This window comes from Heteronotia binoei, chromosome 4, assembly GCF_032191835.1.
Source record: "Heteronotia binoei isolate CCM8104 ecotype False Entrance Well chromosome 4, APGP_CSIRO_Hbin_v1, whole genome shotgun sequence".
Taxonomy (NCBI): Eukaryota; Metazoa; Chordata; class Lepidosauria; order Squamata; family Gekkonidae; genus Heteronotia; species Heteronotia binoei.
Window position 1 is genome coordinate 155719317 of NC_083226.1, and position 288358 is coordinate 156007674.

The 288358-nt window shown below is 41.9% G+C and overlaps 3 protein-coding genes across 3 annotated transcripts in view; 2 read left to right on the forward strand and 1 right to left on the reverse strand.

Moving 5' to 3' along the window:
- Nucleotides 1-5230: 5230 nt before the first annotated feature.
- WDR70 (WD repeat domain 70) lies at nt 5231-157090 on the reverse strand. The gene is made up of 18 exons (XM_060236068.1): nt 156973-157090; nt 153113-153175; nt 151036-151119; nt 147308-147416; nt 146890-147079; nt 121002-121061; nt 116579-116712; nt 109613-109766; nt 107506-107582; nt 58590-58764; nt 43919-44018; nt 39819-39903; nt 36736-36874; nt 17759-17859; nt 16184-16263; nt 12857-12973; nt 12459-12621; nt 5231-5523 (listed from the first exon to the last, which is right to left on the reverse strand). Exons 1-18 carry the CDS (start codon nt 156995-156997, stop codon nt 5436-5438), a joined length of 1944 nt encoding a protein of 647 aa, XP_060092051.1. The 5' UTR covers nt 156998-157090; the 3' UTR covers nt 5231-5435.
- Nucleotides 157091-158445: 1355 nt separating this feature from the next.
- NUP155 (nucleoporin 155) lies at nt 158446-199811 on the forward strand. The gene is made up of 35 exons (XM_060236060.1): nt 158446-158673; nt 163149-163286; nt 164634-164730; nt 164955-165025; nt 165548-165640; nt 165930-166096; nt 167360-167465; nt 170443-170516; nt 170668-170759; nt 170888-170985; nt 172108-172260; nt 172380-172480; nt 174324-174494; nt 175559-175669; nt 176371-176465; nt 176949-177037; nt 177948-178010; nt 178091-178241; nt 179766-179832; nt 181532-181650; nt 182280-182383; nt 183097-183230; nt 184701-184892; nt 185842-185980; nt 188032-188167; nt 191522-191675; nt 192603-192707; nt 193051-193205; nt 193744-193873; nt 194195-194308; nt 194638-194758; nt 196722-196832; nt 197551-197687; nt 198662-198768; nt 199403-199811. The coding sequence occupies exons 1-35, from the start codon at nt 158535-158537 to the stop codon at nt 199539-199541; spliced, it is 4173 nt and encodes a 1390-aa protein (XP_060092043.1). The 5' UTR covers nt 158446-158534; the 3' UTR covers nt 199542-199811.
- An 8992-nt stretch (nt 199812-208803) lies between these two features.
- Nucleotides 208804-288358, forward strand: part of CPLANE1 (ciliogenesis and planar polarity effector complex subunit 1) — an 80889-nt gene continuing 1334 nt past the window's right edge. Inside the window, exons 1-52 of the mRNA XM_060236061.1 lie at nt 208804-208869; nt 211177-211358; nt 212151-212302; nt 212758-212893; nt 213048-213167; nt 216888-217111; nt 217825-217931; nt 218311-218467; nt 218795-218898; nt 219016-219198; nt 223258-223507; nt 224898-225053; nt 225824-226569; nt 227740-227951; nt 228458-228538; nt 229208-229372; nt 229938-230093; nt 230441-230669; nt 233159-233298; nt 234248-234465; nt 235530-235694; nt 236771-236909; nt 237918-238027; nt 238914-239075; nt 239694-239802; nt 240152-240470; nt 241284-242214; nt 245349-245506; nt 245625-245782; nt 246399-246475; nt 247546-247646; nt 249413-249484; nt 250373-250622; nt 251348-251629; nt 251743-252495; nt 253703-253872; nt 258894-259008; nt 260166-260217; nt 261339-261437; nt 261680-261772; nt 263618-263739; nt 263907-264102; nt 265140-265384; nt 266952-267051; nt 267379-267537; nt 269171-269204; nt 270922-271053; nt 271669-271834; nt 273257-273318; nt 280676-280840; nt 281663-281760; nt 285273-285409. Of these exons, the coding sequence (XP_060092044.1) occupies nt 212216-212302; nt 212758-212893; nt 213048-213167; nt 216888-217111; nt 217825-217931; nt 218311-218467; nt 218795-218898; nt 219016-219198; nt 223258-223507; nt 224898-225053; nt 225824-226569; nt 227740-227951; nt 228458-228538; nt 229208-229372; nt 229938-230093; nt 230441-230669; nt 233159-233298; nt 234248-234465; nt 235530-235694; nt 236771-236909; nt 237918-238027; nt 238914-239075; nt 239694-239802; nt 240152-240470; nt 241284-242214; nt 245349-245506; nt 245625-245782; nt 246399-246475; nt 247546-247646; nt 249413-249484; nt 250373-250622; nt 251348-251629; nt 251743-252495; nt 253703-253872; nt 258894-259008; nt 260166-260217; nt 261339-261437; nt 261680-261772; nt 263618-263739; nt 263907-264102; nt 265140-265384; nt 266952-267051; nt 267379-267537; nt 269171-269204; nt 270922-271053; nt 271669-271834; nt 273257-273318; nt 280676-280840; nt 281663-281760; nt 285273-285409 (9402 nt within the window). The 5' untranslated portion in view covers nt 208804-208869; nt 211177-211358; nt 212151-212215. The remainder of the gene's footprint in view (nt 208870-211176; nt 211359-212150; nt 212303-212757; nt 212894-213047; nt 213168-216887; nt 217112-217824; nt 217932-218310; nt 218468-218794; nt 218899-219015; nt 219199-223257; nt 223508-224897; nt 225054-225823; nt 226570-227739; nt 227952-228457; nt 228539-229207; nt 229373-229937; nt 230094-230440; nt 230670-233158; nt 233299-234247; nt 234466-235529; nt 235695-236770; nt 236910-237917; nt 238028-238913; nt 239076-239693; nt 239803-240151; nt 240471-241283; nt 242215-245348; nt 245507-245624; nt 245783-246398; nt 246476-247545; nt 247647-249412; nt 249485-250372; nt 250623-251347; nt 251630-251742; nt 252496-253702; nt 253873-258893; nt 259009-260165; nt 260218-261338; nt 261438-261679; nt 261773-263617; nt 263740-263906; nt 264103-265139; nt 265385-266951; nt 267052-267378; nt 267538-269170; nt 269205-270921; nt 271054-271668; nt 271835-273256; nt 273319-280675; nt 280841-281662; nt 281761-285272; nt 285410-288358) is intronic.

Here is a 288358-nt window from a genome sequence, read left to right on the forward strand (position 1 = left end):
AGGTGGTGGGTGCAGCGACCACACAATAGCTGCCCCAGAAGGCAGAGCCTACCACTAAATTTCAGGCTGTGATGTTATGCCTAAGTTGATGATCACTCTTCGGTAGTACATAAACACCTAGTTTTTAAAAATGAAACTAAGTCCTCAGGGCCAGATGAATTGCATCCAAGGGTTCTAAAAGAGCTTGCGGATGTAATTTCTGAGCCTCCGGCTATTATTTTTGAGAATTCTTGGAGAACAGGAGAGGTGCCAGAAGATTGGAGGTGGGCGAATGTTGTCCCCATCTTCAAGAAGGGGAAAAAAGATGATCCGGGTAACTACCGACCCGTCAGCTTGACGTCTATACCTGGAAAAGTTTTAGAACAAATCATCAAACAGTTGGTCTTGGAACATTTAGAAAGAATGGATGTGATTACTAAGAGCCAGCATGGTTTTCTCAAGAACAAGCCATGTCAGACTAACCTGATCTCTTTTTTTGAGAAAGTGACTACCTTGTTGGATCAGGGGAATGCTGTAGACATCGTTTATCTTGATTTCAGTAAGGCTTTTGATAAGGTTCCACATACTATCCTTGTTGACAAGTTGGTAAAATGTGGTTTGGATTCTGTTACCGTTAGGTGGATCTGTAACTGGTTGACAGATTGCACCCAAAGAGTGCTTGTGAATGGTTCCTCATCCTCTTGGAGAGGAGTGACAAGTGGAGTGCCTCAAGGATCTGTCCTGGGACCTGTTTTGTTCAACATCTTTATCAATGATTTGGATGAAGGAATAGAGAGGATGCTTATTAAATTTGCTGATGATACTAAATTGGGAGGAGTTGCAAATACAGTAGACGAGAGAAACAGGATACAGGGTGACCTTGACAGGCTGGAAAATTGGGCTAAAATCAATAAAATGAATTTTAACAGGGATAAATGTAAAGTTCTGCATTTAGGAAAAATCCAATGCATGGTTATAGGATGAGGGAGACTTGTCTTAGCAGTAGTATGTGCGAAAAGGATCTAGGGGTCTTAGTGGATCATACGTTGAACATGAGTCAACAGTGTGATGCGGTGGCTAAAAAGGCAAATGCAATTTTGGACTGTATCAAGAGACGTATAGTGTCCAGATGACGTGATGTGATGGTATCTCTTTACTCTGCTCTAGTAAGACATCACCTGAAGTATTGTGTTCAATTTTGGGCACCACATTTTAAGAATATAGACAAGCTGGAATGGGTCCAGAGGAGGGCGACAAAGATGGTGAGTGATCTGGAGACCAAGTCCTATGAGGAAAGATTGAAGGACCTGGGGATGTTTAGCCTGGAGAGGAGGCAGCTGAGAAGTAATAAGATCACCATCTTCAAGTACTTGAAGGGCTGTCATCTAGAGGATGGTGTGAAATTGTTTTCTGTGGCCCCGGAAGGTAGGACCAGAACCAATGGGTTGAAATTAAATCAAAAGAGTTTCTGGCTCAACATTAGGAAGAACCTCCTAACCATTAGAGCAATTCGTCAGTGGAACAGGCTTCCTCGGGAGGTGGTGGGCTCTCCTTCCTTGGAGGTTTTTAAACAGAGGCTAGATGGCCATCTGATAGCAATGAAGATCCTGTGAATTTAGGGGGAGGTATTTGTGAGTTTCCTGCACTGTGGAGGGGGTTAGACTAGATGACCCTGGAGGTCCCTTCCAACTCTATGATTCTATGACATTTGGGTAGAAGTTCTGATTAACAGGATGCCTTTTCAAATAAACACATTGTTCAATAATATTTTCTTACACACAACTAACCTTTCAGGCACTCAATGAAGATTCTTGTGCTGTGGTAGCAGCTGCTGCCGAATTAAAATCTGCACAGCCTGATCTCCAAGGGCCAAGCCTACTTCCTAAAAGCATTTGGTGGCATCAGGAAAGGTATTGGTGGGCAGCATGCTGAGGACCCCTACTTTAAGAACACACAGAAACTGGGGCTTGGTGCAACCACGGTAGAACTTTCTTTTGATATTGGGGAAATTTCCATCCATTTCTTTAAAGCCCTACCTGGAAATGTGGCAGCCTCACCATTTTCAGCCCTGAAGGCAGCTAGGCGCAGTGTCATCCATTTTGTCATGGCGCTCCAGGGCTGATAGCTTCAGGATGCCAGCTTCCATGTGGGACCTGGGGATCCCCTGGGATTACACCACATCTCCAAACTGCAGAGATCAGTTTCCCTGAAGAAAATGGATGCTTTGGAAGGTGGACTCTATGGCGTTGTATCCCTCTGAGAGCCCTGCCCTCCCCAGGCTCCACCCCCAAATCTCCAGGAGTTTCCTTACCTGGATCTGGCAACCTTACCCCCCCCCCCCAATCCCCTACCAGTGGCAATCACTGGGGTGAAATTCTAGCAGGAACCCTTTGCACCCCCCTGATGTAGCCAATCCTCCAAGAGCGTACAAAAAAGAGCCTTGTAAGCTCTTGGAGGATTGGCTACATCAGGGGTGTGTGGCCTAATATGCAAAGGAGCTCCTGCTAGAATTCCACCCCTGGGCAACCGTATGGTAGTTGGACAGGGAGGACCATGGCTAACACGGAATTTCCTGTTCCCCCGTATCCTATGTAAAAACTTGAATTTTTGGTGATACTACTTTTCAGAGTCTCTTAAGTTACAGGGAACTTGTTTTTCTGAGTATAAGGGGATCTTCTTGCCAAAAAAGCCAACAAAGAAGTTGGGTTAAAACAACAGAAAACTTCTGACTTAAAGATTTGTATAGCTGGAAGGTAGAGTGTGGGAAAACTGCACTATCCCAAAGCTAAATGTGACGAGAGAATGCATTTTATCAACCACTAATTATGGTAACCGAATTAAGTGTAAATGTTCTAAGAAACAGAATGATAATTAGAGAGTTTGAAAAATGTCCTTTCACATAAAGCCAGAAACACAGTCCTTGAATGACCTCCATATGCTTTTTCTGGACTAGACCTAATTAAAAAGCAGACACACACGCAAAACTTGGATTGAAGAATGACTATCGAATCAAAAAGGAACCCAAAGGCATGTGCTTGAACCAGTTCAGACAGCAAACCCAGTAGAGTGACACTTTTGATGAAACAGTAAGCATTTGATGTACAATACAATGCAACATAGCTTCTCTCTTTTTAAACCTTCTATTTTGGATATTATGTAACCTGAGCAAAATCACACAAAGATTTCCAAGCTATGCTATACAGTGAAAATATTAAGCCATTTAGATAGATCCAAGCGGGCAGCCGTGTCAGTCTGAAGCAATAGACCAAAGCAGTAGATAAGTGCACCTTTAAGACCAACTAAATTTTATTCAGAATGCAAGCTTTTGTATGCTCCAAGAGCATATGAAAGTTTACATTCTGAATAAAACTTAGTTGGTCTAAAAGGTAAAATCTATTAAGCCATTGTGATGGACTTATTCACCACTCTGTTGCTGGAATAGAAGATCTAATGCATGACATAACAGTCATCTTAGAAAACAGGAGGCTGTGGTGATTTGGAGTGCTTTTGCCCAGTTTCAGCTGGTGCATCAGTTCTGTCCATTCCTGGTTCAGTCAAATCTAGCCATAGCGATTCACACCTTAGTTACCTCTAGACTGGACTACTGCAAAGGGACTTTTGGACTACCCTTGAAGAGTATTTGGAGGCTGCAGCTAGTGTGGGAAGCTGCCGCTAGACTGCTGGCCAGGGTCAGCTATCAAAAGCATGTGACCTGATATTACCATAATTACACTGGCTACTGATCTACTCCCCAACCCAATTCAAGGTGTTGGTTTTGACCAGGTGAAGAACCATCTTATTCTAAATGTTCCTGCCTGGGAATTAAGATCACAGGGAGATGCCCTCCTGATTGTCCCGTTGATCAAAGCAGCTCATTTGGTGGGTACATGAGAGAGACCTTTTCAGTGGCAGCCTCACAATCTTAAAACCACCTCCCTAGAGAGGTGAATCCAGCCCCATCACTTTCTGACCCACAGTTTCATCACCTCCCAAGAACTGCTTCAAATGCTTGGATTGGTCCACTCCACAAAGCTATTTCAGTCTCTATGGCCAGTAGTGCCAAAGATATAGACATAAAATCAGTTTCATGTTGACAGATCCCAGCATCCTGATTCATTAAGACTGGGAGGGACTGCACTTCATCAACATTTGGCCCATCAAACTATCAATCAAGAGTACTTGCATGCCATTGGTTGAGTCTGCTCTCTCTTGCCCGAGTGGCTGTTGCTACCCAGCAAAGCTGATTCTGTCAGTAAAATGCAACCAACCTTAGATCTGGCAGCTACTGGCTCTCCCTACTCTCCTCCATTAGCTGAGCTGCCTGTCACACTGATTCACAGAAAAAGAAAACCTTCCTTCGATTGGCTGAGGGAGGAAGGAGAAGGGAGACAGCAGAGAAAGTCAGAGACAGACTGTTGGTCTGAAAGGTATCCCTAAAGGCCTCTGAGGCAGAATTCATTGGGTCCAGTGCTAACAAGGGCTGCCAGTTCTAGGTTGGTGGGAAATCCCTGGAGATTCTGTGGTGGAATTTGAGGATGGCACAGGAGTCAGGGCTTCAGAGTGGGGCCTGCCAGACACAGCTGCTTGCTGTGGAAGCTGACTGGGTGATTTTGGACCTGTCACAGACTTTCAGCCTAACCTGCCTCACAGGGCTGTTGTTCAGATCACATGGGGGAGAGGAGAATGATGTAAGATGTTTTGGTCCCCTCCCCCGCCATGAAGAAAGACTTCCATTTCCTATGTAGAAGCTACAGGGAGGGGGGAAGTGATGGAAACCTGAAGTCAGAGGGGCAAGTAAAGGGAAGGAGATAGGGTTGCCAATTCCAGGTTATGAAATTCCTGGATATTTAAGTGGTGGGGCCTGGAGAGGGTGGGGTTTAAGGAGGGGTGGGACCTCAGACAGGTGCAATGCCATTTCCTTCTAGGGAACCACTGTTGCCAATCTCCAGGTGAGGCCTGATGGTCACTCAGAATTACAGATGGCAGAGATCAGTTCCCCAGGAGGTGGGGGAGAGAGTGAATGCCTTCAATTGGGGGGGGGGGGAGACAGCAAGGGGGGGCACTCCTTCTAGAGCCTGTGTATTTTTCTTCACAACAGGCCTTACTCCTAGTTTTCCATAAAAGTAGGACTGAAAAGAACCTGACAGCTGTTTCTTAAATATCTTGAATGCTTATGAAATTTCTATATCATCCCCAGGAACAGTCACTAGTAAAGATTAAAGGGGAACATACCTTTTTAAAGAAAACAAAGTTTAAAATATAAGATTTTAATTTTTATCTCTGTTTACAAAATGCAATTATAATGCTAAGCGATTCTTGTTCACTTTACAGTGGCATTATTTTAAGCCCAGTGCATGAAAGCAATTTTGCTTGCAGAAATTTGTTTTCTGTTGCGTAAGGAAAAAGAATTCAGCTTAATTCCAGCTCCCTTGTGAGCCTCCTCCAATTTAAATTCTTCAAATTTTACGTTTTTTCCATTCTGGCTTGTCATCTGTTTCATCTTCATCAGATTCTACTTCGGCAAAAACTGTTGTTGGTTGAGTCCTAAAAAAGTATTAAAGCAGGGAAAGAGAAAAATTATGCACCAGTTCTGCAGATACAAACAACTTCATAGTGCCTTCAAAACTAAAATGAACATAATTAACCAGATGTAGCATAGTTAAGAACCTTTCCAAGTACAGATGTTGTAACTGCAAGTTCCCACTGTTCATAGGGTTGCCAACTCTGGATTGAGAAATACCTGGAGATTTTGGGGAGGCTAAAACCTGAGGAGGGCCGGTTTTGGGGAGGGACCTCAGCAGAAGCTCACCCTCCAAAGCAGCCATTTTCTCCAGGGGAACTGATCTTGGTCATCTGGGATTAAGCTGGAGATCTCCAGTTGCACCTTGGTGGCTGGCAACCCTAACTGTTCAGATAAACTATCAGAGCTTGTGCAAAACATGGGCCAGCTATTGTCATGCAACACTGCATGTCTCTAATCTTCATCCTGGCTCCCTAAGAGCATTTAATGTTTGAAGGTGTAGAGCTCCAAGCACAGAGCCAGTGAGAATCAGTAGCTGCATTGGGGAGAGACGGTGGCTCAGTGATAGAGCATCTGCTTGGTAAGCAGAAGGTCCTAGGTTCAACCCCCGGCATCTCCAACTAAAAAGGGTCCAGGCAAGTAGGCATGAAATCCTCACCTGGGAGACCCTGGAGAGCCACTGCCAGTCTGAGTAGACAATACTGACTTTGATGGACCGAGGGTCTGATTCAGTATAAGGCAGCTTCATATATATACATATATATATTCATTATTCTCCTTGGTCTACTGCCCTTTGTAAGCCCCTGAGCAAGCTGGCTTTTGATTTACCATCTTGAAAAAATATTTACCTATTTCATACCAAAATAAACCAGTAGATAATTTAATGCAGTCTGAATAACTGTCACTGCGCGATGTGATCTTTGATGTTCTGTCATGTGAACATATGAAGCTGCCTTGTACTAAGACCATTGGTCTTTCAAGGTCTGCATTGCCTACTCACACCAGCAGTGGTCTCAAGAAAAGTACGGGGTCACCAGAAGAGTCCTTGGTACCCAGGACTTCCTGCATGCAAAGCAGATGCTCTGCCAGTGAGCCACAGCATCACCCATCATTATACACAATTTACACTGATGGCTGAAACAGAAATTTCTACTCTGCTTACTTTCCAGATGAATGCAATTAAGACACTAGAAGGAAATATGAATTTTGAAAGTACACACAACTTGTATGTCTCATGGCAATAAATCTTCGGTCCACTGAATTTCTGACCACTGCCCAAAAATGAAAACAAGGACTCTGGGGCTGAGCCTATGGATGAAGAAACATCTGCTTTACAGAAAGATAATTGTACACTGTAGAGTTGCCAGCTTCCTGGGGATCTCCTGGAATTACAGCTCTGGCATTGTCCTCCACTGAGATCCCTGCCCTCCTCCCAAATCTCAAGGAATTTCCCACCCTGGAGCTGGCAATTCTATGCCCTCTTCCACTGGCCAGAAGGGACGTGGCAACCTTATGCTATCCTGACAATTATTTGCATAACACATTTTATCCAGCACACGAGCTCCACCTATGAGAAGGCTGATCAAAATGGCGCTGGCACGTTAAATGAAGTTACAGCAAATCCTGACCAAACACGTTTTTCATTTAAGATGGCACAGTAAGCCAAGTAGTTCAGCATTCAGTTCTACACCCTTTAAAAAAAAATGCTTAACATTTATACAACAGAACTGGTGGTCCAGAAATTTCAATCAGAGCCAAGGAAACTACCGGATTTCTAACAAGAAGTTTAGTATAGCGCTGCCTTACTGTTAAGTAACCCTAGAAGGTAATTTATAAAAGTCAAACCCACAAAGCTGTGGCTTAAGAACAGCAGTATTTTACAACATTATAAGGACATAACAGTACTGAACAGAATTATAGTTATGTTTGGCAGACCCTGCAGTACCCATAACACACAAGCTTGTGCTTATATCCTTAGCTAAGAACTGTTTTAAACTAGCCAAATCTGATAAGGAGTGCATCTTGAACCTGCCACTTTGTGCTTTCAAACCAGCTGCTAAAACTCTGTCATAAAACACTGGAGTGGCTTAACATGGAGTCCATTTTATAAATCACCTTATGACTGAAAAAATCTAGCAGCAGCTGCTCCTCAAAAATGGTCCTGTGTAGTGGTAAAGACTGCTGAACTAGACAGAAATCCCACCACAATCATGAATTCACTAAATGCTCCGGAGAATAGCCCCTCAGTCCCAGCTCCCTTCCTTGCCACCAAAAAAAGATGTGGAAATGGAAAGCTTTCATCTAGTTGTAAAAAGTTAATTGCATTTATTTTCTTTTAATATTTTGGTTAATTCAAAAGCCACTTAAAATAAGCATATGGGTCAAATTTTGTTTTAGAGAAGTGGGCATAGATAATTGACGTAAATGTCTGCAGGTTGATGCCCATACAATTCTTAACAATTTGGTGCAACCACCTTTGAATTCCAATGGATTAAATGGTTAATTCATTAATTAATTATTGTATGGCAGTGTGAGTAGAATAGACAGGAGTTTCTAAGGTTGTCTGGCAGCCAGAACTTCTAGCTCTTTGAGCATTATGTACCTTTAGATGGTGAGCTGGTCTCTTTTTTAAGGCAAGAGATGTTTCAGACTGTTGAAAATTTTTATTGGTTTTCCAGAAAAAAGGGGGGAAAGGGTAGGGGAAAATAAGAGAGTTCGAAATACAAATATCAATGTTGTAATAATCAATGCATGAAAAATGCTTTCTTAGAATACAATATTTTTAAATGCTGCTGTCTCTTTAGACTATTTCAACTACATCTAAATGTATTTTAGCGACTGTAAGTCTTCATTTAAGATATCTAATTAGACTTCAATTATCAATATAACTGTTATTGTAATACACATTACAGGAGTTAGAAGATAGAAGTTCACACCAAAGAGTCTTAAGAATCTTGAAGATCTAGCCAAGCATATAACTTCACCCAATGTTTTCTTGCTTCTTCTTTAGATTTCCCAGCTAACAACTGGGATAAATAGTCCATCTCAGCCGTTTCCAGTATTTTCCCCATCAAGTCCGATCTCGTGGGAATTTCCTAGAGTTTCCATCTCGGTGCCAGAAGAATTCTAGCCCCTGTAGCAACATGTGCCAGCAAATGTCTCATCTCTCTTGAATAATCATTAGGATACATGTTCAATAAAAATAGTTCTGGTTTGAATTGAATCTGTGTCTTCAGAATTTTCTGTAATAGTTCATGAACCATCTTCCAATAATCTTTCACCACCTCACAGGTCCTGCAAGAGACATTTCAGAGGTGGTTTGCCATTGCCTGCCTCTGCATCACAACCCTGGTATTCCTCGGAGGTTGCTCATCCAAACACTAGCCAAGGCTGACCTTGCTTAGCTTCCTAGATCTGACAAGATCGAGATAGCCTGAGCTACCCATATCCATATCAGGTCCTCCTTCAAATCCTGATTCAAGTCAGGATAAAAATCCAACGACCCTTAGCCATAGGGACATTCACAATCCCAGCATGGAGCAGCTAAACTAGAGAATAGGTGAACCTTTGGCTCTTCCCAAACTCTTTTTTACAATTTTTGTCATCAAGTCACAGATGACTTATGACAACTCCATGGGGGGTTTTCAAGGCAACAGATGTTCAGAGGTGGTTTGCCATTGCCAGCCTCTGTGTCATGACCCTGGATCCCCCTTGATGGTCTCCCACCCTGCTTAGCTTCCAAGATCTAATGAGATCAGGCTAGCTTGGGCCATACAAGTGAGGGCAAACTCTTAAAGTACAACTAAAAAATCCCCACTCTCATGCTTGTACTGGCCCCAAGTAATATTCCATGTGAAATACATCAACAAATGCCCAACCAGTTTTGTTATGACACGGAGTGTTGGACTGGATGGGCCATTGGCCTGATCCAACATGGCTTCCCTTACGTTCTTATGTTATTTGACAAATGCTTTGCTTATTAATGTCGCTGTAAGAGCCCCATGGCACAGAGTGGTAATGCTGCAGTACTGAAGTCAAACTCTCCACTCACGACCTGAGTTCGATCCCAGTGGAAGCTGGGTTCAGGTAGCCGGCTCAAGGTTGATTCAGCCTTCCAAGATCAGTAAAATGAGCACCCAGCTTGCTGGGGGGAAAGTGCAGATGACTGTGGAAGGCAATGGCAAAACACCCCACAAAAAGTCTGCCATGAAAACATTGTGATGCGACATCACCCCAGAATCGGAAACGACTGGTGCTTGCACAGGAGACTACCTTTACCTTTTAAGCGAGCTTTATATAACTACCAGCAGGTCACCCTCGAAGAAACTGGGCAGCTCCCTGCCCCAAAGAGATTAGAATGTAATAAAACGATGTAAAAGCACAAGGGAAAGAACAAATGGGACCAAGCAAATCAGAAGTTTTACACACAAGCTGCAGGTCTAGCTCCAAAAGCCCAAATATACCAACCGCAAGGAGAGAGAGAGAGAGAGACAGAGAGAGAATCCCTTCTGGGAGCACTCAAGGAGAAAGCCTTGCTGTTGGCCCTTTTCTTGGAGTCATTCCACTAAGGGCATGTGAGTGCATATAAGGAAGAAAACAGTTGAACAGGAGAGCTCTGCTCACTGATGGAAGAGGAAATGGATTTGCAAACAGCCCAACTAGCACAAGAAAACAGGGAACACATTTCACACTGAGCTGGGAAAAGTCAGTGAAACAAAAGGCCGTATGCTAATATCTGGCTGTCTTTCACAGGGTCTTAGGGAATTCTGCTACAATCCACATTCTTGCATCCTCTTGACTTGTCAATTAGGCTATCCCAGTTCCCATCCGTTTTTCTCTCATCTGCTTTTCTGTCTCAGCCCAGCCAGAGGAAGGAGGCGGGTGCTATTGTTGTGCCAAGTGGATGTGGCTAGAGGTGGAAGCCTCTGGATTGGGCTAGAGGATAAGAGTGAACCAGTTTATTGGATCCAGCAACTGGAGCTGTGTTGCATATTTGTATCACTTTTTTTTTTTGCTTACATTATGTTTTTCTGTTTCTTTGTCAGCTGCTTTGATTCCTCGGTGGGAACAAAAGCAGGACAGAAATACCTCAATCAATCAATCAATCAATCATTTTCCTTGGGTTCCCAGTTAAGCTTTTCCCCCTTATTCCCTGATATTCCCTTTCACTATCACCAGTTCCTCCTTCTCCTCTAACAGTAGAATTAATTAAAAGAAGTCTTAGGAGTATTCCAAGCTCTACCCACTCAAGCGGGGGGGGGGGGGGCTCCCACACACAAACAGCTGGAAGACAGACAGACTTTTTTGGTTTGTAATGTGCATAGTGTTGGTACCATAGAGATTTGTGATACTCTGATTTGAAAGGGAAAAAAATGATATAACTTGAAATAAGCTCTGCAAACACAGCAGTAACTAGTCAGTTCTTTCACATGAAACAGCTTACTGTTAATTAAGTTGGCACATTTCTACGATGGTGGCTAATAGAGCATCCCCTCCCCAACAGCAGCATCGTTTGATGCACAAGTGAACCGCTCTTGGCCATCTTTTACCTGCCTATTTTCTTAACAAGAAATTGTAATCTGAGCTGCCTGTCTGCAAGACAGTGCCTTCTGAGTGACTACTGTGTTTTAAAACTTTCATGTTCATTACATCGCAGGTGTCAGGAGTGAAATCTAATATGCAATCAATGAAGCTAACAGGGGATCAGTGTGACAGGATGAAATGTACTGGTTATAAGAACATGACAGTATCTATGCTGGATCAGGCCGGTGTAATCCAGCATCCTGTTTCACACAGTGGCTGACTCGAGTCCCCCAGAAGGCTTATAATCAGGGCACAGAATCTGATATTCTTGCCCCTCGGCAGCAATGGCAACCAGAGGTTTACTGCCTCTGAACATGGAGGTTCCATTTAGCAATCATAACTAATAGCCACTGATGTATTCTGAATGTACTTGTCCTTGAAGTAAAGTGCATACCTGTGAGTTCTAGAATTATGGAAAGGGGTAGAAAAAGTTCTGTTTTCTCCACCCCATGAATAAAAGAGACTCCTCTCTTTTCTCTATGCTAGAAAGCCCTAACTCCTAAGCCTCTTTTTGTACAAAAAATGCTCCAATCCCTTGATCATTTTAGTTGCTCTTTTCTGCACCTTTTCCATTGCCACAGTATTGTTTTTCTGATACAGCGAACACAGCTATATGCAGTATTCCGACTCCAGCTGCACCACACAACTGCTCAAAGGCATAACAATACCTGGCTGCCTTGTTTGCTATCTCTTTTGCTTCCTAGCACAGAATTTGCCCTTTTCACCCTGACAGCACACTGAGTTGACTTTTCCACTTCACTTCTAATACCCTTCTTGGAACACAGAATCAGCATGGGTAAATGCCCCACCATTTTCCACAGCAAAAAGGATGGAAAGAATTCATCCAGTTTCTCTTGACATTTACCCATCTTAAGAGAACATAAGAGAAGCCATGTTGGATCAGGCCAATGGCCCATCCAGTCCAACACTCTGTGTCACACAGTGGCCAAAACCAGGTGCCGTCAGGAGGTCCATCAGTGGGGCCAGGACACTAGAAACCCTCACACTATTGCCCCCTCCAAGCACCAAGAATACAGAACATTACTTGCCCCAGACAGAGAGTCTTCCTTGAGTCATAGCCTTTCAGTGGCTTAAAAGGCCACAAGTCTCTTCCTTTAAACATCAGAATCTCTTTTTGCATTTTATTTTTTTAAAGCATTTATTTCAACCACCCTGAAAATAGTCTCCTAAAAAAAACAAACCACCCTCTGATATCCTATCAGTTTTCCCCATTAGTGCCCACAGTCCAAAAAAGGCAGAGAACAGTGTTGTTAAGTAAATCATCTGCTTTGATTCAAGTTCACCAAGGCTCGCAGACATGTTACAGTTTTCACAGTTTTTTTTTTCCTTTTCCCCTACAAGAAAGTTTCCTTACTTTGAATATGCTGGGGCAACCCAGTATGGGTTCTCCTCAGCTTCCTTGGCATGCCGTAAAATGGCCTCCCGGGGGTTGCTATCGTCAGTCTTATCCAGGGCGATATTTTTGACAATGTATGAAGACAGAGTCCCGCCATGAGTTCCAACACGGCCACCGCGACCTAACAGAGGAAGGAAAGAGAGCATCAACAGATGTACACAGTGAAAAAAAAACCCCAAATTAAATTAGCAGAAGAAATGATGTAAGGAAAAAGACAAAAAAACTGTGTTCATACAAAAGAGGAAAAATAGGTATTGTCCTAATATAGCAACATCTTTAAGCTTCTGTGGCTTCCTGAAATGCATGCATTCTTGCTCCAGTGACTTTTTCTTTACAGCATCAAAAACTAGTTATACCTGGTCCTGCTACCGGAGGTTCAGGCTTGTGAGATTTCAGAGGATCCAGACGATCCTTTTCCAGCTGCTTTCTTGTACTTCTCTGGCGTGGTTCACGAAACATTGGAAGTGCGTGAGCTGTATTTTTAAAAAGAAATCTTATTTAGAGATAGAGGGCTTAAGTTTACAGGCACCAACAATTTATATTTATTCCATTTTTTTATCCCACCTCTTCACCAAAGAGCTCAAGCATACATTGTTCTTCCCTCCTCCATTTTATCCTTACAACCATGCTGTGAGGCAGGTTAGGCTGAAAGAAAGACAGTGGTCCAGGGCCACTTAGCAAGTTTCATGACACAAATCCATGTCTCTCCAGCCCTTGTCGAACACTCTGCACTGGCATTGACCATTATACACATCTTTTGGGTGCCTAAACAAATAAGCTTGATAGATGGTAATCCATACTTTGTAGTGGATTATTACAATGAATTTATCTGAGTTTACTGTTCCCCCTCAGCTGTCTCACACTTAAAATAAGTGTGTCACTTCATAGCTGTCTCACCAGCTATGAAACAGATGTTTAGTTAACGCAGCTATGAGAGACACGGTCCTGCCAATGAAATCAGAAGTCCCAGTGTCTAATCACTCACTGTCTCCCAAAATGAGTCTTCCACCATGTTGTGAATTTCCTTGATCCTGCTTAACATCACTGATCAGCACCAATACTCCCTCTAAACTGTGGAGTCGAGCAAAAATTCTACGTCAACTATTGCATAAATTAGCTTGCTCTGGAACCATTTTTCCTGAGCTAAGACAATATGTGTGAGCTGGAGGCTAAAAAACTGTGAGCCAGTCACACTAACTCAGCTTAGAGGGAACTCTGATCAAGTTCCACCATATGCACTAGTGTATGTGTTATATGTCATGTGTTACTATGACAGTCTATGAATTCCCTCTTTTAAGGAACCAGTGACGATAAATGACACAGGTCTACAAACTCCCAAGAGCCATGAGCATCACCCCTGCATTCCCTGAAAGGAGTGCTGTGGGGGTACAGTGAGAGCAGGGGCTGAGGCTGGACAATGGAATCTGTAGGAGCTGTGGACAACTTCCCCTTGCACAAGCAGAAGTGCCTTCCACTTCTGTGTGTTTGGATCTAACACATTGCAAATAAAACTTTATATTTTCTGGAAACAGGCTTGGGGTTTTTTTTGCAATAAGCAGGGGAGGGGATGTAAAAAAATTACTATTCTTGCTTATTTTGATGGTCTTTCAAAACAACTCAATAAAAATAACAGGAATTAGAATGTGGAAAGAATGGGTACATGGTGTTCTGTACGTTTAAGATATGGCTTGGGATAGAGAGGAATAACCCACTGTCAAGACCTACAAACTCAGCCTACAGCCTATAATCCCAGGCAACATGAATTCTCTGGCCTGAAGCCACACTTGACAGTTATGAATGGAAAACTACAGTGGTGTAAACATAGCCCAATTTAACTTCTAGGCACTATTTAATTTATTAGCTTTCACGATACATTCATCTGCTTTAGGATAGCTTTAGAATTTATGAATAAACAGCTGTTTCTTACAACTGCACGTTACATGGAACATGAATAGTCAAGTATTAGTTGCCAAGTGGCATGTTATATAATTTTGGTCAGAACATAGAAGGTGGTTAACAAACCATTCCCATATGCATAGGCAAGTCACTTCAAGGGAAGTACATCAACAATAACTTTTTTTTAAAAAAAAGTATCAATCATTTAAAAGTAACAATTAAAAAGCCAACTCCTTTTTAAAAGTAACAAACCCTGAAGGACAACTGTTGTCAGAGAATGTGAAGTTTCAGTTTAATTTAAAATATTTATATCCTGCTTTTCTTAAAAGTCAACACGACTCAAAGCTCCAGTTCCAGTATGGTATAGTCTGCTTTGGTGGGGTTGCTGAACACTTTCACCCTCTGTTGCTTTTCATTAGCATTTTTGGAAGCTAATGAAATGTGTGACAGACAGGTTAGGTTTTGCCTCTCCCCAAGAATGGCCAGTGGTTGCTGATGGAATGTTGATGGGAGAGGCAGATGAAGACAGCAGTTATTTCAGTTGAGAGTGACTCTGGTTGGGTGATGCTGTGGAGAAGAGCAGCTTAGTACTGACAGCAAAAAAAGTCAAATTATAATGAAGAAACCTGAATAGGGAAATATTTCAGAAGTTTACCTAAAAAGCAATTTTGTAATCTCTAGCTGATGTACTCCATGCTATGTTCGAACCAAACATAAATGTTAACTCCTTGTTTGCTTACTCCTTGTTTGTGGGATGGATGTGTATGGTTAATTCATTGTTTGTGGGATGGATGTGCATGGTTATCCCAGGAAATGATACACACACAAACTAAGATCTCAGCCTATATATAAATATATTTTAGGATATGAATAAATGGCGGCAGCATGGGAATGACGCAGTGTTTGAGACCCCATCCCCAATAGTTCTGTGCAGTCTGAGTGAAGGGTGATTAGGGACTAGGCTATCCCATCTGGTGGATGTAATTAAGTGAGTGAGAGAATGTGGTATGTGAAATGATCATAGTTCTGTATATATTTAATATAGTGGTGAACTGTGACTGCCTGACTTACTAGTAATCCTGAACCTGTGAGACAAAGGTTGTAGGGAGTGGTCGGCATTCTGTGTGAGTGAGAAACAGCATCAAAGTATGGTTCAGATATAATACGACTTGTCGATATACAAAAGAGCCTGGAGAATCCTCTAGCTAGCACGCTCCTCCTCCTCTTCTTCCCATCTTCCTTTCGGTGCATTTACACTACATTAAATAATGCATTTTGCAACTGAACTTTTACTGTGTAAAAAAAGGAAAAATCCAATTCCAAAACCATTAAATAGTGTCATGTGAACACACCCTTTGTGTATGGTGATATAATTCAATTAAATTTCACTTTTGCAGCAAACTGCAGTTTATTGTCCCATCCAAATCACGAGCATGGTTTGTTGACTACTTTGCAAACCAGGATTAAGCCAGAGTTTGGAATCCTGCTTTGGAAGGAACAGCCCAAACCACAGTTCATGGTTTGGATGTAATGACAAATTGTGGTTTGTTACAAAAGTAGAAGTTCTGTATTTCATAGATCAACATGTGCAGTCATGTTTGTCTGGGGCAGCAGAAAAGAGCAGGAAACCAGCAACACCTTAAAGACTAACAAATCTCATGGCAGGGTATGAGCTTTCGTGAGCCACTGCTCGCTGGTGACTCATGAAAACTCATATTTTGCTAGTCTTCCAGGTGGTACTGGACTCTTGCTCTTTTATACTTCATAAGCATTTAAAAGTTACTCACGTGTTATAATATAATCTTGTGTGAGAGTCTCTGCTTGCCTCTCTTTTCTCTTTGTCTTCACAACACATAATTTTGCTCCCCTGGAAAGAAAAGAAAAGAACCTGGTCAAAAAAAATCCAAGCCAAACCGAACCAAACAGGAATCTGTTGGAAAAAGACAAAAGTAGGTTCTGGGATGGCTGGGAGAAATCTGGATAAATATTTTAAATGCATGGATAAATAGGTTTTGAATTCAGAAGCACATTTTCAAAGGGTGTGCCAGTTTTCAAAGTTCCGATACTAAAATGAACCCAAATTCATAGCATCAGTTTCATTGTTTTTAGTGCAGCATCCCTGTGTCTAAATTAGTTGGCTCCTGTGTGGATAACAAAAGTTGCAAGCTGGGTTGCTCACAGACCAGGAAGGAGTCTCTATCTATGTGGGAGACTTCCTAGGAAGTTCTAGGAAAAATGGAAATTCTAGGATTAAACTGTATTTTTTAAAAAATGACCTGTTGAGAACTAAGTATCTTCCCAAATGGATGGAGAGAAGTTGAGCATCAATCAAAAGGGGAAAAAAAGAGAGTTTGGTGAGACAGAAATGAGCATGCTCAAGATCCTGAGAGCTCAGAGAATTCTGGAGGAAGATGTGAGGTGGCAGACCACTTTATGCTCTTGATCTAGGAGGTACAAGCTTGGTTTATGATTGTGTATTCTCGTACGTGGAACTCCACAGAGGCCTCAAAGATGATGATCTCTAATTTGTCAATGCAATTCTGGGAATCTAGGCTGATCTTAGAAATAAATTCATTCCACTTGCAAATGCTGTGCATGTTTTATGTGCCATCAAGTCACTTCTGCCCTCTGGAAACCCTATGAATTAATGAACCCGCCCCCCGCCCCTGCAATGTCCTATTGTTAACAGCCTTGCAAATAATGCTTGTTTGAAATAGGACAATGGCCAAAATTACTAAAGACTAAATAATAAAGTTTATATATATGAAAATTGTCTGTATCAAATCATTTTAGAAAATAAACAATAAATACACAATTCACACAAAGGCATACCAATATATAGCTCACAAAATTAATGTACAGATTGATTGATTTGAAGTATTAGACCCCGCAAACAGCTGGGGTGTATATATACATATATAATGTTCAATAACAAAATTCTCACTGGAACTCTTATTGCCACACAGGAGCAACAGTCTCTTCTTGTAGAGATAATCTCTGTGATTGAAACAGTTGAGCAGCAGGGAGCACCTCCTCACCGTTCACCTGTTTTTACGGCTTTTGTGGGGAACAGAAAGCAGGTTTAAAGTGCTCCAAACTCCCTTTAAACCCCTGCTTTCTCCTCTACCCATGAACCACCATTAGCTGTTTTAAAAGTTTGTGATGGTAGACTCATCACAAACTTCTGTTCATGAACCACAAACAGAGCAAAATTCATGGTGGTTGGGTTTGGGCCCATCTCTACAGCAGAGCTCTTCCTGTATTCTTAGTAAGTCAATGAAACCATGAATATGGAGAAAAGGAATCCCTCCACATTTTGAGAAGCAGTTACACAAGTTAAATTGCATTTCGAAATAAAGTACCTTTGACTTTTGATGGGATCGTAGTATACCTTAGCTAATCCATTCCCTGTACCGACCATGATTTGATTCAGCTTGGGATGCCAGAGACAGCGGACGACACTCTGAAAAATAACAGTATCAATACGTTTCAAATCAACTCTAACATCCCAAATGCTTCTTCAGAGGAAATTATAAAATGAGCTAACGAAATTCAGATATTAATGATATTCAGATTATAGAAGAAGCCTGTTTTAATGTGATTTCTAATGCTAAGTAGGCCGCCCGTCCTGGGATGGGAGGCCACCTGTTTCTTATGACATATTCTAACAATTTTTGGCAGCAAACTGTGTACAGTTTATCAGTCATATGGCATCATTTTTTGACAGCTTCTCTAGCTGTCAAAAAAGGGGAGAAAACACAATTCTACACAAGAAAGGTAACAAAAAGGGTTGGGACACAGAAAAAGAAACTAAAATACAGCTACTCATTTAGTGCTCATGTATAAAATATCATAATTTAACTATACATTCAAAAGTGCTAAAAATATCATTTTAAAAACACAATCCCTATGGTTCTGTTTTTGAGTACCTAATCCTAATATAAAAAACAAATGCCCAATCATATAAATACAGGTTAAAAAGCACACATTATATCCACATACAAGAACCAATTCCAAGTGTGTTTTGGTAAAAAGCCTTCCTCAGTGGTAAACTTCAAACTGGGCACTCCATAAATTTAACAAAAATATACATAAAAGTCATCATACACAGAATGGACCTAAAATGAAGGATGGGGGGAGGAGGAGAAAAATAATTAACATTTAATATATATATATATATTGAAATATATGAAACTGAGATAACTATCTTACACTTAAAATGTTCACATGCGGAGTAAGTGGTAAATAAATATTCTTGAGATATGAGTGCCAACATAATAGCAGTAATAACGTCAGCAACAGGTAAGCACAAATGCAACAATAGTAGCGATGGTAAACGAATCTTGGATGACTAGCCTATAGTTCTGTAAATTGGCATATTGCTGTTTTATTATATTGTCTTGTTTTTAATTCTTGATTTTAAAATGCTGCTAGTCGCCCTGAGCCCATAAGGGGAGGGCGGGATACAAATCTAATGTAATAAAAGTAAGTAAATAAATGTGACATTTTGTACATGAGCACTACATGCATAGCTATGTTTTAGTTTCTTTTTCTTTGTCTCAACCTTTTTAGTTACCTTTCTTGAGTAGTATAGTGTTTTTCTCCCTTTAAAAACAAAAAGCGAGAGAAGCTGTCAAAAAAATGATGCCATATGACTGATAAACCATTATCCTTTTTGGTTACTTTTTTTTTTTTAATTGCCAACTTGCAGCCGATTTTTGGCAGCCTAGTAGGATTTTCAAGGCCAGACACAATCAGAGGTAAGTTTGTCAACGTCTGCCTCTGCACAGTATCCCTGAACTTCCTTGGTGGATTCTAATCCAAGTCACTAACTGAGATATGATGAGATCAGGCTAGCCTGGGCTACCCAAGTTAGGGATTCTCTAGAATGCACATGTGATATTTTTGCGACCCAACAGAATTCTGCAAAAGCTAAAACAGAACTTCCACCTCTTAAAAACCTAATTCATAGATATTCATGCTACAGCCACTCTTACCCTATGTTATCTGTGCATCTTACAGTATTAAGGCTTCTGGAGAAGACGAGGTCTGCATGCTGCCGTCTTTGGAACTATGACTGAGGTGAGACATTTCTGTCACGGCACTGCAGCTGTGAGTATTTATTTAGGTATTGTACTCTGGTTTCCATTCCAAAGGGGACCACAGAGACTTATAATAAAATGTTCTCCCTCTTCTATTTTATCATCACTACAAATGCCCGGCAACTTGGGTTAGACTGAATAATGAGTGGCCTGAGGTTCCAGGGCAGAACTACAGAATTAGTATTAATGTGTTATTGACCAGTATAATACAAACAGCAAACAATACAATAGAACTGGATAATAATAATAATAATGTTTTTATTTATACCCCGCCCTCCCCGCCAAGGCAGGCTCAGGGCGGCTTACAGAGCATGATACAATATCATGATACAACAATAACAGATAAAATCAATCAACAATATAATTACAAAATATAAATTAATTTTAAGAATATGCTAAAACAATACAGTGGTGCTACAGTCTCTGTTATAAAATTATAACATTACTTATAAAATTAACAGAAAAATAAAATTTAAATTGTGTAATTCAATCAATAAACAATGCAATATTTAAAAAAAAAACCTATCTAAAACTTTTCACGGACATTAAAAGTGCAACCCTATTTCCTGTATGAAAAAGTTATCTTAGTGTGTGATGTATCTGTTTGTCTCAACATGGTTTCCTCCCCACAGATTATGAAGACTTCCTTGTTTTCAAAAACATTAGGCATTATCTGACTTTTAAACTGCGCTTTTGTATGGTATTGACATTGCATTTTGCCAGTATTGTTTATTAGTCTGAAGCCTGGTTTGGATCTATGTTTTAGAGAAAGAGGGGTTTAAAAAATTCCTATTTTCTTCACTTGAAAAAAATGTACAAATAGCACAATTATGAATGTGCTCTTATATATTTATTAACTACATTATTTAATTGGGAGCTTCTGTGAAGGGAAAAATAATCATCCCTTAAGGCTACACAAATGTGATTAATTAGGCAAACAGAAGTCAATGTTGATTTTGAAAACACAATACTTTAAACATAGTTCTACAACATCAGCAATGCTTTTTTGGAAGGCAATTAAAGTTTAAAAAAAAAAACCCTCTATGGGACTCTCCATCCACTAGGCTAGACCAGCAATAACAAACAAGCATGGTGTTTGCTATTTGTGTCCCTAACCAAGATCCTGGACCAATTGGCAGGAAACAAGAAGAGACTCCCAAATTTAAACTAACATGTATGTACACACATAGAGAGAATATATTTTAACAAGGGAACATAAAGTACGTTTTCATCACAAAAGGGGAACCTAAATTTAATCTGACTTATGCATACTCTTAAATTATTGTGTTATAAAATAACTTCACTTTGTAGACCAAAAGACTCCGTAGACGTATCGCATTACCAATTTCCAGACCATTTGGTCAACCTTCCTACTTTTCTCTAATCCTAAACTCCAGTTCACTTTGTTTGAGCGTTAAATATGGCTCATTAGCTGGCATGTACCACAGACCCTGACTGAAAAGTAAACGAATTAAGCCATCATATGGAACGGCAAGAAAAACAGTTTCCTCTTTAACAAGCTTCAGGCAGATTTTTATCTGTACAATCAGGTCAACCAAAGAATGATTTTCAAGCATTGGGGTGGGGTGGGGCTTTTTTTTTTTTAAGAGAATGGGTTTTTTTTTCCACCTTTAAGCATGGGAAATACTAATATGCATTTTTAAGTGTGCAACTGGAGAGTGAGTTGTGCTATAAATGCTTCAGTGATAGAATATCACCTTTAAAACAGAAGGTTACATAGAAAACATACGTAATTAATTTCCTTACTTTCCATGATTCTCTTCTGTAATAATTTTTAAAATACAATAATTTTTAAAATACTGAAGTTAATAACAGATGGAAACGTAGGTGTGCCTTTTCTTTTTCCTGCACCTTTGGACTGGTGTGGACATAAGACTCTTTAAATTAGAGTTTCCAAATCTGGTTAGGAAAATTCCTGGAGATTTAGGGAGTGGAACAAATCACAGAGAACTATAATGACATCCTCCAAAGCCACCATTTTCTCCAGGGGAACTGAATCTCTGTAGCCTGTTGTAAATCTGGGAGATCTCCAGGAGCCACCTGGAGGATGGCAACCCTACATGCTAATGATGGTTTAGCAATGTTTTTGGAGTGATAATTCCTTCTTTTCCCCTTAACTCTTCGTTGTACCTGACATGACATATTCCCTAAATGATTGAGTCTAGTGGCACCTTTGAGACCAACAAAGTTTTATTCAAGGTATAAGCTTTCACGTGCACACATACTTCTTCAGACACTGAAATGAGAGTTACCAGTTCATACATTTAGGTAGCGAGTATGTATGGACTGGTAACTTCCATTTCAATGTATCTGAAGAAGTGTGAGTGTATATTAAAGCTTATATCTTGAATAAAACTTTGTTGGTCTTAAAGATGCCACTGGACTCAAAACTTTTGCTCTACTTTAAAAGATTGTTTCGTAAGTAGGTTTTAGGAGCTGCTCTCATCAGGGAAGATTCTCAGACTATTAAGAAGATGGTCAGATGCTATCTGTAACGTGTCAGAATTCCTTCAAGAATGGAAACTTTGCAAAAGTTGTCCCTTCTTTTATGCCACAAATGCCACACATGTAGACAGGCCATCTAGTAAAAAAGTAGAAGAAAAGAAGGACAGGCTAGTAACTTTTGTGACTTATTTGAAAAGCTGCTTTACAAGCTGGTTTACTAGTCTTTTCTTTGTAGCTGATGTGGCTGTTAAATTTTTTCTCTCTTTCAAGTCAATATTGCATGGACTGCAGAGAATGGCAGGGACAATCCTTACAGAATGAGGCTCTCCCACTAACAGAAGCTGCTGAACTTGTAGCCAGTCAAACCATGTAGTAAGTTCCAGCCCTGACCTGGATAGCTCAGGCAAGCTCGGTCTTGTCAGATCTTGGAAGCTAAGCAGCGTCCACTCTGGCAAGTACTTGGATGGGAGACCTCTTTGGAATACCAGGAGTCGGGAGCAATGTTCCCTCTAAGCTGAGTTAGCGTGAGCTAGCTCATGGTTTATTAAACTCCGGATCACACATTTTTGTCTCAGCTCAGGAAAAAAGGGCTCCAGAGCAAACTGATTTGTGCAGTAGCTCACAATTTTAATGCCAGTAGCTCATGGAGTAGAATTTTTGCTCACAAGACTCCACAGCTTAGAGGGAGTACTGCTCAGGAGGAAGGAGCAGGCTTTATTCAGCCATCTCTCTGAATATCCTCCAGGCCCCTAGTAGGGGTCAGTGACCAGAGGTCACCATGACTTCCAGGTGCGTGCGCACACACACACTCACACATGCAGACACATGCATATATAAATAAAACACCCCAAACCAAACCAAACCAAACCCACGTGGCATGTTCCTGAGGGCAAGCAATGTTATGTATAAAACAAAGACAAATAAATTAGCACACGCCAGCAAAGCATGCAGATAGGACTATTATAAGCCAAAGGCTGGACAAACAAACTGATAGACCAATAGTAGATTTTTGGAATGCAGAAAAATTATAAAAACTTAGCAATAATAACTGCCCTAAATGGCTTTTTTTGTAGCAGGAACTCCTTTGCCAGTTTGGTGCAGTGGTTAAGTGTGCGGACTCTTATCTGGGAGTTTGGTGTAGTGGTTAAGTGTGCGGTTAAGTGTGCGGTGTAGTGGTTAAGTGTGCGGACTCTTATCTGGAAGAACCGGGTTTGATTCCCCACTCCTCCACTTGCACCTGCTGGAATGGCCTTGGGTCAGCCATAGCTCTGGCAGAGGTTGTCCTTGAAAGGGCAGCTGCTGTGAGAGCCCTCTCCAGCCCCACCTACCTCACAGGGTGTCTGTTGTGGGGGAGGAAGGTAAAGGAGATTGTGAGCCGCTCTGAGACTCTTCGGAGTGGAAGGCGGGATATAAATCCAATATCATCTTCTTCTTCTTCTTTGCATATTAGACCACAAACCCCTGATATAGCCGGTCCTCCTGGAGCTTACAGTAGGCCCTGAACTAACAGCCCAGTAAACTCTTTGAGTATTAGCTTCATCAGGGGTGTGTGGCCTAATATACAAAGGAATTCCTGCTGCAAAAAAAAATCCCTGGCCTTAAATATCTGTTCCAAAAGACTAATTATCCTTCACCTCGTGAAGTACAACCAATAAGACAGAAACCATTGCTTATTAGCCACAATTCAAACTGCAAAACTCCTATCGATTTGAATGATAAAGGATTGCATCCACAATCGTGTCTGCTCCATCTTTAGTCTCTAGCCTGGGACAAAGGAGCTTTGACTCTCAAAAGCTTATAACACCGGAATCTTGTTGGTCTCTTAAGTGCAACTGGACTTGAATCTTGCACACATGGAACTGGATTATGTTAAACTTCTATCACACAGTGAGATCCAGCCTGATAACGGAACGCCCAAGGCTACCAGCATGCTGGTGCTGCCTGACGTACACTAGAGAGAAATTACCAGGTTTTACAGGGGCTAGTAAGAAGCCCCATATTTCTGTGTGCTAAAGCCTCTGCATGGCTATAATCTTGCTTGGATCTGGACACCCATTTACAGCTAGAATTCTTTTTAGGAAGTGGGGAAAGCTTTCCTCCTCCTTAACACTAATGTTACAATAACACAGCAAATGAAACAGTTGACACTTAATCCCAATGGCACCCAAGAGACAAATTAGTTGAGTCGGGAGTTGTAAAGCACTATAATTAACAGCAAGTTATGAGATCTAAGGGGCATTTCTGCCCTGAGATTTTCTTACAGAAAAGCAACAGAAGGAGACAATTAGACTTGAAGTGTTTCCCATTGGCCAACACAAAACAATGGATTAACTACGGATGCAGCCCCTTGGTCTTTGGAACATGACAGTTTCATCAAAAAAGGATACTCTACATATGGAGAAATGGTGTAAAAATATACCTAAATGTATATAAGATGTAGATTGCCATGACATACATCTTGTTTAAATAAATACATTATTGCAGTATGTGTACTTCTTTGCATAGTATGCAAAAGGCTACTGCTGTTTTTTGAACACATGATACTGATTACTGCTTCCACTCCACCCCCAAAGATCTAGTAATATAAAATAATCTATTGTGAAGATTTTACACAGTGTTTCTAGATGCTGCTTCTGGGATGGTCACACTAATATGAACCACTCTGTTCTCTCAAACAACGTTTATGTAATCACTAGAGAGGGCAGAAAAAGATAACTCCCCCCCACACACACACACCGTCTTCCCAAATACTAGAATCTGACGGCATCCAATGAAGTTGATGGGTGGTAGATTCAGAACAGACAAAAGAAAATCCTTCTTTACACAGCTAGTGATTAAAATGTAGAATTCGCAGCCAGAGGATGTAGTGATAGCCACAAGCATAGATGACTTGAAAGGGTGACTAGGCAGATTCTGTGGATATTAGCCATGGTGACTAAAGGCAATGAACCTCTGAATCACAATGCCAGGAGGCAACATCAGGGGAAAGCCTTGACCTCTAGGCCCTGCTGTTGGCAATCCAGAGGAACTGGTTGGCCATTGTGCGTGACAGGATGTTGGATTAGAAGGGCCACTTGATAGCTGTCAGATCCCTCCTCTCACAGAGAGGTAGATTTAAAAAAATATATCATTTCCTTTCTGTATTTACTGGCTCCTGTGAATAGCATTTTCAATGCATGCGAGCAGCATACATCACTTACCAATAGGGTTGTCAACTCCATTTTGGGGAATTCCTGGAGATTTGGGGAGGAGTGGAGCCTAGGGAGAGATCTCAGTAGGGCATATTGCCATAGAAGCCAAACTGCCCTCCAAAGCATCCATTTTCTCCAGGGCAACTGAGAACCAGTTTGGTTAGTGGTTAAGTGCATGGACTCTTATCTGGGAGAACCGGGTTTGATTCCCCACTCCTCCACTTGTACCTGCTAGCATGGCCTTGGGTCAGCCATAGCTCTGGCAGAGGTTTTCCTTGAAAGGGCAGCTGCTGTGAGAGCCCTCTCCAGCCCCACCCACCTCACAGGGTGTCTGTTGTGGGGGAGGGAGATAAAGTAGAGTGTGAGCCACTCCTCTGAGACTCTGAGTGGAGGTGGAATATAAATCCAATGTCTTCTTCATCATCTTCATCTCTGAAGTCTGGAGATCAGCTGTCATTCTGAGAGACTCCCCTAGGCCCACCATGGAAGACGGCAATCCTACAAGTCACACGTAATGAGCAATTGCCATGCAAACTGATAGAAAACTTTTTGTATGACGGCATCTCAAATCTAAGGCAGTGGCAATGTGTGTTTTTTTTTCTGAAGAAAAAAAAAAACACCCTAACGCAGCCTGCATTGTGTAACATTCCTAAAAGACGTGTGTGTCCCCGTTTGAATGATACATCTGTAGAACAAGAAAGACAATGCCTTTTACTGGACCAAGGGGCCATTAAAATGCAGAGTTCTTTGATGCTTAGCTGCTATATCACCAAAAAGGAACATATTTCTTATTTACTGCTTAGTGCCTAGAGGGACCTTTGTAATTTGAATCCTATTGGCAAGGCAACATTTAACTTTCTGTAAGCTAGTTAACATCGGCCTGGTTCTTTCAGAAGGGTAGCCATTGAAGCAACATAAAACAGAAGTCGATTTTAGTACCTTAAAGATTAACAACATTTATTCTATTCAGCATGAACTGTTATGAGTTAGAGTTCACTTCTTCAGATACTATGAAGAGGATATTTTCTATATTTTGACAGGGGAAACTACGGTACTAAAGGGGAGGAAAGGCATGCACCCCCTCCCTGAAAGAGAAATATCATTATCCAGGAGAAGCTGTAGGTCACCAATGATACACAGACACTCAAATGTGGAACCCAAAAGCTGTCAGCTGCTTAAAGAAGCTTTCAGAGGATTTTCTGATTTTAACTGATTAATGTTTTCAAAATGTGTGGACTCACACTTCAATGAAGTCTGTTCATAATAGAAAAAGTATAACTAGTGATGTCATGTTAACAGCCGCACTTACCACAGGAGATGAGCCAAAAAGTGAAGGCCTGAGGTCACTCTCAACCACAGAGAGAGGCCTTTTGGAGAAAGCATGTTTGTTCCACTTGATTCCCTTCTGTTACACAGGGCCTTACAAACCTAAGTTTGATGGGAAAGGGTTATGACATTTGCTCACTCCTTCCATCCCCCTGTCAGAGTCTGATCAAATGTTCCAACAATGAAAGATAATCAAGCCAAAGAGGAAAGTGAGGAAAACTTTGACTGAAAGAAGAACCTAACAGTTTTACCCACTGTAAGGCCTTCTGAAATATGATTTACATGAGAGCTGGGGGGGGGGGGGGGGGGCAATAAACTGAAGCTCAGTCTGGATCAGACTAAAGTGCAGTTGGTCAAAATTACAATGTCACTTGAGGACTGAGGAGTCAGATTTGTAAAATGGATCATGTCAGAAGCAATAACTGTCTCTTCCCTGTAGACTAGCATCCAAGGATGCTCATCCTGGATTAAAACAAAGGCACGCTCCTTTCTGGAAGGAGCAGATGAGACAGACAGTACAGACCTTTGGCCTAAGAGCTATTTGGGAGCGGCTATCTTTCTTTGAAGTCTATGGACAAGGAACTTAGTGATATTAGTCTGAAATACACAAACACCGACCGGTCAGTCACTTCTTCTCTTTGATAGGCCCTGTGCTAAAAAACCCATTAGCACCATGGCTTATCTGGCACAGGTTTGATAACTTAAAACATTTAGTTTACGGCTCTGACATGGGTCAGAAAGAAATAAAGCTGTCAGCAGCAACTGCGGCTAAGAAAACATTTCTGGTTAAGAACCATCATAAACGCTTGCTTCACAAGTGCCAATTTCGCTTTCTGCCTCAGTGGCAGTGAGGCTGCACCAGAGGGTCCCTTTGAAGAGGTCTGTTCCGATTTGCTGCGCATGGTTGCTTGTGCAGTGAGATAAGGAGACTGTCAGCGACAAAGACTTTGAATGAGGAAAGATAAATTCTGACAGGGATGTTCAAGCTCTCTCCAATTACATTCTTCTTCTTTTTTTTTTTTTTTAAAGTTGGATTCCTTTTGACTGACCAGAATGATTGTTAATTACTTCAGTGACTTAAGCCTCTTTCAGAGGTGAGGATCCAAAAAAGCTCTGTTTGTGTGTCTGGACATATCTTAGGCCTTCTTCCAGAGAAGCTGCCTATTTTCTTTTGCCCAGCTTGGGAGAGTCATCTGACCATTAGGAGTTATGATGAGGGAGCTCAAGGGGCTGAAGTGGGAATGGCTGACTTGAAAAGCTGCACAATGCACATATCAGTGCTGCAGTGCTTTTCTACTGTCATAGATTTTAATATTGCTCAGAAACACCTCAGCATCAAAACACTTACAAGCAAATTTTCCACAGTGCTCTTTCAGTCTGTTTAATGTACAAGGCAATTCTAAGAATACTTTCCTGGGAGTAGTGCCATTGAATATACCTTGGTGAGGTTCTAGGTATACATGTTTTGATGGTAGTGTTGTTTTTTGCTGTTAAGTCACAGCCAATTTATGGCAACTCTATAGGGTTTTCAAGTAGGGTCGCTAGGTCTATGTTGGAAAATACCTGGAGACTTTGGGGGTGGATCCGAGAGAGGGCAGAGTTTAGGGAGGGGAGGGGCCTAAGCATGGTACAATGCCATAGAGTCCACCCTCCAAAGCATCCATTTCCTCCAGGGGAGCTGATCTTTGTCAGCTGGACATCAGTATTAAAAGCGGGAGATCTCCAGGCCCCATCTGGAGGCTGGCAAACCTATTTTCGAGGCAAGAGATGTTCAGAGGTGGTTTCCCATTACTCTCCTTTGCACAGCAACCATGGTATTTCTCGGTGGTCTCTCATTCAAATACAGACCAGGGTCAACCCTGCTTAACTTTCGAGACCTGACAGTAGCCTGGGCTATTCAAGTTAGAGCATACTGGCTTAGGATTCATTCATTTATTTCATTTTATTCAAGGGCTTTTTTTGTAGCAGGAACTCCTTTGCATATTAGGTCATACACACCTGATGTAGCCAATCCTCCAAGAGCTTGAAGGGCTCTTAGTACAGGGCCTACTGTAAGTTCCAGGAGGACTGGCTACATCAGGGGCATGTGGTCTAATATGCAAAGGAGTCCTTTCTACAACAAAAAGCCCTGCTTTTATTTACATCATGCCTTTCGCCCCCAATGGGGATTCAAAGCAGCTTACGTCATTCTCCTCTCCTCCATTTTCCCTCACAATAACCTTGTGAGGTAGTTTAGGCTGACAATATGTGACTGGTATCAAGGTCTGTCAGCAAGCTTCCTTGGAAGAGTAGTGATTTGAATCTAGGTTACTAGTTCAACACTTAACCACAATACCATCCTGGCTGTTAGGATGGCACAGTTAACCTATCAATGTAGGTGAAAGGTGAAGAGCAATTAAGAAAAATCTTTTTAAAGCCTGAAGTGTCATGGCAGTTTTATCATGCAACACATCTTCCGAAGAAAGTGCCGTGAAGTCACAGCTGACTTATGGCGACCTCATAGGACTTTCAAGGCAAGAGATATTCAGAGGTGGTTTGTCACTGCCTGCCTCGGCACAGCGACCCTGGGCTTCTTTGTTGGTCTCCCAGCTAACCAAGTCCAATCCTGCTTACCTTCCCAGATCTGATGAGATTGGTCTAGCCTAGGCCATACAGAACAGGGTGATCTTACTCAGTTCCCTCCCCCTCCCCAATGGAGGACACAATGCGTTTATAAAGGCTAAATATAAATTGCCCATGGACAGGACAGATTACAAATGTCATGATTTATCCCTTTTTATTTCTTTAAATAAAAAATTATGAAACAAAACACTGCACTTAAGTACGCAGAAATGTGGTACATTTACTTATTTTAAAATATTATCTATTGGAGGGATTTTAATTATGAAATTTACATGAAGGGCCACTTTGCCTGAGTGATGCAGACGCAGAGCTAATGTAGTACAGTGAAAATCACAGAGTCTCCTAGCGGTCCCTGCTCTCATTTAAGAGCATAATCTGGGATGGCTTGGGCCTAAGCCTTTTCTATTGCTGCTCGCCTGCTGAGGCAGGCATCTACTTGTGGGATGTCCAACAGAAATATTTATAAAGGCTTAAGGGGTAACAGACACAGGCTTTGGCTTAACCAGTTCAATGTTGTTTGTTAATGATTATTTGATGAGGTGGTTTGAATGCTGGTCTAGTTTATGGCAGGCCCAGGGTTCAATCCCCAGTTTGCTTTGGAAGGTCACTCAGTCACACACTTTCAGCCTAGCCTACTTCAGATTACTGTGAGAATGAAACAGAAGAGCAAAGATTGCTGTTGTAAACCACTGTGGATCCCTATTGAGGAGAAAAGCAGGGTATAAAAATCTTTTAAAACCTAATCTGTGCATTGTATTTACTGTTGTAATCCACTTTAGGGCCTAATTATGTTGTGAGAAAAGTAGGGTACAGAGATACGCTAAATCGATAAAGCTTGATCAGACATGAGAAACTGATCAGCCATGAAAGGTCCTCACAGGACTGAAATAAAGATAATCCTACTTTTCATTGTTTTGTACTCCTTGGAAGAAGTACAGGATGCAAACGCTATGAATAACTTCCATGCAATGAAAAAAGAAAACCAGTATAGCAATTCTTCTACAGTCAGCAAGGGAAGAACAGATGTACCAAATCCTTAAATGACTTGATCCAATACCATAATGGCACAAGCTCATTGAGTCTGCAGGTTTTATATGAAATCAGGAATATAATGGCGTCCTGACTATAATACAGTCCACCAGAAGGGAGCTCATCAACACCATCTATTTATCAAACTAGAATAAGGAGCATGCTTAGTAATCCTTAATCTGTTAAGACTCCTGCTTTAACCGTTTAAAGTCTACCAACCTTGTGTCTTTTCAAAGAGTTCTCACTGGAACTTAGGAAAAACTTTTTGACGGTAAGAGTTGTTCAACAGTGAAAACAGCTACCGAGGGAGACAGTGAGCTCCCCCTCGTTGGTAAGTGACTGGACGAACACTTGTTAAGGGATATTGTAGAAGCTGGACGACCACTTACTGTAGGCTGATCCTGCACTGAGCTGGAGGGGGTGGGGTTGTACTAGATAGTTTATATGGCCCCTTCCAATATGATTCTATATTAGAAATAATGCCCTCCATATATTCATTTTAATACTGTCATTTCCTGCCTTAAATTTAAGCAGTAAACTGGCTAGATTTAAAAAAACAAATACAACCGACTTGCCCTTTCAACTTTGCATTGGCGTGCAAAATACCAAGTTACAAAATAACATATTTTAAAAGGATTTATTTTAAAATACTTGTAAGGATGGGAAAAATATACCATAATTCCATTCCAAAAATGCATACAGAACTATTCCACCAAGATGAGCAGGAACATCCATTACAACCTTCAGTAACAGACAGACTGTCTGCACGTTCAAACTTTATGCTAAAGCTTTGCCTAAAACAAGACAGCCCAAATAAGTCAAGTGTGAAGCTCTTCAAGAGCTCATCCTAAGAAATTCTCCAACTACAATAAATAAGGAAAAACCAGAAAATTATCTACAATGCTGTGAATATGCTGTCACCAGATTTAAAATGCTCAAGAGGCTATGAAACTACTGGAATATTTGTCTTGGGAAACTGAAGTACAAAAATATGTGAAGAAATAGTATCATTTGGACTGGAAACAGCGAAGAGAAATTTTCTACGTGGCAATGGAAGACCTTTAGCTTTGAATTGAAATGGGGGATTTACAGTATATGCATACATACTCCTGGGGCTTTTTTTGTAGAAAAAGCCCAGCAGGAACTCATTTCCATATTAGGCCACATTCCCTGATGCCAAGCAAACCGGAACTGCATTCCTGTGTGTTTCTGCTCAAAGAAAAAGCCCTGCATACTCCAACGTCAACCTGGTAATTAGAGAAGGAAATCAAGAGTACCCTTATTTGACTTTGAAAACAATATCCTTTCTAACAGACCTTACAATGACAGCAATCGTTAGAATGGATGGATGTCAAAATTCTAACTAACTACACATGTTGTGAAATGGAAGAAATTTTTGCCTCACGCAAGAGTGAAGATGAGCATACTCGCACAGGTAAGATAACTCTACCATTCAACATCAAATGCCAAGATGTCAAATTAAGGTGACAATTACTCCTAAGACACATGACATTCATTTTGCCATGGCACCTGGCAGAAAAGTTGACTTGACACTGTACCCAGCCATGGATCTTCTGCTGGTATTGTGGCCATTAAGTAATGCCCGGGAGGGCATTATACGCCACTGAAAACAACCCACTGGTGATTCCTAGCCCCAAGGATGTCCAGCTGTCCTCGACCAGAGGACCAGGGCTTTTTTGGCCCTGAGTTGGACTTGGTGGAACTCTCTGACAATGCAATTCCACCGGGCCTACAAGGCAGAGATGTTCTCCCAGGCTTTTGGTTGAGGACAGCAATGGTTTCCATCATGGATGGCACCATTTCTCTTGCTTCGACCGTCCTGCCTACAGGATGGCAACATGGTCTGGAGCAAGCTTAAGCAGGTAAATTAGAGATGCCATCTTGATTTTATTGATTTTAACAATGCTACATCGATGTTTTTAACCTTTGTTGTACATTGCCCAGAGCCCTGCGTATTCAGGGATTGGGCAATTCTTCATTTATACCTCATCATTCTCCCCAAAAGGCTCAGATCCTCAGTCATCTGTAAACACAGCTGAGTCACCTTAGGCCTTAATCTAACTTACTTATCGTGGTAATAAATGAAGAAGGGTGAAAACCATGTATGTCACCCTGAGTCCCTTAGTAGAAGGGTAGGTTAAAAATGTGTGAGAGAGAGATGAAAGGATGCATGCAAACCCAATATCTGGGACAGGTTTTGAGCATATCCAAGACTGTAGTTTATTTACTTTGCTGCATGAAACTAATTGAAACTAATCCAGCCATCTGTGGATAGTCTTGCCAGGACTCCATTTCTTGGTTGTGCTAGACTGCAACACAATCTAACACCCAAGGTTTCCAACTATGGGTTGCAAAAATTCCTGGAGAATTTTGGGTGCAGACTGGGGAGGGCAGAGTTTAAAGAGGGGAGGGACCCTAGCAGATTATAAACATTATATAGTCCAACCTCCAAAGTAACCATTTTCTCTGGGGGGACCGACCTCTCTAGTCTGGAGACCAGCTGTAATTCCAGAAGATTTCCAGGCCCCACCAAGAAAGCTGGCCACCTTATAAGCAACGAGCTTTTACTTCTACTGATAGTTATGATGGCTGTCCATGGACACCGTTGGTTCACAAAATGTTGAGCTTACTATCTCAGCTATCTCAAGGCAGAAGGCCTTGTTTGTCCCATTTTGCTTCAGGGTGCCTTGTGTTCGGCAAAAAGCCTCACAGATAAACCTGTAAATATTCACAGCAAGCTCATGTTCTGGAATAACAATACACTCTCCCATTAAAAAAAACTTAAAAGAAGAGAGGTGAACAAAAGGCTTGCTTGGTATGACAGAAAGGAATGCTAGACATTACTTTGGGCAAGCATTTAAAGTAGCCATTAAGTTTCCATTAAGCATCAAGTTCACTTACAGGCCAACACACATACTGGACATTTCCCAAGCAGTTTTAAAGACAAAAGTTTACTGCCCTTCAGAGTTTCAAGCTAATCTATACTGGCTGGGCCTTCCCTGTTGTCTGAAAGGGTAAAAACGAACAGCTGTAAAAACTGTATTTCCTTTATCGTTTGAATTTGACACAAGAACATCCTTCGCATCTCTTTTCAATATGCTAACCCCATTAGGATTATTTTATAATTGACTTTAATGAGCCTTATTATTCTGTTCATAGCGGAAAAACATGCTCATGATAGCTCCCTCCCCTGTACTCAGGAAATTGTGCCAAATCTGAATCCTGCTTAAACCCATAAGATTAATTTATGATAGCCAGAAGAGTAATATATGAGTTTTGGCCATTGGAAAGTGTGTCTCCTTTCATATTTCCTTCAAAATTACACACATCATACTAAATTACAAGTTAAAAAATAGCTACAGAATCGAACCTCAGCACTCACCCGCACCCCACCCCTTCAAAGTACACCATCTGTAGGAAGCCTGCTATAACAATTTTGTTTTGGGAGGGTAGCCATGCTGGTTTGCAGTGGAAAACCTAGATTCAAGTCCCTAGAGACCGAAGAGAGTTTGGAGGTATAAGCTTTTGAGTCAAAGTTCCCTTTGTATCTGACAAAGAGAGCCTTATCTCTTGAAACCTTGTACCTTGAAAATCTTGTTGGTTTCTTGTACTTCAGTCAAGTTTTTATATCAGTCTGAGCCACTAAAAAATTAAGATTATTGCATGCCTCAAGCGGAGAGCAAGAGAAATAAGATTGTTGTTGTTCAGTCGCACAGTCGAGTCCGACTCTTTGCGACCCCATGGACAAAGTCACACCAGGCCCTCCTGTCTTCCACCATCCTCCGAAGTCTGCTCAAATTCGTGTTTGTTAACAACAACAACAACAACTTTTATTTGTATCCCGCCCTCCCCGCCGGAGCAGGCTCAGGGCGGCTAACAACATAGTTACATCAGTAACACTGTCCAGCCATCTCATCTTTTGCCATCCCCTTCTTTTTTTGCCTTCCATCTTTCCCAGCATCAGGATCTTCTCCAGTGAGTGCCCCCTTCTCGTTTGGTGGCCAAAGTATTTGAGCTTCAGCTTCAGCATCTGACCTTCCAGGGAACAGTCGGGGTTGATTTCCCTTAGGACTGACTGACTTGATCTTCTTGCAGTCCATGGGATTTTCAAGATTCTTCTCCAGCACCACATCTCAAAAGCATCTATTCTTCTGCGCTCTGCCTTCCTTATGGTTCAGCTCTCACAGCCATACATTACTACTGGGAATACCATCGCTTTGACTATACGGACTTTTGTTGGCAGGCTGATGTCTATTGCCCAGGTTCGCCATAGCTGTCCTCCCAAGGAGCAAACGTCTTTTAATTTCATGGCTACAGTGATCTTGGATCTCAGAAATGTGAAGTCTGTCACTGTTTCCATGTCGTTCCCTGCTATTTGCCATGGTGTGATGGGGCCAGATGCCATGATCTTAGGTTTTTTTATGTTGAGTTTCAAGCCTACTTTTGTACTCTTCTCTTTCACCGTCAACAAGAGGTTCTTTAAGTCCTCCTTACTTTCTGCCATTAGAGTGGTATCATCTGCATATTTGAAGTTTTTGATGTTTTCCCCAGCAATCTTAATTCCGGCTTCTGCTTCATCCAGGCCAGCATTCCACGTGATGTACTCTGCATATAAATTAAATAAGCAAGGTGACAATATACATCCTTGTCGAACTCCTTTTCCTATTCTAAACCAATTGGTTGTTCCGTATCTTGTTCTGACCGTTGCTTCTTGATCCTTATACAGGTTTCTCAGGAGACATGTGAGGTGGTCTGGTACTCCCATCTCTTTAAGGATTTGCCACAGTTGGTTGTGATCCGCACAATCAAAGGCTTTAGCATAGTCAATGAAATAAAAATAGACATTTTTCTGATACTCCCATGCTTTCTCCATAATCCAGCGAATGTTGGCAATTTGACCTCTCCAAAACTCAGCTTGAACTTCTGGCAGTTCTTGATCTACATACTGCTGAAATCTAGCTTGTAGGATCTTTAACATGACCTTGCTGGCATGTGAAATGAGTGCAATGGTGTGATAGTCTGAACATTCCTTGGCATTACCCTTCTTTGGGATTGGAATATAAACTGATCTTTTCCAATCCTGTGGCCACTGTTGCAGTTTCCAGATTTGTTGACAAAATTTGTGCATCGCTTTAACAGCATCATCTTTTAGGACCTTGAATAGCTCAACTGGGATACTGTCATCTCCGCTCGCTTTGTTGTTAGTAATGCTTTCTAAGGCCCATTTGACTTCAGGATGTCTGGCTCAATGTCAGCTAGTTCACTGTCATGGTTGTCAAGGACATTGAGATCCTTCTTGTATAATTCTTCTGTGTATTCTTGCCACCTCTTCCTGATCTCTTCTGCTTCTGTTAGGTCCCTACCATTTTTGTCCTTTATCTTGGCCAGCTTTGCACGAAACGTTCCCTTGATTTCTCCAATTTTCTTGAATAGATCTCTTGTCCTTCCCATTCTATTATTTTCTTCTATTGCTTTGCATTGTTCCCTCAGGAAAGCCTCCTTATCTCTCCTTGCTGTTATCTGGAAATTCGCATTCAGTTGGGTGAATTTTTCCTTTTCACCTTTACCTTTCCTTCTTTCCTCAGCTATTTGTAAAACCTAATCAGACAGCCACTTTGCTTTCTTGCATTTCCTTTTCTTTGGGATGGTACTGATTGCTGCCTTCTGTACAATGTCATGAACCTCTGTCCATAGTTCTTCTGGCACTCTATCAACTCTAGTTCCTTAAACCTATTCTTCACCTCCACTGTATATTCATAAGGGATGTGATCAAGGCCAACCAGAATGGCTTAATGGCTTCCCCAGTTTTCTTCAGTTTAAGCCTGAATTTGCAATGAGTAGCTCATGATCTGAGCCGCAGTCAGCTTCAGGTCTTGTTTTTGCTGACTGTAAGGAGCTTCTCCATCTTTGACTGCAGAGTATATAATCAATCTGATTTCTGTGTTGCCCATCAGGTGATGTTCGTGTGTACGGTCGCCTTTTAAGTTGTTGGAAGAGGATGTTCGCTATGACCAGCTTGTTCTCTTGACAAAACTCTATTAGCCTTTGCCCGGCTTCATTTTGTTCTCAACGCCAAACTTGTCAGTTGTTTCAGTTACCTTTTGACTTCCTACTTTGGTATTCCAGTCCCCTATGATGAGGAGGACATCTTTTTTTGGTGTTAATTCTAGAAGGTATTGTAGATCTTCGTAGAACTGGTCCATTTCAGCCTCTTCTGCATCAGTGGTTGGGGCATAGACTTGGATTACTGTGATATTGAATGGTTTGCCTTGGATACAGACCGAGATCATTCTGTCATTTTTGAGATTGTATCCCATTACTGCCTTCCTCATTCTCTTGTTAACTATAAAGGCCACACCATTTCTTCTACGGGACTCTGTAACATCATGGTTCAGTAAAAGACTGTGCAATCATCATGGTTTAGCATACACCATGATACTTGATCTTGCAGAATCTCGGCCATGCATGAAACATGTGTCAAACAATATAATTAATAGTAGTTAGATGCACAGGAGTGATAATTCTAATTTTAACAAATGAGCAATATATCCAACTTTGTTTATGTACTGAACTTTGTCTTACCGCATCTGTGACATCTATTTCATACACTTTCTTAAACGTCTCCCGCTCAAAGAAAAGAAGTTTTCCATGGCTACCCCCTTTCTTAACGGAAGTACCAGTAACAAGTAGTTTATCATCTGGGCTGAAACAGCAGTCTGTCCTGTTGAAAAATAAAAATGAATGCATTTTCTTGAAGTTTTATTTATGTTCTGCGTGAAATATAGGTGGTTTGTAAAATCCACAAAGTTCTAATTAGGCATGACAATGAAAATCACAGCTGTGTTCCAAGTCACCAAACTTTGCAAAGCCAACAAAATGAGATGCATTGTCAAGATTTCAACACTGGAGGGAAAAAAAGGCTTGTGTTTAAAAAAGAGAGGGAGAGAGATAAAAATCAGGAACAGTTTCAAAATCTGGCTACCATCATTTATTCAGTAAGTAGGTCATAAAATCAGTTTTCACCAACAAAATATCCTCCTGTTTTAAGTGGCAATGTGAAATTGTAAACAGGCAAGCAAAATGATTTTACAATATTGTTCGTTCATTTTTCTCTCAAAGCCGGGAACAACTGCTCAGCACTTCTAGTATGAATTCAAGATTAATGGGGTCTTTAAAATTAATCTCAGACTTTGAGCTAAGAGCTGTTGGCAAACTGTGAATAAAAGCAACCTGATCAGATCAATTTATTTATTACATTTATATCTTGCCATTCTTTTCATTACAAAACTCAAGATAGTGGGCTTGGATCCAACAATACACAAGCAGAAACACAAATGGTCGGCTCATGCAAGGTCTTGTGAAACGCCTAGCGCTTTCTTCCTTATATATTCGTGTGTACGGTGTCAAGAAATTGCACAAGATCTTCTGCAAGTAGAAATGCAAGCAGGGATACAGGTTGACAGCACAAGTGGCTACTATGGCCTTTTTCTTGTATTTCTGCTCTCGTAAGAGCTCTAGTTTAAGTGGAAATTTTATACTGGCTCCAACCCACTGCACACAGAGTTCCCAGATGGTGTCCCATCCTGGCAGACTGAGCAGCTAGAGATTTGCTTCACTTCAAGAAGGGTGCTGTAAGATGTGTCTTCCAATCATATTTATACATTTGGAGCTGTTTCTGCAAGTTAAAAGTCTGATGTAGACATAACACCACTCGGGGTGGAATTCTAACAGGAGTTCCTTTGCATATTAGGCCACATACCCCTGCAGTAGCCAATCCTCCAAGAGCTTACAAAAAAGACCCTTGTAAGCTCTTGGGAGGATTGGCTACATCAGGGGTGTGTGGCCTAATATGCAAAGGAGCTCCTGCTAGAATTTCACCCCAACATCACTTCCCTGCAAACTTGTCACGGACCGCCATGCAGATTCCTCCTCAAATGGGGAGGATGAAGACTCGGAGGAGGAGGCAGCCAGAGACATAACACAGTCACAGTTGGAACACCTCCTGAAGCCTCCTTTGATGTGCAGAAGGTGCCTCAAGAGCCTAAGCCAGCCCTCACCATGGAAAACAGCTATGGTTGCCAAGTCTGGGTTGGGAAATTTCTGGAGATTTGGGGGCAGAGCCTGGGGTTGATGGTGGAGTTTTGGGAGGGAGCTAAGAAAGGATGTGATACCACAGGGTCCATTCTCAGAAGCTGCCATTTTCTCCAAGGAATTGATCTCTGTAATCTGGAGATTAATTATAAGTCTGGAGAACTCCAAATCCTGAATTGGAGGTTGGCAGCCTTATCTGGATGGTTTCAAAGCAAGGGAACTGGAGGTAGGGAGAGACTGTGTACTACAAGAACTGGGGGTTGGGTATCTGAGGAAACTGGGAGGGAAAGGAAACAAACCACAGAGAAACTTTTGGGGCAGATTTTGTGTTCAAGTCAGGCTGGCAATCTGACTTGTGGCTCTTCCCTCAATATAGCATTTCTCTGGGTGCTTGGCTTGTGCTGCCGAGTCCTAGTCTTGACCCTGGGGAAGCCATGTTTTCGGCTCCCTCTTTGGCTGTCATGTAACCATGATGTCACATGCTTACAACTCAGTGGGTAGGGTTGCAAGCTCTAGGTTAGGAAATACTTGGAGATTTGGGGCACTGGACAGAAAGTGGGTTTCTGATGGGGTCTTGACTCTGTGGCAGACTATAAGGTTTGCATGCAAAAGGTTCCAAGTTCAATCCCTGGCTTCTCCAGTTGAAAGGTCCCAGGAAGTAGGTGAAGTGAAAGATCTCTCTACCTTAGGACCCTGAACAACCACTGCCAACTAGAGTAGACAGTGGTGACCTGACCGAGTATAAAACATCACAGTGTCACTATGAAGTGCTGTTGTATTATATTATTCATACAACCAAGCTGAGTAACCCAGGAAAGTTGGGCTGTAGACTCACATCAGTCTGCAGGGCTCAGGTTAAGAAGAAGGTTGCCTCTTCTCATGACCCTACCCCACCACGTCAGATGGCCAAACTTGCTTAATGGAGGAGCCACATAGAATAAATGTCATATGTTTGACAGCTGCAAGAGGAAGGAAGGAAGGAAGATGGGGGGGTGGGAGGAGGAGGGGGAAAGAAAGCACTTTAACTTTAAATGCATTCTCCAAGCTGCCAGCTGGCTTGGCTTGGAGAAGTGATTTAAAGAAAGAAATGCCTTTTCCAAGTTGGTTGATGGGGCGGTGGGGGCTTCAAGAGCCACACAATATATGTGAAAGAGCCTCCTGAGCCACAGTTTGGCCACCCCTGGTATACACTCTCCAGCTGCTTAAATATGTGCGTAATACATGTATTAACATTAACTACATATCTAGACAAAATGCCTGACAATTCAAAGCAACAGGGTTGGTTTCCCCCCTCCCCCATTATGAAATCAAAACAAAAGCTGCCCTTTTCTGTCAACCCACCACTCTAGTCCTGTGGAGGTTCATGACATGATCATACGGCTATAAGATCTCAACACGCAATGATTCAGCCTCTTTTTGGCTGGGCACAATATGGACACATGAAGACTGGAATTCATTTGACACAAATTGGTTCAACAGAAGCATGCTTCTGGGATCAATATTCATCACTGTCAACATTGAAAAAGCATTCAATAACCCTCTCTTCGCCCCCACCCCCCGGATAAGCTACTTACATGGGGAAGAAGCTAGGCAGACCAGTGACTGAGTTAAGAGGTGTTTTAAACTGTCTGATATCCCATATTTTTAAGGTATCATCTCCTAGGAGATATAAAAATAAGATTTAACAGAGGAAAACATAGGGGGGAAAGCTTTGCATTGCATTTATTTTCTAGCTTGAAGGATATTATTCAAACAAATGTATGGCTGGAATTCTCTTTACCCTAAAAAGGCATAAATCACTAAAATACCAGGCTGCACCTTTACAGCAGATCACATTTTGCTTTCAGAATTCTGCCTTACAGTGCTTTTTAGACCATGGAGTTTGGAGAGGAAGAGAAGACAAGACGATAAGAATGAAAGGATCCATGTCACCCAAAAGCCAAATCAAATCCCTTTTCTGACAAAGCTCATAAGCAATTTGTCTGGTTTACTCACAGTCTAAGCATGTGAGAATGTAACTCGTGAGCCAGGACTTTGATACAACTTTGTCAGCAATTCAGATAACAACTACCAAGCTGTACTATAAAAGCAGATTGAATTAAGCTTTTAAAAAGTTTCAGAGATGTGTCTGACACCTCTTCAATTTTTCTTCACAGTATCAAACGGCAACCAAGGCTTCTTTGGCCTTGATGGATGAGGCCTTGACATAATCTTTGCTATGAAGAATTCATGGGATATGCCAGGGAGACGTTGTCAGATGAGTTGTTACTAGTGGGTTGTTGGGGTTTTTTTTAAACTATGATTTTGAAAACTTTGTTCTGCATCATCTTAAACTTCAGGGACAATCACTCACTGGGAAGGACAGAGAGAGAGGCTGTGCAGAAAAGTGCAGAAAATTTTTTAGCAGAAATACCTGCCTTTGAGCTTACCAATTCTATATCACATGGATTCCAGCAAGCAAAGCTCAGAAAAAACATACAAACGGTTAACTAAAATGGTTTTCTTTCTACACCTTAAGGAAACCTGTTTATTATATTATTTAGTAAACTACGTTATGGCTAGAGAAATGCTGCATGTTAATGAATGAACTGGAGCTCAAACAAATTCTGCATGTGAAGTACTACATAATTATTCTGCACAGTAAGAGGGGGGGAAAGAAACATGTCAAGTGACAAATAATGAAAAACAACAGAAAAAAGTTTTGAAGCTTCACACTTGGAATATATGAAGATGTTAACACACTGGACACTAGCTGGAAGCTTCAACCAGGATAAAATGCATCAGCATGACTGCTTACTGGTGAGGGATACACAGAAGATATTCTCAGTTTTAAAATAACTTCACTGACTGCCCATGCAGTGACATCCATATATAATAACAGCTAATGGAGATTTTCAGGTGAATACCACATGTTCTGCTTGTGTGGAATGCTGGTCTTTTAAAAAAATGTTTATGAGCAATTCTTAAAGCTTATTTGCTGCTAGTTTGAAGTTATTAACCAATAAGGAAGTTCTTTGCATCTCTGCCGTAAAGTCCTCTCCAATCAAGTGTTCCACTTGGGTCAGGGTCTTTTGAGTTGTGGCTCTATAAAATCAGCTACTCCCAAGAGTGAATGTCATAGGTCAGGTATAAGACAATATTTTGCCATGTTATTGCTAGGAATGTATAAAACTTCTTGGTTAGACTTGATTGCATGCTGACATAACGCATAAGCCGCAGGCATCCCAAGGTGGTGGGTGTTGCAAGAAACACCAGACACATAAGAAGACATATTTATATTGTACTAGGAACAAAATCCATCACAATACAAGTGCACCAGGATACATAGCTGGGAGACAGTTGCATTGAGAGCAGTGTTATTGAAACCTGCTTATAGGTAAGCAGAATAAATTGATTTGTACTGGGAAGAGTCTGGACAAGATTAGGTATGTGGATTTTGGCAATCTGAAGCAGATGATGGGAACTAGCTGCATGCATGGTTTGTTGGACTGCAGACCAAGTATGTACTAAAACCATCATTGCTTCATCTTTTTAAATGTAAAGCAACACGAGAAGTTAACTGCACAAAAGTCACATAACGTCATTCAATCCCATTTTTATGATCAACCTAGTGATTTGTTCAAGCTTCATGTTTCATTATAGCATTAAAAAAACCCCTCCAAAGATGCTTCCTAAGACCAATTTTTGAGGTCACAAGTGGATCTTTAAATATAGCTTTCTTGCACTGCTGTCAGATTCAAACTTCATTTTGACAGGAATGAAACTGGGAATCCTCACAAGCAGCTCTTCGGCTGTTCCCTTTCCCCTCATGCCTGCAGCTGAGCTCTATCTGTGCTCTTGTATCCGACAGACAAAGTGCATCACGTGGCAAAGAGACGCAATCACCGAGTTCTCTGGAAGTCCCTATTCCCCCAAACATGATCCCTCTTTGATCCCCCTGTTGGGCAGGTGTGCTAATCTAAGACTGCTGGTGGTTACACATCTGCTTTTGTTGGTAAGAGTCCAGGGCAATACTAACATATAAAGCACAAATGTGAAATTCTTCAGCGTGTACAAAAATGGCTAAGATTAGGCTAGCCATACCTGGGACTGAGCTAGCATTTTCAATATGTTGTGCTTGTAAAAAGTGGCACTGGAAGCTGCACATTAAAAGTCAAGAGTTTCAAAATGATTTTGTATCAAAGTATGACATGTGGGTTGCATACTGATTTATTTACGATCCGCCACCTGGCTGGCTACCTGTGACATTCTAGGGGAGAGCTGGTGGCTGCAGCAGCAGAAAACGAAGATCAATGGAGGGAAAAAGAACCTTGAAAATTGCAAAATGCAAATATCTGAAAAGACGACTGCAAGACCTTATGAATTACACATACCCTGCCTTCAGGATCATTGGCAGGCAGAGATTTAAATGAAATGGAGAATTGTTCAGCTCCATGGAGGTTAGAATGTGGTACACTACTGCACAGAAGAAATGATGTGGGATAAAAAGCACAAGGCTGTCTCCCCCCTCTCTCCTAGTAGGCGCTTTTTGGGTGACCACTACAAAAACATACACATCGTGCTGAACAGTTCAACTGCTTTTGTGCCTTGGCACAATGATAAGCACTTCCTTGCCCTCATCAGTGTTGTTCAGTGCACATGGGCAAATTTATTATGAGGACAAGATGCTGGTAAACTGAAGTGCAAGTTATGTGGGGGAGGGGGGCAATTTGGCCAATGTGGGAGATCGCCAAGTGTTTCAGCAATTCTGCTTCAGTTATGTTCTGGTCTAGCTGAGTTGCTGGGAGAGTCAGGATCAGTTCTTTCCAAGATTTTTTTTTTAAAAAATCAAATAGCAGTTGCACCAGGTCCTAATTCAAATCAATTTCCCCTCTACAGGATGGGGGGTGGGGTGCTGCTTCTAGAGGCGCTGCAAGACTACTCTATTAGCTACAGCTGTGGAATTCACTGCCACAGGAGGTGGCAGCGGCTGAAAGCACAGATAGCTTCAAGAAGGGATTGGATAAACATATGGAGCAGAGGTCCATCAGTGGTTATTAGCTATAGCGTATTGTTGGAACTCTCTGTCTGGGGCAGTGCTGCTCTGTATTCTTGGTGCTGGTGGGAGCACAGTGGGAGGGGTTCTATTGTCCTGCCCCACTGATGGACCTCCTGATGGAGCCTGGTTTTTTTGGCTATTGTGTGACACAGAATGTTGGACTGGATGGGCCACTGGCCTGATCCAACATGGCTCCTCTTATGTTCTTATGACATTGTTTAGGACTGCATGGGGTTACGTTAAGTTTTATTATATACTGTTTTAAAGTTGGAATTTGTAAACTGCCATGAGCTATGGGAAAGGTGAAGTATAAATATTTAAAAACATACATGGTTCTGCCAGTTATCATCCCCCCCAGCCCCACAATCTTGTTGTCACTGGTAAGGAAAAAGGCAAACCAAAAGAGGATGTCTTCCTTATTCCCTTCCTTCCTTCTGGATGTCCAGATTACAGCCAACCACTCTTTCGTTAGTAGATGAATTACCTTGAGCAGGTCTCCGAAGAGTGGGCATCTATATTTTTTCAAATCGATAACAAAATAAACAAACCAACCTAGGTAGGCCCTAAGAAAGCAGTGCAAAACTTCAGCCAAACTTGCATGCTGCAATGAACGCAGAAGACAATTTCGTCACTTACCTCCTCGGCTGGCGAGAGCAGTGCCATCATAGGAAAATGTCAAGCATGACGTGTCAGTGCCTGGAGCATGTGCCTGCCTGCAGTGGAACTTGGTGTGAACCTGTTTGCAAAGCAAATAAAATATTAACAAGCTGTGCCGCTTTGAGACCATATGCACCTTGTTCTCTTAGAACATCAAATGCCCCTTACAGTACTTCTGGATGGGGAGGAAGGGGAATCCAAAGCAAGTGATTTTAAAATCAGAGGTGAGGGAGAGAGCAAACACACAGATGATGTCCATAAATTCTCGAATAGCACCTTTTATATGATTTAACATTTTAAAGAAACTGGGGAAAGAAGTTGTACCACTTCCAAAGACTTTGTTTTACAGTCCAGAAAAATAATAATACATCTATGCAATATTAATACCCAAGCACAACTCCCTTTTAGGCTAGTTAAAAGTCAGATAATGAATGACTAAGAAACAAAAACATTTTTTATCCCTTTCTACATTTTAAAGTTTAAGATGGGGGAAATACATCATTTGTCTTTCAGATGCATCATGAAAACAAGTGACACTTGGAAAACTGCACATGCCAAAAAGAAGAAGCGTAAAAAAGTCTGGGTTTGATATTTAGAAGAGTTTTTTGAGTCTGAATGCTATTTAGCTATAGCAAAGTAAGAGTTTTCAAGGATGACCTCTAGCTGCATGTGCCTGCCTGGGACCTAAAAATAACAGAATCATAGAGTTGAAAGGGATCAAGGGTCATCTAGCCCAACCCCCTGCACAATGCAGGGAATTCACAGACCTCCCTCCCTTCACAATTTGTGCTATTTTACTCTGTGTACCCACACCAAAGTGAAGTGCTGCTAAACATGTGTAACAGGGCTTTTTCAGCGGCGGCACCCAGACTTTGGAATTCCCTGTTTTTAGGAAACTCATCTACTCAAGTCACTTAAGACCTTCTGGAGATCTGTAAAATGACGTTATTCAAGAAAGGTTGTTTTTTCCTTGGTTCTGATTTCTGTTGCTTTTACTAGTGCTTTCTGGTTTTCTTCATCTTATCCAGGGCTTTTTTTTGTAGAAAAAGCCCAGCAGTAACTTATTTGCATATTAGGCTACATCCCCTGACACCAAGTCAGCCGGAACTGCGTTCCTGTGCGTTCCTGCTCAAGAAAAGCCCTGATCTTATCAATATATTCTTATTTTATTACTCCTTTCAGTCCTGATTTTTGTGCTGTTATCAGATTTTGCTGCTAATCCTGCCCACTCTGTGTTGGGAAATTCCTGGAGATCTGGGGGCAGAGCCCAGGGAGCAATGCCATAGAGTCTACCATTCAAAGCAGCCTTTTCTACAGGGAAACTAATCTCTGAAGTATGGATATCAGCTGAAATTCTGGCAGATCTCCAGGGCCCCACTGGAGGCTGGCGACCCTATTTGCTGCTGTAAAGATTTTAGTCATTTTTCTTCATTTGTTCATTTGAAAGCTATCTTGAATGCTATTCATAGTAGAGGAGCAAAGCAGACACACACAAAAAGTATGGGAATGCCTTCTTTTTCTTGAAAATCTTGTATAATCTTCTCACAGTACTAGAAAAAGTTCCAAGTGATACGCTTGGCTCTCACTGTAAATCTCCAGTAACAGAAGGCACTTCTATCAGCAGCTTGGGACTTCCTCACTTTCTTTTGCCCACTGCAGCCTACAATGGTGTTCCTCAGAAATGCAAAACCCCAGAAACTGCATGTGTACAGCTGCCAACCTCTAGGTAGCACCTGGATGTCTCCTGGTATTACAATTGACCTTCAGATGACCAAGAACCATTCCCCTAGAGAAAATGTCTGCTTTGGAGGGAGGGCTCTATTGTATTATACTCTGCTGATGTCCCTCCCCTTCCCAAGTCCCACCTCTTCAAGGGCACCACCCCCTGAATTTCCAGATATTCCCCAACAGGGAGCTGGCAACCCTGTGCATGTGGAACAAATCAGAGGCTGGCAGATGAACTGAGGAATTAGCATACTCATACCCCTTCCGTTAGTGGAAATTTACCATGGGATCCTAAGTGCCCCGTGGTGCAGAGTGGTAAAGCTGCACTACAGCAGTCTGAACTCTCTGCTCACGACCTGAGTTCGATCCCGGTGGAAGCTGGTTTCAGGTAGCCGGCTCAGGTTGACTCAGCCTTCCATCCTTCTGAGGTTGGTAAAATGAGTACCCAGCTTGCTGGGGGGAAAGTGTAGATGACTGGGGAAGGCAATGGCAAACCACCCCGTAAAAAGTCTGCCGTGAAAACATTGTGAAAGCAACATCACTCCAGAGTCGGAAACGACTGGTGCTTGCACAAGGGACTACCTTTACCTTTTTTTTTTAAACCATGGGGTCCAAGGTAATATCTATTTATTTTCTTTGATCAAGCCTTTAGAAAGGTCTCAAATTGTGTAAGAAGGGGCCACAAGAACTAAGCACTGAAGCAATCCTTCCTGATAAAGATGGAGCATTATTTCTGGGGCAGTGATGCTTTGTATTCTTGGGAGGCGCAACAATGGGAGGGCTTCTAGAGCACTAGCCCTGCTGGTGGACCTCCTGATGACACCTGAGTTTTGGCCACTATGTGACACAGAATGTTGGACTGGGTGGGTCATTGGCCTGATCTAACATGGCTTCTCTTACATTCTTAAGGTATCTGAAGAAGTATGAACACACATGAAAGCTTATACCCTGAATAGAACTTTGTTAGTCTTAAAGTTGTCACTGGGCTTGAACTTTTTCTAATTTTTTTTTCTTAATTCATGTATTCCACTATTGTTGCAAATATGTCAAAGGGGGGAATGAAAGCAAGATGTACCAACTAACCAGTTATCCATAAAAAGACACAATTTAAAAACTTCAATAATATCGGCTCTTTTCTTTTCCTGTCCCCCAGGTGGCATCCAATAAAAGTTGCACTGAAAATCAAGCAGCCAAAATTACTTTCTGGGAAAATGATATTTCAACAACTATGAGAAATCTCAGCCTAACAGGTTGGTTTTTTCCCCCCCCAAAATGAAATCCCATCTAGAACATTTGGATGTCTTAAGGTTTTGTGTCTGAGAACAATAATGCAAATTGGCTAACTTAAGACAATAAATATCACTAATAAAAACAAAAGTACCTGGAAAGCATTCAGCTGGCCTTTCATTATGTTTATGTAAAAATGCTCACACACATAAAAGTAGTAAATCCTCACAATTCTTTCTACATTACGTTTCCAAATGTGAACAAAAAAAAAATTAACCTTTTGCTTTGCTAATATTTCAGAAATCCAACCCTATGATGCTTCCTAGAAACATGACTGCTGGTATTTTTGGAAACTGAAATATTTATACTCCATTTTTTAGTGAGTCTAGAAAATGTCCAAAAATGAATAAAACTATTAAAATCTACTATTATAAATATACAATATAAATATCAGAAGAGATCTCATATAAATAATTAAAATCAACAGAAATAACCAACTGAACAAAAGGACAACCAGATATATTTACTGAAACAGGGGTGTCAAACTCATTTGTTATAAGGGCCGGATTTGATATCAATCACATCTTGTTGGGCTGGGTCACGTGTGTCATAAAGTTTAATGCCAAGTAGTGGATATGTAAACTTTTTAAAGGACACAGACAAACACAATTAAAGATCTTTTTAACTTAAAACATGCTTCAAAGATTAGCACTCTTGCAATATTTTGTTTACTTAACGGTTTCTGATAACTGACACCCTTTACTTTGAATTACTGAATCAAAATCTGGAGACAATGTCTATGCTGTAGCAATCTTGAGTAGGCTGTTCAGGTGTGTATTTGTAAGTTGCAATCCTACTTTTGATTTATTGACATTCATTACAGAAATCTCATGGCCAATGCTTTGAGCCTAAGACTCAGTTGAAAATATGAAATGGCTGGGCATTGCGAGCTTTTGTTTATAAGTCGCTTCGTATGCTGGTCTGCCAATGGAGAAAATAGACGCTGTGATGCAGGAAAAAGCAAGCTGTGATGCAGAAAGAAGCAAGAGAGAGAAGGAGGCAGATGACAGTGAGTTGCTCATGGGCCTGATAGAAGCCCTCCAGGGGCCTGATCTGGTCCTTGGGTCACCCGTTTGATATCTCTGCTTTAAAACTTTGTTTACAACTAAATGCCATTTGGCAAACAGAGCCAAAGGGCTTAAACCCCATGCCAACTCAAGTTACTTTGTGTATTATTTAATGAAAAAAAGGATGTAATCTTAACTGGATCTTTATCTTCCTGCATTATCATGACCTGTGACATGAAAAAGATATGAATGGAGATGTCTATGATTATGACCCAAATCATGAATCCAATTCCAAACTTGGCTTGAGTGGGCCAAAGGGGGGGGGGGGTATAGAGAAAGTGATAAAAATCCAAGATGGCACCACACATACGTTTCTAGCAGTTCTGGACTGCCCGGCCATTTTCTAGGCAGGGGAAAGGGACTCAAGCAGAATATACAAAAAGGTGAGTGTAGAAGGAGGGTGCCACTGGACTCAAACTTTGTTCTACAATAAAATAAAGTTAAACTGTACCTCCCCGCTGTTATATACAATTATTTATTTATAATATTTATATCCCACTTCCTTTCCTCAGACTCAAGGTAGCTTGAACATAACATATAAGCAGGCACACAAAACAACATCTCACTCAGTATCCTGGGAATAAAAACACAGTTGATTTTAGGAAGACAGTTATTGCACGGATGTGTCTGGTTTCAGTCTGAGAAGCATCACTACAACTCATACGTTAAATAAAACACAGCTGGAAAATGCTCCATCATTTCACCAGCCTCTCTGCCTAGTTTCAGTATTTCCTAAAAACAAACTTCATGCAGTAGCAACATCAAGTTTCCCATTTTTTCTATTTTTCTTTTGCAGGAGGATCCATTAAAGTCATAGCAAAGGTAACAACTGCTACTGTTTTGGTGAGAGATATAAGTAGAATGTGAACACCCAACAATAATTTTGCACCACAAGCGATTATTCCTAAAGGCACTTTGTGCTGCAACACCACAATAGATCACTGCTTTAACTACCTACTTTAATTCTGCTTGCTTTGCCATAGTAAGGCAATTTAGTTAAAACTAGGGAGATTGGATCAAGACACATTATGAATAAAGCATCGGCTAACTCCCCCCTCCCCCAATAAAAACAGAAAATAAGGGTCTCCCAATGAACTTGCAGTCCTGGGGAATGACAACAGAGGGACAGAGGAAAGAAAACATATAAGCTATGTAGATAGATCCGGCTGGGCAGTCATGTTGGTCTGAAGCAGCTGAACAAAGCAGGAGTCAAGCTGCACCTTTAAGACCAACAAAGTTTCATTCAGAATGTAAGCTTTCATGTGCTAAATTATGTAAATGCCTGCAGTCACAATGGAGGGGACAGAGGAAGGTGTGAATTCTGCAAGGAACCCAGGGAGGCATTTACCTTTCTGTACATAGGACACCTTTCAGTGCCATACAAATGGACTGGGTTAACTTCCCAACAAAATGGAAAGAGCAAGAAAAATGATATTTTAAATCAAATTTCAGGGCAGAAATGATATTACAATGGCTAATATACGATTTGCAAAATAAACGTTTTTTAAAAAGAAATGTTTCATATCATTTCAGCTCTTGCCTTAAACCTTGTTGCTCAGCTATGGCTTCTTCAGTAATTTGCTTTTGGGGTAGAATTCTACCAAACAAGGGAGTTCTAAAGCATTTCTAATGTTCTCAGTCCCACAAGTTAAGGCCATTTAACAGACTCTTTAAGAAGGAAACACAAGCCCCACCCCCCGCAAAAAAAAATCTTAATTGAAAGATGTTAAGAGCTGCTATTGTGAAATGCCACGCTTTAAAGGCCAAAATCTGGAATCTATACAGCACATTCAGTCTCTGCTCCTAGGGTGTGTTTCTCATTATTGTGTGAAACACCCAAGACTTAATACTGGTACCAACAATCCAAACTTGAAAGACGTTACTTTAGTAATTCTACAGTCTTATATTTTGAAGTGGGTCTTATCTAAAGTAGGACTGGCCCACAGTTTTGGGCTTTTGCTACCCACTTCTAATAGCCCAGACTAGCTTCATCTCATCAGGGCTTGGAAGCTAAGCAGGGTCATACAGGGGCTACTACTTGGATGGGGGGACCACCACAGAAGGTAGAAGCTGCCTTGCAGAGGAAGGCAATGTCCAACCACCTCTGCTTATCTCTTGCTCTGAAGACCCCACGAGGTAGAATTCCATGGATTTGCCATGATTTGGTTGACTCAACGGCAAGAGCTGGGGCAATTACATTCATTTTTACACACTTTCTCTTTCCACCCACCATATCTCAGACACCAAACAGCATCACATTAGAAGATCCAGAGTTGACTGAATGTAACTATCACACTGTTACCTCCTCATCTTTACAGATGTGTCAATGCTATAAGCAGCCAGCAATGAACTCAAGGGTCTACAATAAACCTCATGGAATGCAGGGGTTATGGCTCAGTGGGTGAGTTGCTAAGCTATCTCTGCAGACAGCGGCGCTCTCCTTAAAACCTTGCTTTGGATCTAATATAATCTAGTTTACTTTCTATTTCAGCTAGCCATGGATGCTCCCAGAAGGTAGACTCACTGCTACTGAGAAGAAGAAATAGAAGAAGAAGAGATAGAAGAAGAAGAAGATGATGATGATGATATTGGATTTATATCTCAGAGTGGTCACAATCTCCTTCACCTTCCCCCAACCCCGCAACAGACACCTGTGAGCAATGATCTCTCTAAGCTGCAGTCATGTGAGCAAGAATTCTACTTTGTGAGCAATTGGCATTAAAGTTGTGAACTACTGGCATTAAAGTTGCGAGCTACTGTATAAATTAGTTTGCTCTGGGGCTGTTTTTCCTGAGCTAAGACAAAAATATGTGAGCTGGAGGCCAAAAATCTGTGAGCTAGCTCACACTAGCTCAGCTTAGAGGGAACACTGCCTGGGAAGTAGGTGGGGCTGAGAGAGCTTTTTACAAGCAGCTGCCCTTTCAAGGACAATTCCTGTAAGAGCTATGGTTGACCCAAGGCCATTCCAGCAGCTGCAAGTGGAGGAGTGGGGAATCAAACCCAATTCTCCCAGATAAGAGTCTGCGCACTTAACCACTACACCAAACTGGCTCTCAATGCAGAGGCCTTTGCAATGGCAGTGAGTGTTCACAGTTGGCGATTCTCTGGTTTTCCTTCCCCATCTCCTTGCACCTCCCCACCACTGGAGGGCTTTCATCTCCCCCCTCTTAAGTTTGCAGGAAGTCCACCAGCAATGGGGGAGGGGAAATGGAAGGTGTAAGGGAATGGGGGGCAGGTCAGGAAGTCTGAAGATTCGCACATTTCCATCCAAATGAAGTATAACATGCTTTGACCCTCAGGGCTTTTTCTCAGAGCAGGAACAGCAAAGTCTGACAAATATAAAATTGTCTTCCTGTTGTCAACTTGGAACCAACTGGTAGCTGAAACTGTTGCAAAATTTTTTATATTTAGCATCTAAAAGGCACTTAATGTATTTGCATATTGCCATTTGATGGATGGATTGGTTCCTTGCTTAGGTTTGATATCATGCCAAGAAAGGTTATTGAAATGAATTGAACTTGCTTTGACTCTCAGGATTTTTTCTGAGCAGGAACACATACGAATGCAGTTCCAGCTAGTTTGGCATCAGGGGGTGTGCAAATGCAAATGGCATCAGGGGGTATGCAAATGAGTTCCTGCTGGGCTTTTTCTACCAACCCCCCCCCCCCCAAAAAAAACTCGGTTGATTCTGATATTTCTGGAAATATTAAACCAGGTGTCTTACAGGGTTGTAGCCAGGGGAGCCCCAGACTTCTCCCACGATGCAATCCTAAACTTAGTTGCAACCTTCTAAGCTTTAACAGATTTAGAAGTATGTAACTGTTCAGGATTGCACTGGCAGCCCTTTGCCAAATGAGCTTCCTGAATCAGAATGCAGCCACCATTCTACATAACCTCGTCTCGTAACAATATCGAGCACTAACTGTTCTTTGTTTGCTGAGGAAGGGGGTGCTTCTCACTGTTTTCATGCTGGGATTTGTTATAGTAGTATTGCTTTCTTATCCTGGGAAGAGAGATCAATATGAGTAGCCGTGTTCGTCCGTCTGTAGCAGTAGAAAAGAGAATGAGTCCAGTAGCACCTTTAAGACTAACAAAATCTATAGCAGGGGATGAGCTTTTGTGAGTCACTGCCCAAACTGAATAAGTTTTGTTAGTCTTTCAGCTGCAAGTCTTTTTGTTAGTCTTTCAGGTGAAATGGGACTCCTGCTCTTTTATTCTGGGCAGGTTATCCATGGGACAACTTCAAGGAAGAGCAGGTTTCCATGGAGGTTCAACCTTTTCCCCCTCCAACCTACACCAAGGACTGTTTGACTTATTTGCATTATGACTGACAGACCTTGAACTTTAGAACTGCCTCTCATCACTGTATTAGCTAATACAAACAGTTGGATAGCACTTTATTATAAACTGTTTATTATATAGGAGAGAATGCATTTAGAAACAGAACAGTGCATTCCCCCCCCCCCCCACACACACACACTCTGAGCAAAAGGGAGGAGAATCTGATGATAATATGGTGCTATTTTCAGGCTACAGTTTAGGAAGTACTGGATGGACCAGATGTATACAGAAAAAAAAATGTTAATATTTGCCTCTGGCATGCTAAATGCAATTTTTCAGGTTCTGTAGCAGAGATCTGGCACACATATCTCTGGAACGAGAAGTGTGGGATCCTTATGGATATGGAAACCTTCACCTTGAGCTTGCAAGGAAAATATAGTGTCTATTTGGATGCCTTTAATCTTATATTTACTTAAGAAATTTCCAGATGTAGCTAGGTATTCTTCAAAGGTCCTATGGAGCCATTAGTTTGTCATCTGAACAAAGCCCCCCCCCCAAGGATGATATTCCTCATTGTTAAGCAATTTTGATTTTAATAAATGTGAGTCACATTCCAACAGACTCTTGCATTTTCTGGCTTATTTGCTTTATAAGCAATATGTATGATGCAATGCTAATATCTACCAAAGGCAAAATCCAGGCACACTGGGACTGCATTCAAACAGTACGTGGGTGGCCAAACTTGCTTAATGTAAGGGCCACATAAAATAAACATCAGATGTTTGAGAGCCACAAGACATGAATGTCAGATGTTTGGGAACTGCAAGTCAGGAAAGAAGGAAGGAAAGCAAATGGGGGAGGGAGGGAGAGGTGGAAATAAAGCAACTTCAACTTTAAATTCATTCTCCAAGCTGCTAGTTGGTTTGGTTAGGACAGGAATGGGGAACCTTTTTTCTGCCAAGGGCCATTTGGCTATTTATAACATCATTCGCAGGCCATACAAAACTACCAACTTAAAAAACAGCGCTCCACCGAGGGAGAATGACTCAGGCCAGCAAAATTAATGCAAATAATTGTTTTCCTATTTGAAGTCAGGTGGGGAGAGCCTAATTCAGCACACACACACACTGGCCCACCACCCTAGGCAAATGCTTAGGTCCAGGAATATTAGACCACATCCCCTAATATTAGCATTTTAGGTCATACACTCATTAGCATATTAGGCCACACCATCTGGGATAATCACGTGCAAACTGAACTGGTGGTAGCTGGCTCCCACCCCCACCTCTGCCACTCCTCCCTTCATTTGGAAATGAAAGCTGCTCCCAGCAGACCTTTAAAGGCACCCACATACCCCAGCAGCAGTCCTTCACAATGCCCACCACTCAGGCTCCACAGAGAGGGGGGGGGGAAGGGAGGGAGGAGGAGGGGGGCAAGGGAAAAGGGCAATAAAGAAATGGGGGAAAGAAAGGAAAATAAAATGGAGAGAAGGGTAATAAAGGAAAATAAAGAAATGGAGAGAAGAGAAAGAAAGAGGAAAGAAAGAAATAAAGAAATGGGGAGAAGGAAGGGAAATACAGGGAAATGAAGAAAGGGGAATAAAGGGGGATAAATGGAAATAAATGTGGGGAAGAAACAGAAAGAAAGGGAAATAAAGAAATGAGGGGGAAACTTACCTGAACTGTGACAGTGACTTTTCCAGGCCCTGCAGCAATGCTGGCTGAGTCCCGTGATCCCTGCTGGCCAGCCAGGCCCCGGGAAGGCTGCTGCACAGTGCGGCTCGGCCGCACAATCCTTGCTGGCCAGCCAGGGCCCAGGGAAACTACCATGTGGCTTGGCTCAGCCCAGGAATCCTCGAGGGCCCTAAATGGCCCTTGGGCCTGACGTTCCCCACCCCTGGGTTAGGAGAAGTGATTTAAAGGGACAAATGCTTTCTCCAAGCTGGCCAATGGGGGTGAGGTGGATTTCGAGAGCCATACAATATGTTGAAAGAGCCACATGTGGCTCCCGTGCCAGAGTTTGGCCACCCCTGATACAGCACAAAGACATCAGAATGTTGTTCCTGACATGAAAGAATCTCAAGTGCTCAGGCCAGGATGGGTTCCAGGGTTTGGAGGGTAGAGAATGCCCAGGGGCCCCATCCCCTTCTCTGTCCACAACCAGACCTCCACTGACATCTCCCTTCCTGCCTACCTATGTGTCCTGCCCACCTGCCTGCCTATGTGTCCTCTGCATGGGACCCCTCCCACATGGCCTTTCTCCAGAGGCCAGGGGCAGTATGTGGCTGGGCAGTGCCACTGCTGGAGCTGCAAAAAACACCATGGCTCTGTACTGCCTGTATGACCTTCCCCAATGATGCTGGGTGGCAGCAGTTGGCCCCGATAGGACGCCTGGGACAGCTACCCCACCTCAGGAGATGCTGACATCGGCCCTGTCTCAGGCTCAAGCACTTCTTTGTTCCTTTCCTGTTGGCATGGCACTGGGTTTGAAGACTTGTTCATTCAGGAAGCCTTCAATCTAGCCATGGTCTTTCATGAATCTGTGTTAGGATTGTTTCTAGCTGGCAAACCAGAATTAAAACCATGGTTATGGTTGTGGCAAGACACAAAAACAACTGAAGGATCTGTACTTACAGCAAAACAAAGGTTAGAACAAAGGCTTCCTAAAACCAGGAAGTCTTTGGTACGTAAGTGTAGCAGAAAATTAACGAGGTCCACACAGAATTCTGGTTTGAAGCGAGGTTTAGTTCTGGTACCAAAAAGTAGGACCCAGTCAGGCTTGCTGCTCCAAAGACTGAGTTACAATCATTCTATATACAAACAGTTTTACTCACGCAGAAACAAACAGAAAACTATGCAAAAACTAGCAAGGCTGCAATTCTCCCCTGGGATAATGCAAGGATTTGTCCTTTGCTTTCCTTTCAAAATTTTTATTTCAAGTTATGCAATCCCCAGCTCCCATTTTGGAGTGCACAGCTGCCCCATTTACTTGACAAGTGGCAAAAACAGAGCAATAGCCATTAAAGCTAGGTGAGCGGCCCAAAAATACTTGGGGAAGGCACAACTTTAACCTGGCACAGACATGTCATTTATGGAAAGGACAAGATGAATTCCTGTGAGGATGCTGCTTCAATAGTCTTGGAACTATCACTGAGAAGTCCCTCCATCTAGAAAAATTCCATCAACCCTTGGGTGATGTGGACATGCACAGAAAGGATGTGGGGATGATCTCAAAAAGTCAGATGTTTGAGAGCCACAAGACATGAGCGCCAGATGTTTGAGAGCCACAAGACAGGCAAGAAAATAGATGGGGAGGGAACGAGAGGTGGAAAGAAAGCAACTTTAGCTTTAAATGCCTTCTCCAAGCCACTGGCTGGCTTGGCTTATAGAAGTGATTTAAAGATGGAAAGAAAACAACCTTAACTTTAAATGCCTTCTCCAAGCCTGCCAATGGGGCAGTGGGAGCTTTGAGAGCCACACAATGTGTGTGCAAAAGCCACATGTGGCTCCCAAGTCACAGTTTGGCCGCCCCTGTTCCAATCACTACACCACAATGGTTCTCACAGGCTCAGATATTTTTGTTTTTAAAGACATCTTAAAACAAAAGATTCTGGCAAGTAAGCAAACATAAAATTATTTTTTTCTAGAATCAAGGCTACATAGCAGACATATCCACGGAATCCCTCTTTGGCTTGAAGAAAAGGATTCTTATGAACAATTTAGGAGTTACCTAGCTTCCTGTTGTAACGTTCAACCTATTCAACTTTCCACACTATTTTACCAGGAGCCAATAAGAAGGAGAAAGTCACATAATCTTCTGTATGTTTTTATGCCTCCTGCTATTTCCACTATAAACCTAGTAAAACTTGATAATGGTACGGTGGTTTTAGAAGCTATTCAAAGTGTAAACTTGTTCCAGCAGAATAATAATTTGTTCAGAGGACTGGCTTTCATCATTTGTGTAGCTGTTGATGTAAGCGTAGACAGTGTTCAAATATTAAAAGTTCCTGGGGTGGATTTAACAACAGCAGCCTGCTTATTCCTGGCTCTCCTCCCCCGCAATAGGAACTTTTAGGTGTCTTAAAAATGACATAATACGTTGCCCTCTGTGTGTACACTTTTCAAGTGTTTATGAACAAGTGGAGAAGACCTATGAAATTTCAGCAGCCATTTATCTCCAAACAGGCAGCAGGAGCTGATGTTCAGGCTATGGATGTCCCTTTGTGATATGTGACCTGGTCTCCATGGAGAAGGCAGCCCAGTGATTTCTTTTACCCTCTCCTGCACTATTTAATCCTACCTGTATTTTCAGCTAGAAGTCCCTCTGACATGACTGCTGATGGATTCACAGCACCATAAGCAAACTTAGGTGGTCTCAGCTTGCTTGTATTAGCATATGCATGATTGAATCACTGAGTTACTGTAATGTTAAATATTCATGGGTAACTAAGCTAGTCTTGTACTAAAAGCAACACGGGTTTCACAACACCTTCAAGAATAAGGGCTGGATTCTAAATCAGGGTTAGAGCCCCAATTATCTTGCAGAAGGATATCTGCTAGAAAAGGGGAGTAATATTGACCAGTTAAACCCCCTCCCACACACTGAAAACCTGTGTATTTCATCCCACTTTTTTGAACATATGAAGCTGCCTTATACTGAATCAGACCCTCAGTCCACCAAAGTCAGTCTTGTCTACTCAGACTGGCAGTGGCTCTTCAGGGTCTCAAGCTGAGGTTTTTCACACCTATTTGCCAGGACCCTTTTTAGTTGGAGATGCTGGGGATTGAACCTGGGACCTTCTGCTTACCAAGCAGATGCTCTACCACTGAGCCACCATCCCTCCCACTTGTTCTTAAAGATCTCCCAACTTTCTCCCCTCCCCCCCGCCCCAGGGCAGGGGACTGCTGTATGAAGGGAAAAGCAGAAAAGCTCTATAGTCCTTTGGGTCCAATCCTAACAATCTAGAGCTGTTGCCTGAGTAGCAGAGCAGCTGCCTAGCATGCAGAAAGTCCCAGGTTCAATTCCTAGCATTTCCAGTTAAAAGGATCAGATAGTAGCTGATGTGAAAGACCTTTGCACCTTCATGTGTTCAGTTAGATATTGTTGCAAAGCAAGCTTTCGCAAACTACAGCTTAATTTTCTTCAGATGTACAAGTGAGGGAGTGTGTGTGTATAACCTGCTTCATTCTATATTATTGAATATTTATTAGATATCTTTCATGATGGTGCCAACTACCTTCAGTGCAAAGATTTTTAAAAATCCTTAAAATAATGTGTACCTCACATGCTAAATTGGCTGATTGAAACATATATCCTATTCACATGCATGCAGGAATACCATTGCTAAACAGTGTGGTGAAAGAATCATGCCTTTCCGTCTTGCTATTTTAATTTAACACCTGAAGCGAGGCAGTTATTTTCTGTAGTAGGCAAGTGATCCCCCAGTCTCCATTATATCCAAATGGAATTTGCTGATCAGTTCTAATTTATCAATTTCATGCTGGAGCTTTCATGGAAACGAGGTTTTGAAGAAAGCATCACAATATCCAGAGAGAGCTTTTAATAGAGTCTTTTGGATTATTTATAGCTACAATGGAAAAAAAAAATCCCTCAGCAGACTGAAACTTGGCTGTTGCCACATTGCTCACAGATAACATTAACAACTTAAGATGGAAAACTTTTTTAAAAGTGCTTTACTTTACTCCATGTTGTATGAAAAGGATGTCCAGACATAGCGACTTAATTTGCTTGGGAACAGACACTTATTTGTTCAAAGGCAGTTTACCACAATTGAAACAAAGATATCTCATAAAAAAATAGCAGGAAAGACCAGTGGTCCAGCACTTTGTTTCACACAATGGCCAACCAAGAGGGCTAACAAGCAGGGCATGAAGGCCAAGGCAATGGTACTCAGAGGCTGACCACCCTTCAGTGTTGTATTTCCCAACACACAATGTGTGTGGATATGGCTGTTTCTTGACCACCTAGGTTATATTCCAGCCTCTGCCCTCCAGAACTAGGACCCAGAAGGATAACAAGGTGGGATAACAACAAAGGTTCCTTTCTACAGAAACAGCCCTTTGGTTGAGGCACAGGAGAACAGGTCAGCCTAGCCTCCTTCACATGCTATCTGGTTATGAGGGGAAAAGTTGCTCAAATTCAAGAGAAGAGAAAAACAGAGTGATCCAATCTCGAGGATTCCGCCCCCCCCCCACACATACACACACTTAACATTTCATATTTTCCCAAGCTGATCTACAGGGGTAAAAAAAGAGACCATTTCTACTTACATTCATGTTCCTGTCCCAGATCTGGATGGACCCATCCTGGCAGCCGGCTGCTATGAGTTTGCCATCTCTGTTGTAGGTGCAGCTTGTGGGAATCACTCGTTTACCTTGAGCTGACCGTGGCTTGAACACCCCTTTGTGCTTTTTGTCATTGTTGACATCCCAGGTTCTCACAGTCCTAGCAAGAGATCAAAAGAAATAATGGTTTTACAGGGAGGTTAAAACAAAAACAAAACGATACCCTAATCATACGTAAATCCCTCTTTAACTGTATAATGTAAACAAATCAGAAATATCACTCCAGGGTACAGGTACATGTATTTGATTACTTTTTAAAACAAATCCTACCCCCTTCTTTTCTCCCAGGAGCATAGAACAGCATTCATAGTTATATCTTTTCCACTCTCCCCCCTCCCCAAATTTTATTTTCAGAAAGACCCTGTGAGGTAAGTTGATAAGGTGGTGACTAGCTCAAGGTACTCTGCAAGCTTCATAGCTGAGTAGAGGTTTGAATCCTAGTCCAACATTCTAATACATACTGCCTCACTATTTTTTAAAATGTGCTCAATACCACAAGTCTGTTGATACATAATAGTACATTACCCCTACCCCTGCAACATTAATCAAAGAGGAAAATAATACTGTGATAAGGAAAGTTTTTAATAACTTAATGGACAGATTTGTCAATGATGTTAACTTTGAATTGTCTATTCCTCCTACACTCTTATACTGAATGCATACAAGCTAGTGTTAAAAAAAAGATGGCAACAGTGGGCTGGATTCTACAGGAGGGGGCTGTGGCTCAGTGGAAGAACATCCACTGCAGAAGGTTCCAGGTCCAATCGCTGGCATCGCCAGTTCAGTGCTGTGAAAGACCAGGCCAACGAGGATTTAACAGCCCATGATGCTGTCAAATTGCTGTTCTCCTATTGTCAGGCAGAATTTGGGCTGTGGCTGAGTGATGGAGCACCTGCTTTGCATGCAGATGGTCCTGAGTTCAATCCCCGGCACTGTCAGCTAAAAGGATCTATTAAAAGTAGGTGATGTGAAAGACCTCTGATTGAGACCCTGGAGAGCCACTGCCAGACCAGCTAGAGAAAGACAGATCTATGGCAGAGCTTTCTGCCAGTGCTGGAAGCTCTTTCTCCATTGGAAAGCTCTACCATTAGCATAGCAGATCCATAGGATCCAATCCCTCAGGCAAAGCTTACTCACAAGGCACAATCAAAATACCAACCCCTCATATTGAGGACCCCTGAAGGTGCATGGCTTTTTTGTAGCAGGAACTCCTTTGCATATTAGGCCACACAGCCCTGATGTAGCCAATCCTCCAAGAGCTTACAGTAGGCCCTGTTCTAAGAGGTTTGGCTACATCAGCAGGGTGCAACCTAATATGCAAAGGAGTTCCTGCTACAAAAAAAGCTTTGTGAAGGTGTATAATCTCTCTGCAAATATGAGCTCTCAGAACCTATACCCTTTTCAACAACAACGATTTGGTTTAGATCCTGCTTTCCTCTGGTGCAAGGAGCCTTTGCGCCAGAGAAAAGCACCACCACTAGCAAAGCAGATCCATGTGCTCCAACCCACACTATTAATGGCTACAATTATCACTGTGCATTTACATGGTTGCATACAAAGATTTCTAACAACTCCCAAACAATCCTTAAAAGCTTTACAAGACTTATCTTCCTCTTTCTCCTTAATATATGGAATCTCTTTTAACAAAGAGAAATCAGAATTATACGCTATGCAAGTTTCCCAACAAACTATGCAAGTTCTCAAGGATATGGGCTTTAACAAATGGACATCGACCACTTGGAGGTTATTAGGAGTTTTCATTCCTCCTGGGGTGCGGTCACACGTCACATTAAAAGCAGGTGTGTAGCGCTCAAATTTGAACCGCTGAATATTGATTTGATGCAGGGCCGATCATACAAGCATCCAAGAATGCGACCCATTCTTTTGTTGAGTGATCAGACATCCAATACTATCACGCTTTTTTCTTGGAGCATGCGTGATCAGATGGTGATTCCTGGGAGGGGGGGTCCATTGAACATGCGCCCAACTGTTTGGAGGTGGGAAATCAAACGCTGCTTCAGAGGCGGAGGGAGGGAAGGGGGGGGGGGGGAGTTTCCGGAATTAATGTTGCCGATTCAAACCAGGGAACTGCCAGGAATTACTTTCCTAGAAATTGGCAGTGACAATGATATCTGGAAATCCTCCACATTGGAAAAAAAGATTTTTTTCCTATTCTGAATAGTGGGATAATGTCCCCCCCCCCCCCGATCCTGTGTTGATTGGAGAAGCAGAAGCGTCACCTCAGATTCCCGGAAGATCTGGCAATACGCATGTCTGCTGGGGCTTTTTTTTTAAAAAAAAGGTGGGAGGGGCGGTAAACATTCCAAGGGGCAGTATCGCACGTGAGCTGTCCAAACAGGGAAAAACCAATCTTGTGCCGCTTCTTTGAAAAAGGGCTGGACTTTCTGCACTATCAAATTAATGCCGCATTGATCCGCAGCAAGCCGGGATGACCCTGGATGATGCTCGATTGCCAGATGTGGATGTCTGGACGAACATATTTAATCCGTCAGCGAGACAGAGTTGTGTTGCCACTAATGATATGTCTGACTGAACCCCTGATCTTGCTAATCTATTTCAAGTCAACTATGTTACTTTGTTAAACTCAATTTGTCAGCAACTGAAAAAATGGGACAATTTTCGGTTTTCTTGGCCATTTTCCCTAAATCTTCGGTTTTCTTGGCCATTCTCCCTAAATTTTTATTCCTTTTTAGAGCCTTACCTATACTTATCCCAAACTCCACACTAGGTAAATGGCAGAGTACTCTTAACAAGATTTTGTGGTCCAATAAACATACCAGAATAATGCATATGACTTTGATTTGTCATAAGAACATAAGAACATAAGAGAAGCCATGTTGGATCAGGCCAACGGCCCATCAAGTCCAACACTCTGTGTCACACAGTGGCAAAAAATGTTATATACACACATACACTGTGGCTAATAGCCACTGATGGACCTGTGCTCCATACACTGTGGCTAATAGCCACTGATGGACCTGTGCTCCATACACTGTGGCTAATAGAGCACAGTGTCCCGCTGCCTTCGGAGGTTTAGATTACCCAGAAGCTATTGGGTATGAAGCTATTATCCTCACAAGCTATTTTTATTATTCAAAACAAGTGCGATGCTGATTGGGAACTGATTGAATTAGTATACCTAATGCCATTTCATAAAGTAGATGTTTTATGGAATCTTAAACTTATAGCTCAAACAAAAATTGCTGATATCTTCTTGAAAGCTTTCTTTACGATCTGGCAGAGACAGAAAGATAAGTTGGTCACGGACTTGTCTTTATTTACTTCTTTTCTCAATCAATCCTGGTTCCCCTTAGGCCAAGATGACAATTTTGTTAACTCCTTGCGTAAAACAGGACACTTTCGATTGATTGATCTGCTTGATAAGAACTTATTCTTAGACAAACAAAAATTAGAAAAAAATTCAGGCTTAAACATTCACTGGTTTCAATACCTACAAATTAAACATATGTTTCATTCATCATTTATCTAGATAATGCGTATTCACCCTCTCACTTGTTTTGAACAGTTGCTAAAGACTCTGAAAGATGAGTATAAGGGACCTATATCCAAGTTGTATAAAGTCTTGCTTCGAATGGCTGAAACTAAACCAATGGGATATCAGAAAAGTTGGAATGCAGATTGTCATAGACAAATTGACTTTGCTGAATGGAGTATTATTTGGAACTCTTGTGGTAATAAAACTAATATTTTAAATATTAAATTTCAGTTTGTCAAAACACTTATGAGGTCGTACTGGCCTCCCATCAGACTTCACAAATTTGTCCCTACTATTGCACCTACTTGTACAAAAAATTGTGGAGAATTAGCTTCTTATATACATGTTTGGTGGAACTGTAAATACATTTATAAATTTTGGCAAATTCAAACCCAAATAAGACTGATTACTGGCTACCACTTGCCTTTAAAACCAGATGTTTATCTACTACACAATTGGAAAGATCTCTCACTTAGGAAATGCACTTCTTTTTTAATAAATATCCTAATTACAGCTGCCAGACTTTCTATAGCAACTAGCTGGGTAAATCCCTCTCCACCTTCTTTAGAAAATCAATTTCAGAGATTATGGGAACTGTTTATAATTAACAAAACTGCATGTAACTCATCTGAATTATCTTTACAACACTATGAGGAGTGTGTTGTATCTGTTTGGTTGCCTTTGATTTCTTATTTAATGGAACATAATAATGTACCTCAGAATTTATTTTACAAGAAACTGATTTATTTTCAATCTTGAACTAATTTTGGTTATTCTGCTATATTGACGGCAAGACCTTGTAGTTGTCATTAACATTAGATTGATCTTGTCTTGGTAAATTGTATGGACATGCCATCGCTGTATTGATAAACATTCAATAAAGTTTGTTTAGTTAAGAAAAAAAACAAAGCTGACCATCTAACCCTCATTAAACTTCAGTGGTCTACTAGACATAGTTCAATATTGTAATCGAATAGTCCTGTTTAAGAAGGCATCGCGTACTGTGCCAAACACAGGCAATATATGAAATACCAAAAAAAGATCATATGGCTTCAATAAAAGCAGAGTGGTTCATAGTAATCATATACCCTCAACATTTCACAGATAAATAAAGCAATTGTTGTCTTGTGTAATTTTAACACCTCTATTTTTCACACCAAGGACCCCTACCAGAGTAGCCCTATTACATATTGCATAAGAGCGTTCTCTGAACTAATGCAAAGCTTTTAACTGTTTTGTAAATAACCGGACAAGGAAACAAATGCAGCAAAACATATAAAAACAACCATGGGTAAGGCAATGGGAAGGCCAGAAGAGCAAGAACTGAAAATACATGCGGACCAGCTGAACATTCCTAGACACAAAGAGACTTCTACCCTTTCACAGAACGCTGAACAATTTCCAGATTATAATTAAAAAGTCTTCTGGCGTTTAATGCATAAAAAAGCATTTCAGTATCGTGACAGACTCAGAGGATCATTAATTATAAAGAAAGAAATCAATGAACTTTTTGGATAAAGCTCGCTTGTTTAGACTGTGCAAACAATTCTTGGGATCCAAGAGTACGCAGCTCGTTGGGTCTCCTGCCAAGGCAAAGGTTAAAACGGATAAAAGGAAGTACTTCTTCACCCAAAGGGTGATTAACATGTGGAATTCACTGCCACAGGAGGTGGTGGCGGCCACAAGTATAGCCACCTTCAAGAAGGGTTTAGATAAATATATGGAGCACAGGTCCATCAGTGGCTATTAGCCACAGTGTATGTGTGTATATAAAATTTTTTGCCACTGTGTGACGCAGAGTGTTGGACTTGATGGGCCGTTGGCCTGATCCAACATGGCTTCTCTTATGTTCTTAAAGGCTACCGTATCAAGGCCACCATCTTCCAAGAAGATAAGTCTGTGATGGAGTTTTGAGCAGGTTCTGAAAACCCAAACTGGGTGCATGCAACAGAGAGACCACACACTAATTTAACAAAAATCCTACTACTCATGGGATTCTAACTAAATGGCAGGAGTTGCTTGGGCTGGCCAAGAAGAATAGCCCATTTCAGCCCATGAAGGTACTTTAATCTTGGTAATCCATACACATTGAGCAAGTTGTATTGTCAACGGTTATCGTCCTGCAAAATATTCCTGTCGATAATGCTTGACCTTCCAACCAACAAAAACATCCCTCCTTGCTTTGACGTGCCCACAATCTCAGGCTATTGTACTCATTGCCTGTTATTCTAGACGAGGAGCCAACGTAAATTTTCTGGACCCTAAACACATTCCACCATCCTCTGCCCTGCGTGGACCCTGTTTCCAGAAAACTGTTAAGGTAGTGATGGTGTTATAGCCCCAATCTTTGGCCTTTGCAAGACAGTAATTTCCCCCTCTTCTGGCTGGTTGGAATAGTCTAGGAGGTAAGCAAATCAGAACAGGAGAAGTAAAAAGAGGAGATAAATACAAAATATATAGAAAAAAATGGATCAATTCAGCAACAAGCTGCTCAGGCGGTGGAAGTTGCAGTGAACCCATGGGGGCGGGGGCATAGCTAGAAGCAGAGCATAGGTGGCATCCCATAGTCATTCAGCTTTCTGGCTCACAGAAGTTCTTTTCAGCTACCCTCATTGGTTGACTTCCTAGCTAGCTATTGGTTGCTCCTGCAATCCCTGTATTGATCAGCTGTTTTGGAAGTATGGAACCAACATGTGACATGTGGGGTTCCATGTACAACTACCATTATAACTAACTTTTATGTGATGGGCTAGATAAGCAGTAAGAAACCAGGACTGAGTGGCAGGAAATCTGGCTGATTCCTTCTTTCCTTTTACCATATTCCTTGACATGTTTTTGCATACTGGTGTTCATCTCTATTACCAGCCACAGGAGGTGGTGGCGGCCACAATCCTTGAAGCAGAGTAGGCAGTAAATTGAAATTTTATTTAGCTGTCTTCCCAGTGAAGATACCAAGTAGCATATAAGGCTGTTTCCCTGTCCCATTTTATCCACATAATAACCTTGTGAAGTAAGTAGGTGGAGAGACTGCAACTTGCCCAAGGTCACCCAGTGAGCTTCTAAGGCAGGGTGGGGATTTGAACCGGAGCCTCCCAGATCCTAGGCTGACACTCTTAATCACCACACCACACTGGCTTAATAAATAAAATATAAAAACATATTAACCAACACATCAGGAGAATATAGGGGCACAACAGAACTATTGTTCTCTCATTTTTCCAAGGTGATTGGGAGGAGACAGAGAAAAAGAGTTGGGCACTTCTCTTTTTTGTTTGACACACATAACTTCATAGCACATATGCTGCTTAGAGCAAAATAAGGCTGAGGGGGAAAAACTTGTGCTACAATACAATAAACATCAGAAAACTGTCAAATTTAAATGCATGTTGATCTCTAATTTAAACAGTGCATTTAAATGCACTCTTGTGCCTAGATCATGGGCTAAGAACAAAAATTAACTTTGAAAAGCCTGAAGGTCTACCCAATGACTTCTTAAATTGGAAGAACTGACACATTTAAAAACACAAAGCATGCACTTTTTACATGTAACTGTTGTCTTTTTTTTTTTAACGTGATGGATTCCACATCTGCAAAACAGATTTCATGAAATGCTTCTGAGTGCCAAAGAGTGATTCAAAGTAATTTTGAAAGAGATGGAAATGCTCTCTTGGAAGGTAATATGGATCTATTCATGATCTAAGAATGTAAATAACTTCTGTTTAGAGTAAACAGCTGACTCTATTATCAGGATTGGTTTTAAGTTCCTCAAATCTGCGCTCCCTTTTGACTCATTAGTAATCTATTTCTAGTGTCTCCCGTATATGGTAACAAGTAGGAGAGACATAATAAAAAGAAATATGTACAGAGAGGCTGTATTATGACAGATTAAGAAGATTTATAGGGTCATATTAGCTAGCTGTCAAATCCAGACTTATTTCATTAACCCTTCCAAGCAATTGGGGGGGGGGGGGATGACCCAGGAAGTCATGGAAAAAAATTTGTTTCCCCATTTAAAGTTTTCTACAGGCACAAAACTCCTGTTGAGTCTTCTCTTCAATTAATTGCAGTGCCCTGAATTCGCTCTCTCCCCTCCCCACTGCCTTTCTTTTTTGATTTTTAGTTTCATCAAAATGGTAAATGGGGTTCATGTGGCCACAATAGACTTGAAAATGAAAGCACTACACATAATCATTACTGGGTTTCCCCCCAACAAACACTGAAAAAATGTTCCCATGTTTAAATAGATGGACCAACACCTATTATCTGCATTTTATTGAAAGGTGGAGCAAGCAGTGAAAACAAAAAAAAAGCTCATAATTTATATCTATAGACCTTTTTTGGGTTTTGAGATTTTACACCACTTTTGGAATTGGGGCTTGCAATGATCCCCAGGGAAACCAGTCTTTGCAGCCTGAATTGTTGAGTATATATTAGCAGAAGGTGAAAGCCCTGTGTTTGTGCTCTGTCAAAACTTCCCTCATGCCCATAGCCACAAGGAAAAGCTCAGATTGACTGTACTGCAGTTTTGGAAATGGGGTCATTCTATCCCCCTTGCAGGATAACCCTGGACATGTTTGAAGGCATCCTCTGAACATCACATTTCCAGACTTGAAGGAGTCATGAAACCTGGAATTCTAGATGATCCGTGGCCAGCTGTTTCCCCTTGCCCTTCAAATTTTGCAAGTCTCAAGTTTCAGTCTGGGATGGGGGAAGTACTTCAGATGACCCCAACCACCTGTCCACTGAGCTGACCTTTGCACTGAACTGTTCATCTTCAGATTTTTCCAAACCTCTAATTTGACCATCTCAACTTTACAAGGGGAAGTTACCCTAGATGACCCATAGCCAGCTGTGCTCTGAACTGTTCAGCTGTGACCCCGGCCACCTGTTTTCTGAACAAATTGCTTCCCTTTGTTCTTATTTGTTGTTCCACTATTATCACATTAAGTTTCAATGTTGTAACAGTTAAAAATTATTGTTTTCTTAAAATAAACATTTTATAGATTCCCAACTGTGTCTTCTGCTTTAAAAATTATAGGGTCAATTTGACCCCATTTATGTTTTTGTGGAGTTCTGACTTTTTCACAATGAGGGATATTTTTGACCTCAATTCCAAATTTCACTCTCCTTTGTCCTGCATTTCTGAAGGAAGTTATTCTTGAGGTCTTTTTTTTTTTCTTAGTAGCTAGTGGCATGACTGAGAGAGCTATCAGTTTTCCATTGCTTTTTGCTTTTTGCTGTAACGTGCAGTCACTTTGACCCCTATGCCAAAGTAATATAGCCTTGGGAGGGTTAAACTATCAGTGTGATTGGGAAATCCATGGGACCTTAAAAAAGGAAATACAAAAGACAAGATGAGAGACTGGCAGGAGCTGGACATGCCACAGCAAGAAGAAAGGTACTCAGAAAAAAGCAAGCAGTAAATGGTTTGTTGGAAGCAGCAGAGAACAGGATGCCAAGCTAATTAAAAAACAGTCCAAACACCTGCACTACCCCAGGATTTGCAGTACAGTTGCACTGCCTTACCATTGCCATTTTCTACTTGACTTCTCATACTCACCTTTCAGGGACTGAGGTACTGGTTTATTTTCCCCTTCCTCCTTTAGAACAGATCACAAATGATCAACTGGAAAGGTTTAAAGCAGTGCAGAAAAAGTATTACCTGGAGATCTCCTGCTATTACAACCAATACTCCCTCTAAGCTGTAGATTCTTGTGAGCAAAAAATCTACTTTGTGAGCTACTGCATATATTAGTCTGCTCTGGGGTCATCCTTCCTGAGCTAAGACAAAAATGTGTGAGCTGGAGGCTAAAAATCTGTGAGCTAGCTCACACTAACTCAGCTTAGAGGGAACAGTGATTACAACTAATCTCTGGGACACCAAGATCAGGTCTCCTGGAGAAAATGGCTGCTTTAGAGCATGGACTCTATGGCATTGTCCCCTGCTGAGGTATACCCTCCCCATCCCAGGCTCCACCCCCAAAATCTGATATTTCCCAGGACTGGCAACCCAAAATGTCATTCTCAAAACGGCCTTATCTGTACAGTACTTTCCCATGTGGTAAGAAGTTACCTGGGAAATGCTAGAGGTCTAGTTTCTTTTTTGGCCTTCTTTAATATGGTTTCACGTGCAAATATTCACACTGAACGTGGAAGGGCAAACGTATGCAGATGGAAAGCATTAACAAGCAAAAATAATATCCATTTCTCGAGAAGTGAAACAACATTCACTTGAATCCCCCGCCACAATTCCTTCTTTCAGCTGTAAAAATTCAGAACTTTTCCCCACTTGCCGGCTACTTTATAACCGACAGCTGCTTACTCAGCTCCCAACTGAACAACCACCTATAAATTCCCATTTTGGAAGCATCTAATTATTAGCCTGCTATCAGATTACCCACAAGCAGCCCAAATGGTCAGCTTAGCCTCAGGCTCATCAGACCCTAAGAGGTAAGGAGAGTTGGCCATAGTCAGTATTTGGATGGAGCAGATGAAGAGGGGAGTGATGAGGATGATCAGGGGCCTGGAGACCAAGCCCTATGAGGAAAGGCTGAGGGGAATGTTCAGACAGGAGAAGAGGAGGTTGAGGGGGGGACAGGATTGCTCTCTTGAAGTATTTGAAGGGCTGTCATTTAGAGGAGGGCAGTGAGCTATTCCTGTTGGCAGCAGAGGAGAGGATGCGCAATTGTGGGTTTAAATTAAGGACGGGAAGGTATCCCTGGATATCCTGCTGGATATTAGGGAAAGCCTTTTTTTTACAGTAAGAGTTGTTCAGCAGTGGAATCAGCTACCTAGGGAGGTGGTGAGCTCCCCCTCACTGGCAATCTTTAAGCAGAGGCTGGACAAACACTTGTAAGCGATGCAGATTGCTCCTGCACTGAGCAGGGGATCGAACTAGATGGTCTGCATGGCCCCTTCCAACTCTGTGATTCTATGATAAGACTGGGATTGCAATGTAGGGGAAGACAATGACAAACCACCTCTGCCCATCTCTTGCCTGGAATGCCCCGTGGATGAGGTTGCCATGAGTCCACTCTAACTCAATGGCACATGCTTCACCAGTTTGCACTAAAACATGGCGTTGGAGGGCAGCCATATTGGTCTGCAGTAGAAGAGCCAGGTTTCAGGGTGTAATATTTTGAGAGTCAAAGCTAGAGGGAGGGGAGTGGCAATGGTGAGCACAAATTGTGGCTAGCCTTTTCTGGGGACTTTTGTCAATGCAATTCTCTACATATTGGAAAAAGCACTCCAGAAAGACTAAACAACAGATTTTCTATATGCAGCCCCCACAGATCACCACACACCAACAAATAATGTGCCCTATCCAGTTAAATGTTGTACTCTAAAGACATTCCTTGAAGAATCTAAGTAGCCACATTATTGCTCATTGGAAGTCTTTTAAATTTCCAGTAGGGTTAGTTTTTAATCTTCTGACCTCCTTAAAATAACAGGTCAGCTGGGGTAGTTGCGTGTTGAAGGCTCAGGATACAAAAGGGGGTCAAACTGACAGAAAGAGACTGAAGGAAAAAAACACCCTGAAACGACAATGAAAGCCAGAGAACCTTTTCATACTTGTTTGGCAACAGATTGTCTGAGTAAACTATGTACCAAAATCTGTGCATCTGAACCGAATTAAGATAATTTAAACCAGACTACCCATGAAGAACCCATTCCTAACCATATGCAAAACAGGTTAGTGCAGTAACTGAAGTATCTCCCTTTGAAAGATGAGAGTCTCAACTGAGGTAACGCTGATAATTTATCATCTGCCTATTAGTCCCTCAAAATTACACTGTCAGCAACCAATGGACCGTATAGTTAAACTCTCTGCCTATAGATGGAGGCTGCTTCCATGACATACACCCACCACTCTCTGGGCATCAGAAGATTTTCATTTAGGTTCAGAACAAGCCTGCCATGTGGAACCTATCAGATGAAACAAGCTATTGAGAAAAGATAACAGAAAAATCAGCAGTTTGGCCAGATTAGAATAACAAGGAAAGACACACATTGCTAAGAAGCAGATCTGTGAATTTCTTCTGCTGCTTCAACACAGATCTGGAGCAACCAAGTCGATTTTAGGAACAGAGGAAGAAGGCGTGGTCTGCTTCTTCCATCCACAGGAGCCCAAACTGGAGTGATTGTTGATAGGAAAGGGGCGAGGCATTCGGCATGCTCATGCTAACCTGGTGCCTGACCCTGTTGCTTAAAGGAGCCAACTTGAGTCAGAGGGATACTCACAACCAGATCTGGACAGCACGATTCACCTCTTGTTATTAATTTCCAGAGGGGGGGGGGTTGTAGAAAAAGCCCGGTAGGAACTCATTTGCATATCACGCCACACCCTCTGACGCCACCAATGTTTCACACAGGGCTTTTTTGTAGAAAAAGCCCAGCAGGAACTCATTTGCATATCAGCCACACCCCAATGCCAAGCCAGCCAGAACCACGTTCCTGTGCATTCCTGCTTAAAAAAAATAAAATTTCAGAGGCCTGAATTTCTGGCCTCTGAAACACAACAAATGCCACTTTTTGGGGGGTGGGGGAATACACATTCTCTGTAATTAAGAAATATGTACATGCAAGTTTAAATGTTTTATTTATCCATTTATTCATTCACATTTTTATCCTACCCTTTCCAAACGGGTTCAAGGTGGGTCATGTCAGAGATAAGACAGAGATAAAACAAAAAGCATAAAATCAAACAAACCAATTCACAATTAAAATTTAATAATTACAGTTTCAGACGGTGTTCGTTTCAAAAACCTGGTCCCTGGCTGAACAATAAATAGATAAATAGATTATAATAATAAAAACAGTCCTGATAGGGTCAGTATGTGTCCAATCAGGACCGTTTTGATTATTATAATCTATTGATGATAGATTATTATAATCTATATTGATGGTCGGTGATGCTGATTTGAGGTCAGGCAGTCTGGAATGAGAATTTGAACAGTGGCTGCAAAGTCTTGGTGAATTAAGGCTGCTACAGGGGAAATTGTTAGCAGGGCTTCCCAATGAAAAACTAACTTCTATATTTTTGTGAGGCTGTAACAACGGCACTAGGTAATAGGTGTTGCTTGGGATGGCTGCAGACTTCCCTTGATGATATGGAGGCCACTCTGGATGCCTTCTCCTCATGCTGATTGGTAACTCTGCCCCTCCACTGCCTCATGAAAGGAGTCCATGTTGCGGTTGACCACACCTGGAGGAAAGCAGGAAAACTGGAGGAAAGCAGGTGGGAAAAGAAGCCGCTTCCTATATGACTGTGGCCTTCTGATACAGCTGAGCAGGGACGGCCCTGCCACTAGGCAAACTAGGAGATTGCCTAGACGATGACTGCAGATTTATACCCCGCCCTTCTCTCTGAATCAGAGACTCAGAGCAGCTTACAATCTCCTATATCTTCTCCCCTCACAACCAACACCCTGTGAGGTGGGTGGGGCTGAGAGGGCTCTCACAGCAGCTGCCCTTTCAAGGACAACTCCTGCGAGAGCTATGGCTAACCCAAGGCCATTCCAGCAGCTACAAGTGGAGGAGTGGGGAATCAAACCCGGTTCTCCCAGATAAGAGTCTGCACACTTAACCAGTACATCAAACTGGCTCTCAGGGCGCCAGCCTTCTGGGGGTGCCAAACTGGGTGCCTCCCATGTGACTCGATAATGTTATCGGTGTGGGGGAGGGGCGCCAGAAGTTAGTCCTGGCTAGGGTGCCAGACAGTCTAGGGCCAGTCCTGCGGCTGAGCAATGAAGAGAGAAGTCAAACTGCAGCAGCTCTCAAGGCACTAAACATTAACTGCATGTACCCTACCTTTGGGTGGAGGAAATCCTTCCAGTCTAAAGACCCGTTCCTTAAACTTGTGGCTCTTCCTCAAACACAATAGCCACTTGAGTTGGAGGAAACTTCTCTAGGCTGAAGGAAGCCTTTGCTCAGTGGATACGTGGGCAGTGTCAAAAGAGGGTACTGAGGTTGTGATTATTTTTGGTCACAGACCTTAAAAAAAAATCAAGATGCTATGCGACAGGGCAGACTGACCATAAGCCATGTTCAAATAAGGTACATCTGAACACAGAGTCAAATAGAAAACCTGCATACGAGCCACTAAAATCTATCAATTGTAATTGGCAAATATTCACATTCCAGGTTTCAGAGGCTCTGTAGTCATATACGCTTAGGATGAGCCCAGGAAAACAGAACATATTTATCAATGTTCCATGTGTATTAAAAGGAGAGTGCATATAGCAGAGCCTCCTTGTTAGATTTTAAGAGGACACTTCTGTACTTAAAGAGGCTTTATGGAGCGGGATCCATTTGTTTATTTTATAGACCTAATTAGGCTGACTCTGCTCAAGAGGGGCATAATCTCTAATGGACTGGTGACAAATGCAGTTGAAGAGCCAATAAAACTATCAAGGAATGCCCCATAATAAACAATTAGATAAATATCAAGTCCCATTAGGGCTGTGTGGTATAGAACTATGGATCACCAAGAATAAGAAATGCCACTTGAAGGAATGAAGAGAGTTGGAGACCCAAGTGTTAAGCATACGATAGCTTTCACTCTGAATAAAACTTAGTTGGTCTTAAAGGTGAAACTTCACTGCTTTGTTCTGTTGCTTCAGACCAACATGGCTGCCCACTGATGTTAGTTTTCATGTATCATATCAATGCAAGAGCTAACAACTATTATAAACTTTGCTTCATGCTTATTATGTTGGATTTCAGCTTATCGTCACACAGACATTTGTGGGATCGATGCAATATAGGAATAACACAAATATCACAAGCATTGCAGATAGCTATACACAGGGCACAACAGAAAGCGGAAGGTTGCTGTGAGTTAATATCTCACAGGCTACACTTATTCTATGAAAGCAAAAATTGGGAATGATGCAACCCCAGTTTTCATTTCAGCCCCAATGTTAACTAGTTTCTACTTCTCATTAAAACAATACTTTGGCATTTGGAGGAGTAAAGTTTCTCTGTTTGTCCATGAAGGTTGATGGACAGCTGTGAACAAGACACATGAAGGATCACATTCTGCACATGATCCTTCTTGATCCCCAAGGTCACCTGGGAAAGCCTTATTCTGGACATCCGGTCCTATAAAAGTTTTTAAGGAGAAAGATAAAGGAGCACAGCCTTTTCAATGATTCTTATTCAGCCATTAGGAAAATGTACATTCAGTAAAACAGTGCTTGACTGTATACAGATGATTGGTGTATGACCACAGCAAAACTGACAAAATAAAATTAGTTGCATCTTAAACATACTACAAAAATCTATGATGTAGCAATAATGATAAATGGATATATTTAGGCTGCAATCTTAAGCATGCTTAGCCAGAAGTAATTTTAAAAATGCAGTTAAGATTGGGCTATTAGTTTATATATTTTTCTATGTTCAATTACAAGCTAGTTTTCCATCATCACCTTAATTAATGTAATAACCAGTTGATCTTTTTGATGCACGTTTCAACACGCATAAAACTGCCTTACATTGAATAAGAATATTAATTTGTCACCATCAGTGTTGTCTACTCAGACTTCGAAGCATTTCTTTGAGGTCTCAGGCAGAGGTCTTTCACATTATGTATTACCCAACCCTTTTCACCAGAGATGCTGTGGACTGAACTTGGGACATTCTGCATGCCAAGCCAATGCTCTTATGCTGAGCCCCAGCCTCTCCCCTCCCTAGATTTTCAAATTCTAGATAATAAAATCAGCACAAGACAAAGATAAGCTTCAGCATAAAAAAAAGAAGCCATCTCATTCAGATCATTGTCACAACAGATAGCAAGAGAAGTCAACGGAAAGATGAAAGAAGAGCATCTCTGTGTTTTGCATGGTAAACTGGACAGATGAGCATCCATAAAATGTAGACATTTTACACCTAGAAGCAGGGCTTTTTTTGTAGCAGAACTCATTTGCATATTAGGGCACATACCCCTGATGTAGCCAATCCTCCTGGAGCTTACAGTAGGCCCTGTACTAAGAGCCCTGTAAACTCTTGGAGGATTGGCTACATCGGCCTAATATGCAAAGGAGTTCCTGCTACAAAAAAAGCCCAGCATGTAAATGTATTTAACTACCTATGTAACATGCAGCTGGGAAACTTGGCCCAGTCAGAGTTCCCAGATGTACAAACACCAGTGTTCAATCAAAGACTCAATCTTCTCTACTTGAGAAGTTTGTAGAGAGAAAGGCTGGTGTGATAATATTTAACACGCTTTTTGCAACCTTTCCTTCAGTGTGACATACATTGTTTCCCCCTTCCATCATTTTGCTCCCACAACAAGCGCACACTGTGAGATTGGATTAGGCTCAGGGAGAATGCCTGGCCTATGGTCACTCAGCAAGGTTCCACAATGGGGATTTGAACCTGGGTCTCACAGATTCTAGTCCAACCCTCTGCTGCCTAACATGTCTGCAGTTTTAAAACTGAACTGTCTCTCCTCCTCCCACCCCAAAAACCGCTACTGGGAAATTGTTTTATGTTTTGGTAATTGCAATCCAAAATATATATATAGCTGTTCCATGAAATCCACAAGTTATCTCCTCAAGGCAAGGTATGTTTGAAAATGAAATGGCATACAACATGGGTCCCCAACACAGTGAAGAAGTAGTAGCAGTGAAGAGACTAGAATTATACTCTACCCTTCATTAGGAGTCTCAGAGTGGCATACAATCTCCTTCCCTTCCTCTCCCCTCAGCAGACACCCTGTGAAGTAGGTGAGCCTGAGAGAACTCTGACAGAAACTGTTCTTGAGAGGAACAGCTCCCAAGGTCACTCTAGCAGTTGCATATGGAGGTGTGGAGAATCAAACCCAGTTCTCCCAGATTAGAGTCCGTGCACTTAACCACTATACCAAACTGACACCATGGCACCCACCAAGAGTTTTTATAAAGGGGGAGCGCCATGTGAGGCTTTTGCCCTTTAAGTCTTCTGGTTGGCCACTGGAGGTTTGATTGGCTGTGCAAATTTGTTTGGGGGGGGGGGATTGCTTTGGCAGCAGCTGGCACCACAGCGCAATGATCTTCACTGAATAATGATGGTCAGCTACAGCAGCTAGTTTGTGGCTGTGCCCACCACACTGTATCAGAGCACCAAATTGCCCAAAGGATGAAAAAGGTTGGGGATCCCTGGCACACAAACATGTTGTATATTTTTATACAGAGGTCTGGGAGGAGCAGAGCAGAGCAGCTCTGATAGCTGAGACAGCTGGAGAAATTGCTGAGAATTTCTGAGTTTTGAAGGACTACATTCTAAGGTTTGTGGGGCTGCCTAAAATTCTAAGGTGTGATAGCTGGGGAACTGCTCTTTGTTTGGTTGACTGCTCTTTGTTTGGTTGACTGCCTTAAGGGTGAAAGAGATTGAGAGTGATTGCTGCTGATTGAGAGTGATTGCTGAGGAGTGCCCTGCTCCACCTCTTTGCATTTTAAGCTGCGCCTTGCCAAAGGCGCGAGCCTTTGGCGCGAGCCGAAGGGCGAGAGCTAAAGGGCTCTTGGCCTGTGGCTCTTCGCCTAGGGGCTCTCTAAGGAGCAGGAACCCAGATCCCTGGCTTCCTTGTTCTCCAAATAAGGTAAGTTCCCAATAAGGTAAGTTTAGGTAAGTTGACCCGCCAGAAGGGGAGCCACTTAAACAGCATTTAAAGAGGACTGTATATTTTAATATATATATATATACAATGAAGATAGAATGCCAGCAGGGGGTTGGGGGCTTTCCAGTGTTTTGCACTGAGTGTCACATGTATGACTATCTGCCCAAAGGACAGAAGTCTTGGGTGTGTGCTCGATGCAAGGAGCTCCTGGTCCTCAGGGAACGAGTTCGTACCCTTGAGGCCGAGGTGACTGCCCTGGAGAAGCAGAGACGGTCAGTTAGGCACTTGGGGAAGACTCTCGGGGGCGTATTAGATGAGCCCCGCTCTGAACGTAGCAGCCCCGTTGCTGCCAGAGAGCGTGAGGGTCGAGAGGGAACAGGGCACCGTGCTGAGGATAAGGGGAATGCGCCCTCAGAAGGGACCTCTTCTTCGGTCGGTGAGCGGGAATCCTTTCGCGCCAAGGAACCATCCCTGAGCAGGGGGAGAGGGGGGGTATTGGTAGTTGGTGATTCGATCATTAGGCAAGTAGACAGCCGGGTGGCGAAACCGCGTACTGACCGTATGGTGACTTGCCTGCCTGGTGCGAAGGTAGCGGACATTACGCGTGTAGTAGATAGACTGATAGACAGTGCTGGGGAGGAGCCTGTGGTCGTGGTGCATGTTGGCACCAACGATGTGGGGAAATGCAGTCGTGAGGTCCTGGAGGAAAAATTTAGGCTGCTAGGCGGGAGACTTAAGGCCAGGACCTCCAAGGTAGCCTTCTCGGAAGTGCTACCTGTTCCACGTGCAGGGCAGGAGAGACAGGCACAAATTAGAAGTCTCAATGTGTGGATGAGACGATGGTGTAAGGAGGAAGGGTTTAAGTTTGTTAGGCACTGGGATGCTTTCTGGAACAAGCGGGAGCTGTACAAAAGAGACGGTCTCCACTTGTCCCCGGATGGAACCAGGCTGCTGGCGCTTAAAATCAAAAAGGTGGCAGAGCAGTTTTTAAACTAAATCTTGGGGGAAAGCCGACAGGAGATGAAATGTCTCTGGTTCGGGAGGACTCGTCTCAAAGAGATGAAGGGTTAGCTGCTATTTTTCTACCGGGTAACGGACCGGAGTTGTCCACTGTGAAGGTGACAAACAATATGGACTGTCTGCCAGTGTCTCGAGGCGGCAGGAGGAAGGTGGCGGGCCTAGCTCGCCTGGGAAATTATAGATGTTTGTATGCAAATGCTAGAAGTGTTCAAAGTAAAATTGGTGAATTGGAATGTTTAGTGCTGGGAGAAAACATAGACATTGTGGGAATTTCAGAAACTTGGTGGAATGAGGAGAATCAGTGGGACACGGTGATTCCTGGATATAAGCTATATCGGAAGGATAGGGAGGGAAGGGTTGGAGGTGGGGTGGCTCTGTATGTCAGAGAGGATATACGGTCCAGTAAGGCTGAGATCAGAGAATTAGATTCCCTTTTAGAAATGCTTTGGGTTGAAATAGAGGGCCCAAAAGGAAATTTAACTATGGGAGTTTGTTATCGCCCACCAAATCAAAAGAGAGAGGACGATTATAATATGATGGAAGGCTTAAAGATAGCGGCTAAACGTAAAAACTGTGTTGTAATAGGTGATTTTAACTACCCGCAGATTGATTGGGTCAATATGTGTTCTGGTCGAGAGAAAGAGATTGAGTTTCTTGATGCTCTCAATGACTGTGCTATGGAGCAGATGGTCTCAGAACCTACCAGGGGTGGGGCGATCCTGGATTTGGTCCTAAGTAATGCCCAAGACTTGGTGAGAGATGTAAAAGTGATTGCGCCGCTTGGGAGCAGTGACCATAATGTTATTGATTTCACCGTTTGTATAAATAGGGAGTTGTCCAAAAAGACCACCACAACCACGTTTAACTTTAAAAGGGGTAAATACACTGAGATGAGGAGGCATGTGAGGAAGAAACTGAAAGGAAAGGTACATACGGTCAAAACCCTTGAGAAAGCTTGGACGCTATTTAAAACTATAATCCTAGAAGCTCAGATAAAATACATACCACAAGTTAGGAAAGGCACAAACAGGCATAAGAAAAGGCCTGCGTGGTTAACAAATAAAGTAATGGAAGCTGTAAAAGGTAAGAAGGACTCCTTTAAGCGGTGGAAAACCAGTCCAAGTGAGATTAGTAAAAGGGAACACAGGCTGTGGCAAATCAAATGCAAGACTGTGATCAGGCAGGCAAAAAGGGACTATGAGGAGCATATTGCAAAAAACATAAAGACCAACAATAAAACTTTCTTCAAATATATTAGAAGTAGGAAACCAGCCAGGGAGGCAGTGGGGCCCTTGGATGACCATGGGGTAAAAGGATTACTGAAGGAGGATAGGGAAATGGCTGAAAAGCTAAATGAATTTTTTGCCTCCGTCTTCACTGTAGAAGACGAGAACTTTTTGCCCGCCCCAGAACCACTAATTTTGGAAGGGGTGTTGAAAGACCTGAGTCAGATTGAGGTGACAAATGAGGAGGTCCTACAACTGATAGACAAATTAAAAACTAATAAGTCACCGGGTCCGGATGGCATACATCCGAGAGTTCTGAAGGAACTCAAAGTTGAACTTGTGGATCTTCTAACAAAAATCTGTAATCTTTCATTGAAATCTGCCTCCATTCCTGAGGACTGGAAGGTAGCAAATGTCACCCCCATCTTTAAAAAAGGTTCCAGAGGAGATCCGGGAAACTACAGGCCAGTCAGTCTGACTTCAATACCGGGAAAGTTGGTAGAAACCATTATCAAGGACAGAATGAGTAGGCACATTGATGAACACGGGTTATTGAGGAAGACTCAGCATGGGTTCTGCAAGGGAAGATCTTGCCTCACTAACCTGTTGCATTTCTTTGAGGGGGTGAACAAACATGTGGACAAAGGAGACCCGATAGATGTTGTTTACCTTGACTTCCAGAAAGCTTTTGATAAAGTTCCTCATCAAAGGCTCCTTAGAAAGCTTGAGAATCATGGAGTAAAAGGACAGGTCCTCTTGTGGATCAAAAACTGGCTGAGTAATAGGAAGCAGAGAGTGAGTATAAATGGGCAGTCTTCGCAGTGGAGGACGGTAAGCAGTGGGGTGCCGCAGGGCTCGGTACTGGGTCCCATGCTTTTTAACTTGTTCATAAATGATTTAGAGTTCGGAGTGAGCAGTGAAGTGGCCAAGTTTGCGGATGACACTAAATTGTTCAGGGTGGTGAGAACCAGAGAGGATTGTGAGGAACTCCAAAGGGATCTGTTGAGGCTGGGTGAGTGGGCGTCAACGTGGCAGATGCGGTTCAATGTGGCCAAGTGCAAAGTAATGCACATTGGGGCTAAGAATCCCAGCTACAAATACAAGTTGATGGGGTGTGAACTGGCAGAGACTGATCAAGAGAGAGATCTTGGGGTCATGATAGATAACTCACTGAAAGTGTCAAGACAGTGTGCGTTTGCAATAAAAAAGGCCAATGCCATGCTGGGAATTATTAGGAAGGGAATTGAAAACAAATCAGCCAGTATCATAATGCCCCTGTATAAATCGATGGTGCGGTCTCATTTGGAGTACTGTGTGCAGTTCTGGTCGCCGCACCTCAAAAAGGATATTATAGCTTTAGAGAAGGTGCAGAGAAGGGCAACTAGAATGATTAAAGGGCTGGAGCACTTTCCCTATGAAGAAAGGTTGAAACGCTTGGGACTCTTTAGCTTGGAGAAACGTCGACTGCGGGGTGACATGATAGAGGTTTACAAGATAATGCATGGAATGGAGAAAGTAGAGAAAGAAGTACTTTTCTCCCTTTCTCACAATACAAGAACTCGTGGGCATTCGATGAAATTGCTGAGCAGACAGGTTAAGACGGATAAAAGGAAGTACTTCTTCACCCAAAGGGTGATTAACATGTGGAATTCACTGCCACAGGAGGTGGTGGCGGCCACAAGTATAGCCACCTTCAAGAGGGGTTTAGATAAAAATATGGAGCACAGGTCCATCAGTGGCTATTAGCCACAGTGTATGGAGCACAGGTCCATCAGTGGCTATTAGCCACAGTGTATGTGTGTATATAACATTTTTTGCCACTGTGTGACACAGAGTGTTGGACTTGATGGGCCGTTGGCCTGATCCAACATGGCTTCTCTTATGTTCTTATGTTCTTATTCTAACCCTATCTGTGTTACCAGTTTCAGAAGTCAAAATAGTTGCAAGCAATTCAACTGATGGCTTTCAGGGAACGGAAAAACCAGAAAGATGCTGCATTTCCATCTTAGATAAAGAGTACATTTAAAACCTGGATAAGGAGAATGGGACATAATCCATCTCTAAACAGGGCCCGTTAAGGGTATGATCAAAGGGTAACTTCGATGCGGGAAGTTCAGCTCTCATCAACAATTCAGTGAGAAATTTCTCAGATGTAGACTTGCATGGGCAGCCAAAGATCAAGCCAATCGGCTGTGAAAACAGGATGGCTTCTAATGATTCCGATTAGTTAAGGTTATAAATAACTTCACAACACATTTGGGTTTAGAATTCATTTCTCCCTCCCCAAGATCAGAACTTCTGAGTGGGACAGCCATGAAAAAAGCCACCATGGTAAGGGATCGCAGAAAGGAATTCGGTTAGCCAACCCTATCGGCATTCAGCAATTTGTTGTCTCAACCTCATATTTTGCCATCTTATTTCTCACCGTCACATGTGATTACATTAACAGTGAACAGCAATCAAGCATTCCAAGGGGTGGGGGAAGAGGCAAGCATTGTGTTTTGTGGAAAAACCCTATCTGTCCCATTATGTCTCAGGTTCATGAGCACATTAAATGACATTAGAACCAAAGATAGGGAAAGCTAACCGATGGACAGCTTTTATTTTATACAAAAAAGAGGGAAACATTAAACTTGATGTGTTTATTTAAGCTACTCTGTAAGGATATTTTTGGGTCTGGTTTGTTATTATCATAGGAAATGAAAAAGGAAATCTTAAAAGTGACCTTTCCTTTTAACAATGACTAGTTACCCTTTGTTTATAAAGCTCTATGTTACCTCACATTTTCTTAAAAATCGCCAAACGATTTATATTTGAAGTGCAGTCAATTATTCTGTTAAAAAGACATGCGACTAACAGCTGTTTCTTTCTAGCTGATTTACAGCCTTCATTTTTTGTTTGATGCTTTAGTGTGATATACTAGTTAATCTGACTAGGATCTGGAAGACCCCAGTTCAAATCCCCACTTTGCCATGGAAGGCTGCTGAGGGGGGAACGATGGGTCCCCATTGGGGAGAATAACAAGGTATAAATATCTAAAACAACAGGCTTCCTCCTTGGGAGGTGGTGGGCTCTCCTTCCTTGGAGGTTTTTAAACAGAGGCTAGATGGTCATCTGACAGCAATGCAGATCCTGTGAATTTAGGGAGTGGCATTTGTGAATTTCCTGCATTGTGCAGGGAGTTGGACTAGATGACCCTGGGGGTCTTTTCCAACTCTATGGTTCTATGATGCTATGATCTGGTCACTATACACTTCTCTGCCCCTGCACTGGAGCATACATCCAGATTGCTGTTGCTTTGTAAGGGGTCTGGTTCCAAAGAGAATCATACCCCACCACCACCACCCATATGATAAATCTGTGCAGTACATTGTGATATGATTTGTGGGAGTTTTGCACAATAGATAGGAACTGGAGCATGCTTTTGCTGATCACGTGGAAGATCCCTGAGTGCCCAGAATCCACCAAGAGGTTCCTAACACTACAGTGCTGGGTTCCTCTCCTACTTCTGAAGAAGCAATTTCAGGATTATCAGCTGTAGCACAAAGGCATGTATGCTAACTGGATGTTTTTTACTCTAAAGGCCAGTTATCTTACACAGAAAGGTATTCCAACGCGATCTTGAGGATCATATGCATTTATCTAAATAAAAGCAACAAGCTAACATGTTGGGACCAATGCTCTCTCTAAGCTATAGATTCTTGTGAGCAAAAATTCTACTTTGGAGATGCTGGCATTAAAGTTATGAGCTCTGGGGCCATCCTTCCTGAGCTAGGATAAAAATGTGTGAGCTGGAGGTTAAAAAAACCGTGAGAGAAAACTGGCTTGGGACCACCTTCTGTTACCATGGAAATACCATCCCCACCAGCGAAGAAGTTTTACTGTCAGAGAGAAAATGTATGGAATAAAACTGATCTAAAGTTTAGGTAAAGATGCAGACTCTAAAAGCCAACACATCCATTTTTAGATTGCCTTTGATCGTACTTTAATACTTCATCATTATGAAATAATTACACAAATTTGATTATACCTCTGCTCCAATCCCAAATAACACTTTTACTCCACAGTGCTCGGAGGTTGAAACTTTAAAGTTTATTGAGGGTTTAAAAAGGATCTGAGTAAACTGTTTAAAAATTACAGTTGCAGATATATGACTGAAAAGAATTCTTGCTTTCTCACTCTTGTGATCATCTTTCATGACACTAATATCCCTATTTTAATGGAAGAAAATGGAAAGAGTTTCTTGCAAACCCCTATGCAATCTGTCTGCTGTTGTCCCAGGAGAGAAGCACATTATTTTGGGATTCTGTTTGCCTCCAGCCCGCAAATTTCATCTGTTCGCAAATCCCTTTCAGTTCATTGCACGGCCATCTTGAAACCAACAGGAAAACTGCACAGAGTTCATTCAGAGTACGTGTACGGGCTAACAATATCACATCATTGTTGGGGTTGAAGAGTTGAGCTACTCAACCTTTTTGACAGGGGGAGAACATAAGGACATAAGAGAAGCCATATTGGATCAGGCCAATGGCTCATCCATTCCAACACTCTGTCACACAGTGGCTAAAAAAACCCCAAGTGCCATCAGAAGGCCCACCAGTGCCCGCCCCCCAGCACCAAGAATACAGAGCATCACTGCCCCAGACAGAGAGTTTCAACAATACGCTGTGGCTAATAGCCAAAGAAAGGGAGAAACTGGCCACCAGGTAACTGGCCACCAGGTAACACCACATAACTTCCACAAAGAACACTCATACCTGAATGGAGTTCCAATGGACCATTGCTGACTCAGTTAAAAGCCTTGGAGTCATACTTAATACAACTATATTACTGGAGAAGCAAGTTAATGCTGCAGCAAAAAAGGCTTTCTTGGAACTCAGCCTAGCCCGTAAAATACCCTTAATACAACTGACCTGGCCACCTCGATCCAAACTATAGTAACATTGAGACTAGACTACTGTAATGCACTGTACATTGGTCTCTCCTCAGAATCAATTCAGAAACTCTAATTGGTCAATAATGCTGCAGCTCAACTATTAGCAGGAGCTAGACAGAACATGCATGTTACTCCCTTTCTGAAGACCCTCAACTGGATGACTTTTTGTTACTGAGCTCATTTTAAAGTACTATCGAATACAAAGCCCTTCATGGTCTTGGTCTTTCTTATTTATGGGGTCATCTATCTCTCCATGTTCTGCCACAACTACTCCACCCATGTCAGCAGAGTCTTCTGCAGGCGCTAACCTGCAAATGGGCCAAATCAACAACTGCCAATACACGTCCTTTCTCCATTGTGGCACCCACCTTATGGAATGGCCTCCCCGAAAAGGTAGAGAAAGTTCCCACTCTCTTGGCCTTCTGTAAACTACACAAAACTGAACTTTTCTACACAGGTATTAAGCCTGCACGGTACAAAATGGTCCACAAATTTATTTGGATAAACGATTGGGGCTTGTAGTCTTTTCTTAAGTAATTAGCATATCGCAAGCAGGATCCTGTACCAATTAATATGTAATATAAACCCTTAGGCTATGCTCCTTGTTCTTTCTGGTGGTTTTGGTCTTCTAATATCCTAATGCACAAGTTACTAAATATCCCATTTTGTTCCTTGCACTGGCTCACTACATGTAATCCACCTTGAGTCCATGTGATAAAGGTTGGCAATAAATAAATAAATAAATAAATAAATACTTTGAAGAAAATGATGGTATGTTGGTCTTAACATAGGAGTACTGCAGGGTAGTGTGTTTGTTATGTGAAGCATGATGCAAAAGGAGCACCACAAAATTTAACTCCATGTGCTCTGGAAGGTTTGGAGTTAGTGCTGAACATACTTTTGAAAAACTGAAGGCTCTCTTGGCGTGTGAGTGCATGCATAAAGAACAACGTGATGGGAGTAGTGTGGGGTCAATTTTGTTTTGAAAGAAAAATGTTAAAAGCTCTTCTGCGCATGTACAAACCCTTTTTGCTGCCCATTTTCAATAATTAAGAGTAAGTGCCCTTCTTCTGTCTGCTCCCCCCCTTTAAGTAAATATAAGGCTCAGGCAGCAACTATGATTAAATAGGTTTAATGCCACCCACATGTTGACATTAATTCAAGATAAATGCTTATAACTCAACTGTATCGCTGCATTAGTGCATCTTTCCAAAGCTTACTTGAAAATTGCCGTCATTGACAATAATTAAGCACTGTCTAAACCATAACAACAATGTAAGTGAATGTCAACATTGCCAGAACATTCAATCCAATTAGCAAAGCTTGAGACTTTGTTTATATTTTCCCAGTTAATGGTCCAGTTAGTTTGACTCAAATAAGGGAAATTGCTTGGTTGAAGAAACCTGAACAGGGGGAAAGTCCCTTTATCTCTTTTGGACTCAAGCTGCAAATGTCTTGATAATGGAACTGCCGTAAGGACTCCCTTGATACCCCTTTGCCAGGCACTGCTGCACCCTGTTCTACCATCCTTTTTTCTCAATATCAATAAAGTGGAAATGATGTCCAGTTTGCTTGATTTTTCATGAGAAACTATGCAATCCAGCCTGCAGCGTAATTCCTGTCTATGTGAGTGTAAAGTGCTATCACTTCACAGCTGACTCCATAGGGTTTTCAAGGGAAGAGATGACAAAGGTAGTTTGCCGTTGCCTGCCTTTGTGTAGCAACCTCAATCTTCCTTGGCGATGGTCTCCCATCCAGTACTAACCAGGGCCAACCCTGCTTAGCTTCTGAGATCTGATGAGGTCCCATTAGCCTGGGCCACCCAGATCCTGTCCATGAGGGTCACCCTGAAATTTCAGAATTACATGTGTTCAGCAGAGTCTGAAGAATGCATGTCTCTCAAATCACGCCCTGCCATCAGACACGCAATCAATGAGCCCTCTTGACTGAGCTTCCAAACACACAACCGTCTTCAAAATTAGTAGTGAAATTAATATAGCCCCCTTGAGCATTCCAAAAAGAGCACAAATCAAAGGGATCAAAAAGACCAGCTTTAGGCTGCCATCTGAGGTTCAGCTTCTTCACATCTAAGTTGTCCTCTACCACCCATAACATCAGGACAGTTAATATCTGATTTCCTTTTGTTTCAGCAGCCATAGGCCCATATCTGATTTCCTTTTGCTTCAGCAGCCATAGGCCAATCAGCCAGAACCTCCTTCCTTGCCCAGAGTTTGCTAGGCAGCTCCCTTGTTTCTTAGCCCCTTTAACCACCTGGCCTTCCATATCCTTCCTTAGACCTGTTCTTAATCCCACCCTGCTCCTACTGTCTTGTCTCCTTGAGAATACTCACAGGCTGATTCTAGCATAACTAGCTATGAGTAGATTATATCCATTACTAGTTACTGAATACATTTTGGAATTACTTCTCTTTTCTTGCCTTTTCTATCTCTTTCATCATCAATAATGTCAACCTTTTACTTTGGAAATGCTTTTCTTCCAAAATATTAGTCCAAGACATTCCTGTGTATAAAAAGGTAAAAGTCACATGTAATTCTGTGCAAGCACCAAGTCATTACTGACCCATGGGGTGATGTCCATTGTTCCCTCTAAGCTAAGTTCATGTGAGCCAACTCACAGACTTTTAGCCTCCAGCTCATGCATTTTTGTCTTAGCCCAGGAAGGATGACCCAAGAGCATACTAATTTGTGCAGTAGCTCACAACTTCAATGCCAGTAGCTCACAAAGTAGAATTTTTGCTCACAAGACTACAGAGAGAACATTGGTGACGCCACTTCACATATGAATGGAACCTACAAATCTAGTCTCTGTTAGGTGGGTGATGGTGCTTCCTGAAATAGTCACACTTCCGGGATGGATCATGTCACTGTTTATGAATGCAAGTTTACCACTACCACAATTACAATTGCCTGTACTACTACCACAATTACAATTGCCTGAAAAGTTTTCTTCACAAGCATGGTGATGAAAAGCACCGAGACAAGAGCTCAACAACCTCACCAGTGAAAGAACTGATTTTGTCGATCTCATTTTTTCACCAGCTGATGGTCTTCTTTTATCTAACCACCTTGAGGTATTTAGCAAAATCCTTTTTATGAAGCACTGAGCTGGATCCTGACTAAGTTGGCAATGTCTACCAGCTCCCTCTTCCTGCTTCAGACCCCCCAGCATTTGGAGGGACTGGGGCTCAGTGGCAGAGCAGAATGCCCCAGGTTCAATCCCCGCATCTGCAGTGAGGAGGAGGGAGGGATGGTGGCTCAGTGGCACAGCATCCACTTGGTAAGCAGCAGGTCCCAGGTTCAATCCCCAACATCTCCAACTAAAAAGGGTCCAGGCAAACAGGCGTGAAAAACCTCAGCATGAGACCCTGGAGAGCCACTGCCAGTTGGAGTAGATAATACTGGCTTTGATGGACCAAGGGTCTGATTCAGTATAAGGCAGCTTCATATGTTCATATATGTGAAAGAGCTTGCTTGGTGCCCCTACCAGTATGACCATACCATACCAAACTTTTAATGGCATAACAGTTGCGAATAAAAATACACAGCTTCATGTGCTCATGTCATTCCTCAGGGTCCAATACCCTCACCCTGAGCAGCATTTCATGGGGATGACTACGCTGCAGTGAAAATGGAAAAGTCCATATCCTGCAGATGAAAATTAAGCCCGGATCCAACACACAGTGAGGAAGACTCTAGGTTTTTATGGCATCCAACATGTTAAAATGTTATATTCTTCCCTTGAAGTATCGAAGTGTCCTGACTGCAAGGGCTTTTTCGACTGAGTAACTAACATTTCAATCATGACAAACCTTGCAAATTAATATAAACACATGCAGTTTATAAAGACAAAAATAGCTTTACTAAACCTTCTGTAAACATACAACACTCAACAAGGCCAGTGGAGCGAGAGAGGACCATTATTCACAGTCCCTTCCACCAAGCTGACTCTCTCGCTATGCACTCTTGCTATGCACATATAAATCGAAAATGCTGAACGAGGAAGAGACAATCTGAAGCAAACTCTAAAGGGGTTCCACCTGAAAAAAAAATCTCAGTCTACAGCAGAGATAGGAGTCCTAGGGATCCCAGCCTCCAAGCGGGACCTGTGAATCTCTCAGAATTACAGTTCATCTCCAGACTACAGAGATCAGCTCCTCTGGAGAAAATGGATGCTTTGGAGCAAGGGTCCCCAACCCCGCGGCTGCGGACCAGTACCGATCTGTGGCCTGTGCAACTGGGCTGTGAGTTGTATAATTATTTCATTACATATTACAATGTAATAACAGAAATAAAGTGCACAATTGTATCATCCCGAAACCATCCCCCCCTCCACCGGTCCACGGAAAAACTGTCTTCCACAAAATTGGTCCCTGGTACCATAAAGGTTGGGGACCATTGCTTTGGAGGATGGACTCTATGACATTGTACCCCACTGAAGTCCCTGCTCTCCTCAGGCCCCATCCCCAAATCTACAGGATTCTCCCAATCTGGGTCTGGCAAACCCTACCAATCCATCCCCTGCTGGTGGCCAAAGGAGACCTGGCAACCCTAAATAGGACACACCTGTCCTGTTGTTTTAAAGGGCTTCTTTTTCACTATTTAAGGATCTGAGTCAAGGATTTCCACATAATAGCTGTGGGTCCAGAAGACTCTGTGGAGACAGCCACTTTTGCAAAAGGGACTTTTGAAGCAATCCGTTCTGATAGCGGCTCTCTGCCAAGGGATGACAAATCCTCAGAGGACTCTGGGGAACCTCTGATGCAGTATGAGAGGTCTGCAAAAACATGACATAGTGGATGTAAATTGACACTACAAAGCACATACTTAAGGGAGAATCAGAGATATAAGAACAGAACTACCATTTCATTTTAGATAGCAACAGGAAATGCTGTTGGGTATATGCAACACTGAATAGGGGGGAAAAAAGTGTTTTCTTGCATTTACTCTCTTTTGTAAAGTGTAATGAAGATTTACAAACTTGGTTTCACAACTCTCTAATCCTTAGCTAATTATATTAGCAGGACATTGCAAAATTCACAAAACAAAATTGATTTTAATTTAAGAACAACCACTAGGAACTATGTTTCTGGGACCACAACTGGCTGTAGGGGGAAGGAAGAGGGCAGAAAGTTCTGCTCCATGAACAGAACTTTATGAAGTTGCCATATATCACTTCAAATGCAGTACTACACGAATGTCATTTTCCCTAAGTAAATTACATATGATTGTTGTTAATGTTTTTTTTTTCTTTTACAGCACATATGATTCTAATTTTATTTATTCTGTTTAGGAGGATGGAAGGGCGTCAAAAGTACAGCAGGGCTAAAAATCCATGCATCAAAACAACTAGAGATAATGGGTGCTAAAGAAAAAAAAATTAAGTTCTGAAGTCCTGAGTTGCGGTTTTAAATTTTTAAATGTATTTATGTATTTCACCTACATTGTAAACTGCCTGGAGCAGTTTCCTAACTTACGTTTCCTAATTGCTTATTTAAATTATACTTAGATATGTTTGTACACTGCTTTGGATTCCCATCTGTGAGATAAGTGAGGAAATTCTTTGCTGAATTAAGTAACTAGACAGGTCTTTCTTGGGTCCAATCAAGGATGATGCTTCTGATGTTTTTACAAAATGAGACTGTCACGTAAAATACTACAATGAACTAAACTTGCACAGCTAATCCCCAGCTGTAAGTGTATTTGACTCCAGCATTTTTAAACACACCATGGCTATTCTTTTTTTAAAGCTATCTTTTGACACTTTCATATTCTACCTTTCCCCCCTCCTGCTGACTCTGCACTTCATGCTTTGCACAACAGAAAGAAGATACAAAAGTACTGCAAGCAAGGTATTTATTCTGAGGGAAGAGGAATGCCCACGGTCTACTAGTTTTATGATGACAAAAGAAGATCTGCATCTTATCTCAAAGTTCAACCAGGGGAGAAAGAGAGGAACATTTGCCAATAGGTTCTAAATCATGTTGACACCTATGCATGTACATCCGCAAGGCAGAGAGATCTGACCATAAAGTTTCCACTACCACAAAATGAAATAAAGTGCAGACCATACATCATATTGTTTTTGTTTCATAACATACAGCATACGACACAGTAAGCTGACGGTTTAGGCTGGAAACATTTTAAGGTGAAGAAAGGCTGACAGATTTGTTTAATTCTCTTTCCTCGACGTGCGTAGCCATATTGGGCTGAAGCAACAGAACAAAGTTAGAGTCCAATGGCAGTTCTCTCAGAACTTCTCAGCCCCACCTGCCCCACAAGGCGCCAGTTGTGGGGAGAGGAAGGCAAGGGAATTGTAAGCCACTTTAAGACTCCTTAGGGTAGAGAAAAGCAGGTATTAAAAACCAATTCCTCTTCTTCATGAAGATCTGAAAGACCAGATGCAAATGTCTGTCAAGATCTACAGCAGCAAAACAGTTCTCAAGTGGAAACTGCAACCCAAAGCATGGGATGGCCTTCAGACAGCCACATATTACACAGTGGTGACAAGAATGGGAGGGGGGAAATAGCCCCACATGGCTCCCTGACCCTCTGATATAAGCAGGGCTGCCACTCCCCAGTTGGGGCAACCAAATAGAAAATCGTGGAAAAATGGAGCAGGGAAACAAAGCCAAACAAGCCTCCACGAAAACCAACTTTACTTTGACAACGGACGAAAGCATATTGAAGCATTTGCATCTTGAACTGGTCTAGACAATGTTTTTTGGAAGCTTGTGGAAGTTCTGAATTGAAATGAGGGTTCAAGTACGACCTTGTCGCTGACCTCATTGTGCCAAGCTGTGGTGGAATATTGCATTTTGGAGTGTTGGACTCTTGTGGATTCACCTTTGAATTTGCCTCCCGACCCTTTTGTTTGGAGAAGTGGCATTTATTGCCCAGTGGAGAAGTCAGGTATGCGGAAATGGCCATTCATGTTTATTACGAATTGCATGGCTATTCTTAAATGATGTAATAGATATATTTACATTTTTCATAAAATTGCATTTAGTGTATTATTATTGTGAGGCTGGTTTTTGAGGAGGCTTGTTTGGCTTTGCTCCAATCCCCAGTTGGGGGCAGGGATTCCCCATTTGGAGAACCCACTTCAGGGTCATCAGAAAGTGTGAGGGGGAGAATGTTTGCTGGGCACTCCATTATTCCCTATGGAGACCAATTCCCATAGGGCAGTGGTCCCCAACCTTTTTGGCAACAGGGACTGGTTTTGTGGAAGACAATTTTTCCACGGACCGGGGTGTGTTTGCGTGAGGGTTTCGGGATGATACAATTGTGCACTTTATTTCTATTAGTTTGGTGTAGTGGTTAAGTGTGCAGACTCTTATCTTGGAGAACCGGGTTTGATTCCCCACTCCTCCACTTGCAGCTGCAGGAATGGCCTCGGGTCAGTCATAGCTCTCGCAGAGCTGTCCTTGAAAGGGCACCTTCTGGGAGACCTCTCTCAGCCCCACCTACCTCACAAGGTGTCTGTTGTGGGGGAGGAAGATAAAGGAGATTGTAAGCCACTCTGAGACTCAGAGTGGAAGGCAAGATATAAATCCAGTGTCGTCATCTTATTATTAATTGTAATATATAATGAAATAACTATACAACTCACGGCCCTACTGCTAACAGGCCACAGACCAGTACTGGTCCACAGAGGTTGGGGACCCCTGTCTTAGGGTATAATGGAGAATTGATCTGTGAGTATCTGGGGATCAGGGAGGGGCTGTTTTTTGAGGCAGAGGCACCAAATTTTCAGCATAGCATCTGGAGCCTCTCCTAAGAACACTCCCCAGGTTTCAAAAAGATTGGATCAGGGGGTCGAATTCTAGGAGCCCCCAAACAAGGTGTCCCTATCTTTCATTATTCCAGATGAAGGGAAGACATTTAAAAGGTGTACGGTCCCTTCAAATGTGATTGCCAGAACTCCCGTTGGAGTTCAGTTGTGTTTGTCACACCCTTGCTCCCGGCTCCACCCACAAAGTCCCCAGATATTTCTTGAGTCAGACTTGGAAACCCTAAATATAAACCCTTTACAGATGTTCGGTTTTGGTGCACTAACCATGCACAATTGGGTTATGTGCTACCCACAAATGGCCCAACAAGCATGGTTATCATTTTGTGTGAATAGGGCAAAGGGTACATTTTCCCATATGTGTACTGCTTCAATTCATGTGAATGCTTACCCTTAATATCTAGTGTTCTGTTTGTACATACTAAAGCTGGAAAATACAACATTACCCTAACCTCATAAAATGGCAAGTGCACACACACTGGGAAGATCACAGGTAGTGTGTGCTCCCTTTAGGTACAACGGATGGAGCAAAACTATCCAAAAAAAGCTACAAAATCAGCTCTGCGTTGCAAGTAGATGCTTAGTCTTGAACCACAAGGAAATGTGGGCAGAAATGTTTTAATAAATAAAGTAAAATAAAACAATGCAAAATAAAAGACATCTGAGGTTGCCACATTTCCTGACAAACTCAGTTTAGTGAACAAACGTAAACTTTAAATGATGGAAGAGCACAGCATGATTACCAGTCTTCTTAAGAAAGGCCATAAACATTTTAGCTTTCATTTTTAAATGTGTAGGCGTCATCATTTCTGTGGTCCCCAATGTAGTGTCCATGGGCGCCATGGCAACCGCTGATGTGTTTCCTGGTGTCCACTTGCTTCTTCCCCAAAGCCCCTCTCCCCTTAACGTAAGAGCCCATCCTAAGTTTTTGCCACATCATTGTCGTTGGAGGTGCTTCCAAAGAGTTCATAAGGACTCCCTTTAGGTGTGTAGGCAGCCGAATTTTGGAAGAAGCTGCCTCCATTGTGGACTCTCCCAACATCCTGTGACAGGACCCAGCCTACTCATCCCCATGGCATTCATTTTGTTACGGAACCTAGTATCTGTTCTCACAATTCCAAGAATGTCCAATAATTCAACTGGGTTGAGAGACTTGTGAGCCACTAGAACAAGAGCAAGACAACAAAATCTGGCTTTGCTGTTGCTGAGCTTATTCCTCATTCTGATAGTAGAGAATTTTTCTGATATACATAAGAACATTGAACTGTACGCTAAGGTTCTCTCCTCCAAGTGAAAAATCTTCTATTCACAGAAGATTCAGAGACAGAAAGACTCTTTGGTGGAAAGGAACCTAAGGAGACAACAATGTAATGACACAAAAAATATTACAAAAGAGTAGAATCTGGGTATTGATGGGGTTGGAACACATTTTAAAAACTGTCACCAATTTCAAAAAGCCAAAACTATGCTTAACTGGTGAAATGCACTTAATTTTCAAGGAACACAATTTTTCTAAGACTAAACACACATGACTTTCCAGCAAGAGGTTTATATATTCTTTTACGGGGTAACCTAGAATATAGAGGGTTTTTTAAAAAAAAGTTTGCGTGCATGATCAAAACATGTAGAATGAACACAAAGGAAGACAGTTGGAGATAAAAAGCAGAGACACATATGCTGAGTTTTAACAGCGTTTAAGCCAATATCCCCCATGAATATTAGTTAACGTAATATTGAAAATCACACTTCGTAAAGTTAACTCTTTCTATTCTATTTCTGGATCAGAATATTCTATCTACGTTTTAAAGTTGTTTTTGTAGCTGTACAAAACTAACATGTATTTTTAAAATTAACTTATGAAAATTTAATGATTATCCTGGGAACCGAGGATACAGGTTAAAATCAGTCAAAAAATACACTCCAACTGCAAGAATCTGTGGGACTTAATTAAAACCAGTCTTGAAAGCCCCATGAAAAGATTACTCTCTGTAGAGACAAGGCTGGTTTCTAAGTCACCAATGGGCTGAACTACAGAATGCAGCCACTTCGAGCAGTTTGCACAAGGCTTTCCCCATTTGCTTCAACAGATGGAGCTTGTCTGCACATGCACTTGGAATCCCCTGATCGCTGGACCAAATGGGGAAGCTCTGCATGTGCTGGAGCTCTCTGCGTACATCCGGATGAGAGGCTGGTCCCGTAACGGGCAAGTTAAAACATATGCAGATGGAATGTAAAAGGAGCCAGACACAGAAGGCCTTTAAAGCAAAAGAATCCAACATTTAATATGGCATTAACACATTCCCTTTTGCCCTCTTTCTAGCATGCTTCTGGAAAGCAAAGCTTCAGACTGGTATTGTTTAGGGCTCTACAGAAGTGGCAACTCAGTAGTAGAACACATGCTTTCAATTCTCGGCATCTTTGGGCCCTGGAGAGTAGAAAGGCTCTGAGTTTACAGCTGAGGATTATTTATGGCCTCAGTGCTGCGGCCACAAAAAGCCTACAGTGACCGGGCCACTCCATGGACATCCATGCCCCCTTTCCCCCTGAATTTTCATGCTTAGAAGATTCTCTTACATACACTCTCCAGCTTTTAAAGCAAAAACATACAGGTATTATTCTGCCAATAGTACTGCAGAATTAGAATTACAGGGAGGAGTCTTTTTATTTTGTTTTTGTGTGTGTGTGTGTGTTTTGTTTTTTTTTGTGTGTGTTTTTTTTTGGGGGGGGGGGAGCAGGAACGCAGTTCCGGCTGGCTTGATATCAGGGTGTGTGTCCTAATATGCAAATGAATTCCTGTTGGGTCTTTTCTACAAAAAAGCCTGCGCAAAACAATGGTGACATCATGGGGTGTGACCTAATATGTAAATGAGTTCCTGGTTACAGGTTTATGGACTTGTCGGTTCATATTATTTAACTTTTTATTATTTTTATTCTGAACTGCCTAGAATGCCAGCTAGAGAGAATGGCAGCATGTGAACATCTCCAAGATGGAAGTGGAGCCAAGCCCATTCCAACACAGACCAAGGATCCCAGTTTAGAAAATTCCACACCAGGATACCATGGAACTACATGGGGATAAGTGAAGGAAACTAAGGCTGCAATCCTCAGAACACTTTCTTTGGAGTACACCTCATTACTTGCAAATAGGACAGCTTTGCTTTGCTCACAAAGGAGGAGATCTTCTGCTTCAAAATGGCCAGGCTGCTGTTGCTATTCTCCTTGTGGAGCTGTTTTTGTAAGAGGTCTCTGAATTGTGAAGACCTGCTCTGCATGTAAGCAAAACCAAAGCAATATGTGCTGTTTATTGAAATATCTGGTATTGGCCTTGGCATGACTTCCCCGCTACTCCAGCTGCTCAGAAAGCTACAGCCTGGCCAGCATTAGCTGTGTGCAAAGGCGCACAATGTTTGTATAATACTGTAATGACGCAGAAGGTATTCAGGCTAATAACTTTCATCCCAAGATTTTGTGCACCACAGCCATGATGGAAGAAGCCATCTGTATGGAGAAATGGATAAACACCGCTCCCCTGGCTGAGACTGGATAGGCTAATTTCCACAATTGCAGAGATGGACAAATTGCGAGCAAAATTTACTAAGAGAATATAAGAACATAAGAAGAGCCGCACTGTATCAGACCAATAGTCCATATCAGACCAATAGTCCAGCATCCTGTCTCACACAGTGGCCAACCAGTTTCTCTGGACAGCCAACAAAAAGGCATAGGGCTTCCCCAATGTTGCCTCCTGGCTCTGGGTCAGAGGATTAGTGCCTCTGATTGTGGAGGTTCCCCTCAGTCATCGTGGCTAGTAGCCACTGACAGACTTATCCTCCATTAATCTATCTCATCCCCTTTGTTCCTGTGGCCATTGCTACATCCTCTGGCAGTGAATTCTACATTCTAATCACTCAATGTGCAAAGTAGTATTTCCTTCACTCCATCCTGAAGCAACTGCCCATCAGCTTCAGTGGATGCCCTTCTAGTCTTTTGGGAGAGGGAGAAAAGTTCTCTTGGTCAACTCTCTCCACTTGCATAATTTTATAAACCTCTATCATGTTCTTTCCCACCCACCCCCCTTAGTCATCTCCTTTCTAAACTGAAAAGTCCCAGATTCTTCACAGCCTTTCCTCTTAGGCAAGGTGCTCCAACCCCCTAATAATCATTGTTGCCCTCCTCTAAACTTTTTCCAGCTTTGCAATGTCCTTTTTGAGACACAGTGACTAGAACTGTACACAGTACTCAGAGGATATCGTTTCCCCTAGCAATCTAAACCAGTTGCCTTCTTTGTGGCAATGTAGAAGTTCTGGAGTTGGCTACAATTAGGCGCTCCCTCCCCCCTCAATAAACTGGAGAGTATAGTATTTTCTTCCAAGTCAGCAATACAATTTACCTGGCCCAAATCCAACCAGTTTCCTTTGAAAACAACAGAGACAGAAGCATGCTAGACAAAATCCATTATTTTGGCTCAGGGATTCCAGAAGCAAATCCTACTGAGTTTCTGAAATGCCAGCTATCACTTTTACCATGCCCTTCTTCCAAGGCACTCAGGATGGCTAACCCAGTTCTCCGAGGCTACTGCAAGATAGATTAGGAAGAGAAAGAAAAAATGGCAATGGCCTAAGGTCACTCCAGAAATTTCAGGGCTGAGCTAAGATTGGAATTTGTATCCCCCAGGTCACAGACCCAACACTCTATGCTTGCAGAATGTATATCTAATGGGCTGGATGCCAATGCAGGAAGGGTTTCTATACTGTAAGAACCTGTAAGTATTTCAGTGTGTGTCAACCATCACTCCTCATTATACCCCTTTATGGCAGTGAAATCCCAATAGCCAGAGTTAAGAGAGGTGGATACTGCTTCCAACGCAGTGCTGTTCCCAAATAAGCCATTTTACTTTCCTCCATAGGCTTGAACACATCATTATTAAGAGAGCAATTTAAGAGGGTGTGTTTGAAGACACCGTTTGAAAAGGGGCTGAGCCTGCTCCCTGACTGTGGCAATCCCAGACATTGAATACTTGAAGCTGCCATGTTTATTTATTTAATCGGATTTATTAGGCTGTCCTTCCCTGCAGGCAGGGCTCAGAGTGGCTTGCAGCAAAGACATGTGTGATAAATAGATTAAGTTAAAAACTGGTATTGAAATACACAAAACCTACATCAGCAGATAAAACAGTCCAACGTCCAAGATGGTGGAAGAAAATTTCAGCTTCCATAAGCCTCCTGGAAGGAGAAGGGGGGGAGATGAGAATGCTGGATTTTATTCTTTCCTATAGCTGTCCTCAACCAAATGCCTGGTGGACCATCTCTGTTTTGCATGCCTTCAAGAAAGGTGCAGATGTGGATGTTCTTTGGCAGAGAGTTCCACCAGGTGGGGACCAGGGACGAAAAGCCCTGGCCTTAGTTGAGAACAGCTGGATCTCTTTCTGGTCAGGGACCACCATACACTCCCATACACTGAGTCAGCCTCCTGGTCTGTCAATATCAGCATTCTATGTGGCAGAAGGTACTCAGGGTACCAAATGGGGGCCTTTCCCTTCACCTGTTACCTGGGATTGAACCTGGGGTCTTCTGCATGAAAAGCCATAGCCCCTCCTCCTCCTCCTCAAGCAAGATAATATATTAATACCTTCATAACCCCATTCCAGGTTCCATTTCTTGGTCACACTGGAGCGTGACACATGTAGGGAATCAGAATTTTTAATATATGAAAATCTAGTTATTCTGCTGTAGGTAACAAGGATGCAACAACCCAAACAAGTAAATACTCTTAGATTTATCCCTGATAAAAGAAAAGCAATGGACTAAAAGAGGGAAAAAAGAGCTCTTGGAGAATGTTAACGAGTCTGAATGGTAACTTGAGTGAGCTAGAGGGTAGGAAGCAGCAGATCCCATAAAGCGGCGTTTCCCAAAGGCAGGGTCGCAATCCTGCACCGGTCCGAGGAGCCCTCAATGCCGATCCGCGGGGCCGCCATTCCCCTGGCCACCCCTTCCCCCGCATTGCACCTCCCTCCCCTGGGTCGCACGCCTCTGTTCCTCCTTCTCCTACCCTCCTCCACCTCGGGCTGCAGGTCAGTTTCATGCTGCGCAAAGCCCTTCCGCCCTCCCCACCATCGCCCGGAAATTGGCGCGGAGCTCATTCCACGCCTGGCCAAGCCGGTGACAGCTCAAACAGACCATGGCCGAAAAGGGTGCCTGGCTCCTCCCTCCCTGGCACTTCCTGTTTCCAACTCTTTCTTTCTTTCTTTCTTTCTTTCTTTCTTTCTTTCTTTCTTTCTTTCTTTCTTTCTTTCTTTCTTTCTTTCTTTCTTTCTTCATTCTCTCTCTCGCTCTCTTTCTGTCAGTCAGTCTTTTCCCCAGTCTTCCTTCCTTCCTTCCCTTCCTTCCTTCCTTCCTTCCTTCCTTCCTTCCTTCCTTCCTTCCTTCCTTCCTTCCTTCCTTCCTTCCTTCCTTCCTTCCTTCCTTCCTTCCTTCCTTCCTTCCTTCCTTCCCTTCCTTCCTTCCTTCCTTCCTTCCTTCCTTCCTTCCTTCCTTCCTTCCTTCCTTCCTTCCTTGCCATTGCTAATCTGAGTAGACCTGGGGTGGGTGGGAGAAGCTTTAAACACCCTGCCATTTCATGTTTTCCCAGGCTGAGAGCATTTTATATTTTCAGTTTTCTGCTGTGCGGTCCTTGTGCTTTTTCTTAATGTCTTATTTTTACAATTGCATTGCAAAATTCCACTATTCTTCTACCTTTCCTAAACAAAATATTGCAAGAGTTTTAGGTTTGTTTGTACATCATTTCCTGTCTCCCGGCTCCACCCCCAAAGTATCCTGGCTCCACCCCCAAATTTTAGTGGGCCACAAAGGAGAAGTGTAAAAATAACCGGGCTGTAGGGGGGGGGGGAGTTTGGGAAACCCTGCCATAAAGGAATTTTCTACAATAAACCAGCTGCAAGACAACCACACTACTGGCTCCGATGACAAATCACAAAACTCAAGACTGCTACATTTCAAGGTTGGCTGCAATTCTATTTCTGAATTGAAGTGGGGATGGGGAGGTCGGAAGAGAGCGAGAGAGACTAGGGACATAGAACACCTGCTGTGCGGGAATTTAATATCACTCAGTTCCATCTCGCTTATTCACAAAAATAGTCATCACATGTGTGGTACGAAAAAAGCCAGATAGCAAAACACAAAAAATCCCCAGTGATTCATTTCATATTCCCATTTTATTTTAACACGAAAAACCATGCTTCGGGGGGGTAAAGGTAAACCTTATTTCTGTCCTGTTCTTAATGCATTTCAAATAATAATGTTTCAAATAACATGTTTATCCATTTATGAGAAACAAGCTTTCATTATTGACCCAATTATAAATGGTAACATGGCAGAAAGTTCTGAAAATTCCAAACATTTCAGGATTGGACTCTGAGCAGCTCCTCTTCAGTGAAATAAATGTTTTAAACACACAACTTTTTCAAAAAGTACAAAGTCTACATTCCACTAAAGTTACAGGAACACCATCCAAATTAATATAAGCTAAATGTGGTTGGCTGCTAGCCCTCCTCACATGGAGAGCTAGAGTCCATAAACACCTTTTCATCTAGTAAAACTAACTATCACAGGAGCCAGTAATGAATCCATTGTTACCTACAATTTTGACTAACGGTTGCTGCAAAGTAGGTTTTGTGAAGAGAGCAAATGCAGCATTTCAATTACAAAACAGTGCTTGTTTTGTTGTTTAAAATAAGCTTTTTGCAGCTTATTCAGAAAAAGTATGTATGAGCAAAATGAGTTTTTGCTTTGAGATAATATAAAAATATTTCATTTATACATTTTTATTAAAACTGCTTTATTGTCATATTTCTGATCTCAAAACAGAAAACAATTGAGTTTCACGCTACTGTAAATCTTATTTTGTACATCATGGGGATCGATACTTCAATATTACCTTTGATACTGCACTAGCAAATAGGTGAGGGGATTTCCCCTTAAGGCTCACCTAATATTGACTTTACTGTCCTTCAGGCAACAAGCCAAAACACTGCTTTTTACCCACATGAGGCAAGGCCTCAGAACCAGGAAGGAAAGCTAAATGGTCCTTGCCCTCCCATTGGGCAGTTCCAACAAAGGCCTGGTGATGACAGTGGTTGAACAGAGAGAGAAAAAAGCACCTCCAGCCAGTGGGAAAGCCAGGTAGGTGGCACATACAGGGCAGAGACCTTGGGCAGCCACTGGAGCCCAGCCACTTTGGAGGGCATGGTGGGACGAGGCCTACAACTCAGAGCAGGGCTGTTCCACCATTTGTTTTCAGGCAGGCTTTAAGATCTATTTCTAGTCTGTTCTATGGACATCATTTCAGCCAGCTGAAAATTGTTTGAGAATGGTTTTATGGCCCAGCTTGTTTTAAATAGCAGCCTGAATAGCCCAGTCTAACCTGTGCTAATCAGAACTTGGAAGTTAAGGCCCTGAACTGGACAGCCAAGGCAAGCCTGATCTCATCAGATCTTGGAAACTAAGCAAGGTCAACTGTGGTTGGATGGGAGACCTCCTTGGAACACCCAGTTGGGAAGACAGGGGCAGGCTCTATTCAGCCACCTCATCGGATCTTGGAAAGCTAAGCATGGTCAACTGTGGTTAGTACTTGGATAGGAGACCTCCTTGGAATATTCAGTTGGGAGGATAGGGGCAGGGTCTATTCAGCCACCTCTCTGAACATCCTCCAGGCCCACAGTAGGAGTCAGTCACCAGAGGTCTCCATGGCTTCCAGGTGCAAAGACACACACACACACAAATAAGAAAAGAAAAGAAAAGAAAAGAAAAGAAAAGAAAAGAAAAGAAAAGAAAAGAAAAGAAAAGAAAAGAAAAGAAAAGAAAAGAAAAGAAAAGAAAAGAAAAGAAAAGAAAAGAAAAGAAAAGGGAAAGGGAAAGGGGGAGAGAGAGAAAGAAAGAAAGAAAGAAAGAAAGAAAGAAAGAAAGAAAGAAAGAAAGAAAGAAAGAAAGAAAGAAAGAAAGAAAGAAAGAAAGAAAGAAAGAAAGAAAGAAACTTTTTGATAGCAAATCATTGGCATCATCTGGAAAGCCTTGGGGAGACAGTTGTGAGATAAAAAGTTACACATCTTATTTATCATTCAAAGACACAAGTTTCACTTACAGATATAAGGATAATTATGATTCCCTTTTCCTACATAATAATCTTCATGAGAAAGGCTAGTGGATTTTAGGTAAGCACAAGATATTTATTTCTTAATTAAAGAAGCAAGAACCAGGTAAGCCTGGAGTACCACATTAAGGCTCTTGAGCAGTCATTTGCAACACTGGGGAGCCACCTGCTGGTAAATTGGAAAAATTAGGTCCCACAGTCAGCACCATGGCTGAAGACCAAGATCAAAAAATTAGCCATGTTTGCCCACTTCACATTTCTTTAAACAATCTGAGCTTAAACCAGCCAATTTCTGTGGAATTTTATAGGCAAACTACTCGTATCATTCACACTAACCACAAAGTTGAGACCAATAAGACTTTTTAAAAATGTCATCACAGCCAACTTACAGCGACTCAGTACAATTTTCAAGGCAAAAGATGAATAGAGGTGGTCTCCCATCCAAATACTAACAGGAGCTGACCCTAATTAGCTTCTGAGATGTGACGAAAACAAGCTAACCAGGGCCATCTGGGTCAGTGCAGTCAATAAAACTACACTGTGTTAAAGAAATGACCATGTGTACAGTAACAACTTTGCACACGCCAAAGTTTTAACAGACACCCTGGTCTTTGCCTGCAGTCTAATATTAAAGCAAGCCCATTAAAGAACAAAAGCTAAATTTCCATCATTAGTCTCAAGGTGTGAGAACAGAATCACAACTGATGTTAACAATGTATGTACAAAAACAACTGAATCTCAATCTGTATTTAATGTCGTCGTTAATGTCGTCAAAGGAGCATTCAATTTGATAATACAGTTGAAGACAAGTTGATACAAACCTAACTGAGGACTGGAGTCCCCTGGGTGCCTCAAGGTAACTCATGTGTAGTTATTTATATTTAAATTCCATTTCTCTTCTAAAAAACGTAATAATATACAGAGGGTGCCCTGGAGGGCCCCCATTCAGACACTGACTGGGCCTACTTAGCTTTATACTGCATCTTGTACCTTCAGATCATACCTTGGTCTACTAACTCATCTTAAGATACGTGGCACAGTTTTTACTGCTGAAGCTTATCATGTCCAGCCCTGTAAATTACCTGGACCCACAAGAGCCTTCTCGGCCCCGTGGAGGAAAATGAAGAGAAATTTAGACATGATGAACAAACCGGCGGGTTTTTTCCTCCTCCCATTATTGGTACAAATAGGTTAGCTGGTGGACTGATGTGAGACTGAAGTAGTCTTCAATTAACTCTGCTGAGTTACAACTGCCAAACACAAGTAACTTCATAAATGGAAATGAGTTTCTCTTCCCAATAACCAGGATTTGTTAAAAAAAAAACAAAAAACCCTGGGAATAAGAAAGAGGAAAAAGAAGAAAGAAAATGAAGAAAGAAAAAGAAGAAAGAAGAAGAAGAAGGGAGGAGAAGGAGAAGAAGACCGTATATTTATATCCCACCCTTCTCTCTGAATCAGTCTCAGAACAGCTTACAATCTCCTTTACTCCCCCTCCCCACAACAGACACCTTGTGAGGTTAGTGGGGCTGAGAGAGCTCTCCCAGAAGCTGCCCTTTCAAGGACAGCTCTGAGATAACTATGCCTGACCCAAAGCCATTCCAGCAGCTGCAAGTGGAGGAATGGGGAATCAAACCCAGTTCTCCCAGATAAGAATCCACACACTTAACCACTACACCAAACTGGCTCCTAGTTGCTAAGAAACTAATTTCATTTTGTTAGGGAAAGGAAAGGTCCCCTGTGCGAGCACCAGTCATTTCCGACTTTGGGGTGATGTTGCTTTCACAACGTTTTCACGGCAGACTTTTTACGGGGTGGTTTGCCATTGCCTTCCCCAGTCTTTTACACTTTCCCCCCAACAAGCAGGGTACTCATTTTACTGACCTCGGAAGGATGGAAGGCTGAGTCAACTTTGGGCTGGCTACCTGAACCCAGCTTCCGCCGGAATCGAACTCAGGTTGTGAGCAGAGAGTTCAGACCACAGCACTGCAGTACTGCTGCTTTACCACTCTGCGCCATGGGGCTGCTTCATTTTGTTAAGGTGCCTGCAAAAGGCAGACTTGGAGGTCCTCAACCACCACGCCCCCTCACCCAACGGAGAGAACTGAAGTGCAGCAGCCATGCTCCTCCTTGCCAACTCCAACATGGGGGCAAGGCAGGCTCTGGTGGCTCTTCATGGAAGAGGACTACTGGGACTCTTCCCATTAAAGTAAATGGCCTCCATTTTGACATCATGATTAACTGGAGTTCACATTCCATTACTTGTAAAGTTACCTGCTGTTACTTTCATTATTTTTGCTACGCAATTTATTTCTATTTAAATGGTTCAGGCTACCGAAGAACAAATGTACAAGTAAAGATGCAGTAAAAATGAAATGCTTGACATCCATAATTACACTGTATTTCAAGCACAGTAGTAAAACAAAACCCCATGTATTTAACTTTTTTAGGGTTTTGCTTTTGTGATTTTGTTTATACTTCGCCTAACAAGCATGTGCTGTAAAAATAGTTAACAGGGAAATAACTAGAGATGATGGCTAGCTTTGTTTAATGTCTCCTGAAAATTTTTCATGAACAATCTAAGCATAACTGTTAAGAACATGTGTATTAAGTTGATGTAAGTGGAATAAAAGTTTTATGAATGGGGGGGGGGAATGATTAACTGGAGTTAAAAGTGTTTTTTCTTTCTGTCTAATGTGTGGTGGTGGGGGGGGGGGAAGCATACAAGTCTGGCAGTAACCCTCTTCATGCCTGGCACAAACTCTAGTATGTTCTAGTTCAAGGAGGGGCTGTGGCTTAGTGGTAGAGCATCTACATTGCCTGCAGAAGGTCCCAGGTTCAATCCCTGGCACCTCTAGCTAAAAGGATCACGTAGGAGGTGATGGGAAAGACCAGTCTGAGTAGACAATACTGATCTTGATGGACCAATGGTCTGATTCAATATAAGGCAATGTTCATGTGTTTATAATGTCTGAATTAAGCTCTTCCATTAAAGTGTTTTCCTTTTTTCATAGATTAGCAAAAACTATCAGCCCTGTCTACGCTGATGAATATTTATTCCCACGGCTTTTTTTGAGCAGGAATGCACATGAACGCAGATGTGGCTGGCTTGGCATCAAGGAGCGTGGCCTAATATGCAAATGAGTTCCTGACGGGCTTTTTCTTTTTCACTGCAGTTTAAAACTGCTCCCCCAACAAAATGATTGCAGAGAAAAACATACCGGTAAGTGAATTCTTTATGTTTTCCCATCCTCTGAAACATGGGCTACAAATTCTTAGGGACGAAGTTTATTATGTTAGATTAGGAAACCTCTGCGTGTACACACACGTTTTGCTCAAAAGTCAGGTCTATTTTAACAAGCATCACCCAAGTTTACAGTCAACAGAATCAGATTCTAACAGCTGTTTCAAAATATTACGTTCCCACACACTTGTTTTTCTGTCGCCCCCTTTAAGCATTTTGAAAACAAGAGAAATTGATTGCTTCCTTCAGAACAAAAACCACTTCCCATAGATTACAGGCTACAATAATAATAACGGTGCCTAATTTGCCAAAGTAGTAAATGCATTAAGCAAACGAACATCAGAAGGAGGCATTTGTTCCTATTAGCTGCTCAGAAACCAGGCTGCCAAGAAAAATAGGAGAGTTTGGGAACAACCTTGCGATTTCTATTCCTAAGGCTGATGGAAACCAGAAGCCTTTTGCAGAGACTAGTTCTCTGAGAAAAGTTATGCTTTCACAATGCCAGAACATGGAAAAGCATACATTATAAACAATACAGAGGATGTGGCCTAATATGCAAATGAGTTCTTGCTGAGCTTTTTCTACAAAAAGCCCTGTGTGAAACAATGGTGACATCAGGGGGCATGGTCTAATATGCAAATAAGTTCCTGCTGGGTTTTTTCTACCAAAAAAAAAAGCCCTGCTAGAGACATTTTCAAGGCAGTTCAACCTCTGTGGTGGACCAAGGAAGTTGCCAAACAGTGGCTGAGTGGTAATTTAACAGACATATTTTCATTGACTAAAATGTATTTATTAATTAAAACATGTATGCCCCCTCCCCTTTCCACTCAGCTCAAAGATTAAATGACACCGCATGGCAGGTAAGAAATTCACCTATGAAAAGAAGCAACTGCTGGGAAGAGGTGTCTTTTCTACATGGGACTTTTAAGTGGATGGGTAAATCCCACAGTGGTTCTATACATTACTGTCATCATTCACTGGCGAATGGCCACATTCTAATAACCAGGCTGTCCTCCAATCCCAAGAATCATCCGTATGTTTTCTATAGATATTATACAAACAAGCCAAGTTAGTAGGTGGCCGCCTACCCAAAACCATGTAGGTGCTATGTGTATGTGTGAGACTCAGGGTCTCATGTACCTAATACATACGTATCCCATTAAACCTACATGCATGCATACCCTTGCCTGTCCAGGGTTTCTGTGGCAGATCGGCTCAGCGTGTGCTTTGGGTTATGTTTGAAGTCCTGCCTATGCACCATGGGAACTGTGTGAACTGAATCTCAGAGTGCATGGTTTTGCTTAGATGCCATTTTACACAATGGAACCATAAAGGTCTTTTCTGCTGTTCACGACACCTTTACTGTGAACAGCACAGATATACTGGGTCATACTGTACGAGTAACTCCCTTGATGCTGAACGTACTTCCTGTTTCCTCCTTCCCACAGCCGCCTTCCTCCTTGAACCTTTGGAAGCCACTCTGAAAATCAAGGAACTTTTTGGGGAGACTGACAAGCAGTAGAGGGTGCTGTAGCTAGAGCAGGGAATCGGAAACCCTTTCCATTCTTCTGCAGTTGAAAGCATCTTTCACTTGTTCATGGGGCTATTAGGATACTGTCTCATTTTTGTTTTACAAACAACATATTAATTTGGCTGTCAAATGATTACTTAGAAGCCAGCCTCTGAGAGAACTTCTGTACATGCTTTCTTCCACCTGTGTATATACAAATCCCCCTGTAGAACACAGCTAATTCTGGAGAAGAAAAGTCTTCAGAGAGAAGGTTTCACTTCAATTAGTATGAAAAGTAGCTTTGTCAAACTGACAAATGACTCTTGTTAATGTATAAAAGCTCTGCTAGAGTATTACATTTACAGCTCCTTGAGTCCCAATTTTGAACTTTAAAGTGGTATGTGAACACACAAGAGACACTTGCTGCCAGCAGTGAAATAGTTCCAAATACTTTTCTTATTAAGTAAAGTAATTTTGGTATCTTTGGGAACATAATTAGACATTCATTTATACCACTGATGACATGTTTTAGTCACTCGACTGGGACAACAATTTCAGTATGGAATTGCTGAACACCTATTTGGTACAGCTACTAAACACATGTTTATAAAAAGAAAACTAGGACGTCTGGGATTTTTAAAAATCTAATTTTTTTGCTGTCCAAAAGCTGTTTCACCGAGTTAAAAAAAAAGATTGTTTTTAAACAAATTATGTAATATAAAAGCAAAATGCTTTACAACTTGTATCCCTGGTAGACAGATGTTATTCCATCTAATCTTATTTGTTACTGGGATGTTAAGAATTTCTTACACAGAAAGCTCAGAGAAAAAGTTATAACATCTTACACACAAGATGAAAGCTCCAAACAGATCAACAGTTTCCTTTTTCTTTACATAGTTGGGCAGTATCCTACCACTCTCTGCGGAGAAGATAAAGTTCTCCAGCATTTTCTCTATTGCTACAATTCTTTCTGGTCCCTTGAGGTATCAGTTGGGGGAGGGGGGGGAGGGAGTCTTGGGCCCTGTATGGAGAAACAGCTGTGTGAGGGGGGGCTGGAGTGGACTGAGGTGGGACAATGAGTTGAGCTTGCTCCTCCTTCCTGTTCTGTACAGCTCTGCTCATGAGAGGAGGCAATTTCATCTCCTTGACCCTCCCCCTGCTGCAGCCTGCCAACCATCATGGATATTCCTCTGCCAATGATGACCAGGTTCATCATATTCCAAACCATGACATGAACTTCCAGACACTCAGATGGTTTAAAGAAGCTTTTGTGCATTCATTTTCAACCCACTTGGCACTTCAGTTTCTATGCAGCAGCACTTTCCAGGGGTGGAAGAACAACCATGATATGGTACACAGCTACAAAAGACTGCAGTTTGCTACAAATAATGAAATGACTGATTTCCAAGTTGTACAGAAGACGTCAGAGGAGTATCCAAACTTGAGAAACCCCAAACTCACTCTCATGACGACAAACTAGTCTGCCATTATGTGTGAACATGTCTATGGTCTACACAACCCTCAGTTCACCAGACTTAGATTCAAGAGCAAACAATGATTTGCCACAAATAAAGGAAGTGAAGGAGGGAAATTGGAGCACATGAAGGAGAAAAGGAAGGAGTGCGAGAGCTTGACTGTGGCTTGTCTTTTATGTAGAAGATTTACAAGAACTGGGTCTCCTGGTGTCAACAAGCTGAGTGCACAGCCATCACAAGCACTGTGAATTCACTGCCACAGGAGGTGGTGGCGGCTACAAGCATAGCCAGCTTCAAGAGGGGATTGGATAAAAATATGGAGCAGAGGTCCATTAGTGGCTATTAGTCACAGTGTGTGTGTATATGTATATGTATAATTTTTTTTGGCCACTGTGTGACACAGAGTGTTGGACTGGATGGGCCATTGGCCTGATCCAACATGGCTTCTCTTATGTTCACTTAGTTACAATACATCCAAAATTATTTCTTGCAATATTTATGAATTACATAATTAATTCACCAAAAAATATCTAAACAATTCCAGTGTAATTAATATAATCTAAAATATAAAACTGTTACAATCACAGAAGCTCACAGGCATAATCTTCTGCTATTGACAATATACAATTCCCAGTTGCGTAAAGGTGTTCGCAGATGCAGTACAGTTTAAGGGAATAGTTTCAAGTAATACATCCTTTATAATGCGAGTTAAAGAGACAGTTCCAAAGCAGTTCAGAACACACAACAACTGTTGCATCAATATGCAAACTAAAAACTCACACCTGAAAATTATACAAATTTCAACATAGGAAATTAAATTACCTGCAACATGGAGTGGTCTCTTTTGCAATCTAAATCCTGCACAGCCTATGCTGAGATTTACTAACCATAATCACAATTTATGAGAGACAGGATCTGATATGAGAGCCTTCTGAGTTCTTTGAATCCTTCCATGCGGTTTGAAGAAGTTCGTCAAAATAGGCAACTTACCTAAGAGATGCATGCAGGATACTGTCACTGCTGTGAGCTGCTGTGACTGAGTTTATATTAATAACACTGCAATTACTTAGATACTTTATTGGTGAACTGGTTATATAAATGCATAAATATTACAAAAAATAATTTTGGATGTATTGTAATTAAGTGCTTATGATGCTTATACACTCAATGTTTCTTTATGCAGAAGATAGCAGGACAGCTAACGCAAACAACGGTTTGATGTGATGTTTGCACAGAACCCCCTAAGTGATTAATAATACTCATTAGACACCTTCTGCACTAAATTCTGCAAAGAGAATGAGCAGAAAAACAGAAATACAGGAAGCCTTCAAATGCGACACAGGAATCTTGCGACAACACTCACCCATCATTAGAACACGTCAAAAACTCCTCCTTTATTTTGGGATGCCAACAGCCTGAATTAAGCATTGCTGTGTGCCCCTGGAAAAAGTAACAGAATGATAACCATTGCAGCAACCAATATTTTAGTTGAACCATGGATTTGCTCTCTTCATTGTTTGGACATTTCAGTCCACAAGTACATTTTAGTCATTCCTATTAACCACATTGATATAGTCCTCATGACTGGTTCATGAAGAATACATGAAGCTGCCTTCAGGCTGTCTACTCTGACTGGCAGCAGCTCTCCTGAGTCTTGTGCAGTGGCCAAGTTTTAAAATAATTTGCATTATAAACTTTCCAAAAATACATTCACCTAGAATACACACCTGGAAGAACCATATTCTCATAAAGTCATAGCGATGACCAAGGATTTCTCAGTAAAGCTCCACTGCCTGATTGGAGATCCTCAGGACTGAATCTGGGATCTACTGCATACCAAGCAGCTGTTCTACTACTGAGCCACAGCTCCTCCTTAATCTAAAATTATGACTCTCGGTTGCCTAGGTTTAAAGATGCTCAACTCTTCTGGTCCTAGTTATGCCTCCATTCTCACCTCCACATGTCTACACGTGTCATGGTTCTGCTCAACTAAACGAACTAAAGATATTTAGGAAAAAAGGAATAATCTGAATAAGCGATCGCATTTTCCTAGTCACCTGATGTTAGGGAAAGAGGGTATGTGGTTAATACTAAGCAAAACAGAACAAAAGGCCTGTTTTTTCCACCGCGAATTCCACCATCCTTTCAAAGTCAACCTGTCAAACTAACAGACATTTCAACGGGCGGCAAACTGCTATGGCAAACATTGTAGAAGCTTATCTACTACTAGGTGACAGGTATCAAATATTTAATAGGGCTCCATTATAACTACACTTATCTTTTGACTGCAATGAAATCCTAAACCTTTATAATTTTGCAGTAAGCAAGAAATAACAACCATTCATTTAAAACAGCTTCCTCTATGTATTCTGCTAAGCCAAAAGAAATATCTTATGGACATGAATGGCAACAAGCAATGAAATTTTTATAAAAAACTTAACTATGTGGAAGAATGTAATAAAAATTGTTCTCTCTAGAGCCTGTCTCACGAGTTGGCAGAAGATCGTTTACTGCTGAATGCCAGTTATTAATTTTAGTCATGATATAAGCTGTTCATCCTGTGTGACAGACAGGAATGAAACACAAAGTGGTCCCACGGAGCCGTTCATTGAGGGCAATTCCAGGGCTTCCATGGAGCCCAGCTTTCAGAGTCCATCCATTAGTTTCAGCACAGGAAGGAAAGGAAATGTGCTTCCTTCTAGAGAAGTGGTCGCTTCTATTGAAATGCACAAAGAAGCCTACTTGTACACAAGAGAGTGCAGAGAACTATGGATCATGGCCAGCAAATGCAGACGTTAACACCAAGTTGCTATAGAACTCAGCAAGAGTTTGAGGACAGTTACATTTTACAACAAACACAAGGCTGCCTCTGCAAATGGCATCCTTCTTTATGAGGAAAGAGGAATGAGAGAGAACGAAACCAGTGTTGTGGTGGCAGACTGCTGCAGCAATGTCATTTTCATCTGTATGTCCAATCAAATCTCCCGTGGCCAATCAGAAGCCATGGTGGTCAAGAGCCATACCTGGCCCCACCCACTTTCTGAATACACTTGGCAGATGCCTGATAAGGTATCAGCGGGTATCACAGTGCCTATGGACACCACACTGGGGGACCCCTGATAAAAGGCATACCTGTGCTTGACATCATCATGTTGAACACTTCCTTGCCTCTGCCAGCAACCACCAACAATGCAGAGAAGAAGGCAAAGAACCACACAATAAGACATCAGGACAGGGGATACATTTTAATACATGTTAGAGTGTAAGAGGTGTAAGAACTTGACACAAAGCCATGGTTTTCAGGGGCACTTATGCAGATGATGCTCTAGCACTCTGCAAGTTATTTACACTGATTGATCATACAAACAAGCATAGAAGCGCCAATGTCAAGAGTCTTTAAGCCTCTGCTATGAGCAGGAAAAGGGATCTAAAAGAAAACTACACACTCCAATTAAGTATTTTCTGCTTACCTTGGTGTTTGCCATGTCTACAATGTACTGGTCCCCTTTTACGCACTCCATTACAGGGAAGCCATCCCGATCAAGGACTTTAGCTTGAGAGTTACCAGAGACAACAAGAATTACATCCCCTGTGCTGCTATATTGCAGGGACCTGATCTGGTGACTGAAAAAAAAAATAGGGAACTTAATTTTCCATAGGATCACCTAAACAGAATATTATCTTAATTCTCACAATTTTTAAGAAGTGAAGATAATTTTATAAAATAACTTGGAAAGCAGAATTACTACCACCACCTTTCTTTCTGGAAAGAAATGCTTAATTAAAAAAAAATAAAACCAGTTATCATACATTACAAGACATGCCCAGTTAAATGCAAACATGCTGGGTTTGATCCTGTGCTTTTCTCCCATTGTGCCTTCTGCTTATGCAAGTCCCATAAACTAATAAGTTTAGCACAAGAACAGTCCAACTGTGGCTCAGAAGCAATGTTCCCTCTAAGATGCAGTCTTGTGAGCAAAAATTCTACTTTGTGAGCTACTGGCATTAAAGTTGTGAGCTACTGCATAAATTAGTGTGCTCTGGGGTCATCCTTCCTGAGCTAAGACAAAGATGTGTGAGTTGGAGACTAAAAATCTGTGAGCTAGCTCACGCTAACTCAGCTTAGAGGGAACACTGCTCAGGAGTCACATGTGGCTCTTTCACACATCTTGTGTGGCTCTCAAAGCCTCCATCACCCCATTGGCTTGCTTGGAGAAGGCATTTCTCTTTTTAAATCGCTTCCCCAAATCAAGCCAGCTGGCAGGTTGGAGAATGCATTTCAAGTTAAAATTGCTTTTTCCCCAGCACTCCCTCCCTCCCTCCCCAATCTTCCTTCCTATTCTCAAACATCTGACATTTATTCTAGGTGGCTCTTATGTTAAGAGAGCCAGTTTGGTGTAGTGGTTAAGTGCGCGGACTCTTATCTGGGAGAATCGGGTTTGATTCCCCACTCCTCCAATTGCAGCTGCTGGAATGGCCTTAGGTTAGCCATAGCTCTCGCAGGAGTTGTCCTTGAAAGGGCAGCTGCTGGGAGAGCCCTCTCAGCCCCACCTACCTCACAGGGTGTCTGTTGTGGGGGGAGAAATATAGGAGATTGTAAGCCGCTCTGAGTCTCTGATTCAGAGACAAGGGCGGGGTATAAATCTGCAATTCTTCTTCTTCTTAAGCAAGTTTGGCCACCCCTGGTTTAGCTCATTAGAGGTACAGCCATGAATAGAGGCGAACAGCAGAGGGTGAGATTATTTGCAGGGAAGCTGTACGCAATTTAGGCACTTAGGGTTGCAAATTTCCAGGTGCGTTCTGGAGATCTCCCAGAATTACAACTGGACTACAGGGATCAGTTCCTCTATATGAGTGTGAACTCTATGGCACTATAACCAGTGACATCCTTCATCTTCCCAAATGCCATCCCCCAGATCTCCAGGAATTTCCAACCCCAGAGTTTGCAACCCTATTTATCACCTTGCATGAAATTTAAATGTTAACTGAAATTTAAATGTTAACTGGAAAGGTGGGGAGGGAGACTTCAGCACATGAAAAGTTAGCTGCCCATCAGAGTAGACGAGAAAAGTTGGATTTTTCTCACCACGGTGTCATATGAAGCAATAACTGAATTCAAAGACATTATCTGCTACAAGTTTTTGTTCTTTGTCACATCTAGGTGTTTAGTCCTACAAATCTTGTTGTATTAGTCTGTATATTGGAGGGTTTTGACTTAAATAAATGTATTAACTTGCATTGCTTTGAAAGTTCTGTTCCTAATTAAGTGCCATAGAACTCACACAAGCAGTCTTCAGATTTAGAACTTAGCTGTGATCCCCTGCACCAGATCACATGCTGTTCCTGAGAGTTACTCAACTCTGGGAGATGTTTTTTTTAAGGGGATCAGGGGTGTGTGTCAATGGCTGTAGCCAAAAAAGAGGCAGCGGGAAGCTTTCTACTTCTGGTTCTCTGGATTCCGTCCACTTCCTGCAATCCAGTAACACCTTCTAAGAGTAAATTCTCCACTGCATCCTATCCATCTATTCCATTTGTATTTTGCCCATCCTACAAGGAGCTCAGGATGGCATGCATAATTCCCCTTCTCTCTGTTCCATACCCACAGCCACAAAGCTGAGCGCGCAGGACCAGCCCAAGATCAGCAAGATGCACGCATGAGCAGGGATCTAAACTTGAATCTCCCCAGTTCTAGTCTGACAGCCTTGTTCCCATACCACACTGGCTTCCCCAGCACCAAATTGCCAAGTACTACTCAGAAGAACTTTCAGTGGTCTGAATTCTAGTACCCAAGAAGCAAGAAGTAGGGGGGGGGGGGTGGGAATCAGAGAAAACTGGCCTCCTTCTGTCCAAAGAAATATTAAATGGGGGAGGGGGCACAATTCAGCAGCAGAGCATCTGCTTGACATGCAGAAGGTCCCAGGTTCAATCCTTGGCATCGCAAACTTTAAAAATCATTAAAGAAATCAAAGAACCTGGCAGTGAGTGATGTGAAAGACCAGAGATGGTTATATGTTGTTTAAAATTTAAATTGGTTTAAATTTTAAGTCGTTACTGATTACATTTATTGCTCTTGCTCCTTTTGCAGTGACCCATCCTGAGCCCGCTTTGAGGGAAGGGCGGGATATAAATCCAAGGATAAGTAAATAGATAAAAAAAAATATCTGAGACCCTGCAGAGCTGGCAATCTGAGTAGACAATACTGACTGTGATGGACATACAATCTGATTCAGTATAAGCAGGGCTTTTTGGGAGCAGGAACACACAGGAACGCAGTTCCAGTAGGCTTGACTCATATGCAAATGAGTTCCTGCTGAGCTTTTTCTGCAAAAAAAGCCCTGAGTATAAGGCTACTGCATGTGTGTTCATCTGTGATCTAACCCTTAAGCAGGGATAAATATATTTACTTCATTTTTCATTCATATTTACTTCATTTACTCCATTTACTCGCTTCATTTATACCCTTCCTTTCTTCCCACTGGAGACGCCAAATGAAATATATAGTTTTTCTCTCCTCTGTTTTATCCTTACAACAACCCTATGGGATAGGTTGAGCAGAGAGCACATGTCTGCCCAAAGTTAGCCATTAAGCTTCCACGGCACAGTGGAAGATTCAAACACGGGCCCTGCAGATCCAAGTCTGATACTCTAACCTCTACACCAGGGGTAGCCAAACTTGCTTATGTAACAGGCATATAGAATAAATGTCAGATGTTTGAGAGAGGAAGGAAGGAAGGAAGAAAAACTGGGAGGGGGAGGTAGAAACAAAGCAACTTTAAATTTAAATGAATTTCCCCAAGCCACTGGCCGGCTTGGAGAAGTGATTCAAAGAGAAAAATGCCTTCTTCTCCAAGCTGGCCGATGAGGAAGGGGGCTTTGAGAACCACATAATGTGTGTGAAAGAGCCACATGTGGCTCCTGAGCCACAATTTGGCCACCCCTGCTCTACACCAAGCCAGCTTTGAGTGTGGGCTTTAACTAACCCTCTCTCTCCCCATGAAAGAGAAAGCAGTTGATACAATGCATCATTAACTTACTGAATTTGCTGCTACAGGATGCAAAGATCAACACTATTTCAGATGCCTTTATAAAGTGGATTAGATAAATTCATGGAGGCTGGGTCTATTACTGGATATTAGCCATATAGCAAAACATATTCAGAAGCAGCATAACTCTGACTCGCAATTTAAGGGGGGTGCAAAAGAGCAAATTAGTTTTATGCTCCCAGGCATGGAAACAGGATGCTGTTCTAATCTAGACAGACCCTCAATCTGATCCGTTGTGGCGCTTCCTACAATTATTGTCAAAACTAGTTCTAAGTATCGATTCTATATACAAGATTTACCTGACTGATCGCTAAAGGAAGTCTTTCTGAAGTAGCCAAGACAGACATTGTGGTCAACAAAGGCTCATTGATTTGAACAAATGAGGCCTTTCTTGTCTCCTCAGCATGAAGAATATTTTTGTCCTTATTAGTGTTAATCCAAGAGGGACAGAAAGCATGCAAAAGAAAAAAAATATATTGACAGGGATTGAAGAGTTAAGATGGCCAAATTACAGAAGGCTACATCATTTCCAAGAATTACAGAAAGCACTTATAACATTCTAGTCTCTGAGGGAAAGTTTCTGATGCCGAGATATGGACAAACCGCAGACAACTTAATTTTGTTCACGTTGTGGCAGCAGCCCAGGGGGCAATTGGTTATGTTTTAAGGCTATGCACTCATAGCTTTAAAGGAAGTGGGGCGTTGCTAATTTTACCTCCTCTTTCCTTAAAGCTATATTATTAAAGAATCAATCTTAAAACATTTCCTGAGATCTGAAAATACTTTTTTTTGGGGGGGGGGAGGGGGTTAATTATAAAGTCATACTTCTATGACACTAAGACTGCAAGCCACATGGTCCATACATTATCTGAACACACACCTGCGTTTTGCAGTTTCCTCTCCAAAGATGCTCCCAAGTAGCTCTTTTACATCCTCTCAAAGACCAAAATGCACATTAGGGACTTGATATGAATGCTTTAGAAGGAGTGGGTCTGTATTCTAATTCCCACCCTAACTTCCCTTGAAAAAACCACTCTTGCTAGAATAGAATCATAGAGTTGGAAGGGACCTCCAGGCTCCTCTAGTCCAACCCCCTGCACAATGCAGGAAATTCACAAATACCTCCTCCTAACTTCACAGGATCAGAATTGCTATTAGATGGCCATCTAGTCTCTGTTTAAAAACCTCAAAGGAAGGAGAGCCTACCACCTCCCAAGGAAGCCTGTTCCACTGAGGAACCACACTGTCAAAAAGTTCTTCCTAATGTTGAGCCGGAAACTCTTCTAATTTAATGTCAACCCAATGGTTCTGGTACTACCTTCTGAGGCAACAGAAAACAATTCCGTACCATCTTCTGTATCAATATCAATATTACACCTTTATTGGCATAATACCATCCTCTATATGACAGCCCTTCAGGTACTTGAAGATGGTGACCATATCACCTCTCAGCTGCCTCCTCTCCAAGCTAAACGTACCCAGCTCCTTCAACCTTTCTTTATAGGACTTGGTCTCCAGAACAAAAAAGCAACCCATATTTCTATAAATGGCAGCCCTCACTGCCAAATGTTTGCCCTAAAACCAGCTGATTAGAATCAATGGTTACAACCAAAGACAGACTACTGTCAGTGTCTCTGTCTGGGACCACTTAGATGTAGCATGAGAGGATGAGTCCTCATTGGAGGAGGAGGACAACCTACCCCCAAAGTCCTTCCTTGGCAGATCCCTCCTCCCTGAAGGGACCCTAAGCAAGCACTGGCACTGCCTGGAGGTCTCAACATGGACTTCCATCTTGTATGACTCTGTCTGGTCTGACCCATCTTGGCTGCAAGCCTCCATAGTCTCTCAAAGCACCCCATGAGCAGATGAGGCAAAGGACTACAGCTAAGGAATGGAGCAGGAGCAGCCTGAGGCCTCCCCCTCTGCTAAATAAACACTAGAAAAGACGAGTGAGACATCATTTCAGGATCTGGGCCCCAGAAACTTCTCATGAGTAGAGCAGCTGAATGGAGGGAAGAGCCTAATGCAGGAACCAGCGGCGCCTGTAAGGAAACTCCCTGTCCAAGGCTACACAAAGGCTGCAGCCAATGTTCAATCAACTTGTCTACAGTCTTGCTGACAACCCTTTTTCCAAGATCACAAGAAACGGAGAGGGAAATTAAAGGAAAGGGGTGGGAATTTTTTTTTTTTAAAACCTGTTGCATATCTGAAATCTTTATGATCACTTCTTCAAATTCAGTGTTGCAATCATGAGAACAGCAAGATTTCCCCCCCCCCCCCTTTTCAGTCGAAGGTCTTCAAATTCTGATAGCACCCAATGCACTATAGAAACAGGATGGGATTAAGGAATGCTGAAGACCCTAAGCTCTCCATTAGCATTATGGCATTTTGTTATGGCATTTTGTTTTATGCAAAATTTCAAATGCAGTGTGTGTGTGTATGTGTATAATATATATATGTACGTATGTACGCATTTTAAGGTTTCTCATAATCATGCTGCCACTTACTTAGTTGGTGCCCAGATATAACTACACATACAAAGTAAGGCCAAACAGAAGTGGGCCCTTTTTGGGTTACAAGGAATGAACAAGACAGAAGTGTCTGCCCTTGTCTATGCTTCCATGCCCCTGAAAAGTTATGTAGATCCACCCTAATAATCAAAACAGCTTCAGACTTTATTTTGCTAGATACACCCATTTCTCGCTCTCTCTCCTTGACTCCAGCTCTCTTCTTCTAAAAAATGTGAATGGACATTATCAGTGTGATACATCTTGGCTCCAAGTCATAGATCACAACCCACAAAACAAAAGCTCATATGAACACAATGGAATCAGTATCGTCTACTCAGGCTGGCAGTGGCTTTTCAAGATCATCTGCTCCCTAGCTGAAGATGCTGGGGATTGAACTTGGGATCTTCTGCATGCCAAGCAGATACTCTACCACTGAGCCACAACCCCTCCCCAGCAGCTAAAGTCTTCTGTTTTTCAAACAACAGCTGCAGCATTTGCAAGCCTTCTGTTCAGAAACAGCAACTACTAACCATTCAGCAGAGCCTGCACTGAATTCTTACCATTCATTTCTGGAAATTTTAGGCAAACTGTGATGAAGAAAAATAGAAACTTATTTGAGGCAATCTTTTCATGCACAGTACTGATTTTAAAGATATCTTTGCTTTGTTTCCCATTCTACATATACAGAACTAAAGATGGTGTTTCAGAAAGTAGGGGCAATTTTGGCATATAGCAGGGACTGCAAGTTTCCATTTGTGGATCTAGACAACCTCTTTCCTTGAGTTTGTAGTTTGCAAACAATGAGTAGCTCTCAGAGACCAGTATAATTACCATTGCTACTAAATAATATTTATTAGTTAGAAGAGGAAACATGGGTATATACCATTCACATGGCTGTAGAGATCGAAAAGCCTGAAGAGAAGCATCCATTCCAGCAAAATCCCAAAATCTAACATCGTAGTCATAACCTCCAGTTATCAAGCGTGCACCTGATGGATCCAACCCTAAAGCAGAAACCTATAAAAAAAAGGGAAATATACTATTACTGCTCAGTGATCCATTTCACCAGTGCATTTTTCAAAGAAGTCAGTATCAGCTTTTGCATTCAACTACTCCTCTGCTCTTTGTGTTCGATCCAATGTGAAATCTCCACCGATGGAAGGCACTTCTGTGGGCGGAATGGGGCTTCCTTGCCTCCCCCCCATGTCATCACTTTGGCCCAAAATGAATCCTTAAGTGCAGTTCCTGGGAGAAAGGGGATCCACAGGATGCTGAATAGCTTGCAGTGATGCTGAATAGCTCCACCCCTTCATGAGCAGGCTGCTTACATAACCCTGGGAAGGAGCAAGGTAGCAAGAACACTCTACAGCAGTGGCTCCCAACTTTTTTTGCACCGGGGACCAGTTTTTTAGAAGACAATTTTTCTACAGACCGGGGGTGGTGGTGCTGGGGGGTTTGCCACCCCAAGCTGCCTCCACACCACGTCCCTTTTCCCATGGGGGTCTTTAAATGGGGGGGGGGGGGACTGGGGCTATTTCTGCTGCCTCCCTGCTAAGGGGCCAGGCGGCGGAAAGCCAATCTGCCTCCCCCTCCAATTTAAAGATACCCACCGATCAGCTGATTAGCAGGGGTCTATAAATGAGGGGTAGGCTAAGGTCACAGCAGAGCTGCCTCTTCTGCTGCCTGTGTTGCCTCTTTTATTCTCCTGAGTCCTGGGCTGGCGGAAGGGGCAGCAGGGCTGCTCTGCCTCGGAGTGAGGCTGCGCTGCCTCTTTCATCTGCCCAGGTCCTGGGTGGGTGGGGGCGGTGGCTCCACCTTGCTCCACGGGCCAGTTGCTAGCAGATCATGGACTGGTACCGGTCTGCAGCCAGGTGGTTGGGGACCCCTGCTCTACAGGAAGCATACAAGGGCGTCTTCATTATGAATGAGTACTTGGTACTATGTATGTGTGGCCAAGTGTTAAATTTTTCATTACACCGAATGGATAGTGATTCACTGATTCATAATTTTCTTCGGGCTTCTCTGGATATATTATCAACATTTCTGAATTATTTTCTTTAAAAACACACACATACAATAGCCACCTCTGCACCAAAATAAGTCATTTGCAATACAAAGGGTCTTTGCAAATTAAACCATTCCAAACGGGTTGCACTAGACTTAGCAACACAGAGGGAGAAATTATCTTAGACAGTTGCTGTGTATACAGATGAAGCAGCTGTGAACGGTGAACACAGAGAGCCTGGCTTCAAATCCACCCGCCGATTATGTAACACTTTCCTCTGCTCACCTACATGTCAAAACTGTCAGAAGAAAATTTATCCCCGCAGTTTCGCTGGGAAAATCACTCCTGTTACAAGCGAGGCAACTGGGAAATTAATTAGGTTCCTGGAAAGGATCTTCAACGTGGGAAATCTTTTCTGAGACTTCTCAGCTGCACAGGAACACAGTCATCAACAGCTTAAATTCATTAGTTTGAAGAGAGACAGATGGGAGTCTTTGGTGACCCGACCTTACAGGGGAGCCGGAGCAGAAGCCACGGGGAGCTGGGGGGCCCATAAGCAGCTCACTTCTAAGGCAGTAAAATAAGAAAAGCAGAGGGGAAAGCAGAGAAAGTCTGGCCTGGCTGTCAAGGAACTGTGGTTTGGTACACACGATCAACTATCTGCTCATGATGGACTGCTTTGTTACTTAGCAGGAAGGGTGGCTGCGATAACTCCAGTCTCAGGTTTACATAAGAACATAAGAGAAGCCATGTTGGATCAGGCCAATGGCCCATCCAATCCAACACTCTGTGTCACACAGTGGCCAAAAATTTTATTTATATATATATATATATATATATATATATATATATATATATATACACACACACACACTGTGGTTAATAGCCACTGATGGACCTCTGCTCCATATTTTTATCCAATCCCCTCTTAAAGCTGGCTATGCTTGTAGCCGCCACCACCTCCTGTGGCAGTGAATTTTACATGTTAATCACCCTTTGGGTGAAGAAGTACTTCCTTTTATCCGTTTTAACCTGACTCCTCAGCAATTTCATTGGATGCCCACAAGTTCTTGTATTGTGAGAAAGGGAAAAAAGGACTTCTTTCTCTACTTTCTCCAACCCATGCATAATCTTGTAAACCTCTATCATGTCACCCTGCAGTCAACGTTTCTCCAAGCTAAAGAACCCCAAGCATTTTAACCTTTCTTCATAGGGAAAGTGTTCCAACCCTTTAATTATTCTAGTTGCCCTTTTCTGCACTTTTCCCAATGCTATAATATCCTTTTTGAGGTGCGGTGACCAGAATTGTACACAGTATTCCAAATGAGACCGCACCATCGATTTATACAGGGGCATTATGATACTGGTCGATTTGTTTTCAATTCCCTTCCTAATAATTCCCAGCATGGCGTTGGCCTTTTTTATTGCAATCGCACACTGTCTTGACATTTTCAGTGAGTTATCTACCACGACCCCAAGATCTCTCTCTTGGTCAGTCTCTGCCTGTTCATACCCCATCAACTTGTATGTGTAGCTGGGATTTTTGGCCCCAATGTGCATTACTTTGCACTTGGCCACACTGAACCTCATCTGCCACATTGACGCCCACTCACCCAGCCTCAACAGATCCCTTTGGAGTGCCTCACAATCCTCTCTGGTTCTCACCACCCTGAACAATTTAGTGTCATCTGCAAACTTGGCCACTTCACATCTTATTCCCAACTCCAAATCGTTTATGAACAAGTTAAAGGTTTTGATGAAATGTGCTTAACAAAATATAGTCAAGGAATGAGAACTGATTGCTTCCCCCCATCACCATCAACTTATGGTGATCCTGAAAGGTTCTGAATGAGACAGACAGGGGTGGTTTGCTGTAGCATGCCTCTGCATATTAACCTTGGACTTCCTTGATAGCCATCCAAATACTAACCAGGGCTGACCCTACTTAGTTCTGAGATCTGTTGAGACTGGGTTAGCCTGGACCATCCAGAATTGATTGTTGTTCTTCTTCAGTCGCACAGTCGATTCCGACTCTTTGCGACCCCATGGACAAAGTCACTCCAGGCCCTCCTGTCTTCCACCATCCTCCAAAGTCCTCTCAAATTCATGTTAGTTACATCAGTAATGCTGTCCAGCCATCTCATCTTTTGCCGTCTCCTTCTTCTTTTGTCTTCTGTCTTTCCCAGCATCAGGATCCTCTCCAGTGAATGCTCCCTTCTCATTTGGTGGCCAAACTATTTGAGCTTCAGCATGTGACATTACAGGGAACAGTCAGGGTTGATTTTCCTTAGGACTGACTGATTTGATCTTCTTGCAGTCCAAGGGACTCTCAAGATATTGATAAGGGTATCTAAAATTGATAAGGGTATCTAAAATTGATAAGGGTATCTAAAAGAGATCTCAGAAAGGCAATTCCTTGAGCATTGATAAGGGGATCCAAATGAGGCCTTGAAAGGTACCTATATTGCCTTAAAACAACTTCCCAGACATAGAGTTCCAATTATAAGCTGTGGCTAATAGCCACTAATAGACCTCTGCTCCATATGCTTATCCATTCTCCTTTTGAAGCTGTCTATGCTTGTAGCTGCCACCACCTCCTGTGTAAATAAAAAAACCGCTAAGAGACACCATAAATTTTAAACAACTGATGTGATGCAGTGCCACGTCGCTCTGTGTATATATAAGAGGGATTAATTGCTTATTTATTAAAACATTTACTGGCAGCCTTTCTTTCTTGCAGAATTCAACATGGCTAACAGTATAATCAGAATTTCTAATTACATTATAATTAGAAATGTACTCTTGTAAAAATGGCATTTGGACATTTGCAAGCTCCCCCAAAAGAAGCATGCAATCACCTAACCGGAAAGCGGCTCCCACACCATTGACAGCAAGCATGAATTAACTCTCAGGTTAGAAACCATCGACACCGTAGCCCTGTTCGCAAGTTACAGTATACGCAAGTACAATCCATGTATAGTGCAAGCTTAATTTTTCTTCTGGGCATGGCGCAGGGGTAACTTTGTGCATTTGTGTGGAAGGAATTTGCAAATTTCCTGAATTGTGCAGGGGTTGGACTAAATGACCCTGGAGGTCCCCTTCCAACATGCTTCTTTGATCATGTTCCTGTCTACCAATCCAACACAGTTAACACATATGTCTAAAGAATAGTTAGAAGCAAGTGCAGATTAAGAAAACATTTCCTAAATAATACTATAAAGCTTTGGAACACAACAGCTAACACTGTGCTTAGAGTGATAAGATGTCTTTAGCATCTTAGATGGAAGATGTTAACACTTACTGTTTTTGTTCCATGGTGCAGCGTGATTTCATGTGAGTCAGGAATCTTCTTGACGGGATGCTAAAAAAAGGAGGATATTGTTTAGACTAATGTTTAATACATGGATAAAATCCACTTAACCCAGAAAATAAAAGCTACAAAAAGGAAAAGCAGATCAGTCACTGCTGAATGTGAAAGCAATTTTCTCCCTTTGTTCCTCCTGGAAATTTAAGATTTTTTTTTTTAAAGATAGTAGAACTGCTACAGATCCTAAAATTAAAGGGGTGCTTTAACGAATCTAACATACCTATGTGCGGGGTGCTAAATATTTTATAGCAAGTCAATTTACAATGCAATCCTATGCATGTTTACTCAGAGATAAGCCCCAGGGTATTCCATGTAGGCTCAATTCCTAAACTAGGCCTGAAACTTGATTGATGTGAGTCAAAAGAAGAAGGGCCACTCAAGCACATCACCACCTGCTCAGTTGTTTTGTACAAAAATGGAAGGCAGGAAATGGCCTACAATTTGACCACATGCTCTTTTGCCAGGAACTGCTTTTTAGAAAATGGCCTCCAACTTCCGGAAATTTTCTACTAACCAGGGAATCTTGGTTAGCAGAACCAACAGGTTTTCCTACCAAAATTTAAGCCACCAGGAGGGGCAAGGATCATATTTGCATTTTTTTTATTTAAAACATTTAGTAGGCAGCTTTCTTCTTCGCAGAACTCAGTGCAGCTTATATTATAAACAAATCATTATTTAAAAAACACAATAAAACAACAATTATAAAAACAAAATCAGTTAAGTGCAGTCCTAAATAAAATTATCTTCTACTGCCTCCTGGAGACTGACAGTGAGGGGCCAGGTGCATCATCCTGGGGTGCTGGATCTATAATTGTGGGGCTGCCACCAAAAAGGTCCTCTCTCATGTGCCCATTACATGAACATCTGATTGGTGGGACAATTAAGAGGGTCTTCCCCTGTAATCTTAATTCCTGGGCAGGAACGTACGGGAGAAGACAATCCTTCAGATACCCCAGTCCCAAACCATATAAGTCTTTATAGGACAAAACCAACACCTTACTTCCTTATTGGTTCAAGGACTGGACTGGTAGCCATCATAACTGCTGTAGCATCAGGGATGTATGCTCTTAGTAGCTGGTTTGTACCTGTAGTTTGAATGCAGCATTCTGCACTAGCTGCAGCTTCCAAACACTCCTCAAGAGCAGAACACATTGCAATAGTCCAGTTAGATATAACTAAGGCATGGGTCGCTGTGACTAGATCTGACTGAACCAAGGAACAGGCACATCTGATCCACCAGCTAAAACAGGGCAAATACATTCCGAGCCACAGCAACCACCAGGTTTACTAAGGTGTTTCTCGACTGCTGTGTCAAGCAGCTCTCCTCAAGCTGTGGAGGGTCCCATCAAAGACAGGAGAGATCTGAAAGCCCTGGACTGCCTTTCTGCTGGCTGGCACCCTCCCATGTTCTCTTGTCTCCTCAGATTGACTTAATTCCTCTCCCCCATATCCATGAGGCCGGAAACGGGAGAGAACTGCAAATTTTGCCTCTTGATCTTTTAAATTAATGTATTAGTATGTTGTATTGATTTTATGGTTTTAATGTTTTTTATAATGTTGGTTATCACCTAGAACCTGAAAATATAGGAATTAGGTGATTCACAAATGTAATAGCAAATAAATAATAACTTGTGGTGACTTTTATAGCCTCAAGACCATCAGTTAGGAGCAGCAACACAATACGACACAAAAACAATTCTGGTAGTATCTCAGTTTGGAAATAATGTGAAACTGAACACACCAACGTTTCTGGAGAGCACCAAAACATATAAACCTCTATTCAGTTACCACATCTAGAAAATGGACCATGATCCAACTCCTAAATCTTGTAAAATCTAAATAGTGCATGGTACCAGTAATATATTGTTTGTAAGAACTGGAAAGATTTTATGCCATGGTTTTGATCTGTGGTCAACAAATGTACAAGTTCAGACTCTGTTAAAGATGTCTACATGAGCTTTTCTGTCCCATTTGTTCAAATAAGAACAGGACCTCTTGTATTTCATTCTCACAATAATTCCATGCAGGGCTTTTTTGGTAGAAAAAGCCCAGCAGGAACTCATTTGCATATTAGAACACACCGCCTGCCATCACCATTATTTTGTACAGGGCTTTTTGTAGAAAAAGCCTAGCAGAAACCAATTTGCATATTAGGCCACACCCCCTGACCCCAAGCCAGCCAAAACTGTGTTCCTGTGCGTTCCTGCTAAAAAAAAACCCTGATTCCATGAGGCAAATTAGGCTGAGAGTTAGTGACTGACCATAGGTCATCCAAGTGGCGGAGTGGAGATCTGAATCCAGGCTTCCCCCATCTTGCACTGATCTGGATGGACCAGGCTAGCGCAGTCTCATGAGATCTTGAAAGCTACACAAGGTTGACCCAGGATAGTATTTGGACAGGAGACCAATAAGGAAGTCCAGGTTTGCTGCCCAGAGGTAGGCAATGGCAAACTACTTCTGAACTCCTCCTGCACTGAAAATCCTATGAGGTCACCATAAGTCACATGCAACTTGGCAGACCTTCCCACCACCACCATCCCCCCATCTTAGATCAAAATTCTAATCACCATGTGACTTGGAGCAGGGCCTCAAAAGATGACTGGATCTACAGCATAGCCCTGTCAATAATTCCTTCAACCCCAAATGGTCATTTAGCTTGGTCATTATAACAGCTCTGGGCCAAGCTTTACTTTTAAATACCTTCCAAACTGAGTAGGCTGTTTCTGTACATGGACTGAGCATGATCATTGCCAGACAGAGCTAGGATCAGGGCTTTTTTTTACCAAAAAAGCCCAGCAGGAACTCATTTGCATATCAAGTCACACCCCGTTGTTTCACACAGGGTTTTTTTGGTAGCGAAAGCCCAGCATGTACTCATTTGCATATTAGGCCACACCCCTGACACCAAGCAAGTCAGAACTGCGTTTCTGTGCGTTCCTGTTTTTAAAAAGTCCTGGCTAGGATCAATATGCAACGGATGGATCCAAGCCTCTTTACCCTGTCTAAAACAAACTCTACCTATTCTAAAACAAATAGTCAGATCCTCTGCCTTCTTCCCACCAGTGCAACAGGCCTTCTACCAGCAGCAGAGGCTCTGCTTAATCAAGAAGTACAATTTTGACCACTCCACTGCAGTCACCCTTTTCCCACAGCTTTTAGTTCACATAAGTTCTCAAACACACACTCATATGGTCTTCTCAGCACTCACAAGTGACTGCTGGAGGAGGGGGGATTAAGGGAAGGCAAGAAAGAGCACGGTTCTGCACAGGATCTAACCCATAATATGCAAATCCAGCCTTCTGAATTCCGAGGACAAGTTCCTAGAAGTACATTCTGGTGACAGAACATCAGCTGTGCTATCCAAAGGATTCCTGAGCTTTAAACAAAACTGTTCAATCAAAACAAAAATTAAGATAACAACCTCCGGGGACACGTCTTGGCATAATACCTCTTAAAAAACAGGCAAATATTTACAAAGATTCAATGTGACCCGTTTCATTTTAATCACTCTAAGCTTTCTAAATTATTGAATACACTAAAAATATCCCCAACCTACAAAAAATGCCTATATATGAACACAAATTTCTTTCCTCCAGAAAACTAAGAACATCTCAGAAGAATATTTCAAAACTGTCAAGAAAAATATATAGGCAGTGTATTGTTGAGGATTTGTGTCAGATGGTACTCTTCTGAATGTTAATATAAACCCTGGCTAGCTGCTACAAGAAACAACATTTATTTAACATTGGTAGTATGATGCAACTAACCTGTACTATGTACTAGAATTTCAAACTTCATGCCATATCACACCTCATTGTGTTCAAAATTAGAGAATCTGATCTGGCTACCAAAATAGCTGAGCCCGAATAAAAGCCAATATTATTATTATTATTTTCAAGGTGATATTACTTGGCTTTTATTTGGACGCAGCTTGGAAAGGCATTTAAAGAGACCTCTTGAGAGAACGGCTCTGTGAGAACTTGTGACTGACCCAAGGTCACACCAGCAGCTGTATGTGGAGGAGTGGAGAATCAAACTCAGTTCTCCCAGATTAGAGTCCGTGCTCCTAACCACTGCACCAAACTGGCTCTCAATATCTTGGATAAGCCATTTAAAGAGACCACGGTCTCTTTAAATCACAGGTGTCAGACATGGGGCCCGAGGGCCGAATCAGGCCCCCGGCAGGCTCCCATCAGGCCCCTGAGCAACTGGCTGTCATCTGCTTCCTTCTCCCTCTCTCTTGCTTCCTTCTGCATCACAGCTTGCTTTGCCAGGCTTGCTCAATCACACAAGAGCTACAGAGCAAAACCTCTATTTTCTCCATTGGCTGAGGCTCCTCCCTTGGGGAGGAAGGGGGGAGGAACAACTTGCTTTGCCAGGTTTTCTCAATCACACAGCAGAGCTACAGAGCCAAACCTGTCTTTCTTCTATTGGCTGAGTCTCCTCCCTCTCCTGGTCCCCTGAGGAAGGAAGGAAAAGACAGAGCTTCCTTTGCCCAGTTCCCTGGATCCCGTAGGAGAAATACAAAGAAAGCACCGTTAAGACCAATGAGTGCTAATGTTTTAAGCATGTTTTAAGGTTTTTTTTTAAAATCTTTATTTGTGTTTGTCTATGTCCTTTATAAAGTTTATATCTCTGTTACCTAATCTCAAACAGGTACTCACTTGGCCTGGCCCGACACAGCCCAGCCCGGCTCAACAAGGTCTCATTTATGTCAGATTTGGCCCTCATAACAAATGAGTTTGATACCCCTGCTTTAAATCTCTTCTGAGTTTACTCCCTTAGTTGTACTGTGGTGGCGGTGAGGTGAGTTGGAGAAGGCATTTAAAGACTGTGGTCTCTTTAAATGCTTTTTCCTCCACTGAAAGCAGTGGAGGATGGGGGTACCTTCTTTGGGGGCCCATAGAATTGAACCCCCTGGTTCAATCTTTTTAAAACTTGCAGGATTTTGAGGAGACACACCAGCAGCTATGCTGCAAATTTGGTGCCCCTATCTCAAAACACGCCCCCCCCCCCGAGCCTCAGATGCCTCTGAACTGATTCTCCATTATACCCTATGGGGACCAATGGATATACTGACCCTGCTAAACTTCTGAGATCTGAGAAGCCTGACCTAGCCTCTGTATCCTCTGATAGTTTCTTTGATCTTATCCTTTTATCCCGCTCTTGCTTTTTTATCATTTTATCTGCTTTTATTTGCCATTCTGTGAGTCCAAGAAAATGGCTCCATGCGACCTGATTTCTTTTCAGCCCTATAATTAGTTTAGATTAAAATTAAATTTTGGGGCGTATGTCAAGAATCAAATCTGTTCTAAAAGGTTTTCAATCTAAACTATGGTTCTCCAGTGACCAACTCCTTGTATAATTCAAGTGCCATTATACACCCCCTCCCTGCTTTTTTCAGACAAAACTGATATTTGACCACAAATAAAGCTTTCCACTAAAACTGGAATATCAAATTATAGTTTAAGGGGAAGAAATGAGAACCAAGACAAACAGAGGAGGCACTGAAATGTACTCTTTACTTAAGAGAGCATGAGTCACAGCCAAAGGACACAGATGACTGGCCATTGTTATAGGCAATTACTAAACTAAAGGTAGGTTTGAAGATTCAGTCATAAGAAACCTGTATTTCAAAGTATTTCAAAAAAGACAGAAGGCAAAAGAAGAAGGGAACAGCAAAAGATGAGATGGCTGGACAGTGTTACTGATGTAACTAACACAAATTTAAGCAGACTTTGGAGGATGTCAGAAGATAGGAGGGCCTGGAATGGCAGAGGGCGACAAAGATGGTGAGGGGTCTGGAGACCAAGTTCTATGAGGAAAGGTTGAAGGAACTGGGCATGTTTAGCCTGGAGAGGAGGTAGCTGAGAGGTGATATGATCACCATCTTCAAGTACTTGAAGGGCTGTCATATAGAGGATGGTGTGAAATTGTTTTCTGTGGCCCCAGAAGGTAGAACCAGAACCAATGGGTTGAAATTAAATCAAAGGAGTTTCCAGCTCAACATTAAGAAAAACTTCCTGACAGTTAGAGCAATTCCTCAGTGGAACAGGCTTTCTCAGGAGGTGGTGGGCTCTCCTTCCTTGGAGGTTTTTAAACAGAGGCTAGATGGCCATCTGACAGCAATGAAGATCCTGTGAATTTAGGGGGAGGTATTTGTGAGTTTCCTGCATTGTGCAGGGTGTTGGACTAGATGACCCTGGAGGTCCCTTCCAACTCTATGATTCTATGATCCTATGACTTGGTCCATGGGGTTGCAAAGAGTTGGGCCTGACTGTGCTACTGAACAACAACAATTTCAAAGTATAATGTGCATAGGGCGATATTTTTCAGTTAAAATTTTCACTTAAGTGGAACTGAATGAGAGGTGAAAAAATATAAAGGCAGATATAAACTTCCCTCCTCCCCAATCACAGAGGGAAGATTTGGCTAGTTTCTCTTAGCATTGCTGACTGCAGAAACTTCATTAGATTTCTGCCCTTAGATCTGAAGCAGACCCATTTTGGTTGCTCTGCTGAAATGAAACACTTCTACAGAAAAAAAGAAATCATAGAATCCTTTGAATGCCTTTCAAAAATTTTACAACATCATTACCGGGAAACTGAAGCATCTTTTTGTGCAATGATAGGATAGAACAACTTAGAATATTTTCACATGGAAATCGTTAGCTGAGTTACTCCAGTCTGAGCCTGCTCATTTCGATGGACTTGAGCAAGTCTGCACAGAACTGTACTGTCAGACACCTAGACCGTTTTCGCACACAGCTTACCACGGGGTCACATTGCTGTTCTCTCCGCAGCATCCATCGGATTTCCCATTATCTGCGCCGAAGTTACAGGAAGTGCCGCAGCTTTTGGGTAGCAAACGTAAACCGCTAAAACCCAGTTTACGTTTGCTGCGCAAAAGCCACGGCACTTCCTGTAACTCCGGTGCAGATAATGGTAAATCCGACAGACGCTGCGGAGAGAACAGGAACGTGACTGCATGGTAAGCTGTGTGGGAAAATGGTCTTATTTTAACAGTGCAATTTTAAACAAAGTTATACCCCTCTAAGCGTATTGACTTCAACGGACTTAGAAGGGCATAACTCTGGTTAGAACTGGAAGTAACTTACAGAATCACTGTTTGTCTATTACATTATTTATCTACTTCATTTACAGTTTGCTCTTCTAGCAAAAACTCACAGAAAATGATAAAATTAAAGCCAACAACAAATACAGTAAAAGTCACTTCAACAAGAAGATGAAGAAGAAGATATTGGATTTATATCCCGCCCTCCACTCCGAAGAGTCTCAGAGCGGCTCACAATCTCCTTTACCTTCCTCCCCCACAACAAACACCCTGTGAGGTGGGTGGGGCTGGAGAGGGCTCTCACAGCAGCTGCCCTTTCAAGGACAACCTCTGTGATAACTATGGCTGACCCAAGGCCATTCCAGCAGGTGCAAGTGGAGGAGTGGGGAATCAAACCCGGTTCTCCCAGATAAGAGTCCGCACACTTAACCAACAAATGTTAACAACTGCAACAATATCCTCTTCATAGAAATGCCACCCTGGAAAGTTCCATCTTGTACATTCTATGAAACAATAAAAGCAAGACTTCTCTTGACCTCACCGGGTAGGCTATTCTAGCCAGGTTGGGACTACAACAGAGAGTGACGGAATACAGACAATGCCGCTGGTCTCATCCACCCTTTTGCAGGGCAGCACCTTCAAAAAGGATTGCCAGCTCTGGGTTAGGAATTCCTAGACTTTGGGGGGTAGAGCCAAAGAAGAATGGGGTTTGGGGAGAAGATGGACATCAGCAGCAGATTGTGCCATGGAGTCTACCCTCCAAAGTACCCATTTCTCTGTTGAGGAGGAGGGATGGTGGCTGAGTGATAGAGCACCTGCTTGGTAAGCAGAATGTCCCAGGTTCAATTCCCAGCATCTCCAACTATAAAGGGTCCAGGCAAGTAGGCGTGAAAAACTCAGCTTGAGACCCTGGAGAGCCACTGCCAGCCTGAGTAGACAATACTGACTTTGATGGACCGAGGTATAAGGCAGCTTCATGTGTTCATATGAGGAACTGATCTCTTCAGTCTGGAGATCAGCTGCAATTCTAGGAGATTTTCAGGCCTCACCTGGAGATTGGCAACCCTCCCTTCAAATGGTACTGCTCAGATGAACGAACCAACTTCTATATGCCAATTTCTTTCTATATGTCAGTTTCTACTCTAAATTTACAAATGCACAGTGTAAATCTCATACCTCCCTTGCACCAGCATTTCCTGTAAAGATGGGACCGTACTGAGCAACTGCGAAAGGGAGAAGATGCAGCTAAATTAACTGATATCCACTGAGTGCACTGAAGTTTTTGGAAGGATAAGCCAGAAGGATGAGCAAGCCAGCAGAGCAAGATGTTTCCTGTTCCATAGCCTTTTAAATCGTTCAAGACAACATCATACAAATACTTATGCCAGATGGCTGTGAGAACATCAAACACTGAGGGATGGATACTCAGAGCTGTCACCCAAGTAAAAGAAATCTTACGGTGCTTCATGGTATGAGTGAGTCAATTAGTTAACTGCATACATCTGCATATGAATTTTTTTTAAGCATTCCTTTTCTTAAAATACTACCATGGCTTCTGAAAGCAACTATATTAAAATAACTCACATTTAAACATCTGTGTGTGTTGATTAACTGGGGATACCACTTTATTATTAATTTTAAAAGTTTTTATTTCATTTCTTGATTTTTTTTTAAAAAAAGTTGATTCATTGTGACAGCCATCCCAAGCAGATCTGTTTGAAATCCTATATAGGCTTACTCCAAGTGAAGTGTTCTTAGGACTCCAACATGCTGTTCTACACACTTCTACCAGTTAAAGCCTATTGAAATTGATAGGCTTAGACTGGTGTTTAACTCTGCCTAGGATTTCATTATAAAGACCGCAATAGAAACACATTTCATTCATCCAGACGCCAGAACTAAACAGAATAACTCAACCAGAAAATTCATGAAAAACCCTGGGTGTTTTTAAATCTGAGGAAAAATTACAACATGTCTAACTCATTGCAGGAAGGAAGGAAGGAGAGACAATTTCATATGGAGCATACATACACAGCTGGTTCCAATCCTATTACCATTTTGATTAGTAATTCTCCCAAGCCACCCATAAATTGCCTACAATACATTAATATTTAAGCCACAGTATGAACTGTCAAATGGCAATGGATTTTTGCTGTAATGTGATAGGACGATAAATTGCCAAAGACTAACAACACAGTATTTAAAGAGGGGGAAAAAAACCCAAAATCTGAGATTCAGGCACAATTCTGCTTCTGTAGATTGGGTATATTAACATCTCTGCTCTTTCAGACTAATTAATGCCCCCTCTCATGTAAATTAAATATAGACAGGTTGATTCTACTACGCAACATACAATTCCATCATTTCTAAATAGGAGAAATCAAGGGTTGGTTATATTGGGCCACCACAGGATCATTAAACATGTAATATTTTATTTTAAATGAGCAATATTGGGATTTGGGTAGCATGTCAGATCTGAAGGCTTTCAAATGTTGTTCAGAGTAAATGCATGCCCTAGCTCCTCTGTTCTTTCCACCTGATTACTCAACAGAACCAAGAGGCAGGTGGCATCTGGCAGAAAAAATCAACCTGTGGAACTCTCAAACAAGTGGTCCCTATATATCACAAAATAAAGATGGAAAGACTAGAGAGGGCTAGTTGGATAAAGATTGAAATGTGGCATGAGAAGTCTGGGAGTAGAAGCAGTAGTTGGGAAAAGAGGCTGCAATCAGCGTGACCCAATGACATAGGTCATTTTCTTGCCCTTGGCTTCACCTCCTTCCCTAAAGGAACAAGCTGGTATACCTATCATTTACTCCCTCAGTGTGCCTATTCATATCCATGGACAGCATCAAAAGAAGGAATAGAGACCTTATTTCATTATTATAGAACCAGGAAGGACAAAAATGGTGCCCACCTCTATTCTCACTTCCATGAGATCAATTCTTTTTGCTTCAGTCTTAGAAGGAATAATTCCCTTGCGAGTCCCACATGGCTTATCTTAAAGAAAGAGAATACCATAGCCTCTCCCACTATTTGAGGACAGTCGATTTAGGGAAATAATGCCTAACATTTGGGCTCAAGGCCTGGTAATTAATTATTGTTTCCAGACCAGCCAGAGGCAGTAAGATGCTGCCTAAATTTAAAAAGTGTTCAGAAACAAGATATGCTTATTAGATAGCTATAGATTTTGTTTCCTCCCTCAGCAAATTAGCCACCTGTCTTCAAGTTTTTTGACGAGTGCACCCATCAAGTTTGCAGGAAGATCTCAATCCACACCTAGCCCCACAGTGCAGAGTTTTTTAAATCTACACTCTGTGGACCACATTCAGATTGAGATACAAGACGCTCCCCCAACAACATCCTTTAGCCACTGCTCCATTTTGATATGCAGATTACATTAACTTAATCATGCCATGTTTTTCTTATAGCTCAGTTTTCCTTCAAAGAGCTCAGAGCAGATCCCATTTGGATACCATGCACCAGGGGTGGAATTCTAGCAGGAGCTCCTTTTCATATTAGGCCATGCACCCCTTATGTAGCCAATCCTCCAAGAGCTTACGGGGAAAAAAGCTCTGTAAGCTCTTGGAGGATTGGCTACATCAGGGGTGTGTGGCATAATATGCAAACGAGCTCCTGCTAGAATTCCACCCCTGCCATTCACAGTTCCACCCAGTCGACAGGGTCATGCCTGTTTTGATACTTCACATCTGTATAGTGCTTTAGGAGTTTTCAGAGTTCTTCACATACATTCTCTCAGCAATTCTTCAAAAAAAAAAAAAAACTTTGCAAGGTATTGTTGTCTCTACACTGCCAATGAGGGGTTCGGTATTCCTAAGCAGATAGGACAGGTCTCCTAGTGAAGGCATAGTTGAGATGAGATTTGAACCTGGCTATTCCTTATATACCTCAGTCTCATGCAGCCCAAACCAGTGCATGTTTGTACAGAAATAAGGCCCACCAAGCTCAACAGGGGTCAGTCCAAGTGGGTCCTCTACTGCATGCTCAGCAATTATGGCACATGAGAAGGAATCTGACCACAACTGGATAGTAGAATGGTGTAGGATGCCTTGCAGATAGGTAGGGATATAAATTAATTTATCACAGAACTTTGATGCCCTACAACATGGCCCTGATACAGAGTCCTAAGCTTCATTATGCTTCAGGACTCTAAATAGCCAGTCCCCAAGTGGTAAGCATACAAATTCTTCTGTCAGCACCAATATACCTTTAGGCCTAATCTACTTCTTGCAGGTACTCTTGTTAAGATCAGAAATTGTTTCCACATTAATTTACCCAGGACTTTTTTTCCTGGGGGAACACAGTTCCAGAACCTCTTTGTGGAAACAAAATTCTCAAAAAAAAGTTTAAAAGTTTATGAGGGGCACCCATGTGTTTCTCCTTCATTTCATGTTCCAGCACCTCTTTTTTCTAGAAGAAAAAGCCCTGAACTCACCTATGTATTTCAGTGCGTTTAACTGTAACTGCCTTTCATGTCAGACCAGACTGGGGAACTGTTGGTCTACTAACTCTAAGCTCCCCATTTCTGCAAATACCATTTCAATTAGAACAATTGACATAAGTTCAGTTATGTTATCAGGGACCATACCAAGCCATGTTGCGACTTCTGCTCTGCCAAAGTTCTAAAATTCTTGGATATAGCTTGGTTCTTTTGATCAGAGATGAGGGGCAGCAGATGCAGGATTAGTCAATGTATTTATATTCCTTACACAATGACATTTAGGTTCTAGAAACCCTCATGCCAGCCCCTAGACTGGGGCTCACACTGCTTGCATATGTAATAATCTCCCCTAACTGCTGTTAGCCCCGTCCTAACAATGACATCCGCTTATATAGAATACATACCTCATGATGGCATGTTTGTTGCTGGATGGGATTCCATCTTGATCCTCCATCATTTGATGTCACATCCATAGATGAGGGCCCTGAGCTTTCAGGGGTTGCAAGCTGTTCCCAGAGAGTGTAGGTCAGTTAGCTAACTCCATGTGTGTTTGTGTCTGCTATCAAGTCACAGCTGACTTATGGCAACCCCTCAGTGAGGTTTTCAAGAGAAGAAATGTTCAGAGATGATTTGCCACATTATCTCCACATTATGACCCTGGTTTTCCTTGGTGGTCTGACATCCCAATACGGACCAAGGCTGACTCTGCTTAGCTTCAAAGATCTGATGAAATCAGGCTAGCCTTGACTATGCAGTTCAGGGTACATAAAATTCAATCCTCCAAATGGAGTGTGGTGGGCCATGTTCCCTGCCCTTTCATGGATTATGTGAAAAGTTGGACCAAGCACACAACCTAGAAGAAGTGATGGTGGAAACAGAACACATTGTGCATGGACTATCCTAGATAACATATTATATTGTAGAAGAGGTAAAGTACCAATGCATTCAGCTGTGAAACAGAATTAAAATGTACAACACACAGCAAGCTTGATGAAACCCTTTTTTTGAGCTAGCAACAAACAGACTGTTATTGGGACTGGATCCCACGTAAGTGTTCCACATGCAAAACAGTCCTTGCGTGAGCGTTACTATAACTACTCACTGTCTGCTTGTACTAAATAAAATCAATTTTATCCCCACTATCTTTCCCTGGGTGAGACATTGACCAAGGTATTTCTTGATTTAGTCTCAAAAAACAAATTAAGTGAATTCACGTGAACTGTTGTACATTCTACTGTGCCATAATGCTACTTTGCTGAAATTTATATTAAAACCAGAAAAATAAACTGTGTAGCACCATACAATAGTTCAATATAAGTCAATCATTCAGACATATAACTCCCACTACAATTTAAAAGACTATTGTATTACAAGAACATTAGAGATATCAAGTCATGCACAGTATCCAATGTCTTTCATGTCAATAAAGTTTCAAAGCTTCCTTATGATTTTCTTTTCTTCTGTTAATGTTGGGAAAGCCAAGTAGAAAGTTTTTTCTTCTATAACTGTCAAAAAAGCCGAAGCGAACTGGCTTCTAGGGATACCAGCAATAGAGGGTTGGAATTACTTTCCTTGAAACTGACTGAGACCAGAGCTTCAAATGATGAGTATTTGCTAACGGTATGTGAAGCCCTGGTTTGGGGAGAACGAAGGTGCGGGCTGAAGAAGGTCTATTCACTGAAACCTTTGCTTCTGCTTTGTTAACAGTTGTAGAAGAAAAAACTTTCTATTTTGGCTTTTCCCAACAATAACAGAAGAAAAGAAACTCACAAGAAGTTTTGAAACTTCACTAACATGCAGGGGCAGAATCCTAGCAGGAGCTCCTTTGCAAATTAGGCCACACATCCCTGATGTAGCCAATCCTCCAAGAGCCAATCCTCCCAAAGGGAGGTGGAGGGAGGAGCAGCCTCAGCCAATATGGAAGCTTGGCTCTATAGCTCTGCTGGGTGATTAAATTTGCTAATGAATGGCTGAGGCTCCTTCCCCTCCTTGTTGTGCCCCCAGGGAAGGAAAGAAAGAGCTAGAGCTTCCTTTGTGCAGTCCCTACCATCAGGAGAGCTACAAAGAGCGCTTTTAAGACTAGCAACGTTTTAGTGAAGGTATGAGCTTTTTTCCTTGCTACAGAGAGAGAAAGAGATTTGTTGGGCTTGTTATGGGTGTAACTGGGTTCCCCTCCTCTTTTTCACTGTACTCATGCCCTCCAGTCTTTCTCAATAAGAAAGCATGTGAACTATTTAGAAGAGAAATATCAGCATTAGTGTGTTCTACCCCAGGATTACCCAGCAAATTTTCCTTAATTTTCCTTTCACATTTTCCTTTGATTGGGGGTCTTGAATGTAGACTTCCCAGATAGTAGGCTGACACTGACCACTGTACATGGCTGTCTCTCTGTTCTTGTAGTTGTTTTTTGAGGGAAGTTGTATTTTTTTTTTAGTTGTAGTCATTTTTCTGGGAAAGATTATAGTTCTGCAGACAAGCACATAGCCCTTAGTCTGTGCCATGGTGCCTTCACATGTTCTTGACCAGCACATGAAGCAACTTGTGTACAAAAGCTTACAATGCCCAGCTGCTTCATGTTCCTCTGGGTCTTAGGCTCAAAACATTGACCATGAGATGTCTGTAATAAATTTCAATGAATCAAAAGTAGGTTTGAAATTTACAGATGTGCACACCTGAACAGCACATATTCAAGACTGGTACAGCACAGACACTGTCTGCAGTTTTTGATGCAATAATTCATAGCAAGAGGTGACATTTATCGGAGAATGTAAAACAAAATATTGCTAGCATGCTAATATTTTAAGCATGTTTTATTTTAAGTTTTAAAAATTATTTAATTGTGTGTCTGTGTCCTTTATAAAGTTTATATGTCCGCTACCTGGCATTACATTTTATGATACACATGGCCCGGCCCGACAAGGTCTCATTTATGTCAAATCCGGCCTTCATAACAAATGAGTTCGACACCCCTAATTTAGTATATTAATGAGACAGGAATGTGTAATGCATTGTGATACACACCATGAGAATATGAATCTGTAATAAAAACTATTTTTGCAAAAAAAAATTAAAAATTATTTTTACCAAAAAAAGCACTATGTGCTGCTGTTGCACTACTGGAACCATACTAGGTACATTTTCTTTTCCACTTGTGCAGCACTGGATCCAACCCTATACTTCTTGATTATTTCTGCCTTGGGAAATGAAGCACTGTCCTTACTAGGCCTTTCCCTGGTCACAAATCAGTAAAGCCTGAGAGCAGGAGACGTCTCACATGAATGTGTAGTAGGAATGTTGGCCTAATCTAGAGTAATACTGAACTATCCACTCTGGTGCTCCATGGAAGTCTCCATACATGCCTTATTCTGCTCCTCCACTAATCTCACCAGGCCCTTACAACTCAAGCACTATGCTCAAGTATTACTTCCAAATCTCACGGCTTTTCAAGCTTGTCACCACAAAATAATATTTTTGACAAAGCCATGATTTCCCATCAATATTTCTTTCAGTCTCTTGGACAAAAGAAAAGGACATCTGCACTTAGCATACAAGTCTTACTTCCAAATCTCTCAGCTTTTCAGGCTTCTTCATAAACTTTTGCATGGCCTCCTTTTGTAGGATCACTATGGGTGCAGCCTGAAATAAAATCTCTCTCAAAATAATTATGCATTATGGTTTTAAAACAAATTGCATGAATAATAAAATGAAGCAACATTCATGTAACTCAACCACCACCATATACAACTGTGACGGAAAGCTAGGGGTTAACCAGAAACTGAAGACGCACAGGGCCTGCGTCAGGTGACCTGAGGGTGGGGGCAAAGTGCTCAGAGCTCTCAGGGAGGGAAAGTGGTTGAGTGACAGAATCTGCTGAGGCAGTCATTCAGTCAGAAGTCTGTCAGTGTTGGGGCCTGACAGAGACTGAGTGGGTCAGTTCGTGCTTGACCGAGGCTGGGAGGGCAGCTGATCCTGTGAAGGAGCTTGAGACAGTGGCGGGAAAGTCTTCCAGAGACTGCAAGCTCGATAAAACCAGTCAAGAGGACTGTGTGTGTGTGAGTCAGTCAAGACCTGAACGGTCACAGACACCTATAGACAACTCTGAAGATCTAGTGAGGTGGTTGAGGGAGTGGATGTGGGTCTGAGACACCAGAAGGACTGGCAGTAGTGGCTCCAGTCGAGGGGTGAGACTTGGCACATCATTCCCAAGAGGCCAAGCCTTTGCTAGAGGTGGAGAGAGCAAGTTATAGGGAAACTGTGAACTGTGTAACTGAGAAACTCAAAGGAAGAAAAAGTGATTGTAAAGCCTGAAACAACTGAGCAACGTGTTAGCCTGTATAAATATCTCCCTTATCCCCAAGTTAAAGACTTTGTGTTATAATAAATCTGTGGTTTAAGTTAAAGTTCTCAAGAGCCTATATTTTTGGGAAGAACAAACAAAGCTGCTGTGGTCCCCTATGAAGTAAATTCTATTTCCATCAGATAATAACAAAGTAAAATACCCCGAAGAGACTGAAATAAAGAGATCCAGTGAGGCCGTGAGGTTGGCGCTGCTATAACAACTGTAGCACAGAATGTACAGTAAGGGCTTTAAAAAAAATCTTATCGGTCTACTAAAATGCAACATGCCATCCTAACAAACCCATCTTATTGGTCTACTAAAATGCGACATGCCATCCCTCAAGAGAACTACTCATCCTGAAAATAATGTGTGAGTCCAGTGGTACCTTTAAGAGCAACAAAGTTTAATTCTGGCTATAAGCTTTTGTGTTCATGCACCCTTCTTCAGATATATTACAGAAGTGTACATGGCACACAAAAGTTTTGTTGGTCTTAAAGGTGCCACTGGACTCAAACTTTGTTCTAATGCTTCAAACCAACATGACTGCCCACCTGAATCCAGCCTGAAAATTCCAGCCTATAATAAAGGAGGGGGTTTTTTCTGACCATAAGAGGAATAGATCTGATTATCGCACTGCTTGCATCCTCCCTCACAGCATCAAAACAGTACAGTTGATCAAACCAAAGTATCATTCCCTATCCACTGAACCATCTGAGCAGGAATCACATGAATATAACTGATTGACTAATAGACAAATTCACTTTATTATCTGAGCAAAGAAAAAAGAACATTTAAGTGGCAAGCTCCTTAGCCTGGTTCTTGAAGAAATCACTATTTTAAAAACACTTGCATTCTTTTTTTTAACCAGTACTGGGGAAGGATACAACATTTTCTCAAAGGATAATGTGTAATTCAATGTTTTCTTGTATTTTTGTCCTGCTCTGAATTAAAGAGCCCTGCTAAAACTGCCCATCCATCTGCCCATGCAGAGTATTGTATAGATCTTGTCCGACTCCATCTTATTTACTTCAGCTGTTGGGCTATATAATTATAGCCAATTATTTATGCTTTGCCATCTTTTAACTGTTTTAAATTGTGTAACTGTTTTTATGATTATATATTTACTGGTTTTTATTGTTCTTTGATCTGTTGTTACCCACCCTTAGCCTGCTCCAGAGAGGGCGGGATAGAAATTGAAAAAATAAAATATAGGCAATTGATATCAAGGCAATTCTAAGGTACACTCTTTACCGATTCAAAGGGTTGGTGAGGATGCAGTGTTCAAATCTCGGACTTATCTTTTGCAGAGAAAGGATTCTTTGTATCTTGCAACCAAGGTTTTTGTCCTTTCTTACTCTGCAGAATTAATAAGGAACATGCAAAGGACTTCAGTTATCCTAACAGCATCTTTCTTTTTAAGCAGTTGACTCTGCATCCAATATCACAAGCTGTTTCAAAATGCTTCCCCAGTTTAAAACAATAAATGTGCCATGGATCCAACTTGTAAACCAGAAGGAGAAGGTCATGGTGAAAAGTTTTGTCTTTTCTACTGCTATCTTCAGCCAAAGGACCTGCTGTTATCCATCCATGTCACCTATCCTCGCTGATTCATACTCTTTGTCCTTGCCAAAGGGACTGACTCTGTCTCCAACTCCGGTTTTAGAAACACATTCCAGTGCACAAAAATGCAACACAACACTGGCCATTTAAGTGAAAGCCAGAATTTTTTTAAAAAACAAAACTAGCTTTGTTAATACCATGAACTAAGACCAACTGGTTGGATTAGACTTTCAAGTCACTGATAGAGAGATGGAAGGAGCCTTAGAAGCCGTCTAGTCTAGTCACTGCAGGAAATCCAAAGTAGAGTATTCCCTATAGGCAACTTGCCCAGCCTTTGCTTGAAGAAGTCTGCTATAAGGAGAACTCACCATCTCCAGGACCCAAGTAAGTGGTTCCAAACTGCTTAAGGCTGATCCTGCATTGAGCAAGGGGTCTGAACTAGATGCCCTGTATGGCCCCTTCCAACTGAACTAGATGCCCTGTATGGCACCTTCCAATGATATTCAATGTTTTAAATGTTCAACTGTTTGCTGTAGTGGTTAAGTGCGCTGACTCTTATCTGGGATTCCCCACTCCTCCACATGCACGTGCTGATGTGACCTTGAGTCAATCACCAGTTTTCTCAGAGCTGTTCCACACAAGAGCAGTTTCTGTTACAGCTCTCTCAGCTCCATCTACTTCACAGTATCTGTTGTGGAGAGCGGAAGGGAAATGAGAATGTAAGCCACACTGAAACTCCTTCAGGTAATAAAAGGTGGGATATAAATCCAGTCTCTTCTTCTTTAAACTGAGCCCTTTTAGCTCTAATCTTTACTCTCTTCCAGAGCAGGAGGAAACAATTCTTCACCCTTTTCCACAGGATGGTCCTTCAGGTTTTTGTATGGAGGGTAATTAATTGTCCTTCCAGTTTGGTGTGGTGGTTGAGTGTGTGCACTCTTATCTGGGAGAACCAGGTTTGATTCCCCACTCCTCCACTTGCACCTGCTGGAATGGCCTTGGGTCAGCCATAGCTCTGACAGAGGTTGTCCTTGAAAGGGCAGCTGCTGTGAGAGTCCTCTCAGCCCCACTCACTTCACAGGGTGTCTGTTGTGGGGGAGGAAAATAAAGGAGATTGTGAGCCGCTCTGAGATTCAGAGTGGAGGGCGGGATATAAATCCAATATCATTCTTTTTCCTCCTCAGTCTTTTTCTCTCCAGGTTAAACATATAGTTTCTTCAGACTTTCCTCACAGGACTTGTCTCCTACACCCAGACACCCTATACTCCATTCTATAGGCTATGTAAATACTTTTACCACATGGCAAGAAACATTCCTTCCCTCATCTCCCTCAACCCAGGATGCTGGGGAAGGAGGCAAGGGTCTGACCAAAATCAGGCAAAACTTAGCAAAAGCTGCATCCAATACATTTAGTTTTTAATGGTAGGAAGAGAAGGACGTCATCTGCAGCAAACCTATAGAGAACCAGCACAGTTCAGTGGTTTAGAGCATCAGACAAGGATCTGGGAGATCCAGGTTCAAATCTCTGCTCTGCCATGGCTACTCATTGGGTGACCTTGGGCCAGTCATACCTCACAGGGTTAATATGAGTATAAAATGGAAGGAGGTAAAGTGACATACAACACCCCAAGCTCCTTACAAAAAGGGGCAGGATAAAATGTACTAAATAGATATTATATGAAATGCAGGAATAGAATGCCAGATTTCACTGTTATAACAGATAAATTATACACAGATTATTATTCACGAACAACCCTCCCTTAAAATATGGTGAATGAATGACTTTTATAGTTGCATTGAATTTAAGATTTCTAAACAAACTCTCTCTCTCTATGCACACAACACAGCACAAGTATTCATTAACAAATTCTCATAAATGTGACTGAAAAGGAAACCAAAATATTTTAAATAGCACTAGCATTTTCAAAATGTCACTCAAAGAGCACTCAGCAATCCAAATTAAAGGTTTACATACAGTTCGATCAACTAACAGCCTCATAAAATTGCTTTAAAAGACCCTTGGTCCTTAATTTTACAGCTGCTATGTTGCTTTGGAGAAAGCAATTCATATGATTTGTGAAAGTCCACTACAAATATTATTTTTGTTCATAGGATTTCTGTATTCCTAACTTTAAAACAAAAAAAAAACCCAGCTCATACTGTTGTGAATAACAACTGGAGACCTGTTATCTTAAATATATTTCAAATTAACAAACTCTGAAGAGTTTTGAGCACTTAAATGGTCAGGGAAATAAACCTGAGGGCAGAAGAAAGAGAAACTAACTTAAAGCTGCCAACAAAGAATGTGTGTCAGGATTTAGAGGACAACCACAAACTAAAAGAATTCCTGGGTGTTTAGGAGCTACTGCTGTCTTGACAAAATGGCTAGAATGTTCAACATAAGGAAACACCTCCTTTTCTTGTTCCCCAAAGGAATTCCCTCGTAAAAGGACCCTCCCAAGAGAATAAGCAAAGAATATCCTTTGTCCAAGTACTGTCATCACTTTCAAGTCCTGCACCTAATGCTCAGCATCAAGCATTTTGACACTCAAATTAAAATAGAAGTTTACTTTTGTGTTTATAATTATTTGGTACAGTTGAAAGTAAGTGTTGTGCTACTATGAATATCCTGGCAACATCTCATAGGGAAACAAGTGGTTAACTGGACTGTACCACTTCAGAGTCCAGACTTATTATTTTTAATGATCCTGCCACACAAATGCTGCCTGCAGACTAAAAATAAACACAGAAAGGAGAAAGAAAACACACACAGAGAGAGAACCTATCAAGTCAAAAGAGTTTCCGGCTCAACATTAGGAAGAACTTCCTGACCGTTAGAGCAGTTCCTCAGTGGAATAGGCTTCCTCAGGAGGTGGTGGGCTCTCCTTCCTTGGAGGTTATTAAACAGAGGCTAGATGGCCATCCGATAGCAGTAAGGATCCTGTGAATTTAGGGGGAGGTATTTGTGAGTTTCCTGTATTATGCAGGGGGTTGGACTAGATGACCCTGGAGGTCCCTTCCAACTCTATGATTCTAAGTCACAGTTGACTTACAGCAACCCTGTAGGGTTTTCAAAGGAACAGACTTCAGAGGTGGTTTTCCATTGCAATTTCATAATTCCAGTATTCCTTGGAGGTCTCCCATCCAAATACTATCCTGGGCTGACCCTACTTAGCTTCCGAGATTGGGCTAGCCTGGGTTATGCAGGTCAGGGTTAGAAAGGTTTTAAGCTAAGCTAATCACTGCTAGGTTGATTTCCTATTTGCATGATTTTTTTTAAAAAAAGTGAAGGGAAATTTAAAAATAAGGCTCCACCACTGTATACTTAAGGAGCATAAGCTATTCCATTACTTCAAGAGTTCTGACAGCTTTCCCCCCATTCTCATTCATGTAGGCCAAACATGAAGAAATTACAGTCCAAAACGTTAGCCGCAGGGCTGTCTGAAATGTAATCCAATAAATTTCCTTTTGCACCCCTCTCCCTCAACTAGCCTGATCTCATCAGCACTCGGAAGCTGTAGGGTCAGCCTCAGTTAGTATTTGCATAGCAGACCACCAAGGAAGTCCAGGGTTGCTACAGGTAGTCAGGCAATGGCAAAACCACCACCTTTGTTCATCTCTTGCTTTGAAAACTCTATGTGGGTCACCATAAGTCAGCTGTGACTCCATGGTACTTTCAACCACCATGCCCACAAAACTGTCTCAGGGCTTGTGTGTTCCTGCTTGTCCCCCTTGCCTTTACTCTCCTCAGCCAAGGGAAATAAAAGCCAGTAGTGAGAAGAGATCCTGCATCTAAATTCTTAAACGTTATGTTCTACTGTATCATTTTGCATCATGGCCTATCCTACATTGCAAAACCCTTCCATCCAAAATACAGTGGCAATCAGACAATTCAGAAGAAATGTACCTCACACACCACCTCCCTTTTCTCCTTTAATTAACAATAATTAGTCTCTCCAATCTCGATTTGGTAGCTTTTGATCCAGAATTACACTTGGCTTTTATCTACTGCCAAGCCACACAAAGTAGCGTACAAATACCTTACCTGCACCTATCACATGGCCACTAGGTGGCTCCTCTTGCTACAATATCCAAAAGAAACATGAGAGCCTGTCAGCAGGAACTTCCCAGATTACAAAAGGAAACAAAAACCACATTCAACAAACACAGCAGCTCTAAAACAAATGAACAGTATCAAAACCAATTTAAAAAAAAAAAAACCCTTGCAAAACTATTTTACAGCTGCAGCACTATAACATCCCTGCCAGACTACAAGGAACAACTGCCAGTACAGCTATTCAATGACATGAGATCAATAATTGCATTGTGGTCTAGGTAACAACAACTTTTTCAACAGAAATTGAAACAAGTGTTTCCAAAGGCTTAGCTGTTAGAACAGGGGTAGCCAAACAGTGGCTTGGGAGACACATGTGGCTCTTTCATACTTATTGTGTGGCTCTCAAAGTTCCCACTACCTCGTTGGCTGGCTTGGAGAAAGGCATTTGTCTCTTTAAATCACTTCTCCAAGCCAAACCAACCGGTGGCTTGGAGAATACGGTTAAAGTTGCTTTCTTTCCACCTCCTCCACCTCCATCTTCCTTCTTTCCTTCCTTCTCTCAAACATATGACATCCACGTCTTGCAGCTCTCAAACATCTGACATTTATTCTATGTGGCTCTTATGCTAAGCAAGTTTGGCCACCCCTTTTTTAGAGTATTCCTCAGCCTATCTGTGATAAATTCAAGGCCTGAAAAATTTCCTTCGTGTGCTGCTTGAGTAGCTGAAAGCATCAGGAGTTCTGTAGGTGCAAAATATATTCTTGCACACCAGCAGAACAAGCTGCCATATTCCAGACTATAATAACAAATACTGGAACCACGGGAGTAACAAATCCATAACATCAAGTAAACTCACCGTGCTAGCAAATTATTATGTCTAATAAATAGTATACAATTCTTTACAGTTTTATAAACATCTCAATATTTTACACAACAGCTTTTTGATAACACCAGTGTAACAGACACTTAACAAAGCCATTGTGCATAGAGAAAAGTGAGCAGAGCACTTGAATTATGATGTAGTAAAAGAAGGACAAGTGGAGCTGGTCAGTGTAGTGAGATACGATGGGGCAAGACAGAGGACGCCAATAAAGACACCGCATACTCAAAGAATTCACATCCCTTTGAGAAAGGACCGAAACAGACCGTGCAGACATTCAATACTGCCAGGGGACAAATGTTGAGAGGATTTTAGCAAGCACTGCAACCATATTGAAGTCACATGCTCATATAGCATTTTCACAGCTCTTTTGGAAAATTGTTTGTAACCATTGTTAAGTGTCTGTGACACTGGTGTTATCAAAAAGTTGTGTAAAATACTGAGGTGTTTATAAAACTGTAAAGAATTGTATACTATTTAATAGACATAATAATTTGCTAGCATGGTGAGTTTACTTGATATTACGTTCCAGACTATGACAGACACACGCTGTGCAGTTGGAGCACGGCTTGCATATAGACCAGGGGTGGCCAACAGTAACTCTCCAGATGTTTTTGCCTACAACTCCCGTCAGCCCCAGCCATTGGCCATGCTGGCTGGGGCTGATGGGAGTTGTAGGCAAAAAACATCTGGAGAGCTACCATTGGCCACCCCCGATATAGAACATTTCTCATGGCATTCCAAGTTCACAGCTTTCCCAGAATATATTGTTGGGAGTTTTAGGTCTCTGTCTCTCTTCTCAGTACCTTAACATGTGTTCATCAGGCAGCAATGTTTTTAACTTGTCCCAGCCTTTTACCAGACTTAAAACCTCTGATTGGAATTTGTCTTTGCTTATTTCCTCACTAGATTTCAGAAGCACTACACTCAGCTTCTAAAGAGCATCTTCAAGGAAGGATAACTTCTTGATAACTTCATTCAAATGATACAGGAAGCAGACAATGCTCTGTTTTTAAAAATTCAAATCTTGCCCTTAAAACTTTCAATAGTTGTTTCTAAAATCTTATGGTACACCTACATGTCAAAGTCCTTAAAAGCATCAGCAAGTGATTCATTGGGAGCTCCTTCTCCTGGTTTTTCGTTCCTCTTTTGTCAGGGTTTCTGTGGAAATTACTACTGGATAAGAACACTGGTGTAGGAAAGCTGTTTATCTGTTGCTCAACAAAAACAATTTTGAAATCCACCTGGGATGCCATGGTGTAGTCAGCACCTGCACCAGCAGGTTGGTGGTACACCATGAAGAACAGTGCCTGAACCCCTTCTTGCTCCATAGCCAGGAGGGACCAATCGGGATGAGAATCTCCAGAGTGAACCTGCTGTCCCCCCTGCCCTGGCTGGGCTCCTGTGTCAGTCATGTTGCTGCCTTCCTACAATGACCCTTCCTGTACCACATCCTGGCTTCTGGGGCCACTGCATCTGCTAGGATACCTTCTCTTCTACTTCCAATAGCCATGGTTTGTCCTCACCAGCCTCATTTTGATTATGAGGATGTTAATGATGATATTAGATTTATATCCCGTCCTCCACACTGAATCTCAGAGTCTCAGAGCAGCTCACAATCTCTTTTATCTTCCTCTCCCACAAACACCCTGTGAGGTAGGTGGGGCTAAGAGAACTCTCCCAGAAGCTGCCCTTTCAAGGACAACTCTTGTGAGAGCTATGGCTGACCCAAGGCCATTCCAGCAGCTGCTAGAGGAGGAGTGGGGAATCAAACCCGGTTCTCCCAGATAAGAGTCTGCACACTTAACCACTCCCCATATGAGCCCCAGAGAGCACTGAAGTCATCTGGTAAGTACCAGCTGAATATCCCTGGGCCAAGGGAGGCCAGATTAAAGACCACCCGGGATCGGGCCTTCTCCGTTGCGGCCCCACTACTCTGGAACCAATTCCCGGAGGAGGTACAGGCCCTGCGATGTGTAAATCAATTTCGCATGGCCTGTAAGACATACCTCTTCAAAATAGCCTTCGCCCATACCGAGCTAAGATAATGTTGCTGTGTATGTTTCTTCTCTTTTACTGAATTAAGATCTATTAGCACCTTAATGTCAATTTTAATGTAACTGCATATTAATTTTACTGTTTTATGTGATTTATCATTACAATATGTGATTTTATCATTACAATATGTGAGCCGCCCTGAGCCTGCCTGTGCGGGGAGGGCGGGATACAAATAAAAAGTTATTATTATTATTAACCACTACACCAAACTAGCTCTTAGCCAGTGGGCTTAGGTGGAACTGCCCTGGCAAAGTCAAGCACCGTGGTTTCTGCTTGGGCTGCACAGTGGGGACTGATCAAGGCTACTGCAGCATGCAGGTGGAGGAGGATGAAGAACAAAGCCAAGGATTCACTGAGAAGGGTTGATGCTAAGAAGGGAAATGCCCCAGGAGAGGAGGTAATGGGGTTGGGGGCTCAAGGGCAGATGATCCGTGGCCCACAGGGAATTTCCCCAGTAACTTAGATGGTCAGAATACCCACATTCCTTCAGCATCCATTGGTAAAAAGTTATCTGTAAACACACATTTAAATTGCAGCACAATGAAAATTCAGTTTCCAGATCACTGAAGTAATCAAGAAAGAATGTCTATTTATAAAGAATGGTTACAGGAAGTCTCCAAATTATTACAAATTCTGCCTTAATAGTAATGTATGCTGGGATACCACCAGGTCTTCTTGAGGAGAAGACAACAAAACCAGCAGCAAACCAGAGTTTCATCAACTATCTGCAAGTGATCCCTGACACCACAAACCTCCCACAGTTCACATAAGCCCTGGTTTTGTGTTGAAGCTGAAATAAACCTAAGTGGGTAGCTGCAGATGCATTGAAGAACGTCATTTCCATCTCACCGACTCTCTAGAAACTGTCATCATTTCAGATAATAGTTATTAAGTGCCAACAAGTCACACAACCAACAGGGGCTTTCAAGGCAACAGGTAAGCAGAAGTGGTTGGTCATTCCACAAGCAGCAGTCCTGGTTCTCCTTGAAGGTCTCCCCTCCAAGTACTAACCGGGGTGACCCTGCTTAGCTTCCAAAACCTGATGACCTTGGGCTAGTCAGGGCTATTCAGATGCAGGTAAGGAGGGCCAAATCCATGCAGTCCCCAATTTAGATGAGTAAGCCTGGAAAAACTTTGCACAGTCCTTCCCGCACCCTTACCCTTCTAAGCCTGACAAAGATGCTGAAGTGAATATCTAACAATGGTATTGTCATAACTATACAGAGTAGGTTTCCAGCAGTCTGTCAAGGTGGCTCCAGTTTGCTTGAAGCCTAGTTTGAGCTGGTTGCAGCTGGGGGAGGATGAAGGGTCGCAGTGAAATTCTTGCAAATAAAGCAGCAAATTTAACACTGGAGAACAGTTTAAGACTCTGAGAACTTAAAAAAAAAACTTACCTCATCTTCATCCTGCATGTTTTCTTCCTCATCCTCCTCATCCTCTTCCTCATTGCCCTCGTACTCAGGAGGAAGGGGTGGTCCAATGAGCTCATCATCCTCAGTTTCTTCCACTGGTCCTTGGGGTGGCACAGGCGGCCCAATTAATTCTTCATCTGAACTGTCTTCACTTTCGCTACTCTCTGAATCCCTATAAAGAATTATACAAAGCTGAGTGATGCATTGTTGTTTTAAACAGCTGTCCAACAACTGGGATCACTGCTGGCCCACACTTTTTCCTCCAGAACTCCCCTTCAAGGGGATATGGCTTAGTGATAGAGCATCAGCTCTGCATGCAAAATGTCTCAGGTTCAGTCCCTGGCATCTGCAGTTTAAATGGACAGGTAGAAAATACTAAAATAAATATCAGCCTACTTACTCAGAAGATACTCTTGTAATTGTATGCGAAGGGGCAGTTGCCCGATTGACACTATCACGCCGGCTGCCAAGTTCTTTTTCTTTCTCAGCTGCCTCTTTCTCACGCTCTTCTGAAGAAACAAACAAAAAAACTCTCATACAGCGGCAGAGAATTAGAAAATCTGCTACCTGCTTAAAGGAATCTGAAACATTAAAAAAAATTATGCTTCGAACTGGTAACACCGGCATGCCCAGATTCTCTTTTGATATAAATTTAGTCTTTGTCTCCCTACTTTGCTTCACAGCCAAAAAAACCAACGATTTTTAAAAAAATCCTTACTTTATCTTTTGCAGAAACAGATCTCTATGAATAAACTAGGTTTAAGTCCACAATTTTCAGCACAGCTCCCAAAAGTCACTTGACAGAAAATGTTAATGAGTCTTCCATTTAGTGGCAGAAAAGCTCTACGTTATTATCCCCAAGAGAATCAACAATCCTCAAGACCAGCAGTTCCTGGTACCCACCAACACACCACTATTCATGGCTGATGTTTAGCATAGTGAGTCACAAGTTGCACAGGCCTAACATAAAATGACATGAAAGTAGTTTCCATATAATTGTATTATACATAAGGGAGCACTCTTCAATAAACCCATTATCTCAGGATGGCTCAAATACTGTAGTATTCCTGAATACTTGGAAACAGATTTTAACCTGTAACACTTCAAGCTGGTTAACAACATAAGAAAACACCAGCTGGATCAGACCAATGGTCCATCTAGTTCAGCATCCTGTCTCACACAGTGGCCAACCAGTTCCTCTGAAGGGCCAAGAACAGGGCATAGAGGCTGAAGCCTTCCCCTAATGTTGCCTCCTGGCTCTAAAATTCAGAGGCTTAGTGCCTCTGAATGTGGAGGCTCCCCTCAATATCATGGTTAGTAGCCACTGACAGACTTATCTTCCATCAAGCTGTCTCATCCCCTTGATTCCACTGGTTCTAGTACAATATTATCCTGTGCTCCATTCACCATCTTTGATTCAAAGATATTCTTTTTAGATGGCAAAAAATTCTTCGTGGCTGCCTCTTTCTTGTGGTACCTGCTCCAAGGTCGTACTTCCCTGAGAAACCTTTCAGGACATTTTTAGTTGGATTCTTTTTGGGAGTCAGGCTGGTGTTTGATTTTACAAAACAGTTTTATTTGAAACTGTGGTAAACTTTTCCTCTCTTTTTTGCAATAAGAGAAGGAAAACGAGTTACAAAAGAAATAAGGTGTTTTTAACGATGTCTTAAACAACATAAAGGAGCCCCACGGTGCACAGTAGTAAAGCTGCAGTACTGCAGTCCGAGCTCTTTGCTCACGACCTGAGTTCGATCCTGGCGGACTCACTCTTGAGTCCGCCAGTCGACTCAGCCTTCCATCCTTCCGAGGTCGGTAAAATGTGTACTCAGCTTGCTGGGGGGGAAATGTAGATGACTGGGGAAGGCAATGGCAAACCACCCCTTAAAAAGTCTGCCGTGAAAACATCGTGATGCGACATCACCCAAGAGTCAGAAACGACTGGTGCTTGCACCTTTACTTTTTAAAAAAAAAACAATGTAAAGTCATAAGTGATGGGCTCTCATTAAAAAACTCTTGAGTGAACAACAGATGAAAAAAAGTAACTGCAGCCTCATCTAGGAGCAAAAAGAATCAAGGTATTTCACAAATATTAGGCTTTTCCAGGGCTTTTTTTTTTTTGAGCAGGAATGCACAGGAACACAGTTCCAGCTGGCTAGGCATCAGGGGGTGTGGCCTTATATGCAAATGTGTTCCTGCTGGGCTTTTCCTACAAAAATAAGCCCTGGGTCTTTCCTTCACTCACCCTAAAACAACTTTCACAAATATAATTTACTTTGAAAGCAGGGCCTACCAAAGATGTTTTCCTGGGTCTGAGAATGAGGCAGCTAGGTTCACAAGTGGTGCCGAGTCACTTCAATGTGGCATGAAGCAGCACAGGAAGAGTCTGGCGACTACTCACACAACCCCTCTCCCTTTCTCGTTATGAACAGGTATTTCATGATTTACAACAACCGAGATTTGTTGCTGGATCAGAATTTGCAAACTTGTCCTTCAAACCATAACAGCAAACCTGTGACCTGCAAGCCCAAACCACAGTTTGTTGGTTTAGATGTAATGGCCACATGTGCTTTGCTGCAAACCAGGAAGCATCTAAGTCAGGGGTGTCAAACATGCAGTTCTGGAGCCAAATCAGGCCCCCGGAAGGCTCCTATCAGGCCCCTGAGCAACTGGTTGTCATCTGCTTCCTTCTCCCTCTCTCTTGTTTCCTTCTGCATAACAGCTTGCTTTGCCAGGCTTGCTCAATTGCTCAGGAGCTACAGCGCAAAACCTCTATTTTCTCCATCGGCTGAGGCTCCCCCCACCAAGGGGAAGAAAGGAAAGAACCAGATCTTCCTTTGCCTAGTTCCCTGGATCCCATGGGAAAAATACAAAGAAAGCATCCTTAAGACCAATGAGTGCTAACTTTTAAAGCATGTTTTAAGTTTTTTTTTTAAAAAAAAATTGTGTTTGTCTGTGTTCTTTATAAAATGTATATCTCTGCTACCTAATCTTAAATAGGTACACACATGACCCGGCCCCTCAAGGTCTCATTTATGTCAGATCCAGCCCTCATAACAAATAAGTTCGACACCCCTGATCTAAGTTATGGTACACAAAAGGAGGGAACTTTAGAGCCAAATCCAATGCCACAAAGAACACAAGCCCGGGCAGGCTCATACTAAACAAAATCTTTCCCTGCCCTGCCAATATAAGAGAAGACCGGTGGCACCTTGAAAACTGACAAAATTTACTCCAGCGTAAGTGCATCATTCTTAGCTAGGATTTAGTCCTGAATAACGATCCCACTTACTGTGAAAAAAGAAAGCCTCATTTTGTTCAGGTGCATGCATTCAGACATGCTGACAAATTGGAGTTAGTTGATGACTTACATCTTCAGTGGCCATGTAACAAGGGTAGAAAAGAGGGAGGGCATGTATGAGCCTGACAGTTAACCAGGTCCACACACCCATCATGAACAAACCCTAGGTTGCTGCCTCAAGCTACCTCCAGGCTAGTTTGTGAAGCACTAAACTGAATCAAGCAAGCCTGAACCATTGCCATAAAATATGAAAAGGAGCCGAAAGGCACTGAGGGTAACTGAAGAAGAGATTGGATTTATATCCCACCCTTTACTCAGCATCTCTACAATCTCCTTTCCCTTCCTCTTCCTGCAACAGACACCCTGTAAGGTAGGTGGGGCTGAGAGAGCTCTCAGAGAACTGCTCTACTGAGAACTTGTGGCTGACCCAAGGTCACGCCAGCAGCTACACATGGAGGAGTGGGGAATCAAACCTGGTTCTCCCAGATTATAGGCTGTGCACTTAACCACTACACCAAACTGGTGATTAAGTGCACAGAAGGAGGAGATAGAAAGCTCCATCAAGTTACAGCCAGCTTACAACTTTGTATGGTTTTTGAGACAAGAGATTTTCAGAGGTAGTTTGCCATTGCTTGCTTCTGCATAGTGATCTTGGACTTCCTTTGTGGTCCCCCATCCAAATACTAACCAGGGCCGACCCTATTTACCTTCTGAGATAGGGCTTGCCTAAACCATCCCAGCCAGGATACTCAAAAAAAAAATTTCAGAAGCTCAGAGCAATTAAGAAGCAAAACATCTGCACGGTCTCCATATGAAATAGCCTCTCTCACCTAGAACCTTCCTACTTCTTTCCACAGCAGTTCTTCGAGTTTGTTCGAACATTGCATTGAAGTCAAATGTTCGGGCTTTCTTTCCTAGGTAACAACAAATAAAGGTTAAAGTTAAACACAAAGAAAAATAATAATCGTGAAACAATTTACCAGAACACAATCAAGCTCCTTACAATGGTAAGAAATAAATGGACGCAATCACTGACTCATGCAAAACAAACTTATCCCTGCGTTGATCAAATTTTTGAGCCAACCTAAACAGGATGTTTGGAATTCATGATAAGACTTCTCAACATGTAGTTTAATCTTGAAAAGTAGCCACTGGACAGGGGGTTATCTGGACCAGGGCTAAGGCTCTGGAGAAAACAGCATGTCAGTCCTCCTGATGCCATTTCCCAGACTGAAGTTGCTTCCTCCAGGTTGCTAGACAAAAAAAGACAGGCACATACATGTGAAGCATGTATGAAAAAAGACAGGTACATATATGTGAAGCAACAAAATACTTAGAACACAAGTCAGTTTGTGTTTCCTATTCCTGTAAAAAGTTGAGACACAGAAGCCCTGAGAGATGTTAAACCAAGAGAGGTACACAATATACCTGCAAAGGGTGCTCTTCTGGGCATACAAACACTCCTTCCAGTCCATGTGACTTCACAGATGACATAATCAGTCTTAAGATTACTTTGCTCCCATTGTAATTCATGTTTGATAAATCATATGAAATAAAACAAATCGCCACAAATGGAAGCATATTATGATATGAAACACATGACTAAAAGATGTGAAAGAGTGTGGTATCAGCACCTTTTAAAGCTACATGGATTGTGATCCCCAGTGTATTTGAAGTGCACTTCCAATGCTTTTTCCTCCACAGAGTAACAGAGATTGTGAAGAACTGGACTGGGTGAGGTACAACCTTCTGAACAATGACAGATGATTGATAGTATTGAAGGGAGATCTATCAGCAGCTATTAGATCTGGTAAGACCTCACCTGGAGTATTGTGTTCAGTTTTGGGCACCACATTTTAAGAAGGATATAGACAAGCTGGAACGGGTCCAGAAGAGGGCTACGAAGATGGTGAGGGGTCTGGAGACCAAGTCCTATGAGGAAAGGTTAAAGGAGCTGGGGATGTTTAGCCAGGAGAGGAGGCAGCTGAGAGGTGATCTGATCACCATCTTCAAGTACTTGAAGTGATGTCATATAGCGGATGTCATAAAGATCCTTTGGATTCGGCTCCTGCTCAACATGCAGGCTCAACATGGTTTTTCATGCAGACAGTCTTGATTTACGTGAGTTTTCCTCTACAGTTTTAAAACATTCTTGGGGCCCAAAGCTTGCCACAGATCTCTAACTCTAAAGACCATGTTGCCCAAGATTAACCAACACACTTATTCAATAATGTTTATTAATGCCATCATTCTCCACTTTTCAGTTGGAGAAAAGTTGACTGCGGGGTGACATGATAGAGGTTTACAAGATAATGCATGGGATAGAGAAAGAAGTACTTTTCTCCCTTTCTCACAATACAAGAACTCATGGGCATTCGATGAAATTGCTGAGCAGTCAGGTTAAAATGGATAAAAGGAAGTACTTCTTCACCCAAAGGGTGATTAACATGTGGAATTCATTGCCACAGGAGGTAGTGGCGGCTACAAGCATAGACAGCTTCAAGAGGGGGTTAGATAAAAATATGGAGCAGAGGTCCATCAGTGGCTATTAGCCACAGTGTGTGTGTGTGTGTGTGTGTGTGTGTGTATAATTTTTTTGGCCAGTGTGTGACACAGAGTGTTGGACTGGATGGGCCATTGGCCTGATCCAACATGGCTTCTCTTATGTTCTTATGTTCAGTTAGATTGTGTCCCAAAACGGCTTACACTTAAAGTGCATCACATTTAAAAAAAAAATTAAAGCATCTGAAAATAAGATAAAGCAGAAATTTTTATTCTTAAAAAAAGGGTATGTATCCTACTTTATGCTCTTAGGGAGCCTTGCTCCAACTTAAGTAGTTCTTACATTGAAGGAGGAGTCTCAAATTAAAGAACTATTTCAAATTTTATTCAATCTCCTTTACTCACCAAAGCCTGAGAAGCCCATTGTAGCTGCCAGTTCTGGATCAGGTCCAGCCACCAGCTCAGCATCTATAAGGAAGAAAGAAAAGTCCATTCCTTCTGGTATGTGAGTCTGGGATTCATGAATGGGATGAAACAGTGTCAGCTGAGTATAACCCCTAACATTCTCCAACTGTGCTAGATGAAAGGATTCATTGAATTAATTAATTAGTCTGAATTAACAGTTTACCCGAGGCAGCAAAACTGTGCACTGTAGTTAACTAAATTCAGCTCTACTTTCAACAATGGACTGGTATCATAAGATTTTGAAAACAACTTAAGGTTGCCAGTCTCCCTGGTTTGGAGGTCCTCCCCCAGCTTCAGAATTATCAGAAAGCAGTGTGTGTATGTGTTAAATTGCTGCACACTCCATTATACCCTATGGAGACCTGTTCTCATAGGATATAATGGAGAATCAATCTGTGGGTATCTGGGAGGGCTGTTTTTTAAGATACAGGCACCAAATTTTCAGTATAGCATCTGCTGCCTCTCCTCAACCCCCCCCCCCCCAAGTTTCAAAGAGATTGGACCAGGGGGTCCAATTCTATGAGCCCCAAAATATGGTGTCCCCATCCTTCACTATTTCCAATGGGGGCACTATTTAAAAGGAGTACAGTGCCTTTAAAAGTGATGGTCAAAACTCCCTTTGGAGTTAAGTCGTGCTTGTCCCAACCTTGCTCCTGGCTCTGCCCCCAAAGTCCCCAGATATTTCCTGAGTCGGACCTGGCAACCCTAAATTAACTCTTAGGACAAAACTGTTTCCTATATAAGTAGAAATAACCAAACCAAAGCTTACCGGTATGTATATTATAATCAGTGTTCCCCCTAAGCTGAGTTAGTGTGAGCTAGCTCACAGATTTTTAGCCTTCAGCTCACACATTTTTGTCTTAGCTCAGGAAGGATGACCCCAGAGCACGATAATATATGCAGTAGCTCACAACTTTAATGTCAGTAGCTCACAACTTTAATACGGAAAAAGGTAAAAGTCGGATCTACACAGATCTTCATGATTTCATATGATTTTTACACTGAAATGAAATCAAACCACTATTAGTCTGTAGGTCCTGTCTTAGACTATAGGCAGGACCACAAAAATCATGCCCTCGTGGATTTGTGGCACCACAGAAATCATGGATCCACAGCTTCATAGCAGCACCATGGACCAAAAACTTGGTTTTGAACCACGGATCCTCATGATTTTTGCTTTGGGCCACCCCAAGCGCAACGTCCAATCACATACCATGTCCGTGGCCACAGTTTGCACCACAGAAATCATGGATCTATGGCTTCGTGACAGCAACATGGACCAAAACCTCATGATCCTCATGAGGATCCTCATGATTTTTGCTTTGGATCCCCCCAAACTCACCATCAGATCACATATCGTGTCCATGGGCAGAGTCTGCACCACAGAAAACATGATCCCACATCTTCGTGGCAACACCATGGAGCCTATACATGGTTTTCAAACATGGATCCCCATGGATCCTCTGGGGTTTTACTTGGAGTCACCACAACATCTCCATCAAATCACATCATATCCACAGCACAACTTACACCACAGAAATCATACATCCACGCTCTCTTTGAGAAGCCATGCTGTAAAACTTGTTTTACCATGGATCCTCATTGGTCTTTGGGGGTTTTGCATTGGATTACCCCAATATCCCCATCATATCACATATCATGCCCATGGTCACGGTTACATCAGAAATGTCTTGGATCTAAGAGTTCAAGATGGTTCTGAAGCACAGATCCTCTTGGATCCTCAGAGTCTTTGCATTCAGTCACCCAAACATACCATAAAAAACACCATAAGATATGTTCATGGGCATAGCTTGTTCCACGACTTGCTCCATGGCTGCAACAGGTTGACAGATCACACCCAAAGAGTGCTTGTGAATGGTCCCTCATCCTCTTGGAGAGGAGTGACAAGTAGAGTGCCTCAAGGATCTGTCCTGGGACCTGTTTTGCTCAACTTCTTTATAAATGATTTGGATGAAGGAATAGAGAGAATTCTTATTAAATTTGCCAATGATACTAAATTGGGAGGGGTTGCAAATACAGTAGAAGACAGAAACAGGATACAGGATGACCTTGACAGGCTGGAAAACTGGGCTAAAACCAATAAAATTAATTTTAACAGAGATAAATGTAAAGTTCTGCATTTAGGTAGGAAAAATCCAATGTATGGCTATAGGATGGGGGAGACTTGTCTTGGCAGTAACTACCCGCAGATTGATTGGGTCAATATGTGTTCTGGTCAGGAGAAAAAGATTTAGTTTCTAGACACTCTCCATGACTGTGCTATGGAGCAGATTATCACAGAACCTATCAGGGGTGGGGCGATCCTGGATTTGGTCCTCACTAATGCCCAAGACCTGTTGAGAGATGTAAAAGTGATTGCACCGCCTGGGAGAAGTGACCATAATGTTATTGATTCACCATTTGTATAAATATGGAGTTGTCCCAAAAGACCAACACAACCTCTTTTAACTTTAAAAGGGGTAAATTCTCTGACATGAGGAGCCATGTGAAGAGGAAACTGAAAGGAAAGGTAAACAGAGTCAAAACCCTTGGGGAAGCTTGGAGGCTATTTAAAACCACAATGCTAGAAGCTCAGATAAAATATATATCACAAGTTAGGAAAGGCACAAATAGATATAAGAAAAAGCCTGCATGGTTAACAAACAAGGTAGTGGAAGCTCCATGGTGCTGCCATGAAGCCGTGGATCCATGTTTCCTGTGGTGCAAACTCTGCCCATGGACACGATATGTGATCTGAAGGTGAGTTTGGGGGGATCCAAAGCAAAAATCATGAGAATCCTCATGAGGTTTTGGTCCATGTTGCTGCCACAGAGCCATGGATCCATGATTTCTGTGGTGCAAACTGTGGCCACGGACACGATATGTGATTGGATGTTGAGCTTGGGGTGGCCCAAAGCAAAAATCATGAGGATCCATGAGATCCGTGGTTCAAAACCAAGTTTTTGGTCCATGGTGCTGCCATGAAGCCGTGGATCCAGGATTTCTGTGGTGCAATCTCTGCCCATGGACATGATATGTGATTGGATGGTGGGCTTGGGGGGATCCAAAGCAAAAATCCTTAGGCTCCGTGGTTCAAAATCAAGTTTTTGGTCCACGGCGCTTCCACGAAGCCGTGGATCTATGATTTCTTGGTGCAAGCTCTGCCAATGGACATGATATGTGATTGGATGGTGATCTTGGGGTGGCCCAAAGCAAAAATCATGAGGATCCATGAGGATTCGTGGTTTGGAAACCAGTTGGAAACCGTGGTTTTCCACAGTTGTGGTGCCACAGATTCGTGGAGACATGATTTTTGTGGTGCTGCCTATAGTCTAAGACAGAATCTACAGCATGATGGTGGTTTGATTTCATTTCACCGTAAAAATCATATGACTTCATGAGGATCCATGCTTTGGAACCCTATTTTTGCAGTGGTGAGGTGCCACGAATCCATGGGGGCATGATTTTTGTGGTCCTGCCTATAGTCTAAGACTACAGTCTAAGACAGGATCTACAGAATAATATTGGTTTGATTTCATTTCAATGTAAAAATCATATGAAATCATGAAGATCCGTGTAGATCCGACTTTTACCCAGACCCTTTTAATACCAGCAGCACACAATGTAGATTTTTTTGCTCACAAGACGCTGCAGCTTAGAGGGAACATTGAGTATAACTACACACAAACTTTGTAAATGTTAATCTTAATAAAAAATAGACCGGGGGGGGAGGGGAAATCAGCAATGCATGCAAGCCTGCAAATTCCCCAAGAGAAGAAACCACCACGGCTGCCACTCACCACCGTCCGTTCCCGGCTGCTCCATCCCGTCGATCCTACGCTGTTTTCCACACCGGGTAGCCCTTGGCAGGAAGCGGCCATAGAGATGACGGCTGCGTCAGAGGAAGACCTTTCCTGTGGCTGATGGAGAAGGAGCGACCCCTGATGGCCGGAGGAGCGCAATTCCCGAAAGGTCGCTTGTACACCAAGCGGTGAATTTCAAAAGTGGAGCCCATTTATCCAAGAAAGTTGCCTCCTTCAAACAACTGAGGTTTTCTTCAAAGTAACGCCCAGATCGTTTTGGGGACGGATACAGCCGTGTTCAGCATCTTGTTCAGAATCATATTCCTCACAATACTATGACTCTCATTGGCTGTGCTATCCCGAATGACCCTTTGAAGCCAATGGACTTAAGATGGTGTTTCTCTTTTTAGGATTCTAGAGGGCCCTGGCCATGTTAGTGTATCGAAGCAAAATTACACAGGAGCCTAAAGTGAGGCTTTTTTCTGAGTCAAAGCTTGTTTCATCAGATGCACGGAGTGCTGTCCTTAATCTTTTAGGTCCCACTGGATCACACCTAACAACCCTTATCCTAGAACTTATTCAGGATTGCATGCTTCGTGAAGCTGAGTCTGGCCCTCAGGGATGCCAGTCTCCAGGTGGGGGCTTGGAGATCTCGAATCTACAGATATCAGTTCCCTTGGAGAAAATGGATGCGTTGGAGGGTGGACTCTGTGGCAATGAACCACGCTGAGGTCCTTGTCCTCCCCAGGCTGCATCCCCAAATATCCAGGAGTTTCCCAACTTTGAACTGGCAATCCTACACCCCCCCCCCAACACCTCTGCCAGAGGCCGGGAGGATCTGGTAACCCTAATTAACTAGCCTTACACTTCAGAGGAGGAAGATCGCATATGCGGAATGTTCCTCTCTGTTTAAAAAAATACACACCCTGCAAATGGTGAACGGGCACATTCTGCTGTGCTAGTTTTCTGCTTGCATGGAGTTTTACCCAAAGGAACACCCTAAACTGGTCTTTCTCTGCAGCCTGAACCCATTCTCTCCCGTCCACATTTTGCCTGAATTCAGTTTAAGTTGCACGTGTAGAATGGAACAGATTATAGGGATGAACGATCAGAAACAGGCACGTCCCCCCCCCTTTTTTTTTTCAGGTGTACTTTTGTCCCGAGTTTTCAATATACAGATTGAAAACCGTATTCAATGTTTATATCTGCCGCCCTCTCCACGCTTCTCTCTCTGAACGTCTCTTTGGCAAGAGACAGAGCAACTGAGAGAGACAAGCGGACTAAAACTTCTGGTTAAAAACAAAAAAACCCTCCACTATACGGAGTTCTGAGTGGCACCGCTCTATCTCTACGGGGAAAGCCACCCCACTCTATTCCGCATCAACGCCAATGCTATACCGGAAGTGTTCACTAGCACTGCGAGAGCGTCGACTGCTTCCCTATGCCTCCCGGCGCGCGCGGTGGGTGCCGGGATTTGGCGCGTTAGGGCTGTTCGCCCGGGCCTGCTGCTGCTGGGAGTTTCGTGAGGCGATTCGGTGGCGCCTCGCATCGTGGTCGCCATGCCGGTGGCCCTCAGCCCGGCGGCCGCTCCGGGCTTGCAGGAGGCGCTGGAGAACGCGGGGCGCATCATCGACCGGCAGATTCAAGAGGACCGATGCTACCCGGACCTCTCTGAGTTGCTGGCCGTGTCGGCGCCCGGTGAGCCGAGCGGGAGTGGGCGGGGAAGAGCCACTCTTGGTCCTTCAAGGCTGTATGACCGCCCTTGGCAATGGGCCGCCCCTGCCCCTTTTGAAGTATATCATGCCGGTATAAGCTGGTGTTCCGTGGGCAGCCCCTCGCGTGGATTTTGTGTTGTTGGCCATTTGTTGTGACCCCCCTTTCCCTTCAAGGAGCTCAAGGCGGTGCGCAGAATCCTTTCTTCTTCCTTTTTATACTCACAACAACCCAGCGAGGTGGGGTAGGCTGAGAGAAGGGAATGACTGGTGTCAGAGAAGCACCCACACCCAGCGAGTTTCGTGGCTAAATTCAGGGCAGGCCGATGGACTTTGTGATGCCTTCTGCTTGGGGCTAGTTCAGACTTCGGAGGCCCCGGTTTACACGTGCAGGAGAAATGAGCTGGGAGAGTTCTACCTGTAGGGAACTTTTTAACGTTGGGGGAATTTTCCAAAAAAAACAGTTCCCTCATTTCTAATGTGCATGTGAACCAGGCCATATTTTAAAGATGATGGTATTGGATTTATATCCCGCCCTCCGCTCAGAGTGGCACACAAATCTCCTTTCTCTTCTTCCCTCACAACAGACACCCTTTGAGGTGGGTGGGGTGAGAGGGCTCTCACAGCAGCTGCCCTTTCAAGGACAACCTCTGCCAGAGCTATGGCTGACCCAAGGCCATTCCAGCAAGTGCAAGACTGGAGAATCAAAACCGGGTTCTCCCAGATAAGAGTCCGCGCACTTAACCACTACACCAAACTGGCTCTCTAGTTGCATAGACAGTTGCATAGCCCATTTTAGTTATTGAGACATCATCTATGTGCGTAGTTTACCCCTGTTGTGCAGAGAGATAAAGCAGCAAGCTAGGAGTTGCATTTCATCCAACCATATTAAAATTTAAAATCGGTTTTTAAAACAATGGAAAACTACTAATACGGTGAAGTTGAACTCTATACCAACATTGGATCAGTAATAAATAGTCTTTCAACAGGTGTTAGTTTATTCTAGGCTGCACTCACACACTAAATAATGCACTTTTGATCCACTTTCAGTGCACTTTCCAACTGGATTTTACTATTTTACTGGCAAAATTAAGTTGGAAAGCACATCAAAACTGGATTGAAAGTGCATTGTTTAGTGTGTGTGATCACAGCCCTAGTTTGCAGTTGTTTTAGCTGTCCTGTGGATAGCTGAGCAAAATGGCTAGTGATGAATATACATGAACGTCGTCTGATCCAGCAAAGCAATGTTATGCTGTTGCATTTTCTTCTTATGTTCCAGTCCTCACTTCCCCAGGAGCTTGGGTCAGTCACATACTTTCAGCCTAATCTACCTCACAGGGTTGTTGTGAGGATAAAACAGGAGAATGATGTAAGTTGTTTTGGGTCAGTCACACTCTCTCAGCCTATTCTACCTCACTGGGTTGTTGTGAAGATAAAGCAGGAAAGGAGAATGATTTAAGCTACTTTGGATCCCCATTGGAGACAACAGTGGAAATTGTTCTTGCATCAAATAATGCTCACAGTTCCCTTCTGCATTTTTGCTGTATATAGACACGTTTTACATTGTACTAATTAATTCATTGTACTAATCATTGGCTAATTAATAGGAAGCAGAGAGTGGTATAAATGGGCAGTCTTCGCAGTGGAAGACGGTAAGCAGGGGGGTGCTGCAGAACTCAGCACTGGGTCCCATGCTCTTTAACTTGTTCATTAATGATCTGGAGTTGGGAGTAAGTAGTGAAGTGGCCAAGTTTGCAGATGACACTAAATTGTTCAGGGTGGTGAGAACCAAAGAGGATTGTGAGGCACTCCAAAGGGATCTGTTGAGGCTGGGTGAGTGGGCGTCAACGTGGCAGATTTGGTTCAAGTGGCCAAGTGCAAAGTAATGCATATTGGGGCCAAGAATCCCAGCTACAAATACAAGTTGATGGGTTGTGAACTGGCAGAGACTGACCAAGAGAGAGATCTTGGGGTCGTGGTAGATAACTCACTGAAAATGTCAAGACAGTGTGCGATTGCAATAAAAAAGGCCAACACCTTGCTGGGAATTATTAGGAAGGGAATTGAAAACAAATCAACCAGTATCATAATGCCCCTGTATAAATCGATGGTGCGGTCTCATTTGGAGTACTGTGTGCAATTCTGGTCACTGCACCTCAAAAAGGATATTATAGTATTGGGAAAAGTGCAGAAAAGGGCAACTAGAATGATTAAAGGTTTGGAACACTTTCCGTATGAAGAAAGGTTAAAACACTTGGGGCTCTTTAGCTTGGAGAAACGTCGACTGTGGTGTCACATGATAGAGGTTTACAAGATTATGCATGGGATGGAGAAAGTAGAGAAAAAAGTCCTTTTCTCCCTTTCTCACAATACAAGAACTCATGGGCATTCAATGAAATTGCTGAGCAGTCAGGTTAAAACAGATAAAAGGAAGTACTTCTTCACCCAAAGGGTGATTAACATGTGGAATTCACTGCCACAGGAGGTGGTGGCGGCTACAAGCATAGCCAGCTTCAAGAGGGGATTGGATAAAAATATGGAGCAGAGGTCCATCAGTGGCTTTTAGCCACAGTGTATATATATGTGCGTGTGTGTATATATATAATTTTTTTGGCCACTGTGTGACATAGAGTGTTGGACTGGATGGGCCATTGGCCTGATCCAACATAGCTTCTCTTATGTTCTTATGTACTTGGTGATTACTGCAATTGATCTACATGTACTAATATGACTGCCATAGTTTCATGTAGATAGCTGTGTTTATCTATAGCAGGGGTGGCCAATGGTAGCTCTCCAGATGTTTTTTGCCTACACCTCCCATCAGCCCCAGCCATTGGCAACCGCTGGCCACCGCTGGTCTATAGTAGTAAAACAGGTCAAGTCCAGTAGCATGAACATAACCAGGGTGATAGAAGATACCATATCCAAGAAATGTTAGTCACTTCAGTTAAAATAAAGATTGCATGCTTGGGGGTGGCCTGCCCTCTTGCTTTTTGACAAGAAAAACTACTCAAAATATGTTATTTATGCTTATCCTAGGCTGCTATTTAAAAAGAAATATGGTACAAGTGTGCTTTCAATCATCCATTTATTCGTTTTAGAACAGTACATACTTTATTTTTTCAATAAGCAATTTAAAACTGACATTTTAAAGCTGTAATAAAACTGTTGTAGTGTTCATGGTATAACTCCAAACTTGTAATAGTCTCTTAATTTATCATCTGAACTGTACACCAACATTCCTTGGGGCTAGGCTCTGTGCTTCCTTCTCTGTTATCATCTCTCCCCAAAGTACAAATTCAGGTTCTTACTGACTAGTTGGACTACTAGTGCTTTGTAGCATATTCTGAGATGTGAAAACTTTTGTTTTTTCTGTTCCTAGCCCCATAGCTGATTTTTGTCTTTGGGCTGTTTTTTTAAATTAATGTGAAATTGTTCATTGGATTGCATGCCTTGTGATTGTTTTATCTAGACTAGGGGTGGCCAAAGTTGCTTAACATAAGAGCCACAGAGAGCAAATGCCCAGTGTTTGAGAGCCACAAAACATTAACATCCGATGTTTTGAGAGCCGCAAGACAGGAAGGAAGGAAAGGTGGAAAGAAAGTAAATAGATGGGGGGAGGGAGGGAGAGGTGGAAATAAAGCAACTTCAACTTTAAATGCATTCTCCAAGCTGGCCACCTGGGCAGTGGGGAGGGCTTCAAGAGCCACACAATATGTGTGAAAGAGCCACATGGCTCCTGAGCCACAATTTGGTCACCTCTGATCTAGACAGCTTTGAGCAATTAGGCAAGACAACCTAGAAATTATTTTAATAAATACTTTGCTCTATGGAGTCCCCTGTCAATCAGCACTGACTTGGGATGGGGTGCATGGAATTGCTGGCAAAGGGAAGGGGGCTAAAATTTGCTACCTGTGTGAGGATACCTTGGATCCAACTCTGTGACTTCTTTGTGGACTGATGATCTATTTTGTTAAATTAAAAAAAAATCAGATGTCTATGGAACACTTATATATTCTTGTGATGTGCGTAGGTCCAAAAGACAGTTCATTTCTCATGTTTAGAATTATACTAACAGTTTTAAGATTGGTGGGCATATCTTGTCACATATTGATTTAACTGAACTGAATTGTAAAGATCAGGACCAAGGGTTGTAAGCAGTGTTCCTTCTATTTTTTTCCCTAGTGAGCAGAGCAGTTTACATCCTGAGCAGAATATAACTGCTGTAATCCTAAAATAGGCAGTGCAAGACCCTGCGTTTCTGCTGAGCTTCCTGTGTTAATGAGTGACTGTTCATGCACACAGCTTAGAGGGAATACTGGTTATAAAGAGAAGTACTGACCAGTGGATATATTTTGAGCAGAAGCCTTTTGGGATTAAAGTAAAGTTTTATGGAGGTCAAAATATCCAAGTATTTTTCTTCATTCATTTTCATTATATCACTTTTCTTACTAATTACAGGCAGTCCCACCGTTTCTGGAATGTCCGATATGGATTATCCACTACAAGGACCTGGTTTGCTTTCTATTCCCAATCTTCCAGAGATCAGCTCAATTAGAAGAGTTCCTCTACCCCCTGAACTGGTTGAGCAATTTGGACGTATCCTAATAGTAATACTAGTGAGGAGCCTGTGATTTTTACAGGGGCAAAGGGGGGGGGGAGCTTTAAGCTATCAACTCATGTCTTTTAGCTATAGTATTCTTTTCCCCTGGCTTCTCCTTTTCCCTCTTTGGGTTTTGGGAGCAATCCTAAGCAAGTCTTCTTGGATGTGAATCTCATTTTATTTAATGAGGCTTATTCCCAGGAAAATTTTCCTAAATTTGCAACTCTAGTCTCCTCCTTTTATCATAGAACAAGGAATCACTGTCACATTCCTCTGTTTGTTGCTGTGCCACTGCTGTTGTCTCAAACTCTCTCATATACTGCTGCTACTAATGTTACAGTATCCTTTCACCCTTCTGTGAAAAGAGCATTGGAAATGGGGCTGTGTGTCCAGGGTGTTCTAGCCACACAGCTCTATACAATAACCTTTTCCCGCAATGTGGAGAAATGATTTTATATATTTATTTATTTATTTGGCTTATATCCCACCCTCCCCGCCAAAGCAGACTCAGGGCGGCTCACATTTCCATAAAAACATAACATAAAAGCCAGATAAAAATTGATATAAACCATAAATGTAACATAAACAAATACAAGACTATATAATATATGAGATGTACAAGTCCTTTAACAGCATGTCCTTTAACTGAATGTTTGAACTTTAGTTGTATGCATAACTTTTTATCAATAATTTCACCATTTTGACCTGCCATGAAAGAAGGTTGATTCAGGTGGGAAGCCAGGTTGGTCTGAAGCAGTAGAACAAAGTTTTGAGTTCAGTGGCACCTTTAAGACCAACAAAGTTTGATTCTGGGTATAAGATTTTGAGTATCTAGTTAAGTATCCCTTAGATAATATTATGCACAAATAATGATATGTTTAGATTATTGACCATGGCTGTACATTCTAGTCCTGCAAATGATAACTGCTCTAACTTTTCTGAAAAGATAATGGTGGAGGTAAATTATTAGAGTGTTTCATAAAAATTCAGAAATGAGAAAGGAACGTGGGGGAAAAACCTCAGTTTATTAAGTTCTCAAATTCTCAGGCAGTCTATTGTCAAGGACTCAGCTACAGATATGCAGTTTGTTAGTTACCAATAAAGGCTCTTGGGCTTTTCACAACTTGAATTTATTCCTTTCCTTAAGGATATATTTGCTAGGAAAGTATACTTTTCACTGCTGTTCCTTTGCATGAACCAACTTCAGGAATCTGTTAAACCTACAAGTAATGCAAGAACTGATACAGGCATTGTCAGTTTTACACGTATATAGTTTTTGTCTTGTATACTTCACTCACCTTTAGACTTAAGAGCATTTTTTCCCTTAAGTCTTAGCATTTCAGATATGCAGTGCAATTGTATGATGGGAGTGTTTCCTGAGATCAACAGGGCATGGCTGACAATCGACAGTGACATCTTTATGTGGAACTATGAAGACGGGTATGTAGAGGATAAAGTCCTAGAAATAAATATCTTTACATGGTATCACATGTGAAATTGGTTATAATGTATGTGATCTGTGTAAGAATTTGGTTGGGGCAATTTAGCATATTCTGGATAAGACATAATAATAATATAATAATAATAAATTTTTTTCTGCTGAAACATGATTGCAACATAAAATAACTTTATATTTAAATTTATTTTCCATTTTTTTTTTACAGGGGAGATCTTGCTTATTTTGATGGTCTCAGTGAAACTATCCTTGCTGTCGGTCTTGTAAAACCAAAAGCAGGTAACAGACCTTGTAACAATATTCACTTTGTCTGTCTTGCTGGATATTTGTTCACAGTATTGATTTTAATTTTGGGAAATGAATATTCTTACAAGTCAAGCTTTCTGGCTTACCTTAATTTTGTGTAAACCAGTGTTGCTGTCTTATTCTTGAGGCTTCACTGCTGAAACAAGATCAGGATAAAAACTTTAGTGGTTACAGAGCTGCAAGTATTTTATAGGTTCCTTTGGTTGGTAGCTCTTTATGTTTGAGTAACGTGTACTTTGTATGGAGCGGGAAGAATTTGGGTTTTACTATTTTATTTTTTAATATTTCTAACTATTATTGTAAGCTGCCTTGAACCACAAGGAAAGATAGGATATAAATGTTTTGTTAAATAAATACACATGATCACAGTCTTGAATCTTGATGAATTTTGAAACCACCATGATCACTTATTTGCGAATTTTTTTGTCTATGAGGATCTCGTGTGTCCGTGCATGTGTGTGTATTGACACTGTGTGCTGGTTTCTATATTCACAGGAATCTTTCAGCCACATATAAGGCACTTGCTGGTTTTGGCAACTCCAGTGGATATTGTCATTCTAGGGCTCAGCTATGCAACCTTGCAACCAGGTGATTCTAATTTCTTTTTAAAAGACAATTTACTTGCAGGGATTTGTTTTGGAAATAACTGTGAGTCAGCATTGCTTGCAGTGAGTGAGAACTGCAAAATGTAGAGTTTTTACTTAATGTGGGCCATTTCAGGTTGAAAGAACAATTAAAAATACACTGGGGTGGAATAATGCTTAAGCATTTCTTATCTGTTACCTCACTGCACATATTTCATAGAATGGTGTTAGTTGCGGTATCCATGTCACTAAACTAGCAAAACCACAATAAATAATTTCCTTTATTTAATCAGGTTCTGGAGCCCTCAATGACAGCATGTCTGGTGGAATGCAGCTTCTTCCCGATCCACTCTATTCACTCCCCACTGATAATACATACTTGCTAACTATAACCTCAACAGAAAATGGGCGTATTTTTTTGGCTGGCAAAGATGGCTGCTTGTATGAAGTTGCTTACCAGGCAAGAGAAGTCTGCCAGAGAGGCATCTTTTCTTTCTCTTTGGGTCAGCACTGTGGAGGGATAGGGGGTGTTTTTATTGCACTATTTTTACTTGTGTATCACTGTGTGCTTGTTTGAAAGAGAACAATAAGTTTCTAAATGCAGAAATACTAGTCTACAATCTTAACCAGCCTAAGAAACATTCCTAAAGTACAAACTTACTTTGCAAAAACTAGATTTAATTTGAAGTTCAGTGCAAGTTATTAACGTATCTATACTAAAGTCCTTAAAGTATGAGTCACACATAGCAACAAATTGGTTTGTAGTTGTGGGGATGAGCTTGGTGAAATTTCATGCTTCGGTGCTTATGTGTGACTAAGAATTAAGTGCAATAGTTTGTTTTTTCCCAAATCATGAACTCTGGTTTATTCTCTGCCATCCAAACTATAGTTTAAACCTAGTTTGTATGAGGGGACAAAGGAATGAGAGGGGAGCGCACAAGTCCAAAGATCATGCAAGCTCAATCCTACAAGAAAACCATGTATTGTCTTTTTGTATGAGTCATGAGAAAGTTACAAGTATTTTTTTCTACAAATAGGAAATTTAGCTAATTATGTCAGTGAATTCTATTCTGTAGACTGTGAAACTGTGTTATGCAACTGTTTTTCAAGGCAGCTTTCCTTCTTAAACCCTTGCAACAATTGAAACTCAAGCTTCACACTTGTTTCATCAGTACACACGTGGTTACACTTAGGTGTATTGAACATAATGTAATGTTATCTTTGCAGAGACATTACACTTCTGTGTCAAGTAGATATGTGGTTGCATGTATTTAGCAGTTGAGATCCAGTGGGAGTGGGGTTACAAAATTATGAATAATCTAGGCTTTGCTTCCCCATGGAATAATTTAATTACAATACAAGGAATGGCCAAAAATATGAGCACTCTTTTCCAGCAGTGATGTGGAGCATGATATGGTCAAGTCCCATAATAAATGTGGCTTTACCTATCAGTAAAGGCTTCATAAAGTTGTACATCATATTCTGCCTGCTCATTGGCTCAGATATGTGTGCACACTTCTTCCCCCCCCCCCCCCCCCCAAATTCAAAATGTTTTGGTAGAACCATCTGGCCCAGGGTTCCCAGTCAACCACTTCTGTTTTAAAATGTGTTTCTTGTTTCAAATAATACATTCACTGTTAACTAAATATGTGGTGCAAATTGATTCAAAGTTTGCGTGATTATCTCTATAATGATAAGTTGTAACATTTTCTTATTTTTGTAGGCCGAGGCAGGCTGGTTCAGCCAGCGTTGCAGAAAGATCAATCATTCAAAGAGCACTCTGTCTTTCCTTGTTCCATCTTTGCTTCAGTTCACTTTCTCAGAAGACGGTAAGTGAAGAAAAATATAGAGAGCCAGAACATTTAGCAGTAACATTTAGGGATGGGCATGAACCAAACCACTGACAAATTTTGCCCTGTTCATGAACCCTCACGACCTGTCAGGAACTGCCATGAACTTTAGAGCAGTTTGTGACAGTTCATGGTGGTTCATGGATAGAGCAGAAAGTGGGGTTAAATGGACTCTGAGTCCCTTTAAGCCCCTGCTTTCTATTTCCTGTGAAAACTGCTGAGTGGTGGTGTCATGATCTGTGCAGGACTGGAAGACAAGGCCTTGGGAGGCCTAGGCCTAGAGAACAGTGTGGGAGTAGGAAGCAGACACAGCCTACAATCCCCGCAATGCCTGTTGCCTGCTGTAATGAATCAGTGTCCAAGGATTGTGTGAGGGAATTGATACATAAACTTTGTGGGCCGTGGAACTGTGTTCTTTTCTCTCACAGAGTCAGGCTGGGAGGACAGTCTGTGGCTGAGAGAAGGATCCTTCGCTCAGAAGGTAAAGTGAGTCACAGGCAGTCGGCCTGGGGGAAAGGGCTGTGGGCCCTGACGACTAAAAGGCTAGGGGGGAGTACAGGTAGCCGCGCTAGGGTTTATTTTCTTTTACCTTTATCCACTGTTATATATATAAGCACCTTGCCTTGTTTAAATACCCATCCCTGTATTAATAAACCTTTATCTTTCTAATGTTCTCTGCCTGGTCATCACACCTGTTTCTCGGCTAAAAGGGGCATTTTTGTTGGGCTTGGGAGGGTACTCTGGGCCTTCCCAAAGGACCATTAATCCAGACTTGTGGCAGCGTCAGTTGGCAACCCCATCTGGGTCATGACAGGTGGGAAGCTGCTGTGGTTCAGCTGTTTTATTCTGGTTTTCCACAAACCCCCACTTAAAGGAACTGCAGTCTCTTTCAACAGGGTTTGCATGGCCATGAACCGTGGTTTGGTTTGCAAACAACCTCCCAGTTTGATTTGGTTGTGGTTTGTGCCTTTCCCTAGTAACATTTGAGTTATGTAATAAAAGTTACAGGTGCGACTTCCTTTCTGAAAATTGAATGTTTTTATTGAGATCAGTGGTACAGTCTGCAGCTCACAGAGAGCCGCATTGGCAGTTAACATGAACCAAAATGGCAGAGTGACTACTGTATGCCCTTTGCAGCACCCCACATAACACACACACATATACAATGTAATAATTAATATTAAATATGTAACTACAACCTTTTTAGTTACCAGATTACCTCTGAACACATAAGGTTGTCTCCCCACCACTGCTTTTGAACGTTAGCCAACATTTGAATATCTGGAGTGAGGGGAAGGGCTCCTTCTCTGCCTTCCTGCTGTGTCCTCAGTTTCCTCTCTCTTCTCTGGGGTAAGCTTGCTCTCCTCCCAAGGGGAAGGAGATGTTAGAGGGGACAGGTCCATCCCTGACAGAAAGAATGCTTGCACAAGTCTCACAGTTTACCTATCATACAGTCCCTCCAGCAGCAACCATTTTAAGGAGGGAACCAATTGCTAACCAACAGTGCAATTGGGCAATGGCCTTGCCTGCTTTTCTGGAACATGGGAATGGTGCCACATTGCTGGTAACCAAATATATTAGGCAAAATAACTAAAAAGGTTCATAGATAGTATGTAAGAAAGCCACATGTGGCTCTTGAAGCTACTGAGTATCACTGATTTAGAAGACTGAAGAAGATTGCAGATTTATATTCCCCCCTTCTCTCTGAATCAGAGACTCAGAGCGGCTTACAATCTCCTATATCCTCACAACAGACACCTGTGAGGTGGGTGGGGCTGAGAGGGCTCTCACAGCAGCTGCCCTTTCAAGGACAATTCCTGTGATAGCTATGGCTGACCCAAGGCCATCCCAGCAGCTGTAAGTGGAGGAGTGGGGAATCAAACCCGGTTCTCCCAGATAAGAGTCCACATACTTAACCACTACACCAAACTGGCTCTTTATGTACATGAATCCATACATTGCTTTTTCTCAGACTCCAAACCATCTACATATAACCATTTTATTACCAAGTGGTTTAACTTTACATTAAAAATGGTGCCATGTTATTCTACTTTGGACATAAATAAGTTCTGAACAAGAATTTTGAAATGGTGTATGGGTAAAAGAAGATAAAGTTGGATAGCAGTGTCTTGTGTTTTAATGGATCTGATCAGAACTCTCAATATGAATTAAAAACCTTTCTAAATGAGCCATTCTTTATAATCCCCTTTGCTGGAAAGGATGTGGTGAAACTGGATCCTTCTTTCATTGTTGGTGGTCCTGCCAAAAAGTTCAGACCTTTTGGAATACCTTAATAAATAAAATTGAATCCATTACCAACGAAACCATTCCTCGCATCCCGGAATCTATTTTACTTAATTATTGGCCGAATAACAACTATACTAAACAAAAAAAGGAACTTATTTCCCTGCTGATTTTGGCAGGAAAAACTCTTTGGCAAAATGTTGGAAAGCCGCAAGAATCCCTTCATTAACCCTGTGGTTTCAGAAGGTGTGGGACATTGTTATACAAGACAAAATCGCTTTGCAACTTATTTTTAGCGACAACCCCAAAGTAGGAGAGAATTTTGTTGAAAAATGGTTTATCTTTCTTGATTATGTGAATGCTAATTCGTCAAAAAAAATGAAATGCCAAAGAAATACTTAAACTTCATTTTGTATTGATTTATGAGTGCTTCGCTTGATAAAGGGCGTTTAGACTTGGCTGTGAGTTTTGGAGTAGCAGAAGGTGAAAATTGTTTTTCTCCCCTTTGTCCCCTCCCCCCCCCTTTTTTTTTGAGTGTGTGTGTGTACTGGCTTACTTTAATGTTTTGGTGCATGTATTTATGTAATATTTGTTTTGTGATATATTGAAAAAATAAAAAATTTTGAGTTTAAAAAAAAATGAGCCATTCTGTGTCATAATCGGCTGTAAATAAAAAACAATAATGTGTTTTTTCGAACTACTCAATTTGTAGATCCTATAGTTCAGATTGCCATTGACAACTCCCGAAATATCCTATACACACGATCTGAAAAAGGTGTGATACAGGTATGTCTTTTGATACTGCGTTTTGACTCCCTTATACACACATGTAAAGATTCACAGTTCTTCTTTGATGAGAACTTGCTATTTGTATAGCTGTTCTAATTCTGTCTTCCAATAACAAAAAAGCACTAAATACAGTATAATTAATTTACAGGTTTATGATCTAGGTGCAGATGGTAAAGGGATGACAAGAGTTGCCTCCGTGTCCCAGAACAGCATTGTGTCTGCTGCCGGAAAAATTGCCAGGTAGAATGTTTACACCGGTGACTAGTGCTCAAACTGTCTGTCTACTGTGTTGAATTGTTTGGTATGATCTTGCTTAGATGCACAGGGTGCATCTGTTACATGAATTACTATATTGGTTTCCTTCTTAGGACCATAGATCGCTCGGTGTTTAAACCTATTGTGCAGATAGCAGTGATTGAGAATTCTGAATCTATAGACTGTCAGCTATTGGCAGTCACTCATGCAGGTAAGAATTCAGCAGCATCCTTTTCTGTATTGCTGAGTGTCATTTCTGTTCTCTGGTTCAGACACTTACTGGACAGCAATCCTTCTTGCTTGATGGAGAAGCTGTTGCATACTTAGTTTCCCCATATGACTGGCTTATACAGTCATGCCTTTGCACTGTTTTTCAAGGGAAAGACTTGTACAAATCATTGCACATATGGGCCTCTGCACAAAGTGCTCATCTTGCATGGTGGGCAGTAGAGGGGTTCACACCAAATGAGGAGACTAGCCACTTGAAATTTGGAAGCTATGGAGGAATGCCTAGGGATGGCTGGTCAAGACATAAAGGGCATCAGTGGGCATCAGCCAACAAAGCAACAAGCTGAGAAAACTGTTCATGTTGGAGAACCGTGCCAAAGCTGCCTTGGGCCTAGAGAGGGGAGGAGCTGTTTGCTATAGGCAAGGGATGAAGCCAAGGTATGTGGAGAGGAAGAGATGCTTAAAATTGAGTTCTAGATGTTAATAGGGAAATTCTGCGGGTTGTGACTTCAGTCACTACAGCATTGTGGCCTGGGAAATCGCCAAGAAGCATGCATGTCAGCAGGGTTGAAGTCTGCCTAATTATTTAATTAACCATCCAGTTAATTGGCTGCTGGCTTCTTAATAGCTTATATAACACTATCTTTAAGTGAGGGGAATTAAGCAGCATTGTTTTCTGAAATTGTTCAGTAATTAGCTTAGTAGGACTAGACTGCATAGCATCTTGTATTGGCCTGTGATTTGCGCAAGATATGTTATCAATGTACCGGCATTAAAGTTGTGAACTACTGCATAAATTATTGTGCTCTGGGGTCATTCTTCCTAAGCTAAGACAAAAATGTGTGAGCTGGAGTCTAAAAATTATGAGCTAGCTCACGCTAACTCAGCTTAGAGGGAACATTGGTTATTAAGCCTGCTATGGAAAGCAGATTTTCATTTTCTTGTTTTAAAAAGCTTCTCTTATTTTTGCAAAAGGTGTTCACCGATGAGATAGTTAACTGAAGAATATCGAGGGCATTTTCTCGAAAGTGTGTCATTATCAATGAAATAATTGAACAGGAGCCAAACAAATTTCTAAAAGCACAATCATATTTTTTTTCTTTAGGCGTGCGGATGTATTTTAGTACGGCTCAGTTCAAGCATCCACTAGCTCGTCCTGCAACATTAATGTTGGTCCACGTCCGCCTTCCCCCAGGTTTTTCTGCTGCTTCTAATGTAGAAAAACCATCAAAGGTGCACCGAGCTCTCTATAGCAAAGGTAAATGCTTCCTTTTCATTGCTTGTATAGTAAATACAGTCCTTTTAGTTTGGTGGAATGAAAATAATAAATTGTAAAAACTTGATTTTAAAACTTATATCTACTCTCATTTTTGTTAGGTGTTCTTCTGATGGCAGCATCAGAAAATGAGGATAATGATATCCTGTGGTGTATTAACCATGATTCTTTCCCTTTCCAAAAGCCGATGATGGAAACCCAGGTAATTTAAAAACATTTTTATAGTACTTTTAAAAGTAGCTGGTGTGAGAGATTATTCTTTTTCCCCAATAAGTTTTTAAAATCTTGATATCTCTTTGGGTATGTTCTGATTCTGTAAAAAAAGGTCATACTCCTCCTCCCACCTCCTCAGTTTGACAACCCTGTGCTTCATGTTGTGTGAAAATGCATAAATGTGTCACAGCAGGTCCATATGTGCGAACATAAGAAAAGCCATGTTGGAGCAGGTCAATAGCCCATCCAGTCCAACACTCTGTGTCACACAGTGGCCAAAAAACCAGGTGCAATCAGGAGGTCCATCAGTGGGGCCAGGACATTAGAAGTCGTCCTACTGTTCCCCCCCAGCACCAAGAATACAGAGCATCACCTGTCCCAGACAAAGAGTTCCAACAATACGCTGTGGCTAATAGCCACTGATGGACCTCTGCTCAGTATGTTTATCCAATCCCCTATTCAGATACAAGCTTTAGTGATGAGGAAAAAATACAACTGTAGACCCATTGCATGGTGGGGACATGATATTCAGTGCAGTTCTCATTTCCTTAGCAATTGGAAATTTTTATGCTGAATAAAGGATGGAATCAGAATTTTTCTGATAACAGTATTTGCCAGGGGCTGCCCATTCCTTCTCATGTCAGTTTTTTACAAAACCCTTCCTTTGAATCTATGCTTATTTTGATAGGGTATTCTTTATTAGAAATGCTTCCTTTTATGTTGAGTACTGGTGTTGAGTTTGAATAGCTTCCAAGCTTGCAGCATCTCTAGACTTGTTTACTCTTTGCACTCTGGTCCTATCTGATGATCAGAAATGGCTGAGGTGGATGGGATACTAACTAAATGAATACACCCATGAACACACAAAGTTGCCTTTTACTGAATTAGACCATTGATCCATCAAAGTGAATATTGTCTACTTAGACTGGCAGTGGCTCTCCAGAGTCTTAGACAGAGCTCTTTCCCATCATTTATAAACCGATCCTTTTAGCTATAGATGCCGAAGATTGAACATGGGACTTTATACATGTCAAGCAGATGCTCTGCCACTGAGCCACTTCCCCTCCTGTCACTGGTGCAAGTGTTCTAGTCTAACTGGGAGGTGGGGCTTAAGCAGCCTAGCTGCACCCAGGCAAGTGCACAGTAGCCTGATATCCATGCTTCACACAACATCAGGATAAGCCTGCCTTGTACCAGCTCAAGACTGCCCTGTGAAACATCTGTTAACGGACAATGCTAGACTATTATAGTGCACAGTTTGTTAAGTACAAACAGTACAGATGTCCCCTCCACATGTGTAAGTGACAGGAATGGGAAAGCACAATCTGCCCATCCCACCCCCAACCATAGTATTATCTGCATAAGACATGGCAACCCATTTCTCCAGAATTGGGGAGCCACAAACATACCTCCATTGAGGAGCCACTGCTGATCCAAGAAAACTTGCCCAATATTATCAAAGGACCTCACAGGATGAAAGATCAGATAACAGAAGAAGATGATGATGATATTAGATTTATATCCCGCCCTCCACTCCGAAGAGTCTCAGAGCGGCTCACAATCTCCTTTACCTTCCTCCCCCACAACAGACACCCTGTGAGGTGGGTGGGGCTGGAGAGGGCTCTCACAGCAGCTGCCCTTTCAAGGACAACCTCCGCCAGAGCTTTGACTGACCCAAAGCCATGCTAGCAGGTGCAAGTGGAGGAGTGGGGAATCAAACTGGCTCTCCAGTTTGGCTTGCACAGGTGCAGACTAGAGTACCTGCTATTTTAGCTGGAGCATGACATCTGGTTATGTGCTTTAATTTTTTGCTCTGCAATTTTTTTATTCAGATGACTACGCGAGTTGATGGGCATTCTTGGGCTCTTTCGGCAATCGATGAACAGAAAGTTCAGAAGATTGTAACTCCCTTGAATAAAGACCTGGTTCCAATAACTGACTCTCCTGTAGTTGTGCAACAGCATTTGCTACCTCCAAAGAAATTTGTTCTCCTTTCAGCACAGGTATGTGTAACATACATATTTGCTTTAAAATATGACAGTTTGATTTGAGAAGAAAAAAAATTATACAGCATTTGCAAAGGCACCTAAGTTCCATTCAGAAATAAATTTGTTACCTAACTCCAGATGATTTTTTTGTCCCAGAGCCAAACTCTTGAAGCCATCCTTACCTGCTACCACTGACTTGGAATCAATAGGGATCATTTTAGATGTGCAGAAACCTCTCCTAGTCTGCTTCAGTAATCAGCTGCACTAATGTATATTCTCTTAGTTTCATGGCTATATTTGCAGCCTTTTTATTTAGAAATAACACTGAGAAAGCATGTCATTTAGATGTTAATACTCTTTCATAAGTTTTAAAAAGTAAAATACACTGAAATTTAAAAAGGTCCTTAGCCATAACTGTGGGAACTGATGTTTAACATAGCTTCATAGCTATTACATCCCCAGGATTTGTTTGGTATTGTAAATTAATGTATGAAATACTGTAATTATTTAGTTAAATAATAACTAGTTATAAACACACACAAAACTAAAGTGCCTGAATGCTTTCAAAGGAGAGAAGGCAGCCCTTAATCAGTAGAGAGATGAGGTGCTTTTGACCTGTACATTCCCGTTATATTTATATTGTGTGCTGCCTTGCTTCCACTGAGAGATGCTCATGCTAGTTGACAGTCTATAACAGTTTATCCTGAATTTTTGCATGGAGCAATGGATTCAGGAAAGTTACCTGGACAGATGCAGTCTTTTCCTTGGTAGTACTTCATCAAGATGTTAAACAAGTCAAGAATCCAATGCCTAGTTCCCATGTAAATTGTTTCACGGCCTTTACATAAACATGACTGAATGCTCTTATGCTTAACCATGGCACAGTGGATAGAGTTGGCCGAAAGTAGTGGACTATCTAGAGAGCCTTGGGCATGCCACTTGATGACAGTGACCAATCTTTCAGCTTTGTCAAGTGGACTTATTAGTAGTTTGCTTTAAATGTAGCAGTGAAAACCAACAAGGTAAGCATTATAAAATACTTTGGCCAATAAATTAGGTTTTGTTCTATCTTTCTTTAGGGGAGTCTAATGTTTCATAAACTCAGGCCAGTGGATCAGTTGCGACATCTTTTTGTGTGCAATGCAGGAGGTGATGGAGAAGAGATTGAAAGGTTTTTCAAGTTGCATCAGGTAAGAATTTTTTAGCTTTCTCTGAAACTGTACTTAAAGTTGGTCATCTATGTTTAAGAATGAATGTGTTTGCTTCGACACCCTCTTTCAGATGAATGTGCTAATATGGAAATATGTTTTATCACAGTTGCAACCTTTGCCCCACATGTGCGAACATGTTTTTCCTTACATACTGCAAGATGGGAAGGGGGGGGGGAGAGACTGTGTTTGCAAAGCTTACTTTGCCACAGATGTAAGTAATTGCTCAAGGACCTCTCAATTATGGCCACAAAGCTGAGCAAGCTTTTAAATAATTGCAGTTTGTCTTCTTCATTTATAACTTCCAGAGTACATTAGTATTATGGTTGTGTACAAAAATATCAGTTGCCTTCTCAAATAGGCCAGAGATTCATCCAGTCCACATGCTGTCTCCAGCAGGGCAACAGCTGTCTTCCCTGCTGTTGCTTCCTTGCCCTGGTATTCAGAGGTTTGCTGCTTCTGAATTTGGAGAACTTTTTCTAATTCCTAATTGAAGGCCAAATGATCATCTTCATTTATTTTAGGGATGACGTTTAGGTAAGTTCTTGGCATCTTCAAGCAACAAGACATTTCTTACAAATTACTATCTTACTGCCCCAAATGGCCCATGCTCTCTCAGATAGTATACCAAAGGCAAGGCTTGTGTATCACTGTATTGATTTTTAAAATGATGTTTCTTACAGGAAGATCAAGCTTGTGCCACATGTCTGATCCTTGCCTGCTCATCTGCTGCTTGTGATAGAGAAATCTCTGCCTGGGCTACTCGAGCATTTTTCAGGTAAAATGACCAGTCCTTGAGTTCTGGAGATGGTATTTTAAAAAAAGAATTGATTGCATCCTAGTAACAGATTGAACTCTGGTTGATTGGAGCATATGAATTTATAAAGTGAAACTTTGCAGAAAGCTTCCCTATGCAGTAGTTGATCATTGCCATCTTGGGTTAACAGCATTGTACTGTCTTGTTCTTTTTTGTCATTAATGACCTAAAACAGGAACAGGCCTCTGAGCCCCACCGTACATAACAGCACATGAGAAGCATAGTTTAACTTTTGTTAGGAAGACCTAGGGTTTTTTCCCTCTGATTTATAGTTGTAGAAATATGGCCTTTTTTGTATTTAATTGGCAAGCACACATTTTGTATTTGTTGGCAATGTTGAGTGGGTAGTTTTTGACACACTTAAAACTATATTGTTTTAAGAAGACTCTGAAAAGCGGATTGCCAGTGTTTCTGAAATGACGTTTCTAATCTGTTAAATCTTAGGTATGGTGGAGAAGCACAGATGCGGTTTCCTTCTGCCTTGCCTCCTCCAAGTAACATGGGATCTATATTGGGCTCTCCTGTTCTACCTAGTGAGTAATGAATATAACTATGGCCTATTTATTTTTATGTTTACTCTTCTCCATTTGGCATGAGCTGTTTCCATTTATTTATTTATGGGATTTCTGTGTTGTCTCACTAGAGTCCTGCTCAGGGCAGCTTACAACTAAAAATAATTATGTTCTCAACATAAAAACATAAAACCATTTAAACAAGCTCAGGGACATAAGCAGCATAAATCTATCCATTAAAAAGACCTTAGGCCATTAGAAAAGCTGGAAAGAGAAAACTTTTTAATGAAAAGTATAGGTTAAAAAAGATATGTTTTGACATGGTGCTTGAAAGAGGCACCAGCCAAGCCTCAAGGCATTCCAAAAGTCAAGAGATACCCTTTCTCTAGTTGCATCTTGCCTCACCTTTGAAAGAGAGGGAGCAGGGTTCTTACATTGTCCAGATTGTGTTAGAAAAGTAACTGCGGTAAGATACTTCTTGAAAATCTAACCACATTCTTTCCTTCCCATTCCTCAGTGTTGCATAAATGCTTTCTGTTTACTTTAGTTGTGTCAGAACAAAATTCGAGTCCAGGAGCACTTTGGAGACCAGCAACATTTTTCAGGGTGTGACTCAAAACTCACTTCATCTGATACTCATGAAAGTTTATACTCTGGAATTTTTTGTAGGTCTCTTAAGAGAAACTGGTCTCAATTTTTTCCTGCCAATACAGAGTAAAACTCACATGAAACTTAAGTTATGTCTGTCTGGCCAGGGATTGTACATGATTCTTAAGGAGGGGAAGGAATAAAAATCAAATACTATATTTGTATTACCTCAAATGCATGTACTTGATTTGAGTTTGGGTTGTGTGTTTATAATTCTTACAGTCCCTTGAAGTCTTGATGGGAAATATTTTCTGTATAAAACATATTGCTCTTTTTTCTCTAGGTTCCCCTATGACTACTAGTAGCCCCTTCCCTAATCCAATTTTTTTGGCAACACCAATGCCAGGTATTCTCTTTTTAAAAATTATAATGGTTTACTTCTAGTATCTTGATATTATTGTGGCTAAGGATGTATTGATGTTGCAGGTTCGCAGCCTCCTACAGTATCAACACCAGCATTTGCTTCAGGCGGTCATATGTCTCAGCCTGGCACTTCAGTTAGTGGCATGACGGGCCCAGAGATCGTATTTTCTGGCAAGCACAATGGCATCTGCATATATTTTGCTCGAATTGTAGGGTAAGTTATTCTTGGAAATGAAGTGTGTGTTTGTGTGTTGAATGAGATAATACTTTATATCAAGCCCTATCGGACAAAAGTTAAACACTTTTAAAAATTATTTATATTATTTACACCCTGCCTTTGTCACCAGTGTGTGGTGGGGGGACCCAATGTGGCTTATGTTGTTGTTCTCCTCTTCTCCACAACTCTGGGGTTGGTTAGGCTAAGAGTGTGACTGACTGAAGGTCACCCAGCAAGCTTCCGTGGCAGCGTGCAGAGTTGAACCTGGGTCTCCCAAATCCTAGTCTGTCAGTGCAACCGCTACATCATGCTGAATTCCATTAATTTCAATGGGAAAAGGCTAAACCCTTCCCCAGTCAAGTAAATGGGATTCAAAGTGCTTTGCTTTTGTGCTTATTGTAAATATGTTGTAATCTTGTCCTTTTTTTGTGCCTGTCAGGAGGCAGAATAGTTAAAAGCTCCATCTGCTTTATACTTGCAGGCTTCATTTTAGGTACAAGAATACAAAGGATGTATAAACTGGGCAGCCTATTGTATTCTTCTTCCACTCTGCCTATCCTATCCAGTAGAAAGCTCACATTCTTCAGTAGAAGCAAATGTTTCACTTTGCCTGGCAAACTGAATTAAATACTTGCAGCTGCTTGTGCAGCTGTTAGGTTTGTTATGCTAAATATGGCAGCCATTGAAATGACTGAAGCAGACCTGAATTACAGCCTTATTACATAGTGAGGTGGCATGGAAGGATGTGTAGAGAGCTTCTCCTTGGTATCCACAGTTACAATGATCTCATTTTGTTTTGTAAGAAGTCGGTTCACACAAAATCCAAAACCAAATCCAGCCATGTCGGTTCACACAAAATCCAAAACCAAAGATATTATTCATTTAACGCCTTTTATTGAGCCAAAGCCAGATTGACACAAAAGATGATGCAAGTTTTCAAACTTGCTAGAACTCTTCACTAGGGTGGATCTTAGAATATTCAAAAAGATAAGAGGGCCTTTCAAGCCATAATGTCATGACCTAATCTTACAAGTGTCCTCTGATGGTTTCTTCCATCGGTAACAAGTGCACTGTACTGTTGCATTGTTCTCAGTCCTACATAAACCAGAACTCTGTATAGGTTCCTCACAGAATGGATGCATGTAAGGAGGTAAAGGAGGGGGAAACAAAGCAAGTATTTCACCTTGTACAGTAGGAAAGGCAGGAGAACTATATGAAAATGCTACGAAAAGCTGTACACAAAGGAGTAGCTGCTATACGATACTGAAAAATGCATGTGGTGTTGTGAGATATGTGGTGATGACAGATATTTAAACTTTTTTAAATTTATAGTATATTTACTGTATATTGTACTGTTGGATGACAGATATTTAGATCCAAAGATCAGTACATTTTGACTGGAATGTTTAGGCTTTTTAGAACAACATTGTTAGACTATGAAGAGTTGCATGGACATTGTTGGGCTGTACAAAACACTACTTTTGTATATGACTTTCTCAGCATAATCTACATGCTTTTCAGGAACATTTGGGATGGAAGTATAGTTGTGGAGAGAGTTTTCAGGAGTGGCAACCGAGAAGCTGTTGCTGTAAGTGTTACTGGGCTTGAATGCCTTTCTCACTGGTTCTATTATAGGTAGTAATTTTTACTAGTAATGAGGATTCATTTGTTTACATGGAGAAATTGTTTTGGGGCTTTAAAATGTTTCATTTAGGTCCTATGAGTTGCAAATTGTTCTGGTTCATTGTTGTCTATCTTCACAATTGGCTGTTTTAATAGCATCAATGAAAAAACACTTTAATAGTATAATAGGTTTGATTCCAGTAGTACCTTAAAAGACCAAGCAGAGTTTTAGGGTATAAGGTGCTACTGGATTTGAATCTGTTTTACTGCAGACCAACATGGCTACCCTCTGAAATTTTTATAGTAAAACACAGTGGTCATTCTTCAGTACATCCTCACAAAAGACTGCACTGCATCATAGTTTTACATTTTTGGGTTTTTTCCCTGAGAAAATTCTCTTGCAATTACAGTTTAGGATTGGCAGTTAGCTTTCAGCAACTAAGCAGGTGTATCCTTGGAATGGAATGGCATTATTAACTACACATTATTTAAATCAGAGAATGACAGACAATAGGTTTGCCTCTGTTGGTTCATCCTATTATCAAGGTCAAGCCAGTTATTAAATCCATAGGGATATTAAATTGAGTGGGATGTAAAACTACTTAAAGGGTCCAAAAGTGTAATTTCACCAGTAAATGCATGCCTTGGTAGGCCATATTATATATTAGGACTGAGTGGCAAAGGTTTTTCTAGACGGACCCACATATCTGTATGTTTAAATACTCCCCCAGGTCTTAGTTAAAGTCTTCCCATACACAGAAAACTATCATCTTGCCTAACCTGCTTCCTGGCATGCTAATTTTCTAAGGAAGAGATTTGAGGAGGAGGAGGGTAATTCCATCTGGAGCTTGAAATACCAGATGACCAGGAAAAACAGTTGTCACTTGATTCTGCATGGTTGTATCAATTTGGAAAAGCAGGTCCTCTACTTGAACAGAAGAGAAGAGCCAGAATAGGCTGCTTTTTCCACTCCATGGAAGGGCACAGCTATACAAATTTAGCCAAGTTTTGTTTTCTGTACTGTGGAAGTGAAGCCCCTTCCCACCCTGGTCTGGCTGTGTCAGCTGTGCAGCGTCAGAATTCTTCAAAGCCTTTTCTGTGTTCTTGCAACATACAAGCCTAGCAAGTGGCTCCCCCCCCCCCCATATTCCCTTCTCTGGATTAAGTAATTATGATGGGAAGGGAGGCAGATCACACAGTCCACCTGTGAAAGTAGAGAGTTGTTCTGAGTGTGTCATTCATTCATTCTACCACCAAACACCATACATCTTGATGGACTGCTGAGGGTTTAGGAACTCAAGAAGTGCTGCAGAAATCACCTATGATGACCCCACAGGTGAAAGCTTTTTGGAGTTAAGGAGGAAATGTTTCTACAGCCTTTCTAGGCTGGGATATAAACAGCATGGAATGGAACACCCAGGGCCTTATGCCCAATGACATCTTAAGAACATAAAAGAAGCCATGTTGGATCAGGCCAGTGTCCAACACTGTGTCACACAGTGACCAAAAAATCTAGGTGCCATCAGGAGGTCCATCTTGATTTCTTTAAAGCCATTTCTGATGTCCCAGAGCACTGAATTCATGTCTTATATCCCAGTCCCCTTCAGGTGCATGAGTCTTAACAGTATTATTATAATTCAGCCTATGATTGCTTTCTTTTTTAGATTGAAAGCAGTGTCCCTCCACAGATGCTGGAATCTGTGCTGCAAGAATTAAAAGGCTTACAGGAATTTTTGGATAGGAATTCACAATTTGCAGCAATGGGGGCCCTTAGAAATCCTAGGTAAGTTGCTTTCTTTGTTTCTTTTTCTTAATATTGTACAGAAGAGAAAGGCCACTGAAGTAAACTCAGAAGCCTATGTCATGTTTGGTGAACACTTGGATGCACAGGGTCTAATAAATTTAAAGCAGCAATCTGTTGCACACTAGGGCACTTAATGCAGTTTTGACATGCTTCAGTGACTGAAAGTGGATTTTGCCATTTCACACAGTAAAATCCAGTTGCAAACATTATCTTGTGTATGTGTGTGAAAGTGTAATTGTGAGGACTTGCCTTTGAGTAAAGAAGCATAGAGCATGGCTGATTTACTTCTAATATTTTAAACTTTGCTGCTGACTAACCTGCCAAAGCCTTTGCTGCAGCTTAACAAAATATAATAACATACAACAAATTTCATAATAAATTGTTCATACTTGTTAGAAAAACACTGAACTGCTTTTGTTTGTCTACTATAGTGCAAGTGGGTTTTTCATCTAGTGACGTTGTAGAACCACTTTTACTATTGCTGTATTTTTGCTGCTGTGCATTTTGTTTATTATGGCCTCAAATGCGTAAATGTGTGTGAGCGTGTGACATTTTAAATGTGCCGCATAAATCATTGTGGTGTTTTTTATTTCCTTCCTTTGAATAAGTTTTGCCACACCAGCTAACTTGCAGCAGAGGTTGCTCGGCTTCATACGGCCAGATGGTGGAAGTTCTCAGCAAGTACAGCAAGAGCTCCAAAGGAAGTTTCAGGGTGAGAAGGAAAGAGGCCATGCGTTTTTAATAGATATTGTTACTGGAAAAATAACTCTGTCTAGACTTAATAGAAACTCTTAAGAATGTAGAACAAAGTCTGAGTCCAGTAGGGCCTTTCAGACCAATAAAGTTTTATTCAAAGGATAAGCTTTTGTGTGGCATGCACACTTTTTCAGGTATCAGAAAAAGAGCGGGTGCACTGCACATGAAAGCTTATACCTTGAATAAAACTTCATTGGTTTGAAAGGCCCCACTGGATTCAAACTTTGTTCTGCTGCTTCAGACCAACACAGCTACCCACCTGAATCTATCTCAAGAATGTATGCAGAGAGGAAGTAATCTCTGCACAAAAGATAGAGCCTGGTCTTCAGGCTGCTCCTGAAATAATCTGTAGCACTGTAGAGAAGAATGGCTCACCTTTTCCTTTTTTGAAGCTTGACGGTGTCTGTCGCTCTCTGCTCCTGCATAGCCATCTCATTGAAATTGTGATTCTTTCTGTTTGCCTGCTTGTCCAACAGTGAATTCAGCTCAATAGCAAATTCAGCTTGAGCCTGATGAGCCTCGGAGATTCCCTCAGGCTTTGTAGTTCTGTAACTCTATGCTGCTTTCTTTAGAAGGTTTTGTGCAGTTTGGGGGGGGGGGGGGGATGGAAATGGTACCGTGGATTAGCTCTGTTGTCATTTACCAGTATGTGTTTTGAATTTTTTGCAGCGGAGGCACAATTAACTGAGAAGGCCTCCTTACAAGGCATCCAGCAGCTTGTTCGCAAAACCTGCCAAGCCTTGGCATTGTGGAAGCTTCTTTGTGAGCACCAATTCAATATTGTCGTAGGGGAGCTTCAGAAGGTATGTGTTTTGGCACTCCTAACTTCTTGGCCTAGAAGACATTCACTTTTCATTGCTGGTAAGACCCGAAACTGTCTTTCTGTACAGATGTGGTAGTCATGTAATACTCAGCAGCTTTGTTGGTCTGTTCTTACCTGCTCAGAGTGGTAACATAGTAGTTACACTAACAGAATAGTGAATAACAAGCAGTCTTGAAGTCTGCCTTGAATTCAGATTAACAGCATCTTTTGTGGTCTTATGCAGGCAAGGTTTTTGCCAGAGAACTGTAGAAACCAGTTCTGCAAGACCCAAAAGGAGCTTTAACTGTTCCTTTGAACAGCAGCATGCCCCAGTAGCAGTCATCTTTTGCAGTTGAGGCAGGTTTCTAGAGCAGTTTGCATAAGCATTGGCAGCTGTTTTGAATCCCAGGCTCTACAGTATTTTAAAAAAAAAAGTGTTTTCGGATCAAGATGGTGTGGACCATGGTTCAAAGATTAAGAAAAGGTTTGCATTTTAACATTCTGACTCTGGTTTCTTGTTAACACAGGTGCTTGCTTATGCAAATTTGTTATATGGAAAAGGGATATGAGCTCCCTTATGTTGTTCATAATTACAGCCTCCTTATATTTTCTTTATGGCTTTTCAGCTCTGCCTTTAGTTGATATGCACTCGCAGTGCATCAAATAACAGGTGTGCAGATGAAACCAGTGGTTTTAGGTTTTGGTTTTTTAACTGCATAATGATGACCAATTCCCATGGATAGGGCTGTGTTGGAGGATGACCGTCAAGCATGGTGAAATTCCATTGATAATTGATTGTTTTAGGGTCCTGCCTAACCTGGTCTGTAAAGTATCATGGAGGATCCAACTTTGCTAGCTTGTTATTCTTTCCCTTCCCCCCCCCCCCCCCTCTTGCTTTATGGCTTATAATTAGAAGTAGTGAGAACTGAAACCAAGTAATCAGCACCTTCCCATACATTCCTGTAAGGGAGTACAAGCCATCTGGGGAAAGCAAGGATGTAGTCCTGATAACACTATGGGAATGTAGACATTTATGATAGTTTATGTGTGAATGCTACCCCGCAACCCCATCCCTTGGAATTCTTTTGGAGTAAGCCTTAAAAGTATTGTATCAATGTATTGGCAGCATTACTCTCAAGAACCTGTTACACCAAAGTATCGATCTATCAATAAACCTAGTCTTTGTATCAACTTCGACTCGTTATTGAACCTGCATGCTTGACAATGACTTGCACAGTAATCATTTTAGATTGGGATGGGGCTTAATTGTTTATTGTACCAGCTCACACAGGACCATAAACAAATATTGAGGAAACTGGATTGCAGATGGAAAGCTTCCCCCCCCACACACACACACCAAATTAAAACAAAGTGCTGTCAGTGATAATTCTGAATAAAGCAGAACATACTCTTGCGTTTGTAATCATATGGGTACTATGAGAAAATGTGGGCGTGTCCTTTTTGCTTACAGGAATTGCAGGAACACCTCAAAGTCACTACTTTTAGAGAATTAGTAATCAGAGACAAAGAGCTAACTGGAGCCCTCATTGCCTCCCTCATCAACTGTTACATCAGAGACCATGCCGCTGTGGACGGCATCAGTTCACATCTACAGGACATCTGCCCACTCCTATACAGCACAGATGATGCTATCTGCTCAAAGGTACAGTGTACCAAGATATCTGGGAAGAAAGGACAGTTTTACTTTTTGGTGCAAGATCCTACCCAGCCCTGCAATTAGTGCAGCTATTGTTGCAAGAAGGTATTTGGTATAGATGTTTACATAGTTCTTGTTAAGCTTATTTGCTTGCTGCAGAATTTGTGGACTTCACTCCCTGAATTTGTTTGCCTGACAAAAGCTCTTATGTGTTAAGATCTTGCTTTTATTTCCTAAGGGCTTTGATCTTAGCATATGTGCCAAGCAGTTTCATGTGGTTTTGGAGTGGTGGAGGTGTGTTTCTGTGCTTTGGTCTTTTTGGCTCTGGCTATTAAAGTTTGGTGCTGTGTTGCTAATGCTGTGGGATTTTCAGTTGTGTTTTACCTTGTGTTTTATTATTATTTTATGAGATTTGAATATTTATGAAAATTTTGTGAGCTCCTTTAGGCTTTATTTTAAAACTTTCAAACAGACTGTAAGATATTTATAGCTCTCCTCTGGACAGTTTTAAATACTTTCTTTGTGATACAAATTTGAAGTCTAAATTGAGCAGCTGTGTATTTTCTGTCTTTTCTTGTGCTACATTTTGTTGCATAATAAAAGATCACTTTCAAATGTTCTATCTCATGTAGAACAGAACACTTAACTATAGTGTGGAAAGTGCTGTCTTGAATTAAATTACTGAATTATTCAACAAAATGGAGACATTGATTAAGTAGGCAGCTAGGGTATTTTTAAACAGTTTTAAAATGTAGCGTTTAGAAAGGTAAAGACTGTTTCTCTTGGAGCTTATTTCCTATGTGGAAACTTACTTCTATATAAGAAATAGTTAAATCGGATGTGTGATACATGTGTCAATGTTGGACAATGATTTCTATATAGAAAAATTAGTTTTTCTTAGATCTCGCCCTAACTAGGACAGTGAATGATGACTGATCTCTACCTGTCTCCACAGGCAAATGAACTACTTCAGAGGTCCCGACAAGTGCAGAACAAATCTGAAAAAGAGAAGATGCTAAGAGAATCATTGAAGGAATATCAGCGGATTAGTGTACAAGTTGACCTTGCTAACGTCTGTGCTCAGTATAGACAAGGTAAATAAAACAAAGTGTTCTGTTGGTAGTGTGATGATTTATGACGCTTTTACTGGTAAAAGCTGCCTTGTGTAGGACTCAGGAGAGCTGGCATAAGAATGTCTTCAATAAAAGCAGACAACAAGCAGGATTGAATTTTTATAAATGTACACTTCTGTTTGTCCTTCATAACAACGATTGCAGGAATATCAAAGAGGTTATCCAGAGTATGGGAGGAGGGATCGGCACAAACTGGCTCATGAACTAAAATTCGTCACCAATTTTGGCCAGTTCATTATTCGCAAAGCACCCTTTGTTCTTCCTTTTATCCATTCTAACCTGACTGCTCAGCAATTTCATTGAGTGTCTACGAGTTCTTGTATTGTGAGAAAGGGAGAAAAGTACTTCTTCCTCTACCTTCTCTATCCCATGCTTAATCTTGTAAACCTCTATCATGTCACCCCTCAATCAATATTTCTCCAAGCTAAAGAGCCCCAAGTGTTTTTTTGTTTGTTTTTTCCAAAACAATTTTTTATTTAAGTATAATGTTTGTATACAGAGAATAACATCGATACAGTAATGCCTTAATTTTCATTACTCATACATACTGTTATATAGAGTAAGGTTGTACAGCTATAGAGTGATCACGAAAAAAGAATATTCTTGTGGATAACCCGTTGGTTAAGTGAAGAAGAAAGAGTGGTGTTGTCTTCTATCTTATCCAGAATTGGATACCACTTTGCATAGAAGTCATTAGCTGCCTTTATCGGGTCTATGATGTCAATATCGGCTGTGATTTTCTCCATTGTGATGAAATCCCAAATTTTTAGGATCCAATTATCTATAGACAAATTGAGCTTAGATTTCCAGCTCAGGGCTATTATATTCTTGGCTGTTATGAGTGAGATAATAAGGGATAGTTTAGACTTTGTAGCCTTTACAGAATGCCAATTATTTAGAATGATGATCTCTACTTGTCTTGGGATAGTGGTTCCAGTTATGTTTTCTACTTGGGTAATAATCTTTTGCCAAAAAGAGTTGACAATCGGGCAGTCCCACCAACAGTGTAATGAAGCTTTCATGCCACAGTTTCGCCAACAAAGTGGGGAATTAGTCGATGCTGGCGAAGTGGGAGGGAGTGTGGTACCATCTTGACATAAGCCCCAAGTGTTTTAACTTTTTTTCATAGGGAAAGTGTTCCAACCTTTAATCATTCTAGTTGCCCTTTTCTGGACTTTTGCCAGTGCTATATCTTTTTTTGAGGTGTGGTGACCTGAATTGTACACAGTTCTTAAATGAAGCCACACCATCGATTTATACAGGGGCATTATGATACTGGCCTTTTTTTATTCCAGTCGCACACTGTCCCAACATTTTCAGTGAGTTATATACCACAACCCCAAGATCTCGCTCTTGGCCAGTCTCCGCCAGTTCTCACCCCATCAATTTGTATTTATAGTTAGGATTTTTGGCCCCAATGTGAACTGGTTCTCTTTAGAGAATCTTAAATTTTTTCAGATTATAGATATGCTAGATTTTGATAAAACTGGGTTTAACAAACATGTAGAAGCTTTGAAAACTGCACAGGATCATCCTGATTTTCCTAGAGCAGGAGCCCCCAGCCCTTTTGAGCCTGTGGGTACCTTTGGAATTTTTAAAACAGTGTGGTGGCTGCCACAGAAGGCACAGCCAGCCACAAAATAGCTGCTACAGTTTACCACATGGAGAAGATCCTTGTGCTATAGACGCAGCTGCTGCCAAAGCAACATTTTAAAAACTTTTCACAGCTAATCAATCCAGTGCCATTCAGAAGACTTACTGGGCAAAAGCCATGCTTGGCTCAACCCATTTTATAAAAACACTTTGTAAGTGCCAGGAAAGGTGCCAATGGGCACTGTGCCAAAAACTCTGAAAAATATAGGTACAGATGTGTGAAAATGTGTACAGATGGTGCCTTCATAACCTGAAAGTAGGATGATGCTCTTGGAAGTCTATTATGTGTTTGTATTAATTTTGTCAGAATTCTGTTAATGTATTTACGAAATAACTCCTATTTATTTTTTAATCTCAAGTGCGCTTCTATGAAGGTGTTGTAGAACTTGCTCTCACTGCTGCAGAGAAAAAGGATCCTCAGGGTCTTGGACTCCATTTCTATAAAAATGGAGAACCAGAAGAGGATATTGTTGGACTTCAGGCTTTCCAGGAGAGGCAAGTTCTCAACTGGGTGTTTTGTTCAGCACAAAGATGGTGGTGGCAGCAGCTTAGTATGGTTGCAGAAATAGCTTTAAAATTAACCAGCATGAAAATAATTTTAAGCATATATTCCCAAGTGTTTGTTAAGCAACTGAGCTGAAATTCAGCTTTGTACAATACACACACACACATATACATACGTACAAGTGAGAGGCCCACAAAACCTGTGGGGGTGGGGGAGAATACCATCTCTCCCCCTGTCATTGCAGCTCCAAGCTCCACCATCCTCTTGTGGTCACAGTGATGGTTCCCAGGTGCCACTTTGAGCCTAGAGCAGCTCCTGGCTTCCTCCGCCACCACAGCCAGCCCCTGAGCTTCTGCTGTGGCCTCTGCCACACTCCCCAAGTGCTCCACCATGGCAGCCAGGCAGGGAGTGGCTCCGAGGGTGCTTTGTCAGTTTGGTGGGGCCCAGAGCTTCTTCCGGCATCTGCTGTGGCAGCAACTGAGATCCAAGCTGTTTCTGGAGTCTGCAGCCACAGCAGCCAAACCTGTAGCCACTCCTGGCATCCATCACCATGGTGGCCAAGCCTGGAGTTGACACCAGGGCTGCAATCACACCCACACTAAATAATGCACTTTCCAACTGGATTTTGCCAGTTCACACAGGAAAATCCAGTTGGAAAGTGCACTGAAAGTGGATTGAAAGTGTGTTATTTAGTATGTGTGATCACAGCCCAGTGCTGGCACCCACTGCCAGTTCAGCTGTAAGTATGTTTGTGCATGCACAGACAAATGTGGGGGGATTTAAATCCCTGTTGTGTTTTTTAAAAACTTTTTGGATTTGTCTACAAACCTGGGAGTACAAACACTGAGCCGCTTAGGGGACTCTAAGTCAAAAAGGGGGGCACTAGTTCAGTAATAAGTAAATGGCTTATCTCATACATTTAATGATGTTAAAATATGAAAATAACTTAATCCAGCTTTTTATAGGTGAATACATCCTCCATAATTAAATGTTCCTGTGCATTCTTCTGCAGCAAATGTTATTCCTATGCATCTTTGATGCCCCTTCTCCATTCACACAAACTGCCTACCACCTTCTAAAACCTCTCTCTCAGGTTATGGGTACTTATCACCCTTCTCATTTCATTCAAACTATACAGAGAGCCATGACTATTTCATGTCTCAGGTTCTCTATCTCTCACTCCCAGAGACATCCACAGACTGGGTAGCCCAGCCCCCTCTAATAACAAGCCCTCACTCACACAGAGGTATTGAGGTTGGGGCTCAAACACTGTACTGTTCACATGCTGCCATTTATTTTTATTTTGCAAGCTGCCCTCAGGCAGGTTCCTGGAGAGGTGGCATAATTTTTTTTTTCTGAGAGCCAGTTCAGTTTAGTGGCTAAGTGTGCGGACTCTAATCTGGGTGAACTGGGTTTGATTCCCCATTCCTTCACATGCACCTGCTGGTGTGACCTTGGGTCAGCCCAAGTTCTCAGCAGAGCTGTTCTCTCAAGAGCAGTTAACTGAGAGTGCTCTCAGCCGCACCTACCACACAGGGTGTCTGTTGTTGGGAGAGGAAGGGAAAGGAGATTGTGAGCCACTCTGAGACTCCCAAGTGAAGGGCGAGGTATATATCTAATCTCCTCCTCTTCCTCCTATAATACCTATATAGACCAAAATATTAACTTGTGTGTCTGTTGTGGGGGAAGAAGATAAAGGAGATTGTAAGCTGCTTTGAGACTCTGATTCAGAGAGAAGGGTATAAATCTACGGTCATCTTCTTGTGTGTTTCTTTCCTTTAGACTCATTGCCCAGAGGGTTTTTTTTTTTAAAGGAACTTTTGTTTATGATGATATTAACACTGAAAAAAGTAAGGCAGAAGTTACAAAGTCTCACTTTTGAATGGTGGTCCTGTTTGCACAACTGGGGTCTTTTAGTTACAAATTAACTATTTTCAGCTTGCTCTAAGCATCTCTTTTGCACAGTTTCACTCAGACATCCTCCTTTTCCCTCCCAGCTTCCCAACTGCCAACTTTCAGCTGATGTTCTTAACTGCTGCTTTCCAGCTCCCTCTCCCCAACATTCTGCCAGCTGTCATTGGTTGCTCTTAGGGAGAGGCAGAACTTATCCTGTCCCTCATTTTCACTAAATTCATTACAAATATAAATAGCTCATTCAGTTCTTAATGTGGCTTCAATTTTTTTTAAAAAAAAAAACCTGAAAGTGATAGAATTGAGTCCACTATAAAGATATTGGATTTAATTGACTACAGAGGACTTCAAATCAGAAGTTTCTGGTAAATTCAGTTCCAGTAATTTTTTTTAAATTGCACATTAGTGTTTCGCATATTGTAGTACACAGCACATTTAAGGATTTTGAGATAATAGCTCGGTGACTGATTAGCACCTGTTAATATTTGGGATTGAGCAGACTGTATTAGATAAATACAGGACCGCCTTCTACCATACTATCCAACCCATCAGTTAAGATCTGCCATATGAGCCTTCAGAGGTGAGGTAAATGGCGTTCAGAGACAGGGCTTTTTCAGTAGCGGCACCTCATTTATGGAATGCCAATCCTCTTGAGGCTCATCTGATGCCTGTGTTGCTTAAACAGGCAAAATAAGTGGTGATCTTTTAACACTATATTAATCTGTCAGCTGTTATTTGAAGCTGTCAGTGGTCTTTTGTTTTTTATGATGGGATGGGTTTTTAATGCTGGATTTGTATTAATATATTAATTATTGTATTAATGCATTGTATTAATATATTAATATACCATCAAGATGCTCAAGCTGTGTCGAAAACTTCCAGCCTACACGATGTTGTGTGGTTTGTTGTACTGATTACTGCTCTTGAATCTGACATCACCTACATATCTGTTATGATGTTTTATAGTGATTCATTTTAATGTTGTTTTTAATGTTGTAAGCTCCCCTGAGCCCGCTTGTGGGATAGGTTGGGGTATAAATTGAAAAATTAAATTATTTATGTTGCAAGCCACCTCAGGCAGGTTCCTAGAGAGGTGGCATAATTTTTGTCCAAATAAAAACAAATCGCAGCTTCCCTTCTAAAAACATTCTGCAACTCATCTTGATAGTGTCATCATGTTTGTGAGTTGTGTCAGAATCGGTCCTTAAAACACATGCCTTCCTGGGGCTTTGTTTGTGAAACATTTGAAGTTCAGTCTGTACCAGCATTCCTTGTACTTATATTTCATTCTGTGCCCAAAAGAAACAATAATCACTGGAAAGCTTCTGCCATTGAACAGTAAAGTTGTATGCATATGTGGAAAGAGGATGGGTAGTGCTGTTAAAGTTTCAGAAGTTTCTGTGGAAGAAATCATGATGTGTTTCTCTTTGCAGATTAAACAGCTATAAGTGCATTACAGACACACTTCAAGAGTTGGTCAATCAAAGTAAAGCTGCTCCACAGTCTCCCAGTGTTCCCAAAAAACCCGGCCCTCCCATCTTATCATCTGACCCCAACATGCTAAGCAACGAAGAAGCAGGTCATCATGTAAGACATAGGCAACATGTATAACTGAGCTATCATTAACTTTGCTTTGAAAACTCATTATAAATACAGGAGCCAAAAATGCCTAGAATAATATATTAATATCTATGGGTTGAATGGAGGAGGGACTATATTTCACTCATATAGCATTGGCTTGCCATGCTGAAGAACCTGGATTCAATCCCCAGCATTTCTAGTTAACAGTCAGGAAGTAGGTGATGTGAAAGACCAGTGCTTGAGATCCTGGAGAGCCACTGTCAGTTGGGTAGACAATATGGACCTTGATGGGCTAGTTGTCTGGCTCAGAATAAGACAGCTTCATGTGTGACACCATGCCACATATACTGCTTTTGAAACAGTATTAAAAGAGATCTGTTACGAACAGAGTTTTCTTGCATTCTGTCATGAGCAGAGCTTTCTTGCATTTTGGCATATGCAGGGGAGGGATGGTGGCTCAGTGGCAGAGCATCTGATTGGTAAGCAGAAGGTCCCAGGTTCAATCCCCAGCATCTCCAACTAAAAAGGGTCCAGGCAAATAGGTGTGAAAAACTTCAGCTGAGACCCTGGAGAGCCACTGCCAGTATGAGTAGACAATACTGACTTGATGGACCAAGGGTCTGATTCAGTATAAGGCAGTTTCATATGTTCATATGGATCCAGGTGTACATTTATTGCAAAACATTTATTACAGTGTACAACAATACCGTTCAGTGGAAAAAAATTCAGGGGTAAATGAGTACAAAAATATTCAGAAGGACTGCTTGTGTAAAGCACTATCAGATTATTTTAAAGTAATTTTAATAGAGAATATGTTGAAATAAACTGTTTTATATGTTCATACATGCCCGGTAGGCAACTATCCACTTACTTTTTTTAAAAAAGTATATTCTTGGAACAACATCTGTTTAATTTAACTCTCCCTTTTTCTAGTTTGAACAAATGCTAAAATTGGCACAACATTCTGGAGATGAACTTTTCAGTATTGCTCTTTACAACTGGCTAATCCAAGCGGATCTCTCAGATAAACTTCTGCAGGTAAGGTCATGGGTGAAATCTGTGCACACTATATCCATACGTTTGTTTGAGATTTGGAACTCATACCTTTGTTTCAGTAGCACAGCAGGGTTCTCTGGTGCAGACATAGCCAAACATGAGGTGTTTTCTGCTCATATACAATACACGGGTCTTGCACGAGTGGAAACTGCCTACCATCACTCCACAATGTAGAGCTACCTCCACCACAGGGATCAGTGCTGTCAAAGAAAAGCAGAGAGTGCGAGGCATAATAATGTATCTTTGAGAAGCATAATTTGTAGTCAGAATGGGTATAACACAACAAAAACTTGATAGGATTTCACCTTTTCCCTGATCTTTGTAGGTAAACTCTCCCTTTCTGGAGCCATATCTAGTGCGTATGGCAAGAGTTGATCAAAACAAAGTTCGCTACATGGACCTGCTGTGGAGGTATTTTGAGAAAAACAGAGGCTTCAGTAATGCAGCCAGAGTGCTGGCAAAATTGGCTGACATGCACAGGTAAGGGTAGCTTTTTATCAATTACCATTTATGGAAGCAGTGTTTTAAGTCAATGTTGTCTCTTTTGCAAAGACATCACCAAATAATATAGCCCAGGTCTGTTCATCTTTGTGAGCCACTAAACTGAATGCAGCCCATCAACAATATATCATGGGCTGAATTGACTTGATAACACCTTTGCTTCTCAAGTCCATGGCAGGTAGCTAGGATACTAGGTATCTCATGAGCTACCATACATGGGATGGGAGCTGTGTTTGGCTTGGGGAGCCTTGCTAGAAGCTATAGAATGGATATGGAGATCTTCCCAAGTGTACATAGTCTGAAACTCTGGACTACCAAGGTGAGGTGATATAGAAGAGATGGCCAAGGTGCAAGATACTAAGGGTGAAAAGCGCAGTGGCAGATGTTATATTGCTCTTTTAGGAGACGAAGAATATGCAAAGCAGAGTAGGTAAGTTGGTTGAGTAAAAGCAAAAGATCATGTGAATGCTCTTGAAAGCCACCATATTAAATCCCATAGTTTCTATTTATTTAACAGCACTGAGATTCCGCTCCAGCAGCGTCTGGAATATATTGCACGTGCCATTTTGAGTGCCAAGAGTTCGACTGCCATTTCACCAATAGCTGCAGATGGTGAATTTTTACATGAATTAGAAGAGAAAATGGAAGTAAGTAAAATTGGTAGTGATGTTAGACAGCATTAATATTGGCATACAAAGGAAATGATGGCATATCTTGGAGGCTCCTTTTGCACACCTTGTTCTTAGCATGTTGAGAATCCCAATGTACTTCAAAGAGAGAGACCAGCTCTCATGATTGGTTTTGAAAATCCGAAAAGCAACATCAGCTCAGCATTAAAAGTGAGCTAGTCTGTTTTTTAATTATATGGATAGCTATTAGAATAGGAAAAATATTTTAATGATAAGACCAATTATAATTTCTTCTACATGTTTATAATTTTTATGAAAAATGCAAATGTTTTTAACCAGGTTGCCAGGATTCAGTTTCAGATACAAGAAGCATTACAACGTCAGTGTTCCCATCATGCTTCAGTGCAAGATGCAATTTCACAGCTGGACTCTGAGCTGATGGACATAACCAAGGTAATCTTAAAGAAATATTCCCCAACATCACGATATCATTCAAACTGTTCATTGTTCTAGACTGAAGTTTCATTTTCTGTGATAACATAGCCCTAACTTTAATATCCATTTGTACATTTCATATTTCCTGTTGCAGAGCTGCAGATATTTTAAAATACTTGGTATTAAGGATGGAGGTGTAATAATTAATATTCTCATTTATTTATTGCTGCAAATAATAAACAATCTCATTTTTATTGTTGCACATTGCCATATTATTCCTGAATTTTATTGTGTGTACATGTGTAAGAGGGAGAATAATCACCCCTTGTTTCTTTTTTGAACTCCAGCTATATGGGGAATTTGCTGATCCATTCAAACTCTCTGAATGTAAACTGGCCATTATCCACTGCGCGGGTCATTCAGACCCTATCTTGGTACAGACACTCTGGCAAGAAATAATTGAGAAAGGTATGTTCAACTAGTGGCAAAGAAGCACACAACAATGCAGAATTGCATATTCCTTTGTGATTAATGCAATGATTTTTAAAAAATCTTTTTTCTCCAGCACAGTACATGACATTCAGAAAGGGAGACAATACTTCTTGGTCCTGCAGTAGGTTCAGTATTGGTGATCCATTGGACAATAGTGACTTTGTCTCCTTGAGTTTGGATCTGTCAGGCTCCCCAGCCTCCCTCCCTCCTAGAGCAGTCTCAAATAACTCCTGAAATGCTGCTCCCAGGGGAAAGGTTCCCCCCCCCCCCCCCCCATGACTCTCTAGAGTCAGTGTGGTGGAAATTGCCCCTTCCCCAGTCAGCAAAAATCCTCTATGGAATTTAGCAGTGGAAATGAGCAACTGGCCTGTAGCTCCATAAGGAAACGAGGTGTTCAAGATATTGTCTGCATAGCTTAATGCTGCTCTGTTAGAAGGATGACAGATTATTTGAGTGACTTACAAAAAAGAACGTGAATTTCCCAGTAGGCTTCAATTTCTTTCCCTCGGTGGTAATATAAGTAGTATTTTGCAGACTGCTTTCAGAAGCTCAACTGAGATATCAAAAACAGATTTCAGTTTGTTTCTGAAATGCACAAACCTAGTTAATTGTTGGGCTTGTGTGCTCATATCCTTCTCCTTCCTCCCTTTTTGCCCTGCACAGCATGCAAGGAATGACTATGGAAGCCTTCAAGTACTTAGTAATAAAAATGGATAGGAAACCTACAGAAATGAGAAAAAGGAGCGTACTAGGTACTAGAGGTCAGAAGTTGATAATGGAAAAATATTGAAAGTCTGTATATACAGTAACCACATCACAAACACTAACTTGGAAAAAATAAGAATTATAATTACAAAATGTATGAAAACTTAGAAAAAATTATAAGACATAAAATTGTGCCACAATAACATTGAGATGAGTTATTTTTGTTCTTTACAACAATAACATATGTAAAAACACAATAGCATATATTATACTATCTATAAGCTGAACTGGAGATCATAACAAGGCTGGATGCCGGCTAAAATCCTGTTTTAGTATGATTCTTCATCAGTTGTAAATAACTAGTATCTTTGTAGTTGTAAATAAGCAGTACCCTTCTTTTTTCCAGTCTACCTCCATATGAGGATGTCTGAAGAAACTGATGCTAATTTCTTTCCCAGTGATTAGAATCGTTAACTGGTATTAAGTTGCGGCTAAAATTCTTGGTGTGCCATACAAGAAAGGATACGGAATACATGCACCAGATTTGTGCTGTCTTGAACAAGCCCCTTTTTGTGACATCTGAACATAGCTTGAAAGGATTTGTAAAACTTTTTGAACGCCAACAGTTGTTATTGTTGGCATCAAGTCACAGCTGTCTTATGAGACATTTAGATATGGTTTGCCATTACCTGCCACTGCATTGTGATCCTGGAATTCCTTGGTGATTGTCCATCCAAATACTAGCCAGCACCAACCCTGCTTAACTTCCAAGATCTGACAAGATTGGGCTATCCGTCAGGGCCACTGACAGTACTGTATAAATATTCAATACAATCTTGGAAGTCCAAAGGGATCTTCCATTGGGGGAATGGTGGCCTCTGGACAGTAGCACACCTGTTGATCTGCCATATGAATCTGATGCTGCTAGCTCAGTTGGATACTGAACAGTAATTTGTAATAAGGATCAGTCAGTTGCGTATGGCACCAAGGTGCTGTTACTCTGTCTGTAAATGTCATATAAATATACCAACTAACTTGGTATCGTGGTCTTCATTTTTGTGTCTTAGTTTGCACTGCCAGAATAGTGTTTTATTACTTAATGTTTACAAGTGGATGTGCATTTATAGCAGCAACCATCCATCACTAAGAAATAAAGAGGCCCCATTATATATTATGTTGAAAAAAAACAGAAATCAGTATAGCTTCTAGAACAGGCTCTCTTTTTCTCTTTCAGCCCTGAGTGACAGTGTGACTATGAGTGCTGCAGATCGGATGCAGGCTCTTAGCCTGAAGATGGTAATGCTTGGCAAAATCTACGCTGGAACACCTCGCTATTTTCCTTTAGGTATACAATTCAAAGTACTGGTGGCTTGAAGTAGTAAGTTACAACAGTTCAGTCAGAGAGACAAAATATCCCCTATCGCTACAAAAATACATGGACCACAAAGAGGAATTAACTATATTTTATGCCTGCCCCTTCCCATACATGCAACTGACTTGTAACTCAAGGTCTGAAAAGGCCCATTTGGTCACACAGACAAGCACTGTCTTGCTCAAGAATTCAACACAAGAAGGTCATCGTCTCAGTCCCAATCCCCTTGACTGTGGAGTCATTACTTACTGCTCATGTAGGCGAGGCAAGCGCTTTCCCATTCAGCTCTCTTCTGTCTACTTTGAGAGCAGAAGATACTGTCCTACCTTTTTCGCTCCAGTTTCCTTTTAGTTTTCATATTATGGTGTGTTGTTGTTCCTTATATTTATGAGCTGGAAAGCTGCATGAGCTTTTCTTGTATTATTCTGTCTACTTTGAGAGCAGCAGATACTGTCCTACCTTTTTCGCTCCAGTTTCCTTTTAGTTTTCTTATTACAGTGTGTTGTTGTTCCTTATATTTATGAGTTGGAAAGCTGCATGAGCTTTTCTTGTATTCAGCGCCGGCATAATGTTTTTCAAAAAGTCCACTGACAAGGTCTCCATCGAAGTTCACTGAATGAAGGTGAATGTTCAGTTTTAGTTTATTTTTAGACTCTTGTAGCGAAAATTAACATCTTGCTTTCCCCCTCAGAGTTTTTAGTGCAGTATCTGGAGCAGCAAGCTTGTTCCTTTAACTGGGACGTGGGGTTCGTAACCTACACAATGCAAGAAATTGGCGTGCCGCTCCCAAGGCTTCTTGAAGTGTACGATCAGTTATTCAAAGCACGGGTAAGTAGAAGTTAGTGGACATCTAATTGTAGGTTCAGCTGTTCTAGGTTTCCTCACTGTTGGTGGTTGTTAAGAAAATAGATGTAATGATTGTTTTTTCATGTACACCACTACTTATTCATTAGATTTTTATCCTGCTGTCACCAAATGTGCATGGGGTCACCTGCATTGTATTTTCCCAGCTGTCAGGAGCTAGGTTAAGCAAAGAGATTATTTATTTCCGTAGATTTATATTCCGCCCTTTCCCATGATGGGCTCAGGGTGGATTCCAACATAAAACCATTAAAACCAACAATAAAACATGAGTACAATTAAACAATTAAAACAATAGCTCAGAATTAATTTAGGATGGCTTGGATGGTGTGAGCACATAAGGCATAATTATCGTAGGCAACTTAAATTGCCCAAAGATGTCAGCAGTATCGCCCCCAGTCAAGGTGACAATCATTGCTGGGAGGCCAGTTAGGTGGTATAATAAGATGAGGACGCCCGTTTGCCTCAACCGTAGGCCTGGCGTAATGACTGTCGAAGAATGAGCTGGGGGGTTTGCGTATACATCTACCTGGTCTTAGACACTACATCACACTGTCTCAAACATTTAAAATATTTATCTAACAGGAAAACTGTTTTTGTAGTCCTCATTGCACTTTTTATGGTCTTCATTTGTGAATTACCTTTGATGGATAACAAAATCCCAATGTCTGTTTGTACTGCTAAAACAATTGAAATTCCAGCAACATTACTGTACCTTCTTTTAGTTGTTCAGATAACTTTGAGAATGCCAGACCCCACATTTCTTTTTGCTAAATAAGAACTTAACCTATAATGAACCCTATTAGCACAGACTCCTACTTCTATAGTTTCCTCAGTGCAATAAGAATAACTAATGCATTAGCTTAATATTGTGCTAATATTACAGCTACCTTCACATTGTTGATGAATTATGCGGTACAAGTTTTTCTTTTCCTCCTTAGGACCCATACTGGAGCAAAATGAAGAAACCTTTGCACCTTTTGGAATGCATTCATGTATTATTATCAGGTTATGTGCAAGATCCTAACAGAGTGCTTACCTATGAGAGGTAATTTGGATTATAGTAAAACATGTCCCAGTGGCAAGTGAACTGTGCAGAAATTATATGACCAGATGGCAATCTGCCTGTGCCTATATTTTGAAAATGTGTGTGCTATGTATAATCTCACCTAAATTTGGGGAATGTAGCCATAGCAAAACCTTCATGAACCTTACTAGAAATCATTGACAAAATCTGTTGCAGGTATTTGCCATGCAAAAGATTGCAGTGTGAGGAAAACATTCTTACTGCATCTTGAGTTTTGTGTTATGCCTCCCCTCCTTCCTGTACCACCTTTTTTGGCTTATGGGTGTCTTCCATGTCTCTCAGCTGAAGACATGGAAAAGGCACACCTTGGTTCATGCCTACCCAACTGCCACAGTAAGGCAGGGGTGGCCAATGGTAGCTCTCCAGATGTTTTTTGCCTACATCTCCCATCAGCCCCAGCCATTGGCCATGCTGGTTGGGGCTGATGGGAGTTGTAGGCAAAAAAACATCTGGAGAGCTACCGTTGGCCACCCACTGCAGTAAGGCATTTGAAAGGATACTGATCCCAGAAGCTTGTTGTAGCTCCAAAATTAGGAAAGCATTACAAGATTGTAGACCCTTTATCCTAACAATATCTTTTCTTCTTCCTCTCTAGACGGAGATTCACAAATATTTGCTTGGATGCTGTTAGCGGTTACCTTGTTGAACTGCAGTCCATAAGTCCAACACTAGCTGTACAGACCACTATAGGGAATTTTAAATCTCTACAGGCTAAGTTAGAGCGGCTTCATTGACTATGGTGGTGCATAACCACTTGTGTGGATGGAATAAACTGTGGCTGCACTGGTGCTTTATAAAGGAGGGAGGGGAAATCACGCTGTTGCTGAATTGGATGGAATTGTCCTGTATATTTTTAAATAATCTTCATATAGCAGAATGTATAAATGGCAGATTTCTTTTTGATGCTGCCAAACATTTTCTAACAGTGAAACAATTTTATATGTTTTGGATTAAGATGCATTGTGTAATCTTGTTCTAATAATTAAAATTATTTGTAAAATTGTTTTCTTCCCCCCTCCCTCCCTTAATTGTGAATGTAACACACACATACTCATAAATGTAGAAATCATGCAGTGGCAGACTTCATTTTTTGGTGTGAATAATAAGGGTGAGCTTCTAAGGGCATATAAAGTGATCATCCTGTTACTGTGATTGGTAGCTTGGCCTGGTGACAGATAATACCTGGAGGGCTGCCGGATTGCATTGAAAACTGCTGCAATTTTCAAATAACCTCCCCCCCAATTGAAAGGGAACACCCATCTCTTTCATTCCCTTTACTTGCTATAGCAAGTAGGACTCAAGTTGTGCTATATGACAGTAAGAACAAAGGTGGATAACACAGTTGCCTTATTCTGCAGTTTGTTGGGGAATTTAGAGGTATGATGTGATTTCCAGTTTGCAAGTAGACAACTCCATTTTTTTTAATTTAGCTAATTTCTGACAACTACTTTTTGAAAAAGTGTCCCGACAAAAGAGTAAGCCCTATTGTAATTTTGTGGGACTCGCATAGTATTGAACTGTGATTCAGTTTTCTGATTTTTTTTTAAACCTATCCAACTTTGTCACCTGTGACTTGATAAGCAAAGTCTCCAGGAATAGACAACCTTAAGGATAATAGATTCCAAATTTTTTTTTAATAATTTCCCTCTTTGGCAGAGCCTTCAGTTTTATTGCCTCTGGTGTTTCATTTCCCTACTGCTAAGGATGCATAAAAAGTGCATGTGGCCAAAGAAAATCTCTGGTGCTTGGTCAGACCCACAGTTCACACTGGCCACAGAACTTCTGGTGTTTTTATTAAAAAGTCTTTTGGGGTTTTTTCAATGCAGTTATGTATTTTTGCCTTTAGTATCAAAGTCAGTTGCTCACGTTCCCAAAAAAATTAAAACACTGTAGAAAAGATGGGGTTGTAATGATGGATCATTACATAAAGACGATGAAAGATATTTTGTAGCCACAAAATGAGGGAATGGAAGTGACTCAAATGTATACAAAGAGCAACTTGGATTATGAGAGTAAACGGGAGTGTTCTAGGCTATATGGTCAATGCATCTGGACTCAATATTGGGGGACAGATTAAGTACTGCCACCACCATGGGCTATGAGCTCGATGAAATCTGCCTATAGAACTCTTTGAATCTAGCGATTTTTGGCAATCTGTGCATCATTTTTGGCTGGGAATAAATTACATTTAAAAATAAGTTGTTGCTTAGATTGTTAAATAATTTATAATAATTATTGAATTAAATTAAAAAACACAGCGACTGACTAAGGATATGTTACTGAATTCAGCAATCTTGCTATCTTCTTAAAAGAATGAACCTTCCCGTGTTATTTTGCTACTGCTCAGAGTCCTAACGGTTCCTCCACAGTTCCTTAAAGTGGAAGCAAAATTCAGCCTTCTGAGCCTTTGGAGAAGGATTATTTGGTATCACTTGTAATTCACCAACAAAATAATGTTATTGATTTTACCATTTGTATAAATAGAAAGTTGCCCCAAAAGACCAGCACGACGATGTTTAACTTTAAAAGGGGTAAATTCTCTGAGATGAGGAGGCATGTGAAGAGGAAGCTGAAAGGAAAGTTAAATACAGTCAAAACCCTTGGGGAAGCTTGAAGGCTATTTAAAACTACAATCCTAGAAGCTCAGATAAAATATATACCACAAGTTAGGAAAGGCACAAACAGGTATAAGAAAAGGCCTGCATGGTTAACAAACAAAGTAATGGAAGCTGCAAAAGGTAAGAAGGACTCCTTTAAGCGGTGGAAAGCTAGTCCAAGAGATTAATAAAAGGGAACACAGGCTGTGGCAAATCAAATGCAAGACTGTGATCAGGCAAAAAGGGACTATGAGGAGCATATTACAAAAAACAAAAGACCAACAATAAAAATTTCTTCAAATATATTAGAAGCAGGAAACTAGCCAGGGAGGCAGTGGGGCCCTTGGATGACCAATGGGTAAAAGGATTACTGAAGGAGGATAGAGAAATGGCTGAGAAGCTGAATGCATTTTTTGCCTCCGTCTTCACTGTGGAAGATGAGAAGTGTTTGCCTGCTCCAGAACCACTAGGGTGACCATAATGTCTGAAGGCCAGCCAGGGACACGTTGGGGGGGGGGGAGGTAGGGGTGCGCGCGCGCGAAGCGCGTGTGCCGCCGGAAACAGGAAGCGACGTCACTTCCGGTGACTTCATGCCACCACAGGAAACAGGAAGTGACATCACTTCCTGTGACATCATTTCCCCGCGTCACCTGCCGGAAATGGGAAGTGACATCACTTCCTGTGACATCATTTCCCCCAAATGACATCATTTCCCCCAAATGCCACTGCCGGAAACAGGAAGTGACTTCACAGCACTTCCTGTGACATCCCCAAAAATCCCCCAAATATCACCGCCGGAAACAATTTTGTTCTGAAATCCTGTATATACTTCATCAGTATATGGGATAAGGCACTTTCTCAACTGTGCTGCATAATGCAGCCTATTTATATTGTCCTGTTTGCTCTGTTGGCTCTATCTGCGCCACCTTCATCACTTTCGGGGTGTGGATCCCCCAGTGGGGTGGTCTCCCGACTCCCTCCGCCGGCTGTTTCTGATAGCCCTGCGCCCCCTCTTTCATTTGATATGTGTCCCGTGCGGGTGCCACCCTCCCGCCGGGAGATGCCGCAAAATGAGCCCCCTTGAGGCTTATGGCGGCAGGGCTCGGGGGAAGCGAGCTAGACTGCTGTTCTTTTGAGGGGTTATAGAGTGTTTCCAGCCCGTCCCTGTGGCATCGGTCCCATTGTTGTGGGGCCCAGGGGGCCTGCGCAGCGGCACGCCGAAGCAGCCTGTCACTAATAACACAGGTCGAGATGCAGGACAGGAACCCGGAAGTGACCGACAGGCTGCTTCAGCGTGCCGCTGCACCGGCCCCCTGGGCCCCACAACGATGGGACCGATGCCACAGGGACGGTCTCGAAACACTCTATAACCCCTCAAAAGAACAGCAGTCTAGCTCGCTTCCCCCGAGCCCTGCCGCCATAAGCCTCAAGGGGACTCATTTTGCGGCATCTCCCGGCGGGAGGGTGGCACCCGCACGGGACACATATCAAATGAAAGAGGGGGCGCAGGGCTATCAGAAACAGCCGGCGGAGGGAGTCACGAGACCACCCCAGTGGGGGATCCACACCCCGAAAGTGATGAAGGTGGCGCAGACAGAGCCAACAGGACAAAATAAATAGGCTGCATTATGCAGCACAGTTGAGAAAGTGCCTTATCCCATATACTGATGAAGTAAATACAGGATCTGAGAACAAAATTGCACCAGAAGACACAAACACAAAGCTCCCTTACACTGAATCAGTGCTTGGGTCCACCAAAGTCAGTATTGTCACATAAGAACATAAGAGAAGCCCTGTTGGATCAGGCCAGTGGCCCATCCAGTCCAACACTCTGCGTCACATAAGAACATAAGAGAAGCCCTGTTGCATCAGGCCAGTGGCCCCTCCAGTCCAACACTCTGTGTAACATAAGAATATAAGAGAAGCCCTGTTGCATCAGGCCAGTGGCCCCTCCAGTCCAACACTCTGTGCCACATAAAAATATAAGAGAAGCCCTGTTGCATCAGACCAATGGCCCCTCCAGTCCAACACTCTGTGCCACATAAAAATATAAGAGAAGCCCTGTTGCATCAGACCAATGGCTCATCCACTCCACCACTCTGGTCACATAAGAACATAAGAGAAGCCCTGTTAGATCAGGCCAGTGGCCCCTCCAGTCCAACACTCTGTGTCACATAAGAACATAAGAGAAGCCCTGTTGGATCAGGCCAGTGGCCCCTCCAGTCCAACACTCTGTGCCACATAAAAATATAAGAGAAGCCCTGTTGCATCAGACCAATGGCTCATCCACTCCACCACTCTGGTCACATAAGAACATAAGAGAAGCCCTGTTAGATCAGGCCAGTGGCCCCTCCAGTCCAACACTCTGTGTCACATAAGAACATAAGAGAAGCCCTGTTAGATCAGGCCAGTGGCCCCTCCAGTCCAACACTCTGTGTCACATAAGAACATAAGGAGGGAAGGAAGGGAGGAGGGAGGGAAGGGAAGGGAAGGAAGGGAGGGAAGGAAGGAAGGAAGGAAGGGGGAGGGAGGGAAGGAAGGGGGGAGGGAGGGAAGGAAGAAAGAAAGGAAGGGAGGAGGGAGGGAGGGAAGGAAGGGAAGGGAGTGAGGGAAGGAAGGGAAGGAAGAAAGGAAGGAAGGGAGGAGGGAGGGAAGGAAGGAAGGGAAGGGAGTGAGGGAAGGAAGGAAGGAAGGGAGGGAGGAGGGAGGGAAGAAAGGAAGGCCGCCCCCCCGCTTTCGGCCCCCTTACCTGTTTCCAGGGCAGCGTAGAGTCCAGCGGCGGCGGCGGCGAGTCCTGCGGCGGCGGCCTCGCGGCGAGGGAGGGAGCTGCCGGCGCTGGCCTCTGGAGGCCTCCAGGGACCAGCGCCGGGCCTCTCCGCTACCGGCGCTGGCCTCTGGAGGCCTCCAGGGACCAGCGCCGGCTGCTCTGTGGCCTCTCCGCGGCCTCCGCTGGTCCCTGGAGGCCCTCCAGGGACCAGCGGAGGCCGCGGGGAGGCCTTCGCTGGTCGGCGCTGGTCCCGGAAGGCCTTCCAGAGGCTCTGGAAGGCCTTCCGGGACCAGCGCCGGGTGCTCCGCGGCGTCCCCGCGGCCTCCGCTGGTCCCTGGAGGCCCTCCAGAGCCTCTGGAGGGCCTCCAGGGACCAGCGGAGGCCGCGGGGACGCCTTCGCTGGTCGGCGCTGGTCCCGGAAGGCCTTCCAGAGGCTCTGGAAGGCCTTCCGGGACCAGCGCCGGGTGCTCCGCGGCGTCCCCGCGGCCTCCGCTGGTCCCTGGAGGCCCTCCAGAGACTCTGGAGGGCCTCCAGGGACCAGCGGAGGCCGCGGGGACGCCTTCGCTGGTCGGCGCTGGTCCCGGAAGGCCTTCCAGAGGCTCTGGAAGGCCTTCCGGGACCAGCGCTGGGTGCTCCGCGGCCTCTCCGCGGCCTCCGCTGGTCGCTGGAGGCCCTCCAGAGTCTCTCGAGGGCTTCCAGCGACCAGCGGAGGCCACGGAGAGGCCTCCACCACCGCCGCCGGGCCCCGCGCGCGGGCGGGGAAGGCGGCGAGTGAGGGAGGGAGCGTCCCTGCGCATGCGCAGGGGCCCTGCGCAGGCGCAGGGACGCTCCCTCCCTCACTCGCCGCCTTCCCCGCCGGCGCCCGCGGCCCACCGCCTCCGGGGCTGGCTAAACCGGGACCTTTAATGGTCCCGGTATAGGCAGCCCGGGAGGCGGGATTGGGTGGCCAGAACCGGGACATTCCCGGGCTCCCGGGACGGTCTGGCCACCCTAAGAACCACTTATTTTGGAAAGGGTGTTGAAAGACCTGAGTCAGATTGAGGTGACGAGAGGAGGTCCTACAACTGATAGACGAATTAAAATCTAGTAAGTCACCAGGTCCGGATGGCATACATCCAAGAGTTCTGAAAGAACTCAAAGTTGAACTTGTGGATCTCCTGACAAAAATATGTAATCTTTCATTGAAATCTGCCTCTGTTCCTGAGGACTGGAAGGTAGCAAATGTCACCCCCATCTTTAAAAAGGGTTCCAGAGGAGATCTGGGAAATTACAGGCCAGTCACTCTGACTTCAATACAGGGAAAGTTGGTAGAAACCATTATCAAGGACAGAATGAGTAGGCACACTGATGAACACAAGTTACTGAGGAAGACTCAGCATGGGTTCTGTAAGAGAAGATCTTGCCTCACTAACCTGTTACATTTCTTTGAGGGGGTGAACGAACGTGGACAAAGGAGACCCAATAGATGTTGTTTATCTTGACTTCCAGAAAACTTTTAATAAAGTTCCTCATCAAAGGCTCCTTACTAAGCTCGAGAGTAAAAGGACAGGTCCTCTTGTGGATCAAAAACTGGCTAATTAATAGGAAGCAGAGAGAGTATAAATGGGCAGTCTTCGCAGTGGAGGACAGTAAGCATTGGGGTGCTGCAGGGCTCAGTACTGGGTCCCATGCTCTTTAACTTGTTTATAAATGATTTGAAGTTGAGAGTAAGCAGTGAAGTGGCCAAGTTTGCAAATGACACTAAATTGTTCAGGGTGGTGAGAACCAGAGAGGATTGTGAGGCACTCCAAAGGGATCTGTTGAGGCTGGGTGAGTGGGCGTCAACGTGGTAGATGAGGTTCAATGTGGCCAAGTGCAAAGTAATGCACATTGGGGACAAGAATCCCAGCTACAAATACAAGTTGATGGGGTGTGAACTGGCAGAGACTGACCAAGAGAGAGATCTTGGGGTCCTGGTAGATAACTCACTGAAAATGTCAAGACAGCGATTGCAAAAAAAAAAAAGCCCAACACCATGCTGGGAATTATTAGGAAGAGGATTGAAAACAAATCAGCCAGTATCATAATGCCCCTGTATAAATCGATGGTGCGGTCTCTTTTGGAATACTCTGTACAATTCTGGTCACCGCACCTCAAAAATGATATTATAGCATTGGAAAAAGTGCAGAAAAGGGCAATTAGAGTGATTAAAGGTTTGGAACACTTTCCCTATGAAGAAAGGTTAAAACGCTTGGGGCTCTTTAGCTTGGAGAAACGTCCACTGCGGGGTGACATAGAGGTTTACAAGATTATGCATGGGATGGAGAAAGAAGAGAAAGAAGTACTTTTCTCCCTTTCAATACAAGAACTCATGGACATTCAATGAAATTGCTGAGCAGTCAGGTTAAAACAGATAGAAGAGTGATTAATATGTGGAATTCACTGCCACAGGAGGTGGCGGCGGCTACAAGCATAGCCAGCTTCAAGAGGGGGTTAGATAAAAATATGGAGCAGAGGTCCATCAGTGGCTATTAGCCACAGTGTGTGTCTATATATATATATATATATATATATATATATATATATATATATATATATATATATATATATAGGCCACTGTGTGACACAGTGTTGCACTGGATGGGCCATTGGCCTGATCCAACATGGTTTCTCTTATGTTCTTATGCTTTTGGCTCAGAGGAGAAGCTACATTAAGGATTTTGTGCACATAAATCATGAAAGAGCCTGGAAATTATTTTCATGGAAGTGGATGACAGTAGCAGGAACATTTTTGAGCTTGGGCTGCAACCTACAGCAAGTGCAAACCTTATATAGTGCAGTGCAAACAAACTTTAGACTGCACCTCCTAAAGAAACCTTTACATGCTCTTTGTTCCCTGACATAGGTGGCCCAGCCTAGCCTGATCTCAGAAGCTAAGAAGCTAGTTAGCATTTGAATAGGAGACCACCAATGTTCCCCCTAAGCTGAAGAGTCTTGTGAGCAAAAATTTTACTTTGTGAGCTACTGGCATTAAAGTTGTGAGCTACTGCATAAATTATTGTGCTCTGGAACCCTCCTTCCTGAGCTAAGACAAAAATGTGTGAGCTGGAGGCTAAAAATCTGTGAGCTAGCTCATGCTAACTCAGTTTAGAGGGAACACTGGAGACCGCCAAGGAAGTCCTGTGTTGCTAGGCAGAGGCAAGCAATGCAAAACACCTCTGTCTCTTGCTTTGAAAATGTATAGGTTACCAGGGCTTTTTTTGTAGAAAAAGCCCAGCATATTCGGCCACACCATGGGGTTTTTTTGAGCAGGAACATAGTTCCAGCTGGATTGATGTCAGGGGGTGTGGCCTAATAGGCAAACAAGTTCCTCCTGGACTTTTTCTACAAAGAAAGCCCTGGGCCACACCCCCTGATACCAAGCCAGCATTCCTGCTGGAAAAAAAGGTCATAATTTGGCTGCAACTTGATGGCACTTTCCACCACCACTGCCCTTATCCTGAAGCTCCCAGATACCTGTTAGTTTGTATTATTCTCTGCTGTCTAGTAGTTACTGATGCTAGTCAATATGACAGAGCTGAACATTATTAGTTTGTAGTGCTGAGAAAGCTTGTTTAGCTTTACAAGTAGAGTTCCAGACACCACCCCCTCACCGCCCCGGTCACTAGCAGGGAATGTGGGGTAGTGTCACCAGATCCAGACTGGGAAAATCCTGGAGATTTGGGTTGTGGGGCCTGGGGATGGACAGGGACCTCAGTGGGGTACAGTGCCATAGAGTCCACCCTCCAAAGCATCATTTTTTTCCGGGGGAACTGATTTCTCTAGATGAAATGAGTTGTAATTCCAGAGGATCCCCTAGCTCAGCCTTTTGTATTTCAGTCTCAAGCACATAAACCCAGGTGGGTAATCCTGTTACTCTGTTGCAGCAAAATTAAAAAGTTTTAAAATTTGCAGTGCCCTGAGCATCCATGAAAACAGCTATTGTCACACTTTGACTCAACGTGAATTACTGCTGACTCAACTTTTGTTAGCTCTTCGAAGCGCCATTGGACTTCTTTTTTATGCTATGCAGTGATTTAACACAGCCCCCGTTGATTCCAGTCTGACCCCATTGATTTTAATGACATTAGGGTGGAATAATTTCTAAATTCTAAGTCAGCATTTATAGGGCACTGAGCCCATGTTCAGTGTTGCACTCCCAAGGACTGGGGAAGACAGCTTGAGATATGGGAGCAAGAAAATGTGAGTTTCCTGCATTGTGCGGGGAGGTGGACTAGATGACCCTGGAGGTCCCTTCCAACTCTGATTCTATGAATAAGGGCACAGGGTTGCCCTGTCATAGACAAAACACTTCACCTACGGGAAGAATGGCGTTATTAACAGCAAAAAGGAGGAAAGCCTAACTCAAGCAGCCGCATACTCCTAACGCGCCGCAAAAACAAAGTTTGAGTCCACTGGTACCTTTAAGACTCCATAGGGTTCCCCCCCCCCCCCAAAGTATAAACTTCCGTGCGCACGCACACTCAAACTTTGTTCCCCTGTTTTCAGACCAACGCGGCCACGCTCCCGCATCTATCAAGCGTTGCGAGGGTAGCCTGGCGACGCATGCGCAGTCGCCGTTCCTGTCCTCGCCGCTCCGCCTACCTACTGGTAGTCCCGGAGGCGCTGAGGCCGCACGGAAGGAGAGCCGTTGGGGCTGAGGGAACGCCGACGCGGACGGTGGGTCAGCCGAGCCCGGAGGGAGCCCTCGGCCACCACAGGCACTTAGGGCGGGAGGGAGGGAGGGAGAAGAACTCCTCATTTCCTCTCACGCTCCAGCGGTATTTAGCTTCCTTCTTGCTTCCATGGGGGATAGAGAGGATTTTCATTCCCAAGGCTGGAGGCAGGGGGAGCGGGTTGCCTCCCTTCCTCCCTCACCAGAGACGGCCAGGATGGTGGCGGGTGCCTGAAAGCTTGTTTATTCCCGCTATCTAGACCAGGCGTGGCCAAACCGTAGCTCTTTCACGCGTATGGTGTGGCTCTCGAAGCACCTACCGCCCCATCAGCCAGCCTGAAGGAGGCATTTGACTCTTTAACAGTTTTCCAAGCCAGCTGGTGGCATGGAGAATGCATTTGAAGTTAAAGTTGCTTTCTTTCTACTTCTCCATCCGTCCGCCCGTCTGTCTGTCAGTCTGTCTAGATCCAAGCGGGCAGCCGTGTTGGTCTGAAGTAGTTGAACAAAGCAGGAGTCAAGTGGCACCTTTGAGACCAACCAATTTTTATTTAGAATGTAAGCTTTTGTGTGCTCTTAAGCACATCAGATGAGGAATCCAGCACAGTGAGCAAAGCCATACATAGCTGAGCAGAGCCATACATAGCTGGTAGCATACATACATATATACATGTGTGGTAGCATACATAGCATACATACATTCCAAGCCAGCTTGGAGAATGCATTTGAAGTTTCTTTCTACCTCTTCTCCCTCCCTCCCTCCATCTATCTTTCATCTATCTATCTGTCATTTCTCTCTCTCTCATCATCCATCTTCCTTCTTTTCTTCCTTCCTTCATTGCAGCTCTCAAACATCTGACATTTATTCTATGTGACTCTTACATCAAGCAAGTTTGGCTGCCCCTGATCTAGACAAAACAAGCAGAACTTTCTTTCTAGCATAGCTCTGCCCTAAGACAGGGGACCAGTTCTTGCTGCATTTGCTGGGATGGATCCAGACTAAATTTTCTGCTAATGAGAAGGAAGTTTTTGCTAGTTCCCTCCTTTCTGTGGCAGATCCCTGATTTGCCGTTCTTGAGAGTCCGCTTTTCCCCAAGAGCAGCATTTGGGGGAAAATCAGTGGACTGCAGGGGGAGAGGAGAAGCAAAAAAATTTCCTAGCATAAATTTTGTTGGATTGATGTATATCGGAATAAAAACATGTCCAGAGGTTCCAAGACTCTTGTTGTGGTGGTGGTGGTGGTTGCAATAGACTAAGCTGGGTTTCTCCTCAGGCATACTCCCAGGTAGGGATTGACCTTTGGCTTTTTCCTGAAGATAGGTGGTGCCTGGTCATGGCATACGGTACTTTGCAAGCTTCCCCTTGTTTACCAGGGAGAGTCCCTGTTTTTTGAAACCTACCAGAAACTAATAAAGCTGTGCCCCTGTTTTTGTTTCTTAGATATGCTGTTTTGAAATTTGTGTTGGCGAGCATCCGTTGCTCTTCAGAGTTCAGCTCATTCAATCTCTCCCTCTAGGTTCTCTAGAAGTTTTGAAGTACTGATTGGATCTTGTATCTAAGTCAAAGGCACATAGATGTAATTGCTTGGGCACTAGGGGGCTGCATGGAGCCTACCCAGCCATTGCCTGTTGGCCTGGCTTACTTTAAACCATTAATGAACAGACTGTAGGAAAGTTGTGTTTCCCCTTTCCTGAAGAGGCTGGGACTTTTCATTTTAGAAAACGGATGACTAAGGGGGGACATTGTAGAGGTTTATAAAATTATGTACAGGGTAGAAAGAGTGTACAGAGTGAACTTTTTCTCCCTCTCCCCAAATACTAGAAGTCCAAGGGCACCCAATCTAGTTGGTGGGCAGGACAATCAAAGGAACAGGACAAGGAAAAAGAAATCCTTCTTTAGGCAATGTGTAATTAAAATGTGGAATTTGCTGCCATGGGGTGTAGTGATGACCACAAAAATAGACCGCTTTAAAAGGGGATAGACAGATTCAAGGAGGATAGGTCCATCAGTAGTTACTAGACATGGTGACTAAAGGAGATCTTCACATTTTGGGGTTGTCAGCTGCCAAATACCGTCTGAGGTATACAGTGCAAGGAGGCAATATTGGGGAAGGCTTTGGTCTTTATCCCCTGTTGTTGGACCTCCAGAAGAACTGGTTTGCCACTGTGTGAAATGGGGTGCTAGACTAGATGAGCTACTAGTCTGATCCAGCAGGGCTCCTGTTACATTATTGTATGCTTCTTCAGGGCACATCTTTTTCTTCTTAGCTTTTAAATTATGCTTTTTCTGCATTTCTCAAAAAAAAAAAAAAGCAGGTCATGCACTTTGGGTTTATTTCATTTCATCACCTGAGCAACCATCTGAACAGATGCAACAGATAGTGACTGGCCCAAAGCAACCCATTGAGCATCATGGTTGGGCCTTACAAAGCATCTAAATGGAGCAAAGATGCCACAGAAGGATTCCTGCTGGATGTATGTGTGCTTGCAATCTACAGGTGCCAATAAGTCTCATTTATTTACTTTGTAGGGCCAGGATTTTTGATAATGTATTTATTTATAGTACACCTTTTTACTGAGACTCAAGTCAAGATTAGTCAATGCAACCAACAGGATGAGGCCATGTGGGGACCACAACAGGGGATGCATGTATATGGGCTGTTGTTGATCTTGCGCATTTGCAGAGCAGCAGCTGCAGAAGGCCCTGCTCAGCTCAATGAAACTGTCATGGTGAAGCATAGGAGCCACTGGGGTTGTGTATATGAGTGCTATGGATTCAGAATAGCCACAATGAACCACTCCAATTCTAGGTGTACCAGACAAGAGTAGGGGGGGGCTAGTAGTGATATAATTGTGTCACCAATGTCGGGTGGGGTTTGGGGATCTTGAAGGCAAAAAATATAAAAGTTTTGCCCAAAAACTAGAGCATCCCTCTGACATTCTTTACAATCCCTACTAGCTAGGATTGCCAGATCCTACTTGGCAGCTGCCAGAGGGCTCCCAGGTCCTTTCCAAGATCTTCTGTGTCATCACACAGAAAATCCTGGAAAGAACCCAGGAGCACTCCACCAGCTGCCAAGTAGGACCTGGTAATCCTAGCTAGTAGGAACTGTAAAGAATTCTTCAAACTATGAAGTGCCTATTCTGGTTTGGAATGGCCCTGCATACATGAACTGAATCAATTTCAGTTGATGATACCATCACCTCCCCCCCCCCCCAAAAAAAAGAACTGAGTTCTTGTTCTTTGGATCTGAATTTCAGAAATTAAATACATTTAACCACTTTTCCAGGCATGTTGGCAGACTTTCAACCAGGACTTTTCCTTCTTAAATTCTTACGACTGTCCTGAGTATTAATGATCATGGAAATTAAATTAGAAGTTCTAGCTTCAACGTGTATCAAGCAAAAGAAGCCCTGGCCTCGAATCATTTGGTTGGGACAGGTAATAACTCACTTCATTTTGATATGACATACAGTAAGGGTCATGGTCCTACCAGTGCAAATAACTTTTAAGCCTTATTTATTTCAGTGTTACATGCTTAACTCTTCACCATTGAAATTAATGGGACAAAAGTGCTTTGCTTGGACTAAGTTGTTCAGTATGTCTGATTATGCGTTGCTGCAATCCCATTGCCTTCTCAGTATTACAAGTAAATGTAGGCTTTAACATCTTCTGTGACACACGGTAATGGGGAGTTTTCATGTATGTGTTTCTTTTTAGACTTATCAGCATTTCTTTTTTAGACTTAAAGAAACAAAAGCACAAAATTAAACATCAACAAAACAGTCTTATTCTTAATACAAAAAGGGCTTTGAGCTTCGTTGTGCTTATTCAGACAAAACTAAAGAGCAGATTGTTGTATAAAAGATTGACAGTTATTATTTTTGTAATAATAGGAAAAGGAGGCTGTATTTCTTCTGGATGACAAAAACATAAATGAAATTAACTTACTTTCGGGAAAGACAAAAAAGAAGATCCCTCAGTTACATCCTTTACTGAAAAATGTCGTAGTCTTAACAGCATCAAGAAATGGTTAAGTAGAAGTACTAAAAGTTCTATTCTATATTTAAATTTATTTAACTGAAATTAATTACACTTACGAAAACTATAAGCAACAACAGAAATTGTAGAGGGAAAATGTTAATATTGTTGCGTTATTTAAAATCCTTTTTTCCTTATTTCAAAGCGGCTTGGCTGGCAGGGTTGCTTGAAACAGGAGAGTTCTTTCTTTGGCACAAAGATCAAGATGATCTAAAAACTGTTCCAGCAGTCGAGGAATCTAAAAAAGCAGTCATGACAGCAAAAGGTAGATATATTCATGTAATATATTTGTTAAGATTTTAGTTTTGCTTTTGATTTAACAAATAAATATGATTGATATATTATTAAACCTAAAATTATATCTAGAGCAAAGAAATAAGGACTCACAATGCTTAATTTATTTTACTGTGGATAATATTACTAATAATGTTCCTCATTAATGCAATACAGGAATGGGATCCTGTTGTTGTCGCACAGTCGATTCCGACTCTTTACAACCCCATGGACAAAGTCACGCCAGGCCTTCCTGTCTTCCACCATCCTCCGAAGTCTGCTCAAATTTGTGTTTGTTACATCAGTAACACTGTCCAGCCATCTCATCTTTTGCCATCCGCTTCTTCTTTTGCCTTCTGTCTTTCCTAGCATCAGGATCTTCTCCAGGGAGTGCTCCCTTCTCATTTGGTGGCCAAAGTATTTGAGCTTCAGCTTCAGCATCTGACCTTCCAGTGAACAGTCTGGGTTGATTTCCCTTAGGACTGACTGATTTGATCTTCTTGCAGTCCAAGGGACTCTCAAGAGTCTTCTTCAGCACTACATCTCAAAAGCATCTATTCTTCTGTGCTCTGCCTTCCTTATGGTCCAGCTCTCAAGCCATACATTACTACTGGGAATACCATCGCTTTGACTATATGGACTTTTGTTGGCAGGGTGATGTCTCTACTTTTTATTACACTGCCCAGGTTCGCCAAAAGAGCAAACGTCTTTTGATTTCATGGCTACAGTCACCATCTGCAGTAATCTTGGATCCCAGAAATGTGAAGTCTGTCACTACTTCCATGTCTTCCCCTTCTATTTGCCAAGGTGTGGTGGGGCCAGATGTTGAGTTTCAAGCCTACTTTTGTGCTCTCCTCTTTCACCCTTAACAAGAGGTTCTTTAGGTCCTCTTCACTTTCTGCCATTAGAGTAGTGTCATCTGCATATCTGAGGTTGTTGATGTTTTTCCCTGCAATCTTAATTCCGGTTTGTGCTTCATCCAGGCCAGCATGCTGCATGATGTACTCTGCATATAAATTAAATAAGCAGGGTGACAATATACATCCTTGTCGAACTCCTTTTCCTATTCTAAACCAATCAGTTGTTCCATATCCCGTTCTGACAGTTGCTTCTTGACCCTTATACAGGTTTCTCAGGAGGCATGTGAGGTGGTCTGGTACTCCCATCTCTTTAAGGACGTGCCACAGTTTGTTGTGATCCACACAATGTGTGCATCACTTTATGGAGAGCCAGTTTGGTGTAGTGGTTAAGTGTGCGGACTCTTATCTGGGAGAACCGGGTTTGATTCCCCACTCCTCCGCTTGCACCTGCTGGCATGGCCTTGGGTCAGCCATAGCTCTGGCAGAGATTGTCCTTGAAAGGGCAGCTGCTGTGAGAGCCCTCTCCAGCCCCACCCACCTCACAGGGTGTCTGTTGCAGGGGAGGAAGGTAAAGGAGATTGTGAGCTGCTCTGAGACTCTTCGGAGTGGAGGGCAGGATATAAATCCAATATCTTCCATCTTCTTTAACAGCATCACCTTTTAGGACTTTGAATAGCTCAACTGGGATACCATCATCTCCGCTCACTTTGTTGTTAGTAATGCTTTCTAAAGCCCATTTGACTTCACACTCCAGGATGTCTGGCTCAAGGTCATCGATTTCACTGTCATGGTTGTCTGGGACATTGAGATCCTTCTTGTATAATTCTTCTGTGTATTCTTGCCACATCTTCCTGATGTCTTTTGCTTCTGTTAGGTCCCTACCGTTTTTGTCCTTGATCATGGCCATCTTTGCACGAAACGTTCCCTTGATTTCTCCAACTTTCTTGAATAGATCTCTTGTCCTTCCCATTCTATTATTTTCCTCTATTGCTTTGCATTGTTCCTTCAGGAAGGCCTCCTTATCTCTCCTTGCTGTTCTCTGGAAATCTGCATTCAGTTGGGTGAATCTTTCCTTTTCACCTTTGCCTTTCGCTTTCCTTCTTTCCTCAGTTATTTGTAAAGCCTCATCACACAGCCACTTTGCTTTCTTGCATTTCTTTTTCTTTGGGATGGTGCTGATTGCTGCCTTCTGTACAAAGTCACGAACCTCCATAGTTCTTCAGGCACTCTGTCTATCAACTCTAGTTCCTTAAACCTATTCTTCACCACTGTATATTCATAAGGGATGTGATCAAGTTCAAACCTGAATGGCCTAATGGCTTCCCCAGTTTTCTTCAGTTTAAGCCTGAATTTTGCGATGAGTAGCTCATGATCTGAGCCGCAGTCAGCTCCAGGTCTTGTTTTAGCTAACTGTAAGGAGCTTCTCTATCTTTGACTGCAGAGTATATAATCAATTTGATTTCTGTGTTGCTCATCAGGTGATGTCTATGTGTAGAGTCGCCTTTTAGGTTGTTGAAAGAGGGTGTTCGCTATGACCAGTTTGTTCTCTTGACAAAACTCTATTTGCCTTTGCCCGGCTTCATTTTGTTCTCCAAGGCCAAACTTGTCAGTTGTTCCGGTCACCTTTTGACTTCCTACTTTGGCATTCCTGTCCCCTATGATGAGGAGGACATCTTTTTTTGGTGTTAATTCTAGAAGGTGTTGTAGATCTTCATAGAACTGGTCCACTTCAGCCTCTTCTGCATCAGTGGTTGGGGCATAGACTTGGATTACTGTGATATTGAATGGTTTGCCTTGGATACGGACCGAGATCATTCTGTCATTTTTGAGACTGTATCCCATTACTGCCTTCCTCACTGTCTTGTTAACTATAAAGGCCACACCATTTCTTCTATGGGACTCTTGGCCACAATAATAGATATACTGATCCTCTGAGTTAAATTCACCCATTCCTGTCCATTTTAGTTCACTGATTTCCAAGATGTCGAGTTTCAGTCTTGCCATCTCTTATTTGACCACATCTAGCTTACCTTGATTCATAGATTCCACGTTCTGATGTAGTATTGTTCTTTGCAGCATCAGACTGTTCTTTCACCATCAGACACATCCACAGCTGTGCGTCCTTTCGGCTTTGGCCCAGCCGCTTCACTCTTTCTGTGGTTACTTGAACGCTCTTCCCCAGTAGCATATTGGGCACCTTCTGACTTGAGGGGCTGATGTTCCAGTGCCGTATCTTTTAGCCTTTTGTTTCTGTTCATGGGGTTTTCTTGGCAAGGATACTGAAGTGGTTTGCCATTTCCTTCTCCAGTGGATTACATTTAGTCTGGGTTCTCAGCTGTGGCCTGTCCATCTTGGGTGGCCCTGCATGGCATAGCCCACAGCCTCATTGAACCGTGCAAGCCCTCTCGCCACGACAAGGCAGCAATCCATGAGAGGAATGCTGGATAGTAGTAAAATGTATACTATATATAACGAGTTCCCCAGATTTAATCTTTTTGCAGCATGAAACTCAACAAACACATTAAGTGTATTAATGGCTACTAGCCATGGTGACTGAGGGCAACCTCCACATTCAGAGACACTACTACGCTTCTGAATCCCAGAGCCAGGAAGCAGCATCAGGGGAAAACCTATGCCCTATTGTGGGCCATTTAGAGGAACTGATTGGCCACTCTGTGAGACAGGATGCTGGACTAAGTGGACCATTGGTCTGATCCAGTAGGGTTCTTCTTATGTTCTTATTACATAGTTACTTTTAATAACATTTAATAACAGTTAGTATGCTAGCAACATATTTCATGCAGTAATTTAGAAACTGAGAAGCTGTTCTGACACTGAACATTATTTTCTAGAATGTTCTTTGAGGCTACATCTATATATTTCCGACGATGGGAAAAAAGTGCTCCTTGCTACTTCCATTTGTGTCTTTGTGTGGGAGAGCACAGAATGTGAAAATACATCCTCCAAACATTCTTTAATGGGGCAGTGGTCGCAAATTATCCCTGAAGCCTCAATTGCATTGCCATCTGTCGAAGACAAAGAAACTACAGTGAGTGCTGAATTCATCAAAAATGAGGTAAAATGAACAATTGCTCTCATGGACTTAATTGAGGATGGTCTTTCTGATTTGTATAGTGAGACTTCTGGTACCAGTTCTGTAGTTGTGACCATGATAAAAACATATACGGTACATTTGCTATTAACTACATTTTAAATAGAACGCAGAAGAAACCATATCACTCCTGTATGGAATGCTCTCAAGATTTGCAGGGTCTGTTGGTCTCTAAGGTGCTACTGGACTTGAATGTAGCTGTTATGGCTGCTTTGTCTCTCTTTGGAACAAATCCCCACTATACAGTGGGGGCTGTTGCGTCTGCTTTCTACTCCCACACTGGTCTCTAGGCCTAGGCCTTGTCTCCTAGTCCTGCTCAGATCATGACAACAGTAATGTGTAATACCTGAATCCTAACCACTTGTGCCAGGGTATTGGCTGCACTGGCAGTGTGCCATTCTGACTGGTACATGGGCAGCAATTTAAAAAAAAATGCACCTTCCTGTGTATTTTTTTTCTGGCTAGGATTCAGCCATAATATTTTGTAACTTTCACATCCTATACTTGCTTGAGTTCAGTATAAGCTATCAAGGGTAGGACATGTAAGCTTACATAAAATTCAAATCTAGTGCTCCAAGTGAGCTTCAGGAATAGCTTTTAGGTAATTTGATCTTTAGTTGTCGATTTCTCTCTCTCTCCAAGAATTATTATTAAACATCATTTTGGTTTATTGGCAGATGCTGGGTGACTGCTGCCTATGTTGCTTTGCATTTTGTTCTGCGGAGTGTTTAATGCTAACATTTTTAGAAATTCGATGGCAGGAGAACAGTTTTAAAAGTGCTAGGTAAGTTTTTTAAAAATTCTAGAATTATAACACAAATTTTTAAAGCCTGATATTGGAAATCTACCGCCACATGTTTTGAATAACATGCTGGTACTTTATGAGGAAAAATGCTTCTGTATGCATGGTTAAATGTTTTCATACATACATAATGAATTGTTAGCTAACCATTTACATATTCACTCTATCTGTGTTTATTTTCAAATATATGCTGTGTATCCTAACATTTAACAATTGGTCTATAATGTTGATTTAAAAATCCAGTTTACTGAACAGTGGGTTTTAGTTGCATACATTGTTCACTTTGCATCTGTAAGGGCACAGAAATCCAGACCTGCAGTTTCTTTTGTCATTTCCCCCCTCTCTCTATTCTTCTGTGTAGTTCTTCTCCCTTTCGGATACACTGGGCACAGCCGACGTGCTCTCTGCGTAGTTTGATCCCCTGTTGTGAGGCAATGAAATCAAGAGGTGCTCTGCTGACTACATTTTCAAATGATGGGCTTGTACTAGCAATTGCTGTCAATCAAAAAGATCCTCAGGTATGAACAGAGCATAAATGACAAAATTGTCCTGTTCATAATATTCAGGCTGTTGACTGCCATTGTAAACAACTTTAGAATTACCTCTGACAAAGACATTAGTAAAGGATAAATAAATGAGTCTGGAAGTCTCTATTTCATGTTACATATATCAACACATATTCAGCAACTGCCCATGTGTGTGTTATATTGATTTACTGGGTTTGTCATAAGAGCTAGGAACATACTGAAACACAAAACAGATCCTCATATTTTATAGCGCTGTGTTTACATATAGGTTGATTGTTCTGTCTTGCACTATAAATGTTTCTTTTTTAAAAAATTCAGGCAACTCAAATCCTGTTTATGAACACAGTGAATTTTGTTACTGTCTCTGGTAGTGTTAAGGGTTGTGGAAGCAAGAATCGGAACGTTCCATCAAAGTTTATAAGGTCAGTATCAACTCAAAAAGTACTTTTCCCCCCCAGAAGATATTTCTTTTAAAATAGAAACCTGAGCTGACAGTGGATACTTATTCCTAAAAGTGTCATTTGTTGTGCTATTCCCAGGTCCTACTGGATTGCTAGCATGAGCTGGACCCCTGATAGCCTGTTCTTGGCTTGCATGTTAAAACGTGGCTCATTGATCCTAATGACATGTTTGGGTGAACTTCTGACTTTAGTTACTTTTGGTTGCTCTGTAGAGTTTGGACCAGCAGAATTTGTTCCTCTGCATCCATTAGTAACATACAGGTGAGAAAAATCAAAATGTTCTGGAGGGCTTGTTTTAATCATTCGATCATATCTTTCTTTCCAACACATTCTTCTATTTTAAATGTCTTGCCTTCCAATTAATTCTTTTGCTTTTTTCTGTGTCTTTCTTCTCAATATCTGTTTCTCATTCATAGTTCTCTTCTATTTCTTAAATGGCTTTGTCCTGCTGAGCAAATGACATGTTCATCATGTAAGTATGACTTATTTAAATAACTATTAGGACCATGTGTTTTTAATATAGTCTTAAGAGGCTGTCCTTAAGTAATAGTCTTCATTAAAAAAGAACAAAGTAAGGAATGAAATAAACATTTTGTTTAAAAAACACAGGGTAGTTCTTTAGAACTACTGGAGCATTAACTCAATTATGCTGTCCAAATACTGAAATAACCATTTGTGAAATAACGTATTCAAAATGTCAGATTTCTAGAACTGCAGTTATATTGCACCGTGAGAAATGGAGGTATTTTTGTAGGTAAAGGACTTTTTAATGTATAGATAAATGATTTTGCATGAATAAAATACTAGTTCAATCTGTATATGGACTTTTATTAATTTGGCATTCCTAATTTTTGTGTAATTTCTTAACGTTAAGGGTTAAATTAAGTGCAGCAAGGGACCTGAAACGTTTTTTTTGGATCCTGATCCTGTTTGCATGAACTTAGCTACCTCCCCTTTACCTCCACTTTTACAAAAGCTATTTACTATGGGAAGGAGGAAAACTTAAACATGGTTATTCACTAAACAATTTTATGGTGGAAATATAGTCTTCCAAGCCTTGTTGATCTCTTCCTCCCAGATGGTGTCAGCAAGCAGAACAAAACCCACACAAAACATTGTTATGGAGAAATCTGAATATATGTGGTTATGCCTGCAGCTCAGACACAGCATTGGCGTCGTACACTGCATTGCACTAAATGCCTTACACAACATTTTTATTGTGAAAATCCTCTGTTTATATGTACCTAATATATCTGTAAAGCTTCCTGTCCCATGGTGGCTTGCAGTATTTTTTCTGTCTCCAAAGGGATCATAAATTGAGGATTGCAAGAGAAAACAAGAAGGACAAATTTAAAATAATTCCTTCCCACTCATTAATATCTTTTGTACATACTTCTGTTTCACTGGATACATTTTGTTCTAGGTATATTCCTCATACCTCCCACCCTTAAAATGGTTCTTATGGGAAACACACCCTAGAACTCCCATTTTTCAGTGCACACACTGGTTCTGTGTGGTATGAAAGATGGGGCCAGTGACAGCAATGGAGTAGCAGCAGCTGGTAGAAATGAATCATTGATGAAATATCACTCTAAGGGAACAGTCTTAAGTAGGTTTACACATAAGTAAGGCCCATTTTATTCATTGGGACTTAGGTTGCCATCCAAGTGCCTTAAAATGACAGTACAGTGACAGCTTTTAAGTATTTCTAAAATAGCTGTCTCTGATAACTAAAACACAAATTGCCATTGGGACCTTAGACTGTTCCTAAATGTACTACAGTTTTATACACTACAGTGCCTCAGTGATTGAAATAATTTTGTTGTAATCCGCACATTTAGACTTTCATTGTCTGCGCCTGGTCCTTTTGTTCATGTGTGATTATAGGTCCCAATGAAGCCTTCTCTGTTCTAACCAAAGTGAACATGATGCTGGTTTTTGCATACTTTTGAAGCACTAGTCAAATAAATTTATGAGCTGTGAAGTATTTGATGGAATAAAAACTACTGGCAAAATCCTAAATGAAATGAGTTCTACACTAAAATAAAATTTATTTGAACTCTCCACTTGCCGTTCCAAGTGGCCTGTTTTGGTTGATGTCATTCCATGTTACATGTCTTCCCCACTCCATCACATTGTGCACAATGGCATTTTCCTTTAGGTGACCAAATACTGTGGGATTTTCCACATTTGCAAAGAAGGAACCACAGCTGAACTGTTTTGATTGGTTGTTTCAAGAATACGGCTTTAGTTGTTTTGCTAAACAAGAGAATAACAGCCTTTCCTGTAAAGAGCTCAGGCCCAAGGTTTGCTGGGGAGCGAATAGTATGAAACTGCTTTATACTGGATCAGACCCTTGATCCATCAGAGTCAGTAGTGTCCATTCATAGTGGCAGCTGCTCCCCAAGGTCTCCGGCAGAGGTCTTTCACATCACCTACTGCCAGATCTTTTAACTGGAGATACCAGGGGTTGAACCTGAGACTGTCTGCATGCCAAGCAGATGCTTTACCACTGAGCCACAGCTCCTCACAAATCATTAGGCCACTCTATTGGAGTAGCAAAAGGATGGAGATCAGGGGAGTGGGATGTTATGGCAGTGCAGGTGCTTGAACGGCAAGTTGGCCTCTGGCAACAAACACAGATGCAACCCAGTGATTATGTCAGGCTGTTCTGGGTGTTTGAGGTCACTATATAAGTTCAGTATGGCCTCTTGCTTAATGAGATCAGCTTTCTGGTTCCATTTGCCCTCTTGGAACAACCATGCATATGAGCAGTATGAGTAGCCTGGAGACTACTGTGTTGCCGGATGCCTGGCAGGAATGAAGGTGGAGTTGCTATGGCACAGTACAAGGAGGAGGGGAAGTGCTGTTAATATCTGCTGCTGTGTTTGAGCCATGTGAGCCACGTAAACGCACAAGGGCAAGATCATGTCAGGGTTCAGAAAGAAGTAAAGTTTAGGTAAACTTTTACAATAAAAAAAGAGTGGAGATACTTGCACACTGGAATATCAGCCTGGTTGCAACATTAGTCTTATAAAAAACAAGGAGACCTATCTGAGAGAGTTTGATATCCAGATGTTAATGAATCATCATCAGAATTTCTATCAAAATTTCTATCAAATCAAGTGCAAGAGAGATCTAACTATCCTTTTTGGTAGGAGTCCACTAGCACCTTTAAGATGAACAAAGTTTTATTCAGAATGTAAGCTTTCGTATGCACTCATACGTCTTCAGACAATGGAATGGGGTACAGTGAGCAGAGCTACTTATAGCTGGTGGGTAGTGGTTAAGTATACAAAGTGATACAAAGTTAGACTCCAGTGGCAAAATAGTGTAATTAACAAATTGAAAAAGCATTTAGTCTGGATAGCGTTTGCGTGGGAAACCAATAAAAGTTAATAAAAGCTGCCTGTTAATTGCTCTATTGCTACAAGTCTGGGATAAACAAAGGACATGTTTGTCACTGTATCCCATTCCATTGTCTGAGAAGTATGCATGCATATGAAAGCTTATATTCTGAATAAAACTTTGTTGGTCTTAAAGGTGCTACTGGACTCCTACTTTGTTCTGTTGCTTCAGACCAACACGGCTGCCCATCTGGATCTATCCTTTTGGGTGTTGAGAATATATCCTGCAGTTCTTTGTGAACATTTCATCATTTTCATCATTTCCATTGTGCTTTTTTTTGGTTCACATTTTGTATTTTGTAGTATATATGTTGTCAGGAAAGAGCATAAAACGTAAAGCATCTCTAGGGAAAGCAGAACTAGGTTTATTTTTCTGGCATTGTGGGTTACATTGTTGCATTTATTGTACAATTTTTAATACAATTTGAGGAGATGATCCAGCCTGCAATCCCAAATTCACCCAAAATCATTTAGAGGTCTATTCAATGGTGCTTACTTCCAGGGAAGTGTCTTTAGGGTTGCACATCCAATCCTTCTCCAAAACATGGAGGTTTGCACATAGGAGGACGGGCTGGTAGGGGAAGAGGCCACTACTACAGCAATCCCTTTTTTTGTTTGTTCATTTGTTTTTGCTGCCAGAGATGGTTTACCACTGACTGCCTCTGCATAGCAACCTTGGACTTCCTTGACGGTCTCCCATCCAAATACTTACCTGGGCTGACCCTGCTTAGCTTCTGAGATCTGATGAAATTGTGCTAGCCTGGGTCATCCATGTTAGGCCAGCCCCCTACTGCAGGGGGGGGAAATGGATCTGGAGGAGGAGCACTGAATCATCCCCTGAGTGTGTTTGCATGATAAGGTAAACCGTATCTCCTGATTTATTTTCCTGATAATTCCGTCTTTTATTTGCTAGATCACACCTTGCTCTGCTTCAAGACTCAAATCACTCCCATAATTCATCAGCCTCTGAAGGAGACCATATGAGGCAGAGATTTTCTGTAACGTCCCATCCAAGGTTACCTTACCTCATTGTCTCTGATGGGTACAACGTCACGGTTCTTAGATTTTGTGACAGTTTTTCACCATCGGCATTTTTGAGAACATTGCTGCTCGATTCAGCCCAGAGACTTGAAAAACTACGGCACAGTCTGGCTGCATCTAAGGTACAGTTGATTTGCTGGCTTCCTTCTGTAGTGTAAGGTTATAATTAAGGTTCCCAGATCCTTGCCTGGGAACCCACTCACGTAAATGCTTTGAGGCATTGAGAAAGCATGCATCCATTGAGAAAGCATTATGCTCTGCCCCCCCCCATCCTGCAGTCTCATACCCTCCTGTTTTCATACCCTCTTGCTCTCACACAGAATAAAAGGGCTGCTAGCAAAATTAGACAGGAAAGATGGAGACTTGTGGAGAAACCTAATAAGAAGTGCTGCAATTTCAGAGTTCTGTGGTTTGTTTAAAGGGAGAGTGGATGGAGATAGGCAGCCTAACTTGCAGTGTCTCTGCCTAATGCAATTAGCTGCTTTCCCTCTTTGGAGGTGAGAAGTCAGTTGAGTTACCATTTTCTTGCTCTGTCTTTTCCTTTGGACATAGTGGAGTCAGGTTTACCTATATTGTTAAGAAATAACCACTTTAGGGAGGGTTTGGTACAATAGAAGCCAAGAATGGATGTGACAGAGAGATGCAATAGGATTCCATTCCCTACATTTCAGTTTGTCTGTGCAACCTTAAGAATGTTTTTTTAAGCAAGCATTCATAAGAACCTCATAGCCAGTGGGCTTCCAGCTCCTTGCTCAAGCTACAGTGCTTCTCTAGGCAAAAATAGTTTTTCCCTCTCTCCTCTTCAGCTTATGCTGTGCAGACGGTGGGTGAGAATGGTTGGCTTTCCTGATAACAGATCCATTTCCCTGCTCTATACGTGAATGTTCAGGACAATAGGCAACAGCTGGAAAAAAATACAGTAGGTCGGGGTGGCCAAACTTGCTTAACATAAGAGCCACATAGAGTAAACCTCAGATGTTTCAGAGCCACAGCGCATGAACGTCAGATGTTTCAGAGCCGGAAGGAAGGAAGGCAAATAGATGAGAGGGAGGGAGAAGTGAAAAGAAAGCAACTTTAACTTTACATGCATTCTCCAAGCTGCCAGCTGGCTTGGTGAAGTGATTCAAAGAGAGAAATGCCGTCTCCAAGCCAGCCAGCAGAGTGGTGGTGGCTTCAAAAGCCACACAGTATGTGTGAAAGAGCCACATGTGGCTCCCGAGCCACAGTTTGGCCACCTTTGCAGTAGGGGAACACATCTACCCCATGTCATCTCTTGTTTTTCCACTGGAAGTTTTTTCATAGTAATGAGGGCTGTCTTGAATTATAGTGTCCTAAGACAAGTACCTATGCTGCCTATTGGCTTGGATTGACCTAGTTTACACAAATGAAGTGAAGTCCTAAACAGATGTACATGTTTCTTAGATATTTGTAACATTGTTTAGAAGTGCACTGTTTGTTTCTTATAAAACATTTGTTCTCTGGTTGAGGAGGTTATTGTGTCATCTTTTTCAGCCTAAGGGGAAAAAACTACTACTACAGTCATTGTCCTCCTTAAGAGTTAGTCTGTTACAGAACCATCAAAATGAAAGTTCTGCCCTCTCTGTGATTCCAAAATTTCTGCAAGAAGAGAAAGGAACAGAACAAAATGGGAAAGCAGAAGGCTTTCAGGTATTCAGTGTTTGTTTTTGAACTAATCTGTTGATATATGTGTAATGTAATTTTGCATAATAGTATGTGACAGCCATTGTATTTGGTCTTCTGCATAGCAGGAATTAATATTTAATCTCTGATGTTGGCAGTTGTTTCACCAAAAACAGACAGTGAATTAGATTCTGCCTAGAATTTCTGCAGATGCAGGAAGCTGGGGTGGTAATTTTCACCTATTATCTTCTCTAATGAGACACTTCTGATTTCTCCCCAAGTTATTCTTAGGAGTCCCCCATCCATCAGGGACAGCTTTTCAGGGAACATTTTAGATTGACAGAGGGTGTGAGGAATTGGTAAAAATGGCCCCTCTGCTTTGTGCCCTGGGAAGTTCTAGGTAAGATCCAAGTCAATATCTTTCCCAACATCAACCATTGTATGGGAAAATGCAGTGGCAAAAACCTGCCCGCCTCCTCCAGGTACTTATTTATAAGGATCCAGTAAGCCACAATAATGATCAGTTGTAATACACAGCCCAACAAACTGGCCATTCCACTCTGTTCTTTACTCAGTTTTGTTGAGGGCCTCTTAAACTGTTGATGGGGTTCACTTCATTTGCCCCCTTGCCCTGCAAGAAGTCTGCCCTTTGAATATTTTTGTGTTTGCAATCTCTATTTCATATTTCTCTTTTGTCTGGTTCTTTTTAGTTTGATAACTTGCCCACATTTTCTATACATGTAGACATCTACAAAAGATAGCTTTCTGATCATGTATAATGTTTCTTCTTAATTTAGGATTATGCTGAAGATTCTGATGAAGACAAGCAGTTTCATTCTTTTATTTTTGGGAGCCAAAACACTCAGACCTCTTTGAGCGATGAAGGCAGGCTGGAATTTGCATCAATGTTTGACACCATTCATGCAGTGGATGGAACGGAAGAACAAACAGATGACATATCTTTAGAACTGAACTACATCCAAAAAAATCTGCTTGCCGCTTGGAGAGTGGGAATTTCAAGAAGTGTACGAGAAAGAGATACATTGCTAAGTTGTACCATACGTTGCATTCTGCACTTCTTTAGCATTTTACAGTTAAAGTTAAAGCTTAACTTTTCAAATTTAAATAGCTCTTTAAGGGATAATCCATGGATACACTGTGTCTTAAACTGTTTTCAGCAGTTTCTGACTCTCCTGAGTTGGAATGGCATGCACAGACAGACACTGGGACATTTGATCAAGCTGACGTCACATACGCTAAAACTGATGCTTGCTGAACAGCATGGCCAGCTGTTTTCTAGTCATCTTTTGGGAGGTTTCTCTTTGCTTAAAGTGGTTACTTGTTGCCTAAATGGCAACAGTGTGCCCCAGTATGAGATATTTCCAGCATTCCTGGATGTTAGTAGCAATGTGGAGCTGGACTGCTTAGTTATGCCTTTGTTTCAAACTAAGGATTGGAGTGGTCATCAGAATTACTGTGCAGTGAAATCTGTACTCAGACACTCTCCTCCAATGGTAAACCTGGGAGTGAATCCAGAAAAGAGGTACAGTTTTTCCTAATCTACATGATGTAATCTTTTAAAACTGATTTTAATTTTTAAAAAATAATTTAATCTTGCACAAGATAAATATGGGATCATCAGTTTAACATATTCTGAATAAAGCATGTTAAATGTGCTGGCATAGATTCCAAAGAACTGTTCTAGGCGTAATGGCAGGGAGCATGTCTTTCAAGTGTCTCATGTTGTAATCAAAATTGTTTTTAGAACTTACCTCAATACATTGGTAGCTCTTATGCAGAAAAAAACAAGACTCATAGCACTGGCTGTATGGTTCTTTGGATTCCACCCATTTGTGTTTAGTTTCATAAAATGAGGGTTGAAATATATATAAAGATGAGGAGTATCCATGAGAACTCATGCGGGTTGGGAAATCACAATTTCACAATTCAGCTGCTCAGTTTGGCTTGCTCCCCAACTTCCCCTTCTCCACCCCTCCAGAGCCAGTTTGGTGTAGTGGTTGAGTGTGCGGACTCTTATCTTGGAGAACCAGGTTTGATTCCCCACTCCTCCACTTGCACCTGCTGGAATGGCCTTGGGTTAGCCATAGCTATCGCAGGAGTTGTCCTTGAAAGGGCAGCTGCTGTGAGAGCCCTCTCAGCCCCACCCACCGCACAGGGTGACTTTTGTGGGGGGAGAGGAGATTGTAAGCCACTCTGAGACTCTGATTCAGAGAGAAGGGCGGGGTATAAATCTGCAGTCTTCTTCTTGTTATCACCTCTTGATCTTTGTTTTACATCCATGCAGATGGCCCTGTTAACTCAGAAGGAGTACCCCAAAATTGTGGGTTTTTTCAAAGTAAGGTTTTTCTGCAAACTTGGAGTTCCTAGATTAAGTTGCAAGTACAATGCTGACTCAAGTATTAGACTAAGGTTTTCCCACAAGTATGCATCAAAAAAGAGAGAGAAAGGGGTCGTCTTCCATTCACATACAAATTATAGTTATGCCCAATAATAACCAGAAGAGATGAAGGGGGTCATTTTGCATTCATGGTTATGTTCCTTTAGAGTAATTGTTCTGGCATAGATTCCGAAGAACTATTCTAGGCATGATGGCGGGGGGTGGTGGTGGCATGTCTTTTGACAGTGTTTCATGTCGTAACTGAAAATGCTTTAAGGTATTGCTTCATGTTTCATATATTTTTTTCAATTTCAGGTTAACTGTACTGTGGCGATTACTGTATGAGCATGTTCTTTGGTATCAGGCACAGGTAAACAGGAAAATGCTTAACTCAAGTAAACTGCTGTCTGAAAGACAAATTGTACATGAAGAACCAATTATTGAAGCTCTTGCAAATCATATACAGGCCATCATGCAGTCTTCAGGAGAGAAACTGGACAAAACACTGAAACTTAGCTCTGTGGCTGGTCAGTACCTTGCAAGAAATTACACTCAGTTGATATTTATGAACAGTTGATGTATCCTGAGGCCTTGTACATAACCATCATTGTTCAAAAGATCACTTCAGTGTTTCATTGTTGGTTAATTACATTCTTATTTTAGTGTGCTAATTAAAATAGCACAAGGCATTCACTTATTCCGTTTTCTGCAAGTACCAAAAAAAGTGTCACTAGTTAATTCTTGCAAAGTGAACTGCTCTTGTAAGGTACATATCACTGTCAACCTTTAAATGCCTCCAGTATACATACTGTCCCACCGTAAATGAGAAGCAAGGGTTGTGGCTGGATTGGGGAGGAGACTGAAGAAGACAGGATATTTAACTTTTATGCTGATCTGAAGTAATTTTCAGATCGATATCTTTTGGTATTTACCCCAACTGTGGATTAGTTAAAGATTACATACCCTAATATTTTTCAAGGCAAAAGAGGGCAAAGTGCTGGCTTTTAAGTGTTTTGTCTTCTCTTTTTTAAAGGTGAGGAACAATTTCTGGTAGGGTCTTACAAAGAATGTGTGGAGACATGGGAGAAAGCTCTTCAGGAAACCAAAGGAAAAGGTATAGTGATAGAAATATTTCGTGTTTAGGCATCATCCTTGTTGAGAAAATGTAATTTTTTTGTTTGTATTAGTGCAGATCTCTTATAAAACTAATTTCTAAACAGGTTCAATGTAGCACTGAAATGTTGGTGTACAGTTTGGTGCCCTTGGACAAAATATAGCTCATTTTTCAATCTTCCCCTTCTTCCAAGAAGCACAAGGCAGTGTACATGATACTCCCTACTTGATTTTCCCTTCCTCATTTTTCCCTCATGAAAGCCCCATGAGGTAGGTTAAGCTGAGAAAGAGTGGCTGGCCTGAGGTCACTCAGTGAGTATCATGGCTCAGTTATTCCTCCTGAAAAGTGTTTTCATGCTTTGTTGCTATGGTTTATTAATTGCTTATTTTTGCTTCTGCTGCTGGTTGTTGTGCTCTTAAGATTGTATTGCTACAGTTTTTATAATGTTTTATCTGTTTTCATACTGTGGAATATGTGTTTTAAATAAATAAATTTGTATTGCTGTTCACACAAATTGCTGTTCACACAAAAATGATTTACTAGAAGATGTCCTTTGTAACTATTCACAGTGTTTATTTTGTCTTCTGTTATTTTATATCTGTCGGGGATGGGTAGATCTTAATATGTCCAAGCTTACATTTTAATTCGGAAAAATTTTCTTTAATATAGGAGGAAAGAGAACACCCTTTCTTCAGACTCGACACTACCTTGCTATATTATATTGTCATCTGTATCACTACAGTCTAAGTGAAGCTCAAGGCCTGTGTGATCATCTAGTGCATGAGCTACTAAAGCGAACTAATATTTCTGTAAGCAAGAAGGGCGACATCTCAGGTATGTGAATTCAGAATCTCACATTTGAGTAAAACAGGTTATTGATATTAAATTAATATTTTGCATGTAGTTTATGGAAGGGAAGATGGCATGATATAGCCTGATGTCTTCAGATCCCAGAAGCTAAGCAGGATCAGTACTTGGAAGGGAGATGTTCAAGGAAGTCTCTGCAGGGGGAGGCAGTGGAAACCACCCATGCTCACCTCTTACCTTGAAGACCCCACCAGGGGTCACCATAAGTTGACTGTGACTTGATGGCCCTTCTCTCTCTCTGTGTCTCTTTTCACTTTCTGTCTGTCTGTCTGCCTTTCTCTTTCTGTCTCAGACACACACACACACACACACCCTACCCACGGTTAGAAATTGTTAATACTGTTATTACGTTTTTTTAAAAAAGGATTTTCTCAGAACAAATGCTTTAAGATCTTTTGTACAGTGGGAATAGTTTTTCAGTAGAGTTAGAAGGGTGTAACTCTGCTGAGGATTGCCTTATTGAATTCTTGTTGGCTCTGATGTATGTAATTCACATTATGTTTATCACATGCTATATACCTTCTCATCATAGATGCTGAACTCTTGATAAGAACAGTTCACACTGAGGCAATCCTGGCAGTGGTTCAGTCGCTGGCTCGCTTCATGGCAGCCTACTTCACCAATGAACCACTTTTTGTGCTTCCTCCACATAATGTTGCTGTGTTACCTCCTCTTCACATCAGGCCAGGTATTCTGTCAATATTATTATGGTTTATCATCATAAGGCATAACCATCCAGTTGGATTTCAGCACTACTAAGTGCAAAGAATTATAGACTGACAGATGCTGTGGAACTAGGTGATAGGGGTTATAGAGAGCCTGAGAAGAAGAGCACATGTTACAACTGTGACAAATTTTTGTCTGCTAAAAGTAATGGCTGCAAATGACATTCTTTATGGTTAAAGTTTCACTTTGCACTTGGTCTTCCTTCCAAGTAAAGAGGCACAGGACTGAGCTGGAATCCATCTAGCTCAGTTATTCAACAAAGAAACCTAGGGATGGTAGAACGAAAACCACTTTTTTTTTTTATCCTAGACAGGTATCCTCGTGTTGTCCCACTGCAGCATTCCAAAATCACCAGTGCAATTAGGGATCAGGGTCTTTCTTGTGTCTGGACAGCTGAATATGCTCTTGACTTGTTTCTGATTGGTGGGCTAATTCCAGAAGCTGTGTGGCTGGCACACAAGCTTGGAGATTGGAAGATGTCTGTTTCAATTGGTGTCACTTTTAATCAGTATTGCCAAAGTAACGACGGCTTTTCAAGGTGAGCCATTTTCATATAACGAATGAAACTAGATTCTGCGGTATTATTTTATTGTTCTGCGTTATTTATAGATTTATCAGACCTCAAACATATAAGACTTTTAATTGCTTTAAAAATAATTTATTTTCTTGAGGTTTTTTAAAAAGTGGAATTGTCTTACTGAGTAGTTCCTCTTTGTGCCCTCTGTTCAGTTTGGTGGACCACAAAGAGGAACTTCTGGAGTTTGGGTTCTTGTGCTTCAGTTAGTGCTATTCTGCTGTATGAGCATAAGCTCAGAAGCTGGGCACATACTTTCCTGTTCAGCATTTCACTGACCAACACAGAGAATAGTAGCAAAAGATCATCCTGAGCAATCTTTGCCTCAGTTTCTTGCTTTAGCAATCTTTGCCTCAGCTTCTTGCAAAGTTGGTTAGACAGATGTGTATTTTGGTTCTTTTCAAGAGTTGTCCTCACTCTAGATGGTGGCTGTGGAGAGAGTTCCATATATGAGATGCCACTGCAGAAAAGGCCCTCACTCTCTTAGACACTACTCTGAGGGTGGGGCACACAGTGAAGGACTTCCATCAATAATTCCAGTTGGAGGGCGAGTATGCTTGAGAGTAAACAATTCACAGCTTTGAACTGTTCAGCCTTTAACAGTAACAGTCAGAGCATTAGCTGCTGAAAAGGCAGCCAGGATAGCTCTTCCACTGCCAGAAGAATCTGTTCTTAATAACTAGAGATGGTCGCGGGAAGGGGCTATGGCTCAGTGGCAGAGCATCTGCTTGGCATACAGAAGGTCCCAGGTTCAATCCCCAGCATCTCCAATTAAAAGGGCCAGGCAGTAGGTGATGTGAAAGACCTGCGCCTGAAACCCTGGAGCTGCTACCAGTCTGAGTAGACAGTACTGGCGTTGATGGACCATGAGTCTGATTCAGTACAAGGCAGCTTCATATGTGTTCATGCGTGCCATTTTGCACTATTTGGGACTTCTGAACAAGTCTTCAAAGGCAGCACATTACAGTAGTCCATGCAGAGCACATAACAGTAGTCCAATCTGAATGTGATCAGAGCCTGGGTAGTTGTGGTCATATCATGCTTCTCAAGGAACGGCCTCAACTAGCAATGAATTTAAGGGATGGGGAATAGTATAGCCAGATCTTGTCAAAACTTGCAAACATGCAGGGTAGGTAATTGGATAAGAGACTACCAAAGAAGACTTTTCAGAGGAAGGCAATAGCAAACTGTGTTTGAATACTTGTCTTGAAAACCCAGAAGTCAGCTGCAACTTGACAGCACTTTACACAAACTCAGAGCAATGAATTCCTTGTTCCTAGAGAGCCAAAATTCACAAACAGGTGTTGGACTTAGTGTTTACCACTTTTGTGATACCCAGTGTCAGAAATGCTGGTGCTCTGAGATGTTCCCAACAAGTTGTCCAGTGACCTGAAGAGAGTTCTGACATTATTGAAGTGGTGTCTGGTCTGCATGGGACTCGCTCCATAGATTTGCTTTCTTATTCTGACAGCTGCATGTGACTTGGCAGCCCATTCCAAGGATCACAGCACTGGAAAACAATGGGGTAATCAAGACAGTGTCTTACCTTAACCACAGCAATGATCTCCAGGAGGCTAGTCCTACTTTAGAGTCAGGAGCTGCCAGACTCTGATTTTAGGTTCACAGGTCACCACAAAATAGAACAAATTGCTTGTGATTAACATAGTGTTTATGGTGGTTTAAGAAGAGGTTATAAGCAGGGTGGTGATTACATAACATGGGGAAATCAAGCAAAGAGAAACTAGCTGCATTGTTCTGTGAAGACTGGGTATCCCCCACAGTTCTCTTGAAGGGCAGATTGCTGGTCACTTGGCTGCACCATACTCCATCCCAATATCTCAAGTCTTGCCTAGCTGTTTAAAAATTGCTGCCACCTGATTGCAAGAAAGCGCTAGCAGCAGTTCATGGAATGCTTTCCCACAGGCAGGCTGTTTACTGCTTTTCAGGTTATCTGTGTCTTTGCTCTACTAGAGCAGAGGCTAATTGCCAGGGAATTGGCAGTGCAGACCTTAAGCCTGGGACAGAGTAAAAGAGCAAATAGAGGGAATTTCTGCAGTTCTATAAAGATTCACTGTCTCCTTGCCAAACAGTAGTCTTCCAGCTGTGTCTGGAAGCTGTCAGCCTTTGACAGTGTCTTACATTCCATCCTTGTCAAGCTAATAGCTGCAGTGATCCAACAGTGTTGCTGAGCTAAATAAAAAACATTCCCTGGTCACACAGCTTGAAGTGTCTGCATCTAGTAATTGACCTTTGGTGGGATTTCCACTGCAGGTATCTGTGTCAGTAACAAAGGATACTGAGTGGGAAAGAAGTAATCTCACTTCCTCATATCAAGTGCATGTTTACGAGACAGTGCAAATGCTCCATACCTTGTAAATGTTTCTGATTGTGACCACCATAGAGGCCATTCGGAGAACAAGTTACCTTGCATATTTTTCTTTGTATGCTATCAGGTCACGAGAAGTAGAACTACGCTTGCCACTGTACTTGACTCCAACACAAATTTTTCAAGAACGATTACAGTCTTTGATGGGTCAGCCTGCCAGTGTGGAAACATCAAATGAAGGAGAATTGAAATACAAACAATTTACAGGTGTGCAGTCTCTATATCTGGGTTTCTTTCATATTGATTCTGTTTTATGTAGTTATTCAAATACAATAATTTTATGCAAATGTTTGTCCTTTTCTTTGGTCAGGGTTGACCTCTTATGATAATGCCTCCTATTCTGTAGCCATTTTAGGTTTCTGCTGTTATACAGTTCTGTCACTTTTCTGCATGTTTTGGGGAAAACTGGCTTAGTTCTGACTGAGACAGTGAACATGCCTGGGTTTTACCACTTCATACTGAAGGTAGAGTTTCAAATGATGGGAATAGTCCTCTGTATATTTTTTTAAAAATGGCATTCTCTATGCAGGGAACTTCTTTATGTGCAAGACCGTTGGATCACAGAAGCCCTCACTGCATTCTGTAGTACAACCCAAGTATTGCTTTATCTCTTCTTTGAGATCTAGGCCTATATGATATTCTATTACATTGTCACCTATTTAAGGCTGAAATCCCACAAAACTGTGTGCACTCGGGGGGGAGGGGGGGAGAAACATAAGCAGAACCAGAGATTGCCCCCCCCATGTGTATGCATAACTTTGAGGAACCATAAGATTTTTGTTGCTGTTTTTAATGCTGACCAGTGATTGATCTAAAGTCACTTCCACATGTTTTAGTTTAAACGTATATGTGATAAAAGCATACGTTATAAAGCAGTGTTAAGATTCTGATATGCTAAGCCTAAAATAACATGCCTGAAACTGATAAATGCATTCTGAATAAAGTCTGTAAGTGGGACAATGAAGATAAATGTTGGGAATCCAAATTGACCAAGTGCTGCCTTGGGTCACATGTAGAGCCTAGCTGCTTGACAGAAAAATACATCCAAAAAGAGCTCTGTAAAAATACATCTTTAACTGTGATGAATGAATGGCAAGATTTAGCAGTACAAATTGTTAAGGAACACTAATTACTTTATTACTTGTCTTTTCTGCAGATCCCATTGAGGAGGAAGATGCAAATGTGCTTTTCAAATCGGTTGAAGAAATACTGAAAGCAGCTGTTATGGCAGATGCAGATATTCTTTCAGAGATATTTCAGCTCTTAATGGACTGTGCCAAGGACTTTAGCAGAAAGTTCTACAATTTGGTGCCTGAAGGCTTGTATCTTCCTGCTCCGCCCTTATACTGTCCTCAGCCAGCATTTCCTAGCGAAGTGAGCATCTTTCAGAGTTGTGTGCCAAGAGCTGAGATGTTAAAATTTGCCAGCTTTGATGTTAACTTATAAAAGTGGTTTGGTTCAGACACTTTAAACTGTTTTAGAAACATCTACTTCAGAATAAAATTGAACTCTTTTATGTGACATGTTACACTAACTATTTCACTTATTCACAATGTTCATTTCACAATAGTTAATCACTTTAAATTGTTAATTTTTTTTAAAATTTAGATGATTTTTACAAACATAATAAAAAAGGAAAGTGCAAACATTGACCATGTAATTGAAAGTAAGAGATACTGAGAGAGCAATATCTAAAAATATTATTTACCCAAAGTAGTACTGTATTCTTGAGAATTCTCAGTCATATTTGATTGAGAGTGAATTTAAGGGCAGGGAAGGGGGACCTTTTTATACACTTATTTGTGTAGAAGGAATTGCAAACACTGATGTTACTAATTGGAGTAGTTCAGACCTTGTTTTCTCTTATTTTCCCCAATATTAAATATTTTGATTTTTCAGAAGAACAGAGCAATATATTCGTGGTCCCAGCTAATATCAATTATATGAGGGCTGATTAATTTTTTTAAAGAATGATGTTTAAAGAGGGATATATATATTTTAAAGAGATGAGCAAAATTAACCAGAAAACGTTTTTGCATTGCTTATTTTCCAATGCATTCTGTGTTAATTCTCCTTTTGAAATACCTTAAAGTGTTCATTTTGGTAGTGTGAGAAGGGCTAGAGTGAGTAACCCCATTTATTTAATGTTTTGCACACCTGTCCTGGTGCCAGGGTGGGCTTCAGAGAGATACTGCAATCCAGCACAGGAACACGTGAAGTTTCCCTACCTAGGACAGCACCTTTGTTCATTTAGCATAGTTAGTTCTGCTGAATGAAATTAATTGTGACACCAACTAAGGCAGGAGATCAGGGAGCACATTGGTTTAGATTTAATAAGTGTAAATTTAATAAGACTGCGGTGAAGAATCTGCACAGTGCACACTTATTCCTCCATGAACTGTCATACTCTTCTGCCTTTTAAATTTTGCAACATTCAGGAAGAATGCACCGATTTGCCATTGAAAATAGAAAGAGAGTGTCGCCAGAAGGTTTCCGGGGTGGTTCAACGAATTCTTCTCCTTTTCCGGGCTGCTCATTGTTCTTTCCCTGCTGCTCAGTGGTATCTCATTCAACTGAAATGGGCACGAAAAATAATGCAAAAGGTACGTTAATTAAACCGCTCTTAATTTCACCTATGCTGAAGTTAACATACTGAAAGCAACGTTTTGAAAGTCAGAAATATATAGTATGCTCCAGAAACAGCTGGAGCAGATATGAGCACTTACTTCCCCTAAAAATAAGTTGGTGATGTTTTATTCCAGTAATTTCAATAGCCCAGTAAGTTACCTAAAGATTCCAAATAATTTGAACCTCTTTCTGCAAAGGAGTTGTCACGTGCCTTTTTCTTCCTGTAGTCAATGATAACAATCAGTATCCTTAGCTTGAAACTTACTTTTAATGCAGCATTGGATAATATTTACTGTGGAACAGGAATTTAGTATCTCTTTTTACTGTTTGTGATGTTAACTTGACTTTGGAACATTTGGCTTTCTAAACATTTTGAAATCTTGTGTCTATATGATGGCAAGGGAGGAGAGACTGTCCTATTTTTCTTTCCATTTCAGCCCTTGTTATTTATTTGGAAGATTTTTCCAGGTTTGTTGCTTAAATAGCATTTCAGGTGATTGTCAGCAATAATGGAAAATAATAGCATCAAAGTACAGAATACTATCCATTGACCGAGGCTCCTCCCTTAGGGAGGAGTGGGGAGGCAGATTTTGCTTTGCCAGGGTCTCTCAATCACACAGCAGAGCTACTGAGCTAAGCCTCTCTTCCTTCTATTGGCTGAGGCTCCTCCCCATTGTGGTCCCCTGGGGAAGGAAGGAAAGATCCAAAGCTTCCATTGCCCAGTTCCCGGATCCCATGGGAGAAATACAAAGAAGGCAACTTTAGGACCAACGAGCGCCAATGTTTTAAGCATGTTTTATTTAAGTTAAAAAAACAACAACTTTAATTGGGTTTGTCTGTGTCCTTTGTAAAGTTTACATCTTTGCTACCTAATCTTAAATAGGAACACGCCTGACCTAGCCCGACATGGCCCGGCCCAACAAGGTCTCATTTATGTCAGATCTGGCCCTCATAACAAATGAGTTTGTCACGCCTAATCTAAAAGTTGATGTTCTAACATCATGTACTAAATTGTCCTCTCTGCCTTTTCTTTTTCTTTCCACACTTGCAGATTCGCAGGAAAGAAGCTCTTCCATTGTTAAATGATCTTCCTGAAAATTTGCTCAATTATTCTAAATCTCATACAGTATTCTTTACACCTAAATCATTTGGGGACGCTGGAATTGATGTTATTTCATGTAGGACAATAGGTTTGTATTTTTAAGTGAAGAAAGAAGTCACGTTGGAGGAATGTCCATTTCTGAAATTTTAAGAATAATGTCTTCTAACTATAGATTGGCCCAGCTCCATGCTGTTTCGCTGATGACATATTGTACAGCACTAACTTGGTTTGTTTTGCTGTGACTTTTTATTATTGTGCTAGGTATTATATTATGAAAAAATGATGTGTTGTTTCTTTTGCTAAAATGAAGGTGCAAATGAAGAATCAGGTTCTCCGCCCCAGTGCTTTCTATTTTGAGCCCTTCAAATATTAGAACTAGGAGCATTCATTGTACCTCTAAGGGGACACATGATGAGCACAAGCGGCTCCGTCCTCTAAGGAAATCAAGATTTTTTTCTGCGACAATAATTATGTAAAGCACACTGAGGAACCAGCGGGTTAGAAAGCTTTTTGTAGACATCCCAAAGTGAATACAATCTGATCAACATAAATGTTGTTGACAAAAAGATCCCCCCCCCCCCGATGAAATGTCATCAGATGCAAGATTATCTTTAGATACTACTGTTAATACAGCACATTATGAACTATAACAGAGGACTGGCTGCATTATTTTACCTCATATTTACCTCTGGGAACATGGGACGATTAGTTTATGTATGTGAAATCTGTAATAAGCAATTTACAGTGCACTACTAAGCAGAGTTACATCCTTTTAATGCCAGTGAACTCAGTGGAGCTTAGAGAGATTACACTTTGCTACGTTCTCAGTAATAATCCTGATTTGCAGTAGGAAAATCTGTAGTGTATAAAGTTAGGATTAATAGTATATTTTCTTAAAAATTGAAGCCTATTTGAGATTTCTTGACAAAGCATGATACCATAGGAATTTGGATAAACCAATACTGTTCATTAAAAATCAACAGCAGAATTCCAATCTATTTTAAATGAAAAGGTATGAAAACCTGAAATTTCTGTTTTATATTTTGGTTTATTGGCTTGATGAAAAAAAAAATTTGTGCTTGTCTTTCTTTCCTAGAATGCTTTAGGGAACTGTGTGCCTTATGTTGGATGCTTCATGTTCGTGAAAAGTTGTCAGACAGTTGCAGACGGTACCAAACTGCGAGAGAGAATTCAGAAAACCAGAAAGTAATTATACTAGCATAGAAATTTTATCCCATAAGGTCTGATGCCGTACTTAAATACCTTGCTCATCTTACAACACTAGTAAATGCCAGAGTTCAAACTCTACATGGCAGTGACTGATCCTTTTATGCTACTGTCATATATGGAGAGGGGAGAATCTGGTTCTTAGAGCATAAAGGATTTATTTATGTAATTTATTTACTCCTTACCTTTCTCCCCAATGGGGACCCAAAGTGGTTTATATCATTCTCCTTCCCTCCTTTTTATCCTCACAAGAACCCTGCGAAGTAAGTGAGGCTCAGAAAGTGACTGGCCCAAGGTCACTCAGCAAGCTTCCATGGCAGGACTGGGGTTTGAATCTGGGCCTTCTACTTCAACTTAACTGCTAATGGGAGTGCTGCTCTCCCCTCCCAGTTTGCCCCCTGACAATTTATTCTTCGCTGGTCTGACTTCCAGTATTGGAGCCCAGCTAGAGAATTAACTGCAGGGAAGTAAGCCATGGCAGCTGATTTTGGGGAGAGAATTCCGCCCTCCTCATCCATGTACAGCATTTGCTCTTTGGTTGTGCTCCCCACCCTCCATCTTATACTTTAGGGGTGGCCAACAGTAGCTCTCCAGATGTTTTTTGCCTACAACTCCCATCAGCCCCAGCCTTTGGCCATGCTGACTGGGGCTGATGGGAGTTGTAGGCAAAACCCCTGTTTATACTTGATTGGGACAGACTCAGGTTCAAGCATATGGATCTGCTTTGACATATATTTTGAGACTTACTGTGTAGTCCTATGGACAGTTACTCCAAACGGGAGTGATTCTGAATTGGAGTACGCTGTAAGATTGCCAGACTTCAGATCAAATCTTAGCTACCTTACTTGACGCCGTGTCTTTTTAGGAAAGCAGTACTCCCGAATTTGATGCCTCCATAGTTGAGTGCTGTCTGAACGCATTGGAATGGGCTTGCCGAATGCTTCCTTTTGCTACATTCATGAATGTTGAAGAACTTATCCAGGATATCATTCTGAGTCTTATTGGAGAATTGCCACCAATCCAAAAGGTAAGGCTATTGAGTCAGAAGGTACAGAGCATTACAGTTTAGCTTCCTTATATTTTCCTTTTCGTGTTAATAGTTATTCTTGTTAAAATAATTTCCCCATTGAAGTGACCTCAAAATTGATGTCTATTGATGTCCCTATATGGCCTGGGACCTGCCTACCTGAAGGACCGTCTCTCCCCACATGTTCCCCAGAGAGTGCTGAGATCGGGAACCCAAAATCTTCTCGCTATCCCTGGGCCAAAAGAAGCCCGCCTAAAATCTACTAGGGACAGGGCCTTCTCTGTTATGGCCCCTACATGGCGGAACCAGCTGCCGGAGGAGGTGAGGGCCCTGCGGGACCTTATTCAGTTCCGCAGGGCCTGTAAGACAACCCTCTTCCGGCTAGCTTACACCTAACTGATATGGGAAATTAAATGTAGCTTTACCAGATTCCTGTTATACATACTGTTGTAATGTTTAATGTTTTTAAGGTTTTAAATGTTTTGAATGTTTAAATGCTTATATATTTAAATGCTAGTTTAATTTTATGTTTGACTATCTGTTGTGAGCCGCCCTGAGCCACTTTCGTGGGAAGGGCGGGATATAAATCATAAATAAATAAATAATGTTTCTGTTCAGGTGGCAGAAATTTTGGTGAAAGCATTTCCAAACCGTGAAGATGTAAGAGTCCCATTAAGGGATAAATACAATGGTCTGCACCAGCGACTAAGACACTGTGTAGTCAAAGGTAATTCATGCGATGCTGAAAGGAACACAACATGTTCTAAAAATAAGCTTTCCTTAGCAAGTGGAAGTATTACAGGACTGATCAAGTTGTGGCCTTTGCTTCTAAAATACAGGGGAAAACTTTTGCAGCACTGTTCTAAATGGAAAATCTGGTTGTGATGGGATATATTTTCTTAGCCTAAAAATGGTAATATAAATTAAGTAAATAAATGCATGTGGAGTGGCACTGTGCATCTGGTACATTTGAAACTGATGCTTAGATTGTTACTTTGCAGTCAGGTATGATGGCTGATTAATGTAGGCTCTGTAGAAACAGCGACAATTAATCCTCTGTGTGTCTTTATGGCCAGGCCCCAACAGTGAAAAAATGATGTCCGCCATTATAGAAGCTGCTCATAAAGTGAACCTGAAAACATTAAAGCATGTGATAAGGAATATAGGGCCAAATCAAAGAAATATCTGGGAGCCGCCTGAAGAGGAGAACCAAGATCTTGGAACTTGCTGCTATGATGGATTCTCTTTGGGAACTAGCCTAAGCAGAAGCACAGTATCTGATGTGGGGAACCCTCAGGTTTACAGTGATACTGAAACAGGAGACTCAGTCTCTGAAGCTTTGCCAGTGGACGAAACAAGAAAGAGTATTCTTTCACAGATGCGAGAAGAATACAGGTAAAAGTTGATAATATTTCTTAATGTCGCTTAGTTCAGCCTTCCATCACTTTATTTGTTCTAGAGTAGCTACTTTGGAACAATTCCGTGCTGCTTGGCAAGCCCCATTTAAGGGTTCTGACTCCCCTTAGCTAAACCAGTGCTTTGAAACTGTGTGGAGAGCAACACCACACTGAAGTGAGTCTGACGCCAGACCCCTTTTAAAGAAGAATATTTATTTTCTCTTCTTGAAAAAAGACAAGCTATTTAATGATACATGTCTTTTCTGAAATTGCATTTTAAAAAAAACAATCAAGAATTCCATATAATGTATTTCAAAAAGCATGTATTTACTTTCTTGTTTTGTGCTTCCCTGCAAAGTTTGCATTAACTTGAAAGTCATCATGTGTTCAGTGCAGGACTGGTTTAATGTAGGAGTTTCCAGCTGTAAAGGAGAAGCAGTTCCCTTTTTCCTATAGGTATACAAAATACTGTATTGTGGGGAGCCCACAAGGTGCGTTTCACCCTTGCCTGTAGGTGAAGCGGGGAGGGGCTGTTTGGAGCCAGGACTTCTCTCTGGAATGTTGGAAGAGCATTTTTTGTTTCACTTCTATATCCCTTCAGGGCTGCAGAGGGTTAACTCCAGGTGTTGGCTGTTATCTGGCTCCTCAGGGAAGGGAGCCATCTGAGTAAACAGCCATACTTTTTGAACTATTTAAAAAAAACCTGATTGAAAGCAGAAAATGTGTCAATATGTGGCTTAGTTGCTTCAGAAGGACAGTGTCTTAATCAATCATCCTTTTAAATCCTGTGCTTTGATTTGCTGTGTTGCAGGGAAATACATAACTGTGGAGTGGACTTATCAGGATATAAGAGCGCTTCTGAAAAGTTGAGAGACTTCAATGTGCAAGAAGCAGACAGTAAAAGAAAGACCAATAAAGCCCTCCCTGAGCATCATGCTTTGCCTGTGGTTGGTGTGTGGGAATTTGAACGTGATGATGATGAATACATGAAGTTCTTAGACCTCTTTTTGACTTACATACTTGAAAGAGATCACATTAGTCACAGGGACTCAGCAGTTCCTTTTCTGAAGAGCTTTTCAGCCCTCCTTAGGGAGCATGAATTGAACTCCCTCCTTTTTGATGTCCACACAACACTGAAACGTCGGCAGAATAGAACTAAAAGCAAAAATGTTTTTAGAGCTGGTTCTTCTTACACCCCTATTTTGAAGCCTAGTAATTCTCAAGCAGCTTCCTGGAGTGATGAAAAGAAAAAAGAATTTAAAAAACACTCTTCATCTGCCTCTGTTCAACCTGCTTCTGGCCATGACTCAGTGATGAGACTCACTGTAAAAAGAGGATTATTTGGTCTAAGCCCACAGTCAATTTATGGAGCCAATTCCAGTAAAGGAATAACTCTTACACCAGTATTAACTCAGCGTTCATCTGACCATGCTTCTTCATCTATCCAAACACCTCCAGTTCATAAATATATCTACAAAGCCATTCAGGCAACTGATGATACACAAAGACAGGAGTTTTCTCCAGAAATAAATAACAAATTTGACAATATTGCCCGCTTACTCGAATGGATGATCAGATGGTGTGATAGGCAGTTGCTTTATGATCGCATCTCAGCAGATCCGCTTCAACAGTGCCAGCCAATGATGCATGTGAAAACATCTGCATCTGCCATCCTTGCTTCATTCTGTCTTTTGGAACGACAGCACAGCAGTGAATCACGAGATCAAAATGCTCACATTGGGGTAAGCATTTATGACAGTACTTTCATTTTATTTTCTGGATATGTGATTTTGTAAATAAGGAAGCAGAAGCAGGGGGACTATGAGGACGGGGTGTGGCTCAGTGGTAGAGTATCTGCTTGGCATGCAGAAGATCCCAAATTCAGTCCCCGCCATCTCTAGTTAAAAGCCAGGTGATGTGAAAGACCTCTGCTTGAGACCTTGGAGAGCTGCCAGTGAATGTTAAGTATCCTGATCTCGATGGACCTAGTGATTTGATTCACTGTAAGGCAGCTTCATATATATGTATGTTCATACGAGGAAATAGATTGGGAGGGGGACACAGAAATCCTACCCTATCAACCAAAATCTCTCCCTCCAGGACTGCCTAAGGTCTTAGGAATTTGAGCAGGTTGATTCTTTCTTGAATACATGAAACTGCCTTGTACTGAATCAGACCATCAGTCGCCAAGATCAGTATTGATTATTTAGACAGACAGTCATTATCCGCTTCAAAGAAATCTCTTATAACCAAACTTTTATCAGCTGCAAAAAACAACCATTGCAGAGTCTTGAAAAGGTACCCCCAGTTTATCTGTTGATGTATGGCTCTCCAAAATTTGGGACCATATAGTCATGGACAAGATCTCCGCAGGTTTGAATCAATCTGTCTCCTATCAGGCTTACTCTACCTATATCACGATTTGGCTTCCTGTCCTTGAGAAATTGGCAATGACCCACTTTATGTGAACACTATAATGAGACATATGATCCATAAGGATTTATTATTACTTTTAACAATTTAAGGCAACAGTGTTATATTTCCGAATTATTGGTGTAAGCCTCCTTGTACTATATTTTTGTTATTATTATTGATATGTTTGTTCATGTATCAGTAATAGTACTGTTATTATAATTTATTACTTTCTTTGGGTTTTTATCTTTATTTTATATTTTTTATTCAAATTGAAGTATTAATTGTAATCTCTACTACTGTACAGATGTCAACTACCTCTACCCTATGTCTGTTTGAACCTTTATAATCTGACTCTGTATACTTTACTTGTTATCAATAAACTTAATCTGATGTTTTAAAAAAAAATTAGACAGACAGTAGCTGTCCAGCACCCCATGAGGTTCAGTGTTCTTCTTCCTTTGAGCAGCAGTGAAAGCATTGTGGGTTATTTCTTATTCCGTACTGTACCATAGTCAGTCTCTCTATGAAGATTCTATGGGTTTTAAAAAAAATCCTGCAAGAAATTTTTCTGTTTATTTTGTATTTATGCTCCTTCTCCGCTTCCTATTCAGTATATAGCCATAGTCGCCGTAAGCAAGCTGCTTACCTTTGCATATGTGTGATATGTTTCTCCATTAGCAAGGCAACATAAGACAATACAACAAGGATATGTATGCACCATATTCCATGAGACATTCTGGGATATGTGTGCACCATGTTCCATGAGACATCCAACAGATATTCAATCACTGTAGCAAATAAATGAAGCAGAAGGGTTGACCACTAAAGACTGAATGCCCTGCTTGGTCTGTGATTGTTCCAAAGTTTTTCCTTTGCCAACCTTCCAAAAGGATCCTTTATATTGGCTGCAAAACAGCAATTATACCTATGTAACATTATGAGAGCCAGCACTTATCAACAACCTCTGGGTGTGCCATTACACAATTAGGAGATGGGCAAGGAACAAATAGTGTTTCAGAGACATGTGACTGAAATACGCTGTGGGAAACTTTTTTTTACAGTCCTTAAATGAAAAATACTCTCAAGATTCTTTTGCTGTCAAATGAAGGTGATCATGCACTTTTCTACAGTCTTTGCATCAGTACTCTTTTGACCTGCCAGAATCACATTCCAATATAGATGCTCTTTGGCCTGTTGTCAGGAAAGGCTAATTTCTGGAATTTTGTGTCCTGAGCATATGATACTCTTCCTGCTGAATGGGATATGTGAGATTCTGAAAGCAAGGCATAGGATTTTGCTAGGCTGCCTAGGGCAAAATTAGCTACCTTCTTTTGTGAAAAAGAGAGCCCCACAGGACCTGATGGATTCCCTTATACCCTTAATAAGCAGCATGTCCATATTTCTTTTTCATTTTCACAAGATGCTTATTTTAGATACAGTAACTCACTGATTCAGGATGCTTACAGCACAAACAATCCTAGACTTTTTTTGTTTGTTCAGCATGTTTATGCCTTGACTGAGTGCCAAGGAAAATATAGTCTGTGGAATAATCAACTTGCCTGTAAAGTTGTTGCTAGGAAATATAACAAACATTCCAAGAACACAGGAGTTCTTTCTGTGATATGTTTTGATGTTTCCGAAGACTTGAGTGAGAGAGACTAGGGCTAGGGTATTTATTTAAGAAAAGTCTTGGTGTGTTAACTTTCTAAATTGTCTAGGTATCACAGTGGCCCACAGATGAAAAATTTGGCTGTTGGATTGGACCCCAGTGATCATTTCCACAGAGGCTGCAATTTTTTCTCTCCTGTGTCAGGATTCCAACTCTCTCCCGCCTCACTGCTGTTCCTGGGGGTCCCTATCCCCAGGAGCAACCGGGGGGGGGGGGGCATTGGGCTGCAGTGGGAGTAGGAAGGCACAAAATAAATTTTCAGCAGGATGCAAGCCATTGGGTTGCATTTGAACAAAGTTTGAGTCCAGTTGCACCTTTAAGACCAACAAAGTTTAATTCTGGGTATAAGCTTTCAAGTGCAAGCATACTTTTTCTGATACAGATTGTTTGCATTTGTTTTCCAAACAAATGTAATGCACTCAAATAGAATAACTGGATGAACGAAGCAAACTTCTTTAAAAAAGAAAAAATTATGAATTTGGCATACTAATATTCAGGATAAATAATTAAATAATTTGATAAGGGCAAATCCATCACATTTGATCTTAAAGACATCACCATCAGCCAATGACATTAGATGTCCCTAAAATTGCAGGTGAGCATCCCATGTTTGCCTGGCAACCAGGACTTCTAACTCTTTAGCATTATCCTGGGTGCACCACAATAGGTGGGCTAGAATTGCACCCTGACCCAGTTGTTAATATATACTGACATGTTGTAGCAACTTTAGAGAAGACATATTGTTGTGGGTTATGTTTTTAACATACAAGCCTTACGTGATTGTTTTTTCAGAATCCGAGGAAACCATGTGCAAGTACCCGTTCATCAGGTTTTTCATCCAAACTAGAGAAAGAAAGTAGTGTGGATACAGGCTATTCTCCATCGTCTGAAACGCCAGTTGTTATCCAAGATGGAAATGCTAATTGCGAACCTTATGAAAGTATTTTAAGGTAATAATTGAATGTTTACTTTGTTGTAGGAATTGAGAAAAGCAGGAAGAAGCTAATAGTAATTTGAAAAAAAAAGGATTTGAAGTCTTTAATTTTTGAAATATTTTACAACATCCAGGACTTTACATGAAAAGCAACCTGAGAAGAAAGAAATTGATTTTGAGGATAATTCTGTAACAGATGACACAAAGAATGGAGGAAGAGATTTTGATGATGATCTGATAGAAGTGGGAGGAAGCTTGTCAGATGAAGCAGATGTGACGTCTGAAAACGAAGGTTATTTTATTAAACACCACAACTTTTCAGTAATCTCCATACAGATATGCATAGAAATAAGATTAATTCTTTACATGTTCAATTCAATACCATGGTGTACTGTTAACAAATGCCTGTAACTGGTGCTGGAATCTCGTAGAAATCAGCAGTTTTCCACACAATATATGTTTAGCCTCTCCTAATTTGTTTTCCTCTTTAAATCCTGAGCCTGTTGCTCTCAGATGATCAATCTGGTGTGCTTTCCTGTGATCCATGAAACCATGGAAAAATGACAAACATTTTGAAATTTCTGCCATATGGTGAAAAAGGCTGTATGCTTTTCAGTTACACTTTGCCATTACAGCAGGGCAAACTGAGAGGAAAGCATCAAATAAATTCTTGACTGCATGCCTTCTTCTGCTGTGGAAGCACACATATTGTTGTTAGATTGCAGCCACACAAGATAGGGCAAATACGATGGGACATATCAGTTTAAGAGCCACTGACCTAAATGCACTTAGACTACAGCGCATCCTTGCATATATCAGCAGAGTCAGGGAGGAAAAGGTTGGTGAAGGGATCCATCCCCTTAGAAATGTGATTTCTCTCATTAATTAAATGCCTTTTAATTTTACAGAGTTTTGTGAAGAACCGTTTGCAGCTTCAAGGAGCCCCACCATTTCGGTCAGCATTAAATCAGTTCAACCAAAAAAGGCAAGTTGCTATCAAGACAGCATCCTATGAACAAGGCATAAAGAATGCAGCATCTGAAGCATGACACAAATCATGGGGAGGACAGCACAGGCACTTGTTCCTAGTCAAGGGACTTCATGGTTTCCCAGGTCACTTGGTGAATCACTCCTGCTGACAGTAGTGTTCGGGCTAAGAAGAAGAGGATGCATAGGATCACCTCCTCAGCGGCATGAAAAGTACCAGGAGTAGGGAGGTGTCGGTCGTACTTGTTTCAGGCCTATAAAATATAATCAGAAAGAGAGAGATAGCAGAGTCTGTTCCTGTGCCATTTGTGGAAGCCCTAAACTCAAGGCAGTAGACTCTGTGGTTGCAAATGATCCCACAAGAGATTCAGTGCATAGAAAATCTAGTAAGGGATTGGCCTTTTTAGAGCAGCTTCTGCCCTGTGTTGTTGTTCAACTATTATTACTGGAGCTGAGGACTTGATAGGACTTATGCCCCAGAAATAAATGCCTGGAATAGGGGTTTAATATGCTAACTCAGGACAGCCATCATGGCAGATTGGTCTTCTGATTTTATAGTTCTTTGTACAGGTTTAGGAGGGGGAAAATTAATTGAAACACTGGAATGTGCATGTTGGCTCAATGCCTAGCCTAGTCAAAAGCCTTTCCTGTGCAAAAAAAGTGTGAGGAATATTTAAGGATGTCTTATTGGACACTGAATGGTGAACTCTCACAAAGCCAAAGATACATCTGAAAACCCAGTGAGGTACCAGCCATTTTCTTTTTGGACCTCAAAGTCCTGTTTTCAATCCAGAGGTGAAGGGGAAAACTAATCCAGTTAGCAACAGGCTCATAACAATGGTAAGCTGAGCTCAAGCACGCCCCTGTCTGCTGGTTCACTTTGGAAGTTCAGCACTGCAGATTGTTCTTCCAAGTCTAGAGAACATCCACAAGTGTCAAATGAGTCTAGTGTATGGTCTATCCTATTTTTAAAATTAAAGTACTAGAAAGCCTGCCTTTTCCCATTAATATAGAGGCCCAAGGTGGGTGACAAACAGAAGACATGTAAATGGTTTCTTTTTATTGCAGCAACATTCATCACCTAGTGATGAATGCCCACAGGAAGAACCATTGATGGAAACATTGGAAGGCGAAAGGAAAGGGAAAGGAAAAACGACCAACTTAAATAGGTGAGAGAAAGTGAATGTATGTTCTAGCAGTGGTATTGCATAGGCTAATTTATGATAGCGCTGACCAGGCTAGTCTGATCTCAGAAGCTAAGGAGGGTTTGCTCTGGTTAGTACTTGGATTGGAGACCACCAAAGAAGTTCTGGGTTGTTACACAGAGGCAGACAATGGCAATCTAGCCTTTATTAGCTTCATTCAATTTTTACGTAAAGTGCAAACTTGACATTTGAAGAAAAATATTTCTGAGATATTATTATGTCATTGGTACTTGGAAGCTAAGGGGTTGTTTTTACATTACAGTTCTTCAAGCTTGGGACCCATGAAACAGCTTTACAATCAATGTGCACACTGAAGTGGGTGTACAAAGGGGTCTTCCCACCCCAGTTTCCCGCTGGTTGCACAGCTATCCCATCCCTGGATGACTCAGTACAAGTGACTTTCAAACAAATCTGTTACAAGTGGTGGGGTGGGATGAACGTTGCTGGTTGTCTTGGGCCAGCTGAGGAAAGAAGACTTTTGAATTTCCATCACCTAAGTAGAGTAGGAGAGCAGATACAACTCTGTGCCTTTAAACTTTGCCTACATGAAAATAAATTTTTAAAGAATTTGGCAATATTTTTTTAAAATTAATAGACAATCTAACAGCTAATTTTTAAAACACAATTTTAGCCTTAAAGGTGTTTTAAGGTGTCTGTGAACTGATTTTCCAGATATATATGTAATGTGATGATGAACATATGTATGGATTGAAATATTCATCATCACACAACCTTTATTGGCATAACAGTACGAATCCAAATGGATTGCAATAGAATCAGATTGAAATATGTATGCCAGTGGCAAGCATGGTGCTGTGTCAGACTAGGATCAGGGAAATCCAGATTTGAATCCCCATTCTGCCAGGGAAGTTGGCTGGGTGAGCTTGGACCAGTCGCTCTGACTGTAAACTATTCCACAGGGTTATCGTTGTGAAGATAAACTTAAGGAGAGGAGAAGAACGATATTGCAAGATGCTTTAGATTCCCCATGAGGGAGAAAGTAAATATCAATAAATAATACATAATCCAGTTCATATAAAATTCCTTAATCTTACAGTTCCTTCTTGACACTTTGCTGTTGTAAGCATTTTAAAAAAAAATTCTGAAAATGTTTATTTCCCTCTTCTGTTTGCTGACAACCTGTATTCTTGCTTCAGTTCGGTAACTTGAGTACTGAGGATTGGTATTTCAAACTGCCATGTGTGTGTGTGTGTTATATTGGCACATGTCACTGGCCTGAATGAGCAAGGCTCTAAGGACATACATGGTCTCTTTATTGTATTCATAGCACAGTGGCAGAATTTTGTAGAACTACCAGTCAGTCCTGCTGCTTTTCTACAGGTTGCTGTGTTTCTCCTCTCACTTATTCAGTAGCATTAATTCTTAATGGTTCCATTCCTTTGTATTTTGCTATTTTTGCCAAATTAAATTGTTGAATTTCCTTTAGCTAAGTGTCTGTATTAGTCTTGCATTTGTGTGAGTAGTCTGAGTAATTCAAATGCTTCTCCTTGAGCTATTTGCTAGTGGCTATGGAGACCAAATGTAAACAACCAACAGTTGCAAACTAGGTTTAACAGTATTGCTTTATAATTTAAAAAGCTGGCATAACGTGACTGAGAATGAACTCTTTGCACTGTAATAATGCTGCTTTAATTTTATATAACAATCTTAAAAATAATTTATTCAAATCAAAATAAAAAGTTGCTCACATATTTCTCTCTCATTTCAAGTACTACACATGGGACATTTCTCAATGAGAATCCTTGTTCATCCATTCCTGAAATGAAGGCAGAAACTTCTAGGTAAATGAAACTAAGTTGATCTTGTTAATGTCTGTAATGCAGTCTGGTAGCCATTTCATATGATCAGCTGAAGTTCAATTAACAATGACAGATTTCTCTCTCAAAAATCTTGTGCCTACTGTCAGATATTATCTGTGTATATCAGAATTGTATGATATAATTAAAACTCATAGCCATGTATTTCTACTGTACAAAGCTAATTTGCAATATCGTTATGTCTAATTCTGGGCATGGCCCCAGCTAGGAATAGTTAAACCCACAGAATTGGGCCATATGCAAAGAAGAGAGATATTTCTGCAAACTTGGGGAAAACGCCTAGGGTACAGAAAAATCTTAAAATTGTAAAACAGTAGAGACAGATTTGCTCTTGAGGGCTTGATAGTCATTTTCAACTGCCTTTATAGTTCTGGTAATCCAAAATGGCCACTGCAGCTTCACCAACACTGGAGGTCAATTGGGAAAAAGACAGGTGGGCAAGATAAGACAAGGAAAAAAACAAAGACAAGGATGCGTGGAAGGAAGGATGGAGGGAAACTGGCAGGTAGGTGGGAGGGAAAGAACCTGGGAAAGGAGCAAAGTTTTGTATTAAAAATCAAATTATAATTGTACTGTGTAATATCAACCAGGTACAAAGTCATGAAGTATAACTGCTAGAGTTTATTCTGTCCTCACAATTGCATCAAAGAAAATGAGGGAGAGAGAAAAACTCCATACATATATATATATGGGAGATAAGATAAACTGGCCAGCATCCAACAAGGGCATAAATTTTGTAAATAAGTAGAAAAGCTGAAAATTGTTTGTAGGCTAAAAAGCATCTAAAGAAACAGAGAGGATTTTCTTCCAATGTTTTCCGTTAGTCATAAATCTTTGTCTCCCTGTTTTCAGTGTAGAGATCTCACTCTCAGATGATCAGCCATCTTTGACTGTTGTGTCAAGTGTTTGTTCTAGTAATCCTGCTGGTTCAAAGCAAGAAGAAGCTGATGCAAAAGATCAGCCATCTTTGACTGTTGTGTCAAGTGTTCCCAAGCCTGTTGGTTCAAAAGAAGTCGCTTCAGCAGACCCAGCACCGCAGCCATTGAACATTTCAGATACTGTCAAGCAAATGCTTCAAGATGAAATGTTTAAACTGGTTCAGGTAAAAATGTTGCACAAAGTAAAATAAAATAGATCCTGCTGGAATAGTTCACTAAAATCAATAAAGCTACCAGGATGTTGGAACCCCCAGAGTAAAGACAATTCCTTGGTGGTTCTTCCATTATTTTTGTTCTTTATTCATCACTTATGCATCATTCTTTCTCAGAGTGGCTTCTGTATGGTTCCCTGGTCTTCTCTTAGTAACGTTTATATGTCAGACATTATAGCCCTCAGGCTATAACCCAGTGTACCTTATCTTGGAGTAAGCCCCTTGAAAACAAAGGATCTTATTTCTGGGTAAACACACCTAGGGTCTTGTTGTCAGTGTATCATGTGCCTTCAGAAAAAAACTGACCAGTGAGTAACAATTCCAAATTTGTGATTGCTGGTCTTAACTTGTAATATCTGTCAAAACTGTAGTCTTGACATTCTAATAAGTAAAGTTAAGATTACTTAGAACAATGCAGGATACTATTCAGCCACTGTTTGCATCATACTTGAATAAAGGCCTTAAAACTTCATAGGGGTTTTTGCATATCTCATTTCCCTAAACAATTTTTGGATGGTTTCCAGAAACAGTGCATTAGAATAGGAACAGGTCATTCAGTGGAGCAAGGTACTGTTTCCGTTGCTGTCTGTTTTAGCATGATACTTACAAACCATTTTATGTATGGATTTTAGCCAAGACCCATTTTAGCAAATCTCCGGTTTTTGTTTATGTTCTAGCTGCAGCAGATCAACTTTATGAGCCTCATGCAAGTGGTGGGGTCATCTTTGGCCAGCTTGCCTGGCACGTCACAGAATTTGCAGCAGTCACAGCCATCTCACAGGGAAAGGAGCCAGGCTTCAAACACTGCAGGAAATGACATGGATACGTGTCCCCCAGAACACGGTCCTTCAAAGAGACAAGTGCCTCCTCTAAAAAACACTTCAGATTCTAATAAGAAAAGTTCCAGTCCTCAGGAAGAGAATGTTCCAGCTGATCAAAATTGCAGTGAAAATGTGCACGTAAGTAGAGATTTGCCTTTTTAGAATAAAAAGCTATTGTGGGTTTTTAGTCATAATTAGCTGCATCGTGTGTTTCATTAAAGTATTTAGTGTTATTTTTTTTTCTCATGTAGAATCTTCCACGTGTTGGTGATGCTTCAGGGTTGCCAGAGAGCCAGTCCATTGGAACAAGGCTGATTCCACCACTTCAGGAGTTGCTTCATCAGGCCTCACCCAGACCGCTACCTCTACTGTCAGCTTCCCTTAATGCTAAAACAACCCCTAGGCTTATTCCACTGGCAAAGCCCATGAATAATGCAAATGGATTACCTCTGCTCAAACTTAAACCAGACTATCAGTTCTACTCACTAAATATTTGCCCAGTAAAACTCCCAAAATCTTTAAGTGGACCATTCCCACAACCTCGAGAAGCTTGGGGTCCATCTCCTGTAGTGGAGAATCCTCAGGGTTCACAGACACCACCAAACAAAAGTGAATCAACAGCATACCTAAAACTGAACTATAATCCTGAAGTTATAAGACAAGCATTTGAGGAGGAGAACAAGTGCCCAGAAGTGATGGGTGAGGGACCTTCCAGACACTTGCACCTGCCTAAATATGACAAAAAGGAAAATGTGGCACCTTCAGAACCTCCTCATGCACATCTAAGGGCAGAGAAACCACTAGTGGACCATGAAATTTCCCTGCATAAGACATGTGAAAATTTTGCTCAAATTCCCCTACTGCGTCTGAGGCCTTATCAACAGTGCAAATATCCTTCATCTTTAAGGCCTCTTAAACTGACAGCAAAAGACATGGATTCCAGAAACTCCTCAGGGGAAAAAGGAATACCATTACTCTATGCTAATTTACCTCCACTCACTAAGGTAATGTATGTTTTTGATGTAAATAATATATATTTTTAAGTATGCCTTTGTAAGTTTGTCTGTTTCCTGTACCAGTTCGGTGTAGTGGTTAAGTGCGTGGACTCTTATCTGGGAGAACCGGGTTTGATTCCCCACTCCTCTATATGCACCTGCTGATGTGACCTTGGGTCAGTCACAAGTTTTCATAGAGTTGTTCCTCAAGAGCAGTTCTACCAGAGCTCTCTCAGCCCCCCTTCCTCACAGGGTGACTGTTGTGGGGAGGGAAAGGGAAAGGAGATTGTAAGCCATTCTGAGACTCCTTCCAAGTAGTGAAGGGTGGGGTATAAATCCAGTCTCTTCTACTACTACTTTACATTCTAGACATTTTGTTATATCCTCCTGGATTGCTCAGCTAAGTGCAGAGCCTTATCCATGGAAAAAGGCTCATGCTACGATGAAAGAAGGCTCTGCACATGGCTTCTACATGGCAGCAAGTCCCCAGGGTTTCTTTGTTGCTGCAGCAGCTAGTGTTTCAACACAGTAGCAACAGGACTTCCATGTGGTGGGTTTCCCCATTCCTCCCACTCTCCCTCTGCCACTGGAGGACTTTTGTCAGAATTTTTATAAAATTGTTAATTGACAAATTGCTATAGTTTTGTGGTGTTATAGCAATCCACTTATAAGCCCCTGTGTCTTCCAAGAGATTGCAGGGGAAAGCATATATCTGAAAGGAAAAGGGCTATCACAGTTTCTCAATTCCTGATCCTCCCTCAAAAGCCCTCCCGAGGTGCTAGGCAGGTGGCCTCTATTGAGGACAGGCAGAGAAAATGGCACTGATGTAGGTGGGACTGAGAAAGAGCCAGACTTTCCCATCCACATGGCAGCCACCATGGCTTTGCTGAGATTTTTTTTTCTAAAAACCAAAACTCAAAAAGAAGGTTTTAGGAAAGGTCACAAGGTAGTGAGGAGAAAAGGAGAAGGTGCATGAGAGCACCATGATGCTGAGTGGAAACAGGAAAAAACGTTTCCCATCAGTACTGAAGTTGGACTAAATATGTGTTCTGGAAGTATTCTTGACTGAGCAGAGTAGTAGGGTCCATCCCATGGTTCTCTACTTCTATTTATAATAACAAAATTTGAACATCTTTAATTTATCTGTTCAACTTATCCCAGTCATCCTGTAATCTTTGTTTCATAATTATCATGTTCTGTTTCCTCTCCTTAACAGTTTCAAATACCAAAGCTCATACCACTTCAGAATCTTATTGAATTTGAGCAAAACCGTCAGATTGCTCAAGCCCCATTTATTGGATATAAAGACCATCCTAAACAGATCCAGTTACTAAAAGCTGACATTAAACCTTTTGAAGCAAGAGAAGACAGGAATAATAAAACAAGGTAAGGCCAAACAGTTTGTATTTATACCTGCTGACAGGCCTCATTTTGGGCAGGAGCTCACAGGAGCAGAGCTCCAGAACCTTTAAAAAATCTTTCTTTCTTACTCACCTCCCCCACCAAATACTTGCTTCTGGGTTCCATTGTTCAAACCCCCTCTGAGAATTTTGCTGAACTCTGATTTGACAAACTTTCTAATATCCCCCCCCCACAAAAAATGGGGAAATAACCCAGACATATAAAGTAGACAGATGGAACAAGCAGCTTATTAAGTGGTACTGTAACTAGGAGTAATGTGTTGTACTGGAAATCTGTGTTTGGATTGCCTAGTGAGTAATTTAGCTTTAAAAAGCAGCCACAAGAGCTTGATAGTAGATGGGGACTGCAACACTGAGAATGGGGAAGAATAAATGGTCTTTGCATGTCCTTTTTCTCTGCTTGGGGCTAATAGCAACCTGGAATGGCAGCACTGTCAGCTAGTAAAAAGGGCGGGGGGGAGTTTGAAAAAAAATAAAACCTTCTCTCAACAAATCTAAATTGCACCAGTAATCTATACTTCAGCTCTGATTATAAGGCACAGAGTGAATATAACTTTTCTCAGCCAGTTGCAGTGGTCCAAAAACAGTGCCAGTTCTGGTCTGTTGCCATTCAGCACATCCATCTTTTTTCACTTTTTCACATCAGCAGGCCAAGCTGAGTTTCTGTTTTGTTTCTGTTTGATTTCCTTCATTTTAAAAGAGACACTTAACCCTAGAGGTTTTGTTTCCTTCTAGAAAATGTGTGTGTGTGGGGGGGGGGGGGGAGATGGACCCTTCGAAGACTGCATAAGAGCTATTCAAGCCAATCTCTCAACCAGATCTTGGATACTTCACATGTACTTCTATGCATGGGGAGCATTTTGCAGAGGGTCTTTTAACCACCATCTGGTTGTCGGAGCGGGAGTAGCAGAGTGAGGGAGATGACTTGCCCGACACAGGGCTTCAGGAAAGAAAATCAGGCAGACACGTGCAACTAGTGCCAAAAGGTGTATTAACATATATACACAACAAGTGCTCTCTTGTGCAGTCTATACAATATCACCTCCACGGACAAAGTGCTTCGCCTAACCACCATCTCACAGGGAGAGACCTGTGTGATGCACACACAGATCATATATAGTCCAAGCAGCCAATCCTGGCCGTGCTGACTCAGCAGATTGCATCACTTGGCTTCTGCCGGCTCAAGCCGGTCTGCTGATCAGGTCACTGTGACCTAGCCTGGCAGCTAGATCACCAGCTGTCATACTGTAGCTGTCAGACTGGGTTTATGTAGATTCTTGCTCCAACACACCTCCTAATCTATTTAAACCCAGTGCACCAAAACACTTTACACAGTTTACATACATGTCCACCAGCAACATTACAGTTCATATTTACGTAGCTCGGAACCCTTTCCGGAATTCGTTCAGGAACTCATCATGATTGTAAAACACATCATCGTGTTCCTGTTCAGCCAGCTCTTTCAGACGCTTGGCTTCAGCCTCCTTCTCCCTTGCCTCGCACTCTGCCACCCAGGCTTTCCATTTCTTAGCCTTTTCTTTTAACATTTCCTCAAATCCGGGTGGGTCTGGATTGACAGTCAGAGTGACATAGGGACACTTGTACCTAGCGGGACGTTGGCCTTTGGTGGACCTGGCAGACACCCGTGGCCCTGTGCTTGGACCAGCTTTGTCTTCTTCGGGTTGCTCTGTTCCCACCTCCTGGGCTGGTTGCTCTGCCCCTGTAATTGGGTGTTGAACCTCCTGACTCTCACACTTTACCTCCAGTTCCTGCATTTGAGGCTCTGCCTCCTGACTCTGCTCGTCAGGCTCTGTGCCAGCATTCGGCTCACCTTCTCCAGCCCCACTGGGTGCCACCTCCTGGGCTGGAGTTCTGGGCTGCGCTCCAACATCGTTATCGCTACTTGGCAGCAGGACAAATTGTTTCTGCAAGGAGTGCAACCTTGGCCAGCTGCTTTCTTCATTGAACTGGGCACTCTGACTAAGTGTTATCTTGCTTTTGCTATTGCAGAAACGATAACACCTGGCCCTTGGCTTGTAGCCCAGAAAAATTAGGCTCTCTGCCCGGACATCCCCCTCCCCGCTACTCGTGGAGTGGATGCCAACCCGAGCCCGTGACCCAAAGACTTTTAAAGAACTCAAATCTGGGGTCTTGTTCAACAGTAACCTGTAAGGCACATTTTTCACAGTATTACACCAAACCCTGTTTTGCAAAAAAACAGCTGCATGTATGGTTTCTGCCCAATAGGTCATTGGCAGTTGTGCGTCCTCTAACATGCAATACATCACATTCTGCAATACAGCCCCATGCCCATTTTCTCGGGGCGTTGCCGGGTTCGTCAGACGGTGGGCAATGCCCTTGTTCTCCAGCCAACGTTTCATCTGGTTAGATAAGAATTCCCCCCCTCTGTCGGTTTGTACAGCTAGGAGATTAACCCCTAATTGTCTCTCCACTGCTTTGACCCACTTGGTGAATGTCTTATACACCTCAGACTTATGCACCATGGTGAAAACCCACGCGTACCTCGTGTGGTCGTCGGTGGCCACCAAGCAGTATCTCCTCCCCGACAGACTCTTTGGCAATGGGCCAATAACGTCTAAATGGACTAGTTCCAGGGCTCGTGTGCTTTCCCTTGAGCTTTCTTTAGCAACAGCACACGCCTTGCTTTTGGTCTTCTTGCAGACCTGGCAATCCAAGTAACATTTGCAAGGATTTACTTTCAAACTAGGCACGAGCTCCAGGGTTTTCTTTAACGCCCTAAATCCGCAGTGCCCAAGTCTCCTATGGAGCAAATGTATACAATTATTGTGCACAGGCTCATTCGACACCTGAGCCACCTGGGCACAATCACTCTGGACCACATACAGTTTACCTTCCCTCTTTCCTGTCACAAGCAACTTTCCCCCACCTCCCAGGATTTTGCAGCAGGTTTTCTCAAATCTCACCTGGTATCCCTGGTCAAACAGTGTGCTAACACTCAACAGGTTAGACTGCAGTGAGGGTACATACAACACATTTTGCAACATACATTTCAGTGCAGGAAATTCCACATTGCCTGAGCAAACAGAATTGGCAGTGGTCCCATCAGCCAATCTCACATACTTATGCTCAGGACTGTCAATGTTTTTCAACAACTCCTTCTCGCAGCAGGGATGGCTCGTTGCCCCGGAGTCTAAAATCCAAGCAGACCCTGTGCTCTCTACTGCAGACGTGACCAGCCGGGTTGCTTCCTCACACGGGCTGGCGGTCCTCCGCTCTCGCCGCACACGCCCCCGCCTCTTCTCCCTCTCAGGGCAAGCTCGGAGCAGGTGCTGCGACGACCCGCATCCATAGCAGCGACGGACTGCAAACGCAGTCGGCTCCACTTCCTCCACCTTCGGACGCCTGCCAGCAGCAAGAGCTGGCTCATTCTTGGCTGTCTTCCCGGACACACCGATAACAGCACGCTGCCTGGCCGACACCCCCGGACAGCTCACGGCCGCAATTCTCTCTTGGAAGTCAAGCAGGTGGGCGCAGATGTATTCCATGGTCAGGGTCGCTACGTCCACCGTCTCCAGAGAAGTTATCAGGGGAGTGTACTCAGGTGGCAACGACGACAGCAAAATGTACACTCTGTCGTCTGGAGCTACAGTCTTGCCTCTTGCCTCCAGCTCAACGAAACAGTCCGTTAGCCGTTTGATGTGATCTTTCACACACCCTCCAGCCGGCATAACGGTGCGGAACATCCTCCTTGTCAAGGCCATGAGGGAACCAGCAGTGGTGCTAACATGCACCGCACTCACCGCGTCCCAGGCAGCCTTGGGAGTGTCCTTCCCTCGCACATAAACCAGCTGGTCATCTCCTATAGACAGCACTATGTTGGCCAGTGCCTTATCCGATAACACAGTCTCGGCAGGAGATAAGTCAGCAGGGGGGTTACTCACGAACAGCCATTGCCCTTCACGCTTGAGGTAGTGTTGCATTCTCAGGCTCCACACCGCGTAGTTGGCTGAGGTGAGCTTCTCAACGGCTACTCCAAGCTGTTGCTGAGCCATCGTGCCGACTCCTCCTCACAGCTGGCTGCCGACGTCCCTCTGGCTCTCAAACAGAGAACGGTGGTGCTTCTGTGTCCTTCACCGGCGTTCCTCGCCTCCGGCTCTTTCCAAACTCACAGTCAGCTCAACTCTCTCCTCCGCGCAGCGGAACCGCCCTGGGCCCATAACCCTGTCGGAGCGGGAGTAGCAGAGTGAGGGAGATGACTTGCCCGACACAGGGCTTCAGGAAAGAAAATCAGGCAGACACGTGCAACTAGTGCCAAAAGGTGTATTAACATATATACACAACAAGTGCTCTCTTGTGCAGTCTATACAATATCACCTCCACGGACAAAGTGCTTCGCCTAACCACCATCTCACAGGGAGAGACCTGTGTGATGCACACACAGATCATATATAGTCCAAGCAGCCAATCCTGGCCGTGCTGACTCAGCAGATTGCATCACTTGGCTTCTGCCGGCTCAAGCCGGTCTGCTGATCAGGTCACTGTGACCTAGCCTGGCAGCTAGATCACCAGCTGTCATACTGTAGCTGTCAGACTGGGTTTATGTAGATTCTTGCTCCAACACTGGTAACATAAGCATGTACAAACAAAGCAATCCAGGTGTGTATAGGAGTGTGTGCCCTTGTCTGCTTCCATGCTTTTTGGGAAGAGGGGCAGATGGAAGACCTCCAGACAGACCAAAAACTACTTTGTCTTCTTCCTGACCTGGGGCAGAAAAGGAAAGATTGGCCTCACCTGTCAGGAGATAGCTTGGCCGTGACTGAGTTTCATAGTCATGAAGTCATGACCTCCAATGCAGTGGAAGCCTCTTCATTCTCTTACTGGCAAATACAGGTTCCCCCTCCCACACACATCCTGTATGGTAGAGGAATGTTAACTCTTTGTAGCCATATAATCTAGAGAGTCTCTTTAAATCAAAATGTAGTTATAAAGTTAATATGTCGATAGGCAGAGGAGGCGTGTCAAGAAACAGATCAAGGAAAAAGAAGAAAGGAAGAAAGTAGCTGTGACTTTTCAACAAGATGATTCCACCATTCTGCCTGGTGTTGTAGAGAAGACAAAGGTATGGTTCTATGCAGATGCCGGTTTCGGAGTGGAGGGCGGGATATAAATCCAATATCATCATCATCTTCTTATTCATCATCAACTTGCTGATTGTCATTTGTTTTAAAGTCACAATGTTGTTCAAAAACATTGAACAGCCCTCCACTTAGAACATTTGTAGTCTCCAGTATTTCAGTGTTAATGCCAGATCCTTTTAATATCACTGCTTACTTCCTAGGCCTTTTTCTTGCTCAGTTTCATAACTGCCTTTTTTAACACTATGCCCAATACAACTTTTCACAGTAGACTGACCTGTAGTGATCCTATAGGAGGCAGGGGAGGGGCATAAGAACAGGCTAGCACAGCCAGCGCATACTGCAGTGTGCCAAAATGCTACTTTTTTTGTGTGCCAACCTAATGTGACAGTGGGACATCCATGAATGGATATTTGCAGCCTTAAAAGAAAAGGAAGAGAGCCCTTAACTAGCTCAGGGCTGCAAGGCAGAAGAGCTTGTGTGGATGTGATCCTTCCCCTACCCTGCTTTGCAGATCAAAACTGCTCCCTTCAGGTTGGTCCTTAGACAGAAGAAGAAAGACCAGTTTTGATCAATCGGATTGGCAATGGGGGTAATGGATTAAACCACCACCACCCCCTGGCAGCTGTCCCCCCGCTTTCTTTTAAGTGCTGGAAGGTCTATTCCAGGATCTTCCAGCATAACGTGTGGTTCACATATGATGCAGACTGATAAACCTCTGTCCTTCTCACTCAAATGGTGGCAGGAATCAAAGTAGCAAAATAAATTTAGTAACATGGATTATAAAAATGTTACAGGAAGCTTTAGCTCTTATTTAAGAACATAAGAGAAGCCATGTTGGATCAGGCCAATGGCCCATCCAGTCCAACACTCTGTGTCACACAGTGGCCAATTTTTATATTTTTATTTATATATATATACACACACACTGTGACTAATAGCCACTGATGGACCTCAGCTCCATATTTTTTCTATATTTCTGGGCTAGTTTTTTAAAGGACATTGTGTATTTAAAGTATATACCCCTTTAAAGCTATGACATGATTATTTGCACCTTTACTACAAAATGAAATAATACTACAACTATATTAGGAGTTATTGATCAACTCCATTTATTTAGGCATATTTATTTTCATATTAGGATGACCAAGTGGAATCCAACTGTGACCTTAATGATGGTGACCACTTGCTGGGTGAGTATTTCAACAAAATTGCCTTCAAAAATGAAAGACCCATCCATGTCTAAAGCAGTTCAATAATCACCAGTAGTGCCACTCATAGCCAATATAGTGGATGAAAAATATTGAAACAGATCGTTGGAGCAGTGAGCTCAGAGTCTGTTCTTGGTCCTGGACTCAGTGCTACAAATTGCTGGTTTCAACCTTCGTTCCTTATCTGTATGGTGGGGATATACTGACCTATTTTGCAGGATTCTTGTGAGAATAAGAACACTAAGATTGATTAAGTGCTTTGCAAATTAAATGGGTTTCAGTTACAACAACCATTTGTAAAACAGCAGTAGCCTGCCAAGCATTCAGGAAATTGATCTGCTTTAGCTTCAGTGAATTTGCCACAGGAGAGCAACTTTGGCTGGATGATAACATTCTAAACGGTTTACTCAGAATACATGTCAGTGTTTAAGAACTTCTTTTCATTTGATGTGCTGATTTGCTTTGATAGTTTAAATCACTATCAGATTATCGCAGACAGTGAGGTGTGCTGGTTAGAGTATCAGACTAGGATCTGGGAAGGCCAGGTTCAAATCCCCACTCTGCCATGTAAGCTTACTGGGTGACCTTTTAGCTTAACCTACCTCCCAGCCAAACCTACTACCCTGAGTTGTTGTGCAGGTAAAAGGGAGGAGAGAAGAACAATGTAAGACACTCTGGGTTCTCATTTGGAGAAAAAGGTGAGATATACATGAAGTAAACAAATATGTATGGGACATCTTAAATGCAGTCTCAGTTTGGGCAGATACTTGGCAAACTACCCATTGAACATTATAGAGGTAGGTACAGAAGTGCAGCTGTGTGTGCAAAGTGTCATTAAATCATAGCTGTCTTACAGTGATCCCATAGAGTTTTCCAGGCAAGTGATGGAGCAGAAGTGCTTTGCTGTTGCCCGCCTCTGCAAAGAAATCCTTGGTGATCTCCCTTCTCAAGTACAGACCCAGCTACCAAGATCCAGCTATACCATACCATTCCACATCCCTGAATTATAGCTAAGGGGACATAACTAGCAATCATTGTTGAATAATTTTCTTATTTAGTCCTTTTCTTTGATGTGGATATTAATACACTTTTTCCCGTTTTAGACCCAGAGGCAGTTATTTCGTCAGCAGGACTACATTACTTGGCTTCTGTACAGAAAAGACCTACAGATCTTCACGATGCTAGCACAAACACAGATCCTGGTAAAAATCTGATAGAAGCTTTTACTCTGCTATTTTTACATCCCTGAAGCTTTTGTAACTTGTTTTCCTCCCAAGATAATTTACTTCAAAATACCTTCTGATAGTTGAATGTCCTGTTTTCTTTTGTTAAAGCCAGGTTCTGTAATCTTTAGTTATGAATATCTTTCCTTTGATAAGCAATAGATTGTTTTATTCTTCTGCTGATTGATCTTGATTTTATTTTTCTTTTCTCACCAATCAAGTTCTTAAATCACATCAGGATATGCAAACGGTCTCAGAAGAAATAGTTTCTGAACCTGATAAAAATCAGCCCATCATCTCTGTTCTGGCATCAGGTGTGCTTTCTGTCTATCTTTGTGTTAAATGGATTTGCCTTTTTGAAATATTTGAATGTTATGAGTTGGATCCAGACAGCTTTTTAAAACCAATCTCGCCAGTTTTCCTCCTTGTGACAACCCCTGTCCCACATGACTTTTGTCAATGCGTATTCCATGCTCCCCAGCAGAACCATTTGGGGTGGTCAGAGGGGTCTCCTCCTTCCTCTTCTGCCAGTAGAAAAAGCTGGCTGGATCCATCCCATTATCTTCCTCCAGAAGTTCTAGCCAAATTTCAGTTCTCTAAATCTGAAGACAGTTTTTATGCATAAAATGATTGTAATAATTACTCATAAGGAGATTGTTTTCTTTCCCCTGTTAATATATGTATGAATTGAACATCATAGTTAACCAGTTCTTAAGCCACCTTTTTTCACTGCCGTGGTTCAGTCATTTGATCACTAATTTTTCCAAAGATGTGCTGAGGTTCCATGAATTTGTTCAGCTGAGCTCTGAAAAGAAAGCTTTGGAGCAGTTTTAATTTGGAGGTTCTAAAATGTAAAGGTGGAAAAGTTCCTGCAGATGGTATCTTTCATATTCTGGATGTGCTTCCAGGAATCGGAACTCCCCCACTTGCTCCCAAGTGCTATATTAGATTTCAGTTCCTTGATTGTTAGAAACATAATGAAGTTTTTTTTTCTGAAGAATATAATCTTCAGATAGAAGTAAGGCTTACAACTTTAGTTTTAGAAGCCTTAATCTTTGGTGGGTTTTGTCCATACATATCAGTCAAGCTTAACCATAAATTTCCTGGTGCTCTTGAGTGAGCAGCTCAATTCAATCTTATAACATCAAAGTAATGGATACTTAGAGTGCAGTGAATACTTTCCTAGAAGTAAGCTGCATTGAATAGATCAGGGGTGGCCAAAGTTGCTTAACATAAGAGCCACATAGAATAAACATCAGATGTTTGAGAGCCGCAAGGAAGGCAGGCAAAGGAAGGGAGAGGTAGAATGAAAGCACCTTAAACTTTAAATGCATTCTCCAAGCCACCAGCTGGCTTGTTTTGGAGAAGTAATTTGAAGAGAGAAATGCCTTCTCCAAACTAACCAATGGGGTGGTGTGGGCTTCAAGAGCCACACAGTATGTGTGAAAGAGCCACATGTGGCTCCTGAGCCACAGTTTGGCTGCCACTGGAATAAACCTCAGTGGGACTCTGAGTAGATCTGCTTAGAGTTGCTCTCCAAAGCTACTTTATAAAGATTAAGATTATTGAGACGTTATGTGGGAAGCTCTTTGAGCACTTACAAGTATTATGTAATACCATGCATTGTTGAATTTCATGTTATTGCAATGTAAGTCTGGTTGCATTATCACATTATATTTTAAGTTGTCCATTGAAATGGCAATAATTATTTGGTTTGGAGCAATGGTGTGAGTTGAATAAGATTAAAACGGTAAATAAAGCCAAATTCTGTCCAGTGTGCCATTGAAGCAACTAGTTGCAATATACCGAAAACGCTGGTTTGTTATAGGGATGTCTTTGGGTCAGTGCTGCCTCAACAGTGCTTTCAACTTAAAGGCTCTGGTTTGTGTGCAAGTGGTCCGATATGTCTATATCTGTAGGGCATTCTTTGTTTGCCAGTACAAGCCCCCACAGTTAGCAAATGCCACATATGTGTGCTTTTTAAGTATAAAAGAAAATAGGAAGTCAGCCTCCATGGAACTTCAGGTGAGGTGAAAATGTGAGTGATAGTATTTCCAATATTTCTGTATTCTCATCAGTGCTGTTTCAGATAGACTTTCTAGCATGTTAGAGTATTTACTACGCATGGTGATTTTGCCTGTTTCCTTCTTGTCTCACAGAATCATTGCCTTCATGTGTTCCTGAAACGTTGCCACCAAATGTGTACTTCAATCTCAGATTCCCCACTGAAGCCACAGAGGTGCCCTTACCATCTTCCTTATCTAATGCTGCAGCTGATTTGGTCAGTAATGAGAAACATTTGGTGGTCCTGTAGCAGATTATATGTATGTGTGTCTCAAAAAGCCATCTATTGGGAGAGCATTTCCATTCTGTAACTCATTTATATAATTAAGTAGCCACATTTGTTTAATATTGCCCATTACATGTTGTTCTTTACATGTGGGTTAGGCTGGACGGAAGTATATCAACGTGATTGACATAGAAGATCATGACCTTCTGAAAAACTTGCCAGAGGTATCGGAGCCTGCAGTGAAGGACATTGGCCTGCAGCCCAAGAAGCCTGAAGTCGTGTCTTCTGCAAAACTGCATCACATGGCAGCATCCGTTACCAATGCAATCCCACCTGAAGAATTTGAAAATGAAGGTGAAAATCCATAATGGCTGCTTTTTGAAATCTTGAAAAATAGATTCCTTTAAATGAATTTTCTGCTGAGAAATCTGTGTCTGTTCCAGATAAGAACAATGGAGAAGCCATGTTGGATCAGGCCAATGGCCCATCCAGTCCAACACTCTGTGTCACACAGTGGCCAAAAAAACCCAGGTGCCATCAGGAGGTCCACCAGTGGTGCCAGAACACTAGAAGGCCTCCCACTGTGCCCCCCCAAGCACCAAGAATACAGAGCATCACTGCCCCAGACAGAGAGTTCCAACAATATGTTGTGGCTAATGCCACTGATAGACCTCTGCTCCATATGTTTATCCAATCCCCTCTTGAAGCTGGCTATGCTTGAAGCCACTACCTCCTGTGGCAGTGAATTCCATGTGTTAATCATCTTTTGGGTGAAGAAGTACTTCCTTTTATCAGTTCTAACCTGACTGCTTAGCAATTTCATTGAATGTCCATGAGCTCTCGTATTGTGAGAAAGGGAGAAAAGTACTTCTTTCTATACCTTCTCTATCCCATGCATAATCTTGTAAACCTCTATCATGTCATCCCTCAGTCAACGTTTCTCCAAGCTAAAGAGCCCCAAGCATTTTAACCTTTCTTTATAAGAGAGAGATTCTCTCAGTCTGTTCTTACCAGAAAGAATATAATTTGGAGCCAAAGGATCATAACCAGAGCTCTGGTCACAGAACAGATTTTCCACCTTGTTTCCTTTCCCACTGCTGCCTCTTCAATGAGGGATCCTTGGAAATGTAATTTGTTGAATGAGAATCTGTGGTGATAAAAGGAGAGTAGCGAAGAAAATTACTGCCACTTTTGTACAAGTGGAAGCTCTCTTCTGCTCCCAGAAGGCAGATAATCCACCTTCTGTTTGCATCACTGTGTGTTGCTTTGAGTATTTTATGTAAAAGTAACTGAGAAAAGTCATAAATGGATACACTTCTGTCATAGTAAACATTAAGTCGGTTTCAAATGGCAGTATGGGTCAAGCCTTACCATTTACGTGTCATTTAAAGGGCATACGCTTCAAATGGAACCATCACAAGTCTCATCGGAGCATTTAGAGGCAGAAGTGGCTGGCGATCAGCTAACACTGAGTCTACTGCAAGAGGATTTCAGAAGTCACTCCTCTCCAAGACGATTAGCCAAACAAATCAGCAGACAGCACTTTTCTGCCAGACTACAACAAATGGATGAGAAGCTACTAGCCCTACAGAACATAGCAGAGAGAATAGAGCAAGAATTCAGAAACACTGAACTGGTACAACATTTAAACCTTATGATCTTTCAGAGGTCGTTCTTTTGTTCCTTGAAAAATATAATAAGCATTCAAATCAGGTTGCACTTAAAAATGGGAAAATATATGTACTGTAAAGGACGCGTGGGTTCAAATCAGTTTTCCCTTCAGAGGGAAACTGGAGATCTCGTAGAATTACAACTGATCTCCAAACAGCAGAGATAATTTCCTGTGGAGAAAAATGTCTGCTTTGGACGGTACACTCCATGGCATTACATCCCACTGCAGTCCCTCCCCTGTCCCAAACCCACCCTTCCAGGCTGTACCCCCAGATCTCCAGGAATTTCCCAAGCTGAAGCTGCCAACCCTAGTTTAAATCCTTGCTTAGGCCCTGAAGCAAGCTTGGATGGCTTTGAAGAAATTTTAATCAGAATTATCCTTTCATTATCAATACAAGGAATACAACTCTGCAGCCAAGGCAGCTAGAATCCATAGCAGCCCAAGTATTAAAAACATAAGTATCTGGCCATATTCAGAAATCTTCTGGAGGCAAAACCAAAAACCAGTGTTGAAAAGTGAACAACTGTTAGTTCTTTAGAGTAAGGATAATTTTTCCTCTTTGTTTGCATTGGGTAGACCCAGGTACCTTAGTCTTTCACTTTCTCCCCATTCTCTTTAATTGGCAGCGTAAATGAACCCAGGATTCTGTAATTATAGTATTACTTTTGAAAACGGTGAAACATGTTAGGATCGTCGATGAGTGAGCCCAGAGCAATGCACTCTGTCTTTGTAGATCAGAAAGGCAACTTTGACTCTCAAAGGCTTATACTCTGAGAAGTCTTGTCTGTCTTCAAGATGCTTCTGGGTTTGAATCTTGCTGGTCTACTGCAGGCCAGCACAGCTTCCCGCCTGAAACTATCTTGTAGACAGAGCATTATAAAGTGATGCAAGTTGAGGGGAAAGTTTAATGTATTTTAATGCTCTCAGTTATGTAGAGGGGTTAAGGTTCTTGTTTAGGTGAATATGGTTTCTCTTTTTATTCAGGGGCTAATGTGAAGTTTGTTGTGCTTATGCATATGTTTACCATGCATAAAGCAGGCATGGGTTAATAATGTGTGGGGTGTGTACCTTTTGTGTTACTGTAGCTATTTGTTTTCCTAGGAATTATCTCCTCACACTTACATATACATATGAACATATGAAGCTGCCTTATACTGAATCAGACCCTTGGTCCATCAAAGTCAGTATTGTCTTCTCAGACTGGCAGCGGCTCTCCAGGGTCTCAAGCTGAGGATTTTCACGCCTACTTGCCTGGACCCTTTTTAGTTGGAGATGCCAGGGCTTGAACCTGGGACCTTCTGCTTCCCAAGCAGATGCTCTACCACTGAGCCACCGTCCCTCCCCAATCAGGATACAAAACCCATCGATTCTGCTTTGTTAGGAATCTTAAAGTATTTAAGTGGGAAATGTTTGATGGGGAAACAATGTTTTTATGGTACTCTCTTTTTTGTATATATTTAGTTTCTGTAAGGAAATATTGGGGTTTAAATGAATATCTTTGCTATAATAGTAACACCTTTTTTTTCCCCAGCTGGCAAACATACCACAAGATGAAAGTGGAGGCATGGTAGCTGATTCAGGAGACTATGACATTTCCTTCTATGCACCAGGTGTTAAAGTCACCAAGGAAGGTATGTGGTGAGGAGCTCCATTGTTGAGCTATAGAAAATTAAATGTAAGAAAAGGAAGGGCATGGGCTTGCAATGGGAGTGGATGAGAAAAAGCTTTGCCCCCAGTGACAGTGGGATAGATGGGAAAGAAGAAAAGTTTTAATAACATCTTGGAATGAATAAAAAAGATATTGGGAGCATTAGAAAAGCAGCGCATCATCCAAATGAATTAAATATGGCAAGTTGTCCTGAATTTACTGAATTGCAGCTAGAATCAGAGTAAAGGGTGTCTGCGTTGTTTTTCGTAGAACTTAACCTATTGGGTTTCCCCGTCCTTCTGTTAAACAGAACGTTATTCAACCCGTTTGATCATGGAGGATTTCACCGAGGAGGAAGATGGTTTAAAACCAGACTCTTTTCAAAACAACCGTGCTGCCTTGCAGACTCCCTTCGTTTCTCGTTCAGCATCAGCAGCTGACCTTCCCAGTGTCAGAAAGTCATCCTCAGGTAGCATTCTCTACTTGCTTTTCTGTTTTACTTTTGGGGATTCCATTGAAATGTTTCTAGTAAACATGATTTTCTATACTGCATAGCAGCTGTACTTCTCCAAGGACTAGTTGATAGTTGTTAGATGTCTGTGGCCAGTGAAAGTCAGCCATGTGTGCCTGTCCCGCATTCCACAACACTTCTAGCACGACCATTTCATTAATGCACATTTGAGGAAAGGCTAAAATATTGTAGGCCAGTGTGCTGTAGTAGACGAAATAAAGTTCAAGTCACCACGCAGCTTGGAAACTTCCTGGGTGTCCTTGGGCTAATGCAAACCTTTCTCCTTAATCCCCTTCATGGGATTACTGTGAAGGCAAAAACGGAGAGAATCCCAACGATGCCACCGTAGGACCATCCTTGTCACATGCATTCTTCCTTGGAAGATCATGGGATATAAATATAAATATAAGTATAATAATTTCAGATCTGCAGGTTAGTTAATCTATTCAAACCAGTAGACCATGGATTCTAACAAGGGGAGGAATAATCCCTTCAGTTTCCACCTCCAGAATCACTGTAGAGATGCCAGTTTTGTCTGCTTGTTGCCTTAGTTCACCTTGTTGCTGATTTGTCAATAAAATATCGGTTTCCCCAGCAGTGTTCCAGGCTTGATGCCTGCTCTACAACCTTGATTCCTTCGAATGGCAATCTCTGGTCTCCTGAGGTAGACTCAAGGGCAAACCACTCCTTGCTCACTTATTTCTAGCCTGTGTACTCTAATGTTTAATGAAATGTAAAAATGGACAGAGCAGTTAACAGGGTTTGCTCTCCATAAACCCCCCTGCAAGTTGCTCTGTTTTATCTGTGCTCAGTATGTTGCCACAGTTGGAATGTTAGTGCCACTGTGCCACGTATAGATGGTTGATGTAGCACACCAGCACACAAGTGATCTTATGTGCTTTTTTGCGAACCCAAAGATCTGCAGAACGGGTCCACTTGACCAAAAATGCCAGACAAATTGAGGGCTGCTATGTAACATAAAGAGAGCTGTTTTTTATATCCCCCTTTTTTCTACCTTAGGGAGTCTCAAAGCAGTTTACAATCTCCTTCCCTTCCTCCCCCACAACAGGTACCTTATGAGGTAGGTAAGGCTGAGAGAGTTCTGAGAGAACTGTGACTGGCCCAAAGTCATGCAGCTGGCTTCATGTAGGGAATCAAACTCGGTTCTCCTGATTAGAGTCCACCGCTCTTAACCATTTCGGCATACTGGTTCTCAACATAACCCTAAGTAACTCAGGTTCATTCACTTATTCATCTTCCAACACGATGTAGGCCATCAAATGTCAGCAATGCTCTTCCATTCTCTACATTGGATAAACGTCAATTTCTGCACAAAAGAATAAATGGACATAAATCCAACATTAAAAAACTCAGCACTCAAAAAACCAGTGGGAGAACTTTTTCATCTTCCAGGTCATTCTATTGCTGACCTAAAAGTGGCAGTCCTCAAAACAAAGTGGACTAATTTACAATATCTCTTTTAGTAGTAGCTAGAAACCCAGTGGCTTCCATGGTCAGCAGAATGCCTAATGGCATATTCTTCTTTCCCACAACAATGATAGAATCTGTTTCTGATTTGTTTGTTTTTTAGATATTTATACTAGACTTGAAGAACTGGATGAAAGGTATGTATTACGAAACATTTTAATACCATACTGAAATCAGAAAGGTGTTGGAGGAACTGGTCCTCCCCCCCACCCGGGAAAATGTATATGCAAATATATATGACATCCAGTAGCATCTTATTCTGCTCTGTCTTCCCTGCGTATCAGGGCATTTACTACTTGTGCTTAGCTGAACAATTGGCATCTATTGAACCATATTCCAATGTAGTGTTACCCCTGTCATGGAAACCTTGGACAGATTTGTAAGTTAGGAAGATAGGCATTTAAGAATAAGTCTTTTAGCCCTAACTTGGATAGCCCAGGCAAGCCCGATCTTGTCATATCTCAGAACAGAAGCAGGGTCAACTCTGGCAAGCACTCAGATGGAAGACCTCCTTGGAATTCCCGCAGTTGGGAGGCGGGGGCAGGCTTTATTCAGCCACCTCCTGAATATCCTCCAAGCTCCCAATAGGGGTCAGTCACCAGAGGTCGCCATGACTTCCAGGTGTGCACACGCACACACAGATACAAAATACAAAAATACCAGAAAGGGGGGGGGGAGAATAAGGCTTTTAATTACTTTATTACTTCAGTAAGTGTGTGGAATGCTTCCTAGATGAGACTAAAGAGTTATTTATGTAGAATATATTATTCCAGCTATGTTTTGGTGTCACATTCTCTATTTTGCATATTTTTATTTATAGCTATAATAAAAATAAGACATTTAAGATTATTGTCCACTTTTCTGTAAGTTACATAGAACATATCTAAGTTACACGGCCACTGAAGTTGTTGCTCTCTTAACTCAGAGTATGATTTTTCAACAGTTATTAATGGTCACTGTCAATGTGAGGCAATCATTACAGCCTCCCCTTTGGTTCTGGTGGTACAACCAAGACAGGGAAGAATTCCTCTTCTCCCTGCACCTCCCTTCCACCTTACCAGCTGCTGCTTGGCTGAGGCAGGCATACAAGAAGGAAATGAAAGTTTTTTCCACCACCCCCCTCCCCCTGGCTTAATAAGCACTGTACTCTGGGAGATGTAGCTTCCAAGATGACCAGCATCTAATGTAATGTAAGAAGTGTGGTTCCCAGAGGCCCCTGGATTGAGCAAATCAATGTCTGAAGTGTTCAGCAGTTGAGATAGAAAGGAAGGAGACTCTCGCCCCCCACCCCCAGACCTGCACAGAGCAGCAGTGGCAGCCAGGAGGTGGACAGCAATGTCAGGACCTCTGGCTGTTTTGATGATGTCATTCAGAACACCATGGAAATCCAAGCAAACTTGGGGTTAATTTGCAATAGCTCATTTTAGCTAAGACTGATCCTGACCCCCCCACCCCAATACAAATCACAATATTGCAGTCTGATATGTATATATTTTTAAAAGCCCAACTAATACAGTCAAATGTAATGTCAGTATCAAATGGGACACAATCCTGCATGTTATCAGGGTTTCCCAATTCTAGTGAACTCAGCTAGTATCTAAGAAGCCAGCTGTACACAGTTCTGCTGCTAGGCAAACTAGGCAATTGCCTAGGGTGCTAGCCTTCTGGGGTTGCCCAGTTGGGCACCCCCCATGTGACTTGGTGACGTTATCAGTGTGGTGGGGGGGGGGGCGTGCCAGAAGTTAGCCTTGCCTAGGGTGACAGACAGTCTAGGGCCAGCCCTGGCTGTACACAGCCTGATTAGAGAAGTGGTTCTTTTCCTTGATTCCAATCATGCGATTGTTTTTTTCACAGTTTCTCAGAAGATCCTTTGCAAATTACTGGCCTGAGCGGTGTAACTGACATCATCTCTGATCTCGTAAGGGAAGGCAGCATTTCAGCTGCAGAACTGGGCCTCACAAAAACACAGGCCCAGAAAATCTCCAGGTACTTTTACGACTTTACCAAAACTGGGTTACAGTTCTCAATGGCAACACATTCTGTTACTCACTCGTGATGCAAGAAACTGATACAGTATATGTGGAGTATCTGCAAATCACATCATACTTGTCCTTCATTTATATTTATGCAAAATAGTGTTAGATAGGCTGTGGTGGCTTGCAGTTTATTGTTTGTCTGGGGTATTCATAGTTTTCTCATCACAAATGTACTGGCAGCAAAGCAGAAACTCGTAACGATTATTTTGCTAAATCTTTACATGCTTAGGGTTTTTCTTAGGGTTCCCAGATTCCCCCTGGCCACAGGCAGGGAATGAGGGGGTAGAGTTGCCAGCTTCAGGTTGGGAAACTCCTAGGGATTTGGGGATGAAGCCTGGGGAGGACCTCAGTAAGGTGCGACACCATACTTTCCACCCTCCAGGCACCTATTCTCTCCAGGGGAACTGATCTCTGTAGTTTGGAGAGGAGCTGTTATTCCAGAGGATCCCCAGGTCCTACCTGGAGGCTGGCATCCCTAGCCTCTTCTCATGGGCATTAAGAACCAAGGCTGCAAAAAGTGACCTGTGAAACACTGCCGACTGGTTTATTTAATGTCTTGTTTCAGATGCTCCAGTGCAGTGAGCGGACGTTCACGTCGAACAGAACAGGAGAAAAAAGAGTTGCAAATCTGGATGAAAAGAAAACGAACGGAAAGACTGAATGAGTACCTCCAGAAGCTGGCTGAGCAAAGAGAAAAGGAACACAGTCCTTTTCATTTGAGAAAGAACTTGGTAAGATTACTTGCTTTGCTGATTTTACAGTGGATTTTGCTGATTTTACAGCAGTTTCCTGGAAATGAAGCCTTACTTAAAATCTGACCTGCTTAGAGTTGCTTTCTTGGTGTAATAAAGCATGCATATCAACAGCTGTATTTTAAATTAGGGTCTACAGGAAACTATTATTATTTCTATACTGACTATTATTGGCCGCCTGCATTCTCTGCATAGTCTGCATTCTCCCTTTATAAACTGATCCAGAAGAATCCATTCAGCTAAGGGGCAGTGCATTAAGAACAGTGGATGGATTGTAATGTGATGATGGCATGGGAGGCAGTGCTATAAATCCCACTCCATTAATCCACATTGTTGCATCTACATGAGCCCCAAGAGGCATTATGTGAAGCAGCCCCACTGCTGTGGACTTTCCACAGTACTGAGCTAAAGTGGACGTCTGGCCAATACAAAGTCATCTTCTTTGTACTGGTATTCTGCAGCCAGCCACAAGGATGCAGTTTGTAGTTCTTTCAGATTACAAGTGGTGCTGTTGTAGTTATGTTTATCATCTATTGGGGCCCTCCCTGCTGGAAATGGAAGCGGCTTTTAAAATCCATTTCTATCCCACCTTCCTCCCCAAAAGGCACCCCAAAGCAGCTACCGTCATTCACCTCTCCTCCATTTTGTCCTCCCAGCAGCCCTGTGAGGTGAGTTAACTTGAGTTGTGTGACTGGACTAAGGTACCCCTGGCAAGCTTCTGGGCAGAGTGGGGATTCAGACTCAGATCCCTCTCTGACACTGTCCACAACACCTTGTTGATTCAGAAGAGCCAGCCCCAGCTGGTTGGATCCTTTAGTACTGGCCAGTGTGCAACTCTCATTGCAAGTAATGTGGGGACAACTGGCTGTCTCATGCGTGCCATTCTTTTTAGCTCTCTGAATACTGAGGAGGGAAACAGCATGTCTCTTCAGCGTGTGCTGAATACAGTGTGAAGTGCTAGAAGTGGCAATAGCGTGGCAGTTCCAAACTAGGTAGCTGTGTTGGCGTTCAGTAAAAGAGTTAGATTCGAGTCCAGGAGCACCTTTGAGACCAGTGAGATCTGAGGAATTTGACTCTTGAAAGTGGATATCTCCCAAATCTTGTTGGTTTCTAAAATGCTACTGGACTGGAATGATAGCAAAGTAGCTTTCCAAACCACTGTGCAGCCATGTAAGAGCAACAGCTAATGGATTTGGGACTGTTTTTTAGTGGAAAGCATAGTAGCAGCCCACGATCATCTCGTGAGACCACCAGTGTCCAGGTTCTTGCTAGCTGGTGGCTGCCTGCACCAATGGCTTTCATTCTGCCCTGTTCCAGAGTCCTCGCCCTGCAAAACTGCCTGTGATAAATGTATACAGCAGTGATAAGAGCTAGTTGCTGTTTTTTTATTCTTCTCTATAGCAGCTTGGATATACATCACGGGACATTAAACTGCAGCAAAAAAAGAAAGAGGAAAAAGATAAGTAAGTGTTCTTTTTCCCAGCTCTGTTTTAACTTTCTCATTTTGTGTTTTTCTCTTAGTTGTGCTGGCCCATGTTCCCTCTAAGCTGTGGAAACTTGTGAGCAAAAAGTTCTACTTTGTGAGCTGCTGGCATTAAAGTTGTGAATTACTGCATCAATTAGTGTGCTCAGGGGCCATCCTTCCCGAGCAGGCTGAGCGAAGACAAAAATGTATGAGCCAGAGGCTAAAAAACTGTGAGCCAGCTTTTTCTCCCTTTTAAAATGGCAATCGTTATTTCTCTATGGTACAGTTCCAGCCTAGAGAGGTCTCTCTTCGTCTTTCTTGGTCTGAGTCTTGGACTCAATTCCTTCCTAGTTCAAAGGTCGGATGTCACAGCTCTTGTAATCCTTATAGGCTCTGATTTATTGTCCAGCCCCTTTTTGTTTTACTTCCTGTCACAGCTCAGACTGATCTCGTGTCTAATCTCGCAGTTTTATGAGCTGCATGAAGAAACCGCAACCACAAAAATCCACAACAATATGTCTTTTCTCCAAATATCTTTGAAGGCAATTATTTTTACGGCGTTCAATTTTCACAAGCTGAATTCTTTTCCCACCATGCCCCCACTCAGCTCAGTTCATTCAAGGTTCTGCAGTTTATGGGCATATATACACGGCAACTCTCTTTTCTTTCTTCTACGTCACCAGCCTCCGACTGCCAATTTTTTCACTCTTATCTTGAGGGGGGGTTTTTTTGCTGTTGTTCACTTCCAAAGCCACAGAGCTCAGCTTAACAAGGTAAAAGTTTTTTTTTCCATTCAATTATGCTTTGCCTTCGTCTGTTGTTAATCCACTCAGTGTTTAAATTATATTCAAAGTCTCTCAGAGTGAAGATAAGAATGATGAGCGTACCTTTTAGATGTTCTCAACTCCCCCGGCTGTTCTTTTCTTGCAATTAAAATCAGTCCTTCTAGAGTGCTTGGATTCCGACAGCCTTAAGTGACCGAAGTCACTTTAGAGTCACTGCAGACGATGGTTGACAAATTCCATTGCCGGACATCAAGAACTGAGGGAGTCAGCTTCCTGCCTCCTCCAGATCGATATCAACAGCATTAAAGGAAGATAAGTCGTCTTGGGTTAACCCTTGCCTAGGGTTAATGAGCATAGACCTTATCAGGGGTCTTTAATACCCTGAACAGTGACACTAAAATCCCCCTCTGTTGGGGAGCTGCAGACTGTCTTCCAGCCAAACAGGAAGTCAAAATTGTTAAAATTCAATATCTTTGCTCAGGAAGAAGGGAGAAAAACGAAACTAGTCTCACCTGAAAGAACTGGCTTTAAGCTATTGGATTGGATGCTAAACTTTATGTGGGGATTTTTTTAAGGTTTGGTGATTTTTTATATGTCAGTAGAAAGAACAACACGTGCAAGAGCCCAATCATTTGACAAGATGCAGTCTCAATTTGACGCTCTGGAGGCAAAAATGTTAAAAGCTATGGACAAATTGCATTTGGCAATAAAAAAAGATATTAAAAAAGAAGTTGGAGACCTTAGGAAGGAGATAGAGGGTCTTAAGGAAGAGACTCAAAATAAAGTGAAAGAGGTAGAGATGAAAGTGGATACACAGGCCTCTGCCTTGCTAAAAATTCAAGAAAAGGTCATAATACACGACTGTAAGTTGCTGGAGTCACAAGTGCGTCTAAGAGGGGTACCTGAAAAAGAAGAGACAGATTTAAAAGGTTATATGGTGGATATCATCACTGAGTACATAGAAGAAGACCCTGACAGATCTAAGAGTATGTTGAAGGGTGCCTATAGAGTTAACTCAGTTTATGCGAAAAATAAAGGCCTGCCAAGAGACATCGTCATAAGATTAAGATCAAAAGAGGTGGCAGAGAAAATCTTGAGGAAAGGGTACCAAAAAGCCTGGGCAATAGAAGGGAGCAGAGTTAAAATAATGAAAGAGCTACCAAGAGAAGTGATCAGCGATAGGAAAAAGTATAAGAAGCTAACCGATCAGTTGCGTGCAGAGGGCACAAGATATAGATGGATAATACCAGAGGGTCTTGGATTTGAACAAAATGGCAAAAGGATTACAATAAGAAGCGAACAAGAGATGCATAGCTTTTTTGAAGAAAATAAAGAACCAACATCATAATGGAGTACAAATTACTATCTTGGAATATAAATGGACTAAATTCACCACAGAAAAGAAGGAGAACATTTCATTGGATTAAAAAGCAAAAATGTAATATAATTTGTTTACAAGAAGTTCATATACAACGCAAGGACAGTAAATTTTTGTGGAATAGAAATTTGGGGTTGGAATTTTTTTCACTAGCAGAGCAAAAGAAAAGAGGGGTGGTTTTTTACATTAAAGAACAACTTGACCCAAAATTAATCTTTAAAGATAAAGAAGGAAGATATATTGCTGTTGAGGTGACGATAGAGGCGAAAAAAACGTTACTATTAGGACTTTATGCACCCAATGGAGCGAAAGACAAATTCTTTAAAGACATAAATCGACAAATGGATGAAGTGACCTATGAACAGGTATTGATGATGGGCGATTTTAATGGGACAATACAAAATAAACTTGACAGATCAAGTCCAAAGAAGAATGATAAAGAAGGGAAGCTGCCCAATTCTTTCTTTGAGTTGATTAAACAGGAAAATCTAGAAGACATTTGGAGAAAATTCAACCCTGAGGTAAGAGACTATACATTTTTCTCAGCAAGGCATAACTCTTTTTCCAGAATTGACATGTTGTGGGGTTCCCAAGGCTTGGGCCTCATAACAAAAAAAATTGAGATTCTTCCAAAGGTTTGGGCGGACCATAATCCAATATGCTGGTCCACAAAATTGCAAAGAAAATCGAGAAGATGGAGAATTAATGAGGATTTACTACAAAATAAAGACACTGTGTCATTCTTAGAAAAGGAGACTGCAGCATTCTTCCAAATAAATGAAACGGATGATATGGAGTATCAAACAGTATGGGACACTTATAAAGCAGTAATGAGGGGTATATTAATTACATTGAATAATAAAGACAAAAGAGCAAGAGAAGAAAGACTGTCAGCACTGCAAAATGAAATAAATAAAAAAGAAAAGGACTTAAAAAAAAGACCATGGAAGAAAAAATTAATAAAAGAAATTACGATATTACAATCCCAAGTTAAACATTTGTTGAATAAAGAACTAGAATGGAACTTAAAAAATTTGAAACAGAAATCGTTTGAAAGTGCAAACAAACCTGGTAAATACCTGGCCTGGCAATTAAAAAAAAAGAAAGAAAATAGGACTATAAATAAAATTATGGCAAATGGGAAAACAGTAGTGGATCAAGAAGGAATTAAAAGAGAATTCTTTAAATACTATGCAAATTTATTCAAGGGTGTGAACGTAAGTAAAGAAAAAGTGGAAGAGTATCTACGAAACATTCAGGTGGCACCTTTGACGGAGTATATGAAAAAGATATTAAATGACCCAATAGAGAAAATTGAAATAGAAGCAGCAATAAAAGCAATGCAAGAGGGTAAAGCTCCAGGGCCAGATGGATTTACATCAAAATTTTACAAATCTCTTAAGGATGAATTAACACCCAAACTGTTGAAGTTGTTAAATACGATAAGAGAAGAAGGGAAAATCCCAAAGACCTGGAGGGAAGCTGTAATCTCTTTGATTCCTAAGGAAGATAAAGATAGCACAAACGTAAAAAATTATAGACCAATCTCATTGTTGAATAATGACTATAAGATCTACACAAGAATCTTAGCAGAGCGACTGAAACAATACCTGACCAACTTTATAAACAAAGACCAAGCGGGATTTCTTCCTAAAAGACAAATAAGGGACAATGTAAGAGCTGTTATTAATGTCGTGGAATACTATGAAAAGCACCCGGAAAAAGAAGTGGCCTTATTTTTTGTTGATGCAGAAAAAGCCTTTGACAACTTAAATTGGGACTTTATGTTTGCGGTAATGGAAAAAATTAATTTAGGGGAACAATTTATAAAAATGACAAGAGCAATATATACAGATCAGCATGCAAAATTGTGTATAAATGCAGACCTTACCAAAGAATTGAAAGTGAGTAAAGGAACAAGGCAAGGATGCCCGCTATCACCATTGTTGTTTATAATGACTCTTGAAATTCTGTTACAACAAATTCAAAAAGATGAAAAAATAGAAGGTCTAAAAATTAGAAGATTCTCTTATAAATACAAAGCTTTTGCAGACGATATAGTGTTCATAATGGAGAATCCGGTTCAAGTGTCACCACTGCTGTTAGCTAAGATAAAAGAGTACGGAGAACTAGCAGGATTATATATAAATAAGGAGAAATCGAAATTCCTCTGTAAAAACATGCAACCAAATAAAACAAAAGAACTACAAAAGGTGACAGGTTGTGAAGTCACAACCAAAGTTAGATACCTTGGAATAGAGATAACAATGAAGAACATTGATTTATTCAAAAACAATTATGAAAAACTGTGGTGTAAGATGACAAAGATTTGATGAAATGGAATAAACTTAACTTGTCCTTACTGGGTAGGATAGCTGCAATCAAAATGAATATTCTGCCAAGGATAATGTATTTGTTTCAAACCATCCCGATTGTAAAAGAAGCAAAACAATTCAACAAATGGCAAAGGAAAATTTCTGATTTCATTTGGGCCGGAAAGAAACCAAGGATAAAGATGAAGATTTTAACGGATGCCAAAGAGAGAGGAGGTTTTCAACTTCCCGATCTAAGACTATATCATGATGCAGTTTGTTTGACATGGATAAAAGACTGGATAATGCTGTTAGACAAAAAACCTTTGTGGTTAGAAGCTCACGGAAATAGATTCGGCTGGCATGCATACATGTACTATGGGAAGAATAAAATGGATGGTTTTTTCTCTCACCACTATGTCAGAAATACATTACTAAAGACTTGGATAAAATATAAGAAATACAGGGACGAGAGAAAACCACTATGGATAGTGCCAGCAGAAGTAATAAAAATAACAGCTGATTCTGAAGAAAAAAGAGAAATGTCATATAACCAACTGCTTAAGATTCAAGGAGACAAAATTGAATTAAAAACCTCAGAAGAGTTAAATAACAATTATGACTGGTTTCAAATGCAACAAATTAAAAGTTTGATGGAAAATGACATAAAATCAGAGGGAATTAGACGAGAACAAACAGAACTGGAAAGGGTCCTGTTAAGTGATAATGAAAAATTGATATCAAAAGTATATAAGTTATTATTGAAATGGTCTACAGAAGAAGAAGTAGTAAAGTCTCAAATGGTCAAATGGGCAATTAATGTGAATAGAGAAATACAAATGGAAACATGGGAGCACCTCTGGAAGAACTCAATGAAGATATCAACTTGTCAAAGCATTAAGGAGAACTGTTTTAAAATGATGTATAGGTGGTATATGACTCCGAAAAAATTGGCTAAGATAAGTAAGAAAATGTCGGATAGATGTTGGAAATGTAAAAAACATGGTTCTTTCTTCCATATGTGGTGGACATGTGAAAAAGCGAAAGAATTCTGGAAGATGATACAACAAGAAATTACCAAAATTTTGGGCTATGATTTTAAGAAAATTGCAGAGACGTTTTTACTTGGATTACAATTAGAAAAATACCCAAAAGAAGACAGGACTTTAATTTGGTACCTATTATCAGCTGCTAGGACTTTGTATGCGCAGCTTTGGAAGCAAGAAAAAATACCAGAGAAATGGGAATGGACCATGAAAGTTTTATCGTGGTGTGAAATGGACAAATTAACCAGAACACTAAGAGACTATGATCTAGAGATATTCAAAAGGGAGTGGAGAAAATTTAAAGGATATATGGAGAAAACTTGGAAAGTAAAGAAATATTGGACAATTTTTTAGTTGTAAGAATATATATACGGAACTTTGAGCAGTCAGAAGTGCCTTTAGTATGGATTTGAACTTATAACCTCGGGGAAGTCAATATTGGAGGGAGGGGGGATGGAAATGTCATATGGGTTAATGTGAAAAAAGAAAAAATTAAGAAATAGATAAGTTTTGTAACCATATGCTACCAATAAATTGTTTAAAACCAAAAACTGTGAGCCAGCTCACATGAACTCAGCTTAGAGGGAACACTGGCGCCAGCCAACAGAGGATGTCAGGTGCAAGTTCTTGATGTTCTGCTGCCTGCCTTTCAGTGATCCACCAGTAACCGACATGACAGTTGAATGAAATGGTTCCTTCAGGTTGGGGTAGTTGGTTCAGAGTGTGAGGGGAAGCTCCAGCGCTGGAGCTCTGTTGCAAGACAAGGTTGGGGCAAAAATGTTCAGACAAGGGAGAAATTTAAAAAAAAAATAACCTCAGAGTTGCCAGATTTTTAGCCCATGTGTGATCAGAGTTCTTAAAAGCATATAAATCTGAAATTGCAAGGGGCATCTTAGCCTTCATGGCATACATCTCCTGACCCTAACCACCCTTCCCCCAGATCCTGCAAGCTGTTAGGGGCTCAAGCAAGCCAAGATCATTCTGTCCCCTTCACTTGTCTTCTCCCCCTCTTCCATCAACTGATGCTCCACCATCTCAATACTCTGTTTCTCTGGGAGGAAAATGAGCCTGCCCCCGTGCTCACTGGGACTTAGTGCATGAGGTTCCCCAGTGTATCTGGGGTGGGGGTGAGTCCTCCAAATACATAAAATGGCTGGCCTGTTAGACACAAGATCACAGAGCTTCTTTTATAGGCAGGAATGATGAGAAGAGAGCACATGAAGACACTCTGAGCCGGGAAAGGATGGCATGTGTGAAGGGTGTGGCCACTGTGAATGGCGCTGTCTACTCCATTCCTGTGGGGAAATATGCAGTCTATGCCTGGCCAGCATAAGGCATGTGGATCAATTGCAGCCCACCTCTGGGGGAATTCCAAGCGGCCTGTTTCCTCTACTTTGTGCCCGAGCCCATCAAAAGTGTGAAGTGGGGGATGAGGGAACGCCCCGTCACTTGTCCTGCATGGCTCTCCTTTCCCTGGATTTGAAGGTGTGTGGGGGAGTGGGTGCCACCCTGTCCCTGAGAAGGTGGAACATGGGGGGGGGGGGCGGAATTAGTGAGAGATGAGGACACTAGATGCCATTGACCACTCTGCATGAAGACTAAATGTCACATGTAAATGCATACTCAGTAAAATGCCGTGAGTCTTCATTTTGAATTCATGGTGGTTTTTCCTGTGGAAAGAGAGATGAGATGGTTTTGCAGTCAAAGTAAGCTTAAGTTTCTTCAGCCAGTTGACAGAATCTGTCATCATGAACCCCTTTGGATTCAATTATTTATTTAATAGATGCATAGTAGCTTAATGTACTTTTTTTTTTTGCTCCTCTTCCCTCTCGAGAACCTTGTTGTCTGAGCATCATAACCTCCGGGTCTCCCAAGCTCTCACCCTGATGCATGAGCTGTTAACGGACACCATGCCACTTCCTTCAAGTGAGCCTGAATCGTCCTCTAAAACAAGGTTGCCTCAAGATAGCAAGAGGCCGCGCATCTCTTCTGCTGGAAGGTAAAGTCTCTGAGTTCCCCATCCCCTTCCAGTGTCTCACTTCAGGTTTACCAAGTGAGGAGCAGATTTTGCATGCTGCAGAGTGCTGTGCATCCAGGGAAGGCAGACACACCAGGGTGGTTGAGACAACACCCCAATACTTTCTACCTTTTTGTTTGAGGATGGCTGTTACCCTGCCTATGTCTTGCAAAGCAGAATCCGTGACTAATATGCAAGTCACACTAAACAGATATACAATGCAATAGCACTAAAAATCTCTCATATAAGATATCTGCATTTAAACTGGTCACTGTCCTTTCCTCTGTCTGGCAGAGGTTCTGTTGCTGAGCAGTCGGGTTAGAACGGATAAAAGGAAGTACAAAGGGTGATTAACACGTGGAATTCACTGCCATAGGAGGTGGCAGCAGCTACAAGCTTAGACAGATTCAAGAGGGGATTGGATTAACATATGGAGCAGAGGTCCATCAGTGGCTATTAGCCACAGCTTATTGTTGGAACTCTCTGTCTGGGGCAGTGATGCTCTGTATTCTTGGTATTGGGGGGGGGGGTACAGTGGGAGGGCTTCTAGTGTCCTGGCCCCACTGATGGACCTCCTGAGGGTGCCTGGGTTTTTTGGCCACTGTGTGACACAGAGTGTTGGACTGAATGGACCATTGGCCTCATCCAACATGGCTTCTCTTATGTTCTTATGTTAGAGCCTCATGCACAGAGGAAAGGGGGTTGAGCAGCCAGTTGTCTTCAGCCCTGGCTAGAAGCAATTGTGGTACACTTTGTGCATTGTTTGTGTTGTGCAATGAAAGAAGCACAGTGTTTCCCGTTTAGATGCTACCAAACTTCAAGGAACAGCACTGCTTCCAGAGCTGGGTTGGATCAGACAAGATCCCTTTCCAGTCTATCTTGTGACATGACTCGGAGAAAAGGTAAGAACTCAAGAGACCTGATTTTGCAACTGACATACAGCATTTGATTGGAGAAAAATAGTTGGATTTATACCCCGCCCTTCACTTGGAGTCTCAGAGCAGCTTACAATCTCCTTCCCTTCCTCTCCCCACCACAGACACCCTGTGAGGTAGTTGGGGCTGAAAGAGCTCTAAGAGAACTGCTCTTGAGAGAACATCTCAGAGAGAACTTGTTTTATTTATTTATTTATTTATTCATTCATTCATTCATTCATTCATTCTATAATTTATATCCCGCCCTTCCCACAAAGTGGCTCAGGGCGGCTCACAACAACGACAAAACAATAAACAAGGTACAAAGTTAATACATTTAAAAGTCAAAACATTTAAAAAACCTAAAAACCTTAAAATCTTAACATTGAAACTATCCAGTATATTTCACTAAAATCTGATAAGCTACATTTATCTAGTCGGCATAAGCTAACCGGAAGAGGGTTGTCTTACAGGCCCTGCGGAACTGAGTAAGATCCCGCAGGGCCCTCACCTCTTCCGGCAGCTGGTTCCACCATGTGGGGGCCATTGTAGAAAAGGCCCTGTCTCTGGTTGTCTTGAGACGGACTTCCTTGGGCCCGGGGATGGTGAGAAGGTTTTGAGTCCCAGACCTCAGTACTCTCTGGGGAACGTGTGGGGAGAGACGGTCCTTCAGGTAGGCAGGTCCCAGGCCATATAGGGCTTTAAAGGTAATGACCAGCACCTTGTACCGGACTCGGTATGTTATTGGAAGCCAGTGCAGAGCCCGAAGGCTCGGCCGGATGTGCCCCCACCTTGGGAGGCCCAATAACAGCCGGGCCGCAGCATTCTGCACCAGCTGCAATTTCCGGGTCCGGCACAGGGGCAGCCCCATGTAGAAGGCATTGCAGTAATCCAATCTCGAGGTGACCGTAGCATGGATCACTGTTGCTAGGTCGTCGCGGTCCAGGAAGGGGGCCAACTGCCTTGCCCGTCTAAGATGAAAGAACGCGGACTTGGCAGTGGTTGCTATCTGAGCCTCCATCTTTAGGGACGGCTCCAACAGCACCCCCAGGCTCTTGACCCTGTCCGCCGCTGTCAGCGGCGCACCGTCAAAAGTCGGCAGGGGGATTTCCCCCTCCGGCCCACGACGGCCCAAACAGAGGACCTCTGTCTTCGCAGGATTCAGTCTCAGTCCACTCAGTCTGAGCCACTCAGCCACGGCCTGCAATGCCCGATCTAGATTTTCTGGGGCGGAGACAGGTCGGTCGTCCATAAGTAGATAGAGCTGGGTGTCATCAGCATACTGGTGACACCCCAGCCCATACCAACTTGTGACTAACCCCAGGTCACCCAGCTGGCTGCATGTGGAGGAGTGGGGAATCAAACCCAGTTCTCCAGTTTAGAGTCTGTGCTCTTAACCACTACACCAAACTGGCTCTCAAGCAACATCACAGCCTGCTGTTCAAGTGTTTCCACGCTAGGAGCTTGGATGCCGTGGGAGGAGTCCATGCACTCATGCAGGAGACAGGCACAACTAGCAGTTCACACTGCCAGGGAGGAGGGGCATTGGGCTGCTATGAGACCCAGAAGTGCATAATCCGGGGAGACCCTGACAACATCTATGCTGACTGTTAACTGAGCAAGGCCATTAGACATCAGCACAACTAAGGCAGGGGAGGCATCCTGAAGAACCACCTTCGCCTCTTGAGCCTCTTCTGAAGCTCTGCTCTCTGTGCCTGTGCTGCAAAAGCCAGTGACAACCAGAGACATGGCTTTTTCAGTGGTGGCACTACATTTCTGCAATGCCTTCACCTAGCATCTGCCTTTCTTTCTTTTCGTTGCCAGGCTAAAACATTCCTGTTTCAAAACCCAGGCTTTTACCTCTTTTAGCTGTTTTATGGCCTGATTCTGGCCTGATCTGTCATTTTTAGGCTGTGTGATGTGAGTTTGTCACACTGCTTTTATTCTCTGTCTCATTGTCTTAATGGTTTTGTTGTAAGCTGTCTAAAGCTGGTATTTAGACAGCTTCTGGGCAGGCCCACATACCCTCCCTCCTGCCCTGCTGCACAGGAGAACTGGTCCCTGGGTGAGGACAAGCTTCTGGCTCGTGTGCAGCACCCCCTGGAGGCTTTTAGCTGTAAAGGCCTATCCGATGGCAGGCCTGCTCGTGTGCAGTCCCCATATGTGCTCACATAGAAGACTGATGATGAACAATAGTTACAGGTGAAGTACAACTTTGCCTCGCAAGGTGCTTGTTGTGGGGAGAAGGAAGGGAAGGCGGTTGCAAGCCACTTTGAGGTTCCCTAAGGTAGAGAAAAGCAGGGTATGCAAACCTACGTTGCTGCTTCATGGTTGTCTTTGCTGCTTAAGGTCTGTCATCTCAAGCTCCATACAGAAGACCTGCCTCAGAAGCCTCTCAAAGGGGGTCGCGGTGGAAAAGCAGCACAAGCCAGAGGCAGGCCTTGAGAAGCAGGTGGCACGCGGGAAGCCAAGGTGGGTGACTGGAAGGAATTTGTGGCATCTCACTGGTGCCTCAGATAGGGGGACAAACGTTGAACAGATACATTGTGTTTGAATACTTAGACCTGCTGATACCGCTTGGCTGTTTTTTAAAATATTCCCCAGCTCCAAAGAAGCAAATCTCCAGACAGAAATCAGGGTTCTTTACATATAGTCAGCTTATCTGCTACTAGAGAGGGATGAGAGACAAAAACTCCTGACAAGGTGATGAGCCAGGCTCAGTTGTGGTATCCACCCCCTCCACTGACCTAAAGGGCGATTCTGAGAACTCTTGACGTCTCTTGAGCTCCATTTGAAGGGGCCAGCGTGAGACTAGTGGCGAGTGCAGAGCCTTCTGCTGAGTGCCCCTTGAGCTCTGGATTGGGACCGTTGAATCTGTATAAGTTAAAAGCGCTAGAGCCACATGCTTATTTGGGATGCTGTTTTGAGGATCTTCCTTATTGAAATGGAAGATGAAGAGGACATGTTGTGTCCCCTGTTCTGGAGGGCTGTCCTTCATGCTGCCTATGTTAGTCCCCCATGCAGAAGCCAAGAGTTGTAGACCTCATCCTCAAGGAGCACTTTGGCATGTAGGACAATGATTGCAACTAATCCACATGAAACAGAGGTCAGTTTAAAAAGTTGTGGAAATTAAAAGGCTACAGAGCTAGAGTGGTTAGACTGTTGGACAAGGACCAGAGAGATCCAAGGTTCAGCTCCCCACTGACCCCTGAAGCTCAGAGGTTGACATTGGCGCAGTTACACATGGAAGATAAAATAAAGGGACACTATGACAGCTGTTAGATTTGACATTATGACTAACTAGAAAGGATGGTGAGAAATCTGCACATAAAGTGAGACTTAGCAATGGCAACAACTATTTGCATTTGACATAAGGCATGGGTTCTTGTTATTGTCCTCTGTGCTCGCTATTGTTTTATTTTTTTACTGTTCAATGGGTTTTTATGTTGCAAGCCACCCTGAGCCCACAAATTAAATGAATGAATGAATACCCCTTACAGCTTCTGATCAGAGAAGACTCACATCTACCAACATAGCTACTCCAGCAACTGAAGAGAGTGAAGAGGAAGTGAGTGGTTGGAGCATCCCCCATGAGATCCAGCAGATATTGTATGGCAGTTCCAATTCCCATTTAGAGGTAAGAGTTGGAAATCATATGGTAGCTCAGCCTGACTTTGCATTTTCTAGTAACGTAGGTTTGTGGCCATGGCTCAGTGAACCAAAACCTGCTTTGCAAGCAGAAGCCCTCCCAGGTTAAATCCCAGGTATCGCCAGTTGAAAAGATCACATAGGAGATGGATGGGCAAGGCCTTGGGAAGCTACTGCTACCCAGAGGAGACAATACTGACCTCTTGGTAAACCAGCAAGGCAGTTTTCATGTGTTTATTCTTTGTGTTCCAATATTCACCTTTTTTTGTACAGTATGAAATGCAGGCTCAAATAGTTCTGAAGGAAATTAGTTGGATTCCCTGTAAACAGAGTTTGTCCAGATAGCGATTAGGGTTGTGTGATCACATATTGCCAACCTAATACATTCTCCAGTATTTCCTGTATAGGGTGGGACTGGCAATATCCAATAGCATGAAAGACTCTCCTGAGAAATTCCCAATATTTTCCCCCCAGTAAATATCTGGAATCAGTCTGGAAAGGCTTTTGCTGTTCACAGTAGTCCATGGCCCACCAGCCCTTTAAATTTCAAAGGGCCTTTCATTTCAGTGAGAAACTAAACCGTGGCCTTTTAAAGGTGCCAGTGTACCACAGACTAGCTGGGAGCTGAGGCAAACTGCTTCTTTATTTCAATCTCCACTCCTTGCTGCCTCAAGAAAGGGCACTTCAGAAATTACCATTGGTACCATACCGGGAGCACAGTGACTTGGCAACACTGATCCACGCAACGGTCACCTCAAGATTAGACTACTGTAATGCCCTCTACATAGGGCTGCTCTTGACGCAAACTCGTAAGCTGGAACTGGTGCAAAATGCAGCAGCCAGGTTGGTATTGGAGCTACCTCTATGGGAGCACATCCAATCTGCGCTGGTGACAATGCACTGGTTGCTTGTAGCGTTCCAGGTTCACTTCAAGGTGCTGGTTATCACCTTTAAAGCCCTATATGGCCAGAAACCTGCTTACCTCCGGAACCGCCTTTCCCCATATGAGCCCCAGAGAGCACTAAGATCAAGTACCTAAAATCTTCTTGTGATCCCTGGGCCAAAAGACACTCAGCTGGCTACCACCAGAACAAGAGCTTTTTCAGTAGCTGGAACACTCTCCCCAAAAATATCAGGGTCCTGCAGGACTTGCCACAATTCTGCAGGGCCTGCAAAGCAGAACTGTTTAAATTAGCGTTTAACAACTAATGAGGAATGCGACCACTATAGCACAGCATTGAACAACACTATTGTATGCAGCGCCAAATACAAATTAATAATACTGATGCCATCTTGGATTTTAGAACAGGAAACACCAAACATAACTGTTAAATATTTAGGCTACCATATTTTTACTTATAAATGTCACAGAAATAGACAGCAAGAAGCAGTTTTTAATTTCCACAGAGCTCATTGTCGTTTAGTCATACAGCATCCAATTAACTAGTTGCAATAGTAGACATGTTTCGTGTTGCCACTTCGTCAATTCTGTTGATGTCTTCTTGTTGAGCTGTATGTAGTGAAGGAGTAAGCCAGTATCTTTTTTAAAAAACATGTACAAAGCCTTCCATCTCATTGCTGGCCACAACACTCTCCATGAAGGAATCACCTTAAAAATACAGATAACAATGCTCTGCTAAAGTTTGTTATTACACTGATATGGTGCATTTAAACTGCAAATGTATTGTGTATATATACAATGAATTTTAACGATTCTACTGTTATTTATTTTAACATTATGTTTTTTAACTGTTGTGAGCTGCCCTGAGCCCAATAGGAGAGGATGGGATATAAATATAATAAAATATAAATAAATTTTACTTTCCTGTTATCAGTTCAGGTTGGGCACAGTTGTCATTTTCAGCAAGTTAGGAGTATTAGTCCAATTTTATTAAAATGAAAAAATTTCCCAACAGCTATATAGAAAACAATTTTTCTTTTTTTTTCCTTTTTTTTTGAGTTTTTAACGTTTATTTTATACATATATGGATACACAAACATAAATAATAAAACAAATTATCTACATCTATTTTCCACTTATACAGATAAATTCATATTAAGAGAGGTTGATTGTGATTAACTCCAGTCTTGATAGCATCTCCTACTTAAATAAAATTACTAATATAACAATAGTATTTTCATAGATATATCATTTAGTTCACTTAACTTACTTTTTTTTCCAGCCAATTGTAAAATTTTTCCCATTTTTCCAAAGCTTCACTTTTTGGCATTCCTCTAACTAAATTAGTTAGAACGTCCAGTTCAGCCACCTGTAATATTTTCTGAACTAATTCATCTTGTTGAGGGCAAACCCTTTGTCTCCAAAACTTGGCAAAAAGAGTTCTAGCTGCCGTCAAGATATATACCACTATATATTCATCTTCTCGAGGGATTTCGTTTCTGACAAAGGAGAGCAAAATTAACTCCGATTTAAATTGTATATTTATCTTTAGTATCTCAGAAAGCATTCTGTGAACACCTACCCAATATTTTTTCGCTATTTTACATGTCCACCATAAGTGGTAGAACGAGCCATTCATTATACCACACTTCCAACACTTCGACGAGATAGAAGGGTTGATTTTATTCAGTTGGACCGGTGTGATATGCCATCTGTGAAAGAGCTTAAAGAAATTTTCTCTATAATTAGTCGGTTTTACAATCTTATAGTTGCTCTTCCAGAATAAAGCCCATTGTTCTAAAGTTATATTTTTCTTAAAGTTTTTTGCCCACTTTATCATGGGTACCTTAACAGTTTCGTCCTCAAGCTTCATTTGCAAGATGTAATTGTACACTTTCTTGATTACTTTATCATATCCTGTAGTTAATATTCTGTCGAAGTCAAAATTCTCCTTAGTGAACCCAAGCAGTTTATCTTTATTGTACTTAGTTATTATTTGCATCATTACCCACCAGTCTAGTTTTATTCCCAAGACTT

What these genes read in the sequence shown, in the direction of transcription:
- WDR70 (XM_060236068.1), bottom strand. Translation starts at nt 156,997, where the DNA reads ATGGAGCAGCCGGGAACGGACGGTG. An exon ending in ACATGCAGGATGAAGATGAG is followed by an intron (nt 121,062 to 146,889) that starts GTAAGTTTTTTT and finishes TCCTTTTTTTAG; the next exon opens with CATCCCGTCAAGAAGATTCC. An exon ending in ACCTCCGGTAGCAGGACCAG is followed by an intron (nt 12,622 to 12,856) that starts GTATAACTAGTT and finishes TTCCTCTGTTAG; the next exon opens with GTCGCGGTGGCCGTGTTGGA.
- NUP155 (XM_060236060.1), top strand. Translation starts at nt 158,535, where the DNA reads ATGCCGGTGGCCCTCAGCCCGGCGGCCGCTCCGGGCTTGCAGGAGGCG. An exon ending in GCTGGCCGTGTCGGCGCCCG is followed by an intron (nt 158,674 to 163,148) that starts GTGAGCCGAGCG and finishes TACTAATTACAG; the next exon opens with GCAGTCCCACCGTTTCTGGA. An exon ending in CTTCAGGCTTTCCAGGAGAG is followed by an intron (nt 188,168 to 191,521) that starts GCAAGTTCTCAA and finishes TTCTCTTTGCAG; the next exon opens with ATTAAACAGCTATAAGTGCA.